This window comes from Equus quagga, chromosome 19, assembly GCF_021613505.1.
Source record: "Equus quagga isolate Etosha38 chromosome 19, UCLA_HA_Equagga_1.0, whole genome shotgun sequence".
In the NCBI taxonomy this organism is placed as follows: domain Eukaryota; kingdom Metazoa; phylum Chordata; class Mammalia; order Perissodactyla; family Equidae; genus Equus; species Equus quagga.
The window spans coordinates 25,701,148-25,924,674 of NC_060285.1; the positions used below are offsets into that span (position 1 = coordinate 25,701,148).

The 223,527-nt window shown below is 38.6% G+C and overlaps 3 protein-coding genes across 12 annotated transcripts in view; 2 read left to right on the forward strand and 1 right to left on the reverse strand.

Moving 5' to 3' along the window:
- Positions 1 to 20,068: 20,068 nt before the first annotated feature.
- Positions 20,069 to 95,437, reverse strand: VEZT (vezatin, adherens junctions transmembrane protein). Of its 6 annotated transcripts, none has more exons than XM_046646186.1 (13): positions 95,330 to 95,437; positions 68,421 to 68,555; positions 64,268 to 64,354; positions 63,056 to 63,094; positions 58,511 to 58,686; positions 56,609 to 56,884; positions 53,732 to 53,881; positions 49,774 to 49,921; positions 43,367 to 43,698; positions 40,478 to 40,671; positions 34,799 to 34,899; positions 32,704 to 32,911; positions 20,069 to 29,551 (listed from the first exon to the last, which is right to left on the reverse strand). In XM_046646186.1, exons 1-13 carry the CDS (start codon positions 95,363 to 95,365, stop codon positions 29,037 to 29,039), a joined length of 2,397 nt encoding a protein of 798 aa, XP_046502142.1. In that variant the 5' UTR covers positions 95,366 to 95,437; the 3' UTR covers positions 20,069 to 29,036. The 6 variants fall into 6 exon arrangements, with proteins under 6 accessions (XP_046502142.1, XP_046502141.1, XP_046502140.1 ...); XM_046646185.1 differs by having other exon boundaries at positions 53,732 to 53,869; positions 63,056 to 63,112; XM_046646184.1 differs by having other exon boundaries at positions 63,056 to 63,112.
- A 349-nt stretch (positions 95,438 to 95,786) lies between these two features.
- On the forward strand, positions 95,787 to 203,367 carry FGD6 (FYVE, RhoGEF and PH domain containing 6). Its single transcript, XM_046646487.1, has 21 exons — positions 95,787 to 95,954; positions 102,310 to 104,716; positions 133,238 to 133,388; positions 146,632 to 146,699; positions 146,785 to 146,815; positions 158,686 to 158,837; positions 160,919 to 161,075; positions 163,325 to 163,412; positions 179,504 to 179,554; positions 182,388 to 182,446; positions 182,530 to 182,601; positions 183,316 to 183,384; positions 183,812 to 183,895; positions 184,677 to 184,756; positions 191,053 to 191,155; positions 191,650 to 191,796; positions 192,608 to 192,710; positions 194,460 to 194,587; positions 198,699 to 198,827; positions 199,621 to 199,769; positions 202,369 to 203,367. Exons 1-21 carry the CDS (start codon positions 95,939 to 95,941, stop codon positions 202,403 to 202,405), a joined length of 4,281 nt encoding a protein of 1,426 aa, XP_046502443.1. The 5' UTR covers positions 95,787 to 95,938; the 3' UTR covers positions 202,406 to 203,367.
- A 4,755-nt stretch (positions 203,368 to 208,122) lies between these two features.
- NR2C1 (nuclear receptor subfamily 2 group C member 1) overlaps positions 208,123 to 223,527 on the forward strand; it is a 65,116-nt gene continuing 49,711 nt past the window's right edge. The window contains exon 1 of one of the 5 annotated variants that reach the window (XM_046646468.1): positions 208,123 to 208,320. The gene's annotated coding sequence lies outside the window, so the exon portion shown is untranslated. Of the gene's footprint in view, positions 208,321 to 208,537; positions 209,022 to 223,527 lie in introns of those variants that run through there. The other 4 variants (XM_046646473.1, XM_046646470.1, XM_046646469.1 and 1 more) reach the window with 4 other exon arrangements.

Here is a 223,527-nt window from a genome sequence, read left to right on the forward strand (position 1 = left end):
GTTTCTCACTAAAAAAATTCCCTGATTTGGGGCTGGCCCCGTGGCCGAGTGGTTAAGTTCGCGTGCTCCGCTGCAGGCGGCCCAGTGTTTCGTTGGTTCGAATCCTGGGCGCAGACACGGCACTGCTCTTCAGACCACGCTGAGGCAGCGTCCCACATGCCACAACTAGAAGAACCCACAATGAAGAATACACAACTATGTACCTGGGGGCTTTGGGGAGAAAAAGGAAAAAATAAAATCTTTAAAAAAAAAAAATTCCCTGATTCATTTGCTAGTCTAGAGGTCCTTTATAAGAAGTTGCATTTTAGGAATAATAAGTACAACTGCTGGCATTGTAATAATGATGATCATGCTAATACTAATACTTATTGAGCTTTCCCTATGTGCCCTGGCCCTGTGCTGATCTTCATATGTATTTTCCTATCTAACTCCCCACAGCAACCCAGGGAGTGGGTGCCAATATTATCCCTGGTAAGAGAGGTGGAAACTGAAATTCAGAGATTAAGTAACCTGTCCCAGGCCAAGGAGCCAGCAAGCGGTGCGGTCAGGATTCAAACTCAGATTTTCTCACGATAAACACAGACTTTGCTTTTAATCAAGATTCTACAACAGCTCCTACAAGGTGGAGTCTCAGCCCCACGACTTCAGACGTCCTTAAGAAGTGTAAAGTGACACCACGTGAACGCTCTCAGCTTGTTGATGCGTTCCAGCTGGGGAGAAGCAACTAATTTCAAGGTGCACTTAGCAAGAAAGGCTTAAGGCAAAGAGCCTCTCACCTTAATATGAAAAGTAAGCTGTTTTGTTGCAAGTGTCAAATGACAGACTAGACAAGAGGAAGAGACTCAGGACAGACGAGAAGGGGCAGAGGCTGCATCGATACATGTCTTCTGAGATATATTTAAAACAGAGGAAACAAGAATAGCTCATCCACTGATTTGTAAATCAGTGTATCAGTAAAAATACGCTTCCACTGTCAACATGCACAGTGAACAGTGAGTCTCATTCTGTGGTGGGAAGTCTTCCCGCAGTAGCTGGCAGGTGATCAAATATTACCCGGCTCCCACAAGCCTATTTGATCCTGCGAGTCTTGGCAGACTTGCTTGGTTGGTTTATAGTCTGTGCTTCCTATAAATTTACTGATAGTTTAAAAAAAAAAGCTTCAGCACAATGAAAATGCATGTCTTGCTTAAGTTGCACTCATCCGTGACACCCACATCAAAGCCTTGTCAGCTGAGGTCCCCCCAGTTCCCTGTAAGAGAATATTAACAATTATTCATGATCACCTGAAACAAGACAGGTTCCTATTCCAGCGCGGGCTGTCAGTGTCTGGCTGTCAAGCCAAGAGCAAGGCTAGGGCCTCAGCCTGCCTGCTGTCTGTCCACTGGGTGGCAGTGTTGATCCATCTGATATAAATGTGCTTTGTCCCTGGGCCAGAAAACTCCGAGAAAGGCTGCAGCCAGATGGCTTTCCGAGGGCCTTGGGGAATGGCTCTGCCTTTCTTCCCGGAGAGAGGCAGAATGATTCTGTTTTCTTTATGTTTCAAGGGAAAATGTGAGGTGAAGAAGTGTTCTGATGTTACCATGTTGGGCTGGGTTTCTTTGGGCAAAGTGCTACAGAGAATGAACATGATTGTCCATAATAAGTGAACCTGCATTTTCCTGACAATCTAACGAAGGCAAAAAGCTTGCAAAGAGCACTGTGGAAAGTCAGCTGAAAATTCATTTCAGCCGTTTACTTAGATGCATTCGGATGGGACCCATTCTTTAACCAAGGTGTCCATTCTTATACAAACGTGCTAGTGTGTAGCAGGTGCATTACCCAGGGCCCTGAAGAGGGACAAGATTGTCTTTGTGGAATGTTATTTCCAAATTGCCAGGTCATGGTTTTATATTATTCTATTTGTTTTAACATGACCTCTACCTTCAAGTGGAGACCTAAATAAGCAAGAACAAATATCATATTAAGATTCGATGTGATCGGTGGAAATGCTGGAGGTGTGTTATGATAATGCAGTAGAGGAGACGGACTGATGGAACCAAAAATATCTCCATTTTAAAAGGACAAGACTGGGGCCGGCCGGGTGGTGCAGTGGTTACGTGTGCACGTTCCACTTCAGCAGCTTGGGGTTTGTCGGTTCGGATCCCAGGTGCGGACAAGGCACTGCTTGGCAAGCCATGCTGTGACAGGTGTCCCACATATAAAGTAGAGGAAGATGGGCACGGATGTTAGCTCAGGGCCAGTCTTCCTCAGCAAAAAGTGAAGGATTGGCAGCAGATGTTAGCTCAGGGCTAATCTTCCTCAAAAAATAAGTAAATAATAAAATAAAAGGACAAGACAGAAAGTGAGCCAAATCTTTGTTTTAAGAGGGTTGGTTTCGGCAATATTTTGTTCTCCTCCACTTCCCTTCCCAAAATGGAGAGCATAATGATTCAAAATATTGGGACTCTTTATTATATAGTGAGCCATAAAGTAAAGTTAATGTGGGAGTCTGTTCCAAATTCTTTTTAATCAGGTTGAAAAACTAAAATAGAATTGTCAATTTGAGAAATTATGCCACAAAACTTTTTCAGTATCTCAAAAGTTTTTTTTTTCATTTTTTCTTTATTTGATATTATTTGGTCTAATCTATTTGTGCTGAGAAGTCAGCTCATTATATTTTATTATGCTTAACATAAAGGTTTTGGGTTGTTTGATATTTAAAAACACACTGAAACTGCAGTGGTATTTTCTGAGGGAGTTCTGTGTGAGTTCTGAGAACCTCAAGTGAGGGTTAGAAATACAAAGAGCTCGTCTGGCTGCGTGCAGACCGGACTCTCACTGCCTGGAACTCACACAGACATTGAGCAACAGAACAAAGGGCCATAGAAGCTGGAGTGGGAAGCTCTTGAGCCCTGAGTGACTTCCCTGTCTCTGCTCTTCGGATGCTTCTGGGCCTTCCCAGGCCTTATCTCCCACACCTGGAGAGCATGGGCCTCTTTAGGGCAAACGGTAACCACAAGCATTTTGCTATTCTCGTCAATGCCTATTAAGGACGTTTTATCAGAGTCTTGGTATTCACTACCCAGCAGGGGTCCACCATTTGGTCAGCAGAGAGGGTAAAAGGATTTGTGGAAGGAGATTCTGGGCAGGGGAAGTTGGGAACTTTCTGGAACTCTCTAGAGCTGAGCGGATTCTCCTGGGAAGCAAACCCAACCTGGGAATCTCCTGGTTTGTCTGCCTTCTTCCCCAAGAGGGTCGCAATAAAGTGAAACTAAAAATGAGAATGGGGTAGACATACAGACACACACACACACTCCCCCCACAAGGAGGGACTTGACGTACATATGACAATGTATTATAAGCATTTTCCTATATCACTAAGTATTGTTTCTACACTCTCTTACAGCAGCATCCTTTATGTTGGCTGAATAATATTCCCTTCTATGGCTACACCACGATTTACTATTTAATACATCGTTTATTGTTGGATATTAAATTATTTTAAAGAAAATTTAAAAAGTTAGAGCTATCTAATGTTGGAATGCACAGCCTTGCAAAGAAGTGAGCTCTCCTTTTCAGAAGCTAGAAGATAATTTTTTAGGGGATATCTCAGAAGGAATTCTGACCCTGAGTGGGTGCTTTCTTTCTATTCTCTGGGCCCATTTCTCTTGGCAATTCTTTTTCTTTCCAGGATTCACTCCTTTTTCCTGTGCTTCAGCCTCGCTTTAACCTTATGATCCTGCCCATCTCCTTCACCTTCCTTAGTGCCAGATTCAGAAAGCACTGATCTTGCGTCTCTATCCCTGCTGTAGGGCTTTGGAGCCAAGGAGGAGAGTCCCTTTCCTGGCCAATATGACTAGGCACTTCCCAGGCCCAATAACCTTTTCTGTTTAATAGTTGAGTAGCTCAGCATCATATCATAAAAATATCCTAGGCCGACCATGTTCTTAAAAATGGGATACTATTTAGGATGGGCACAAGAAAGAATTGGCAGAAGTTTAAGTGCACTTAAAATAAGAAAAATCTTTAAGGGTGATGCCCTTTATGTACAATAGATTTATATGTGCAAATAAAGAGTGAAGAAAATTCTATGCTGTCGTTAGTTATAAAGTTTAGCAACACCATATTAATCTCTTGAGATCCTCCCTCATATGAGAATTATCATATGATCCAGCAACTCCACTTCTGGGTATAGACCCAAAAGAATTGAAAGAAGGGACTTGAACAAAGGTTTGCCTCATAGCAGCATTACTCACAAAAGGTGAGAGATGGAAACAACCCAAACGCCTATCAATGGATGAAGGGATAGACAAAGTGTGGTATAGCCATACAAGGAAATGTTATTTGGCCTTAAAAAGGAATGAAATTCTGATACATGCTGTAACATGGATGAACCTTAAAGACAGTATGCTAGGTGAAATCAGTGAGACACAAAGGGACAAATACTGTATGATTCCACTTATATGAGGTACCTAGAACAGTCAAATATATACAGATAGTCAGAAAATAGAACAGTGCTCAGCAGGAGCTAGCCTGAGGGGAGGATGCGGAGCTCTTGTTCAAGGGCACAGGGTTTTAGTCTGAGATGATGAAGAAGTTCTGGAGATGGATAGTGGCGATGGTTGCACAACGACGTGAATATACTTAATGCCGCTGAACTGTACACTTAAAAATGGCTAAAGTGGTGAAAATCTACCACAGTAACAACAACAACAACAAATTGGGTGGGGGTGGGGTGGGGAGAAGCAATGTAGGAAAAGCAGGAAGCCTTGATTCTAGTCCTGCTTCTGCCTCTAACGTGTTGGGTGAGCACAGACAATGAAGCTTTCTAGTCCTCAGTTTCGTTATCCGTAAATCAGAGACTGCCTTCGGTGATCTCCAGGTCTCCTTCCAACTCTCCCAGTCATCAGAAAAATGCATGTGCTGAGGACAAAGCCGTGTCAGGATTTCTGCTCAGGACCCACCTGATGGCTGCACACTGAGGAAAAGGCACATCTCTCAGGCAAGTGATAGAGAAAAACTGACATTTGCTATGCTTCTCAGAAATGAATGTTAGAGTCGCCAGGCTTATTAAAATACAAGCCTGTAGCAAGAAGTCCAGACAGAAGGTCAAGGCGCTTTCTGACTGAAAAAAACAATAAATTCAGGCTCCAATTAGAGTCAAGAGAAGCTACAGAATAAAGTTGGTGAAGCTAATGATCTCAAGTTTGGGGGGTAAAAATCAATAGTTTATAACTTTAGGTAAACAAATATCGTTTTAACAAATGCAGTTTCCTATTTTAAGTATTTATGAGCTCAAGGATACAACTCAACAGTTCTTGGGACAATTACAACAAATCTTTCTAATCACCAGAAAACTGTTTGACCTTCATAGCGAACAGCCCGAGAAACTCAACTTCGTAATGACAAGCTACGGAATAAATGTAAACTTTATGGTAGCTTATATGTAAATATTTATTATCTTCTTTCTGTCTTTTTTTCTTTAGAGAGATCTATTTAATCTTGTTCAAATTCCCTGTGATTTAGCTCAGACCCTTTATTGGTATAACTCGTAACATTCCTCAGATCTGGTGTTCCAAACAAAGTCAGCTACTAGGTTTCCACTTGATAGGAGAGTAGTGTAAGCAAGAAGCGGAGATGGTTTTAATGGCCCTCTCCCGGTCCCAATCCTTCTCTGCCTTTGTGGGCCTGCCACAGTCCTGTGCCACCTTAGACACAACACTAGAGCACCCCAGGCAGTTCTTGGAAGAATCAGGTCCAAGCGCAGGCTGTGACACGTCAGGGGCGAGGCTGAGGCTGTGGCCATAGATGGGATCTGTGCTGCTGCCTGGTCAGAGTGCCTAGGGTGTGCATAGCCTTTTTTTCTTAAACCTTTCTAAGATACACTCGCTTGCTGCATATTCATCTTGTCAAATACTCAGGTTTCTTGCTAAACTGCTGGGGCTTCCTTGAAGAATCATTTGTAGCCAGTGTTGAATTACAGAACATAGAGCTTAGATTTTTGTCTCCTCACTAGAAGCCAGAAGCAGAGGGGCTGGCCCCGTGGCCGAGTGGTTAAGTTCGTGCACTCCGCTGCAGGCGGCCCAGTGTTTCGTTGGTTCGAATCCTGGGCACGGACATGGCACTGCTCATCAAACCACGCTGAGGCAGCATCCCACATGCCACAACTAGACGGACCCACAACAAAGAATATACAACTATGTACCGGGGGGCTTTGGGGAGAAAAAGGAAAAAATTAAAAATTAAAAAAAAAATAATAAAACCCAGAAGGGGAAAGGATGAGCTGCAAATGGGAAAACTAGTTCTTTTGATCTGGATCGTGAAGGAGTCAGGCTATTTCAGACAGCATTCCTGGTTGAGGCCCCTCCTGGAATGCTGGCATTCTTCAGTACTCTGCCAGGTGTCCTCTTGGAACTCTCCACACATTCACTCTTGCCCACAGACTCAGTGACTATCTCTGTATGCCGGTGACACCCAGCCCTCCATCACCAGTCTGGACTTCTTACCTGAGCTTTGGACCCATGCACCCAAGTGCCTACTGGACCTCTCCACTAGGAAGTGTCACAGGTACTTCAGAGTCAGCATGTGCAAAGACGAAATTCATCTGCATCACAGCGTGAGGTGGAGGAGGCGTGAGGAGAGTTGCAAAAGATGACACTAGGCCAAATCACGCAAGGCCTTGTGAGCTGTGAAGGGAAGAAAGAGGAAGAAGGGGAGGAGGAGAAGCATGAGTTTGATCCCAATAGCTGTGAGGAACACTCAAGTATTTTAAACAGAGTGACATGATTATGTATCAATGGTTTTAAAAGACACTATCAATCCAATATAGACAATGAACTGGGGAGAAACAAAACTACGGGCTGGGAGAAATTTTAGGTAGCTATTGAGACAAACTGGGTGAGAGAGGAAAGAGGCAGTGGATGTGGAGAGTGAAATATGTTTGGGCCAAACATTACTCTTCATATTGGGGATACAGTCATCAACAAAAAACCAAAAATCCCCTGTCTTCTGGAGCTTACATTCTAGGAGAGCAAGACAATAACAAACAAATGTTATGTTGGGGAGTGATTGATGCTCTAATAAAAATAAAGTAAGATGAGGCAAAAGAGGGATAGCCAGAAAGATGGGCAGCAGAAAAGGATGACCCCAGGGTGCTGCTTCAAAGCTTCTCTGTGGGGCTGGCCCAGTGGTGCAGCAGTTAAGTTCGCATGTTCTGCTTCTGCGGCCCGGGGTTCACCGGTTCAGATCCTGGGTGCGGACATGGCACCGCTGGGCAAGCCATGCTGCGGCAGGGGTCCCACATATAAAGTAGAGGAAGATGGGCATGGATGTTAGCTCAGGGCCAGTCTTCCTCAGCAAAAAGAGGAGGATTGCCAGCAGATGTTAGCTGAGGGCTCATCTTCCTCAAAAGAAAAAAAAAGGTTCTCAGTGTTGTTTTACTTAGGGAAACCATTTCCAGTAAGAATTAGTTCCTTCCTTCTTTCCTTTTGTTATGCCCACAAGCCAAAATTAGAGTGCAAAACCATAAACTCTCATAAGATCTTAAGGGAAAAAAAGATCCCAAGTAGGTCTCTACATTCATAGAGAGTGTTTTTGTTGAGATAGATTTTGTATCTGATGAGAGCCTCATTATGAGCTATACTTAAAGAAGACCTCTTAGAAGAACCTTGAAAAGATTATGCTAAGTGAAAGAAGCTAGACACAAGAGGCCACATATTGTATGATTCCATATATATGAGATGTCCAGAAGAGGCAAATCTGTAGAGACGGAAATCGTTAGTAGTTTCCAGAGGCTGGGGTGAGGGGGAAATGGGAAGTGACTCCTAGTGGGTATGAGATTTCTTTTAGTGAGATGAGAATGTTCTGGAATTAGATTGTAGTGATAACCTTGTGAATACAGTAAAAACCACTAAATTGTATAATTTAAAATAGAGATATAATATTAATTATATCTCAATTTTTTTTAAAAAAAAGACCTCTTCCCAAATGCCACCCTCGAAAAAATACCAAGAAGGATAGAATGTAGTCAGAAATCAAGGTTAATAGTCATAAAAGTTATTTTTGCTATAGAGAATGTACATTAGTTTGCATGCAGAACTATACAAATAGCGCACAAACTGGAAACTTGTTTGGTTCAGCCAGCTAGCGTTCCTGCATAAATTATTCTGTACCAAAGTGCAAAGACTTCTTGCCTTTCTGAATTGTACCTTCTAGACACAAAAACATTGAATAACAATCAAGAAGCAGTGACAATCAAAGAAACGGACTTCTTCTAGTTTTGTCCTTCACTCTATTTTACAGGCATGGAAAGCCTATATATTTTTTTCTCCTTTTTTTTTTGATTGAGTTCATGATAGTTTACATCATTGTGAAATTTCAGTTGTACATTATTTCTTTTTTTTAATAGTTTTTTTTAAGATTTTATTTTTCCTTTTTCTCCCCAAAGTCCCCTGGTACATAGTTGTATATTTTCAGTTGTGGGTCCTTCTAGTTGTGGATGTGGGATGCTTGAGGATGCTCCTCAGCGTGGCTTGACGAGCAGTGCCGTGTCCGCGTCCAGGATCCAAACCTGCGAAACCCTGGGCCGCCGAAGCGGAGCTTGCATAACAGCTTGGCCACGGGGCCGGCCCAATTTGTACATTATTTCTTGTCTGTCACCACATAAGTGCCCTCCTTCACCCTCTTTGCCCACCCCTCATCTGCTGGTAACCACCGAATTGTTCTCTTTGTCCGTGTGTTTGCTTATATGAAGGCCTATATTTTGTTTCTTAATCATTTAAGGAGCATTGGTCGCAAGCAACAAAAACCAATTCTGACTAATTTAAGGGGTAGAGGAGTGGCTTTTGAAGGAAATACTGCAATTCACAGAGTCAAAGACAGACTTCATCAGCTCATTAGTAAAAGTCGGGAGAGACAGGAGGCAGGGCCACCCCAAGGATCTCAGCAGCACACAGTCTGGATCTTCTCTCCAGGGCACTGTCAGCAGATGGCATTGGCTTTTACTGCCGTCCATCCTAGTTTGACTGTGCCTCTTACGCAGTCCATGACAGAGAAAGTCAAACTGGCCTGTCTTGAATCACATAGCCAATCACGTGCAAAAACTATTGAAAATCACGTGTGCAGCCATGAGCATTAGTTTTGAAAAAGTCTTAATACGAGCATATCCAAATTCCATAGTGTAACATGAATGGAAAAGCATAGCTTTGGGAAGTTCAATGATTCTGACGATTTGCTTGCTTTCTATGATGCTTCTAGTTGAGAAGGCTGGGTGCCCTTCCATCAGGGCTCTTACAGGGTAAAGCATTGACAGTGAAATTGCTCTTTATGCTTCTAAGTAAATGACCTTTTCACCACTTTTCCCTGCCTGGTAACATAGAGGTTGGATGGGAGAATTGAGGAAATGAGGCTCAGGCCAGGGAGGAGTGGTGCAAACATAATATGCTTAAAAGCTGAACAGCAGCGTCAGTCTTAACACCTTACCAGGGAGAGCCATAAAAGATGGGCTACGGAGACATTACAACTACGTTTACGGGCTCCTATTTCTCCTTTAAGGAAAAAAAATACTGCATAGAGTTTAAGAAAAGAATCAGTCTGAAGAAAACCAACTAATAATTAGATAATTATAAATAACTGAATTTTTCATTGTGTTTTCTTTCCAAGTCTAGTACCTCCTGAAAACACAGTTTTGAAACCTTTAACGTTAACTCTAAATGTGGGAATCTGGTACAGTGACAACCAAGAAAGATATATAGAAGCAGCTGGTTTGGGCATGTCTGGTTCGACTCTGAGGAACTGGAATGCAGGTTCTCCGTGGCTAGGAGGCCCATCCTATAAAGCCACATTCGGAAATTCTCCTATGACTGTATGGCAAGTCAAGAGGGCATGTGGTTATCAAAACTGGTTTAAGAACTAGTGATCAAACTTACTGGTAAGAAATATAGATGCTGAGGGCTGGCCCGGTGGTGCAGCAGTTAAGTGTGCATGTTCTGCTTCAGCGGCCCGGGATTCGCAGGTTCGGATCCCAGGTGCAGACATGGCCTGCTTGGCACACCATGCTGCAGTAGGTGTCCCACATATAAAGTAGAGAAAGATGGGCATGGATGTTAGCTCAGGGCCAGTCTTCCTCAGCAAAAAGAGGAGGATTGGCAGTATTTAGCTCAGGGCTAATCTTCCTCCAAAAAAAAAAAAAAGAAAAGAAATATAGATTTTGTAATGCTAAATTTTAGGAAAATCACATTTTTAAAGGGGGATGGATAATCACAGATGAAAAGGAAATGAAACTTCTCTCTAAATGTGGATAAATTCATAATTTCCCTCAGCAAATCCCTCACCGACTTGGATGTGGGGGCAACCGATCACTGTATTGTCCCATTTCCAGGTTCTGATTTTAGAGGCACATTTGAACAGGAGCTTACATATGGTCTACCTGCATCCCTAAGAATAAACTTTGCTTATAAAAGACTGTGGGAGCGAAACCAGTACCTACCAAAGAAGTATGAAAATCTGGTTGAGATTGACGTCACGACAGTTATTTCAGAATCAGGAATTCCTACTGCACAGCTGTTCCTTATCCTTTCTGGGAAGACTAATGATTCTGAAACTGGGGGCGAATTTGCTGTAACTATACTCAGTTCTCGGTTTGCAAAAGTAGTTAGATAATCCATTACTAAAACCCACCCTATAGAAAACATCTCTGAGGCTTGGGTCACCACGGTAGTGGGTGGAATGCTTGAGTTTCTCAGAACTGAGGGTTGACTCCTTGTCTAGTTCAGGCCGATTGAGACCACCATCAACCCATCAACTGGGCCCGTGAAAATGCTTGACAAGCGACCTTTTTGACGTCAAGGGGTTAAAAACTCCACTCTCAGATCACGGTAATGCTGCCATTTTGTGAACATGTCCTATGAAGAGGCATGAAGCTTGACCACATTGCGCAGATCATTAATAACCTCACTTCTCCTTACATCCAATCCTACTTCAGACCACCCCTCATCTCATAAACATCCCTGAGTCCCCGTTTTTGGGGAGGTGACTCTGAGATTGATTCTGCTGCCTCCTCTCTTGGCTGCCTTGTGATTAAAACTCTCTCTCTCTGCTGTAATCTCGTCATCTTGGTGATTGGCCTTCTGGGTGATGGGCAAAAATGAACCTGGTTTGGTAACAATTCTGAGCTTAAAAGCTAACCTAGTTTAGTAGCCATTTCTTTAAAAACGAGGCAGAGTAGTGATCAAATTCTTGATGAAATGAGAGCATAAGCTTTGGGGTCAGAACCTTGAGTTTGAATCTCAGATCTAACACTTCTTTCTGTGGCTGCCTCAGTTGCCTTGTCTGTAAATTGGGGAGAAAATAACTTTCCTCTACTTTTGGGATGTTGTGAGGATTAAATGAGTTAGCATACCAATAGGACCTGGATATAGTGGTTGGATTTAACATAAGTAAATGTAATCTTTGCCTGTTGCTCATAGGGTTGCTGTGAGTATGTATGTTGAAATGAGAAATTGTATACAAAACCGTTGGCAAACCAAAAAATGTTGTTTAAGTTATCAGTATTTTTCTGAAGAGCGGGAGTTATATTCACCTGTGAGTGTGGAGCTAAGTCTTTAAGACTTTGACCAGTGATGGTGGTGGTAGAGGTGGTGGTGGGGATGGTGCGTGTGTGTGTGTGTGAAGTGAAGGGTTTCATGGGTTCCTTAGCTATGTTGGGCCCCTGGTCTATTTTTTAGTACTACCTGAGCCACGATCTTTCCCTCCTTCTTTACCTTACCTTTCCTAGGTTGGTTGTCCTCAAACCTAGCTGTCCCTCTGTGGTGCTCTTTAAAAAATACAAGCCTCACCCCTTGGAGCTCCTCATTTGGTAGATCTGGGTGGAGCCCGAGTATCTATTTTTTGATAGACTTTGGAGTGAGTTTTATACAAAACCAAGGTTAAGAGCAGGCTCTGTCACGTGGCCTCTAGGAAGAGATTAGAGTAGCTCATCTCAGGTCTGTTTTCTCTTCCATCTACACTTGCTCTAGATACTCTCACCCAGTCCCATGGCTTTAAAACCCTCAATATGCTAATGATTTCCACATTAGTATCCCTATATGTGCTATATTTCCCCTGAACTCCACTTCCTCTTAATTCCAACTCACTATTCAATATCTCACTCAGACGTTTAATAAATAAGCATCTTAACTTTCCCAAATAGAACTCTTTATTTTTCCCCCAAACCTGTTCCTCCTCATGTCTTCCTCATTTCAGGAAATAGCCCTCACTCAGTTTACTCAGACCAAAAGTGTTGAAATAAATCTTGACTTCTCTTTTTTTATACCCTACTTACAATCCATCTGCCAATCCTAAAGCCTCTACCTTCCTAATACATCCAGAATCTGACTATTCCCACCATCCCACCACCTCCAGGCATCATCCTTTTTCATTTCTCTCTCTGCTCCTGCCCTTGCCCCCTCCACTGTCTGCCCTTGTCATAGCAGAACGTAAATCAGATTATGGCATTATGGCACTCCCCTGCTCCAAACCCTCTAATGGGTACCCATTGCACTTGGATTAAATCCCAAATCCTTTCCATGGACCACAAGACTTCGCGTGATCTGGCCTCTGGCTACCTCCCTTCCGCTCGCACACTCAGCTCCAGCCGCTCTGGCCTCCTCGCTGCTCCCCTCAGAGCCTGCACACAGGGTGCTGTCTTTGCTGGTTGCTCTCCAGACAGCTGCATGGTTTATTCTCTCACATACTCAGGTCTCTAGACAAAGGTCACCCCCTCGGAGGCCTTCCTTTTCTGTTCTGTCTAAAAGAGCCCTGTTCACTTTCTATCCTCACCTGCTTTATTTGGTTCATAGTACTAATCGCTGCTTGGCATCTCATCTCATCCATCTCATCCATCAGATTAGTATCTGATCCCCCCACTGACAGCAGGGGCTTTGTCCATTTTGTTCATTCCTGCGTCCCATTGCCTAGAAAAGTGCCCAGAAGAATAGTAGACTTTCAATAAATATTTTTTGACAGTGAATGAATACCATTCCTTCCAGCAGGATTGCCAAACCCATTTTTACTTTGCTTTGTCCATTTCACTTATCAACCAAGTCTTCGTCCTAGCCTTTGGCAAGACTCCAGGTTTCTCTACAAGGCAGGAATTTCTGAGGAAAAAGATAAATACTTGAGACCCAAAGAAAAAGAATGCCTGCTGAAAATCGTACCTTTTCACATAACTAATTCCCTGAATCCGGGCACCAATCCCATGAGGTGACGTTGCTATTTCCCTTTTACATATAAGGAAACTGAGGCTTCCAGGAGATCACACAGCTAAGGGGTGGAGCTGAGATTTGAACCCAGGTATCCTGACTCATAGTCCAAATTGGGGAACATGAAGGACCGGGCAGCGTTGGGATACAGTGCGTGGGCAGGCAGGGTGGGGAACTGTCTCCTCTTTGTTTTTCTGTAAATGAGACTGTTTAGGATTCCTGGGCGAGAGTGTTTGGGAGGTCTCTGCTTACCCTACTAGCACATATCCCCTTTCCAGTCTCTACTTAACTGCGAGTTGCTGTCTGGAAGCACCTGGGACGTTTCACTATGGTCAAGCAGTCAGTACTTAAGAGGGTAGTTAGAATCTCAGCTTTCCTTTAGTCATTAGGTCAATATTTGGTCACCACGAGGCTAATATATTGAGTTTAAGAGAGCAGATCAGGGACTGTTTGCTTGGTTTGTGTTGTTTGGAAAAGTCTTTCAATTCCACTCAGTTCAATTCCAGGAACAATGGTGTAACTGGTGTGGTTTAAACATTTAACCTCTGGCCACAGCCAAGCAGATAGAGCTGGACAGATTGGATCCCACAGCCAGAGAACAAGATTATCTTTTCAGTTTACAAAATACTTTTGCAAAAAGATTCTCACACCAACTTCATGAGTAATGAGGAACTTAAAAACTGAGGGCAGTGGCGTGGGGGAGACTGTCTAAAGAAATCAGATTAACAGTTTTAATATGTGTGTGGGTGATGCATGGAGGAATTAATTGCCCATTTCATTGACTTCTTTTGGGAATCCCGTGATTAAACTAAATGAAGACTGAGGGGTTTATGCTGTTTGAAGCGGTAGTTAGGGTTCCTGTGTGTGTGTGTGTGTGTGTGTGTGTGAATGTGTGTCCTTGTCCTTGTATGTGGTGACCTATGCAGAAAAATAAGAGAATAACTGACAAAAGAAGAGAACACGGAACAAACACCTAATTTGAAGCCAAAGAGCCTTTTTGGAGAACCTAATTTGTCATTTTTTTCTTTCTCAGAGACTTGGGCTCTTGGGCTAGATATTTAACTTATCTGAGAGCCATTTTTCTCGTTTAGAAAATGGGACTACCTATCTCAGAGGATGACTACCGTATCAGGTACAAGGAAGACCACTCAAGAAATGTGTATTGAACTAAAAATTCCTCCCATTTGTTACTGCCCATCATTAACAAACAAAATACTGTAAAGTCAGAGCTCATTTGGATTTTTTTGAATGGCTATTCAAGTATTCTTTATAGAATTTATTCGTATTATGTTTTCAAAATGTATTCATTCCTAAGCTATCTTGGGATATGTAATAAATTAAAAAGAAATATAAACTTTAAAAAAAGAGTAAACAGGAGCCGCACAACAGGGTACAAACCAGACTAAATAAATATGACTTACATCCTGCCCTGAAATGCAGCTTATAAGGGTGAAAGCGATCAGGACTGGACAGTTACTCCACTTGAAAACATCTTTGCTTTGGTAGCTGTAGAAACTCAGCAGGAGCCCCATGTTTGTTTACTGAACAGCAGATGAAATCCTCAAACAAACTTCTGCAGTGCACTCACAACTCACTTAAATGGATTCTCATATCTACAACCAAAACAAAGGGGACAAAAAGATCCATTGATAGAGTCAATGATAATATTTAAAGCACTTGCTTCTTCTGGCAACACCTGAGGATGGGTAAGTTGATGAACATCACAAACCATGAGGAACACAGTGGCTCAGGAAGCAGATCTGAAGACAGAGGCACCACTAAAAATCAGGCAAACACTTTCCATTAGAATATAACAGCAATCCAAAATTGTCATAAGCATTTGACATGCATTAATCTCATCTTATTATCATTGCAAACCTGTAAGCCAAGTCTCTGAAAGATGGGAATACCCCACTTCACGAGACCTGGTACACAGGAAGAACTACTGAGTGAGAATGTCAGAACAAGAAGAGGAGTCAGAAGAGAACCATTTATTCATGACTTACTGTTATGTTTCCTCTTCACTTAAACCTGTCACCAACCTTGTAACATAGGAACAAGCATCCTCTAAGAGTGAGGCACCTGGAGCTCCGGGAGGTGCCCACAGAAGTCAAGTGGAAGAAGACCAGAGACTTTAACCCAGTTGTTCTGACTCCAAATAGAGTGTTCTCTCTGCTACACCTTAGCAAACCGCCACAGGTTCAGTCTTGCTTGGGAGCATGTTAAGGGCTGAAACAGCAGGAGACCTGGCCCTGAAGAACAAAAAGGGCCCAACAAATATTTTCAGTCCAGTGTAATTTGGCATCTCCCTCTGTCACAGCACTGCCTGACCTTGTAGGTGTCAAGTCTATTTGTTTGATCCTACTTGACATCTCTGCATCATTTTGCACTGTTCATCATGCTCTTCTTGAAACCCTCTACTCTTCTGGCTTCCATGTCACATGTCCTAATTCTATCTCTCTGACCAATGATTGTTACACTACAAACTTAACCTGGATAATAGCTAATACTTACTGCATGCTTCTTACGTGGTAGGTATCATCCCAATCTCTTTATGTGTATTCACATGTATTAATTTATTTAATCTTTGTAATAATCCTATGAACCAGTTGGTATTATTGTCTCTCTTGAAAAGATAAGGAAACTTAGCAACAAAAGAAAAGATAGATAAATTGGACTTCATCAAAACTAAAAACATTTATGTGTCAAAGGACACTATCAAGAGAGTGAAAAGACAACTCACAAAAAGGGAGAAAATATTTGCAAAGCACATATCCAGTAAAGGATTAACATCTAGAATATATAAACTACAACATAACAAAAAAATAAGCAGCCCAATTAAAAAATGGACAAAGGACTTGAACAGACTTTTCTCCAACAACATACAAATGGCCTCATCTTTCTTAATCTTTTAGCAGCATTTGACGCATTAATCACTGCCTCCGTTATAAAATACTTTCTTCATTCAGCTTCCAGGACCACTTCAATATCACTGACTGCTCCTTTTCAGTCTCCTTTGCAGGTTCCCCTTTATCTCCTGACCTCCAACTTTAGGTTCCCCAAGGATCTGTGTTCTTTGTCTTCTGACCTGTGTTCATAACTTTAAACATCATCCAAAATGCTGACATCTTGTCTGGATCTTTCTCCTGAACTTAGACTCATATATCCAACTGCCTAGTCAACATTTCCACCTAAAGATTAACAAAGATTCGTATTTAACCTATCCAAACCCAGCTCAGTTTCTACCCAAAACTCACTGGCTGCCACATCTCAGTAAAAGACAACTGTGTTCCTCCAGTTGCTCAGGCCAAAAACCTTAGAATCATCCGGACCTCCCCTTTCTTACTCTTATTCATTACATCAGCAAATCCTGTTGGCTCTACCTTCAACATACACCCAGAATTGGATCACTCCTGACTGCTTTCACCACCACCACCACCACTCCCCCTCACGTGGATTACTGCGATAGCCACAGGTCTCCCTTCTCCCCATCCCCATCAGACTTCCACACAGAGGTGAGAGTGCTTTTTAAACTTAATAACTTCAGAATCTAAGTCAAGCCATGTCACTCCACTCCTTAAGACCCTCCAATGGCTTCCTATCTGAAAGTAAAAGCCACATTCATTACAAGGTCCTCCTTGACCAGACAGCCCCTTTCTCATGGGGCTTCCGCCACACTTGTCTCTCTGCTTCTGTTCCCGCTAAGGCCTTTCATTACTGCCTTTGTAATACTCTTCTATTTGTGGGAATGTTCCCTCACTCCCTTTATACCCGACTGCCCTGTATAAACAGCACTCTGCATCCTCCATATCCCTCTCACTCGGCTTTGTTTTCTGTACGGCAGTTCCCACCACCTGACCCACCCAACCTATTAAGTTTGACTCTCCCCTCCAGTATTTGATGAGGGCAGGTTTGTTTTGCTCACTGCTCTGTCCTCAGCATGGAGAACAAGTGTCTGGCATGCAGCACACACACAAACTGAATGGCCCTTATTGCTTTGGTGTTAAAAACAACGGGGGAGGGTTGCAACTTATAAGGTTTTAATGAATATAGCTTACATGATGGATAAAAATTCTTCAAAATATGAGGTCCATGGGGAAAATAATATCAGGGGTCCTTAGTTGATAAAATGCTGAGAACCTCTGGATTAGATTATTCCGGGTTTTGAAGTTTAACTGAAATTCAAACTCAACACAATTTCAGTAAGAAAAATTTTGAATTTTGGTACTAGGTCTGGTCATACCCTAGCCTCTGGGCATATACAACGTTAAGGGTTTTTCCAGTCTAACATTTCTCTGTATTTCGACCAAGTTCTTTCTTCCAGAACAGAACATGGCAGCCTTGCTTCCTTTTCTAGGCCAAGGTTTAGCTTAGGAAGTGATGCCTTGAATATATGCAGAATGAAAAGCTTTCTTCTTCTGTGTCAACATAAGCCAAAAATAACAATGAAATCCTGCACATTCTCAACTTATCAATTTCTTAAGTTATACTTTTTTTTCCTATTATATAAGCATTACACGTTTATTGTGGTGAAAAAAACTGGCTAAGTCACCCTTATGTCACTGTTTAAGAGATTATCATTGTTAAATTTTTCAGATCTTATAAAATATTCACATCGTATACTGTGTATAGTAACCTTGTTATTGGCAATCATTACCCATGCATCATATCTTAATCTTCTAAATTCAGGCAAGATAAGTAGCCTCCTGGCTAACAGCCAGGTATGAATGCTAAAGAGTAGAGCCAAAAAATAAAGCATTTCAGATCAAGGACCCACACAGAACTCCATTTCAGCCAGCATTGGTTATAGGTGGTCCTAGATATGAAACAAGAGAGAGATTCTCTTGTTGCTGAAATGAAGATAAACCAGAAAATTCTATTCCCACAAAGAAAACCTTGTAATAGGACATCCCTTCGTGATGAAAAGATTATCCTACCTAAGGGGAAAGGAGTAAGATGTAATCATAGGGAACTATTGCTCCTTTTGAATTTTTTTTTTTTTTTTTGGTGAGGAGATTAGCCCTGAGCTAACATCTGTTGCCAATCTTCCTCTTTTATTTTCTCCCCAAAGTCCTAGCACAGAGTTGTATATCCTAGTTGTAGGTCATTCCAAGTTCCTCTATGTGGGTCACTGCCTCAGCAAGGCTTGATGAGTGGTGTGTAGGTCTGGGCCCAGGATCCAAACTGGTGAAGCCCAGGCCGCTGAAGCAGAGTGCACGAACTTAACCATTCAACCATGGGGCCACCCCCTCCTTTTGAATTCTTACACTCTCCTTTTAAGTATTCATATTGGACTGCTTTAAGATATAAGGTATACTTACTTAACAGGTTAAGTTCTGCGCCAGAACAAGCTACATTTTTTTTAAAAAACTATCTTCCTCTCCTGCCACCTCTTCTTAGCCTTTCTAATCTCTGAAAGTTGAGTATTTCTCGGGCTGCTCACCTATGCCTAAATAAGCTCTCGTGTGCCCTGGAACAGAATGAGAAACTTGGCTTTGTCATAGTAGAGACTCTCTCTTTATTAAGAAATAGGTAATCTTAGAATTTTAGTGCTGAAGAGGATTTTAGAGGTCTAATCCAGTTCATAGATCACAATTGTTAGTTTTTTTTCCCCTACAGAGCAAAGTGGCTCAATATGGTTAAATAATTTGCCCGGTGTCTTAAAGAAGTAGTTTTACCCTTAATCTAAGTCTACCGACTTCCAAATTCAAGGGCTCTGTGCTCTCTCCTAGAGGTTAGATGTAAAATAAAATGTATCCACAGGCAGCTTATCATGATGAAGATCAGATGCTGGTGTCTTTTAGAACTGCTTGGGATACTGGTTCTGCCACTTCACGTATATGTATGATTTTGAGTGAGAAAACTACCGAGACTGTTTCCTTATCTTCAAACATTTTCAGGTTCAAGGAACATGTTTGATGCCTAATATTTAGTGTATAAAAATAAACATTTTCTCAGAGGGACACATTTAAGATCTTCCTTCCAATGAATAGGACTAATTTTCATATGATCAGATTCTGAAACTGTTCTATTAATTTTTATAGATGTCCTTTTGGGAAAATTACTATTTGCCAACTTTATTCTCAATGGTTACAGCACATCTGTAAAGACCTTCAAAAGCAAATTGTGAAGACAAGGAGTGGTTATCATATGGGATATTTCCGAACCCAATGACTTCAAAATCTGGTAGAGTAACTACAAGCATTCTACCTTATCTCACTTTTAAATAGTAAACCCCAGACAAGGGCCACATTTCAAGAAATTGCCTTCACAAATATTTATTCCTTGTCTCAAATCTTTTCTGGAAAGAGATTGCTTATTTATTTATTTAAAGGTTCAGTTCAAGGAAGGCCACTTTCTCTTTAACCAGCATTCAGTCTGCAGAGCCATTCTGGGGTTACCAAAAATGTTGCCAAGACTGTAGCTAAGCTTAGGGAGGTTCAAACCAATAATTTGTTCAATTACATAGGACAAAGCAGGATCCACTGGATGTTAACTTCCTTCTTTTCAGTACGTCTTTCCTGTCAGGGAGCTCATGTAAGTCAAAAAATACAAAATGATTAGAAGGTATCCAATGGCTGACAGTCATTGAGAATGGTGAAAATGGAGCTTTTAAACTTAATCTGCTGCTTTCACTGGTAAATTACCATCTGAGGCACTTGGAGGACCAAACAAACAAAACTTAGACTAATGAATCCAAGGCTTTCCTAGACAACTGCTGTGGGTACATTAACTAATTCTGAAAAACACCATAATAGAAGAAAGAGACAGGAGGATGAGAACAATAATTTTTACCTTTTGGCTAATTCATGTTGCAAACACCAGAATAAAAAAGGTGCACACAAAAAAGATAGAAAGAAGTACAGATTTTATTAGAGACTGCTTAAGCTTGGGAGGAACAACAATAATACAGGCATATGCAAACCTACTGTTGAGTGCTTGTAAAATCCTTTAAAACAGCTGACAAAAATTCAATATGATAAAATACATAAAGTTCTCAAAGAAAGTACTGTGTTAAGAAAGGTTATAATCTCAAGTCTTCAGGAAGGGTAGGAAATGTGCAGGTCTACTATATAAAACATAAGTAGTCAAAAAGTAAAAATTAAAATATCTCTGGATGTTCTCAAATGATATTTAAAAAAATACAGCTTAATGCTCCAAAAGTATCTGAAGTGAAGGCAGACTTTACAAACCTTCTATGTAAACAAGCCTGAACTCTGTAAGATGTTCACAAATTCCTATTTTCAGTGTTCATATTTAACAAGGTTAAAAAAGAGCGCAAAGGCCCCCAATACTGAGACCACTTATTGTACACAGACATAAGATGGGTTCAGAGTTCCAGGCTATGTCAGGAAATACAGTTAACTATGCTCACAGATCAGTTCACTGACACATGATTGCTGATGTTAGAACATTTTCACATTTGGGTGAATATAAAATGTCAAATTCTGGAAGAAAGTGAGTATAAGGCTCACCCCTTTAATTATATATAGTTCATTAGAGAAAAATGAATGAGAATAATTGAGGCATAAATTAAGAGTGAATTTCTAAGACAATAAAAGCATTGAAATAATTTGGCTTTAAAAGGAATCAAAATCCAAAGGTCACTAGAATCACAGCCTAATGTTTTATCAAAAGAAATATCATATACACGTAGTAACAGGTAGTGTTTTGATTTACACAAACAGGAAAACACTGTGCAAAAAGGAAAACATTGAAAGAAGGAAAACATAGTAATATTTAAAAGGCAAAAATAAGAGAATCCATGGGATGAAGCATCTGTATAATGAATGTAGTAAAGATCTAATCCCAGGGTTGAGTTCTTCTGAATGAGCCTCAATAGTCTCACAGTCCTATTTTAAAGGATCACCCATTGACCCACTTTTTCTAGTGTGACAAGGCTTGGAGGAACAGCACAGTTTTGGGCTCCTTTCACATGTGGAGTCCCTGATTAATCTGCAGTGATTTCAAATATGGTCTAAACCCATTGAAATGCCAGTATTACCAAAATTATACATTTTCATGGTGTATCATAGCCTTTGGATTTGGGTCTTTTCATGTCTTTTCAGAAATCCTGCCCTCCAAATTAAGTAAAAACATGTATGTGACTACAGCAATGTCACAATTACGATGTCAGACCATCTGATGAATAAACTAGGTCAGAATATTTTAAAAATACAGAGCAGCAGGGAATGAAAATAAAGAAACTTACGAAAAACCTTATTTTGCAAAATACTTTTGTAAAATGTGAGTTATTAACCTATTTCCACTCCATCATCCTTGCTTGTTTTCATCAACCACAGCAGATTCTGAAATGCAGCCTACACTGAGTCTAACAAGAACTACAAACAATGCTAAGATGTGTCTACAAATGACGCTAAGGTTCTTTCCAGATCTGAACCTCAAAAAGTGACCTCAAAGTAATGTGGTGGATTCAATAATGGATTAAAAGAAAAAGCCATTAAGCCTCCAGAAACAAGAACTGAAAATTACTTAGCAGTGGAGCCTGAGGGCAAAGACCAAGGACTTTCAGAAACTATGAACAATTAGTTAAATGAGACTGATAGAATATTGTTGAGTAGAAAGTCTCTGAGAAAAATGAAGCCAGAAATCATTCATTTGGGGGAGAATTTTTTTTGTGGCTAAGTTGTTTAACCCAAAAATAGAAATCTGATAATAAAAGTTATAAGAACAATTTTCCTCACTGGCAGTTAATAATAAACATATTAAATATCACATTCTATTGTGATAAATTACTATAATGTCAAAGCCTGATAAGACTTTACCTTGTTATCCACTGTCATCCCTCTAATTTTAGAAGGATTAACCAACCAGTTCTTGCTAAATTGTAGGCACACATACAAAAAAAAAGTGAGTCTTGGTGAACACAGGATGTCTAGCCAGCCTCAGGTTATCTTCAGTCTTCACATTCTTGACGTTCCAGGAATGATGCGCGAGTTTAGGTTGGTTCTAGGATAGGCCCAGGGGCCTGGTTTGATCTGGGATCCCTGGGACCATACCTAGAACAAACCCAAACAAAACCAAATTCCTTGGGAGTGCTTTCAGCTCAGGTAGACTTCTGGGCTTTCACTCATATGGACCTCCAGGGCTGTACCAGGACCACACGCCAATCTTTAAGGGATAGGAGTTACATTTCTGGAGCTTTCTGTACGTTGCCAGATGCTAGTACTGTGGCTGAGTAAGCATTGTTTAAGTCATGAACAGAAGGTACAGGTTGGTACAATAAAAGTGCAGAAAACACTATTATTTAGAAATGGACTTAATGTAAGAATTTACTTGGGAGGGGAAAAATAACATGCAATTTCTTAGGATATTATAAAAGAATAAACTTGTAAAAGACATGTTTTAGTTTTAGAAAAAATGTTCAATGATAAACTCATTTGTAGGAAGCCAAGCTTTAGGAAATGCTACAAAAGTGAAAAACGTCAAGTCCAAAATAGTAAAATAATCCCTTATTTTGAGAAACTCTTAGGATATAAATATGAGAGGAAATACATATTTCTACAACAATATCTCATAGAATACATTCATTTTAAAAACAGCATGGTCAGAAGTAGACACACACTGCTCTATTGCAATAGTATCTTCAATATATGCCAAATGAAATTCAGTAAATAGGGATGAAACAAACTAATTTAACTGCTGACAGGTTAAAATATATTAAAATGTATAACATTTAAAATACTACATGCATTTTAATTTACCATACATTTTAGGATATCCACCACATCAACTCCTTATTCATGTTAAACTTTTGTATATGTGAATCCTGGAATCAATTCATCCTCTTTTTGGTTTATAGCAATTACACTGAGTAGAATCACTTTCCTCTCACAGCTACACTCAAAGAGAATTTTTCTCCTTGTACCACCAACCCAAGTTCAGCATCATGACTATCTACTCTGTAAAGGCAGGCTCAACTCCAGAAATTGGTTTGGATCATCTATTTTTTTAATGAATGTTGTATCATAATTCCCTTCCAGTAGCACAAATAACTGAAAACTGACTATGAGGCACAGCCATGAAACAAGCAGACTGATTTTCCAATTACCCTGCATCTGATGGAAGGATGACTCAACAATGGTCACTAAAACACAGTCAGCCTGTTGGTAAAACTAAGTTGTTCAATGCTCTTTCTAGACAGATTTGAATTTTACTTGCAAACATTATAACATGCAAATTTCATGTTTATTTTTCATTCAAGAGAGAAAAACCATCATGCTTATTTGACATATTAAATAATTTAAACATGCAAAATATAGAATGACAGTGGGAATTTAGTCATTCAAATATCTGTCACTGATCCAACACTGATAACTTTTGGCAAGCTTTTAACATACATTTAATTGAACAAAAAAGTAAAGATATTGTCTTAAAGAGCTGCATGACCAAAGAATAAATTCTTCATGGTATAACTGCCTACAGTCTAAAAACCTTATTACTTCTCAATTCTCTGTGATATCAATAACGAAAGTTTCTTACTTTCCAGGGCTCAGCCTACTTCATGTTTTGGAAATGAAGATACATTTCTGTAAAATAACTAAAACCGAAACATGAAAAAAACAATCTAGCCAAAGAAACTTTTAGCAGCATGTGGTATCCAATTCAAATAGAAAGTACTATAGAAAATTCTAATTCAAATGGACTGATTTTAATCAGAGCCAAAAAATTAGAGGGCAGAAATATAGAGAAGGTAAAGTATAGAAACAAAATGGTTCTTTTTGTACAATAATAGCTCTTTTGAGAGCAGATATCTAATCTAGTAACCACTTTTTTTAAAGATAGCAATGAAACAGTAGCAAGAGATGTCACAAAATCCACGCACTGAAGTCTCATCCACTACTTCAGGTCTTCAGAGTCAACGTACTCTTACTTTATACATTACTCTAGCTGTCTTGGTCATCTGGGTTCCAAAACCAAAGCTGACTAAGAGTATTATGAAGGTGGAGAAAGGCTAGTGCTACAGGCACACTTAAGCAAGCAGTAAAATAAATTGGAGGAATCAGAACTATTAGAAAACAAGAAACTGAAAAACACAGGGCAGAGAATGGAGCCATTCAGGTAAAGGGGTATATAGTTCTCAGGGTGTAAGTCTATCACAGTATAACAACTAATGCTAATAATGATTTTGACATTGAAAAAGATTAAAATGTCTTTCATATATTGTTTAGGAATGCATACTAAGTTTTAAAAAGATTTCCTTCAGAAATTCTTCTAAAAAATTTTAATGCTTAAAGAGGTTTAAGCTCTACAGAAAACTGGGATATCTAGAATGACTCATTCTCCAAACACTCAGCTAGCAAGTTCTTACTAAATTAGCCATGCATGTTTAGTCTCAAACCAATAGTTCTAGAATATAAATCTTGGTGAACAGAGTTGAAATCACATTATAGTGCTGTAAATCTTAAGTCTGTGTACTATACAAGGAAAAATGAACAAAACCAAAATATCTAACATTTTCCTAAAATATACACAATGATTTACACAAAGATGACAGTCAAATTTTCTTTTACAGCTAAATTCATTAATGGAGAGACACAGAAACATCAACATATAAAAGCTGAATTAATACTTCAAATGTATGGCAATCACAATAGTCAACCAAGTATTTTCAGCAAGTTCTTAGTAGAGAACTAAGTGGAAACGAAAGTATGCTGAGCAGCCAGACAGGTACCACAAGGTCCATGCACTTTACAGACAGAAAAGCCCCTTAGCCTTCTTCAGTCTACTTACTCTTTATTTTAGACACAATTCTAGCAAGCTTGGCAATCTGGTTTCTCAGTCCTCAGCAGATTAGAAGCAGCGAATTAGAGGCCTAGTGCAGGAGGCAGGCACACAAGACAGCAGCAAAAAGTGACAGCTGATTATAAGGGAAGATAGAGAAACTGTGAAAGACAGATTAACTCAAAAAGCATAGCAGTGCAGGGTCACGTAGGGAAGGGGCAGTCTAGATCTCAGTAGGCCTTGAAGGCGAATTTCTGTTTATCACCCCATGACAGGAACTGATGTTCTTAAAGATGACAAAGAAAAAGTTAAAATTATATCCTAAATACTCTAGAAAAAGTGGAGAAGCAGGAAGCACATTTTAACAAATTTCCCACTAAACTGTTAAAAAAATTTAATGATTAAATGGATTCGCCTTGGTTACCTGAAAAATTAACTCCTGCAACTTAGTTACCTGTGAATGATGACAGGTAAATGAATTGTTACTGTACTAAGGGCATTTTTTCCATATTTTATTTTCTAAAACATTTGTAGCTTGATTTTCTAATATAAGTGTGAATTGCATAGATATGTTCTTATAAATAGAATTGGAAGTATAAATCAATCTTTATGCTTTGTCTGGTTGTCATTCAGGCATGATACCCACTTCAGTTCAAACAAGTGAGCTGAGCTATATCATAGTCTGACAGTAATTAGTTCTTGTTTCCTTGTTTTGTTTGGGTATAGAAACAATATACTAGGATTAAACCAAATCAGTTGAACTTTTCTTCCTACATGATTTATAATAATTTATCAAAATAGTTCATATTTTACATTATTGATGGTATATAAGTAAAAGTCAGTCACCAGAATGAAACGCCCTCTAGGGTCCCTTCTAGTTAACACTCCATTGATTTATAATTTTGTGAAATGTATTGGAATTTGATTCTTTATATGCTTTAATATTAAAAGCTTTACCACTTTTATTATATGAATCAGAATATTACTATTTATTTAGTTAAAAATTGAGTTTTTAACTTTTTGACCTATTTTACTAACTAAATATTTATAACCACATCTTGTTTTGCAGACTCAAAAGTTTTATTTCCTTTTTAACTACTTCTGAGAAGCCAGAAATTGCAAACATTATTTAGGAATCCAGAGAATTTGGGTTTTGCTGGAAAAACTCCCCATGACATTATTAGGTCAGCTGCACCCACAGCTTTTCCATGATGGATGTGGGCTTAAATCCATATTCTTAAATTTCCTTAGTAATTTGCCTTAAATGTGTTTCTCCCAACTTGCCCGTCTTCAGTAACTTCAGAAATCAAACTTGAGTCAATGCATCAGTTCCTGATTATTTCATTAGACACCGTTAAGTACAATTAGTTTTAATGAGGACTTAAGAAGTCAGATAATACAGACAACCTGTAAAAATAAGCAGAGGACTGTAAATCAAAGACCAGCAAGAGTCTGGCCCTAGAGAAGATAAGCAGTTTTAATGAAAGCTGGAAAAAAGGGATTTAAAATACAGTAACTGTCACCAGATCTTTATTGCCATGACTTTTCTAACTGTAGGCAAAGCATAAAAATCCTGTGCTCAAGAGTGACCCAAATAAATAGCGTTTTTCATGCATTCTTATGTTAATACTACATTTAAAACAAACTATGGAAATGTTCATATTAAAAGCTGTTAGGATATTACTCCTAACAAGAATTATACAGTCAAAATACCACTGTAAAATCTGGAAAGCACAATTACAAGGTTTCTCCACAAAATATTTTTCCCAGAGGGCTTCTTTTGGATATAGGATGGCAGCTATTAAAACTAGTCAAAAGCCTGGTAAGACAAAGTGAAATATTCTTAGAAAAGTAACAAACAAGAATACCCACTTATATTACATTGGATCTTTGTTTTATTTCCTAAGGTATTCATAAGAAGAAGAATAAAGTCCTAGACAGAGGTTCTTAGATTTCACTGAACATAAGTATCAGGTCTCATTCCAAAATGACTCACTAAGAATGACTGAGAATATAGCCCCAAATGTGCACTTAAGAAAATAGGACCTCCAATTAATTCTAATGTAAGTGCCTGATGAAAAAACAGAGAAACACTGACTTTTAGATTATTATAAGAGAACAATAGGAATTTTCACAGAAGATAATATTTTATCTTGGAAATATTTTTAAAGATGAAAGAAATTTTGAAAACTACACAACAAAAGAACATTCAATTAAAGTTCCAAGATCCTCGTATCATGATTTCAACAAGTAGAATGTTCATGGAGCTAAGTAACAACTAGTGAATAGAACAGATCAGACTGGAAGATTAGGAAGTCCTGATTAAAATTAGTCTTTCAAAATTAAAAAGTATCACCTCAGTGAGCACTGAATAAAACTGATATAATATTATGAAGATATTTTTCTCAAACTGGTGTAATAAAGAAATATATAATAAAAGAATTAAAAATTATTGAACTCTAATTCTTCCTGTGTAAGGTTATAGATTAAAAGAAAGATTGCAAAGTTTTTCCATAATTACTTCTTCAAAAGCCAAGGAAAAAGGGAGTTGACAAACTAATTTAAAAAGAACATATACTCTCAGTATTATTATTTAAGAAATAATAGTCAGTTACAACACAAGACTTTTTTCCTTGGAATTTAGTTAACTATTTCTAAGTGGTAAACTAGGCCCGCCCTAAGATTTTGCTCCTAATGGCATAATTATGGATAAGTCTCAGAATTTTTGGCAGAATCACTTATAGTACAAAGGATCTCTACTATTCATATAGAGCAGAACAAAGTTTTTCCTCAGGATAAAAAATAAATATCCTTAGGTCATTAAAAAAAAAATCCCCTTCGGTATATGAAAATTTACTCACTGGAATTGCTAACTTACAGGAATTCGAATGTGTTTCTTAACTCTAAAGACAATCTAGACTCATTATGTAATTTCCTTTCTAGGACAGCAGCATAAATTGAGTTATTCCTACATTTTCTCCAAATAACATCTATAAACTACGTCAGTGCATAGGAGCTATAGGTTTCAAAAAACAACATACTCCTGAAAACATCACTCTTTGAAAATGCAATCACAACACAAAACAGATGAGATCAAACAATTTGGAAAGCAATCTCTTTTAAGAGGTAGTATGCAACTGAAGTATTAAGGAGACAAGGATGCTTTCCAGGAAGCTGACAGGATGTTTCCAGAATTTTATTAGGGTGGAGACGGTATAGCCTCAGGCTAGAAGCCAGGAGCATCTTGACTTGCTTGTGATAATGGCACCCATTATCTCTAGGCAAATTGATAAAAAGAACTTTTTGCAAAGTTGGGGCTGAGGCCTTGGACCCTAGGGATCCCACATTGACATTATCTCTAGGGTTGGAACAAGAATAGAAAAACATAAACACACAAAAAATTGAAAGGGTAATTCTCAAAATGATACAATGTTTTTCTTAAAAAGATCATTAGGAAATCTTTGAATTAAGTAATGAATACACATATGAACAAGGAAACATAAGAAATACATCATACCCCAAGTACCTATAAAACTACGTTTTAGTCCCAAATCCCAGTACACATCAATTGCATGGATTCAATTATTTTTTATTCAGAACCTGCATCTTTGTTTTAAGACTGGTATAAACAAAAATAAAATACAAACAACTTGTTATTAACATAATAGCTGCAGTTATTAACTGCAAGAATACAGTAAAAAGGAGTCATACTAAATGTTTAATGTTCTTGCAACAGAATTATCCCAGTCATTTCATGGCAGCAAATTCTGGCAAGAAATGATAAATTCATTTGTTATTAAAAGTACTTAAAGAATTTCCAAGATCAATCAGTTGTGCTGCAAACAAAACAGCAGTTTATGCAAAAGAGCCCTTACCTTCCTCTTATTTTCTATAGGATCTGCCATTTACAGGTAACTACTTTCAGATCAAGGTTCTTCCTGTAAATTCACATCTTAGCTTTATATGTAGTAAACTTACACTCATTTTCCCTTTCCAGTGGAATATCTAGTCTTGAAGCTAAAACACTTTCTTAAAAAAGGAACAATTTCAAATCCTTCGTGTCAATCTTGGTTCTTACTTTTCTTCTACCTCATTTTTATTTTCTTGTATTATTTGTTCTTCCTCCTCATCACCAAAAGTCTGTTCCTGCATGGTGGTGAAGGAGAGAGATCTAGCAGCCACTTCTGCAGCGAGGCCAGCAGTGAAGGTAAAATCCGGTGACAGATGTAGCTGTGCCAGCCTCTGCCTAATGGAGGGCTGTGACGAATCCCTGGGAGTTGGACGGGCAGTGGCCAGGCCACCTACGTCTGCCTGCTGAGATTCATCTTCACTGTCACATTGGTAACACACTCTTTCTTCAGCTCTTTGGAAGAAGACTTCATTTGCAGAACTGTCTTTATTGTTACCATCTAGAGGGTTTTCACATAAATACTCAGTCCTACTACTTATTTCATTGTCAGTTGTGGAAAGTTTACTATTTTCCTCTTCAGTATCATTTTTACCAACTTCCCCCATATCTGAATCCACTGATGGTTCTGAATTACTTATGGGTTCCACTGGGTCTACAGGAGACAAGGATTTCAACACAGCTTCAAAGGGGGGGGGGGGGGAGAAAAAAAAAAGAAAGAAAGAAAAATAATAACTAAGGACCCAGCAATGATTTAAACTTTACACTCCTAGTAGTTTTTTTCTTTAAAGAACAATAAATAAATAAAAGCTAAATAAAATTTTTTAGTAAAATCAATGTAAATTTGTAAATCCAGAGAACTTTATAAGAGGTAAAAAGCCTAAGAAATGAAGTGAGATGGGGTTTTAATGGAGATTTTAAAACACCTCACATATTCTCATTCAAAATATTAAAGCAGTGGTTCTCAAAGTGTGGTCCCCAAACCAACAGCATCAGTCAGCATCACCTAGGAATTTGGTAGAAATGCAATTCTTGGGCCCCACTCCAGAGCTACCGAAGAGAAAATTGGGAGTGGGGACCAGCTATGCTTTACAAGCCTTCCACTTGATTCTGATGCACATGAAAGTTTGAGAAACATTGTATGAAAGAATAAGCACATAGTTTTCACTGATAAGCTGTCAGATAAAATGCCTAAGAATCCAGATACTAATCGTATGTTCTACACATATATATTTACAAGTTAAAACAGCACGGGGAAAAAAATGCAACATATAATTCAACTTACTTGCCAACCACCTAACAAGACCCTGATGACAACAAAGCCATAACTTCTACACATTTTGTAATGCCACAGAAAAATATAAAATGAAATAAAATCTGTATTTAAGATCAACTACTGTACAAAGCATAATACATAAATATTACATCCATACGGCAGAAGTTGTCCTTTCAAGGAAAATGAAGTTTATTTAGCCCCTCTTGATGTTAGTAGGCAGTGGGTTGCTTGCTAGGCAGTCTCTCCTCCCAGTATGAGGGGTTAGTACAATACAATATATTATGAAGCATGACGGAAGAAAAAAAGTGCGTCTTGAAGATCTGGCGTTTATTTAAAAAATAATTTTGTAAAACGTGTCCATTTCCAAGAAACAGATCCCTAAGCTGCAGTAACTCCACTAGAGAAGCAGCAACAACAGAAAAAAATGGCCACAGCAGGTTCCATTGTAGAATGTCCCTCTCTAATTCCATTCGGACTTTACCCCTGTAGGCAGAGATGAAAACAACTCTGGAAGATGTACTGAAATTTTTCATGGGAAAAGCATTTTATGGTATCAGCAGCTTTTTACTTATTTTCACAAACTAAATCAGCATTATTGCCCTTTCAAATGTAAACTATCAAAGCACATACCTGAAAAGAGGCACACTTCTCTCGCTAAATCTTTGCCCATACTGTCAATTGGATAATTTTAAAGCTACATGAAGAAAATACTAAATAAAAAAAGGACACAAGTTCATATACAGTGCTATTTTCAGTCTTCATGTACAGCTTTAGTCTATAAATCTGTCAGTTCTTAAAGAATGCAACATATATCAGAAGTTGATTGATATTCCTGAATACTGCTAATTAAATGGGGAGATATAATCTGTATAATGGGTCAGCGGACAAGTGCATTTCCACCGTGCCAGAATATAAGCCTCCGGGAGTGGAGGGAGTTTTGTCTCTTGATCCAAGTGCTACGGATATACAGCAGTAAACAGTGCCTCAATAACTACTTGTTGAGTGAATAATTTGCTGAATGAATACTGAGGGGGATAAAAAAGCCCCTATTTAAGGAGACTGTAATTTAATTACAGAGACAATACAATCGACCACATAGAAAACAACAGAGCCTAAAACGTAATAGTCTTAATCTCTGATTTACGTAGGCCCAATATATGAACAAGCAGGTTACAGAAACTCTATTTTTACTGCTGCTGCTGGGAAGTTCTTTTTTGGGGGGAAGTTCTTAATCTACTATATGCTGTGCTGCTCAAGACCTGCTTTCATTTCACTACTGTGCCCCTCTGGTGTGAGCATCTGCAGTGGTAGGAGAGGTGTCAGAGAAGGGCTGGAGCGGTCAGAGGAGGATTCACAGGGGAGACTGGTGGAGACGACAGCTTGGGGAAAGAGAGAATTCTTGGTAAAGGGATCAGCATGAATGTTCTTCATGAATAAAAACAGCAAGTTTGTGGACGCATAGTCTAATGAGATAAATATAACTAGAAGAAGATATCTTTATTAGAAATAGTGGGAAATACAATTGGATATGACGGACTCATATGATGGAGAGGCTTGAAACCAGGAAAAGGAGTTTAGATTTAATATAATAAGAAAGGAACCGCTATAGGTTTTTAATTTAAAGAGTCATTATCAATACGCTGTTTGAGAAATACCTGGAAGGAGCTTGCAGATACATCTTGTCCAAGGTACATCTGGACAAGGGAGAATAGTAGGGCTCCCAAGAGAAGAAAACCCTGGGGAATTTTCCAGAAGTACAGGTAATGTATATACTTCTAGTGAAAAAGAGGAAGGGAAAAAGAAGGCAGTCGATTTTGGGCTCAACCCCAAAATGAGCGTCATGCTCAAAAATGGAAGGGAAGCCCCACTCAACCTTCTTAGAAATCCATAGGAATTACTTCCTCAACTAGGAATTAGGTAGTTTGATAATGCCAAGTATTAAGTGTCCCTTCACTCCCTCCCCTGCCTCCCATGAAGTTTGACTAAAGAAAAGCAGGGCAGGAAACATAAGGGAGTTTAAGGCTAATCTCAGGTATTACCAGTCATCCAACTTGGTCCAAATCCAAGTATGGAGACTTTGCGCACAGAGGCACCTCCTCTTCTCCCATCTACTTAAGTGCTCAAATCAATGAAGTAACCTTAATGATGTAACTAAGTGGTTAGGTCTTAATTCATTTGTTTCAATAATGAACATAGAGTTATTATTTTGTGTTTCATTGAGGCATCTATAATATAAACATAAAGATAACAGAGTTTAGAATCTCGAATTCACTAAATTTGAAAACACTCTAATTTATTCAACCCATTGGCCATTCTAAAACAAATTTAGTAAAAAAATCAACTGATGAAAAAGTGTGATTTCATATTCCCAATTTGATTATATACCTACTTTTTTATTGATCAAACTGATTTCACGTCTAGAAGAAAAACTACTATACTTACTGATGGATCCCTAAAATTAAAGCCATAAGAATTATATAGCTAAAGTAAGATTCACAGTTCAAGAAAAAAGAATCCCCTACACTGAAATAAGCTTTTACTCTGAAGTCAGTGCTTACCGTGATCACTAAACAGAAGTTGCTTCCACTTCTGCCTTTCTGCCTCGGATGCTTTAAATCCCAGCACAGATTTTAATTCTTGGAGTACCCTCTTGGATTCTTCATGCTCATGCTTCTGTCTCTCTCTGTCTTCTTGAGACAAGTAATAAAAATCATCCTTTCTGAAATCACTGTCCATATCTATATCATCAACATAAGCTTCTAATTCCTGAAAATGAATACAACAAAAAGCACTTACTTCAAGCAGATAGTTTCCTAGGAGCATCCATTTTCTTGCACCTACCCATCTCCAAGATTAAAAAATGAGGACTCTCGGCACAGGTCATTAAAGCAGTTGGGCAAACAAAGAAAACATACTTATAGATAAGCTGACATCTTAAAACAACTTAACAGTTGATACAAACAAAGGCTGTGGATAAGAAAGTTTAACAAGTTCAATCATTATTTTTCTACTCTGATCCTACTCTATAGATCTAGTCAAGATTACAGTTATTAGCTCTGTCAAAACCAATCAAAATGAGCAGGGCTGGTGGTTTGGGGCAGCGGTCAGGTACGTTAGTCTTTTTGTGGTAGACATCTGTGGTTCTTTCTGACTTCCTAGGAAATCTGAACACTATTGGTAGGTCTGGGCAATACCTCATCCTCTGGTTCTCCATCTCTAAGGCAGAGGGTAGGATTCTTGTTCACCCAGCCTCTCTTGCAGTTATGGTTCAGGAAAATGACTTGGGATCCTCAAGATGTACCTGGATCAGATCTGATTCAGAAGTCTGCTATAAAAGCAGCAAGCATCTTGAGGAGCCCATTTTGGCAAGGATGGTGGCAGATCATTTCCAGAGGTAAAAGTTTGAAGGTAGCTTTCATCGTTCAGCAACGACGGAGCAAGTGGCAACGTCTGCATCCAGTGATCTAGGCAGTGGTATTGCCACTGGAACAGTTCTTTTGAGTGATTTTGGCTGTTTACCCCAGCCTGATTCAAGCTTGATTATCTGGCCCGCTGAAATATTCTGTCAGCTAATGATTTTAATCAATTTCTTGTTTGTTAAACCATGTAGGGTCTCCCTTTGCAATTAAGAATACTGAATAGACAACATGACCTAAGGAAAAGAAGTTTTCCTTAGGAGGAGCAAAGAAATCTTTGTCAATATCTAATGCAATCATTAAAAACTTGTTTTTTAAAGTGAGGTATAACATACATGCAGTCAAATGCACAAATCTTAACTGTACAGGATTTTTATGTATGTGTATATACTGGTAACCGCCACTCAGATCAAGATAAAAACATTTCGAGGGGCTGGCCCAGTGCCATAGTGGTTAAGTTCGTGTGCTCTGCTTCAGTGGCCTGGGGTTTGCAGGTTCAGATCTCAGGCGCAGACCTAGTACCACTCATCAAGCCACACTGTGGCAGCATCCCACACAAAATAGAGGAAGACTGGCACAGATGTTACTTAGCAACAATCATCCTCAAGCAAAAAGAAGAACATTGGCAATGGATATTAGCTCACGGTCAATCTTCCTCACAAAACAAAAATAACATTTCCAGTAACCCAGAAGGTACCTTTGTCAATTCACTTATTTTTAATGGGTTTAATCACTTTTAAGTGTCTAAGAAATGGAAAATTAGATACAAATAACAAGAAAATCTGCCGGTAGATTCAATGGATTCAAATTCAAGGCACTAAGAACTAACGATCTGATATAAACTCAATACACTACACTGTGATTTTGAAGCTCATTAGAAACATAAATTCAGGGGCTGGCCCTGTGGCCGAGTGGTTACGTTTGTGTGATCCACTTCGGCAGCCCAGGGTTTCTCCAGTTCGGATCCTGGGCGCAGACATGGCACTGCTCATCAAGCCACGCTGAGGTGGCATCCCACATGCCACAACTAGAAGGACCCACAAGTAAAAATACACAACTATGTACCGGAGGGCTTTGGGAGAAAAAGGAAAAAAAAAATCTTTATAAAAAAACAAGAAACATAAATTCAACAACTTATTCAACAATTAATTATCCTATAACTTCACTTACAGAGAAAGTTAGGTAACTGTGTACATGAAACTCTTCTTTGGGGGAAAAAAACAATTTTCACCCTTACCTGCTCCTCGGGGATGGGATCTTTGTCTGCGATGTGTAGAGCAGGCTGCATCAACGGTACTACAGTACAGTGTGGGTTTTCACATGCTGTTTCAGGCTTGGCTTAAAAAGAAACAGGCCGCACAGAAATTAGTGAATATATAATTAAAAAATATTCTTGTTACTAATATTTTGCTAATTTCATAGTCCAACTTGTTCTGATTATAACTTTCATTTAAAAAACAAGGATATTAAAGTTAATAGCAGTAAATCAGTAGATTTACAATTTAAGTTAAATTTAAGCTCTTGGAGGAGAAAACCTGGTTTTCTCCCCCTTCAGCTCACTAAGTACTATCTGGCATACAACTGGTACTCTATGAATATTTGCTGAACAAATCAACTTTTGCTCAAGGCATAGGAACAGTCTCAAGACAGACTATCACCCTTCCTCACAAAAGACAAACTTCAATCTTGCACTTCAATTGTACTATTTTTACACTCAGAAGTTAAAAGTGGAAGTGAATTTCACAAGTAAATAGCTGGAAACGATCACCCAGGTGAGTTCAACTTTGATTAGTTATTTAAAATTGGTATCGGGCTGGCCCAGTGGCATACTGGTTAAGTTTGCGTGCTCTACTTTGGGGGCCCAGGGTTTGTGCATTTGGATCCCAGGCACAGACCTACATGCTACTCACTGAGCCATGCCATGGCATGTGCCACATACAAGACAGAGGACAACTGGCATGGATGTTAGCTCAGGGACAATCTTCCTCAGGCAAGGGGAGGAGGATTGGCAACAGGTGTTGGCTTGAGGCCAATCTTCCTCAACAACAACAACAAAAAACATCTAAAAAGATAAATAAGTAAACTAAAACTGGTGTTTGGTATCTAATCACAGGGTTACTTAATCTCATATCGAGCTCTCTTTCATCAATTTCTCTCCACTTAAAAAGAAGTATGGTTTTAGCCTCTAGATTTTCACCTTTTAAAAGTAATGACAGATAATTGGTTGGGACCAGGGTTGGCTGGCACGGGCTGGTGTGGTCAAAGCTAGCTGGGCTGAGCTGGGCAGAACTCTCAGTAGCTGTGAGTCGGCAGGAAATGTGGCTTAGTAGGAGACAATCCACAGTGTCAGGTGATTGGTTATATACAAGGGATTGAGTAAATAAATATATTGAAGATAATGACAGCCAAGTTTCTCATAATCAGAAAAAGTAGGTACAAATATAGAAAGGGGGAAGGACAGAATAAATTAAGTGGTGTTGGAATTAAACTGGAGGTATTGGTATGAACTTATGGTTTATAACACATATGGACAGACAGCTATAGAAATAGATATACGTGTGGTTAAATGTATATACACAGATATGTTTCCCAGGTTTGTACACTGAGAAGTGGTAAAAGCAATAACATCCTGGTGGCTATGAGCATATAGCACCCAGATCTTGGTTTCTAAATGCAATCTTCCATTAAAAGGAATGAGGGCTTGGGGCCAGCCTTGTGGCTGAGTGGTTAAGTTCACGGGCTCTGCTTCCACAGCCCGGGGTTTGTTTGCTGGCTTGGATCCTTGGGGCAGACCTACACACTGCTCATCAGGCCACGCCATCCCACACAGAAGAACTAAAATGACTTCCAACTAGGTTATACAACTATGTACTGGGGCTTTGGGGAGAAAGAAAAAAAAAGAGGAAGACTGGTAACAGATGTTAGCTCAGGGCCAATCTTCCTCACGAAAAAACAAAAAATGAAATGAGGACCTCTTGGAGACATGGCTGATATGAGGACTGGGGGCAAGGAAAGTATAAGAAAGTAAAGAAGAGCTCAAAGAATGCTGGTGACACAAACCATGTTGAATGGGTTCCCTCTGGTCAAACTTTGGACAATTTGAGAAACAAAAAAATAATATAACAGTAACAAATTATGATTCATCAAATAAAACAAGAGTCTATGGTGCCAGCCTGGTGGCACAGAGGTTAAGTTCGCACGTTCTGCTTTGGTGGCCTGGGGTTTGCCAGTTCAGATCCCAGGTGCGGACCTCCACAGCGCGTGACAAGCCATGCTGTGGCAGGTGTCCCACACAGAAAGTAGAGGAAGATGGGCATGGATGTTAGCTCACGGCCAGTCTTCCTCAGCAAAAAGAGGAGGATTGGTGGCAGATGTTAGCTCAGCGCTAATCTTTTTCTTCTTCAAAAAAAGAGGGGCTGGCCCTGTGGTCGAGTGGTTAAGTTTGCATGCTCCACTTCAGTGGCCCAGAGTTTCACCAGTTCGGATCCTGGGCGAGGACATGGCACTGCTCATCAAGCCATGCTGAGATGGCATCCCACATACCACAACTAGAAGGACTCACAACTAAAAATACACAACTATGTACTGGAGCACTTTGGGGAGAGAAAGGGAAAATAAAATCTTAAAAAAAAAGGAAAAAAAAGGAAGAATCCATGCATCCATATTGATATAAATAAGTAAATAAGTGGAAAAGAGGGATGCTTTACTTTATAATAGAATGCCAACTAAGAAGTACAAAAGGAAAAACGGAATTAGAAAATTACTATTTGGCAGCCATCTAATTTAAGCAAAATCTAATTTAAGCAAAAAGTATCAATGGATGCTAAAGCTAGCTGGTGAAAAAAAATTTCTTTTTTGAGGAAGATTAGCCCTGAGCTAACATCTGCCACCTATCCTCCTCTTTTTGCTGAGGAAGACTGACCCTGAGCTAACATCCATGCCCATCTTTCTCCACTTTATACAGGGGACGCCTACCACTGCATGGCTTGCCAAGCCTTGTCATGTCCGCACCCGGGATCCGAATCAGTGAACCCTGGGCCACCAAAGCGGAACACGCGAACTTAACTGCTGCGCCACTGGGCCAGCCCCTGGGTGAAAAAATTTTAAGCTAATTTATTTTATTCACTTATAAAATTCAGTCTTTTTGGTATATAATTTTATGAGTTTAGACAAATTAGAGTCATGTAACCACTACTACCACCACAATCAAAATATAGGATAGCTCCAGCTTAAATATTTACTAATGCTGCCTTATCCAACTCCTCATACCCATTGAAATGTTTTCTGTTCCTATTAAATTTTACCAGTTTAAGAATGCCATGTAAATGGAATCATATAGTATGGAGTGATTTGAGTCTGGGTTCTTTTGATTAGCATTAGTATTAGAAATTCTTCCATCTTACTGATGTATCAGCAGTTCATTTCTTTTTTATTGCTGAGTAGTATTCCATTGGATGGATGGATGAAACAGTTTATCTATTCACCAGCTCAAGGTTATTTGGGCTGCTTCTAGTTTTAGTGATTATGAATGAAGCCACTATAAAATATGAGTACAGTTTTTTGTGTGAATATTAAGTTTTTATATCTCCAGAGAAAATATCTAGCTATGATATGACTGGGTCATACGGTATGTGTATACTTAATAATGGGAAAAAGTTTGATACAGAAAGGATATTTATATAATCTCAAGGTATTTTTTTTTTTTTTTTAAAGATTTTATTTTTTTCCTTTTTCTCCCCAAAGCCCCCCAGTACATAGTTGTATATTCTTCGTTGTGGGTCCTTGTAGTTGTGGCATGTGGGACGCTGCCTCAGCGTGGTTTGATGAGTAGTGCCATGTCCGTGCCCAGGATTCGAACCAACGAAACACTGGGCCGCCTGCAGCGGAGCGCGCGAACTTAACCACTCGGCCACGAGGCCAGCCCCTCAAGGTATTTTTTTTTACAAAATATGTATCATGAAAGACAAGAAAAGCTAAAGGAGAAGACAGAACAAGAAAATTAAATGCCACGTGTGATCTGGACATACAAAAATATTATTAGACTAATCAGTAAAATTAGAACAAGGTCTGTGCATCAGAGCAATACTATATCAGTGTTGATTTCCTCATTCTGATGGTATACTGTGGGTATGGAGGAGAATGTCTATGTTTTTCAAAAATGCAAAGAGAAGTATTTAGGGGTAATGGGATTTCACGTCTGCATCTTACTCTCAAATGGTGCAGAACATCAACAAAAGAATGCACAGACTCATACACAGAGAGATAAGGCAAATCTGTCAACAACTGGAGAGTCGGATGAAGGATACTTTGACCTATTTTTGTGATATTCCTGTAATTTTGAAGTAACAACAAAAAAGATATTGCTAACTAAATCACTTGTTTCTTAAAAAATTCAAACATTTTATTTCAAGTTGTACAGCAATGGTCATTATGAGCGTTTCAGTGAGATAAGTTTGTGAATTACTTGGTCTTAATTCATATCGTTATTACCTATGAGCAAAAGCCACATATACAGTACATAATTAAGAAATGGCGTATCACCTGCCCAATGATTTGGAGACAGTTTTAACAATCATGTTTAAGTGAATGACCAAGATTCAACATCTCAGAGTATGCTAAAGGAGGGGTGAATGGGATACATCTTTTAACACCCAATGGTCTTCTCAGTGTTTCTACTTACAGAAAATGTATGCAAAAGCTCTAGCCTTAACTCACATCAAAAAGTTAATACGCATAAATATTTACACATATCAAAAACCCTTGGCAAATGTACACTTTGTACAAAAAATTATTCACCATTTACATTTGAGATATAAAGGAAATCTATCGGTAATATATCAGTAATTAGCACAGTAACATTTTCTTTGAAAAAAGTTAATACTTTTACTGTAAGGACTTATTCAGCTTGTTTAAGACATTAAACCAAGTAAGACAGATCTAGCTTTAAACCAAACAATGACTAATAAGATGATAAAGCATTAATTATCTTTGGCAGCAATACAATTTCTGTACATAAATCTGATCAACCTCATCATAAAGGTCCAAGGTATAAACACCGTATTGGTTTGTATCACAAGTTTAAACATTAATATACTGAACATTTACAAGGAAATTAGTGAAATTAATTAAAAAACAAGTATAAAAGCTGGGTCAAATGAAAGCAGTTTTGCAGAAAACTTCAAGACTGCATTTTTACCTAGCAAGTACAAGGCACTCTGATGTTACCATTAAATAATGGCACTTAATAATACATTTTAGAGCCTTAATAACAAATATGCAGTACCACTTATTATGGCATCTGTATACTATTTCTGAATGACTGAAGTATTTTCTTTTTTCTTTTGATGAGGAAGATTCACCCTGAACTAACATCTGTGCCAATCTTCCTCTATTTTGTATGTGGGTCATCACCACAACATGGCCACTGCCAAGCAGTGTAGGTCTGCACCAGGAACTGAACCTTGGCTGCCAAAACGGAGCATGCAGAATTTAACCACTAGGCCATGAGGCCAGGCTCCTGTTGAGTATTTTATCTTAAAAGCAAAACTCAGTTTCTGGCCCCTGACTATGAAACTCATTATTACCCTAACTGGAAAAGAGTTTCTGGAAATTCTAATAATTAAATAATACTATTAAAATCTATCCCTTCACTTAAGTTTTTTACAAAGGAGGCATATGATTCAGGGAAACTTTAAATAATATTAATTTTTTGTTTAATAGAAGGCGATAATAATAGGAGGCAAGACTTTATATTCAGGGTCAATTTGTACGTATAAGCTCAATCTTTTTTAAGTAAACTAAGAAATTTTGTCAAGTCAGTTTCATCATGGAGATAAGAAATACACCTGATAAAATCCTACCAGAGTGGAATAAGCATTTCTGGTAAGTGTATGTGAAAGAAATCTCTCATAGTTACCTTTCTTATCGGTGTTCCTTCGTAGCAGTTTGTCCACTTGAGAAATGGCCTCTTCCCAGCAGTTGTTGCTCGCTTGAACATGGGGCTGAATCAACTTTAATTTCTGTTCTAGGATTTGATAAGCTTCTGACACTAGTTCTTGTGTTTCTTTAGTACAAACAAGCTTTTCAAGTTCATCTTCAAGAATTATTACCCTGAGTAATAAGGAAAAACAAACAGATTTCTAAAATATAAAAAGCAAAATTTATAATTCACAAGGCTTAGTTAAGAAATAAGCTTATAAGATGAAAAAAGTTCTGAAGATGGAGGGTGGTAACAGTTGCAGAACAATGTATACGTACTTGATGCCACTGAACAGTGTGCTTAAAAATGCTTAAATGGTAAATTTTATGTTATGTGTACTTTACCATAATTTTTTAAAAAGCACATAAAGAATATCATATATTTATTCAACAAATATTTCTTGCACACATAGTGGGCATTTTATGAACTGAAAGGATAAATTAAGTCCATTTCCTACTTATAAGAAACTTATGATTGAATCAGGGAAACTATACATATATAAATACAATAAATATCAAAGTTATAATACCATTTTATTTCCATTTTACAGATGAGGAATTAAGCCCAGAGAGTTGAAGAAACTTGTCTGGAGTCATGCAGCTGGTAAGCTGTAAAGCGGGGCTGAATCCACAGAGAAAGAAACATACAGTGTTGCAAGAATTCAGAAGGGGAAGTTACTACCAGTTATGGGTACACACAGGGAACAGCTGAGGAAGAGGTATTTTTGAGGTAGCACCGAAGGATTGATAAAATTTGAGCATGTACAAAAGATGAGGAAGGTCATTCTAGATGGTACATGGAAAAAGGCATTTATATAGTTTGGCTAAACTGAAGGAAAGGAGTGCAAAATAAAGACAGAAAAGCAGACTGCAGTCAGGTTCTGGCAAACCTGTTCTCTGGGATGTTTTATACAGACTTTGGTCTAAGCGGCTACATTCGAAACCAGTGAAGATTTTCAGTTAAGTGAGAAAGCAAATATATGCCTTAGAATCACTAATTGGGCAGTGAGCACTCTGGAGGCAGGGAGAACAGTTAAAGGGTTATGTCCTAGTTTAGGCAAGTTAGAGTGGGAACAGCAAAGGGGACAAGCGAGAGGGAGGAATGGAACACAAAACTATTATTTAGATAACACTTTGAGTGTACAGCAGTGCTATAGAGCAAATCAGATATGATGGTTTGTGACTGGTATACTCTCTAGCTAAAATATTTTGAGGGGCTAGCCCCGTGGCCAAGTGGTTAAGTTCGCCCAGGGTTTCGCTGGTTTGGATCCTGGGTGCAGACATGTCACCGCTCGTCAGGCTATGCTGAGGCGGCATCCCACATAACACAACCAGAAGCACTCACAACTAGAATACACAACTATGTACCGGGGGAGAAGAAGTAAAAAAAAAAGAAGACTGGGCAACAGTTGTTAGCTGAGGTGCTAATCTTTAAAAAAAAAAATTTTTGAAAGGTGACACACCACAACGTGTAGAATATTTCATTTTTAAACAGGGAACGTACTTTCCACACATAATCCCAAGGTACAAAGCTCCTCCTTTTCATTTTCATGCCCATCCAGTGTAGCACTCTTCCTTCTCTGAGCCATCATCCCTCATTCTAATGCATTCCATTACGCCCTGTACATTTCCGATTCTATTGCCAAAAACTAATTCTCTAGAGACACTGGCTTAGCCTAATGCAACCTTTCCACTGAAATCTTGTTTTCCTCTGATGATGATCCAGCCTTTGCCACCCACTCAGGTGGAGATCGCCTCATCTCCCATATTCCCTGTGGAAGGCAGGGAGCAGCTAAGGCCAGCAGAACATCCCTGCCTCATAGCTTAATTTTTCCTTAGGTCCTAACCTTAACATCAGCCTTACGTACCTAGCTCAGAACTTGTATTGGTGGGTAAAAACTTACCTACTCAAAATGTCTTTCTGACCTTAATTTCCTACCTTTGTATATTATATCCTTCCTCACTCTAGTAAACTAGTCTTTAGATTTTACTGAGACTTCAAATCCTTTTGAACCATTTGTTTATCTTTCAAAATTGATTGCTGCCTTCCCCCTTCCACTTCTTGCCTGCTATCTAGGGCCAAGTACGCCAACTGCAGTCTTTAAATTCCTATGACCCTCCCCATTACCAACACAACATGAATCCAACCATTCATTTTATCCAGTCCTAAACTGCAAGTCTCTGTCACAGAAAATTTTCACTGGAATGTCTGGAACCTATACTTTACTAAGGCAGAGTACCAACAATACTACGCAAAGTAGAAGACCAACAAATATAAACTATGGGCCCTACGTTATACTATTCAACTGGGGTCAAAAAGCCTTTCCTGTGCTACAGAAAAATGTCCAAAGCTGCTGAATTTATTTAGAAAGTCAGCAATATGTTACTCTTCAACTATACATAAAAATACCTTTTTTTTTTTTAAAAAAAAAAACCACTTCTTATAATTTATCGTTCCAGTGCTGGCAGATATTTCTCTTAGATTGCAGGTCCCAGTTTAAGAGCCCTACTTAAAAAGAGTTAAAGCAAGCTCATTCTTCATAAACTTCTCCACTTCAGCTCTCAAACAGAATGAACATCTGCTTTTGTCGCATCTTTCTAGGTTTTCTTTTGAAATCAGGCAAAGTGAAAACTGTAAATGACTCCCCTGAATTATGGTACTTACAAATCATTGTTTCTCTGCTACATTCATAGCTATAAACCATCCTTCGTGCTGCAGGTCTCAATTTGGCTTCTTCTTTCTAGCTAGGACATAAGCCAACAACCACAATGGCACAAGAATGAAGCTAATCACAGGAACATTTCCTTAAATGGCTTCTAAACTTACTCATTCAGCAATGCTTTCAGATGGAGCTGTAAGCTGCGCACTGCTGTGTGAATGTTGCTCAGTTCTCTCGACTTCTGTTGAGTTTTGGATAGACGCTGGGGCACTGACTGGTGCTGAGTTTCAAAGTACCGATAGAACTCATAGCTGCGCTTAAGCTCCTCCAAGCAGGCAGAATGGGCACGAGGGAGACCTTGAGTCACATCAGATAAAATATGATGAGGCAAAAGTGCTGGAGTAAGGAACGGCCCAGGAGGTGAATTAGCTGTAGAAAGTAACAGGGCTAACCGTCTGAAGAACTCTGAACTCTGTGCCACCCAGAGTTGGAACAAAACCTGAAAAAAAAAGAGAAAAGGCCTAGATCAACAAAACATATTGGCTAACATTCAAAACAAACTACAGACTTGTTTATCTTAACTTCTGGTTTAAATTTTTCACTTTATCCTAAGTAATGAAAAGAGCTAGGCTTGATCTAACTCTAAGATTAGCCAAGAATGTTACATCAAATTATGTGGTCACGGCATGTGAGGAACTTCTGATTCCCATACAGCAGGTAACACCAGTACCTAATTTAGTGCAGCTCTGCCCTAGAAAACAAGTGGTGATGGAATGAGACACATCTATTAGAAGTAACAATTCCTTGATGAATTATTAAAAAACTTTACACAAAGGAGAAAAGACAGTAGGAATGATGGACCTATATGAGTCCAAAGAAATGAGTCACTGATGGATCCAGAGTTTGGGGTTCACAACTATACCACTGTTTTGGCCTAGGAAATTGCTAAGAAATAACATAAAAATCAGTCCCAGAGTGATCATACCTAGGAACGTCTGGCATGAGAAACTAGAAAATCCATTCTGGAGGAACACACCATGAATCCAGGCAGCAAGGGATCTCTTCAGACATAGTCCTGTTCAAGGGCAGGACAATATCCCCCAAACAAACAAACAAACACAGGAGGAAACAATCTAGTATGAACAAGAGTTAGCAGACAACAAAAAGAGGACTGAACCAATTTAAATTCCAATTTTCCAAACTACGAAAATGGACATTATTTAAACTGTTTTATTAAATGAATGTTAAAATTATGCAAATAATGAATTAAGATAATTTAATGTAAACCTATTTTACCATTAACTTATTTTTTAAAAACAAGCAAGGCCAAATCTCCAAATTGCTAAAGACACACTATCTAGGAATTCTTGAATATAAACAAGCTTAACTCCTAAGGCTTCTTATTTAACTATTAAATTTTGTCACTACAATGATTTTCTATATCCTTTATTTGTTCATTCAGCAAATATTTCTTGAGCACCACGATGTGCCAGGCACTGTTCTAGGTGCTAATAATACAGCAGTGAACAAAAGTGAAAAAAATCCCTGCCCAGATGGAGCTTATATTCAAATAGAGGGGCAACAGATAATAACAAGTAGAAGATAGTTTCCTGGCTGATGGGCTACAGGAAAAACACAGTAGGGAAGGCAAACAGTGAGTGTGCATTTATGTGTGCACACATGGGGAGAAAGGAAGGGTGGGGTGGGGTGGCCAGGAAGCTCTCTAAAAAAGCGTCACCTGAAGGAACTGAGCCATGAGACTCAACAGGGAAAAGAGCTCCAGGGAGCAGGAGGTTCAAGTGCAAACTCCTGCAGCAGGAGTATACCTGGCACATCTGAGGAACAAGAATGTCAGCGTGGCTGGGGTACAGCAAGCAAGGGAGAAGGCAGTAAGCAATGAAGTCACTGAAGTAACTCTGGCTTTTACTCTAAGAGAAATGGGGAGCCCTGAAGGGTTTTGAGCAGAAGAGCTACATGACCCGAGTTATGCTGTAACAGGCTCATTCTAGCTGCTGTGTTGAGAGATGACAGGGAGATGAGAGTAGAAGTGGAGAGACCAGTTACTGCAATAATCCAGGTGAGGGTTAATGGTAGTTTGTATCACAGTGGTTAGTGCCAAGAGGTGAGCAGTAGTCAAGACTCTGGATATACTGTGAAAGTACAACTGTCAGAATCTCTTGATGAATTGTTTGAGAAAAAAAGTGTTATCAAGGATGATTCCAGAGTTTTGGGCCACAGCAACCAAAAGAATCAAGTTGCCATAGCTTACTGCCACTTTAAAAAAGACTAACTTATTATCTAATCACTACCATATTATCCAATTAAACCAAAACTCTGAAGTATACATTTTTTTTCTGTTTGTTCTTTGGATAGTGGAGCTGCTCTGGATGAAGGGAAAACCATAGTTTGTGGGCAAACAGGAAATTTTATTTATTTATTTATTTTGAGGAAGGCTAGCCCTGAGCTAACATCTGTGTCCATCTTCCTCTACTTTATACGTGGGATGCCTGCCACAGCATGGCTTGAGCAGCGGTGCGTAGCTCCATACCCGGGATCTGAACCAGTGAACCCCAGGGCACCAAAGCGGAATGTGCAAACTTAAACGCTGTGCCACTGGGCTGGCCCCTAGGAAATTTTGATTTAAAGTATTTTCATCAATGAGGATTTATTTTTCTAAAGCAGAAAATATACTACATTACACTAATTTAAAAAACTAGTTAAAAATTTAAACAAGGAAAAAAACAGGCATAAGGACTCTGTACTAAATATCTTAAATATGTCTCCCCCAGATACAATGAAGAAGTGGTTTCCTTTCCCAAAGGTGCAGCATTTGCTCTTGTTAAGTTTTCTTTAGGGAAGATATGTGAACAACAAAAAATAAATCCAAAATGTATTTCCTTTGTAGGACACAATGACGATTACACAGGAAAACAAAAGGCCGTGACTTATTTGTAAACCTCTATCACCACATTTTTTTAAAGCTTTAATTAGCGTTGCTCTTTTGAGAGAGAATTTTCTTATAAAATTTAACTCACAAAATTCATTTTTAACTTCTTTTCCTGGGTACCATGGCAATTATACAAGGTGGCAAAACATGGTTTTAGAACATTACAGGAGTTTTCAGCAGTTTATAACCTCCATAGATCTCAAGATAAGGCTTCTTTCAGAGGCTGATATTCCTGGTGACAATGCAACGCAATCACTGAGTTTGGTTATAGATTAACAAGCAAAAATCAAAATACTAGTTAGTCTGATTTGTAAAACAACACGGGTGAGCAAACAGGATCCAGCTACAACTAGCATCATTGGGGGTGTGTGGGAGATAACCGAGAACAAGCCTCACATTTTGGAGCAGGTCACATCAGATGCAATTTGAAAAATGAGCTCACATTTATTAATCACTTACTCTATCCCAGGCATTGGATGGGCAAATATTTAATCCTTTGGAGGTAAACATTATGATTATGCCATGTTTATAAACACAGAAACAATGATTTGCTCCAGACCACATCAGCAGGTAAGCGATGTAGTCAGAGTCAAACTTGGAAAGTCTGACTCCAGGGGGTCCACCTTTTCTCTTTGCTGCCTACACTTAAGCCAAAATACAATTCAGGATTTAACAAGCTTTTGAAAACAACGTATGAAAAGCATAAAGAAATAGGGAAATCACTGAGATATCTTGATGAGTAAACAAAAAATAATTTTAAAAAGGAAATGAAGAAATATGACCAAAATTCTTTCTCCTAATCCTTCTTAAAGAATAACAGCTATTACCATTTTTGAGGACTAATTATACAAAAAGCCCTTCTGTACGTATTTTGTATGTCTTCTCATTTAACCTAACACCTTGTAGGGCAGATGTGGTAACTCCCTTTTAACAGGTGAAGTAAGTTCAAAGAATAACTTAATCAAGGTCAAATGGCTAGTCAGTGTTAGGGCTAAACTATAAACCCAGGGCTGCTCAATTCCGAAGTCTCTGCATTTTCTTCATTAAGACTCTCTCAAACTGTCCTTTGAAAAAAACCTTTATTTCCATAATAGAGTAAAGCATGGTCATTGTATTGAATTTGGGAGTGAATGGAATTACCTAGTGTCACCACTCCCAAAGAGTAGCTATTAGTATCTTGGATTTTCTCCCAGTCATTTTTTTTGGATAAGGAGATTGGCCTTGAGCTAACGTCTATTGCCAATCTTCCTCTGTTTTTTCCTCTCCAAAGCCCCAGCACACGGCTGTATATCCTAGTTGTAGGTCACTGCAGTTCCTCTATGTGTGATGCCGCCACACCATGGCTCAATGAGCTGCGCCTAGGTCCGCACCCAGGCTCCGAATCAGTGAACCCCGGTCCTCTGAAGCAGAGCACACAAACTTAACCACTTGGCCACAGGGCCGGCTGTCTCTCTCAGTCTTTTTTTAAAAACAGAGCTGTGGCAATACCGCATATACGTTTACTTATCCTGATGGTTTCACTGGTGTTAACAGACATTTCTCCAAGTTTTTACAAAATCTTCATAAGAAAGCTGTAGCTGCTGCATAATGGTCCAACATGTGGCTCTACCATAATTCATGCAGCCTTTCCTCTAATGCGGCACATTTAGGCTGTATCCCATTTTTCACTATTATAAACATAGCTAATAAGCAACTTTGTACATAAAGCTTTCCTCTATTTGGAATCATTTCCTTAAGAAAGACTTGCAGAAGTGGAATTACTGATTCAAAGCATTTTGCTTTTTTAAGGCTCTTTATACGTCACATTGCATTCTGAAACAAATAACTTTAGGGAACTAAGGAAACCAGCAAGAAAACTATTGCAGCAGACGAGTAAGAGAAGATGGCAGCCAGGACGAGGATGGTGGGAAGGGGTATGGAAAAAAGTGGACGGGTTTAAACATTTTCAAGTTTGAACCAACACAAGAATCTGCTGACAGACTGGATATGAGGGGTAAAAAAAGGCATAAGAAGGATGGTGCCCAGGTTTCTAGCTTAATAAGTTACATGGTGCCATTTACCGAAATGGGTTAGAATGAGGGTAAGAATAAGGCAAATTTCAAGCAACAGGAAAGAAAAAACACAGGAGAATATGAGTATTTATGTGAATCTAAAAATTTAAAAGATGTAGAAGTTGATATACAACAGTCTCAAAACAAAGTGGATCTTGATAAACATGCTGTCAACTACACTTGCATTGATTTTCATGGTATCAAGTGAAGCTTTAAAGACTAGAAACAAAGAAATATCTAAGTGGAATTTACTAAATACTGAAAAGGAATTTAAAGACATTTGTACTGACTTCTTAAAACTACTATTGGAGTCTTACCTCACACATGGTTTTTGTAACTTGCTTTAACTTACGTTTTTCTATGTTGTTATTTTTCTACTACTAACTCCGATGAATGTACCATAAATCATTACCGATCTCATATTACTAAACTTTTAATTTGTTTCCAGTATTTGCTGTTGCAGTATTATGAACATCCTTTGAGTAGATCTGATTACTTCTTCAGATAAATCTGTAAGCTTAAAACTGCTGGAGTAAAGGGCACACACCTCCGCGGAGATTCACTGTAAAAACGAACCAGTTTAAACTTTAACCACTGGTGTGTGAGATCTCCCTGAATCTTTGTTGATAATGATAATCAACTTTGGCAAAATGTTTACTTGTTATTTTTATTTGTATTTCTTCCATTACTAATAAGATTGAAAGTCTTGTCACATTTAATGGCCATTTCTATTTCTTCTTTTCTGAAGTGTTCTTTATACACCTTAGTGTTCTTTATATAGAAAGAATTCAAAGCTTTTATTATAAATCATTGCAGTTTTTTCCTGAGCTTGTTTGCATTTAAAATATGCAGTATCTGAAGTTTATAAGTTTAATTCTTAGGCAGTCAAATATATTCTTTAAGTGGCTCTTAAATATGAGAAAAATTCTTATTCTAAACAAGAACTTTGAAGATTTTTCCAAGGGGAGATGTAGATTTTCTAAGTTCTTTACCTGTGTTTGTTGAAACAAATGGCTAGTCATAAAATCACTCATATTGGTTTCCTATTAAAGTAAATTCACTTACCTCTAAATTCTAAGGCAAGACATACTTATGGTAAAATTTTATTTATTTATTTTTGAGGAAGATTAGCCCTGAGCTAACATCTGCCACCAATCCTCCTCATTTTGCTGAGGAAGACTGGCCCTGAGCTAACATCTGTGCCCATCTTCCTCTACTTTCTATGTGGGACGCCTGCCACAGCATGGCTTGCCAAGCGGTGTGTAGGTCTGTGCCCAGGATCTCAACTGGTGAACATTGAGCCGCTGAAACAGAATATGCGAACTTAACTGCTGTGACACCAGGCCGGCCGCAAATTTTAAGTACTTTGATATTAAAATATAAGGATCCCTTTACCCAATCTTTATGATGCTCTCAGCTTTTCAAGGCAGCTTCACAAACATCAGTAAAGCTATTATGGTGATGATATTCAGCAAACAATAAACGGGAACAGGTGCACCACTTAGGTTCAGAAAGCACAGGCACAATACAAGTGCATCTCCTTCACTTCAGCCCCTCCCTTCCACAAGCGGATTACCTTCAACGCAGGCAGGCTGAAGCCATCTGTAAGGTTATGCGCTTCCTCTTCTGAAATCTGCTCTTCACTAAGTCCAAGGCCCAGCTCCTTAAAAGGCACCACACAGATGTAGTTGGTTACATTGTCACTCTCAGAGTTCAGGGGGTAGGTTAAATTAGGTTAAGGCAATCAACAAAGCCTTTTCATTAAAACATAAAAGATACAGTAAAACTGTCCAAAATACCTTTACTGATCTTTATCCTGAACTGTGATTGGAGATTTATGTCAGTTTTTAAAAAAGAAACCGATATTAAAATCGAGTATATTGACATACCTCAGATATCTTACAAGATACTTGTGAATAAAATACTTCTATACTTAAAGAATTAAAAGTTCAACTCTTCACAAGTGCTAATTTAGTTATTTTTGACACCTATCTTTTGAAACTGTATTGTGTACTTTATTGCACCATGGTTCAAGCCCTCCGAACTGTACAGTAAATACCTCTCTTTTCCTGCCAGGCTGCACATGCAGGACACCATTAGCTGACCATTATCTGAAATGCACAGACTACTGATATAAGCAGCACTGAACCGGTCCTATCTAAGTTGTTTAACATAGACACTGCTCCGTTTCCACTTTCCTCTTCCTCATGAGCATCTGTCAATATTACTATGTGATTTTTTCCACTTTAATTGTTTTTGTAAAGATTATACCCATACAGTTCTTGATAATGAACCATTCTTGCATTCCTAGCATACTCCTATTTGGCCATATTATAATAAACTTTTAATATAAGCTAGATTAAATCTATAAATATTCTTTTGAAATATTTTGTCTCTCCATTTCTGAGATTGGTCTACAGTTTTTATTCTTTGTAACACATCCTGTTTTAGTAATGAGATTGTAGTATCTTCATAAATAAAATGATGTAGGAGAGAATTTCTAACCTTTTCTACATTCTGAAATAGTTTTTTTAAAAAAAACTATAAAACCATCTGGACCTGGTAGTTAAAATTTTTTTAATTCATTTACTTTTTGCATGAGTAATATATTCACATGATTAAAAATTCAAAAGGGGACCAGCCCCAGTGGCCTAGTGGTTAAGTTCAGTGCGCTCCACTCTGGCAGCCTGAATTCAGTTCCTGGGCACAGACCTACACCATTCTGTTAGTGGCCATGGTGTGCTGGCATCCCACATATTAAAAAACAGAGGAAGATTGGCAGAGATGTTAGCTCAGAGCGAATCTTCCTCAGCAAAAATCATGGGGTATTAAGGGGTAGAGTAAAACCCGCTTCTTACCATTTTCCCTTAGCCACCTAGTTTCCTTACCCAAAGGCAAAGGCAATCACTGTTACCAGTATCTTGTGTATCCTTCGAGATATTTTATGCATACATACATATGTAAAAGCAAATACAAATATAAATGTGCATGTAGGATATGCATGTATATATATACACATGCACACACACACTTATTTATCCCCTCATACACATATACACACAACCCCTTTTACACACAGATAGAAGGGTAGTACTATAAATACTGCTCTGTGCACTTTGCTTTTTATTTTTTCATTTGGCAATATAATCTGGAGGTCATTAGACAGTAGTACATCAAGAACTTTATCATATTTTTATATATGCAGATTTTTCATTGTTTACATATAATAAGGTGTTTTCTTTTTTAAGTGGAATATTTTTTATCACATGTCGATTCTCTTCAGTTTTTGAATTCTTCCTAGGTCAGTTTTGGAGATTTGTATTCTGATAAGAAATTATCCATTTCCCCCTACATTTTCAAAGTTGCTGCCACCAAGTTGCATATACTATCCCCTTATAATTATTTTAATTTCTTCCATATCTATGGCTACAACACTGTTCTCACTACTAATCTTGTATACTTCCACTTGCTTTACTTTGATTAGGCAGGCAAGTGTTTATATATTTTATTGGTCTTTTCAAAGAAATGACTGGTGGATTCTTTTTTATCTTAATTCCTTGAGGTTTCTTCTATGGAGAATATGATCTCGTCTCGACCCTGGCTAGCTCTCAATCACATCTCATACTCCAACTCCCAACTTCCTGGGCTCCAGTCATGACGGTCTTCCTTCTTTATTCCAATCACGCTAAATTCACTCCTGCCACAAAGTCTTTATACTTGCTGGTCCATTTCCCCGAACACAATCTTTCTCCTCATGCAAATCTCAGTTTGACTGTCATCTCCTCAGAGAGGCCTTTCCCTACCATCCAGTCAAAAAGTGCAACCCACCAATCATTCTCTGTCCTATTGTTTCTTTATAGCAAGTATCTAAAAATCTCATTTGTGCACTTTTCATTCATTATCTCATCTACTAGAAGGTAAGCTCCATGAGAACAAGGATCTCCATGAGAAAAGCGACTGGCACAGGGAACTCACACAATTTGCAATCTTTATTAGGCTATCGCTTCTTAGCCCCCTGCCCCTCAGCAAACCATAAGTTTCCTGAGGCAGGGACCACGTCTTTTATGTTGACCATTGTATATCTAGTGACTACCATATTGCTCGGCACTGAGTTTATACTGAATAAATATTCACTGAATGAACAACCACTTGCAGTTTACATGCCACACTGTTGTATGTCTATTTCTTTCCATATCTTTGCTTCCCTCTACTTGGAATGCAGACTGTTATTATCCTTAAGGCCAACTGCTACTCATTCCTTGAGGGTCAACTCAGGTGTCACCTCCCTGAAAGCATTCTCTGACCCCACGGGCCAAGTACATTGTCCTGCTACACTGGAAGGCACACTGGGTGCTTACGCTGTATTATAAATACAGGCTTATCTATTGACTACACTCAAATGCCTTTAAAAGTAGGTAGTACAAGTTTTTACTCTGTCTTCCTAGCACACAGCAGGCAGGTATTTAGGCAGTAGGGGAACTAAATGGACAAGTTCTTGACTAAAATTAAAATGCTCTCTCAATTTTCAAAGAGGTAGTATAGTACAAGAAATATCTATATAGAAAAAGTTTCAAGTCATAAATCCTATATTCAGGACAAAACTTCATCTCTCACCAGTTGTGGGACGTGAAGCAAATCACACAAAGTGGAGGTTTTACTTAGTTTTCTCATAAAGTGGAGATAAAATCTAGCTGGGAAGGTTTGTATAAGGCTATAATGATAGAGCACAAAGCTCTCTGTAAACTTTAAGCACTGTATTTATCAGTGGTACCATACCCAGCATACTGAAGGTGTAGTCTTTTTGCATTCCACTGACTCATAATTTAACGTATCTATGAGTCTTAACCAAAATAAAGATCTTAGACACTTTCACTTTCAAACAGAACTAATTTCCTGATTTAGTAAATTTAAGTGACAAACTCGTTGTCATGCAGTCTCTGAGTGTTTATTATACACTAGATACTGCCTAAGTGCTTTATATGCACTAACTTATTTGACCTCAACAAAAACACAGTCAGGAAGATTATGTAATTATTGCCATTTCAAAAATGAATAAAGCAAGGTAGAAAGAGGTAAGAAACTTGCTTAAGGTCACTTAGGCAGTAACTGATACAGCCAAAATTTAAACTTAGCCAATCTGACTCTAGAGCCTCTGTTTTCTGAAAGGGGAAGGATTTCCTGCTGCCAGTTTATTTCCATGTCATGACGTAAATTTGCCATGTTCAGTAATTTTTAAAAATGACAGACCTAGCAAAGCCAGGTTTTTTTGACTTTATTCTTTGGACCAGTAAAGGGAGGGACTTCAAGTTTTTCTTGTTAAAAATGAGGCGCAGGAGAGCAGAACTTTCTTCCTGTCTGTTATTATCACTCCCCTTGGAATGTATTTCCAGTTCTAAAATAGTAGTGATGATGGAAATTAGCTTCAAAATAGGCCATCTCAGTTTATAGTTAACTTTTGCAGGATACAATTATAACATCTATATTCAGGACTCCGGAAACATTACTTATTCTTACACACACACAGAAAAGGATATTTTTTCAGCATATATAGGGTAGCTAGCCTTGCTGCTTGAAAGTTGGCTCTTACTGTTCTGTAGACAGCTTTCCGCAGACCGATGAGATGCTGACTGGGATGCTGTCCAGCTTTATTAAATGGGCAAGCAGCACTGACCCTGTCAAGCAAACTTGAAAAGTAAAATGTGATACAACTGTACAGGTGTCCTAAAGTTTTTGTTTCCTAAATCCACAATTCTATTAAGCTTAGAAAAAAAATCCTTTTAATGATTTTCACTAGAAAATGATTACAAATATCCCAACTCAGGCCTCATAAATAGCCATTTCACTGATACACACATAGCTACCAGAAAAAAGACAAATGAAAAATTAAAATCTCAAAGAGTAAAGGCTTCCTCCGACATGGGGACACAATGAATTTTAGTTGAAATATAGTATAAATGTAGGAATATTTATATAAGAAATTGCAACTTTTTTATATAGACACTTTACCTGCTAAAATATACTAAAATGGTAATACTTTACATTCAGTTTTTAAATCCTATATCCACAGTAAGAATGAAAGCCTTAGTTACAAACACTTTCCCATTCTTAATATGCATTTACATATGTTCATCAATCATATTTTTGGTAACTTGTACAGAACAATCAAATACTGTATAGAAATACATTCTGTACATTCACAAAAGTAGGGTAAAATGACTTACCCACCTGCTGCCACTGGCACTTACCTAGTCAAAATGAAATAGGGGACGCAGAAAGGTAACAGGACCAGTGGCCAACAGGGGAATGCAAGTAGAAAGGCAAAGGAAGGGTTACTATGTAGTAGCATAGCTACTCTCAAAACTGTTCAAGAGGAAGCACATTTCATAGCACTTTCCAAAAGATAAATGGAGAGTTCCTATTTGCAACAATGACAGACGTTAGGCTTTTTATAAAGGAAATTATGAATGATTACATATTACATAGTTATTGGATAATAGTTTTTTCACCTAGCCAGTAACCTCTCAATAGCAAAACAAAATATTGGAATTTATTAATTTCTCATAACAATATAACCACAAATGTTTAGAACAAGACATCTAACTTAAAACTTTAAAAATTTCAATCAAACTAAAATATATTCAGCATTAAAAATCTACAAAAAACAGAGGGCAATGACTGATAGGCTTATTTTAAAATAACAGAATGAGGCAAAGAAGGGTTAAATTATTGGCTAGAAAGGACAAATTAAGGCAGAGCAAAACAGCACCCATGTTTTCAATATATGGCACTATTATTTGTATTCCATTTTACTAAATGAGTCTTAAAAATTAAAAATATCTCTAAAAAATTATGATTCAAGATTTGTTATTCCTTATAATTTTTTTCAATCAATTATCCAGCTGGAGGCAAGTGAAGCACAATTTTTTTCCAACATTTCTTCTGCCTGTCTGCATCTGAATAGATGGAAGTCATGATGTGGAGGTAAATCATGTCTAACTGGCCCATTTTAGTTCTTCCGGCCTATTTTATACATATGGGTAAAAGCTGGACAATGACAAAAGGCACAGAATCCCCTATACTAGGCTACAGAGCATCAACTGAACACAGCCACTTTGCTTAACCAATCAGTCCTCTCAATAAAATGCTGTGCGAAAATGAAAAGCAACTATTACTTAGTCTTAGTGTGATTCTTAACATTTAAAATATGACCCTCAAACAACTTAATATTTGATATGCTCTATCAATAAGAAGTGGACTTTAACCACAACGGAAGGACAAAAATTAACAGACCAAGGACCGTTACATTTCGAATTGTGCAGAAAGTTATAAAATCTCAATGTCTTGGGATTGCTTAAACACTGTTCTAGAACAAACAGAGCGAAGCCTAAGATGACTACTAGAGAGTCTTCCACTTCCCTGCTTCCATGATTTTCCAGAAATAGCTTTTAAGTCAAGATTAAGTACTACTCTAGAGCAGAGCAGAGTGAAGGATGCAATGACTGTCAAAGATTCTTCTGGCCCCCTTTTCATGATTTTCCAGGTACAACTAATTAAGAGCAATAATCAGTCCACCATATACTTTCTCCCACCTATAGACTGCAAAGGTTATATAAATTATTAATTATACTACAGTAGAACTGTCAACTGTTAGCGTTTAGCAGACAGCCTAGTGTACTGGAAACAAGCTTTAGGCTCAGATGGAATGGATGGAACATTTGCTCTACCACTTAAAATTGCCTGCCTTTAGTTGTATGCACAATTGCCTACCACAGTATATGCAACATAACTGGTGCTCAATAAATATAACTTTCCCTTTAGTAATAGAATAAATAGCCTATCTATCCTATAGCTTAATATACTTACAAGCTAGACTGATGAATATTTAATTTTCCCATGGAAATGTGAAACATTATTATTTGTATGATATTCTGAGAATAACAGTGCCCAAGTAATCTGCTAACGTTTACCTAAAGAATATTATTAATATAAAGCAAGATTTTTCAAAATGAATTCATGTCAAAGACATCTATCATTTAAACCGAGGAAAGAGAGCATCTGACAGGGAGTAAAGGGAACAAACATTTATTGGGTAACTTTGCATGCTAGGTTCAATGTTAGGCTCTCTCCATACATTACCTCATATAATCATACAGTAACACACAGAAATAACCACGATTCTCAAAGTACTGTGGTTTTTCAAACTACATGAGCAGAATCATACTACATATTAAATCTAGCATATAATATATTTATTCCTTCACTTAGCAGGTCATAGACTTTAATAAGCACCAAAGAGAAACCTACTTTTTTTTGTAAATGCAACACAGAAGTGCAAATAGGTAATAAATATTCTAATTTAACTGTGTAGTAGAAAAGAATTATTTAAAAAGTAAAATGAAAAATGAACTCACAGTGTAAATCCTCTGGAAATGACTTCAGTTTCTTGAATGAGACGTAAAGCTTTTCTCACAAGGTTAGTAAAAGCTCGGCTATTTGTTGCTGTATCTTCCAAAAGAACATTGTATTTTTTTAGGGTTACTTGTAGTTTGGCTGTCCTCCATAATCTCAAAACTTTTATGATCAGATAAACAAATAGAATCACTCCCCATAGCAGCCAGGAAGATACAATCCACCAAGTGGGAAGCATAATGAGCAAACTAATGAAGGCAAATAGCACTGAGACATCCCTATAACAGAGAAAACAAGAAAATGATATCCATCAGACCAGAGAAAAATGAGTTACTTTAGTCAGTAGTTTAGGTTTACTAAAGTAGATAAAATACTAATTTTTAATATTAAAATAATTTTTTAGTATTTGGAGATATTATGAGTTCCTTTTTTCCCAAAGTCAGACTTTAATTATTTGCACAGAAACATACAATAGCTCAAGAAAATATAAACATTTTTCCAATTAGAAATTATACTTGATGAGTAATTGTTTTGAGTGAAGTCATTTAATTTTAAATAATCTGGAATACACATTCTTACTATAGACCATGATATGGACAAGCTTTGTACTTTTATACTTTTTTAACTAAAGTAAAAATATGTATGAACATTTCTTATTTGGGTCAATTACAAATCCACAGACTAAAATACATCTTTTATACAATGAAGGCTTTGATGAAAATGTGTATATACAAGAAAAAGGGGAATACAGGGGGAAATGTGTCTGAGGATATCTACAAACAACATCAACAATACTTGAAGACATTATAGTCAAACTACAAAGAAACTCACATGGAAGAATAACAAATATTTGCCTGCTCTGATTTCCTTTGGAATCCTTTACTTTCAAACAATACTGGTAATATCATCAAGCAAAACCTCATTACATACTTTTATGTACTAATAGCAAAGTCTAAAATTATCTACAGGTCTCATAGGTGCTTAATCACATTTGTGCTTAATCACATTTGTGCTTAAAAGAAACTTGAAAGGAAAGCTCTAAAATTCTTAGAACCTATGGTTCCTTCTAGCAGCTTCTTAATTTCTTAGATTTTTAAAGGATAAGATGCTTTACTTCATCATCCTGAGACACAGATTTGGAAAACATCATACTTCGCTGTTGTAATACGAAGCATTTGTCAGAGTGACAGGAAAGAGAGAAATTCAGAACACTGAGGCCAATGAATGTAACTGCCTGTATAACTTCAACAGTTCAAGCAACGATTTAGTTCCTTTAATAAACTCGTACTTCAATAGGAAGAGGACATTAACAGTTCTGTATATATAATCCCTTCTTACTATTTTTTTAAAAACAGATTCTGGCCTGGAACTGATTCTGGCATAAGACCAAATATTTGAAGTAGTTGAAAAGTTTTAGGATAGCATGAATTGTCACATTATGTTCCCTAGGATCTCTTCTTGGCCAACAAAACAAGAGTTGACTATTTACCTCCATGTCCCATCCTGTCCTTGGTGTCTCTACAATGTGATTACGATATAACTGAGTGATTATAAAGGAACATATAGAACCAGCCAGGGCTGCATGCACACACGTGCATAGGTATAGGGGTAAGAGAGATTCTTTTTGGCACATGTTATACCTGCTTGTTGGATTGTTAAAAACAGAATTAATTATATTCAGTTGAGAGTACACAACAACCTAATTGGATTTTTTCCCTAGCTTTAAACAGTATTCACTTTAGAAAGTTACTTTTTTTTTTAAACCTCTGGCACATCATTATATTAGTTACAATGCTAAAAGGTATGGAACGTTTATAAGGCCTTTACAATGGAGAGCATGATGACAGATTTCCTCTGCTAATACTCTATATGTAAGCAAAGGATAGCTGTTTTCTGGACAGTACCAAATATTAGGGGTTGCCAGGGAGCAAAGTGTTGGAAGGTGTCCATTTTCCTGTTGTTGAGGTTGCCCTGCAGACAGGATACTGGGATCAAGTAGCTCAATCAGCTCCACATCCTCTTGTAAGAGGACTTCCTGTTGCAGGATGGTATGTAGTGAGTCGAGTCGGAATCCAATATCCTTGCCATTAAAAGACCGGAAGAGAGGTATTAGTACATACATAAGTTTGTATTAAATGCTAAGTTCCTAATAAGATTTAGAGGTGTTTATTTTCAGTATAGACTCTACGAAGAAGAAACAACAGTCCAATCTATCTTTAGTATGATGTGTGAAGTTTTACTTTCATTGTAAACGTGAAACAATAAAGACTGAGGTAAACATTACTGAGCCACTAGATGTGAAATATAAATTTTTAATAAAGAGATATGAAGTAATTAGATTAATAAACCTGTTTAGTGAAGCCTAACTAATTAAATAGCTGAAACACAACAGGGAAAACATAATCCTGTAACAGATGCTGTCCCTGAGTACTCTAACAATATAGCCAATATCTAAGAATTACATCAGCAGGATCAAGGCCTTTTAAAAACGGACATTCAGATATTTAAAATACATCGTTAAGAAATGTAATGCAAAACCACAATAACATGTGCATAGCACTTTATAGTTTACAAAATGCTTTCACATATACCAGCTCATTTATTCCTCCCTCTTTTCCTTCTATTCATCTATCAAGGAACATCTTATGCATACCAGGTACCAGGCTTGATACCGAGGACACAAGAAAATAAACAAGACACACAAGTCTCTATTCTTAAAGAGTTCAGAGTTTAATGAAGAGGACTGAAAAGCAAATAGTTACAATATAATGTGCACAGAAGTGCAATGAGGTATACCTAGAGTACTATGAAAATGGCATAGAGGGACCAAAACTTGCAGTGAGGTCAGAAAGAGCAAAAGAGGTGATGTCTGTGCTGAGTCTTAAAGGATGAATAAGAACTGACCAGAGGAAACCATGGGAAGAGTGAGATGAGACAGAATCAAACCTTCTCTAGTTTGGGAAGCTGCAAGTCACTGATATTAGTTTTGTGCACAGAGTACATGGTAGAGAGGTGAGAGATGAGCTAGCAGTGTTAGTGCAGAGAGGTTAATTCTCACAGGAACCCTGTGATGTCCATTATCATTCTCATCTCCATTCTACAGAGAGAAAACCAAAGCCCAAAGAGATTAAGTAACTTCCCAGAACTCTGATTTCAAATCCTAAGTCTTTGGGAGTTGATTCTGCTTCCCTGTATATAGTCTGCTCTAACAGAAAATCTAAAGTTTTATTTTGTATTAAATTTAGGAATAGAGTGATTCTATTGTCTGATAAAAATAAAGAGAACTTTTAATGGACAAGGCCTTCAGCAGTTAACGTAAAACTGGTTATGTCTAGGGTTTGAAGGCAATAGGTTTGTTCGTCTTAGTCAATCATTCCTGTATCACAGAGTCCAGACCCGGGTGATTATAATGGAGACTTAAGAAGGAATGCAGTGATCTATACATCAAACCATAAGCACATATCCTCTTAATCATGGGTTACATCACTTTTAGAGAAGGAGAAGAACATATATATATTTTTTTGGTGAGGAAGATTGGCCCTGAGCTAACATTTGTGCCAATCTTTCTTTATTTTGCATGTAGGATGCTGCCATAGCATGGCTTGATGAGCAGTGTGTAGGTCTGCTCCTGGGATCCAATCCTGGGAACCCCAGGCCACCGAAGCAGAACGTGAGAACTTAATCACTATGCTACTGGGCCAGCTCCAGAAGAATGTTTTTAATATTAGGCCTATCTGGAGACATTTATTTTCAATTATCAAAAAAAGAACATCTAATCAATGGAATGTTGATCCTCCTTTTAGCCTGGTGTGGCTTTTTCACTATCTACTGACGCACCCTGCATGGTCCTCTGCAGTACTTTTATGTGTCATATTTAAACTGTTGCTTCTTCTCTCTTCTTACAATTCTAACATTAGGAAGCACTTAGTGTGACATCCCACCCCACTTTCATAAAGAGAGAACAGCCCAACTCACTTTATACTCTTTGTGGCGAGCGGCAGGAGGGCTAAAAAACCAAGGAGGTCAGTAGGCGGAGCATGGTAGCTTTTCAAGTGATCTTTGAAATAAATCTTCACATATCAGCCTTACTATTTAGTTTGGATTCCCCAATCAGACATAGTCATATTCAAATATAAATATGAAAAATCAAACTTTTGCTACAAAAGTTTTAAATTATAACTTTTATGAGACCCCTATGTACTTGTATATGGGCAAGTTTAAAGAAGCCTAACCATAAACGAAGGCTAAGGCAGACAGAGAGGGGGAAGCTATTAACATGGAACGGAAGCTCTCCCTCTTCATGGACCCTAGCATAGACATGCCGCTTTATCAGACATTCACTTTCTTCACACCTTTTCTTGGCATCGGATTTGTTGCAAAACTGGGATAATGTCTCACCAAAACCAACGTAATTCGAGGTAGTATTAATAGCTTTGGAAATACATGTTTCAAGAGTGAAACTAACAACCTACAATCATCTATACATGCAAATGAACTTGAAAGGGACCAAGATACTCCAAACAACTAAAGCAAGCCTTGTCTTAATGATCAAATCACCTCTACAAAGGAAGAACTTGAATATTCTGATAATTTTAGCTGTAAAATTGAATCTGACTAAATTAACAAATTAAGCTTTTTCTTAAGGATAAACTGTAAAATTATACATTACTCTTTAACTATAAAAATAAGAACTGCAGAAAATACAGTAATCAAACTACTGGGAAAATAGACACCTGCTAAATTAGGAAACATGTCACAATAGCCCTATTTGGACTTTAGGCCCAAGACTCAAACAAATGAAGAAATGTAAAAGGTACTAATTTTGATCCACTTAAATATTAGTAGGTCTTATCTGTATAGTTGGCTGCTCTGTGCTTCGGGGAAGTGTACTATGTGAACTGTGGCTCACCCTCAACAAGTGTGAATGCTAAGAGTTAAAGATTTTACTTTTTTTCCTTTTTCTCCCCAAAGCCCCCCGGTACGTAGTTGTATATTTTTTAGTTGTGGGTCCTTCTAGTTGCGGTATGTGGGATGCCACCTCAGCATGGCTTGATGAGCGGTTCCATGTCCGTGGCCAGGATCCAAACCGGTGAAACCCTGGGCCGCCAAAGTGGAGTGCACGAACTTAACCACTCGGCCACGGGGCCAGCCCCTGAATGCTAAGATTTAGTACCTAGGTTTATATCCTGGTTCCACAACTTAAGCAAGTTAACAACCTTTCTGATCTAGTTTCTTCATCTGCAAAATGAGGATAATAATAGTACCCACTTCAAAGGGTTGTTGTGAGGATTACATGAGTCAATATTTGTAAGCTACAAAGAAGAGTGTCTGGCGCACAGTAAGCACTATATAAGTGTTAGCTGTTAGTGTTGTTAGTACACATGAAATAATTAAAATATAGTAAAGAAAAGCACACATCTATACCATAGAACACAGCATAGACAAGTGCTCCTAGGTTGTTGTAGAAAATAAGTTATCCAATAGGCTGAAGTTTCTGGGAAAAGCCTTGAGGAAGAGCTGGGACTGCTGACTCGAAAGATTCCAACAGAGAGAAAAATGGAAAGAATTTCACCACAGTACAATAGTACAAACATAGACATAGAGAATAGGTATAGAATAAAGGAAAAGGAGGACTAGAGTTGGCTGATGAAAATATTGGTAGATAAGGCTGGAAATGTAGGTTAAGGCCAAATTACGTAGACTCTTTCATGCTGAAGTGATGAATTGGACTTGATTTGATGGATAATGGGGATCCTTTTAGGATCTAAATAGAGAAATGGCATGAGAAGGTAACTTAGGAATATTTCTGCCTGGATGGAATGAAAGAGTATGAGAAGCAAAGCTAAAGAATAAAGAGATTTCTATTTTTGTCCCTAGGGATGAAGAAGGGAACTTATTCATGTGTCAATGTACTTCAATGATCTTATACACTTTTTAATATATAGTGCTATTTCATAAAGCCGATGAGGAGCAAATGAGATAACATGTGTGAAAGCACTTTATAGGCTAAAAAGCACTTAAAAAGTGCCAGTACCACTATCATCATAATTGCTATAAAGGAATTTTTTTCCAAACTTTAAGAAGAAAAGTACTACCTTAACAAAAATGTTCAGATATCATGGAGTAATTGCCAGTATTTTTTATAAAAGAAAAAAGGGACTGGTTCAATATCTGTACAGCTAACAAAAATTTAAATATGTCACCATCGAGTCAATCTCATGCCAGAAGCCATCTGGGAAACTCCTCATTCCATTATTAATAAACTATTTCTTAGGTACGTACGCCCTACAATTCTCCATAAGAGAGGCACAAAAGAGATGCATATAGAAGCTGGCATTTTATAGTGAAACATGACTTGAAACATGTGGCCAGTGACAGAGAACCAAGAATGAAAAGATCAGGACTATGATTAAACCACAGAAAAATGTACATGGATCCATATACCTTACCACAGTCCTAGCATCACTGAAGAATGAGGATGGCTCCACCTGGATAGAGATGATATTCTACGTAGATGACAAGACACTTCATTGACCTTCTTAACACACCTACAAAGATGAAACCCTGCACAGAGAACTTGCCCATTTGGGTTGCCAAAAAAGTAATTTCAGTCAGTCAAAACACAATAATACGCGAGCTAGAGAGGAGTATTGTATACTAGAAAGAGCCGTGGCTTTGAAACCAGAAGACCTGAGTCCAAATTCTGACTCTATCACTTTCTAGCTGAACATTCTTGAACAATTCACTAAATAAGTATTCCTAAACCAAATTCAACTGTATGAACCTCAGGCTTTCCAATTGGTAAAATGCACTACACCTTACAGTGTTTAAATTACCAAATCAAAATGTGAAAGCACTTTGTAAACATCTCTACACAAATGATAATTTACAAGAATGATAATTATCATCTTAAGGTCAGAAGCCAGCAGAGGATCCTGAAACATGCTTACTTGTAACTTGATTATTCCTTTTGAGAGCCATGAGAGCTTCATTTTTGTAGGTATACCACCTGGATTTTGTATTGATAGGATATAAAACGTTGAAGTATTCCCTCTTGAGGATCAGAGGTCAAGCAACAGATATATTACAGCAGAGAGTAGGAAAAAAAGTCAGCCTCACATGAATCACAAAGACTCTCAACGTTGACTATGCCAAGTCCTTGGGAAATTCTGTGATTTATCAGCCCCAGGAGACTAAACTTCACATATGAAGTTGTCAGAGAATGGTAGATTAGTGATAAGTAAATTTGGGAGGAACTACTTTTGATTTGATCTCATTAATAGCTATATTCCCTTTCCTATTAAGAGGAACAGCTGTCAATGAAGGAAGATGGCAGCAGGAAATTAGTAATCTAATAAATACGGTTTCAATAACTACCAGAATATGCTATTTGAAGTGGCTAATAACCTCTTATAAGAACTATGAAATAATACTAACGAGTACAAGTTCAAAGATCCTCCGATTTTGAAGAATTTCTTTCTTTTTTTAGGTGATATAAACTTCATGAAGTGAACAGTCTCCTTTCAGAGAACTACCTAGAATTTCTAATCACAATCAATCACTGCCCAAATCCATAGCAAAACAAATTCTGATTCATTGATTCTCTCACTAATAAACTGGAGCCCTGAAAATTAACAAAAAGAAATAAAGCAAACACTTACCAACTTGCGAAGTAAGTCATCATTCCTATTGCACTGAGAAAAAATCCAACTTTTGATGGTTTCAGCCACTTTTAACAGGATGCCTCGCTGAAGGAAATAAACGACATTGTAAAGGATTATTAAACCACACCCAAACAGCAGAAAAACTTTAAATAACTTGCTTCTAATTAATCAGAATTTTTATCAGAAAAAGAGAGGAAAAAACCATCCAGGTTATATGCTTTGTCAGCGTGTCTCAGCCTCCTTATTAGTTCCCAAATGTACTTGTACATCAGAATCATCTGGGAATTTAGAATTACATTCCTGGGCCTCCACACTAAAGGTTCAGATTCAGTAAGTTTGGAATGAGACCTGAAATCTGATCTTTAAAACGCAGTCAGAAGTTATCTTGATGTAGCCCATTTATCTTGGAAACACTATCTATGTCAACATGATGATGGATTTCAACAAACTGTTGAATGTTCTCAAATATTATGAACATTTCATTCCACAATACTAAGGCAGAAAGATATTTTAATCAATTTTAGAAAAACTGTCTCATGTTGAAATAAAAGTTACATTATTGAATCAACCAAAAATTCAATTTACCTTAATAGCCCATTTCTTGAGCGTGCCAGTAAATGAAGTTTCCACGCATTGAGTGATTACTATATCCCAGGTACTAAAGAAGGGTCATAGGTAGGGGGCTGGCCCAGTGGTGCAGCTGTTAAGAGCCCACGTTCCGCTTCTGCGGCCGGGGGTTCACCAGTTTGGATCCCGGGTGCGCACATGGCACCGCTTGGCATGCCATGCTGTGGTAGGTGTCCCACATAAAAAGGTAGAGGAAGATGGGCATGGACGTTAGCTCAGGGCCAGTCTTCCTCAGCAAAAAGAGGAGGATTGGTAGTCATTAGCTCAGGGCTAATCTTCCTCAAAAAAAAAAAAAAATAAATAAAGAAGGGTCATGGGAACAAAGATGAATACACCTAACTGCTGTTTTCAAGAACTCAGCATAGACGAGATGGTACAAATAATTACAAACCAACGTAAAGTGTGGAAAAGTGTGGGAAAAGAGGAGGCCAAGAGGAGGTAACACTGGAGCTAAGCCCTAACAGCTGAGTAGGAATTTAACAACAAAGGAGGGAAGAACACTTCAGGCCAGGTAACAGGAAGAATAAAGGAGAGAGCCATGAAAGCACATGCCATAGGGATGGTGGCATAGTTTGGGAAAGCTAAGACCCAAGGGAAGAAGGGAATAGTGATGAAGTTAAAAAAGTTCTCTGAGATGAGTTTTAAAGGACTTTGGCCTTACATGCCATAATAGTTTAGACTTTACCCTGTAGGCTGTGAGGATCTACCACAGGTTTTTACACAAGGAAGTTAATAAAAATCAGCATTTTAGAAAAATAACTGGCAAGAGTGCAGAGGCTGTACTGGCAGGGAATTGCGGTAGCCAAGAAGCATGATTAGGAGGATGGTTAATAGTGCAGCTAAATAAGGATAAAGGCCTGAACTAGGCTAGCAAAAACGGTAATGGATAAAGGTTCGATTTTAGAGACACAGAAGTTGACTTGATACATCACTTAATGATCAAATCAACGTAGGAGTGATGGAAAACAGTAAGATAACTGAGAGGCTGATAATTTGGGAACATAGAAAGAATATTTTGTTTGTTTTGGAAGTGCTGAGGAAAGAAGCTATTTTAGACATGCTAAACCTGAGTTTCCTGGGGCACAAACAGGTGGAAATGTCTAATAAGCATGGAACTCAGCAAAGATGGAGAATGGACGTAAGTGGCCAAAGAGAGCAAGAAAGTAGATGAGATTGCTCAGAGGAAAGAGACCAAGCAGAGAAGAGGCCTGATGCTAAAACCTTATGAAAAGAACCTTTAAGAATAATCACAGGATGGGGCGGGCCCCATGGCCGGGTGGTTGAGTTCTCGTGCTCTGCTTCGGCAGCCCAGGGTTTCACTGGTTCAAATCCTGGGTGCGGACATGGCAAAGCTCATCAAGCCATGCTGAGGCGGCGTCCCACGTGCCACAACTAGAAGGACCCACAACTAAAAATACACAACTATGTACCCAGGGGGCTTTGGGAGAAAAAGGAAAAATAAAAAATCTTAAAAAAAGAATAATCACAGGAAAAGAAACCAGAAAATGAGACAGAGAATGAATATTCATGGTGAGATAACCAAGACAGACTACTCAATAACTACTTAACCACATTAAAAAATAAAAGTTAAAAAAAGGTGATTAATGCTAATTATTGTTTCATCATGAAATCACCTTATATAAAACATTTGCTTTCCAAAGAAAATAAATTTGTACTTCCCCTCTTGAACAGAATTTGGGGAGGCAATTCTAAAAATATATCCCAAGAAGGAACTAAATAGTACAACAAGTCTTTCTAAAATTTAGCTGCCTCAGATTTAGAAAAACTCCATTAAAAAAAAATACAGCTCCTACTGTTGAAATGTGTAATATGAAAACTAAATAAACTTTCTAGACATGGTAATTTAAAAAAATATCCTCTGGCTACGCTTTTTATTGTTCCTGAATTTCTGAGGGGGTGAAATTTTAAACTCCCATTTTGTTTGTTTCTAAGTTAGTAACAAGATTTCTACATGTAAAAACACCTGTCATAAATGAAAAGGACTAAACACCTACAAAATCCAAGTTTGCACATGCACACAAAAAATAATAGAACAGGTCAATCCCTATCTCCCACCCAAAGACTGTCCCCTGGCTCCTTCATTGTCTTGTCGCCAAGTAATCTCAAATTCAAGTTTTAATCTATAAATAACCTATTACATGTATCTGTAGGTTTTGCTTTCAAAACTCTTCCCAGGAACATTCATATTTGAAAGAAGCAAGGAGAAGAAAGAGTTTAAGTATTACATAGGAAGAGCAAAACTGGTTCTGACCTTTGTGAGCTCTACCTCTCCTAACTTCCACCTTGCGGGTGTCAGTCAAAAAAAGATTTCTCTGGTGTTTACTCTGCTCTTGCAAATGGGCCCAACTAGGTTACCTCACATTTTAGGTGTTTTTCTAAGAAGGGAGAAAAGATCGTCACCTCTCTATTAACAGAGTAAATCACTAATTGAAAACTTTAAAAGCCTTCTCCTGGAAGTAATTGAGTCTTGTAATAAAACACTGATTAAACTAGAATGCTCAAAAAATGAGGTAACCTGGTTACATTCTTTCCCATTAAATTAGAATTCCTTTTGTTAAAACTGAAATGTACTGCAATATTGTTTTATTTTAGTAAATATGGCTAATAGAACATAAATGAACCTAGTAAATGCATTTTTTTTAAAGGTATACTTTTTGGTGAGGAAAATTGGCCCCAAACTAACAGCTGTTGCCAATTTTCCTCTTTTTTTTCCCTCCCCAAAGCCCCAGTACATAGTTGTATATCCTAGCTGCAGTTCATTCTACTTCCTCTATGTGGGATGAGGCCACAGCACGGCCTGAGTGGTGTGTAGGTCCACGCCCAGGACCCAAACCAGCTAACCCTGGGCTGCTGAAGTGAAACATGCAAACAACACCTGGGTGGTTAAGGCCGGCCCCTAGTCAATGCACTTTATAGAACATAATTAATAGAGATTCTTCAACTATCTAAGCATCACCACGCTGCACATCAACTATGAGATATTTACTGTATAAAAATATATAATACTGCAGATACAAAGGGCATCAGAAATTGAGGTAAATATACCCACTCTATCACATACCCTTGAAACTGTGTATGAAATACCCTATCAATTTGCTTTCTTATAATTTGTGCTCTCTTAAAAAAAATATTTAAAGAAAAAAATTCCAGTTAACATAGGAGTCCTAATAGTTAGGTTCTCACTAAGGTTTTAGTATGTTTTTCTAGTTCCCTCTGGATAATTTCAATATTTAAATAAATAATATATTTTAATCCTCAACCATATTCATTTCCATTCATTATAGAAATTACCCATGAGAGAGTAGGAAACAGCAAGGATTCATGTTTATCTAAACAGACAGTTTTGTACTAGTGATGAAATAAAAAATAAAGTCTTAGTGTGGGGGAGGACATGAAAGTGCTTACAAGGTATTTTGCTTTTGCTTTTTGCAAGGGTAATGGTAAAGGCAGTTTAATCACTAAGGTAAAGATCAAGTCAGAGAGAATGGGCATGCCTTCTTACTTTTGGCAGGGCTCTTGTAGGAGGCTTTTGTTGTCCCTCTGTCACTGTGCATTTTTCTGGCTTTGGTGACAGAGAAGAACATATTTCAAAGTCTGTGTGTCCCAGATCCTGTAAGTACTGGTAAAGTGGAGAATTCTGAAAGAGACACATAAAACAAAGCAAATTTCAAGATCATTACTATTTCATAAGTTATAGAGGCTAAATTCCATACTGAATTTCAGTACCAAACTCAACTATCACGACCAGTATATCCAAACTCTGTAGAGCTTCTTCTATAAAGAACTGAATTATCTGTCACTTAACTTTAATGCCATTTAACATTTAAAAAAATCAACAAACAATTCAAGAGAGGGACCCAAAAAAGGAAAAACTAAATAAAACACACAGACATTTTTGGAGTGAGTACCAGTTAGAAAAAAATGAATTTAGGAATATAAATAGATTTGTTGAGCAACTTCTTTGCCCACATTTTTGTAGTATTAGAACAGATTGCTTCAAAATAGCCAATCCTGGCTATAGACAGCGCCTAAGAGTAAAAAACAGTTACTGTATTACTTGAAGCTAAGAAGAATTAAGAATGATTGTATTGTATTAATTATAATTTTATCATACCATATTAATTCATTCAAGCTCAAATATGTATACAAACTTAAAACTCCAAGAAAGTTACCTAAGATAAGCTTACGTACAAGCATATGGCAAACGAGGGATGGTGTAGTAACAAAAGCATTAGAACGCCAGGGTTAAGAATAGCAACTCTGGAGCCAGACTATAGGTTCAAATCCCAACTCTGCCTCTTTTTTTTTTTAAAGATTTTATTTTTCCTTTTTCTCCCCAAAGCCCCCAGTACATAGCTGTGTATTTTTAGTTGTGGGTCCTTCCGGTTGTGGCATGTGGGACACCACCCCAACATGGCCTGACAAGTGGTGCCATGTCCGAGCCCAGGATCTGAACCGGCGAAACCCTGGGCCACTGAAGCGGAGCACGTGAACCCAACCATTCGGCCACGGGGCAGGCCCTCTCCCTCTGCCTCTTACTCTGGCAATTTATAATCCTTCTGTTCTTCAGCTGTTTCATCTAAAAATAGGAATAATAATAACACCTAGTTCAGAGGGTTCTTATGAGGACTGTATAAATATAAAGCACTTAAAACAGTCTCTGGCACACAGTAAGCACTCAATTTATACTTCAACTTTATAGAATCTATGTGGAAAGAGCACAGATTTTGAAACAGACCAAAAAAGTCACCCCAACCCCATCAAAAAGAAACATCAAGCTTTAATTTTAATGTTTAGTCTTCTCTAAAGCACAAAGTTGGTGAGGTGTTTAAAAATAAATCTTGGTTCCACTCAACAAAATATTTAATACTTTAAAAAGACATTATGTTAGCTGTTAGAATAAAAACAAACACCAAAACACCAACAACAGCAACACAGCTGCATAGTACTTAACTAAGCATTTTACACGCATCATCTCAGCTAAGGTTCACAACAAACTCTAAAAGGTATTACCATCATCATCATTACTATTGTTATTCTCATTTCACAGATAAGGAAACAGATTCACTCAGCTAGAGAAAGCAGGACAGGTCTGACGCCAAAACCAGCACTCTGAAACATTACACTATACCACCTAAAATTACAAACAGTCCCTCCTGTGTCTAGATAGCAAGACACCAACAAAGCTTACCTATAGTGTAGTACAGAGACACCAAGCAAATTAATAAGTACAGGAATGCACTGGTTGCTATGGAAACAAAGGAGCAGCAGCTAAACTAGACCAATACTGTTAGGGAATCTTTCAGTTTGGAAAAACGAGGAAGTGTGAGAATTTGCTGGACTGGTAGCAATTTGCTTGCTATCAATTTGAGAGACCAGGAAGATGAGTCAATGCCTCCTGTTTAAGCTATGTTTAATCTCTTTTGAGAAAAATATACGAAAATTTATAATATGAGGAGGAATTATGTTTCTTATCTCTCTACCAGACATAAAATCTCTAATGGCATAAATGGTTAATCTTTTTATCACCCATAATGTATCTTCAAACATTGCCTTGAACAATCGCCTTGTATTTTCAAACTGAATAGTGAACCCCACCCTGCTCTGCCCCCAGAGTGGCAAAAGAGGAAGAATGCTAGTTTGTTTGGGCTGACCTTTTGAAAAGTTTACATACCTTAAGAAAAAACACATGTTTTTAAGGCACTAGAACCCTTTCTTCAAATGAACTCCAGTGGGGAAGAAAAATAAATAAGATGGATCAAAGTGGAGTTAGTCTAATTCAAGGGTCGTCAAACTTTCTCTGTAAAAGGCCAGATAGTAAATATTTTAGGCTTTGCAGGCCATATGGTCTCTGTCACAACTAACCAACACTGCTGCTGTAGCCTGAAAGCAGCCACAGACAATACATAAACCAATGAGTGTGGTTATGTTCCAAGAAAGCTTTACTCACAGAAATACTGAACTTCTTATACTTTTCATGTATCACACAATACCATTCTTTTGATATTTTCTCCAACCATTTAAAAATGTAAAAACCAGGCCAGCCCCGTGGCAAAGTGGTCAAAGTTTTGCGTGTTCCACTTTGGCAGCCTGGGGTTTGCGCGTTTGGATTCCTGGTATGGACCTACACCACTCATCAGCCATGCTGTGGAGGCATCCCACATACAGAGTAGAGGAAGACTGGCACAGAAGTTAGCTCAGGGCTAATCTTTCTCCCTCAAGAAAAAAAAAAGAGGAGGGTTGGCAACGGATGTTAGCTCAGGGAAAAAATAATAAAAATTAAAAAATTAAAACATAAAAACCATTCTTTCCTCACCAGTCATATAAAAATAGGCACAGAGTGGGACAAATCTGGCCCATTGCTGACTCCTGTTCTAATTAAAGACTCAATCGAGATCATGAGGCACACTCTTGACTGCTAACTGTTCTCTGGGAAGAGGCTCGGCGGGTGGATGGATGGGGTCAAACTTCTTTTTATTTAAATTGTAATGCCTTTTCTTACTGCATACGTAGCTGATGCTGTGTCAGCACTGACCCCAATGCCCCTTCCTTTTCCAGTTTATGTCACAGCTCACAAAGTAACAAAATGGAATATCTGTAACATTGATTCTCTTGTAAGTGATTAAACAGAAGAGAAACAACGAATACTCTGTTCTCCATATGTTTTGCACATCAACTAAGAGCATACATACTCAGTTTGGATCACCATAATCTGCAACACTTGCTATGTTATATTTCACAAAAACAGCAGCATTGTTTACCTCATACACTACTGATAATGTCTAACAGTATCATTTGATACAGTAATTCTACCAGTAGCTTAATTCTGTCTCTTCTCCAAACGTAAACTTTTCACTAACTTTTTGGGTGATTTCACAAGCTTCTTGTCAGAGGTGTGACATATTCATTTGTGCTATGCAACGACAAATGATGCCTTAGTAGTTCTGTTTTCTTCATCTTCAGTGACAGAATTCATCATTTTCATCACTGTTTCACGCCCTATTTTACAATTCTGGAAAATGGTGGCTTCCCATGACCATCACCATGCTTTGTTTCACGGCTTTATGTAACTATTTGACAAAATTTCAGAGTAGATAACCTTTGGAGACTAGAGATGAAGGTACTACAGGTATGATAAAATTTAATTCCAGTCTTCATCATATTTCATATTTGTACTTTTCTCTTCTTGGCTTTCAATGCAAATCATATCACTTTCTAACACAAACTCAGACTGTATGAACACTAAAGCTCTACTCATTATGTCTATGATAGTATTCTGAGTTGTAGCATTTATTTCACTGTTTTATTTCTACTTTCATGCTTCAATCACCTTTAAGCCAAAATAAAATTTAAAATTTAACCAATGATAACACACAAATGAAAACAAACATCCCTTGGTTAACAAACTGAACATGAGCCAAGATGAACTGACTGAGACAGACCTTGTAGCACATGAGCAATTTTGAAGAATACAAAGGGATTTTTAATGAAATTATTTTACATTAATTTAAAAAAATGTTTGGGGATAAAATTACTATCACTTTTTCTCTGAAACTGCAACTAGCCCATGTACTATTTGACAGCTCTCAGAAAACCACATCATGACCAGTGGTGCTCAAATGTTTTTAGTCTCAAGATTCTTCAGGTTCTTAAAAATTACTGAGGATCTGAAAAAGCTTTAGCTTATGTGTATACCTAATGATATTTATCATATTAGAAATTAAAACTGAAATTAGAAATAAAAACTGAAAAAATTTAAAACATTTATTGATTTACTGCCAATAACAATAAACATTTATTACATTGCAATATTAATGTAAATAATTTTAATGAAAAAATGTATTGAGAAAAGTAGATTGTTTGACATTTTTGCAAATCTCTTTACTGTCTGGCTTAATAGTACATCTGCTTCTTCCTTGAATCTGCTGGAATTTATTGTTTTGGATGAAATATATAAAGAAAGTTAGGTAAGTTCAGCATGCTCTGCTTGAGTGGCCCGGGTTCAGTTCCTGGGCACAGACCTACACCATTCATTGGTGGCCATGCTGTGGTGGTGACCTACATACAAAATAGAGGAAGACTGGAAACAGATGTTAGCTCAGATAGTTGGAAAGGGAGGAGTATTTTAATAGTCTTTTCTTACAATTGTACTATCAAAAAATAGCCATAACAAAACTTGACAAGAAATAGTTTTGAAAAGGTTAATTTTAATGTGGAATATGAAACCATACAAATAAGCTTATCATACTCTGTGCATACACAAGAGGATGAGAGTAAAAAAGGCAAACACTGTCTTAGTATTAAAATGTGATCACCCAAATCATTTATTTTTAGTTTTTCTTTTACAGCAAGCTAAGCCTCCCTATTATAACAGCCCTAACCACTATATTTGGAGGTTTTGGGCTATTAGGCTTATAAACTCATACAAAGAAATTTCTCTGCTTCATAGAGTGAGTATTATTATAGGTTGATGGCAGCTTTAGAAAGGTACGTTTTGGGGAGGATAGCAGAGTAGGCAGTGATAGGTAATTTGTTATAACTTTTTCCCTTGGTTCAAGCAAAATAGAACCACAAGTGTTTCAGTAAAGTTGTTTTCTTGAAGAGAAACTGTTAGCACTGGACTCAAACTATAATTTTGTAGTGCTGGAGAATGTGACTGCTGCCAAAAGAAACACGAGAAACCTCAGACACAGCATAAGGGAGCTTCTCCGCAGGAAATCCTTGTGGTTCACTATTCCTGTAAATTTTAGCTGACAGAAAACACCCATCATAGCACCAGAAAGAATTTTGCTAAACGAAAGATAGCCAAGAGTCTTTGGTTGTGCTAAGATTGTTCTGATGGCTGAAACATACTTCTGCAAGAAAAATAAACAAAAACGGACAGGAAACCCCTACATTTTTGCTGAATAAGCACTTCAAGAAAATGACTCATTTATGTCCTACACCACCTGCACTTCATGCCCCCCATTAAAGATAGCAGATCTCACACTAATGGATATATAAAGTTTGAACCACTCATTTAATGTATTGTTTATTTTCTGCATGATTTATGGTCATTCTGTTGAAATGTCAGTACCATTATTGCTGGTTTGCATTTAAAAAGGAAGATTACCTAGTGTAGAAATGGAGATGATGGGTAAAATGCTTTTATTATTAGGTTCTCTCTTCTAAACTGCTTTAAACCCTTACAGATAGAACAAGTTGTAACTCTTCAAGTTCTAGCTTAGAGAGGGAAGAATAGGCCAAAACAAGGCAGAATTAGGCAACTCATTCAATAATAAATACTAACTGAACATCTTTTACATGCCAAGCAATATTGAGGCACAGGGGAGAAAAAAAATCAAAACAGGTGACATCCTTGCTAAAAAGTTTCATTCTGTGATACTTCTCATAAGACCATGGTATACCTGGTTTTCAAAAGTATCAAGGAAAATACTGAGTAGTCTGATACTTTCCAAGTAGGCTGCTATGTTTCAGGAAAATTCTCTCTTGGTCTCAGCTTAAGTACAAAATAAGAATGCTATGCGGCTCTTAAACTTGTTCAGGTGGTAAAACAAACCTCATGACGTTGTTGCAGAAATAAGATAAAAAAGTGGTATGTTTAGGGGCCGGCCCAGTGGCGCAGCAGTTAAGTTCACATGTTCTGGTTCGGATCCCGGGTGTGGACGTGGCACTGCTTGGCACGCCATGCTGTGGTAGGCCTCCCACATATAAAGTAGAGGAAGATGGGTATGGATGTTAGCTCAGGGCCAGTCTTCCTCAATAAAAAGAGGAGGATTGGCAGCAGATGTTAGCTCAGGGCTGATCTTCCTCAAAAAAAAAAAAAGCGGTATGTTAAAATATAGACTATTGTGCTGAATCAAATGACACCTTTACCCTAGGCAATCAGCCAAATCCAGAATATGGAAATTCTACAGATCAAATTACCCAGCTTCTTCAACTAATAAATGATATAATAAAGGCGGAAGAGGTGGAGAAAACTGCTAAAGACTAAAGGGACATATTACCCAAATGTGATGTATGGACTTTGTTTGAATCCTGGTTTGAACAACTATAAGATATTTTCGAGATACTCAAGGAAACCCAAACACAGACTAGGTATTAGACGATATTAGAGAATTACTATTAATTTTATTAGATAATTATTTGAAGTTAGCATTTTTTTTTTTAAAAAGAGGGTATTTGTCTGTTAGAGATGCACACTAAAGAATTTACAGGTGAAATTAGGTAATGTCTGGGATTTACTTTGAAATACTCCAAGAAAAAGGGTGGGAGTGGGAGAGGAATAAATGAGACAGTTTGGCAAAATGTTAACAGCTGCTGAGGCTGAAGCTGGGTGATGGGTACATGGAGCTTTCACTGTATTATTCTCTCTTTCTATGTATAACTTTTAAAGTACATTATAAAAGTTTAAAGAAATCAGATGCTAGATTTTCCTAAAATCTAGTAATAAAAGATTTAAGAAAATAATATGGCAGAAAATGCAAAATTGAGAAAATTCAACTTATTTTAATCTGGGAAAAAGACAGGTTTATTGAACTTAAGAACACTCAAATCTTTACAAACTTCCATGTAACGATAGTAGTACTTTAAATATCTACTGAAAGAGAATATGACAAAAAGAAAATGTTCATTTAGTAATATCTTTCAATGAATTTGTGAGTTAATCACACAAGTATAGTATATATAGTAAGCGCTCAATAAATACTAGTTGGTTAGTGATAAATGGACAAACGATGACTGCTATGTAACTTTCCCCTTCTTCAACTAGTATAACGTGCACACGATCTTTTATGTATCCATAAAAATATTCAGATAATCCTGGGCAAATATTTGGACTTGCAAACTTCCTGCAATAATGCCCAGGCCACTCAATACTCCTATTAAGGACAACAAATGTCAAAGGTACCCTGTAGCAACAAGATTTCAAGTTACCAGTCTCACTGGCAGTACAAATAAATGGCTAATTACCTATTAACGTCAATTATTCATATTTAATTTCTACAAACTAATGTAGTTTGTGGAATAAGCAATTTTCAATTATGTGATTGTTGGAGCCATGTTTTTAAAATACTGTTAAGCAAGATAATTAAAAACAAAAACAACATTACGCTCCTATAGAGGAGTAGTTCTCAATCAAAATAGATTTTGTCCCATCTCCCCACTCTGACATTTGGCAATGTCTGAAGACATTTCTGGTTGTTATAACTGAGGAGCGGAGGGACTGGCAACCAATAGGTAGAGGTCATGGATGATACTCAACATCCTACAATGCGCAGAACAAGCCCCACAGTTATCCAGCTCAAACTGTCAATAGTGCTGAGGTTGAGAAACGCTGTTTTAGGGTATATGGAATCATATATTGAAAAAAATTCACAAAAAATAAGTAGCCCAGTAGCTGCTTTCATTCTTTACATTTTATTTTGGGAGAATAATAGATTCAAAAAGCAAAAACAAAAATGGAAAATTAGTTATTTTTCCATAACTTGCAATCTAAAAACTTAACGGGCTTTCTAAGATTGAAATCAGTTACCTTCAAAATAACTGCAGCAGAGTTTATGCATTAAAATTTTAACCAGCCATCAATATTATATAAAACCAAAATAATTACAGCACTTGCTTACATTTGAAGATTATTTTTAAATGAACTTCATGCTCATCTAACTGAACTTGTTTTCCTAAAACAATTTCCTTATTAAAAAATTTCTGTTGGGGCCTCAATATAAGAATAGAAACATACATCTGACTAACTGGGACACATACGAAAACTAGGAAAGGAAGATATCTAAATAAATTTAGCTTCTTCCACAAATGGCATCTTACTGAGTGATTTCCTTTTAGTTACTGGCACACTTCTGTCAATGCTATAGGCCCACATCCAAGCACCAGCATAAGGCTAAGAAAAAGCCAGCAGAATCCTAGATGCTCTTTTCACACTAACCCTGGTGCACCCTCTGGACTCTCTCCTTCTCTTTCCCAGAAGAGCTCCTGTAAGAGCTGTATACCCTTTTAGAAAAGCAATCTGTAGTCTGCAACAACTACTGCCCAAATTCTCATTCTGGTTCCTCACAGACTATCTGCTCTGTCTTCCTGATGCCAATCACTGAGTGGTAACAGCATTCCACCAGAAAAATCATTTTGGTAGAAAAGGGGAAAGTCAAATGGCAATCATCATTTGTCCATTTATCACTAACCAAATAGTGTTTATTGAGCACCTACAATATATATTTTTAAAATAAAAAATTAAAACAGTACAAAAAGATATAAAATGCAAAATTACTTTCTTTATCCTACCCCTGACCCCTACTCCCTCTGCCAAAATGTAATGAACATTCTTTAGTTTGTGAATCTTTCCCCCTAAATTTAGTATCTGTTTATGACTGAAAGTGGTTGGCAGTGGAGAGGCCAAGAGGACTTCTAGATTTCTGGTTTGAACAATTAGGTGGTGCTACTTACTGAAATAGAAAATATTGGCAGAGCAACAAGTCTGAAGAGGGAGGCAAAGAGAGATGCCTGTGAGATATTCAAATGTGAATAACTTAGACCTAAAATATATGGTGATCTGGAGAGTGGCCTAATCTGAATGTATAGATTTGAGTTTTTAGCAAATAGGTATGATGGCAAACTAGTATGGTAGCATATAGGTATAGAAACATGCGGAGTAGATGAGAGCAGCTAGAGATAATAAATAGTGTGAGAAAACAAGAGAGCCCTAAGAGAGATCAATAAATATTCATTCATTCATTTTTTTTTTTGGTGAGGAAGATTGGCCCTGAGCTAACATCTGTTGCTAATCTTCCTCTTTTTGCTTGAGGAAGACTGTCCCTGAGCTAACATCTATGCCAATTTTCCTCTATTTTGTATGTGACATGCTGCCGCGGCACAGCTTGATGAGTGGTGTACAGGCCCAAACCCACGAACCCTGGGCTGCTGAAGAGGAGTGAGTGAACTTAACCACTATGACAGTGGGCTGGCCCCTGAGAGATCAATATTTTAGAAAAGAGTAGAACCTTAGCTGGAAAATAGTAAGAGTAACAACAAAAATAGTAAGCATTTCTTGAGGTGCTTATATGTTAGGCATTAAGCATATTTTCTAATACCTTACTTACTTCTAACAACAAACTTCTAAACAGGTCTTAATACTATTACTCCTATTTTAGAAGGAAATTGGGGCATATGGAGGTTAAATAACTTGTCCAAGGTCACTCAGTAGCATGTGAAGCTAACTAGCCTGAGTCCAAAACCTACACCCTTAACCATGACACAAAGTAGCCTCTTTAAGGGAAAAGCAGATCTAGAAGGAATAACCAAGTTTTCTCTCTCAAGTTCGTCTTATTATTTTAAAATATAGGTTATATCATTTGGGTGTGGTGAGGCCAACAGATCAGTTCACCTGGCACTGAAAGACTGTTGATTATACTCACAGATTCCAAGGGAAGGGGGCAATCCATGCCCCGGGGGCCGGGAGAGCACAGAGGCAGCACAAGGAGGGAGAGAAAGAGGAGAAATGATGAGCAAGAGCCTTTACTGTGGTTTTTGTGTGAAGGAATGGGCAAGGCAAGGTAAACAGGCTTAAGATTGGCTAGTCTGAATAAATTGAGTAGGTTCTGGAGCATAGGGGCTGTCCTTAGTAGCGTCTGGCACCTGACTTTGGGAGGATTAGGGCAGGTAAATACTGGCCAGGTGAGAAATGCACATCCAGGTGAGTAGTTTACTATCTCTTAGGAATTGGCTGACCCTGGGAGGGGCAGTCCCTCCAGGATCAGCAAGGCCCCAAGATGATAAATGCATCAGAATATAGAAAGTAAAAGACATGGTTAATATACTTATATATCAGATCGTATATTCTGTAAGGTCCAAAATGCTGACCCTGCATGGTGTAATTTTTAATTCAATCACATTAAAAAAAATCTTTTCTCTCTTCAGGTTGTTCTCATCTCAAATGATTCCTCTTTCACTGGCGGCTTGAAGTTTCATAGAACTACACTCTCTTCAATCTGGAAACACAAATCTGGATTTTTTTTTTCCTGTGAATATATTTTGGAGTGGTTCAACTCCTCCAAACCTTCACAGAACTAGTGTTCCTATGATCTACAGACTCAACGATTTTTCTGTTTCTTCATCCTTAAGAGAGTTCTATATTTATTAGCTGAGTTAAAGTAGCAATTGGGAATAATTCTGGCAGAAACCAGAGGGAAATTTTCAGGTATAAATTCAAAGAAAAATAGTCAAAAGGCAGTAGATTACCAATCTACTAGTCTAGTAGTCACCAAGGCTAATAGAGCCATAGCAGGCCCCAAATGAACAAGATCACACACACAAAGTATTCCAGTGCTGCGCTTTCCCACAGGCTATGGGGCCATAAGTAGTGGGTGTCTGGATATGGCCCTTGACCTGCTTCGTGTGCCCATTTCTTAGGTTACAGCAGTGATTACCTCTGGTTTGGAGATGTCAGTGAAGCCTGTTAACTCTGTTTGAGTCTACCCAGATGTACCTTTTCCTCACAGAAGGATGGTCCATATAGGTTCCCAACTGCTTGGCCGATTCCGTCCCCGCCAATTCCTCCCCAAACGACAGCAGCACCAAACATTTTACTGAGTATCCACACGTGCCAGGCACTGTTCTAAGCAGCTTTATGTGCGAACTCACCTCATCTTTACAGTAACCTAATGAGGCAGAGGTCATATAAGACAAGAGGAATCTAAGGAATAGAGAGACCAAGTAACTTAGCCAAGGTCACAGACAGTAAATTACAGAGCTAGGATTTGAACCTAGTCAGCCTGACAGAGCTGAAGCTGGTATTTTACTCCAGTACATTGTGAATAACTTAGAGTAAATAAAGTCATTAACTTGGTCTAATATAGTATTTTGTATAGTTTGTGTATTTTTTTAACCAGAAACTGGATTTGTAATTTTAAAATTTATTTAACAGATTAAGTTAGAAAATTCAAAATAGGTCAGCCTAAGTCTTCTGATAATATGTGCATTTATTCCTAATCATTTCTGTTTCAGATGAGCGATAATTCATATATATTTGCCTCAGATTACACAAGCCTAGAAAGAGGCTGTAAAGAATCTTGGGACTATAACAACAATAGTATTCTATTCTTACAGACTATTTTCAAGTCCGGCTCATTGGGCTTTTAAAACAACTCATGCCACTGGAGAGAAAATCTAGCTAATATGTGACAAAACTAATTTCTTTAATTTATAATAAGCCCATATAAACGAATTAGAAAAAGATTTAAAAAAACGCAAAAATGGGCAAAAGATACAAAGAGGTAGTTCAAAGAGAAAAAAACATAAAAATGAGTGCATACAAATGAAAATATGTTAGACTTCATCCTTCACTGAACAAGCGCAAATTAAAAGAAAGATATAATTTTTATCTGGTGGTTGGCAACAATTAAGAAGTCTGATCATATTTAGTGTTGGCAACGGTGTGAGGACACAGAGACTTCATAACACTGTTAGTGGGAGTACATCTATAAAAATATAAATGTATATATCCATTGACCGAGCAATTCCACTAGGCATCTATTCTACAGATATGACTATAAAAGTGTGCTTAAATATACATAGAGGAACACTGAGCGGGGCCGGCCCTGTGGCCGAGTGGTTAAGTTCACGGCTCCACTGCGGCGGCTCAGGATTTCGTCGGTTCAGATCCTGGGCATAGACATGGCACCGCTCATCAGGCCATGCTGAGGAGGCATCCCACGTGCCACAACTAGAAGGACCCACAACTAAAAATATACAACTGTGTACCGGGGGGCTTTGGGGAGAAAAAGGAAAAATAAAATCTTTAAAAAAAAAAAAAGAATACTGACTACTATAACCATTTAAGAACCCCATTTACATTTTTAAAAGTCAAATTATACAATATTTCTATGTGTCCTACACACATATATTAGCACATATGTATATATGAATCTAATTGCACTGAAATGATCTGGAAGAAAACTGATTACAGTGGTTACTTCTGGGGAGAAACAGGGGATTAAGGGAAGGCTGACGCTTTCCCTGTATTATTTGACTTTTTGACAGTAAGAATATATTCACGTGTTATTTGTGCAGAAAAAGGTGCCCAGCAGAAGGCCTGGTAAGAAAGGTGTAGGACTGTTAGTTTAGCAAAAGAACAGAATGATCATGTGCACTTTTCTATATCAAAACTAATGATCTACTCAACTACTACAGTTTCTTTATTTAAAACGTCAGACTGTATCAAAGCCGTATTATTAGGGCTGGAAAAATGCTAACTAATGTCAGATGTCAGATGTTATTTGATCTCTGCAAGTCTATATTAAAACACAAAAAGCAACAGGAAAATACAGTCAGCTACTGACAGAAGGCAGTAGGAGGCAGGAAGCATTGGCACAGACACCTGAAGCCGTGAAATGTAAAGGACCTTCGTTAATGAAGACTTCACACCTACATAAATCTGTGCTTACCTAGAAGCCTTTGATTTCCATCCCCTTCTTAAAAGAATTTACGAAATCACTTACAGGTAATTTTTATTTAAAAATTTGTATCAGTTTTTAATTTCTTCAGGAAAAAAGTACCATAATGAAAGTTATATATTTTTAAAAGTTTCTACCATGTCAATAGAACCTCTAAAATATCTTTTATCCAAAACAAAATCTTTAAAGAAAGAGATATCGTAGTTATAAGGATTTGATGGAGACTGTCTGGGAACAATTATTTATCAGCTATTTAAAATATTTTAAAAATCTTTTATCTTTGAATATAGCTTAAAGCTATAGGTCTAAATGTGATTATCCCATACAGAACAGCAATTTTTCTTGGAAAATATGATTGAAAAGAATGAACTCCCATTGTCAATTGCTATGATTTCCTTATTTTTTTTCCACGCTAACTACAGAACACTATAAAATAAGCTGATGAGGAAGACTGTCATTACTAAATTACACAAGGTAGCTATTTTCTCTATTTTTAATGAAGAAGCTTTTGGTATATATAGAGCTAAAACTTTCACAATTAACAAAACCCTACAAATGGAAATTAACTTCCCCATTACTATTCATTATATTGCCAATATACTATAGAATTTTCACATATCTTTAATCAGTACACAATCAGAATGTATAATCTGAAAATAACTACTTATTGCCATCCTACCCCACCCTAAACCTTGGATAATATCATAAAATAGTATCTTGCAAAAATAAAGATACTATAAAATAATAGGAAACACTTTTTGGAGTTTACACATTTTAACATAACTTCTAAATTACTATTCCAAAAGCCCCAAAGCCAAGTGTTAATTTAATTGTTCCTCAGTATCAGCAAAAGAAAATCTAATCAAAGAATTCAAAAAGATTAAGCAAGCTAAAAAGGGCTATAAAAATTGGTCCAACTAATTAAACTACTCACAGACAGCATAGTTCTAATTTCTCCAGTTGACCTAGATGAAAGATTTACTGCGTCTTGAGCATATTCTTTTGATCCACACACTTCTTTCTTTGATGGTTCCCACTTGTTTCTCCAGGAGAACTACACTACAAAATGGCCACTGAACTGGAGGGCGTGTCTTCATCATTACTAAGCATTTTCCTATGAGAAGCAGCTCTTTGAAAAAACCTGACCATAATTTCTTCAGTGCCACTCAGTATTACTCGGTAATTGCAGAAGAAGTAATAAGGAGAGTGGGGTTTTTAAAATATCTTTAAAGGATATTACTTAATATTTGTGCTTACTTAAAAGTTTATTTAAACCAGCAGCAGGTAAATTTTTCTGGTCGTAGGTTTCCAATATTTTCCAAACGAAATGCATCCTATCCAATTAATCTTACATGAAACATTATAAACAAGAAAAGTTTTAAAAAGGGCAACTTTAAATTTTTTCTATACAATAGTACAAATGTACTTAAGTACAATAGTATCTTATGCAAAGGGAGAAAACTGACACACACAGCTTATACACGCAACTGACTAAAAAAGCAACAGTGACTTGGTCTCAACTAAGGCAAGAAGATAGCAATGGCGGGGTGAGCTCTCCCTGGGTCTGATGCTACCCTTAATATCATTCAATATATGGGTAATCAACTGGCATATATCGGGCACTTACTGAATGTAGAGCAGAAGCAAGGTAAGGAAGTAAAACTATCATTTTCAATTGCTTTAGGAAAAATTAGAGCCAGGTCAAACACTGGCAAAATGGTGGGTGTGAGAAGAGAATGCAATAAACATTAAAATGAGGTTTGGATATTATTGGATCACACCCAACCTTATTTTCTGTTTTCCTTATCCCAAATAATAATAATAACAAAAGTGGAGACAGAATTTGTGGTTCTATTAAGAGACAAAGGGGAGATCTTTCAAAATGATTCATTATTCCCTTTCATCAGAAAGGGGCAATTAGTAAGGAAAAGAAAAACAACAAGAACAAGGCAAGGTACATACTGAAGTAGAACATCCACTTTAATAAAGGTACTAAAGAGATATGGTTGTGGATTAATCAGCAAAATCCCAACAATAAGATACAGGTGGCCAGATTGTCAGCTAAATAATTACAACATGGATTTAAAAATAAAGGATGTCCTTAAATATATTATTTCAAATAAGACTAATGGCATTTTGATCTGCTGTAGTGGGAATAACAAGTGTCAGCAGATAATCAGCAGTACTTTAAAAATCCAGAGGCACCGAAGTCAGTGCACGGTCTAACACTGTGCCCCTGTGGAGTACATTGGCTTTGGGCCTTTTCTCCGAAATCCTTAAGGCATGATTTACTTCTGGGAACTCAGGGAACACCTGGTACAGAACCAGGAAAACTAAATTGAGCTAGGGTTTCTGATCTAAAAAGAGACTGGAAATGAGCAGAATCTCTTCCTGTATCTCCTAATTAACCTAAGCCTCTAAGGCCCTACTCTCATTTATTCAACCTACCAGATTCAGGAAAAATGTAATAAGAAAGAACGATTTGGTATATAACTCCTTCCTATAACAAATGAAAGCAAACTTTAGAGAAATTAAATAATTCATTCAAGATATCACTGCTAATTAATGTCAGTCCCTCTATTACTCATCTAGCCTTCTTTCCACATGCTTTTAAAAAATGAAAGTCTTAGTATAACTACATAAAATACCAAGATAACCATAAAAAATAATTTAAGCACTGTATCATGGCCTGAGACAAAGGAACTTGCATTTTAATAAATACAATACAAATACCTAAGAGAGACCTACTTACTACCTTCTGGAATGTTTACATTAAAAAAAAAACCTTAAAATCTATATTGGAACTCTGAGAATATGTGAAGAAGCCAAAATGGAAGAAACAACATGCCCCAAACAGAAAAAAGCAAAGACTTGTTCCCAATAAAAATTTTTATAATTCATGCTAAACAAATTTATTCTTGCCTATCGGGTGACAAAGTAGCTTTGGAATTAATGGTCAATCTTATATCAGTAGGCTCCTGATTGCATAACTCCATTAACAAATACTCTTTCCACCATTACAAATAGTGATAAAAGCATGAATTTTGCTATGCTTCCAATCTCAGCTACTATTCAGAAGTAGATTATTTTATATAATACAACTGTAGAACTTTATGTACCATAGGAAGCTGAAAATACATTTTAAAGAAAAATAATAATGATATAAAAATACCTTAAATTTTATATGCATAATAAATTTCAGACAGCAAGCTCCATTATCAAAGTAGCAAATACTGTCAAGGTATACATTCACAGACAAAACCAATTTCCTTCCATTAATCAAATCAATAATGCAGGAAGAAAAGAATTTACAAATGATACCTAATAAAGAATGCCTTAATGTTCTTTACAGAAATATAACAACCTTTAAAAACATAAAGAAAATACATCCTCTCAAGCAGGAGAGTATTTTTTTTTTTAACTTTCTTTCAAATGTGGGAGATTGTGTGAGGGCCATCTCACATTCATTTGATTGATTTAGTGCAGGGGGTAGCAGGGAGCAAACCCTGAACATAGTCCCAACAAAGGGTTAATATGTAATAACTTACTGAGAAGGACGAAGGATGAAGGAGTGAAAGAGATCAAGATAACATGGGCAAAAACTAGCTTTCCCAGTCATGAATAAAGGAAAAGAGAAAGAATTTCAACAAATACCAAAAGGAGTTCAACTATAGAAAATAAGGTTACCATGGACAGAGATCTGAGAGTGTAAAAGGCACCTTGAGTACAACATTGTTCCTATGACGAAGTTACAAAGAAATGGTTTAGACCCACTACAAATAATGCAAAGAGGTAGAAATACTAGTTTTTCAGACAAAAAGTTCTTATTTTCAAGTACGCTTCCCTCTAGGAATAGCAGGACTCAAGACAGGACGAATGACTCAAAGTTTCTGCAACTAATTTATAACGAAAAAATCTGACAGCCATGAAAGAGCAACATGAGAACTTTAACACCTGTTTAAGCTGACTAAAGAATTCTTACTCTCAAAATATCTTAATTAGAGACTACAATAACAGAGGAAAGTGACAATATTGGTATTTCAGCATTTATTTTGCTTAATACCCATGTTAGATGTGGTGTCCATGATTTTCTGAACTTTGTCCTGATGCTGTTCAACCTGAGGTCCAAGTCTGAGGTGTGCTGTCTTTCCCACTTCAGTCTCTTGGGGTAGTCAGGCTCCAAGATAACGGAATTAATTCTAAGGTATATGGGGAATCTAGCCCTGATGAGATGAAGGTGGTCAGATGCTGGGGAGAGGAGTAAGAATTGGGCCTGGGAACCTCACTCTTCCTTCCTTTTCTTAATTCCTCTACTATATCATCTTTTAGTGCACCCCCTGGTCCTCCCAGACTAGGAGGACTTGAAGATGATCTCTGGAAGGAGAATACAAAAGACAAAAATTAGACGATAATAAAACTTACTAATAATTTGGAAATCCGAAAATTGATATGAAAACAAGATACTTCAAGGTTTTTGTTGAGGAAGATTAGCCCTGTGCTAACAGCTGCCACCAATCCTCCTCTTTTTGCTGAGGAAGACTGGCCCTGAGCTAACATCCGTGCCCATTTTCCTTTACGTTATATGTGGGACACCCGCCACAGCATGGCGTGCCAAGCAGTGCATAGGTCTGCAACCAGGATCCAAGCCAGCGAACCCCGGGCTGCTGAAGTGGAACGTGGGATCCGAACCAGCGAACCCCGGGCTGCTGAAGTGGAATGTGTGAACTTAACCGCTGTGCCATGGGGCCGGCCCCAAATACTTCAAGAGTTTTAAACAAGGAAAGGATGTGGTTGGAATACTTTCCAAAAACTTTGCTTGATTTAAAATTTTTAATTTTAATGCAGCATATGACTCTCTAAGTCCTAAGATATAAGCAAGTCTGATTTCTGACTCTGAAAATCATTAAAATGACAGTATTACACTGAATTTACCCACAATATCCCAGTTAATTTTTCTTGGGGAGGAGCAGTTAGGTCTCATAATGGATATAGTGGACTGGTTTGTTCAACCTCCATTCCACCTTCCTTCCTTCTATTGTGTTTCCTTCTTGGGTTAAAGAGACGGGAAAGCTGTGGCCAGCAGAGGGGGTGTAGTGGTTAAGTTCATGTGCTCTGCTTCAGTGGCCTGGGGTTCATGGGTTCAGATTCTGGGCACAGACCTCCACACCACTCATCAAGCCATGCTGTGGTGGCGGCCACATACAAAACAGAGGAAGATGGACATGGATGTTAGCTCAGGGCCAATCCCTCTCAAGCAAAAAGGGAAAGATTGGCAACAGATGTTAGCTCAGGACCAATCTTCCTCACCAAAAAAAAAAGGAGAGAGAGAGAGACAGGAAAGCTAAATGTGACAATTCCTAAATTATCTTGGAGCTACCGTTCTAGATATAAATTAGGGTTCTCCCAATTAGGTACACTTGTGAGAAATTTGGAAGGTGGAAAGGAAGCAGAGGTCCACTTCTTGCTGCCTTACTTTTATTTTGTTTTGCTATTAAACAAAGCTGTGGAGGCAAAACGTTTCTCAAGCAGTATTCCAATATGTATACTCCAGCTTCCTCGTAATGCAAAGGAAGTTGTGGTAGAGACAATAGATAGACTCTGAGTTCTAGTATCATTGTTCCAGCTTTGCAGGTTATGGAGAGGCAGACGTGGCGAGGGCTTCCTGATTCTTGGACTGTAGCTATGATCGTAGTCATGTGGTTCTTGGTTTTATGAGTTTAACAACCTTGACAGAACTTGATCCTCTAGCCTTTCCAACAATACTCTACCCACTAATTCCCTGTATTAAATCTTTTTCTATTTATAGTAGTAGATAGAGGGGTTTCTGTTTTCTGTACTAAGATCTACGGCTAATATAGTCCTCGTTATCTAGAAGTAGGGCTGACTTAACAGAACCTAAAATACATTGTACTGGCTTAGCAGTTGAGCTATGAATGGCAAGGAAATATACTGCAGGCAAAAAAAGCTGACTCACTATACTCAAATGGCAAAACATTTGATAAACTATTGCCATTGCATTGTAATACCGTGGAAGACAGGCCACATGCCCAAGAAGCTTTCAACTCTGCAAGAGAAGGCTTTCTCTGCCTGTGGCCTGAGATTAAGATGACTGAAAGTGGTGATGGGGGGGAGGGGGGCGAGGGGATGTCGGGGAGGGGTTCTCATGGCTGGAAAAGCCAAAAGGCAGGAAATAAGATGGTGACCTCAAGTCTTCCCCCAAGATCCTCCCCAAAATAATGGGAACCAGCCCAGCTGCTAAGATCTGATTAAAGGTGATACCTTTCCACCCAAGCCTCTCTTGTAGATGATCAGGGTTGTTGCCATTAAATTGAACGAGAGGAAGAAAAGATCCAAAACAGAATCAGAAAAAAATCTGCTGACTTCAAATTTAAGAACTATGTCTAAATGGGCTCTTTAGCTGTGGTTACTTGTGTATGAAACTGTCTAGAAGCAAACAGACTGGAAACCTACTACATTTCAGGAAACTATACTGCCAAAGAAACCAAAATCCTGCAAAATCTTGTAATTATTCAACCTCTAAAGCAACTCTTAGGCCCACAGACCTGCACCAGCAGGAATCAAACTGTGAAAGGTGTGCAGTCCCGAACAAGAATACACTTTAACACTCATTCCATAGGAGGCTATGGAATACTAAGAGACAAGGAACAGGTTCTCAGAGGGCAAAAACAGAGGCCATAGGTGATAATGGACAAGAGTTAATCCTAGAGAACAGAACAGGGGCAGCAAAATAGGTTAACTGAAAAATCTTCTTACAGGAACTTTGCAAGAAACAGATGGCACACTCAAAAGGGGTAACTGAAAAGAGTTTAATGAAATGACCACTTATTTACAAAGCTGTAAGTAGAGTCAGGGCAACCAATAGGGGACAGTGAAACCCCCAGGGACTAGAAACAGCAGGAAGTTATTACCGTCCATAGGCCTAAAGGGCAAGGGAAAGAAGCAGGGTCACTGAAGCGCTGGAAGAGATGAAGCTAAAGGAGTCCCCAACAAGAGTTGTGGCTTTAGGTACAGGGACACAATCATTACCAAATGGTAGCCCTGGAGGGAGTGAACTATGAGGATGAATACCTCTCCAGTGCTCTCTCTTCTACCCTTGCACTATAGACTGAATGTTTGTGTCCTCCCAAAACTCATATGTTGAAATCTAATCCTCAATGTAATAGTACTTGGAGGCCCGGTCTTTGAGGTATCTAGGTCATACGGTTAGTCCTCTCAAGAACGGAATTAGTGCCCTTATAAAAGAGATCCCAGGGAGCTCCCTCGCCCTTTCTGCCATGTGAGAACAGAGCAGAAAGACAGCCATCTATGAACCAAGAATCGAGTTATCACCAGAACTTGACCATGCTGGCACCCTGATCTTGGATTTCCCAGCCTTCAGAACTGTGAGATATAAGTTTTTGTTGTTTATAAGCCACCCGGTATGGTATTTTTATTACAGCAGCCTGAATAGACTAAGATACCTCTCATTTAAAAGGGCCTTCTCACTGGCTGGACCAAAATGAAATCATAGGACAAGGGAATACAGGTGACGCATTCCATAATAGGGTGAAATTACGGGTCTGGAGGGGCACATGGAGAAAAATCATCACCTACAATAATATTGATCCCTGACCCATACACCTGGGTATTAAATAAATCATGGTTAAAGAAGAAATAAAAAAGGAAATTACAAACCTGTGAGACAAACTACATTTCAAAACTCATGAGATACAGCCAATGTAGTACTCATAGGGAAATTTATAACCCCACAAATTATTTTTAGTACCTAGTCTTTAATTCAAGAAGCTAGAGAAAAAAAAAAACAGCCAATAAACACAAAGAAAGTAGAAGGAAATGGATAAAAGTAGAAAATTAAAAAAAAAATTAATCAGGGGCTGGCCTGGTGGTGTGGTGATTAAGTTTGCATGCTCTGCTTCAGCAGCCCAGGGTTTAAAGGTTCAGATCCTGGGTGGGGACCCAGCACTGCTTGTCAAGCCATGCTGTGGCAGCATCTCACATAAAATAGAGGAAGATTGGCAAGAGATGTTAGCTCAGGGCCAACCTTCCTCACATACACACACAAATTAATCACAAACAAACTCAGTTGAGCTGATCAAACAAAATCAATTTAACTGGTTCTTTGAAAACTCTATCTGGTAAGTCAACACTGTGGCAAATCTATGCAACATAACAAGAAAGGCCATGAACAAACATACATAATAAGATCTAGTTGGTGTTATAAATGAGACTAAAAATTAAGAAACTATTAAGAACGCTTTATACCAATAATTTTAAAAACTTAGATAAAAAGCAGTTTTCTGGAAAATTGTAATAATAGCTAACATTTACTGAATGCTTACAACGCGGCAGAGACCATCTAAGTGCTTCACTTACATTAAGTCATTCAATACTCACAACTGCTGCATGAAGACAGGGATTGTTATTTCTATTTAGTATTGAGAAAACTGAAGCATAAAGTTAAGTAAACGGCTCAAAGTCACATTAACCGATAAATATTAGAGCAAGGATTTCCCATGCTGTACAGCTCCAGAGCCTATTCCTTTAATGACTATATTACACTGTCTTTCAGAATAAAAAAACTATCAAAATATCCCCTAAAATAGAAAACTGGAACTGACCAATAACCATAAAAGAAATGGAAACCAGTAAACATCCATTCCACCTACCCCCAGCAAAGGCCCAGATAGTTTAAGGGCCAATTTAGCTATTCTCTCAAGTAATAGATCACTCCTGAAGAGCAGCAGAATATGCCATCCCAAAATACGCCCCTTGGGCATATTGATTATTTTCAGCTGTAGGAACTTGAAAAGCTGCAAATGCAGGGAAAGGCTTCCCCTTATCTGCCTAAGGACAGATCTTCCAGAAGGAACTCAACTGACATAAATCCCCTCCCAAGAGTTTCATCAAGCAGGGAAAACTGACTCATCACAAGAGAGAAGGCTACAAGTGTACACACCCAGACAAACTTTGTTACAAACCATCACATCTCCCAACTGTTCTTCTAAGGGTCCATTCATCTTTTATAAAAATCACTTACTCTCCCCTAAGAGGCCTACTTACCCCTGGTCCCCTCAGTGAGATGGTATTTAAGCCTGAATTCTAAGCCACCTTGGGGAGTTGGAATTTTTCCCTGGGTATTGACAAAGATTCTTTGCTTGACTAAACTTTAGTTAGGCTCCTGAATCTCCTCCTAGGCCCATCTGTGCTCTTCCTCGCAAAATCCAGTTTTAGGAACAACCCTGCTAAGTCAGTTTAGCAAGTCTCCCATCTTCCACATCTGATCACCCTCGATATCAGGTTCCTCATCTTCTACCATCCCCCCTGGTGATGTCTGACCACCCTGGCCTGTCTCAGGAAGAATCCTGTTAGATCAGTTTAGTAAAACTCCTCTTACCCTGATGTTACCTCTTAGTAATTAAATTCCCACTTGCCCTTCTGTATTTGCAGTTGAGCCAGGTTGTATACTGAGGTCTCTTTTCCCCCTACTGCAATGGTCCTGAATAAACTGTTTTTACTGCTTTAACTACTGTCTAGCTCTGGTTTTTCTTTAACAGCATCTCCCAGGTATACATGAGGTATACCTGTTAATAAATTTTTGTTTGTTTTTCTCTAGTTAATTTATCTTTTATTACAGGGGTCTCAGCCAAGAACTCAGAAGGGTAGGGGGAAAATTATTTTTCCTCCCCTATATTCTCAGTTTGTAAAATCAGTCCTAGAGCACAGACAGAGATGGGAAGCTGCCTGACTCATTTAGAAGGCAAACAATTAAAATGTTCATGGAGTGGAAGATTCAATATTGTAAAGACCTCAGCTCTGCCCAAATTAATCTAGAGAGTCAAAGCAATCTCAATCCAAATCTCAGTAGGTTTTTTTCCTTAACTGAAATTGACAGGCAGGTTCTGAAATTCATTTGGAAATACGAAGGGCCAAGAATAGCCAAAGCAATCTTGTAGGAAAATAGAGCTGAAGGGTTTTATCTACCAGATACTAAGACCTATTACAAAGTTACAGTAATTAAAATAATGTGGTATTGGTACAAGCATGGACAAATGGACCAATGGAAGCGAGCATCCAGAAACAGATCCACCCACACAAGGTATCCTGATTTATGACAAAGGCAACACTGCAGTTCAACAGGGGAAAGGATGGTCTGTTCAGCAAACGCCAGGTTAAGTGGACATCCATGTGGGAAAAAAATATGTTGACTTTTACCTTGTCCCATACAAAAATAAGTTCCAGATGGATGGCAAATCTAAATGCCAATGGTAAAATAAAGCTTTTAGAGCAAATATCTTTGTGACCTTAGAGTTGGCAAATATTTCTTTAAAAGCACTAACCATAAAAGAAAAATGTTTAATTGAATTATAATAAAGTTAAGAGCTTCTGTTCATTGAAAGGCACTACTGAGAGAGGGCCATATACATTCTGAGATAAGATATTTGAGGTGCATATATCCAACAAAGGACTTATATCCAGTATATGTAAAGAATTCCTTCAAATCAGTAAGAAAAAAGAGATAACCCAATAGAAAAATATGCAAAAAACTTAAATTGGCTTCCTAGAAGTGGATATACAACCAATTGATAAACGTATAAAAAGACTCTCAATTTCCTTATCCGCAAAAAGCAAATTACAGTCAAGAGGAGACACCAGTACACACCCACCAGAATGATAAAAAGAAAGACTGAAATTAGCAAGTGTTGGTGAGGATGTAGAGCAACTGGACCTCTTAAACACTGCTGGTGGGAATATAAACTGGTACAACTGTGCTGGAATAACGTTTGGCAAGATCTACAAAAGATGAATATATGCACTTCCTATGACTCAGCAATTCCACTCCTAAGTATATACCCAACAGAAATACGTTCAACAAAACACATATGCTAAAAGGTTCACAGTAGCACTATTCATAACAGCCTCAAACTGTAAACTACCCAAAGACCATCTACAATAGAATGGATTAAAAAACTGTCATGTGGGGGGACTGGCCCAGTGGTCTAGTGGTTAAATTCCTGCAGTCCGCTTTGGTGGCCTGGGGTTCATGGGTTCAGATCCCAGGCATGGACCCAGACACTCTCGTCAAACCATGTTGTGGTGGCATCTGAGGAGTCCCATATACAAAATATAGGAAGACTAGCACAGATGTTGGCTCAGGGACATCTCCCCCTGTCCCCCTCCCCCCCCAAAGTTAAATTGTCATATGCGACCAGCCCCAGTGGTTAGGTTCAGTGCACCCTGCTTTGGTGGGCTGGGTTCAGTTCCTGGGTGTGAACCTTCACAGCTCTGTTAGAAGCCATGCTGTGCTGGTGGCTCATATACTTAGAAAAAAAAATAGAGGAAGATTGGCATGGATCTTAGCTCAGGGAGAATCTTCCTCAGCAAAAAAAAATAAATAAAAAAAATCACATGTTCACACGGAATACTACAGAGAAATAAAAATACTCACATGACAATATGGATGAATCTAACAAAGCCAGAGAGCAAAAACAGTCAGACAAAAAGAGCATATACAAATGTGTATAAACTATAAAAACAGATGAAACAGGGTTAGTTATCATAAGTCTGAATAGTGGTTATCTTTGGGGTGTGGAGAAGTGACTGAATGGGAGAAAGAGGGAGCACCTGCTATGCTGGGAATTTCAGTTTCTTGATCTGGGTACTGGTTACATGGGTATGTTCAAGGTGAAAATTCATCAGTCTGCACATTTATGATCTGTGCACTTTTTTCTGAATAACATATTGCAATAAAACAATGGACATGACAAAAAGCAAATAAACAGCAAAGTGAAAAAAATTTTCTACAAGTGTGATAAGGCTAAGTAACACACGAAGAACTCATGCAAATCAATTTTGAAGAAGTTAGTATCCAATAGGAAAATGGGCACAAAATATGAAAAGAAATGCTTAGCAAACAAATAAAAATGGCTCCAAAAAATGCACAAAATGTAAGTTAGAACAATGGAATGCTATCTTTTTCCTGTCAAATTAGCAAAGATTAAAGGAAACTAATAAGGCTGTTGCTGAGGATTTGATGAAACTAACACTCATGCCCAATGGCAATTTGAATTCTTATAACTGTTCTGCCTAAGTCTTAAAAAAATGTTCATATTCTTTGACCCACTAATTTCCCTTCTAGAAATTATTCTAAGGGAAAATCAGATTTGCAGTTAAAGATGGACTTAGTGTTGATTACCATGGTGAGTATTTCGAAACAATATAACTGTCCAATAATGGAGCAATGGTTATATTATGACACATATGCCCGATGGGATATTATGCTATCAATAATGTTTTCAAAGAGTAATGAATATGAAAAGACTCATGATAAATTTAAGTGAAAAATACATACAAAATTCTAAGTGGTATGCTATCTTTTGTGTTAAAAAATATCATACACTTAAACATACATTTGCATAGAAAAAACTGTATGAACAACAGTATAATGTTAATAGTGGCCGTCTTTGGGTAGTAGGATAATGGGTGGTTTTAATTCCGTGACTTTTCTACAATGAAATGTTCTTTGAACATTTATTACTATAATATTCACAGATTTAAGAAAGTAACATGGTAAAAAAAAATAATATCCACACAGTTTCCCTTACTCTAGACAACTAAGCAATCTAGATTTTTGTCTCTCCTTCAGCTCCCACATTCAATCTGCAACTGTTTCCTCGATTTTAGCCATTATTCCATTATTTCTTCTCTCACTTCCAAAATTCAGGGGCTTGTCTTCCTTAGTGAGCTCCTCAAATCCACTCTTCGTTTTGGCAAAATGGTCCTATCTTCTACTACTTCCACATTCTAGCCACATGAAACCACTTTATATAGCGACACTCCCCACTCAAGCCTCCGAAAAATCCACACTAGGTACTTTGACACATTCCAACCTTGGCATACTCTGTTCTCTTTCCCTATAAAGCATTTTTTCCCTTCCGTCTTTCTAATCCGATTCATAGTTCAAGATTCACCTCGCTATCACTTAAAGGGTGTAGCTTCTCGGAGGCCATCAAGAACAGAGCCATTTCCAAATTTATCCTCCAATGACGTTTGTACATATTTCAACATTTGCCATTCTGTATTGTTAGTGTCTAGCTCCCCCATTGTTCGGAATGGGCCATTTCTTTTTAAAAATTTCTTAAAATCTAGTTGGATGAGTGAATGTAAAGCATACATGTATGCAATACATCTATTCAGGGGTGCGAGTTTTCACCTGTGTCTGATAGATAAACGGCAACAAAACCATTCGCCTGGTTTTTTTCATTCAAGATGGCAGAGAACGTCTTAAAAGAGTCACACAAAAGCACTCCCACCCGGAGCCTCGAGTCAAAAGAACTGGCTACACCTAGCGCAATAGCAAAGGACAAAAGAATTGAGCCTGGATGCTGAGATGCCCCGGTCCTAGTCACCCAGAGCAGGTCCCACACACAGATTTTATACTGTATTAGAAAATGAGCACCTGCTGCCTTCATTCATGGGCCACGCCTCGACTGTGAACGGTGACCTGAGGCACTTCTGGATACTGACCCCAAAAAATCGCGCACGCAAAAGGAGAAGGCTAACTTGTATTAGTTAGTATCCAAAATGCAGGATGGGGCCCCGCCCCAGCCAGGCGCAGCCCCCCCCGCGGCGCATCCGTCCCGGGGGAAGGAACAGGCCGGGCTCCCGTGCACGGATGGACCTGGCAACAGGGCCCAGGCTGGGAATCTGGGCGGGCCTGGGGAAGAGGCCGGCCGCGGCCAGGGCGCCTCCGGGACACCTGTCAGGCTGCGGCCAACGCTAGGCCCAGAAATCGCCGGGATTCGGCGACCGAGGCCGGCAGAAGCGTCCCCCGATCCCTTGGCCCGCATCGGCCCCTCGCCTTGCCTCCTCGCCTTGCCCCTAGTCCTTCTCAAACAAAGGCATCCCACACCCACCGCCATTTTCCCCTTACCTCAAACACCACCTCTTCGTCAAACTCCGGTGTCATCCTTCTCCGCCATGCCACCCGCCTCAGCACGATGGGAAATGAAGGCGGGAGAACAGGCGGCACCCAAGCCTCTGCTCCTGGGGTCCGGCGTTTCTAGAAAACTGCAATTCCCAGCATGCCTCGCAGCTCACGCCCCCTTTTCCGACCCGCTTATTGGAGCAGAGGATGAGCGTGTGGGCGGGAGGGGCGGGAGCGGGATGCAGTTCAAGCCCTCTGATTGGAGGAGGCTGAGGCTTTTGTCCGCCTTTTACGGCCGCGACTAGCAGGGGGCGCCTGAAGCACTGATTTTTTCGGTGCTCGCGAGGGGCACGCGCCGGCGGAGGCGTGGTGAGCACTGCTCGTGCCCGCGCCTGGCCGTCCGCCCGCGGCTCGGCTGGGCGGCGCTCGCGCCCGGGAGCGCCGCCGGGTCCCTGGAGCCGGCCGCATCCTTTGTGCCGCTCTCCGCGGGGCCGCCGGACGGAATGTGGGCGCCGCGGGGTTTTTTCTCTTCTGCCTAAACCCTTGAAACAATGGACTGAAAGGGGAACATGGACTGAGGGGGGCGAGCGGGGAAGCGAGCTGCACGGGGAAATCATGACTTCTGCCGCCGGTAAGTGACGGCGCTCGCGCTGCGGCTGGAAAGTTTGTAGCGAGCGCTGCCGATCTTGGGCTCTGGAGCAGCTTTCTCCTCTGGGGTGGGGGACTGGTGTTCCCTCTACCTTTCCCGAGGACTGTGGCAAGTGCGGAGCCCACGGCGTTCGCTGCCGCCTTTTCTGGTCCCTTCCTGCCAAAGGGGGCTGTTTGGAAATCGTGTGTCTCTTGGGACGTCTCTGGGGAGACCCGTGTGCGGGGTCTTTGCGCCAGGTGAAACGCGAAATAGAGGGCATTTGCTCACCGCTCCTAAGCTTTGAGCGACTTTGCTTTTGCGTGCGAAAATACTTTAGATTGCCATGTTAAGAAATCGGTTATTCTAGGAAAGGGCACTGCTCCCGGAGTGTTGAACTCGGCGACTGTGCTGAGTCGCTTCAAACCTAGTATCGACTGGAAACCCTGTTCGACGAAGAGCTTTAGACGGTGTTCCTCTGGTCCTCGTGGTTTTTTCCCCTCTTACCTGAGAAGCAGAGGAGGAGAATTGCCGATGGCAAGCTTTTTGTTCAGCTTCAGCCAATTTTTTATGGATTTTTTTCTATTTCTACCTGGTTAGTGTAAACAAAGCCTTATTTTTGTGTGCCTGCCACAGTCCTTTCCTACCTTTGTGTGGATTTTCGGCAATTCTGGACATTGTATTTCTAAATATTCTTAAGAAACAATTCTTATTTTCCGAAATAATAACTAAAGTCGTGTTAAACTCACTTTATAAGAACATAAGTTAATTTTTAAGCCAGAACTTAATACTAATGTATTAAGATTTTTAAAAAACGTTTTTGTCCACGTTCATTAGGCATTTTACAGTAAAATAGTGTAAAGCTTCCCCTCAAAATTACTTCTAGAGTTAGTACTTAAGTATCAGTTTGTTTTCTTAGCTTTTCCTGACATTTGTTTTAAATTCTTGCAACTTGAAACTGTCAAACAGCTCTCTGAATGTTCTGGTTTGTATTGTTTCTAAAGCCTAGATATATTGGCATATTGCATTGCTAGGTGTAATCGATTAGAACTAACAAGGCAAGAAGTTAGCCAATAGGAATAAGAAAGCAAGGAGTGAAGTATTCCTGTAGTAGTATTCCTGAAGAAGATGTGGATCTTTCCTTTTTGATGTTGTATGTATGTGTAGAAGATATGTCATCATACACTGGAAGTTATGTTATTTATAAACTCTCTTTTCCTTACCAAAGAGAGGCTTTCTACTTACTTGGAGTGAATTACTTTCATCCTAAATTTCTGAGCTTCACTTTGTTCTAGTTTTTTTTTTTATTAGTGAACCAATCTAATTAATTTAAATTTAAAGCGGTTGGAAATTTTAAAATCCTTCCAGCCAATTTTCTTCCCTCTTTTGGAGTGTCGAACACTTTTTAAAATATTCATACCTTATACGTATCAGTTTTCAATTCCCCAGTCCTAACAGTGTATGATGAACAGATACGGAAGCATTTTATTTGACATAGTATGTAAACCTGATCTAGGGCTCAGTCTGGAAGTTTATGATTCTTTCATTTGAATTACCCTAGGATAATGCAAGCTATTTTTATATTTTATCAACTTTACAATTAAAGAAATCCACAGACATTTTTGTGGTGTTTAAAAGAAGGACACTTCCTGTGTTTAGCTGAGTTAGTTGGTTTTTAGCATGGCTTGCTGAGAAGCATTAACTACTTTTTTGTTCACCCATCTGTTGAGATTTATTATAATTCCTTCTCACGTCTAAGTGGAGAATATAGATGAGAACTGGGATTTTATTTCTATGCGGTTCTTATAAATTATGTGTTCATAATTCTTACAAGCCATTTATGATGCTTTTTGGAACAATGATCAAATTCATTAAAACTTTAGGAAAGTTATTTGCAATTGGGGGAGAGGGTGTTTTGTTTCTATTGCATCTAATCTGTGGTATTTGGGATAGTTGGCTTAAATTAAGGAAATAGGGTAAGTTGTAGAACATCTAAGTTATAGGTATCCTGAAGAAGAGCTTGCTTTGTTTTTCTGCATGTGTGAAAAAGTAGGCCTATAGTAGAGATTTTAGAATTGTTTGAATCAGTATATGAAAAAGGAGAGAGAATTATAGATGCACATTTTGAATCTTTTTGAACATGTGTAGGTCAGTGTCTCGTTAATGCCTGTGCTTTGCTTTTTGGCTGGTCCAATAGCTAAGAAAGTGTGCATGTAAACTGGAGCCATCTGTGTGTAACAGTTGATGAGTCTGTTTGTAATGGTTAGTAAAATGGTACTAGTGCTTTACTTTCTTACCTTATTTTTCCGTGGAGCCAAACAGCTGTGTAAATAAAAGATTTGCTGCTTTGCTCTCAAAAGCTTTGGGTCTGACTGTTGATACAGTATTAAGATCCAAAGGTGCTGGATTCATTTCCAAACATCGCACGCTTATTTCAAGAGTTTGACATTGGAGCAGACCATAATATGATGACTTATTATTTTTTGATTTGTGTTTCTTTCAAAACAGAGTCACCAAAAAAAATAACAATAATAATAATAATGAGGATTTCAGATATTGCTATACCAGCAACTTAGTTGAACACTTATTCCTACTAATAATTAAGAACTTATTCAATAATCGTATTGATTCCTGCTAACTTTTCAAAATACTATTCTACATTAAAATGGATATTGATTTTTTTTAAAAAAGAAATTTCTGTTAGGGAGACAAAGAGTATGTGTGTGTGGCAGCTCTGACTATTCCCAAGGTCTGTGTTCAGCACTGGGGCTACAGCAGTGAGTGAGACCAAGTGCCTGCCCTCCTGGAGCTTGCCTTCTACCAGTGAAGACAGACAAAGGTACACTGAAGAAAAATCATACAGGGCAAAGGGACTCGAGAATGTAAGAGTTCTCCTTGAGCAAGTTTCTCAGAAGTTATCATCTCAGAATCACATAGGTTCTAGAGAAATATTCAACTCCCCCATTTACAAGTAAGGAAACTGAGGCTGCCAGATCTGCACAAAGACACACAATTAGGTTAGCCACCTCTCCAGGTTGTTATTGGCTTCCTCCAATACACAGCGAGCTAATAGTGGTAAGCCAATGCTCACAGTTAGTTATTTAATTCAGCGAGTATGCATCGAGGGCGTTAGGTACATAATGCTGTGCTGTATTTGTTGGGAAGCAACCACAGTTCGTATGTAGTTAATTGAATTTCTAGGACACTATGAGAGAGCAGGGATTTATGTCTCTTGGAAGCAGACTTGTGTATAAAACATATTTAAAGGAAAGAGTAAAATTGGTACCAAAGATTAAAAAACAATTTAAGTAAAGAGCAAAAATTGATTAGTTAAATGACTCTGAAGCTTCTGACAAGGCTGTAAGCTTCAAAAAATAAAAGATTAATTCGATGAGATGGTTTTGGTTTTTTTAGTTGTGGTAAAATAGACATGACAAATTTACCATCTTTATGATTTTTTTTTCCTTCTTCTCCCCGAAGCCCCCCAGTACATAGTTGTATATTCTAGTTGTGAGTGCCTCTGGTTGTGCTATGTGGGACACCGCCTCAGCATGGCCTGATGAGTTGTGCCATGTCCACGCCCAGGATTCGAACCGGCGAAACCCTGGGCCACCGAAGCAGAGTGCAAGAACTTAACCACTCGGCCATGGGGGATTTTTAAGTGCATAGTTCAGGAGTGTTAAGTACCTTCACATTGGTGTGCAGCCAGTCTCCAGAACTCTTCATCTTGCAAAACGGATTCTTTTTCACTCCTTCAAAAATCCCAGAAGTAGGATGTTTTAAGAAGGGTCACAGAAATGAAATCAACATGACGGCTTGTCAGTTTTCATTATCTTGAGTAAGATGGGAGGCTGTGAAGAGGCCCAGGGCATTCACACTTTCTCTTAAGACTTTACTTAATAGACCAAGAATTTAATTTAATAGACCATCACACCAAGCTTTATCGTTAGGTTTTGAAGAGTTTTACAGTTGTTTTTCTGCATAAAAAATACAAACAAAACTAATAACATGCATATTGAATAGCTAACTGAAATTGTATAGCTTTGGGAATTTGTATTAAGTTCTTTTGAAAATATTTCATTATCTTTATTAATAATATTAATTTATTAATATTATTTATTATCTTCTTTATTATACCGAGGAATTGAGTAAGAAGGTCTCTGTTATCATATGATCTTGGTGAAACACATAGTATTAGGGGTTTGGGAAATTCTTCCTTGATTGGTAACAGGAAGTAAAACACCCTACTCCTTTTTTTTTTTCTTTTACTCAGTTCCATGTAACATCTTCCCGAGTGTTGTGACTAATTTCCTTGGTTGAAAAGAAAATCATCACCAAGTGAAGTATCAAAGCCTCTGTGTATTCAAGTAATTAAACAGTGTCTAGCAGGTATTTTGAAAAGTTTATGTTTATGTTTTTCAGTGAATTAAGTTTTTATTAAGCATTAGATCCTGGTAGGGGAACAAACATAAATATAAGAAGTATAAGATAAGGGGCCGGCCCCGTGGCCGAGTGTTTAAGTTCGTGAGCTCTGCTTCGGCAGCCCAGGATTTCACCGGTTCGGATCCTGGGTGCGGACATGGCACTGCTCATCAAGCCATGCTCAGGCAGCATCCCACATGCCACAACTAGAAGGACCCACAACTGAAAAATACACAGCTATGTACCAGGGGGCTTTGGGAGAAGAAGGAAAAAAATAAAATCTTTAAATGGGTGTTTAACATTTAAAAGAAAAAAAAAAGAAGTATAAGATAAAATATTTTTTGCCTCAAGTCTCCTAGGGGAAATGTGACTGGGTGATGAGTGACAGTATAGGTGGAAAAACTTAAAAGAACTAAAAAGAAATACAGATGTTCAGGCTCTGTGTATGTTTTCATTTTATAGGTCTCACGTGTGAAGCTTTTATTAAGTTCCTATGGACTAGGAGCAGGTCTGTACAAAATCTAGCACAGTATAGTAGCTGCTCATTAAGTACTGTTTTTTTTTTTTGGGGGGGGGGAAGATTGGCCCTGAGCTAACATCTGTTGCCAGTCTTCCTCTTCCTTTGTTTGAGAAAGATTAGCCCTGAGCTAACATCTGTTGCCAATCTTCTTCTTCTTTTGCTTGAGAAAGATAGCCCTGAATTAACATCTGTGCCAGTCTTCTGTTTTGTATGTGGGTCACCACCACAGCATGGCTGACAAGTAGTGTAGGTCAGTGCCTGGGATCTAAACCCAGGCTGCCAAAGCAAAGAGCATGGAACTTAACCACTATGCCATGGGACCGGCCCCTGTGATCATCTTTTAAATGTACTAGAACAGTGTTTATTAATGAAAGATACACAGCATAATTATCTGTCAAAGAAATACAGATATCCAGGCTCTACCCCCAGAAACTCTGATAGATTAGATCTGGGGTATAGCCTAGACATGTGACTTTTTTAAATAATAAAAGCCCTGTGAAGGATTATAATAAAAATTCCCAGTTGACAACCCCTGCACAGAGAAATACCAACTTTTTTATGAGCCTCAAGTAATACAGAAGAATCTCTTTTCAGTTATTTCTTATTTTTTATTTTTTTAAAGATTGGCACCTGAGCTAAAAATCTGTTGCCGATCTTTTTCTTTCCTTCTTCTTCTTATCCCCAAAGCCCCTCAGTGCACAGTTGTGTATTTTAGTTCTGCTATGTGGGATGCCGCCTCAGCATGGCTTCATGAGCCATGTCATGTCTGTGTCCAGGATCCGAACTGGCGAAACCCTGGGCCGCCTAAGCAGAGTGCATGAACTTAACCACTCGGCCACAGGGCTAGCCCCTTTTCAGTTTTTAAGATTGTATTTCTGTATTTCTTTTTCAGATTGTTTTGGGGTTCTGGCGAGATAGATCATTGATAAAAGGCATTTATACAACTCTACTGCATATCATTGAGGTAGAAGAATATTACTTACTCATATGAGAAACTTAAAGAGTTGTGTCCAACATATAATTTAGGCAAATTCAGCTCTTAGCACTTAGCAAATGAACTGAAGTACTTTCTCCTACTAAATGGGTCCCAAGCAGAAGCCAATTATTTCATTTAGTATATGTTAATGTGTTATATTAAATATAAGTGTATTAAATATATGGTAATTTGTTCTAAATTTAGAAGAAAAACTGTATTGACTTATTAAGAAATGTACAGTATACCCAAAGTTATGTATAGTGGAATTGAAGGGCAATTTAAGGAATTTTCAAGAGTAATATCGGCTCTATGTAATGTAACATAATCTACCTAGTAAAATGCAATTTTACTGTATCGTCAAAAGTAAAAGTTATCAAATTTAATCATTAGGCATCTTGTGCTTTGGTTTTTTTGTCATCAAATTATTGTTTTTTCCTTTCTAGAGATTAAGAAGCCACCAGTGGCCCCGAAGCCAAAGTTTGTGGTGGCAAATAATAAGCAAGCTCCACCTCCTGTTGCACCTAAACCTGATATTGTGATTTCTAGTGTTCCACAATCAACAAAGAAAACTAAACCGGCAATAGCCCCAAAACCGAAAGTTCTGAAGGGCTCACCTACTCGAGACATCAGGCAATCACCATCGAGGAAAATCATCGTGAACCTGGAAGACCATAAACAGGAATTACTTGAAAACGCTGACAACTCTAATTGCAAAAATATAGGGCATCAGAGTAGTGGTTATGTTTTACCAATGTGTTCCTGCAGTTCTGAGTGCATCCATAAGCTTGGGAATAGAGAAAATTTGTGTGTAAAGCAGCTTGTCTTCGAGTCCCTAGAAATGCATGAAAATTTAGAAAATAGTAAAATTGATGAGTCTCCTTCAGCTGTAAAAACAAGGAGTAAATATGATTCTAATGGTGAAAAGGTCAAGAGCCAGTGTGGGGTCATTTTAAAGGCAAGCATCCTAGAAGAGAAGCTCAAAGATGTTTTAACACATCGAACGTCACCTTTTATTTCCCCACAGAAGCACAGATCCACCGACAGCCCAGAAATGAATGATGGCTGTAATCCCAACAGACAATTCAGAATTGAGTTTGCGGATTTGTCACATTCCCTGTCCAGCTTTGAAAAAGTTCCTAATTTTCACTTTTGCCACCTACAGCTTCCTAGTGATGAATTTCAAAATTTTGGAACTTGTCAGGATGGCAGTGAAAAAAGCAATACTTGCTTTCATTCATCTGAACAAGAAGCTCTAGAAAATGGTAAAAGGAGTACTTTTTTATCTTCAGATGGAGTTGGTAAGAAATCAGAACTCGAAGATCTTGGTCCCTTAGAAATTCACTTAGTACCATATACCCCCAAATTTCCAATTCCCAAGCCCAGAAAGACGCGCGCTGCTCGACTGTTACGCCAGAAGTATATAGATACTCCTAGTGAAAGTACTGAAGAACCAGGGAATTTAGAGAAAAGCACTTCTTGTCTTTTTGAAGATAATTTGAAAAACAATAAAATCGATGTCCTTCATCAGAATGTTTTGTGTAACCGGGAACAGGTGGACAAAGTGAAGCCAGGAAATAAAAGCGAAGTCAATGTGGACTCCAACAGTGATGGACAGACCTTAGTTGATTCACAGAGAGCCATGTGTCATGGAACATCTTCCTCTGAAAAAATGGTACCTCCTTTAGATACAGACTCTAATTTGAGTTCGGACAGCAAGACACTAGATGGTTCTAGTATGTCACTTGCTGAGGACAAAGAGACCAGTTTTATAAGATGCAATACTCTGTCCATGAGCCTGCCTAAGCAGCTTAAATTAACTTGCAACGAACATTTGCCTACGGCCTGTAACCCAGGAGTGTCTGCCCCTCAAATGCCAAAGGAATCTACAATAAAAGATGAAAGTTCTTCAAGAATTGCCCCCAAAAAACCTCAAAGACACAGCTTGCCTGCTGCAGGAGTGCTTAAAAAGGCTGCCTCAGAGGAGCTTGTGGAGAAAAGTTCTTACCCCTCAAATGAAGAAAAAAATTCAGAGAGGGGTCTAGAAAGAAATGACCTTGGGCATTTGTGCGCGCAAAGCCATGGTATGTCGTCCTCCTTTGATCTGCCTAAACGAGCTTCAGAAAAGCCAGTGTGGAAATTACCTCATCCTATTTTACCCTTTTCAGGGAACCCAGAATCCTTAAAGTCTGTCGCCATATCCTCAAATAGTGAGCCTTCAACTGCCCTGACCAAGCCTAGAGCGAAATCGTTATCTGCTATGGATGCAGAAAAGTGCACTAAGCCTTGCAAAGACTCTCAAAAGAAAAACTCATTAAAGAAGTTACTCAACATGAAGCTGTCCCTCTGTTTCATGAAGAGTGACTTCCAGAAATTTTGGTTCAAGAGTAGCCAACTCGGAGACTCGGGTGGGGAGCGAAAAGGGATTGAAAGTGATTGGCATGGCTTGTTGGTAGAAGAGAAGAGAAGTAAACCTATCAAGGCATATTCTGCAGATAACTACAGCCTGGAATCCCAAAAGAAAAAGAAGTATCGGGGCCAGATCAGTGCGGCTAATGGACCAAGAGCTGAGTCTTTGGATGACCAAATGCTCTCCAGGGAGTCATCATCTCAGGCGCCTTGCAAATCTGTTACAAGTGGCTGTGCACCAGAGTATGAAAATGTACGGCATTATGAGGAAATACCAGAGTATGAGAACTTACCGTTTATTATGGCTATAGGGAAAACTCCAGAGTTGGAATGGCAGAATTCCAACAGCACAGAGGATACTGATGCAAATGTGTACGAGGTGGAAGAGCCATATGAAGCTCCAGATGGCCAGCTGCAACCTGGACCCAGACGTCAGCATTCCAGGTAACAGGAGTCAGACAGACTCTACACTTTTGCGTGCATCACTGAAATTAACCTTCAACAGCCCTGTGAGATAGATTGAGATCTTACACGTGGGGAAAAATCACTTGGGGAGAGAGTGGTTTAGTTAAGTGTATATTAAATTATTCCATGGTGCAGTCTCCTTTTATCAGAGGGTCAGAATGGGTATTTGCCATGCAAGCCTGAAGAAGTTGGCTTATTTTAGTAACTGTTTAAAAGAATTTGAACCAGTAGCAGGGTAGGTACAACAAGGAAGACCTAGAACAGAGAGTTCCCGGGGCCTCCAGGGCACTAACTCAGAAGTCCCAGCAGGAACCTAGGTGAGGAAATTGGCCAATTCAGTGAGGCTTATTTGCTGGGTGTAAGAAATCTGTGAAGTTCGTTGAAATCCATGCATTTACCTATGGTGCCCTTGTAAGATAAAACCTCTAAATTTGCAAAATTTGCTACTCTTTGAGGATTAGTTATTTTTGCTTGTTGAAGGCTCATTACTGACTTCCATTCGTCTTATTGAAACCTTGTCCATCCTGGATGGTCCAGCTCAGCAATCACTGGCTTCATGAAGCTCGTACAGTTACCTAGTAGGAAGTGTTTATTTCCTATTCTGACCTACTAATTATGCTGTGGTATCCTTACAGACTTTATCTCAGTCTGCCTTATGGTATGATTATTTGTTGGTATGTCTGGTGTTCTGTGTTCACTTTTAAGTTCTCTGAAGAGTTCTAGTCATATCTTTTTGTCCTGCACGTGGCCAAGCAAGGGGCTTAGTAGGGATCGCTAGATCTAAGATGGGTATATGAGAGAATGAATGAAAAAGAGTCAGAGGAAGCAACCAGTGAAGCTGCTCCCTTCTCTCTCCATAGTCACAAAGAGAACCTTTGCATTGTATTTAAAGTGTGTCGTATGTTTCACACAGAGCGCATAGACCCCATATGAGGTCATCGTATTCTCCTTAGGTCAATAACTTCAGGCCTTTGAATACTCAGGTCTTAAAATGGGACTTTTTGTAGAAATATGAACGTATGTGGCACATACTGGGGGGCCCCCAAAAAAAGGATTATTGAGTGAATTAGACAAATAAAATTGTCAAACAGAATCTTGGTGCACCAAGAAAAATAAATTGTTCTAAATTCTTTTTAACTTTCAGTTGCTCTCCTAGCATTTTTCCTTGCTTGTAATCCTCTCTGCCTTCCTCCTTTGACCCATAAAAGGTGACTTACCTCCCTTGCCTAATTTTTCTGAGAGCTGACTCCGTTCTGTTTGCCTCCTCTCTGAACGTTAGTACAGTACCTAGGCGGAAGCCCCGTGCTGCAGCATAAATATGTCAACAGAGAATTGGAGTTAAATATCCAACTTTTGAAAAAAATTGTCTGTTTTCATGCCTGCTCTTCTCCTCTTTCCATGGAACGATTTTGTTGATACTATCCTCCTTTTAACTGGCTTTTGTGTAGTATTTGTGCATGTTTGTTTGTGTGTGTATGTGTGTGTGTGTGTGTGTGTGTGTGAGAGAGAGAGAGAGAGAGAGAGAATGAGGAATGAATTTGGCTTTGTCATGATATTCTGCTATCCTTAGCTAAAATGAATTTTTTTCTTGAAATTGGTTTTTGGCCCTTGGGGTAAGTTTCCTGTTGGCTCTCAGGCTTCAATCCCCAGGGTTTGTCATTATCTCTCGCACAAGCTGTAAACCTCTGGAACTTGTCCTTTATCTGGTATGCTTCTTATGCAATTAGGGCACTGCTGCTCCAGGGAACGAGGTTGGAAGGGGTTAATGTGCACAGCCTGCCAGTGCAGCTGGATGGCATTCATAAGGAGAGCTCTTTCTCGAGGCCGCAGGAAACTGAGGGTGGCTTTGGACAGGTTGCAGGCTGTCAGGTAGGGCAGCCTGGTGAAGAGTGGGTGAGCTGTGCTTTTGAATTTAGCTTTCCACAGAGATTTGTGTTTAGGCCTGGAGCGGGGAGCCCTACACAAGCTTGAGACTCCTAAAATGTGCCAGCTGAATCAAAAGCCGTCAGTCATAGGGTCCGACTAGCAGTTTTGCCTGGGAAGTTGTACCTTTTGTGAACAACATTGAATGGACGGAGAAAGCCAAACCCAAGCCTTCGTGAGGACAGCTGGACACTGTAAAATGAGGTAAATGAGAAGTGGGGCTTACGTTTCAGGTGAGCTGAGAGGATCCAAGTGGAAATCCTACTTGGTAGTCTGGCTGTTGAAAGAGTAGACGTGTGCCTTGGAGAAATTCATTCAAAATCCAATACCCCAGGGTTCTAAAATGGTAAGAAAAAATGCAAATTAACCCTGTTTGAGATTTTTCTGCTGGAGTGAATCAGAAGAGTGTCTTTGACACTTTCTCAACCCCCAGGGAAGTGAGTCTGGATCTACCTAGGGGAGAGAGACTAGAGTCGTAGAGACTCACTGGTTTACGAGATCTACATATGTAACCAACCAGATCGTGGATCCAACAGACATTTGGCAAGCCTGGGGGTGGTCCACATGCTCACCTTCCTTAGAATGTAGATGCTTCATGAATCCATCAGCTTATGGTTTACAAATTTCTAACAACATGTTTATAATTTATCAAGAGAGAATTGTAGGCAGGCCCCAATTCCAAATAAGGTCGTGTTCTAAATTAGTTCATGATAGTTTGGAACTCAGAGTGTATTTCCCAAAGAAGCAGTTTTGGAAATGGTAAAGGTTCCAGTTTAGCCCCCAAATTGTATTAACCATTACTGTACTGGCCTCCCCTTCCCTCTTCCCGGATGAATTCTTCCTCTCAGCGCTTCTTTGGGCTGAGGCAAGACGTGTGGCAAGGGTGGAGTTGAGCACTGGGACGTCCAAGAGCAAATCCACTGGGTCTGAGGCAGCAGGGTTTGTGGAAGGGCGAGGCGACTAAAGAGGAATGAGGAAACTGGGGGCTGGGCTGGCTGTGAGAAAGATTATGAGACAGTGGGTGTGATAAGGAGAAAGGAAGGGCTGGGTGGTTGGGATTTACTATGCAGTAGATTTGCTTTCCCTTCTTTTCTCCTTATTATTCCTATCCCTGCCCTCTTTCCCTCCCTGTTGTCCTTTGCTGACAGCAGGATGCTGCTAATTGACTTTCTGACCCCAGGTCAGGGTGAGTAGAAGAAACTGGGGGAGGGGGCTGCATGGGTAAGGAGTGGTCCTGGGAAACCCCCGAGTGGGCAAGGAGGAACAGCCAAATCTGAAGGTGCAGGGGAGTTCCCGTGGCCATAGAAATAGTAGCTGTAGGTGTTCCCAGATAGGTCATCATTGGGTCACTGCTCTGGCTCTCAAAAGCAGTTGTGTTGGAAGTAAGATGGTGAGCCACTCTGGAGTATTCCCGTGCGTTCTGGGTACAGCTACGAGCTCTCTTCCCTGAAACGTTTCAGATCTAATAAATCTAAAACACCTAGCAGACCTCGGCCGTTCCCTCTCGCTGGTTTGCACATGACAAGTGCTCATTTGCTGTTATTACTTAAGAAGGTTGATTTCCAATAAGGAAGTTCCTAAAATTTGGGCCTTTGATGTTAAAGATTTATGGACAAATCAGCAAAACAGTAGTGTCCAAATGTTGGAATTTTCCTCTTGAAATTGTAGCAGATTTCTCGATTCTATAACCAAGGAAAAATTTCCCTGGAAACATTCCAAGTTTTTCCTCTGTTGTTTTAGTTTGTTCTTGTTATAAGCACTTCAAAGAAAATGTAGGATAATTGGATTTCCCTAGGTAACCTAGCAAGCCCTCAGTTTATTTATGCCACAGTATTGAGCATGTGTCAAGCACCGAGCATTCAGAGGTGAAAGGGGATGCCTGCTCCTGAGGGGCTTCTGTCCAGTGAGGCAGAGATGATTATAGGACAACATGGCTTTATCAATTCAAGCTTTGTCTGAGTTATTCCCTGGGGAGGGTGCTAAAGATGACTTCACAGAGGTGGTGACACATGACCCAAGGCTTATAAAATGGACATGATTGGATTTGGCATTTAGGAGGTTATTTTGTAACCTTGCTGAAAGTAGTTTCATTGGTGCTCTGAGGGGAAAAGCCAGATTGCAGACTGAGGAGGACTGAGAGGAGGGGAAGTGGAATCAGCAAATGTGGGTTGCTGTCCCTTGAAACTTTGCCCGGAAGTCCCCATCACTTGACAGATTTGGATTTATCTTTTGGTTTTCCTCAAGCACTGGGATTCACAATAAAATAAACTTCAAAATTATTTCTTTTTAATTAATCAGTATACTCTTATCTCTGATGAAGGGAAGTCCTAAGTTTTTTGTTTGTTTGTTTTCTCCCCCATTTTAAACACAAAACTGAGCTTAAAGAGCTGCCAGATGACTTGTAATGCCAAATTACAAGAATTCTCAAATTCCATTATGGCATTTGCATTATAAATCATTTGTCCAGAAGATCTCTCTCTTGGGTTGCATTTACCATCTGGTGGTACTGCTGGATTTTAATGTAATGATCCAAGTATAAATTAATAGCCCTAATGAGCAGCTCCATGTTGTCATAGCGCTGATAAGATTATGCAGAGTTAGAGGGTGGGGGTGGGACTCCTATTTCTCAACAGCAGCCCTTTCCTGTGAGTTATTTTCAGCATAAGCTCAGGAAACATCAAAAATTTGTATGGCTTTTTAACTTTGTGTTTCTTGTGTAGGAATCATAGTCACACAGTTTTGGCAAATCTGTTTGTTTACATACCTACCCTACATTTGCAACTGCTGCTAGAGGCACTGGATTTTCTTGGCAATAAAGCTTTTCTTTTTTCCTTGTAAATAAAAGTATTAGGAATTAGTTAAATTGCAGTATTTTGTCCAGCTTTATTGCTTTGGTCTCATTTCTTGCCAAAACAAATGATATTTTATCAAATATGTATACTTTTATGTGGTAGATTGTCACTTTATACTTTTAGAGACATATTTTTAGTCAGAGATGCAAGAACAAATATCCTACATTGCAATTGTGTGTGTACACAGACACACATATCCTGTCTTGCTTGGTAAAAATACACTGTTTTGAGATGTCTGAGCTTTCCACATTTTGAGGGGGAAAAGTAGCATTATTTTTGGAGATGATTGATTGATTTTCCATTGCTGGGTTTTAATTAAATTTTTGAATAATAAAACTTTAAAAATCTAAAAAATCTGTAATTTAGCCAAGGATGTGATGATATTGTTTTCTTAAAATTGCAATTAATTACATCAGTGAGACAGAAAATTGCTTTGCAAAATGAGCTTCTGACCTATTTCCTGGAGAAATGTTCCCAAAGTGAACCTTCTGAGAAGCGCAGATGTGGGGAGGGTGACAAGGAGGGCTCTCATTCTTTTCCTAAGCACTTTTATTCCTGTAAAGGACCTGATAGGTAAAGACAGTCAGACAATCCATCAGTCTGTGAATGGATTAAATTTATTAGTAGGATGTTTGGAACTCAATGCATTTTTGCCATTGAAATAACTGAGAGTCAGAGTGAGGTTCCCAGCCAGCCCGCAAGAACATCTTTAGCTTCTAATATATGAAAAATGCAGTGGAAAGTAGTAGAAAATCAGACTGTGGCAATACTGAAACAGAGGAATAAAATTAAATAATAGTTCCTATGACTCTTAAATGCTAGTATGTTCAAGGAAGAAAAAGTAAGAGGGAACAGGATGAAGGGGGGAGAAGATAAACTTTGGCTTACCCGTCCTCCAGGTGGTTCAGGGGAATTCCAGCTGTAGGCTTGTGTTCATACTTAAGGGGAGGAGTATGGTTATATTTCAGGTACTCATAAGTGATGCTGGTGCTTTTATATTACTTTTGTAAGCTTTCTGTGTTCCTCCAGACATTTCTTTTAAATGCATCATCTTTTCCTGGAATTGCATAAATTAATTTGGTATTTAGGGAAAGCCCTTGATTAAAAAAGCAGACATGTTTGTTTGAGTCTATTTTAGTACTTTCTTGAAACTATATTAGGTACAAAGAGCAGTTCCAATTGTAGCACATTTGGATGTGGGAAGCTACGAGGAAGTAGTGACCTTTTTATTAAGTACTGAGTTTCAAAGTTAAGTTTGAGAATAGAACAGCCTAGTTTCTTCTGGGTGGTATGGAAAAACTACTTTGGTGGTTCAGTCTGCGTCTGATAATTGTTTGTGTTTGTGGATCTCTGGAGGAAAAAAAGTATTTGCAGGTAGTTTTTTCATCAGGCAGAGGCAGTCTATCATTGAACCTATAAAAATTACGTTGGCCAAATAGACTGTCAGTCGAATAAGGTACTATGATAGTATTTCCGGGAAGAATAGCTTATCTTCTGCAGTTTTCTTTCAGATTTGTCAGCCCTTCTTGGTTGCATGTATTGTAGATCCGTTTTGGTTCCCATATAAGTGTAAATTGGAGTAAGGTTGTATTTGGTGTTATCATACTCTTTTATACATAAAGAAATTGAATCATGGTGGTGGTGACTTCAGAAAAAATGGACAAAGATGGAAATGCAACTGGATTAGTGGTTCTGAACCCTGATGTTCAAGGGTCTGTTTATCACACTCTCCCATTTATCAAAGTATTTTGGTTTCTGCTTCAGGAAAGGTGAAATAATAAACACTGAACAAAGAAAATCAGTTTCCCCTGAATGTTTGGATAAAAATAAAAGGAAAATAAACACATTTAGCCTTTTTATGTTTGAAATGGTGTAACTGCTTGTTCTTTTAGCTCCTGTGGATTCCGTTGAAAACTTTGTTTTACTTAGATCATGTATTTTTTTTGAAATCAGTTTCTTGGTAACATATTTATAACAGTTGATCTATTTTGGCATATGTTAGCATCATTTGAAACATTAGGAATTAATAGATTTGGTTTTTAATAAATTTAGAATAGCTTATTTTGTTTTTCCTTAATCTGGGAAGCAGTTCTGATTTTAATTGTTTGGCAACTGTAATTTCAAGGCCAGGAAAGTAGATATAATGTGTAATGAAGGAATAATCGGTAGCTTTTTTTTCTGTCTTTCTATTGGTCTTTAGATGTATCCGAAGTCACTGGTAAACAGAGATTTCACTTTAAATGAATAGCTTTTTCACTACTTAATTTTTCTTTCCGTAGCTCCACTGTTAGAAACATGAGGATGCAGCACAGTTCCTATTTACTGCCCTGTTAGGTTGTGGGAAGGACTTGGGAGGATAAATAATGAGATCTTTCATGAGTCCAGGTATGATTTATTTGGTAGCAAAAGTTTGGGTGAGGAAACTTAACTGGGAGGCCTTTAAGGTAGTTTGCAAACTCTGGGAATTCAAGTATGTCTTTTAATGGTTTTAGATTAAATATCCTCGAATCATTAAATTTTAGAACTAAAGGAGTCATTACAAATCATCCATGCAGCCTCTTCGTTCGCTGATGAAACCAAGCCCAGCAAACTCGTTACCTTTCCCCACAGCACAGAGGTGGGAAATTGCAAAACAAGGCTCCAACCTGGTGCTTCAAAATACCACATTGACCCTTCTAATGCTGTTGTGGAAGCATTATGGAGAAAGTCAGCAAGATTTAGAAAACGCAAATGATCTTCGTTGTTGCAAAAAGGTTCAGGTTTGCTTGCGCCTTGCCTTTTTTTCTGCTGTTATAACGGATATTGTTACCCCTATTGGGAAGGAGGGCTACACACAACTACTTATGAAACAGGATTACACGGCTCTTAGTTTTTAAATGGTGCTTTCAGGGAGGTGAATATTCAAACTAAGCACAAACTTTCAGTCAACAAATATCTGAGGCTGCTAATATGTGTTGACAAAACTTTCTTCCCTCCAACTATCTGACTCCCCATCGATCCAGTTTTTTCCCCTTTTCACCAAAAGTTTATCAGCCAGACAATATCAAGGATAAGAAATGCTGTTAACATCAAATAGCCTGGATTCTATGCTTAATAGTAATAGCTACAATTTACTCTGTATTTCTGATATGCTAAGCATTATGCTAAGAGCTCTTGCATGTGCTCTTTAGTCCCAGTATTCTGTAAGGTGGGTATTATCTTCTTTTACAAATGAGGAACTTAAGACTTAACGGGGTTAAGTAATTTGCCCAAGGGCACAATAACTAATATGTAGATAAACTGAGTATGAAACCACATTTTCTGACCCTGAGACATTGATTTTAAATCAGAATGTATTCATACTGTTCTGTGCTGTGAGGCACTGGTTTTGCCATGATTTTTTTTTTATGTTTAATATTGGAGAAGTCTGTGAATCTTCTGCCCAGGGGACCACAATGGACAAAATATTGCTCTCCCCAATTTGTTCACTGTCTAGACAAAAAACACGGGGACACCTGTAGTGATATGTATAGACAATAATGAGCATTTTCAGAGCCCCGGATTTTTTATGCAAGAAGGGCTTACTGATTGGAAAGCTTTTATGGTTGGAAAATAGGTGTTTTAACGGTTGGAAACTGAATTAATCATGCCATGTTTGCATTTAGTCAAGTTAGTGGTGGCCACTATTCAAAGCAAGTTAAAATGGTTCCTTTCATTTACCAGTTGCATGTGGACATTAATGACACAGAAGGGGTTGTGCATGTCTCATATTTGCCCACTGATTTACGTGACAGTTGCTTTTTTATCTGTTTTCCCTGTTCCTCATTTCATTCTCTGTCAAGTACTTTCTGACCTCTAAAGCACTGTAGTTAATAGTTAATTACTGTTTATGGATCCCCAAAGTAGATAATTTTGTAAGGCTGAAATGCCTTATATAACAACATAATATCCTTACTTCTTAATGAAAAAATAGATTTAAGTGAATGGGAGGCAGGTGATACACTCTCTCTAGTTGAAGAGTAGAGGAGGTATGATTTCTGGAACCTTTTGAATTATGAGAAGGCAACACCTAGAAACTGGGTGAGGGAGCACATTCACTTGGGCTGTAGGTTGAGAGAAATTTTTAGATAAAGCACTGCCAGCATCGTTCCTGGGGCCCCTGACACAGGTCATAATCCCTGAGCCTGTCCACTGAGAGACTTGCAGAATCAACCTCCAAGGTAAAACTGATGGACATGCCTCTTTGTGACTTTAATTCGGCATCTGTATTCATCCTGCCTAGGCTCAACTGAACTTGGCCAGTCTCATTTTAAGCAAATAAATGCTGTAAATCTTATTTTAGAAAACATACTTAAATTCCTTCTATGCACATCCAGCTGGGCATTTTAGAACTGTTTTTGCGTAAAATAATTACAGTGCTAATCATAACAGGCTTCTCTAAAGCAAGCCTGGTAAGTCTTCTACTTGGCTGTTAGAGGTAGATATGTGTCTATGAAACTACTCAAAGTATTTCATTTAAAATACCCTATAATTCAGACTTTAAATGAATTTGTAGTTTTTTTCTCTCAATTTAATCCAAATTAAAATCTACCTGGAAATAGCTACACAATTGGCTTCATTGTCACGATGTTTCATTATCAAAAAGTATGTAATAAATGCTTACAGTTTTTAGTCTACAGATGTAGATACGTATGTTTCACTGCCCTACATCACTTGTTTCTTGCCTCTCTTTTTCCCAATGTTTTATGCTAAAACAGAGGATGGAAGAGGGACAGCGGAGTGCTACTGCTCTGAAGGCTTTTGTTATAGCAGCCTGCTGAAATCGTGTGCCTCGGTCTGCCAGTTTTCCATGCCTCTGGTGCCCAAAGACTCCTGCCTAATGGCCATTGATTTCAAAGGCATCTGATTCTCAAGTAAACATAGTGACACTTTAACTGCTAGAGGGGATATTTTCAAGTGATGCCTAGTAGCTAATCAGCTACTTCAGAGTGGATTTTGGGGTTTTGTTTTATAGAATTTATATAGAGAGTTTTAGAAAATATAGATGTTACTTTTATAGAAATGAATAACTTTAATTTCTCCTCGGATAAACCAGAAAACAAATAATTACCTCTTATTATGTCCTTCTGTCAGGCTAGTCTCAACATTTGGCAGTGGGCGGCAGGGGATCAGACTACAAGTCAGAGAAATTAAGGACCGTTCCTACTCACAAGGAGATTACACCCTTGTTTATTATTATTATTATTATCATTTTTTTTTTTTTAAGATTGGCACCTGAGCTAACAACTGTTGCCAATCTTCTTTTTTTTCCTGCTTTTTCTCCCCAAATACCCCCAGTTCATAGTTATATATTTTAATTGTGAGTCCTAGTTGTGGCATGTGGGACGCCATCTCAACGTGGCCTGATGGGTAGTGCCATGTCCGTGCCCAGGATCCGAACCAGCGAAACCCTGGGCTGCCGAAGCGAAGCACAGGAACTTAACCACTCGGACACGGGGCCAGCCCCTATTTTTTTTAATTGAAATTGTTATTTCTATAATATAGATTCACATGCAGTTGTAAGAAAAACTAGTACAGAGTAAAACTAGGTATACTTTAGCTAGTTTCCCTCAATGGTGACATTTTGTAAAACTATAGTAAAACAGCACAACCAGCATATTAACATTGATACAAGCCACTGATCTTATTTAGATTTCTTCAGTTTTACCTGTACTCAGTGTGTGTGTGTACTTAGTTCTGTATAATTTTATCACATGTGTAGGTTTGTGTATCCACTATCCCAGTCAAGATACTGAACAATTCCATCACCACAAAGATCCCTCCTGTTGTTTTTTTATAACCACACTCACCTCCCACCTACCTCACTCCCCAGTCCTTGGCAACCAATAATCCATTTCACATTTTTTATCATTTCAAAAATTTTATATATAATGGAATCAGACAGTATATAAACATTTGAGGTTGGCTTTTTTCATTTGGCATAATTCCCTGGAGAGTCATCCAAGTTGTTGCATGCATCAATAGTCCTTTCCTTTTTACTACTGAGTAATATTCCAGTTAAAGCCCGTCCAGTTAAAGGGCCGTTTCCACTATTTGGCTCTTAAAACGAAAGCTGTGACGAACATTCATGTACAGGTTTTGTGTCAACATCTATTTCCATTTCTCTGGGATAAATGCCCAAAAGTGCAGTTGTGGGTTATATGGTAATTGCATGTTTAGTTTGTTTTTTTTTAAAATATATTTTATTATTTGTTTAATTAATTTTTTTTTTGAGGAAGATTAGCCCTGAGCTAACATCTGCTACCAGTCCTCTCTTTTTGCTGAGGAAGACTGGCCCTGAGCTCCCATCTGTGCCCATCTTCCTCTACTTTATATGTGGGACACTTAGCACAGCATGGCTTGCCAAGTGGTGCCATGTCTGCACCTGGGATCCAAACCAGCGAATCTCAGACCACCAAGGCAGAATGTGTGCACTTAACCGATGCACCACCAGGCCGGCCCCGCATGTTTAGTTTTATAAGAAGCTGCCAAACTGTTTTCCAGAGTAGCTGTGCTGTTTTACTTTCCCACCAGCAGTGTATGAGTGATCAGTGTCTCTGCATCCTTGCTAGCACTTGGTATTTGTCACTTTCTTATTTTAGCCATTCTGATAGGTATGGGGCGACATACCATTGTGGTGTAATTTGCATTTCTTTGATGGCTAATGATGTTAAATATCTTTTCATGTGCATATTTGCCATCAATATAACCTATAAGCTGAAATATCTGTTTCTTTTGCCCATTTTCTGATGAGAATTCTTGGTTTTTTCTTTTTAAGAATTGTTTTGTAATTAAGTGTCATTTGGTGCCCCACTCCCTAGAGAGTGAAACTCAAACTAAACTCTGTAGCTTAGTATGTAAGACTTTTTGTGGTCTGGTCCCACATGATGACCTCGTGATCTCACCTACTATAAAGAGTGACCAATGTTCCTGAACACCCCTTTCATAGTTCCCCCCCGCCCAAAAGCTGGTGATTTTATTTTTTGTTTATTTATTTATTTTATTTGTGAGGAAGATTGTCACTGAGCTAACATCTATGCCAGTCATTCTCTATTTTGTATATGGGATACTGCCATAGCATGTCTTGATGAGCAGTGTGTAGGTCCACACCCAGGATCCAAACCCACAAACCCCCGGCTACTGAAGCAGAGAGCACGAACTTGACCACTAAGCCACTGGGCTGGCCCCTCCCTTTCATAGTTTTGTTCCACTACCTGACATACCCTTTCCCCCAGACAGGTTATCTCTCATCCTTCTAGACCTGACGCACATGCTACCTTTCATGGAAATGTCGCCTCCCAATGTAGGAAAGGAAACAAAATACCCCCATGTCCACCTATCCCCTTATCAACACTTACCCAGTTCTATTTTCCTTTCTAACACTTCCTGTTTGTGTCAGTATATTATCTGTTTATTTTTATGCTCATCTGTCTCCTACTAGAATACAACCTGCATGAATGGGAGGTAGTTAATTTTATTACGTAGCTTTGTCTCCAGTGCCTAGAACGGTACTGTATGCCTGACAACAGTAAACGTTTCTTGAAAGACTGGATGAGGAAGTAAATTTGTGGATACTTGTGTCACCACTCCCTTTTCTAGCTTATTGCCTGGCATATGCTGCTTATGGTATAAGAAAAGTAGTACTAACATTTACTGTATTGATTATGTACAAGGCACCTCTTTCCTTGGTCTGTCTACTATTGCACAGCACTAACTCATCATTTTATCATAGCACTTTGCTAACTTCCCCCTACCACCCTCTCCAAAAAAAGAAACAAAAGATATATGAGATATAAGAATAAATATTGTAAGAGATTATAAGCACCTTTGTATCCTTGGCCCCAGCAGTTACCTGGCACAAAATAGGTGTTCACCTCTGAGTAAATAGTTGTCAGGTTAAATATTGCTTTTACTTGTGTGAGGTCAGAATCCAGCTGCATTTTGAGTAAACCAGTGTCCCACTGACCAGGCTTCCAGAATGCACAGGAAACATCTGTTAATTTTGGAGAGCAGTTACACTGATTTGGAGAATTACTGCTGTTCGCTAAAACAAAGCTCCCTTGGAGCAGAGAGGTGGAGTAAGAAGGCCTCACATGCGTCTGTCTATATTAGATACATAGTGAGCATCCTTCCTTATTTTGGAATAGTTAAGCAAGAAACCACTAAATTCCTCTCATTCCACTAGTCCTTTGACCAAACCTGCAGAAGGAAGCCGTGGGGTCTAAATTCCTACACCCATCAAAGGCAGTTTTTCATAGTTTCTTAAGTAGTACAGATCTTAACGTATCTTCTTGTGCTATTCGGAAAACGCAAAGACAATTGTATCACTAAAAAAAAAATCAAAGTTTTATGAAAATCTTCTTAAATGAAAGAACTGTCCCTGTGTCTCATATGTAGTCATACTGAAAGTGAAAAAATCTGGGCAGTCTGTAGGTACCTTTGGAGTTAGCAAAATTTTGCTAAGATGTCCCAAAGTCGAAAGCCTGCTGAGGGGCCTGGTGCAGTGTTTGTATACGTGGGGAAATGATCAGAATAGTTTAGCTACAGAAAACGTGTTTTTCCTTGTCGGGTGAATTATCCACATAATTATTTCAGGATTTGAACACTTATCTATCTACCAAAATATTTTAGACGCTTTGCTCTGTCATCTCCAAATAAAGTGTGTTATGAACCCCGGTATGGACTAGTTGGGTATTCAGATGGGAAAGACGTAAGAGTCTTACTTAAGAAAGTTAGAAAATCTTTTAGAAAAATCTTAAGAAAACTTCTTACTGTTATCCTTTAGCATTCTCTCTGTACAGCAAATAAAATCCCATGTTCTAGCTGTTAAGAAGCCAGCTAAGGTATACGTACGGATTTGCACAGATAACCTGTGAAAGCTATTTAATAGATTACGTCTTTCCTATTAATGTATTAAATACTACTACTAGTTAACAGGTGCTTACTGCACATTGAATGTGTGCTGAGCACCATATTTAGGGAAATATAAAAGGAACTTTTTTTTTTGTTGAGGAAGATTGGCCCCGCGCGAACATCTGGTGCCAATCTTCCTCTTTTTGCTTGAGGAAAAGTGTCAGTGAGCTAACGTCTGTGCCAGTCCTCCTGTATTTTGTATGTGGTATGCCGCCACAGCATGGCTTGATGAGTGGTGTGGAGGTCCATGCCCAGGATCCGAACCCATGAACCCCAGGCTGCCAAAGCAGGGCATGCAAACTTAACCACGACATCACCAGGGGGTCCCCTAAAAGGAACTTCTAAAATGGAAATTGGTACTAAGGCTTTAGCAAAGAATAGAAAATAAAGATCTGAAAGGTGAACGTTTTCTATGACTATTAAAGAAATGGGTTTTGGTCTCATTAAAATATATGAAATCTTTTCATAGGGCACAATTTAAATACTGCAAAAATAAGCAAATACAATAGTTCTAATAGGTTGAGGAGCTTTTCTGATGGTAAAATGAGTTTAGGTATGTTTTTATACCCAGTAGATACTTGATTAACTGTTGATGCTTTCATACAGTAGGCTAAAATGAGATTTTAGCCATTTTCTTGAATGGGGCCTTATTACATTGACTCACTGTGGTAGTAATTCTAAGCGTCTGTAATTCTTTTTTTTTTTTTTTTTTTTTGTGGAAGATTAGCCCTAAGCTAACATCTGCTGCCAGTCCTCCTCTTTTTGCTGGGGAAGACTGACCCTGAGCTCACTTCCTTGCCCATCTTCCTCTACTTTATATGTGGGATGCCTGCCACGGCATGGCTTGCCAAGCGGTGCCATGTCCACACCTGGGATCCGAACCGGCAAACCCCGGGCTGCCAGAGCAGAACGTGTGCACTTAACTGCTGTGCCACCAGGCTGGCCCCTAAGTATCTGTAATTCTTACTGACCCCTCCTACTGTTAAGAAGCAAAGTATTTTTGTATGCTCTTTAATACTCTGTAAATTAATGTCTGCCTGCTCATTGAAATCTTGGTCCCAGTAAATATTTCTGGGGGCCTTTCTCCCAATGCCCTGTGGGCGGATTCCATGAGTAAAATCTGTGACTGGGAACAGAGGTGTTGGAGTGTTTAAACACCTCTGATTCACTCACTATACTTACCTGAAGTTAGGGTGAAAACATTCTTTCCTCCCTGGGTTTACCTTACAGGGAATTTATCATTTTCCCTGACGGCAGGTAGACAGTCTCGAGGGTTAGAAGTGTGTCATTCATTTATAGGCTGTCTGCAGGAAGTATGCTGAAAAATATTGCCATAAACCACGTCAACATGGTCTGAGTTTTTGCATTTTGAGGAAGGTCCAGATGCGGATGGCTGTCTCCAGCCCATCCTTTCTCTTGCCTTTGAGCTTTCCTCCCCAAGTATTCAAAAAAATACTGTTTATGAAGAATGCTTGGGGCCAGCCCCGTGGCCAAGTGGTTAAGTTCATGCACTCCACTTTGGTGGCCCAGGGTTTTGCCTGTTCGGATCCTGGGCGCTGACATGGCACCGCTCATCAAGCCATGCTGAGGCAGCATCCCACATGCCACAACTAGAAGGACTCACAACTAAAAAAAATATATACAACTATGTACTGGGGGGCTTTGGGGAGAAAAAGGAAAAATAAAATCTTTAAAAGGGAAAAAAAAAAGAATGCTTGAAATAATTGAGATTAGTAAGCTTGGAGAAGGGAGAATGGGGATTCTTAATTCTTTATGTATTAATTTTTTAATTATAAAAGTTATATTGAATCCTTGTGGTTTTTTTTTTTTTAAATGTTAAATGTGCATAAAGTGAAAAGTAAAATGCTCCCTCCTTTTCCTCTTATTATCTCCCTCCATTCCAGTTGAGAGAAAAGGGTTTTTTGGGGGGTTTCATTTGTTTGTTTGTTTTGCTTTCTTAATATGGAAAGTTTTAGAATAAATGGAAAGTTTTGGAGTAATCAATCTCTGTCCCCAGGAGACCATTGTTATCCTGGAGGTACTTGAGAAGGGCAGAGGCTGTCAGCACTGTTTCCCCCTGGGCAGGAACGGAGTCTTCCTTCTTGCGTGTCACCTCAGTGCTAACACAAAGCCTAAGCCACCGGGGGCTCAGTGAAGAGCCAGGGTAATAACGCGTATGTACTTCTCAAAGTGGGGAGTAGATGGCACTTTGTCTTTCTCCCCACTCCTTATTTCTCTCCTCTTTCTCTCTTTTCTTACTGTTTTCTGGTATCTTAATTTCTTCTTGCTTCCCTCCTGTCCTCTTTTCTTGTGCCTTTAACTAGTGGCTCAGAGCAGGGGATCAGTGTTTGAAGTGCTGTCTACTACTCTTTCCACTTTAGTCCAGTATGAAAATGTGTATTTAGGAAAGAAATACAGGTACTTTGCTTTACGCTGCAAAATGAAATTCACATACTAAAGGAATCGGCAACTTCACTGCATGAGTGACATGCTTCTTATGTCATTCGTAGTTTGAGCCTGTGTCACTCCTCAAGGTTGTCATCATCATGATCATTTACCAAAGAGGGACAAAGCTAGCTTTTAGAAAGGAGCTTTAAAAAGTATGTTGAGGTCTAGTAGGGTACCCCCAAAGTCATTTATGTTGGTGACTGAAATTCTTTTAGAAATAGGAGACAGTATTGTGATATACGTGAAACTGATTCTTCTGAGCTTCGAGATATTACTGTACGAGTAGGAAGCTACTAAACAGGAGCAGTGAAATTAAACATGGAACACAAGCCCGGGAGTGACCTGCTGCAGAAGCGTGGCTCACATGACCTCACCGCAGGAGTTCTTTACTCAGACCTGGACGCTGCGGATGAGCTGTTTCACATGACTGATAATGCAGAAGCTTCTCTCTGAAGTCATTTCTTATACAAGCCTAGACTTTTAAGCGTCTAGAGTAACAATTTATTTTTTTAATGTTAGAGGTGACACTTTAAATATGTGTATGAGGAGAAAGAGAGTACACACAAGCAAGTGAGCTTTCTGTGTACGAGGCATTGTTCTAAGTGTGATATTTGTGTTAATTCATTTAATCATAAAGCCCTCTCACGAGGCACAATATTATTGTCATTTTATGGATGGGGAAACTGAGGCACGGTAAGTTTAAGAGCTTACTTACTTTCACTTAGCTAGTAAGTGGCAGAGCTAAGATTCAAACACAGGTAGTTTTGCTCCAAAGCAGATATACTGCTTTCTTCTGGATCATCTACTATACGAAGGGTCAGCAAACGTTTTCCATTAAAGGATCAATAGAAAATATTTTAGACTTTACAGGCCATATGGTCTCTGTTGCAAGTATTCAACTCCACAGATACAGCACAAAAGCAACCGTAGACAGTGCAAAAACAAATGTGCGTGGCTGTGCTCCAATAAAACTTTATTTGTGGACACTAAAATTTGAGTTTTATGTAATTTCCAGATCATGAAATATTATTTTGGGGTTTTTTTCACCTTTTAAAAATATAAAAGCCACTCTTAGCTCACGGACCTTACAAAAAGAGGAGGTAGGCTGGATTTGCCTGCTCATACTATACTCTTTTTGTGTGAGATATCAGGATAAAGTCCATTCATTTACTAACCCATTCAGGTAAGAAACAGAGCGGGTGTCATACTAAATTCTGGGGGTACCAGGGTGAATGAGAACAAAAGCTCTCCGTTCCTCTTGCCATTCTGCGTACTTAATGGACCATGACGTTCTCCCTCTTCTCTTGCCTGCTTTTTAAAAATTTGTCTTTATTTCTTGTCCATTGCATGTACCAGACATGTTCACATTATCTCATTTAATCTTCATAGCCAGTGGTATTATCTCAGTTTTATAGGTTAGGGAAGTATAAAGTTAAAGAGCCTAATTAGCTAGCCAGTTACTCTCAGCCAGGTGAGTGGCGGAGCCTAGATTCAAGTGCAGGTTTGTCTTACACTGAAGCTGGTGTTTTTTCTTCTCTTCTCTACTGCCTTCTCTCTGCTCCTAGGGATGTATGGAACTATGATGAACTGTTTGTGACCCTGTCAAAAGTAAATTTGTTTAACTCAGTTCTTTTTTTTTGTTTTTTAAAGATTGGCACCTGAGCTAACAACTGTTGCAAATCTTTTTTTTTTTCCTGCCTTTTCTCCCCAAATTCCCCCAGTACATAGTTGTATGTTTTAGTTGTGAGTCCTTCTAGTTGTGGCGTGTGGGACGCTGCCTCACTGTGGCCTGACCAGCGGTGCCATGTCCGCACCCAGGATCCTAACCAGCAAAACTCTGGGCAAACGAAGCAGAGCGCGCAAACTTAACCACTCGCCCACAGGGCTGGCCTCATGTTTATCTCAGTTCTTGAATTCATGTTTATTTTCGCTTTGCTTCCATTTTCCTTGATTCTACCTTTGGAAGATATTACCCAAGTTTGATAGAAATGTTCTGAGTTTTCTTGGTTTCCCAGTCAAAGAAGCTAAAAACAATCATGGAGCTAGTCAGCAGTGTAACTAGTGGAAAAATGCATTGATGCATGGGATTAAGAGGGGAGGAAAACCCAAGTCCTTTGCTGATGCCCTCTATAGCCTCTTGGTCTTGAAAAAATGGACCTGTATCCCCAGGGTGCTCTGACAAAGAAATGGGTTCCATATGAGTCTTTGGGGTTATTGATGATTCATAGGTGGTCTAGAGTAGACCTTTAAGAGAGTTCCTTTGTGGACAGTACCTCTAGAAGCGAAATGGTAAACAAAATTGTTCATGTATACCTTTAAATAAAGAAGTGGACTGATTAATTCACGGGCGACAACTTAACCTCCCTCTCTCTGGCTACTTGTGGGCTCCCAAGAAGCCTCTACTATGCCTTTCCCAGTGGCAATGGGAAATTCCAAGTTGTGGGTATGGGAAAATCCAAGTTGTGGTTCCTGTTAGAAAATGGAAACACTCAAGTAGACTTGGATAAAATAAGATCTGGGACTGAAAGCAGAGGTCCTTTGGGTTTGACTACTGGTTTCCTCGTAGTTCTCCACTACTTCATCATGGTGGGGTCTGTATTTAATGTAACATTTTAATATTCTGTAACATGGAATAGGTCATATTTTGGTAACACATATGTTAATACCTTTAACTTGAAAATTGCTTGAGTTTATCATGGCAGAGTCTGTTTGGATATATGCAAAATATAATTAGGTGTGTGTGAAGCTAACTTTATATACCCTTCAATATGGCTTCTCTGGATAATCCTGTTAGAAACCACTAGTGCACCTGCTTTGTATTTAAGGATCCCAGAAAATGGCACCCTCTTTGGTAGTTGACTTAATTAGGGCCATTTGGGGCCCTCTTGGTTTTCCCCAGATGTCAAGGCAGAACACAGTATTAGGCTTACACCATAGTGGTTTCATACTGAGTCACAATCAAGAGCATAGTATGGGCAGAGGAAATGGTCATATTTTCCAAAAGTCTTACCACCTGTTCAGTGGCTGTCAGGATTATGATGAAAAGACATGAATGGAAGCAATGTGACACGTATAATTGACACAAAAACACGTGGTCACCTGATTAGAGACAGTAGTCAAAGGGTGAGCTGTTTACTTACTCATCAACCAGTCTCAATCCCCTGGCCCGGCTCCCCCACTAGGTTCCCTAGTCTCGTGTTAAAACCTGGTAAAGCCAAGAGGAGGGGTTGGGTTTGGATCCCCAGTTCCCATCATGGATAGATGACTGTCTTTTGCTTTGGCTCCTTGCCAGCCATATTGGCAGTAGGGAGCTCTCTCTAACTTGGTAGACTGCCTTACTTCGCATCACACAGATATGCCCAGATCACTCTCCGCATCACTTCCATTCCATCTCTGAGCCTTTATTTACACCATTTCCCCTCCAGTCCTCCCCGACTTAGGACGCCTTTGCTCCTCTCATTTGCTGGAGTCTGTTCTCTCCAATGCCTGTGCCTCAAACCTCTCTGACTGCCCCAACCTGCATGGGATACTTATTTCTCTGGCTCTGTAGCCCTCAGTGTCTGTGCACTGCCTTTAACATTTAGCATGCGCTAACTTTTAGTTGTTCTCTTTTTAGAAAACAGCCCCTGCCTTTATCCTAATTACTGTGGTTATCCCAATTCCCCTTGTCTTTATCTGTTTAGGAAAGTTTCTCTCAGCAGGTAAAAAGAGAAATAACCAATAGAATTTATAGTTTGAACATTATCTATAACTAATTCTGTTAGATTATCTTCATCCAGCGCCTAAAATAATATATGATACATAGAAGCCCTCAAATATTTATTGAAATAAATGGCATAGCAGTTTTATATATTTGAAATATTATAAAATATATATGTGAAAACGTATATATGTATAAATATATGTGTACAAATATATATATATGTGTGTATGTCTAAATATGGAGCACCCTCATGTAGCCATCTCAACCTCATTATTTATAGTGGCCTTTATTTGGTCTGATACCAATGAGCTACTTATTATATACAACCACGTGTCACTTAACAATACAGATACGTTCCAAGAAATGCGTCATTAGGCAATTTGTTGTTGTGCAAACACCAGAGAGGGTACTTATACAAACCTAGATAGTATAGCCTACTACACACCTAGGCTCCATGATATTAATCTTATGGGACTACCATCATGTATGTGGTCCGTTGTTGGCCAAAATACTGTTATGCGGCTCATGACTATAATGAGGAGGTGAAGGGAAGAAGTGATGTTGGGTCAACCCTAACTTTATTTAAAGTTTTTTTGCTTTTCAGCAAAATAAGCACCATCTTTGCTACAGTGACAAAACTGGATTGGGAACCTGCTATATTTTATTTAGAGGCATTTCTCAAATAAATTTGTATTAACAAAAAGGTTTCTGTCCACATTTCTTGAAGAACATTTTAAGGAATCATTCCTCAAACCCCTCCAAATTCTAAAAGAGCAAAATTGCTGGTAATTAAATGTTTGACATTTATTTTAGCTAGTGCTTATTTCAAGAGACGTTTTTATTATGACGGTTTATTCTTCTCTAGTTAGGAACAGCTCAGACTTGAACCAGACGCTTCCCAGCTAAGCTAGAGGGCTAGAGTGTCTGTTGGACTGTGAGCAACCTTGGCTTCTCCTGTGTCATTAAGACTGGACCAGGAACTCTGGACAGCATGATCATCCTTACTTACAGGCCGGGAGTTCCCCCACAACCCAGACTGAGTGCTGTGGAGATGCCTAATAGTATGGTGCTGATCACTGTGGCTGTTCACACAGCTGTGTGGTTACTCTGTGGGCCCTGCAGACTGTTACGCAATCCCCCTACAACTCTTTTTCTCTTTTTGAAGCCATGAGCTGGCTGGCCAGAAGGTCATGCTAATGGCTTTCCCAAATACGCCCCTATAGGCTGTCAGGGAAAGGCGTAGTCTATATACCTTTTCCACCTAAGAAATAGCTAAAGGGATAAAATAAAAGCAATCTTGAAAATGTGCTGAGCTCCAAACCTGGGATGGTGAGGGGAAGGAACAGGAGTATCATTTTTTTTTCTTTTAATTCTCATCACCCTGGGAAGAAATGAACTAACCCTAAAGAACCATCTTGTATAAAACTTCTCAGAGTTTCTGGGTTTGTGTGTGTGTGTTGTCTTTGAAAAAGTAATAATATGCATAATAAAATTGTTTTTAAAAGCACCAAAGGGTAAATTAGGAAGTTTCTTTCTTACCTCAGACCTTAGTTTCAGAGGCAACCGTTGTTATCATTCTTCTGACTGTTTCTACAGCTATCTACCAGGATATTTGTGTGTGTGTTTGCGTGTATACATTTTTATATATGTACATATATGTGTATGTGTATATATGTTTTTATGTGGATGTGTTCTTTTGTTTTTGCTTTTTACACAAACGGATGCACATTGCTCTGTGCCTTGATTTCTCTTTAACCTAGCAATATTCTTGGAGAAAAATCTATATCATTTTGCATAGGTCCACCTCATTTGTAAACAGCTGTTTAGTAATTCATTGTATCAGTGTGCCCCAATTTATTTAACCAGTCCTCTGTTAATGGCCATTGATGGGATGGTCCATCTTTTAAAACTGCTTCTTTGTAGTTAAACCTTACTGACTCTAAAACCACTTAACATAAAAGAGGTGCGAACGTCTGGATAGGTTCTCTTCTACTTTAAGGAATTTTGAATTCTGTTTGTTTTTTAAGCCATTTTCAGAGTTGTCCTGCCATGACTGTTTTAAATAGCAGCCTCAGCGTACTGATCCTGATTTTTGTTTTTAGTCAGTAGGGTATAATATTAAGAATCCTGGTAATAGATGCATTTCTGCGGAAGGGGATGGTAATGATATTTATAAGGGTAGAGGCTGCCCCTGGAAAATGAAGCAGGCCTGTTTTGTAGAGTCCATCACTGAAGCCTGGTATTCCTTCCTAACAGTCACCCCATGCCAGTTTTAAACAGTCCTCCAGTTTATGTTTCAGGGAAGCTGGGTATTTTTCTGTGGTTTCTTCTTCTGAAGCCATAGAACCCCAGCTTGCTAGTTTTAAAGGCTTGGTTGTTAACACCTCTAAAATTCATGAACCAAAGAGTAAAACCCTAATTGTGTACATTTTATGCTGCAGGTTTCTTTTTTACTTTCCTTTTTCCTTTTGGTAACAAACTCCTGCTATGCTGCCCCTTATTTTAGTGATTTTATTTATTTGTATTCTATGGTTATTAATCAAAGTGTTTTAACTCAAAAAAGTTAATATACTGCGTATGTATGTTAAATTATAGATTTTTTTTTACTGAAATCAAGATAATTAAACCATTGATTTTTAAAATTAAAATAAAGTTTGCCCTAACCTTTAGGCAGTCTCTCAAAAGAAGATAAAAAATTAATGCATATCACAAAACTAATGTCTATACTTTCCTTTGGGGGAAAGAATTTCTGCTATTCTGCTGTCATAAGAACATCAGCCATCCACAGCCTTACGTATTACTGAAGCATGGATGTTTCTTTTTAGTCAAAGCAGTTAGTAATGGAGAAGACCTATCAGCTGATCTGGTTTACCTCTCAGCATGGAGGGGTCACGCTTGTTGAACCTGATTTTTGTTTAGGCCAGATAAGTTTGCTTGAGACTCTGTGTTATCTCTTGGCTTTTATGTTCTCTCACCCTGGCTCTGCACATTCTTAAAATAATTGTGCAAGACCTTATGTTTGGAAAATCTGAAACATGACACAAATATATGAATCTTGTTTTATAAATAAGAGGGTGTTAATGGCCACATATGGCTATGTCATAAGTTGTGCCCTGTTTCTTAAAGTAGTAGAGAGAGAACTTGTTTTTAGGGGTAGTGCCCAGGAAGATCATCTGAGTAGGGGATGGAAAAAATTCTACAAGTACTGTGTAATTGGGAAGAGGACCTGAAAACGAGAATAAGGATGGTTTTTGAATTGTTTTTTTGTTGGTTTTATTCAACTTAACACTGGAATCTGCAATTCCGTAGAGAACTGAAGTAACAGAGTAGAAAGTTTTCTGGTGAAACTAAACAGAAACAATTTTCTGGTGGAAAAATTTGGTATATTATAATACATAACAATAAAAAGTTTTTTTACTAATTTTTCCATGTGATGTTCATCCTTCAAGTTCTTAATAGTAGTTTTTCCCACTCATTCTGTGATAAATACGAAAGCAGCCAAAGGAAACACATAATCACCAAGTCATAATGAGACAGTGTTTGCAAAAGAATTATAACAACATCCTGAGGACGAGCAGGTTCTGTTCAGTTTGGTCCAGGAGTAGAAAGAAGAGGAAGGGAAAGATCACAGAAGTTCATATTTACAAGTTGTGAGTTAAAAATGAGAAGGAAGCTTCTGAAGGTGAGGGTTTTGGAATGAACTTCTTTCTTCACGTTTGGGAGGAATGACATGGAACATTCTTTGTTTAAGGGGCTCAGAATAAAATCACAGGCAAGAGAAGAAAAAGATAGCTGAATTTGTCAACAACAGAGAACAGATTCAGTGCTTTAAAAGCATTCTTCAGTTCACTCTGCTTCTCCTCTTTCTTTCTCTGCTCTCTTTGTCCTCTCCCCTCCCCTTGCTGGAATTTTTAGTTTAATGGAGATTCACAAGCGTGTTTTGGTGGTGTTGCCTAGCTTGGCATTGTGCAGGTCTTACGTTCCTGAAAACTCTTAGGGGAAATGGATTAAATAAATATTTTTTTAAAAGACAATTCCTTCTAAAAGGGAAATCATCCTTGATGTGACATTTTACCTGAAAGAGAAATTTGATGTACTTCCAGTAGAGGATGTACTGTCCATATACAGAAAGTAACATAAACAAAAAAAATACAGTTGGTTTTTTTTTAAAGATTGGCCTTGAGCTAACATCTGTTGCCCATCTTTTTTGTTTTTTTCTTTCTCTCCAAAGCCCCCCGGTACATAGTTGTGTATATTCTAGTTGTGGATCCTTCTAGTTCTGCTGCCACAGCATGGCTTGATGAGTGGTGCTGGGTCTGCAGTCAGGATCCAAACTGGTGAAACCTTGTGCTGTCAAAGCGGAGAGCGCAAACTTAACCACTCAGCCACGGGGCTGGCCCTGGGTTTTTCTTTTTTAAGTGATGGTGTTAAATAATCATCACTTCAAATGTATAGATCCTTGACAGGTGTAATTGAAGGAACATTTGCCTAATTAGTAGGAATTTACTTCTGGCTTTACTTTTTTTCTCTCTTTATTCCAGCATACTTGAAAAAAACTTATTTTCTAGGAACAAGACTCCAACCAGAAGCAAATCTGACTTGGAAAGGAAGGCCTGCGGAGGTAGAGCCCAGTGTTGACTCTCTGCTGGTTGTTGTGGCTTACTGTCCTTGTCTTTCCATTATCAACTGTGAAATGACCAGGCAGGAAAGTGTAGAGGAGACACTATGTCCTGTTCCTTTAACCCGCAAAGCAGACAGCGTTAGGATGTTATCTTCCTGACGGTGGGAAGGAAATATAAAGAATAGAAGAGCCCCAAACACTATGACTAACATGGGTAAGGAATCCGTATTTCATTATCAGAAATTATCTAGATAGATTTGAAAGCTGTTAATGATTATGTGGGAAAATAGATTAATCAACAGTTTTTCTCTGTTTAATCATGTAGAGATGAACATGTAAATGTGGTACTAGATGCTTTCTTTCCTGATTTTGCTGCTAAACCCATTGTCTTTCCTTTAAAATCAGATCCCTTGTTAGCATATTTCTGCTTCAGCTGATGTCACCTTCATTTGCTGGTGACTGTTCATGAAACGTTGAAGGAGGACTCGAGTTTTGCCCGCACCTCTTTACCGTAGCCCTGATGATTTTTCTTCCTCTTGTGTCCGGTCATTCCTCTGAATTCCTGCTGTAGCCACCATGGATCAGGCCCCGTGGGCTATTGAAATTACCTCCTAGATCTTCTACTGCCACTGTGCCCACCCGCGCATTCTACCCCCAGTTAGTTCATTGGCATTGAGTTACAAGATTAATCCTCTTAAAATCCCCCACTCTGCTCTGCTTGCTTTCCTGTCTCCTAGGCTTCAGAAATCATAAATGGTCTCTAGTTCAGGAGTTCCCATCCAGGTGTGTGGAGAGTTCCTTTACCTTCGATTTAAGCTTTGAGATCATTAAGGGGATTTCACTGGTGCTAATAAACAGGGGTGTCCTTTTCCCTGGTTAGGTGGGGGTGGGGGGTGGGGCGGGGGCTGTGCTTACAGAGTTCGATTGATGGAAAAGGTGCTATTCTCTTCCCTGTTGCCACCAGCAAGAAAGAAGTATGGTGATGACATCCAGCTTGGAGGTCTATTAAGTAAACCTTTGAGGTCTGCTGGGAGATTTGAGTCTCCTTGCTAAAGGCCTATAAGATGAGTATAAACTATTTAGTTGTTTTTCATGCCTTTTGACAGCCTGGCACCTGTTGTATTCTCCAAGTTTGTTTTCCATTAGTTACTTAGAGGAAACTCCTGCTGCAGCTAAAATGTTCTTTTTGTTTTCTGAATACAAACATTCCCATTTCCACACCATTGATTGTGATGTGCTGGATGCCCTTCTCCTCTAAACCATACACTCTTCTCAGTATTCCTCCCAAACATTTCTTTGTGATCACCACTACCATGAATACTGCCTGAACTTCTGAAATTGAATTTAATAATACTAATTATTGTTTTTGTTTATTCTCTAAAAATTTATTGAGGGCCTGTTATGCATCATGGTGGTCTAGTGGTTAAGATTTGGCACTCTCCCTGACATGGCCCTGGGTTCGTTTCTCAGTCAAGAAACCACACGACCTGTCTGTCAGTTGTCATACTTTGGCAGCTGCATGTTGGTATGATGCTGAAAGCTATGCCACCAATATTTCAAATACCGGTAGGATCACCCATGGTGGGCAGGTTTCAGCAGAGCTTCCAGGCTAAAACAGAGTAGGAAGAAGGACCTGCCCACTCATTACCAAAAAAGTTGGCCATGAAAACCCTGTGAACAGCAGTGAAGCATTGTCTGATACAGTGCTGAAAGGTGAGAGGATGGTGCAAAAAGACTGAGCAGGGTTCAGCTCTGCTGTACGCAAGGGCGCTAGAAGATGGAATCGACTTGCTGGAACTAACAGCAAATTGTGTGTCAAGCAGTATGCTGGAGATTCAACTGAAAAAAGACAATTTCCTTGTCCTTAGTAGTTTACATTTTAATGAGAGAAACAAATATACCACCAAGTACAATCCAGTGTGATCATAAAGGATTCAGAAGAGTCAAGTAATGTAATTTGGGATGGGGAGGGAGTGGTCAGGGAAGTTTCCTGTAGGAAAGTAATTTTCAGAACTAAAATCTCCCATTTTATGGCAGTATATTTTGATCCATCTAGTTTTAATATTTAAAACTTTTTTTCCCCTTGTTCTTAAATGTTACCTTTGTAAACATTTCTATCCCTAACGGATGTGGCAACTGCTGGTTTCTGTCTTCTTAATAATGGCTTTCCAAATGCTGGACCAAGAAACACCTTTCAGCTCTCTCTCTAGACAAAATAAACCTAATTTCCTCACAGGTGCCGCAGCCCTATCACTGATGATTTGAAATTTTCATACTGTGGAGTCCAAAAGAGCGCACAGATGGTGCAATCCAAAAAAGCAAATTCCTGGGATTTTGTTACAACCAGATTTGTAGGTTGGGTGGGGCCTCAGGTTTTGTATTTCTAAGAAGCTCTTTGGTGATGCTGAAGCTGACTGAGTATGTTTGAGTAACAGGGTTTTAGGGGATGTAAAGAGGTAAAGAATTAAGATAAAAAACAAGTGAATGTATGTTTTCTTCTCTATATATGGATGGATCCTGCAGTCTGTACATCCTGTTAACCCTCATTTACTCTCACTAATCTCAATCAGCTAATTACCCAGCTGGGTTGGGCCCATATCCCTGCAACCCAGAGACAGTGAATCTTGCTAATGATCTGACTGGAAAGCTTCCGCCCTTCGCTCCCCACCCCACACTCGGGAGTGAGTCTCCTCCGTGTCATGGGGAGCTGTGATAAGGTGTGCACCCAGCTCCTTGAGGCTGTGCTGTGATTCGCTGAGGCGCCCCAGCACTGAGTAATAGGAAACCCCGTCTTTGGCAGAGGGAAGTGTTCCTTTTGGCATTCTGCCTCCATCCAATTGGATTGTGTAACACTTGGGCTCAAGAAATGGCATCTGAGGCAAGTCTGTATCCTGCAATGTATAATCAGGAACTGGCAGAAAATTTATCTGTGGCTTTTAAGATTCCAGTTAGAAATTCTCATAACTTGTAGGAGCCTTGGCAGTTGAGTGACCTGCCCATGACCTGCTACAGGAGCCTTCTAGAGTGAATTGCAGCTGTCCATTCTGCCTGTTTCCCCTGATGATTTTCTGTGGCTCTTTTACTGACTCTTCTATTTTACAGACATTCTCGTAGACTACAGACAGGAAGGCAGTTGCTCCAGGCAATTTGTTCTGAGTCTTTACAATCAGAGCTAGAAAGAATTCTTTTCTGTCTTCTTCTTGGGGAACTTTTCTATGGAATTCCCCCCACAGAATGGATTGCAACAGTGGCTTTTAGATTCAAAAGATCTGTCTTGATCAAACAAAGTAGGAAATGTTGATGACGTCAGGCTGGTGAGGAGGGGTTGGTACATGACCTGTGGTTTTCAAATCTTAGCATATATCTCCTAGGGGCCCTGCACCCCTAGAGTTTCTGATTCAGTAGGTCTGGAGCAAGCCTGAGAATTTGTGACATCCTCGTTCCTTCTCATGTTTTATGATGTGGTTACATGAAAGGCAATTGATAATAACCAGGAAGGTGCACACATATTCACAAAAGCACATTTATTGTTGATTGTGATCACCATCATTACCTTCCAATTCTCGTAGATTTGTGAGTTGCCATTTAAAAAACAAAACAAAACACTGAAACCCACCTCTTGTAATGTTCCTGTGTAGCCAGTGCCCTTTTGTAATAACCCAGCCTGAGTCCTGTGAGATTTCTTGGTTTGTTCTAGTAGAGACCTGATGTTCTAAAGTAAGGATACTTGGAAGCATAGGATGGGGGCAGCTGGGAAACTTACTTCTAACCCACCTTCCTATCATGAAAATACGTGTTTTTTAAGATGATCCATTTTAAACCCCAAATGAATTTGGGTTTTTGACAACTGAGATGGGGAAAAGAAAGGGGAAGTTTGGTTGATCTGGCTATTTCCATCCCTCTAAATCCCTTAGGTGTAACCTACTTACATCACATGAATAAGCTGATTGATTCTGCTTGTTTGTTTTGGTAGTATTCCTTGTTATTAAAGGTGACTAATGCGAGACTTTCTATTAAAGCAGTTCTGGAGCATCCCAGGAGGGACACAATGATCTGGATCTTGGGCTTAGTGACCTTCCTTCGGATGAGGAGGAAGTCATCAACAGCTCTGACGAAGATGATGTCAGCTCTGGTTCTAGTAAAGGGGAGCCTGACCTCCTGGAAGATAAACAGGTATATTTTGATATTTAATTGTTTCTACTTTTGGTTTGTTGCCTCTGACGACACTTGGAAGTAACATTTATCAACATGATAGGCACAAAATCTTTAGTTTTCTTAAAACTTATAAAACGTTTTTCTAATTTAAATATAATTCATGCTATAATATGATGCCTAAGATGTTTTCATATTTCCAAGCACATATCACTTAGAGATTACTTAGTAATTTTTGAGAATTATTTTTGGTAATGTCCATTGCTTTCAGTTTTTTAAAATTATTTTATTGAGGTTGCATTGGTTTATATCATTGTGTAAATTTCTGGTATACCTTATTTTATCTTAGTTTCCGTATAGTCTACATTGTGTTCACCACCAATAGTCTGGTTTCCATCCACTGCCGCACATATGTGCCCCTTTACACTTTTCACCCTCCCCCAACTCTGGTTTTCTTTTTGATAACAGAAACTCCTCTTAGGATTGTTTCCTGTACTGCTACTAATTCTACTTGAAAGAAAGGCAGTAGATGCATTTCAGACCCAATGAATCTTTCTAGGGATAGAATAAAGATTGCTGTTAATAGTGTATCAGGGTTTGCTTTGAAATAATCCAGTATGTGTATATTTCCAGTTTACATGAAACAAGACCGTCCTTGTATTGATGATTAAGATGTGTCACAGGTCCATGGGGGTTCATTATATTGTTTCTCTAGATTGACATGAATATCTATTTCATTTTACATCATATTTCTTTGAATAAAGATAGAATTACAGGGAGAAAATTAGGATATCAGCAATATCCCCAGAATGTGTTGGGATATTACAGCAAGATGGAATTTGAAAGAATCCACATAGCAAGCATATCAAGCCAGAGAGAAAATACGTGTCACCTAACTTCTATGCCATAATTTATCAATCTATTATGCTTCCTGTTTAATATGCTTTTCCTTTGTTTAAATTCATTTTCAGCCTTAAATGAATTGCACATGTTGTGTAATTGTCTGCATTTAAATCACAGCTCTACTACCTGTGATCTGGGTAATCTTGGGCAAATTATTTAACTGCTTTAGGCTAAAGAGCCCTATTTTATGAAGAAAAGAATAGTACTTGTCTCGTAGAATTGTGAGGACTAAATGATTTGTAAAGTCTTAGAATACTGTCCAGTAGATGGTAAGAACTTAATGATTGTTTATTATTTATTGCTTGCAAGACTTCATTTCTGTGCTGTAAAGTATTGAATCACGGTGTTGGGAGTAACCACAAGAAATTATTTAGCCCAAGGCAAGTGAGTTTTAAGACTCCTAAGTCAGATGAATGACTGTTTTTCTTAAAGACCTGTAGCATGCCTCAGCAGTGTATGGGTTTTACTTTGACTGTCAAGTAATTCCTCCTGTGTTTTATTGGTATCTGTCTTGCTCTAATGTGAAAGTTCATTCTCCTTGTTGCTTCTTCACAGAAATAGATTCTACAAATATTTATGGAATACCCACTAAGTTCCAGGTACTGTTGGTATGTAGTAGACATGAAACTGTCCTCAAAGTCCCTGCTCTTGAAGAGCTTACATCCTAATGGAGCAAGAGGGACCGTAAATGCACAAGCAGTAAGAACTTCAGAGTACTACATACTGTAAAGTGTGTAAAACAGTGTGTGCTAGAAATTGGAGACTACTTAGGATTAAAGCCTTTAGAAAATGATATTTGACTGAGACCTAAATTATTGGCAGGAGCCAAAGCTTGCAGAGTTTGGGAAAGAGCCTTGAAATGGTCTTCCTCTCAAAGGGCCATGATTAAATCAAGCTTTACTCTCTTTGATCAACAAAACTTCTTTCTTTTCCTAACAAATACTGTTTTCTTTCGTTATGGTCTATTTGTTTATCTTGCTGAGACCCTCTGCAATTTCTCCCCATACTTCTTGAAGTATAGTGACCAGAATTGGTTTCCACACTCTCCTTGGAATCTCACTGAACGTGGCATAAGGGAAGGATTAGTCTCTAACCTTTTCGTGTTATGCATCTTTCCAACACATCCTGTCATAATGCTGCCTGGTTGACTCATTCGTTTTGTGGTCATTGGAGACTTCCAGGGTTCCTTCCTCTGCATTTGTGCCTGCCTTTCCTTTCCCTTCCGGTATTTATATTATTGGTTTTTTTGTCTTTAGTTGTGCCACGTTGCAATATCTGTTAAATCTTTATCTGTTTTTAAAATGAGATCTCTTCAGTTAATTCTGGACGTTTAATGTTTTTGTACCTGATGCCAGTGTATTCATAATGTGCTTCCTTTAGAATTCTCAGCCACTCTGATGAGTTTGCTCTCTATTCATCTGAGACCTCAGTAGCAATAATAAAATAGACTACTTCTCCCTGTCTAGGCAGTTGTTAATCCGTCTAAACATAGCCTTACTTTTCTCTTGAGTAATTGGCTTTCATAATGGTTAAGAAGAACAGTCTTTGGAGCCAGATTGCCTGGGTTCTCACCACTTACCAGCTCTGTGATTATGAGCAATTTACTTAACTTCTCTGTGCCTTAGTTTCCTCATATGTAAAAAGAGGAGGGAGCAGGGTGGACATTTTTCCTGATTTTCTAGGATTGTTGTGATGATTAAATGATTATACACTATTTAAAACAGTACCTGTCAAAGTGAGTGCTCAGTAGATTTTAGCTATTACTATTGGCTTATGTGAAAAGAAACAAGCAAAATCTTAAGCATCTCAAGTCAAACTTTATATAACCTTACCAAATAAATATATATTGTTTCAAGTTTGCCAGTTCTTATCTTTGGATTAATCAATCTGAAACGTGTATATGAAGGGCTGTATTGTGTTCTAATGGAAAAATATGTCATTTGACATCCTAAGACCCATGGTTTAATCTCAGCTCTGCCAATTACCAGCACATGACTTTGGTCAAATAATTTTTTTTTTTTTAGCCCTTAAACAGATTTTTTTTTTATTATTAATATTATGGTAGATTACAACCTTGTGAGATTTCAGTTGTACGTTATTGTTATTCATGTTGTGGGTACACCACTTCCCCCTTTGTGCCCTCCCCCCAGCCCCCCTTTTCCCTGGTAACCACCGATCAGTTCTCCTTGTCAATATGTTAACTTCCACCTATGAGTGGAGTCATACAGAGTTCATCTTTCTCTGTCTGGCTTATTTCACTTAACGTAATACCCTCGAGGTGGTCAAATAATTTTTAAAGTCAATTAGCTTATTTACATGACTCCCATTCACAATGGACTTCAGGTACCCAAAAGAAAAAATTTTATGTAATAAGAAATGTCAAAATATATAGTTAAAGAAGTCAAAGTGTTAATAAATACTGCTGGAATTACTGGTTATCCACATGAAATAGAATCATGTTAGATCCCTTCCTTTCACCATATACAAAAATGAACTCCAAATGGATCATGAACTTAAATGTGAGAGCTGAAACTGTAAAATTCTTAGAGGAAAATATAAGTAACTCTTAATGACTTTAGGTTAGACAAAGGCTTCTTAGATAAAAATAAATTGGACTTCATCAAAATTAAAAACTTTTGTGCTGCACACAGTGCTACCATCAAGAAAATGAAAAAACAACCCACAGAATAGGAGAAAATATTAGCACGTATCTCTGATAAAGGTCTTGTATCCAGAATATGTAAAGAACTCTTACAATTCAACAGTAAAAAATGAATAACCCAATTAAAAAATGGGCTAAGGATCTGAATAAACATTTCTCGAAAGAAGATATACAGATGGCCAATAAGATATACAAATGGCCATGAAAAAATGCTCAACATCATTAGCCATCGAGGAGATGCAAAGCAAAACCTCAGTTAGCTATCATTTCATACCTACTAGGATGATTATAAAATAAAAAAGACAGACATTAACAAGTGTTGGTGAGGATGTGGAGAAATTGGAACACTTACACACTGCTGGTGAGAATGTAAAATGGTGCAGCCGCTTTGCAAAACAATCTGGCATTTTCTCAAGAGGTTAAATATAGAGTTACCATGTAATCCAGCAGTTCCACTTCTTGGTATATACCCATAGGAAATGAAAACATACATCCATACAAAAACTTACATAGGAATGCTTTTAGCCACATTATTCATAATAGCCAAAAAGTGGAAAGAACTCGAATTTTCATCAACTGATAAATGGATTCATGAACTGATGAATAAACAAGATGTAGTTTATCCATACAATGCAATATTACTCACTAGTAAAAAAAAATGCTAAAACATGGATGAACATGTTGAAACATAGATGAATCTTGAAAACATTAGGCAAGTGAAAGAAGTCAGTCAGAAAAGACATGTTGTATACTTCTATTTATATGAATTGTCTAGAATAGATACATCCATACAGACAGAGAGTAGGTTAGAGGTTGCCAGGGGCTGGGGAGAAAGTAGGATGGGGAGTGACTGCTAACGTGGAGTTTCTTTTTAGGGGGATGAAAATGTTCTAAAGTTAGATGGTACTGATAGTTGCACAACCCTGAATATATTAAGAAACCATTGAATTGTATACTTTAAAGGGGTAAAATTACATTTTATGGAATGTGAATTACATCTCAATAAAGTTGTTTAAGAAAATAAGAAATCTCGCTAAAAGGAAGACAATAGCGCTAAGTGTACGATTAGTACACAGTAATGCATATCATATAATCCCATTACGTCAGCCAAGGATGGGCCACACATTTGGCTTTTAGCAGCCCAGGTAAAGAAGGCGATAGCAGATTGCAAAAGAAAACTTCTTTGGAGTAGAAGCATAGGAAGAGAGCTTCTTTTATAATTTTTTTGACCCTCTATTTCTCAGTCTATAGAATAGGACAATAGTATTAAATGAGTTATTCTAAGGCTTAAAGAATAACAGTCGCAAAACCACTTGGAAAGTCAAGAAAGTTTTTGTACACTAAACACATGTAATATACTTCTTTGATTGTGTTTGTGATCGGTTATATTAGTTTTCTAGGGCTGCTGTTACAGAGAACCATGAACTGAATGGCTTAAAACAACAGGAGATTATTGTTTCACAGTTGTGGAGGCCAGAAGCTTGAAATTAAGGTGCCGGAAGGCCAGCTCCCTCTGAAACCTGTGGAGGAGAATCTTTCCTTGCCTCCTCCGAGTTTCTGGTGGTTTGCCGACAATCCTTCACATTCCTTGGCTTGTAGCTACAGCACTTCGCTCTCTGCCCCCATTGTCACGTGGCATTTTCCCTTCACATATCTGGATCTCTTCTCTTCTTGTGAAGACACCAATCATATTAGATTAAGGGCCCATCCTACTCCAATATGACTTCATCTTAACTTACTAATTATATTTACAATGACCCTATTTCCAATAAGGTCACATTCTGAGGTCCTGGGCGTTAGGACTTCAACATATTTTTGGGGGGAACATAATTCAACCCATAACAGGTGCCATATTGCGTAGACATATAAGGGACACATCACTGATATGTGTCTGGGTGCCAGTAACTATTGCTCGTGAAAGTACCAGACTCAGTAGGAGGACAGAAGAAAGGAAATGTGCCACTGTGCCCTTGTTTTAACTTTGTGAAGGAAAGGCAAAAATGTTTTAAAAGTTACTTGTGTAAAGATGGAAGACCTACTGTGAGGGGGAAGAAATTGGACACTGCTCCACTCCTGTGTGCCTGTGCTTGTGTATGTGCTGTGGATGTGTTATGACACTCAATCTTTAAAAACATAATAAGATAGAGGTTTGACATATATACTGTTTTTCTTCTCTTCACATGACGAAAAGGAGTTTTTATAGGTTAAGTAACTTGCCTTGGAACCCCTTGATTTGGGATTTTTAACCAAAATCTGTCTCTATTAATAACTTGGTACAAGCCACAGAAGCTGAATAATGTTTGGGTTGGGGAGGACTAGCCTTGCTAATCTCTTTCTCCTTTTCTAAGTTTTTAGTTTTATGTTTTTTTGGTCTTTCCTTTCAGTGCTTAATAAATGATTGAAAAATGAAATCGATTCATTATGGTTAGAGTATTCAGCACTGTTCACCTTTCCTGCATATTGACTTCCTTGTCTCTTTCTTTCACAAATTTTCTTTGTAAAACAGCTCGTATGATATATACCCTCATGAAGCAAGGGGTGAAAACCTGAGAGAACTTTGTCCTAGAGATTACTCATGGTGTCGCTTCATTTTGGGGGGATACTTTAATGGTAAAGAGATGTTTCTCAGGCAGATCTGGTTAAGTTTTTTCTTTCTAGTGAAACTCTTGAGTAGCATAGCAGAGGCCTTTTAAGAATTCTATTAAAAAATAATGGATAAATTTCACAGAACTTTGCTTGTAGTGAGAAAATATAAAAAGAGGAGAACACAGTTAAGAATTTTCAAAGCTGGGCTATTATCAAGAGATCAAAATGTAAAACTGGATTTCAGATCAAAGGTTCTGTTTGGGAATTTGACTTATTTTATGACCTTGACAAAGTAATGTCGTTTGTGGCTCATGTTCCAGCTTCCACGGCAGTGTACTTTTGGGAGATGCAGTTATTTAACAGGCGGTGTGCTTTGAAATGTGATGTAATTTAAGTGAGGACTTTCATTAGCTGAAAAGTTGAGATGCCAAATATGGCCTCTCTCTTGAGTTTGACAGTGGCGTGAATTTTTCCATCGTTTGACTTGGGTTAGAATCACTTATTGTTCTTACACGATGGAGATAACATAGAGATTTTTCGTTTGTTTTTTAGTTATCTTTGACTTTCTTTCTACTTTAAAAATGATTGTAGTCCATTGAATCATTTTCTAATAGTTACTATCCCCCTTTAGCTCCAGGGTTTTCCTAGTGTTAAAGGTAAAATAGACAAAAGAATACATAGACTCCTTGAATTTTAGAATTGCAGAAGACTTTAATCATCTAGTCCAACCTCCTACTTTTTTATGTGATAAAATATCTATAATGAGCTTTTAGTTCATTTCAGTTTACATTCTCATGTTACTCAGCACATAATTCAAAAGCAATGTGCTCTGGGCTTAGATACTGAGAAGGTGGCAGCCACCCTTGTACACAGTTGCTTATTCATGCATGTTAATTGCACAGTGGCCCAGGCACTGTGTTATGTGCAAGAGGATATAACAGTAAATAAGATCATAGCCTAGAGGGAATTCAGACGTGTCAGCAAATAAATGCAATCTGCTGGGTTAAGTCCTATAAATACTACGTGAATAAGAGAATTGTTCTTTGGGAGTGGTGGGGAGAGAATGTCAAAGCAGCCTTTATAAAGGAGAAAACCTTCGAGTGCCGTCTTGAAGGATGAGTTGGAATATGGCAGGCAGAAATCTTTGGGGAGAGAGGGAGGTGATGAGGGTAGAATCAAAACAGAAGGAAGGGCGTAGCAAAGGGACAGACGTGTAAGGGCAGAGCACACTTGGAGTTGTCAGGAGGTTCCAATTTGGGTGGAGTAGAGAGTATACAGTGTGGAGGAGTAGGTATGAGACTAGGGAAGATAACTAGACGGATAGTGGAGTGTCCTATATCCATGGCAAAGGAAAGTTTGGTCTTTGTTACCCATAGGTGATAGGGAGCTGCTAACCTGAGAACTAACATGATTAGATTTGCGTTTTAGAGCTATTACTCTGGTGGGAGTATAGAGAATGGATTGCAGTGGAGTAAATCTAGAGCCAGGAAACCACTTAGGTTACTGTAGTGTAGTGTAGGCAAGAAATAAGGGGAGGAAAGGATTAATTAAGCTTTACAAAAAAATTCAGAAGGACAAATTGAATTCACAAGTCAAGACTTGATGACTGAGTTGTGATCATAGAAGGTGGAGGAAAAAAAGGAGTCCAGGTTTCTGGCTTTGATGAGTATATCAAAGAGTGACTGAAGGTCATCAAGTGTTTTATTCTTGGTGAACCTTTTCCTTTTACACACTGCTGCCCAATTATGATCTTTCTCCCCTTCAAGATGTTAGCGTGTTTTGTAGTTGTCCTTGTATATAATTATTTGTGTGTTTGGTTTGTTCCCCTTATTCACTTCTAGAAGGCTGGGGCAATTTCTTATTTATCTTTAATTCCCTCTTCTAATACCTGCTTTTATGGACAATCTCAGACCTACAGAATCAGAATTTCCAAGACAGTTACCTGAATCTGAAATTTGAAGTGCCTGGTGGTTCTGATGATCAGTAATGTTTTCAGACTTCGCTGTTAGAGCAGTGAATCAGCTGACAGTGGACCTGTTTTCTCCTACTCACCTTGCTATCATGTGATGGATAGTCAGTTACTACAGATTTTAAAATAATGGAGTAAAGATGGTACTGACTCCTTCCTCTTGGAAATGGTCTCAGAATAGCTAGGAGGATACAAAATACAAATTCTGCTATTGGTGATATTAGGAGCCCTCTAAAACTCCAAATCACAATGCATAAATAAGGGCTCCCATTCCCACCAGCGATATGTAAAGGTTCCAGTTCCTCTTTATGCTCACCAGCACTTGCTATTTTCTGATTTTTGGTTATCACCATTCTGTGAGTATGGAGTGGTATCTCATTATGGTTTTAACTTGCATTTCCCTAATGACTAATTATGTTGAGCATCTTTTCATATACTTATTGGCCATTCTTATATCTTCTTTAGTGAAATGTCTATTCACATCTTTTATCCATTTTTAACTGTTTTATTGAATTATAAGAATTCTTTATGTATTCTGGATCAGAGTCATGATTTGCAAATATTTATCCCCTTCTGTGGCTTTTCTTTATGGTGTCTTTTGAAGCATAAAAGTTTTAAATTTATGAAGTTCAGTTTATTGATATTTTTTCTTGTATGGATCATGCTTTTGGTGTTGTATCTAAAAACTGTTAGCCTAAAGCATGGTCATGAAGATTTTCTTCTAGAAGCTTTAGAGTTTTAGTTCTTCCATTTAAGTCTATGATAAATTTTTATTTAATTTTTGTCTATGATGTCAGGTAGAATATAAATTCATCTTTTTGCTTGTGGATATCCAGTTATTCCAGCAATTTTCAACCATTTCTTTAAAAAAACTATCTTTTCTCCCATTGAATTACCTTGACAACTTTGTTAAAAATCCATTGACCATAAATTTAAGGGTTTACTTCTGATTCTCAGTTTTTTCCCATTGAGCCACATGTCTGGCTTTATACCAGTACCCACCATTTCCCAAAGTTTACAGTCTCAGTTTCTAGAAAAGAGACAAATGCTTCATAGTTGCCAACCCCAGTGCTGCCTCTGTGAATGGCTGCCATCCTCTGTCTCATTGACTTGCTGCACCACACCTAAGATCTGAGATATTTAATGTTTAAATCCTAGGGTTTTAAAGTTGAAAGTCCAACACTCATTTTACAGATGAGGAATGTCAGACCCACCATAGTTCTTACAAGTTGAAGTGTTTTGTTCTCTGCTGTAACGGAAGCATGATGTCTGTCTAGGAATAACATATTTGTTATGGAATCACTCTGCAGAATTGTCTGTAACCCGGGCCCTGGCAGAGCAAGGTCCTGAAGAGGGGGGAAAAAAAGAGTAGAGACTTAAAAGAGGGAGAGTGCTCAAAAGAGGAAAAGAAGTAAAAGGTAAATGCCAAAAAGTACACCTACTTGAAGTTTTTGTGTAAAGCTGGTATACATTGTAGGTGGTTCTGCTAATCAAGTGCTGCAGCAGCTGCAGTGCCCTGGGTTTCTTTACAGCTACTGCTGAGACCACCTCTTGACCTTTAAGAGACCTCATGTCACCTGAAAATGGAGCATGGCGAGTCAAGGCCTCTGTTCTTTCAATGCTTTAGGTTTCTGTTTCTTTCTTTTCTTTTTTTTTTGAGGAAGCTTAGCCCTGAGCTAACTACTGCCAATCCTCCTCTTTTTTGCTGAGGAAGACTGGCGCTGAGCTAACATCCATGCACATCTTCCTCTACTTTATATGTGGGATGCCTGCCACAGCGTGGCTTTTTGCCAAGCTGTGCCATGTCCGCACCCAGGATCCGAACCGGCGAACCCCGCGCCGCTGAGAAGCGAAATGTGTGAACTTAACTGCTGCGCCACCAGGCCAGCCCCAGGTTTCTGTTTCTTACTCTTAATGCATTTCTTCTGAATTTCTAATTTTAAAAAGATATACTGTGTTTTACAAATATTGTTTTCTAGCTACAGATGACATAGGAAAACCTATTTAATGGTTAGAAAAGCATTGATTTGCTACAATGTTTTTCAAAATAACAGTTGTCCAACTGTGTGTATGTGTGTGCGTGAACGTGTACACAGTCATGGTTATTAGTGCACGACTAACACATGGTCTGCAAGATCAGATTGTGGTTAAGGAAGGTTGGTTGTGTGTGGTTTAAAAGGTGAGTACATGGAAGTGAGTATTTTATGCTCCATCTTGTCAGCTGAACAAAACTTATCTAACCTGTTCAGTCATTCTAGCAATCTAACAATCACTCAACAACTGCCTTAGAAGAGATGAATAGTAATAGGGGTAGAACTCAAATTCATCTATCTGATTGTCCCTTTAAAGATAGAGTTTGGGAGCTAAGGTCAAGTAGCAAGGCAAAATATTCTAGGCTAATTAGCTTGGACACTCTTAGTTGTTATGCACTCTGAATTAATTGATTGCTCTTTAAAGATTACTTTCATAATTAGTTGGTTTCATAGCCTACTTTGAATAGTTTTTGCTTTCATAACCTGCTTTGAATTTTTTTGTGTAACAATATCTATATTCTGATGGGATAAGATTTCTTGGTATTGTATGTAAATTCTTCTGTAGTAAAATATGAAAACATGGAAGGGACAAATGCACACAAACTGCAAAATTTGTGTTTACTCCTGGAAGAGGAGGGGAACTTCAATATTATATATAATAATTTGTTTCATAGAAGAATTAGACCAAACATTGCAGAATGTTTGGATTTGTTGAATCTTGAGGGGAGGGGAGATGTATTTGGGTGTATGTTTAGCAGTGGATGTTTGTAAGGATATGTCCTGATTACCAGCAGATACTGAAGAGAGATTTGGGATATAATAGAAGAGTTTCTAGGTTAGACATTTGGAAATCTGGGTTCCCCTCCCAACTCTGCTGATTACCAGCCTTTGGATCCTGGCAAATCCCTGTTTTAAGTGGGTTGTCTTTGGGACTCTGCTCTTGGTCCAGGTCTTATATGTGTACATCTTCCCTGTGTTTGATCTCGTTCAGTCCCTTGACTCCAGCTCCTATTCATGATCCAATGGTTCTGAATATAGTAAAAAATAAATCTAAAAATAAAATTCTCCTGTATATTTACTATATTTCTCTGATGACTTGTGAGAACAGAAATTATTGTAATCTGGGCTGGCCTGGTGGCACAGCAGTTAAGTGTGCATGTTCCGCGTCAGCAGCCTGGAGTTCGCGGGTTTGGATCCCGGGTGCGGACATGGCACCGCTTGGCATGCCATGCTGTGGTAGGCGTCCCACATATAAAGTAGAGGAAGATGGGCACGGATGTTAGCTCAGGGCCAGTCTTCCTCAGCAAAAAGAGGAGGATTGGCAACAGTTAGCTCAGGGGTAATCTTCCTCACAAAAAAAAAAAAAACAAGGCTGAGCTCAATAAATGAATACTGTTTTCTAAAAAAATTATTGTAATCAAAATATCTAAATTTTAATGTGCTATGAAACCTTAAGGAATTGTCTCCCAGTTTACTCACTTTTACATCACCAATTAAGTGAATAAAAGGTTTTTAATATATGTACAAAACATAAGTAGACATACTGTAAAAAAATTATTAAAATGTAATTTTTGGAAGAGCTTCATTCAGTGTTAAATGACATCTGTTTTTATACCTTGATTTTGACACTGAAATTCTAGAAGCAGGTAAAAACTGTTTTTTTCCAAATTAAGAAATATGGTAGCCCTTTGACCCATCACAGTGATGCTCAGATAAGCAGACCTGCTAGGAGGATGCAGGATTTCAATTTAGAAAAGAAGACTACTTCGGACAGAAGTCACTACCATTATTTCTTTTCTGTATTATTTCATTAGTGACTGACTACTGGACTGTCTTGGTCACTTCTTATTCTTATTGTGACATTGCCTTGTCCAACTGCACCCTGTGCGGCACAAATTAACTGGGTCCTGGTATTGCCAGTGCCAGTCCGAATGGAAAGAAGCTTCATTCTAAAACCAGATCTGACATTTCAGCATATTATCCTTTCTTTCTTTCTTTCTTTCTTTCTTTTTTTTTTTTTGCTGAGGAAGATTCGCCCTGAACTAACATCTGTGCCAGTATTCCTCTGTTTTTTAGTATGTAGGCCACTAACAAAGCGGTGTATGTCCATGCCCCGGAACCAAACCTGGGCCACTTAACAGGAACATGCTGGGCTTAACCACTACCTACCAGGCCTGGCCCATTCAGCACATTATCCTTTTAATGGCAGCAGTCATTATTTTCACCTTAGGTGTAATATCCAAAATGTTGTAATTGCTTGTTCCTTGGTTACTCTCTGTTGCCCTATCCTGTGGAACTGTAGTATTCAGATCTTTCACCAGAATAGAAATGGAAAGGAACTCTTCTCCTTTTCCCCAGTGCCCTGGATTCAAAGCCAGCTCTATCAGTATTTAAATGAAAACAACAACTACAGCAATCTAAATCTTGTGACTTCATTCCTAGTCACCCTTTCCCTTCCCCCCCGCAAATGTGTATATTTTTTGTCCCTGCTAGGGCATTTAATTTTCACACAAAGCAGTACCTATTAAAAGAACTTCATATCAGCTCTTTAGAATCAAACTACCTTGACTATAAGAGCATATTTCTAAAAGGGATTTTAAGGAAATTGAGAGAGCCTGTGGCATGTGTTTGGTCTAGACTGTGAACAAGATCCTCTTCAGACGGCGCCTAAGTTGTCTGATGTAGAGCGGCTTCACTTAGGGTGAGTTCTCTTATATGTTCCTGTTGGACATTCACTAGTCTCAAGTTACTTGTGGGCGCCCCAAGAACTCATGTTCATCTGTAGGGGTCATTTCTCCTGCAGAATGTGACTTTTCAGTTTTGAACCGTTGATGGTGTGCTCCATCAAGGCTCTGGAGCTCCTCAGGGCAGTGCATCAATCCAGCACTGATGATGGTGAGGACTACAGTTTGCTCTCCGCTCCACCTGTGTCATGCTTTAATAACCTCATCTAATTCTCCATGTTTGCCATTTGAGACGTTATGCAGTACGAAATGTGCTCTATTCGGAAACTTATAAGTATCAGAGCTTGAATGTATGTGTGACTAGCTCAAAGCTGGTCTTCATTATCCTTTTATGAGTTCATGCTTTCTTAATGCACTCTTATCACAGGATGAAGATATTGGAATGAAAAGTAAAGTCCATCATATTGCCGAAGAGATCATGAGCTCAGAGAAAGTGTAGGTATCTAGTTTATAATTTGAAAGACTATTTGTCTCCTCCTTGGCTCATTTAAAACATTTCTTTCATTGCTGTTTTTTACAGGTTTGTGGATGTGTTAAAACTTTTGCATATTGTAAGTATCTGCTAATATTTTCTTAAAGTCTAAAACTATCCTCTTTTGCTTCTTTCCACATGTCAAAAAGTTTTCAGCATAATTAACTTAAATGTACTTAAGTTAACATAGATATACGTATATGTGCTTTCTAATACATTGTTAGATTTTTAATTCACACATAGATGTGAATATAGAAGTTTTCTGAAATGTACGTATCTCTTGTGTGTGTAGAATACCCAGATGATTTCTGAACAACAGAGCCTTTATATCTGTATCTCCAAAGTCTGCAAACTTTCTATCTTCATAATAAAGAAGTTTTAAAATGATGTTTCTTCTTTGGCATTTGCAGATGTCTCCTGTCAGTAGAATTTTCTACTAAAACAGTGTATAAAGAATGTCATGATCAGTGTTCAAAACCGTTCTTCTATCTGAACAAGCTGCCAGAAGACACTTAAAATAGACATTTTACAATTAACTTTTTAAAAGTTCTATTTTCAGTTTTTATGCTTGTCAACTTGAATGAACCTGTTGGGAAACAATTATGACATGTGTCTGACTGCGTATTCATTTTTCTCATGCACTCCTTTGTACCTGCAAGTTTTCACAAGTTTCATTACGCATTGGCAATTAAAGTGCTTTTAGTGTTACTTTATTCCAATTATATTTTGGCAAGATATTAAGACTTAAGAAAAGAGAAGGTTAAAGTAGAGGAAACAATGAGAAAAGAAATTGAAGTAAAAATTTACTTAGATGGTAATTATTAACATCATCTTAAACTTAATTGTTGAGAAGTGGTAGGTTTATGACATAAATACCCATTTATGTCTCTGCTTTTCCTTTTAATAGATAGCTTTCCTTTTAATAGATACATATGAACATAGAAAACGGGTTACCCTTAAGGATATTTCATATTCACCAAATGATCCCGTTGTTCTTTATTCTTAGTCCAGTGGGCACAGGGAGGCCTAATTCCTGTATGAAAAGTCTCTAGCTTTAGAAACATTTTCAAAAAAGTTTCTTAACATTGCTAATTTGTTTTGAGAAATTATTTTCCCATGAATAGTCTCTCATATAACTCTTGACTATATTGGTAAGTTCTCTTTCATAATTCATTAAAAAAATTATAGCAATATTTGGTCTCCCCAAAAAATTTGTTGAGTTTCAGACATTTTGTCATTGGCAAATAAATAGCAAGAAGCTTGATAAATGACTTTTCAAGATAAACTCCATGTACATTTGCCGCTATGCCCTGATCCTCTCTATTGTATAAGCAATTGTAGGGGGAAAAGAAAAAGCTGAATTGCTCTTTTCTGGGAAACTCAGAACATAGCTCTAGGATGAGCAAATTGTACCTGTTTGACATATTTTTTGGTAGACATGTTTAAATAGAAATAGGGTCTCTCCAAGGAAATTTTAAGCATCTGCAAGTTAATTGGTAAGCTCATGGAGGCAAAAAATGCTATACAGTTTGAGTTTCAGTGTACTTTTTCAGTAAATGTTGTGTGGGACACGTGTCAAGGATTCTACCATGAACATCACCAAGTTCCTGCCCTCATAGTGCTTACAGTCTAGGGTAGGGATTCTCACACTGTTGTGGTGAGGGACTGGATTATTAAATTTCTAGTTTGTGGTGCACCAAAACTTTTGTAAAATACAATAAAAATTCATGACCATGTCAAATTGATATAAAAGTTTCTGATCCATTATTCTCACTTCCTGACTAATAAATCTTCGCAAACCAATAACCATTTGTGGACCATCCTCCGAGAAGCCTTGGCTTAGTAGATTCTGTATCCTACCAGCCATGTGAATTTTGAAAATAGTTTAATCTTTTGGGTTTAGCTTTCCTCATTTGTAACATGGGATAAAGATACCCATCTCTCAAGTTGTGAGGAATCAATGGAATAAAGTATGTGAAAGAGCCTTGTCTTGCCCACAGTATACAGTAGGTTGTCAAGTTACCTTTCCATTACCGTCGTCTTCATCTTTCCTTGTAGAGCATCAGTGAATGGGAAGCATTCATCCTACTATTACCAGTTGACTTTTTACTTTTTTTCAAATGCCTTTTTTTCCTGTACTAAAATTTCATTATAGTGAAGGAAGTTCTGATTCTAGTAGGTAGGGAAGCAATTAAAAACTTTACTTAGTTATTTAAAAATATATGTCCTGTTCTTACCTGTGTATTTTTGGAACAAATTATAAGCACTATAAGAATGGACAATCAGACCAAAATATTTCCCATATCATCTCAGATCTGATATCTGACAGATGGCCTAGGGCTCTTCCTAGCTAGCATTGAACAGAGTGAGTCATCCATAACCCACCTTGACTTGTACATTTTCAAAACCTCTTAAGCCTTTAATATAAGAGTGAGAGTGGGTCATCTGTCAAACCTCATGTTAACGTCCTGTCTGGTATGTGCAAATGTTAACTCAGCAGAGCCCAGCTTTAAAGGGTGTCTTAACAAGAGGCATTAACCAGGTTGTGAGCCGTTACTAGGAGGGGCTTGTCACCAGGGTGTGAAGCCAAAAGAATCTCTTGTTGCATTCCAACACCCCCACCATGCTATTAAGGTTCATATTTATTCATCTACCAAAAGTACCCCAACAAACGTAGCATGTGGATAGTTTTAATCCTGAGCGCTGCTGCTGTCTGATTTCATCTAAATGAATTAACTTCTGTGTTATATGATAGAATATGACTGCTTTAAAATATCTAAATAATAGTCTTTAGATAATCCAGTGGTATTTTTGGAAATCAACCAGGTATCCAAGTGGCTTGGGAGAAGTTATTGTTTCAGTTATACATGATTTCCCATTAATAGAGACTCGAGAATAGCATTAATAGATTTTTTCTTTGATGACAGAAATGTTCAATATCTGCACTGTCCAATATGGTGGCCATGTTTTTAAAATTTTAATATATTACTGTAGCTCACTAGACACTTTCTATATCACTGTAGTTCACTCGTACTTCTTTGTTTAGGATTTGCTGAACTAGGTGAAATAGCTTATGGAAAAAATTTAAAATCTAAATTAATGAATTTTATCATTTAAGCTATTATTACATTGAGAGGAAGTAGACTTGGGTATATTTTACACATTTTAAAATATACTTAAGTTTCTAAGAGCCAGTGTACTTGTTTGAGGGCTCTGATTCTTTTTTTTTCCTAAAGATTGGCACCCGAGGTAACAACTTTGCCAATCTTTTTCTCCCTTTTTTTTCTGCTCTTTCTCCCCAAATCCTCCCAGTACATAGTTGTATATTCTAGTTGTGGGTCCTTCCAGTTGTGGCATGTGGGGATGAGTGCTGCCATGTCTGCATCCAGGATCTGGACCAGCAAAACCCTGGATCGCTGAAGCGGAGCGTGCGAACTTAACCACTCGGCCACGGGGCTGGCCCCAAGGGCTTTGATTCTTGTCTGATGTTTGTGTGAAAAAATTGGCCCTGCAAAGGCACTGGCAAGACTTTACAATTAATGTTTTGTGTGTTATATGCTCTGCAGTATCTACCCTGAGCTCCTGGACTTTGACCTAGATTTGAAAAAGGGTCCAATATGCACATTATCTCTAAGTCAGTACCCTATTGAGTCCAACAAGAAAGGAGATTCCTAAAAGACAGCCTTTCCCTTTTCAGAATGGTAGTGCCATCCTAGCTGCCAAAGCCAGAAAGCAAGCATTTGTTCATTTCTCCCTCTCACTCACTCTCCAGCTAAACCATCAGCAAAACTGCTGATTCTCTTTCTGCTTTACTGCCACCAGCCTAGTCCAGAATATCATCTCTTACTCAGACACCTGTACCAGCTTCTTAGCTGGGCTTCCTATTTCCATTCTTGCCTCCCTCCAATATGTTCCTTATATGATTTTTTTTTCTTTTAAGTATGAAAAGTGATTTTCTTAAAATAGTATTAGATCATGTCACTCCCCTGCTTAAAACTCTAAATGATTTCCATTGCATCAAGAATGAAAATCAAACTACTTACCAAGGCCTATAAGTGGGATGGCTGTATGTCCCAGTCTGCTTTTGACCGTTCTGGTTATTGTCTTGGCTTATTATTAATAGAGCTCCCTTTCACTGTCAAAAATGATCCGGTTTGGACAATAAATTATGGTTCCCCTGCCTATGAGGTGCAGTGTGATTTGATCTCTGGTAATGAGATGAGACCCTGGGGACAGAGAAGGGGCATACTTGCCCTCACTGACCTTGTTCTTACTACACTGACCTCCCTTCAGTTCTTGGTTCGGTGCTGAGGTTATTCCTGCTGAGAGCTTTGCCAGTTCCATTTCCTGGAATGTTCGTTCTTCCTTCATTTTGTTCATAGCTAGTTCTTTGCTTATCCTGAGCAAATGTGGCCTCCTTCCTCAGAGAGGTCTTCTTTGACCATCCTTTTCTTTTTAACTTCCCCTTGTTTGTTTTCTCCTTGCACTTAATCTGATTTGTGTGTTTGTTTGTTTGCTTATTTATTTTTGGTCTCCTCTGCTAAAATGTAAGCGAGGTGAGGGCAGGGATCATATATCTCCAGAGCTTACCCTCGTTCCTCTTCACTAGAGGCCCTCAGTAAATGTTTGTCGAATGAATAATGTGACTAGTTGGTTAGTAGTTAAGAATTCTGTTTCTGCCACTATGTGCTCTTGGACAAATTAGTCAAGTGTTGGTTTCTTCTTCTGGAAAATGGGAATAATAATAATCATATAAAATTGGTCTGATGATTAAATGATATCTTGCAAAATAAATGGTAAGCATTTAATTAGTTTTAGCTGCAGGCTAAGTGGAGGTCCTTCAATATAAAGTGCTCTGTTATTCAGAAATGATTTCTATAAATATGAAAATCCGTACTATATAGTTTTGATGTTATCAAATAAGCTTTTGATCAAATCAGTCAACATAGAGTTTGTTCATGAAACACATCCTGTTGGGTTTCTTTCTCCACTAGAAAGTAAGCTCCACGAAAGCAGGTATTTTTTTTTAATCTGTTTTGTTTATTGTTGTATCCCACTCAGTATCTGTGGAATGAATGACAGAAAACTGAAGAATAATTCTTGGTTTGGCAAAACTTTAATTATTTATATATGTTTTCTCTCTTTGTGGCAAAAGTTGTCCAATGCAGAGATTGTATTGTATATAAATGTACATTCTAAAGATGAAACACCTTAGACATCTAATATAATTAAGTATGAATGATAAAATGTTTTTGGTTTTGTTTTTATCTTATTTGCTCTCTGATCAGCGACTGATTTAATAAACATCTCTATAAATTTATTTTATGAATGTGCAAATAGCATGATTTTTTTTTTAAAGATTTTATTTTTCCTTTTTCTTCCCAAAGCCCCCCAGTACATAGTTGTATATTTTTAGTTGTGGGTCCTTCTAGTTGTGGCATGTGGGATGCCGCCTCAGCATGGCTTGATGAGCAGTGTCATATCTGTGCCCAGCATTCGAACCAGCCAAACCCTGGGCTGCTGAAGTGGAGCGAGCAAACCTAACCATTCAGCCATGGGGCCAGCCCCTGTGATTTTTAAAAAAATATTTTGAAAGGGAGTGATCAGAGATTTTGAGATCTTTTGGACAAAGATGGGCTGGTTAAGTAGTCATTAAGTGGTACTACTAATAAAGCATCTTTGTTCCACTGATTTCTTTAAGTTGGGACGTACATTACCGTGCAAACTTGAGAGACTTAGAAAATCCATTGAGTTAGAGGCAAAGCTACCTGGAAATTATGTCTATTAGTAAATAGAATATATCTTCTATTCTTTTTATAATGCATTTTTGAAAATTAAGAGGCTTCCTCATAGAAGCCTGTAGTTTTTCCCATTTAAAATCACTTTATTCTGTTCTGCTGAATACACCCTGTCTTCTGAGTCTTGTGAACCATTTAATTATCATTTATTCTTTAGTTGTAAAGAATCCTCTTTTAGCGTCTTTTGACATGACTGCCAAACCTTCACTTTTTGAGCAGCTTCGTTGGTGTGAGGACTCTCCTTCACTGAATGAAGTGCATTGTTAGGAGTGCCTTTGTCTTGGTGCTGAGGTGTTTGTTTCCCCACCTTATTTTGGTATTTCCTTTTCTTTATGTGCCTAGAGCTCTCTTTCCAAGCTTCCAGAGACTTGTGGATCTTAAATGATGTTCATGTGATCATTTAAGTTAACTAAATCTCTTTTAGTTAAATAAATGGCCCTCTACTGCGTGCTCTCTGTGTGCCTTGAAGCATGCTAACTACATTACATAAATTATATTTTAATCCTCATAACAACCCTATTAAATAGATGTTATTTCTTTTTTTGTTGTTGTTCTTTTTTGGTAAGGAAGATTGTTGCTGAGCTAACATCTGTGCCAGTCTTTCTCTATTTTGTGTGTGGGATGCCACCACAGCATGGCTTGGTGAGTGGTGTGTAGGTCCACACCCAGGATCCGAACCTGTGAAGCCCCGACTGCCAAAGCGGAGCATGCGAACTTAACCACTACACCACAGAGCTGGCCTCTATTTCTACTTTTTAAATAAAGAGAGTAAGCTAACTGCCAAAAGTAACCCACTACTCAACGGCAAAGCCAGACTTTGAACTCTGGTTTGAGCTCTTGCATTTAGTGATTGTTCAGAAATTGATTAAGAATTGTTGTTTGAGAGCCAGCCCTGATGGTCTAGTGGTTAAACTTCGGCACTCTCACCGATTCAGCAGCCTGGGTTCATTTCCTGGTCACCAAACCACACCACCAGTCTGTCTCTTGCCATGCTGTGGCAGTGGCTCACATAGAAGAACTAGAAAGACTTACAACTAGAATATGCAACTATGTACTGGGGTTTTGGGGAGGGGAGAAAAAGAGAGAAAGATTGGCAACAGATGTTAGCTCAGGGCGAATATCCCCCCTTCCCGGGCCCCCCCCCCCCAAAAAAAGAATTGTTACCTGAAATCTCTACCGTGCTGTATAGTATGTCTTCAGGTATATTAATTTGTTTTCAGACTTCTCTCAGATGGTCCAGGAAACTGGAGAAATTCTAGTTTTTCATCTTCTAAAGATGAGAATGAAGCTGAATATTTGTCACTTAATGTGTTATATATATTTATGATGTTTACTTGTTAATGTTATTAAGAGGTTTGGAGACTTGTGATAAAGAATTGATTTGCATCATGTTTTATACAGTTTTGCATTGATGACTATGCACGATATCACCAGGTCTGAGCATATAGAGAGGGAGGAATAATTTCATTGGTCAAATATTTTCATTTTAAAACAAAATCAAATTGTTAATGTGGGGACTTTGCCCTCTTCGCTTTTACTTCATAGTTTCACACTCGTGTCTGCATATGTATCAAAGCTTTTTGACCTTAGCAGCTGCGTTGCTTTTGCCTAATATGAAGTGATTCTTAATGCCCTTTAGGAAGGCAGGGAGTCCTGCAGAGCTCCCTGTCTGGCCATATGTCCATGTGGTCTTTGTAATTCACTGTGTCATCGTAGTGGTTAAGTAATGCCCTAAGGTTAGGAAGCCCGGTCAGGACAGCTGGTAATTAAGTCACTTCTCTTTGGTGCTGGAGATATAAAGCGTGCCCCAGTGAACAAGGCCATCTGTTTTCTGCTTCATTGCTTTAGATGTTCATACTCAATTTTATTTGCATTGATTTTTGCTTAGGTCTTGCTCAAGTGATCAGAGCTGGTAAAGCTAATATGTTAATACTGCAAAGGAACTGAGTGGCTTTTTTTAAAGTTGATGTGGTTCGTAATTGTATGTTCTCTGGGAATTATTAAGAATAGTATTATGATATGCTTTGTAATTCAGAAGACCATTTCTATTTCTGAAAATGCCAAGTTGAACAAGCATTTGCTTATTGTGACCAGAAACTAGAGTGTAGGTGGTTCAGTTTTGCATACAGAGTCTTTGGTGGGTTTTGTGTTAGAAGAATAGACTTATGTATGTGTAGTTGATATCAGTAAACTCTGTCGCTTGCCAAACACTTTCACACTCTAGCTCCCCTCACTCCTTTCATTTTAATTACCCAGCTTTTCCATTGTGAAAGAGTATACTCTGGATCTCAGTTTTGAAGTGCCAGTCCTGTGGTCTTGCATCCTCACTGATTTAGTTAAGGAGGTATTGGTGAATTTAGATTCTTCTGCTCAAAAATAGTTTTGCCTCTGGCTTGTGTCATCACACTTTCCCAAAGTATCCTGGCTGTTAGCATTTAGAAAAATAACCAGACATATGTTGTAATCATCCTTTTTATTTAAAAAAAAAAAAAGATATTTCCTCCCGGTGGCACCAATTCTGGAAATAGTTGAGTTTCATGAAGAGCTGAGAAGGTAAAGATTCTATTTTTTGTAGTTCCTGTGTGATTTAGTCACCTCTAGCACTGAGGCCATAGCACATTGCTTTCAAGAGATGGTGGCCTGAGAGGTGAGGAAATGAGATGAGGGACAGGGCTGCCATGTGTAGTTATGAAGGCCGTGAGTTGTGAGTAGAGCCCTTGGTGTGCGTTGCATTGGCTTGGAGGAAGAGGTGCCCTTTTCTATTAAAAAAGGTACCACAAAGACCAGCAATGGCCCTGGTAGTGCTTGCTTAGAATATATAACTTTCTGGGTCTTAGGAATTATTTGTAATAGATAGCTGGATATAAACTCTCTCAATTTCTCTTTATTAAATGTTCTTCTTTTGCTCTTTTAATTATGAGATTTTAGTTTATTCTGACATGCTACTCATAATTTTAAAAGAGACATCATGGGGGCTGGCCCCATGGCCGAGTGGTTAAGTTTGTGTACTCCGCTGCAGGCGGCCCAGTGTTTTGTTGGTTCAAATCCTGGGCGCGGACATGGCACTGCTCATCGAGCCACACTGAGGCAGCATCCCACATGCCACAACTAGAAGGACCCACAACGAAAAATATACAACTATGTACTGGGGGGCTTTGGGGAGAAAAAGGAAAAAAAAATAAAATCTTTTAAAAAAAAAAGAGACATCATGGGTGATTAGTTCACTCAGAGCTGCCTACACCATCCACTAGTCCTGGAAAAAAGAAAAGTTTTGTCTGGTACGCGATAAGGGCCTTCAGCTAGAGGCGGCCATCTTACTGGTCTGCCCCTTGTGGATTTGGCTGGTCTCTGTTGAATGTGTCTTAAATAAACAAGTTTCCTTTTTGGCAGTGGTGGCAGACATATGGAATGCAGAGTCTGGCAAAAGCTGTGTCAAACAGGATCCTTGAGCTACTTAGCAGCTAATGTCTACTGTCACTGTCCTTGCTGAGGAAATACCTTCCAACTGGAAAATAAGTCATCCTGCTGCCAAGGGACAAACATATTCATCATTTATTCTACTAGAAGAAGAATGGGCAGTGCTTATTGCTTTGCTGAACAAGGAACTCTTGCATCTAAATTATATTAATCATTAAAGTAGTCAAACAAAAAGTACTATAGAAGATGTTTAACTGTTGTGCTTTGAATACATTTGCAATTGAGGAAGTTATTCGTGATATGTAAATATATTCTTTAGTTCTGCCTGATGGAAAATCTAATGACTTTCAAAAGTGTTAAGTAGCTCTATTTTCTCTTAGTAAATGTGAGTGCTGATGGAAACAAGCTGTTGGGAAGTGGAATTTGGCCAATACCATTTGGTTTCTGGGGATGTTTTGTGTGGTTTTCTGGATTGGAGTTTATACAAGTTAGAAATTCTTACTTTACATTACAGTAATTAGTTGTAAAAGTAGTGCTTTAGTTACTGGTGTAAGTAGTTGGTTCCTTTGGGCTAGTGTGACTATTGGACCAATAAAGTCAGTCCCAGGTACTGAGGCCTAAGCGAAGGGTTTTATTAGCACTTGTTGAGCATAGGAAGATTTTACTTGTGTAAAATATGTGCTAGAAAAGGAATCTTTTCATGTATTTTTAAATTATATATGAAGTTTTTGTCTTTCACAAGAAGCATCAGAAATCCTCGTGGTTAATGTATGTATGTTGCAAGGCGTTGAAGGGATCAGGGGAGAAATCACTGTCCTTTTTTGTTTATTTGATTTTTCCCAGTGAATCCCTGAAGGGAAAGCAGTTAGAAATAAAGGTAAAGGAAGATAAAACCTAGTAGAGAGTCTGCTGTACCCAGCCTTTGCTTTAAGGTTTTAATTAAGCCCACTGTTTCTAAGAAGGAACAGTCTTTGTTTTTGAATCCTCAGGACTGGAACAGATTCCACTATTGTTTTACTTATCCCCTGAGGATGGGCCTCAAAATACAGTGAAATCTAGACAAATACCATCTCTGACCCCACTCTTTCCAAGTCCTCTGGCGTCAATGGGTGGGGTGATGTGGACCTGTCTTAAAACATGGTATAAGTAGTTATATAGGGAAAAGTCATTGAAAAAGAATATGTGAAGAGAAAGTTTTTTATTTGTGAAAAGTATGAATCCCGATGAATGTATGGGGAGGTTGGATTGAGGGAAGGGAGACTCTAAGGTCCAGACTTAAAATGTTTTGTTGATTCTGTGTGCCAAACACATTGCAAAAAGCTTTATGTGCCATATGTAATTAAAGTCTCATAACTGGGGCCAGCCCCATGGCCGAGTGGTTCAAGTTCCACGTGCTCTGCTTCAGTGGCCTGGGTTCACGGGTTTGGATCCTGGGTGTGGACCTGTACCACTCAGCAGCCCTGCTGTGGCGGTGTCCCACATACAAAATTGAGGAAGACTGGCAGAGATGTTAGCTCAGGGCTAATCTTCCTCAAGCAAGAAAAAAACAAAAAAGAGGAGGATTGGCAACAGATGTTAGTATAGGGTGAATCTTCCTCAGCAAAAAAAGGTCTCCTAACTTATTATACCCATTTAACAGAGGAAAATGAGGCTAGCCAGAGGAAACACAGTAAATTAGGAATGAGAGCTTAGATTCGGTATTCCTTGATGATCAAGAAGGTAACCACCCTCCACATACCTCACCTGGAATGCTCCAGCTGTTGGAAAATAATTACTGAAAATGGGCAAAGGGACTCTTAAATACAGAATAAAATAACTAGTTAAGCTATCCCAGGGACTTTTAAAATAGTCTGTGTTCTGGGCTGGCCTGGTGGCGCAGCAGTTAACTTCACATATTCCACTTTGGCGGCCCAGGGTTGGCTGGTTTGGATCCCAGGTGCAGACCTATGCACCACTTGGCAAGCCATGCAGTGCAGGCATCCCACATATAAAGTAGAGGAGGATGGGCACAGATGTTAGCTCAGGGCCAGTCTTCCTCAAGCAAAAAGAGGACGATTGGCAGCAGATGTTAGGTCAGGGCTAATCTTCCTCAAAAAAAAAAAAAAGTTTGTGTTCATACAGCAGTATTGGAATAATTTTTTTTTTTTTTTTTTAAAGATTTTATTTTTTCCTTTTTCTCCCCAAAGCCCCCTGGTACATAGTTGTATATTCTTCGTTGTGGGTCCTTCTAGTTGTGGCATGTGGGACGCTGCCTCAGCGTGGTATGTGAGCAGTGCCACGTCCGCGCCCAGGATTCGAACCAACGAAACACTGGGCCGCCTGCAGCGGGGCGCGCGAACTTAACCACTCGGCCACGGGGCCAGCCCCAGTATTGGAATAATTTTAAAGGCTATTTAGAGTTGCAATACAGTTTCCACACACCTTGTTAGTATAAATTGCTAAGTTTGGTGATAAAACCAAAAGATTTAAGGGAATTATAACACAGTCTGTTTTAAAACCACCAAATACTCACCCTAGCCTCCTTGTGTGGTGTGTGTGTGTGTGTGTGTGTGTGTGTAATTTCCTCTTGGGTTAGTGGGATAGGAGGAAGTGGCTGCTCTCAATTTGTAATTCTACATGAAAAATATAGCTTTGGAATTTATATTGTTTTAGCAAAGAGAGTGAGTTGGGGGAAAAGGTTTTTATCAAGTTCTATGTGTATGTATATTGTTTTTCCTCCTTTGGACTGTTGTAGGATTTCCGGGATGCGGTAGCCCATGCTTCCAGGCAACTTGGGAAACCAGTGATTGAGGACCGGATCCTAAATCAGATCCTGTACTACTTGCCTCAGCTGTATGAGCTCAACCGGGATCTCCTGAAGGAACTAGAGGAAAGACTGTTGAACTGGTAAAAAATGAACTGACCACATATCCCACAGTTTTCAATTTTGGCTGAAGCCATAAGGGCCCTGCATGTGACAGAGAGGTGGTGTTCCTTTCATTGAGTTGTTTCCATATATTGAATTTTCTTGGCAGTTACCTGTAGATTGATCATTTTAGATTGCCAAAATTCACAACCTTGGTGCACTGAGCTCAATACACTTTTAAAGTCTTTGATAATCTTGTCTCAAAAGCAAGAAGGGCCCATATTCAGCCAATTTAACTTCTTATAGGTGACCTTTGATAATCAAGATTTTTGAGACTGAAGGAGTTTGGTTGATACATTCACATTGGAAGTGTTTTAAAATGTTTATCTATCTTGCCTGGAGCTTCAAGTCCTGAAAATCTCTTTGCATTTTAGAAAAGAGGCCATTCACTGAGATAATAGGATGATTGTTGTTTGGTTTAGACACTTTACATATGTATGACATCATTGTAGACACTGTTGATCTCAGAACAGGAAAAGAATACCAAAAGGTTAACTACTTCCATTGGGCTATACAAAGTAAGCAGAAACTTTGGTGACGTCTTTGGAAATAGATAGAAAATTTGGCCTGGGGGATTGAATTTATTGTTGAAGTCCATGGGGAGCCCAAAATGATTAGAATAACAAAATAGTATCACCTACTTTCATGATAAAAATTTCCCTCTAGATTTTCTTTATCTATAATCCAGAAAAATACCTCTGGAAATATCATGCCTCTGCATGCTGGGACACATGCTAGATAATTGGTTAATACTTAGCTGCAGCCTAAGTATAAAGTAGCACAGAGTTAAGGACCAAGGAATCATCAAAAGATACTTTTTAAAGTTGTGACAGAAATAAAATGTAAATTACAAAGAATTTTCCTGTACATACTTCATCACTTTTCTTATAAAAGATTATCTTAAAAATTAATCTGAATTGGCTTAATAAGATGTGCATATTTATGCAAGCAAGTGTTATAAAGAGGCTTAAATATAGTTTTTGTTTGTACTAAAAGTTTTCTCGAGGTTGGATCTGTACATGTTCTTAGGCATTCCTAAGAAGCAGACTGAATTGATGAAAGAGGCAGCTAAAACAACAATTATGGAAACAGCTACACTTATTACAGACATAAAAGTCCTTGGATAAGATATTTTCTGCTTATTAAAATACTTTTCTCTCAGGGGTCTTTGAGTTAAGACACATTCTTTGGTTTTAGTATGCTTTCTGAAATAACATTTATTTTTACATTGGCTTTTAATAACAATTGATGAAATATTTCACTTCTGCATCCAACAAGGTTTTGAATATTTATTGTGTGCTAGTCAGCGCTCTATGCATACTGGGAATATCACAGTGCACAAAACATACAAGGCTCTTGCTCTCATGGAGCAGACATTTTAGTGGGGGAAGAACAAAACAGATAGAGAAGAAACATTAGATAGAAGCAGTTTCTCATGTGCAGAGACATAAAATAGAATGATGTGCTAGCAAATGGAATCTGGGTGGCTGAGGAAGGCCCTCTAAGAAGGCAGAGCATTTGAACTGACGTCTGAACGAAAAGAAAGAGCCAGACTTGGTTCCATATTCCCAGGCATGTGAAGCCATTAGTAAAAGTTTGCAAATTGGGAATGAACTCTGTATGTCAAAAGAATATAAAGAAGGCCAGTGTGGTTGGCCAGTGATGAGAAAGAGGGAGAGAAGTGTGAGATGGATCAGAAAGATAGGCAGCAGTGGGACCTGTGGGGCTTTGTAAGCGAAGGTAAGGAGTTTGTTTTTCTGCTAAGTGCCATAGGAAGCCATTGGAAGTCACTTTATGTGATACACGTTTTTGGATTCTTTGTCTGCACAGAAGAATGGGATGGTGGAAGCAAGGGAGAACAGTCAGAGGGCTGGCAGGTTTCAGCCGGGATGTGATGGTGGCAATGGAAATGGGGAAGAGCAGGCATTTGGGTATGTGTCTTACAACAAGAGAAAAAAAGATAAGCTGACGGCATGGATATGGGACTCTGCTCATTGGATGTATTTTGGATATATTAATGACTCCCTTTGTATATTTTTGTGTATCTCTTCTCTATCTTTAGGACTGAACAACAAAGAATCGCTGATATCTTTGTAAAGAAGGGACCGTACCTAAAAATGTATTCCACATACATCAAAGAATTTGATAAGAATATAGCTTTGCTGGACGAACAGTGCAAGAAAAACCCAGGTTTTGCTGCTGTTGTTAGAGAATTTGAGGTATTTATGCTACCATCTAATGCTGAACATTTTGTTTGTTTGTTATTAAAGCTTTAATAATTTGCAATTCTTGAAAACAAAACCTGCAAACAAAAAGATATTAAAATATAATCCCTTCAAAATCAAAGAGGGAATTGAACAAATTAAAAGGTGAGAAGTCAAATAGTGTGTACAAGATTTAATTTTGAAAATCTATCATTGCACGTTGGAATATATTGATGGCTCTCTCTTTTTTTTAAATTGAGGTAAAAAACATAAAACTTACCATCTTAATCATTTTTACATATACACATTGTTGTGCAGTCAATCTCCAGAACTCTTCATCTTGTAGAACTGAAACTAAATCCTTTAAACAACAACTCCCCGTTCTCCCCTCCCCCAGCCCCTGGGACCACCATTCTACTTTCTGTCTCTATGAATTTGACTACTGTAGGGAACATTTCTTATTTTTAACTCAACCTTTCCTTTTATTCTTCTAACAACTAGTCTACAATAATGGAGGGAACATATAATTTATTTTCCTTTAGATAAATAAATAACACAGTTTTAGTGTCAAAGTTAAGAAAAATTAATAACATGTTTGTAGCCAAAGCTTTGTGTTTTGACTCAAAGCTATCAGTGTTCAAGCCTGATTTAACTGGGAGTAAAGTGATATAACACATTATTTAAAAAAATTAGTTTTTAACTAAAATTTTTACTTAAGTCTTTTCCTCCAATTTTGGGTAAAATATGGGTTACTATATATTTTAGTATTTGTCTCTGTTTTGAAACTAAAAATATCAATGGATTCCAGTCACTCAAAACTAGAAAAGTTTTAGAAGTGTTAAGATATTGCTGATTTCTAATTTGTACAGTAGACAAATAATTAAACCTTAAAACTGTTAGTCTTTTTTCCTCCTTCTTTTCCTCTCTGCTGATGTCTTCATGCTATTAAGAAAGGAAGTGTGAGGGCCAGCCCCGGTGGCCTAGTGGTTAAGTTCAAAATGCTCTGCTTCAACAGCCCAGGTTCAGTTCCTGGGCATGGACCTACACCATTCTGTTAGCAGCCATGCTGTGCTGGTGCCCCACATGCTAAAAAATAGAGGAAGATTGGCATGGATGTTAGCCCAGGGCAAAAAAAAAAAAGAAAGGAAGGAAGTGTGATATATAGATATATAGATAACTATTGCAACTGATAATTGACCCAGGTTTTCATCAGTGTCAGTGAGTTCTGTTGCCTTGGCAGCAGAAGAAAACCTAAGATGGGGAAGTTCGCTAGCTGTCTCGGTTAATGATGCTTGCATGATGGGTGCTTTCTTAATGTGCATTATCATTATAATTCATAGTTAGTCTGTGTATCAGGCCTTGGAGGGTCATATTTAGAGAAAAAATAAAATAGTCTTAGCAAATCTGGAAAAACTCCTCCCCACCCATCTGAGCTGTGTAAGAAGCACAGGGCCTCTTAGGATGCAGGGACATTTTCACCTGGCCTTTTTGATACCTCCTCACAGTAAGTTCCTGTGTGGAGAATGGGAGTGAGGCTCAGGAACAGGCGGAAGTGTCTATTGTACATACTAAGGAAAAGAGCTTTAAAGGGAGAATCAAATGTCCTCATGGTCAAGTCAAATTGGTTCCAGAATCAAATATTCCTATATACACTGATTTGAGCACTACCTTTTATAGCCATTCACCTGAGAAAGAGGGTTACATTCTTCAAGCTTATTGGAGAAGGGATGCTTAGCAAGGTTGCTTTTCAGGTATCTTTGATTTCTGCAGTTCTGCCCACTATCAGCTGTTGTTGTTATGAGTATGTTGATGATAGGCTCTGACTATTATTTAAATCCAGTTCCGAGTCGTTTTATTTCTGCTACCCTACTTTTGGGGCCGTGGATTTCCTTCTTGGATCTTGGGTTTGTTTGTGTTTATGAATACGCTGGCCCACACTCTGTTAAGTGGCAGCTGCTGAGTAGGGTAGGCTCGAATTGGCCTAGAATGCAGACTGCAGCCACACTGTCTGTGAGAGGGCAGTGAACAAGGTTTCCCAATGAGTCAGTGATTTCAGAGATCTGCTACAGGAGAGGGGGGCTAGGTGGTAAAGCAGCTGTGTTTTCACTCTCAGTGTAACAGCTCTGCCTTAAAATAAAGGGAGGTTCTCCATGAATCCCCTTCCAGAGTGGCTGACTAAAGGTTGGCTTCCAGGGCGCTTGAATCTGGGTCCCTTGCTTCTTAGAAAAACACTCGTGTTTACTTTGGATGTCTTGTTCTTTCAGATGAGCCCACGCTGTGCTAATCTGGCCCTCAAGCACTACCTGCTCAAGCCGGTTCAGAGGATCCCCCAGTATAGGCTGCTGCTGACAGGTGGGCTTCCCTGGCAGTTCACCAACCAACCAACTCATGTTGCCATTATGACACTCTGCCTTTCCTAAGAATACCTCTCTTTTTCTGTCATTCCAGTAACCCCTTTACCTCATATATGGATTTATAGTTCCTTATAACCTCATGTATACATTGCCTGAACTGAACTTCTTTCAGTCTGTTCATCCCTGTGTGCATTCTCTGCTCTGGGCATTCATACATGTTAATTCCTTTTGCTCAGAACTAATTTTAGCATCCTAACCCCAGAACCCTGCATTGTTTTACCAGATTAATATTAATCCCAAGAATTAATATTATCAATCAAACTCAAGAATGAGGTTTAGAGGGTCACTGCCATATATTTGTCTGTCAACTGTTATGGTCCTAGTCACTTTCTTTGAAGGGTTGTTAAAAGGATTGATTAATGAGCTATGTGCTTAGAATAGTCCTTTGGTCACAGTAAGTTCTAAATAAGTATTAGCTGCTATTAGTAGTAACAGCAATATCCTCGTCCTCCTCCTCCTCCTCCTCTTCCTCATCACCATTATTATGTCTGGTCATTGTCTGTCTGTATCTCCTTCTAGATTGTGAGCTTCAAGATTACAGGGCCCTGTCTATTTAGTTTACCACTGTAATAGTAAAAAAAGAAGAAAAGAAAGAAAAAAAATGCTGTGATTTGAGTGAAGGCACACACTGTGCTCAGGACTTTATATTCATTGACTCTTTAAATCTTCACCATAGCCATGCATAGATCACATTATTATTATTATTATTATTATTATTATTATTTATTATTTATTTTTTTTTTTGAGGAAGATCAGCCCTGAGCTAACATCTGCTGCCAATCCTCCTCTTTTTGCTGAGGAAGCCTGGCCCTGAGCTAACATCCATGCCCATCTTCCTCCACTTTATATGTGGGACACCTACCACAGCATGGCGTGCCAAGCGGTGCCATATCCGCACCCAGGATCCCAACCGGAGAACCACGGGCAGCCAAAGCAGAATGTGCGCACTTAACTGCTGTGCCACCGGGCCGGCCCACAATGTTATTTACTTAGATGAAATGACAGGCTTATAGAGATTAAGTGGTTTGGCATCTCAAAAAGCTAGTATAGTCTCAATACCAAGCATAATATCCAGCACATACTACTGGTCCTTTGGAGTATTTGCTGAAATGTGTTGGCTGTGTAGTGACTTAATACAGATATATTATGTGCAGTAAGTATTGTGTCAAAATGGACAAGAGCATCGAAATTCCACCCCAGCTCTAAATTCAATCGGTTGTAATTTTATGTGAACAGATGTTGAGGGACTTGGTTCCTATTAGTGTTCTTAAGAAATGGCGTGCATGCTTTTTATCCTTAACTTAATCACTTTCTCGTAAGTCAGGAGCTATGTTGAATGAAGTAGGTGAATACTGGAAAGCCAGGATTTCCCGATTTCCCTTTCGGCGAAGGCTCCATGCCTTCTAAGCTTGCCTAGTGAAAGACAAGCTGCTGCTGAGGAAGGCCTGCCTTTCAGCCCCAGGATGGCTACCCTAGATGTTTCTACTTGATTTGAATTTCTAACTGTGAATCTGGCACTAGATTTCTCTCTGGAATGACGTAAGGCAAACCAAATAGTTTGAGGATATCCTGTCCATCTGTACTTTCTTCCCTCGGCTTTTGGCAGAGATTTAGAATACACAGGACAAAAGGAAGTACCCATGGATGTGTTGTGTTTTCGCTAGATAAATTCAGTGCTGTATCATAAATGAGCTATTGAATGACTTAGGCTGTTTCTACAGCTGTCGAATGAAGTACTGTTTTTAGTGGCAAAAGACAACTATGGTTTCAAATGCGAGAATGATGGAGCAAGTTTCTGAAATTTTCATGTAAAAAAATTTTTTCCCCACACTGTGCCTGATCTAAGTAAAAAATTTATACACGTTTAATTTAGGTTTCACACTGAGTTTGGTTTTAATTGATTAATAGTGAAATAGCAAAAGCATGTTTTAAAAATTCTCCTTAACAGATTGCATTTGTTTTATAACCAACATAATATGAACATGGGGTTATTTTTAGTTTTGAGCTGTCTCTTGTTTGATTTTAAAGCCATTTGCTCCCTTTCTTGAATTGGAAAATCTTCTCTATTATTTAAATGATGCACAATACCTTATATATATTAAACCCTCAGGAATTGTGGATTCATTGAAGGGCAAAAGTGGTAAATGGCTTGTTCAAGGTCACAAAGTGAGGACTAAAATTAAAGAAAGAACATAGGCCTTATAAGGAAATAATAGACTTCATATTCTTGTCTGTGCGTCTTCTTCCATTGATTCAAATTCTTTTCTTCCTCTAAACCTGATCTGAAGTCCTCCATTCCCTTTGAAGCCATCTCTGATTACTCCTTGACCCTTAGTATCAGTGCAATGTGACTTAGTAAATATTTATTTAATGCCTTGTGAATCTGCTAATATTTGTATGACTTGAATATTGATTTCTTTCTTTTTTTTTTTTATTTGAAGAGTGGCTCTGAGCTAACATCTGTAGCCAATCCTCCTCTTTTTTTTTTTTTTAAGATTTTATTTTTCTCCTTTTTCTCCCCAAAGCCCCCTGGTACATAGTTGTATATTTCGTTGTGGGTCCTTCTAGTTGTGGCATGTGGGACGCTGCCTCAGCGTGGTCTGATGAGCAGTGCCATGTCCGCGCCCAGGATTCAAACCAATGAAACACTGGGCCACCTGCAGCGGAGCGCGCGAACTTAACCACTCGGCCACGGGGCCAGCCCCTTGAATATTGATTTCTTAATTTGATTATCAACTCTTTGAGGTCAAGGAGTGAGTCTTGTACTAGTAATTTAGCGCACCCTAATAATCTGGGTCAGTGTTGGATCCCTTGGTTCCAAGCTAGGTTTAAAACATCCCGTTAACCAAAATACCTTTTCCCTAGAGGACAAAATGAGATAGAGAATTTCAGAGATGGTCTCTTCTCCTAAATGAAAGACACATCCAGAGAAGTGAAATGTCCTCCCTGAGGCAACACAAATATTATTAGCTGAAGCACCTGTGATCATATAATCCTAAGGACATATAGGGGTTAATACTAAGGTTTGTCTTAAGTTTTCATCTATTCAAACATGATAATTAACTGGCTCCTCATCTTTGGAGAAACAAGATCAATGATTTAATCCTCCAGACGACTTTGTGAGGCTAGTATTTGATTTCCGTTTTAGAATTTGGAGTAACTCCAAGTGCACACAATAAACAGGAGCACAGAGGAGGAGTGAGACTATAGGGGGCAACTCGTGACAACTTTGATTTATTGAGTTTCAGGCAGAGAAAGGGAAGGATTCCTGCCTGAAGGTGTAAGTAGATCTGTGCCGCCTTCCTTACTTGGGAGGGGAAGATTGAGAAATGCAGAGATGAAGTGCAGATAAGACAGGATAGTTTCTTTTGGAATCCTCTGACAGAAAGGTGTGTGGAAATCCCCAGATACGGCAGTCCTGCCCTTACTATTCAAACAATCATCTTATTGTCTTGTGTGTTTTCTTCAGGACATAATTTGAGTTTCTGCTGGGTATTTTACTTAGGCTGTCACTTCCTTCATTGTAGTAAAAAACTTCCAACTAAATTCTTGGTAGTATTTTTTTTTAAGCTCAACTCAAAATAGGATCAAAGAAAATGCATGTTATGTAATGAAATGCTTAAGATCAGAATTTTTTTAAAAAATAGTAAAATTAAGTAAGTGATTTACTTAATTTAAGAAGCAAAACTGTAAATTTTACCTTTACATCACCTATTCTCAAGGCCAGTGGGTCTAGCCAGATCTTTAAATCTGTGTGGGGCCCGAACCTGTTTAGAGTTAGGAGAAATGGGAATCTTGAAGCAGTAATGAGGAAGTGAAGAAAGAAAACAGACACTGCTATAGGAGCCGCATTAATTTTTTACCACTGCTTCTTTCCTTCCTCATGTCTTCAGGATACAAACTGTCCTTATAATCCTAACTCAGTGTCTGGCATAGATTCTGGCGAACAACAGGGACTTATGTGCACATAAGTGGCACATAACCTAAACTGAAAGTCCAGGGAAATGAGCCTTGTTCCTTTTTAGAAGGTTGAGAATCCCTGTGTATGCCGTGGTGCCAATGAATATTTCATGGATGGAAGAATCAATAAATTGCTTTTAAGAGTAAGAACATTCTTCCAGTTACCAAGGCACAAAATTGTGGGAACGATTCTGACATACCTCCCTTTCCTTGCCTTGCCTCCCTCGTAAGATCTGCTGACCAATTTTCCTCTGCTTCTGCTTCCTGTTCTTTCCATTTCCCTTGTTGTGCTCCAGGCCAGGCCTTTCTAAACTCATGCCAAATTGTGGCAGTATCTTCCTACTGGTCATGCTGCCTCTTATCACTCCCCATGTAGCCTGGCACATCATAACTTAATTTCTCTTCCAAGGACACCACAAAGGAAAAACACACTCCTCCTGTGTCTTCCCTTTGCTCTCACACTGCTACTGATGCGGGGTCGGAGAGCCGAGGGGTCGAAAGAAAGATTTCTTGGACTCTCAAGGTCTGGCAGTAGTGCTCTTTTATTTAGAGAATAGTGTGGAATAGCGTGGGGACAGGACCCATGGGCAGTCAGAGCTGCTGCGTGGGGACAGGGCCCACAGGTAGGAGGAGGTGCTGCTGCCGCCGCTTCTGCTGCTGCCGCCGCTTCTGCTGCTGCCGCTGGCATGGGGACAGGACCCATGGGCAGGCAGAGCTGCTGCTGGCATGTTGCTGCTGCCGTTTCTGCTGCAAACATGAGTGGAGAGTAAGGCTAATTTTAAGGCATAGGTATGTGAGCCATCTCTTTACAAGACAAAGGAAAGAACATGTAAAAAAGTTAAAATGGTATCAGTGCAGGTGGGGTCTGGTTGTTGGGTGATCCCATGACTTTTAGATAAGAATCAAATTGGATTAAGTAAAGGTCAGAAGCCACCACCCTAAATCAGTTACATGAGATTGCCAGACAGTAACCAACTTAAGTTCTTGCCTTCCCCATTAAGAGTTTCTAGAGACAAGGTCATCTCCCTTCTTTCACAAATGCAAATGTCTCTCAAAGGGCAAGCAAATTCCAGTCCTCGGAACCTGCCTTCCATCTGCAGTTTTAAAATTAACTAGCCTAAAATCCTCATCACTACCACACTCACAACACTTGTGACACCAGATGTGTGCATTTTTTCCCACACCGAGCAATTCTCTTTGACACCAGCTGGGTGTCCTACAGTTTAATTCAATTCTGACACTATCTACGTGGCCATAGTGTCAGATCCTACAGATTAAAAACTCAGTTCCACAAGACTGCCTCTTCCAAACTTCAGATGCCAATCACACGTCCCACATTGTCACCTATATTTCTGACCGACTTACTGTAAATCTGGCTTCCCATGACCGCCTTCCTTGGGTTCGATAATTTGCTGGAATGGCTCCCAGAACTCAGGGAAACACTTATTTACCTTTACCAGTTTATTATAAAAGGATATGATAAAGGATACAGTTGAACGTCCAGATGGAAGAAATACATAGGGCAAGGTATGTGGGAAGGGTCCTAGAACTTCCATGCACTCTCTGAGCATGCCACTCTCCTAGCACTTCCACGTGTGCAGCAACTCGGAAACTTGCCAAACCTTGTACTTTGGGATTTTTATGGAGCCTTCATCACTTAGGCGTGATCCATCATAACTCCACTTCTAGCCCCTGTCCCCTTTCTCTAGATGCAGAGTGGGACTGAAAGTTCCAAGCTTCTAATCATGTCTTGGTCTTTCTGGTGACCAGCCCCCATCGAGGATCTATTCAGGAGCCCACCAAGAGTCACCTCATTAGAACAAAAGACACTCCTATCACCTAGGAAATTCCAAGGGATTTGGGAGCTCTGTGTCAGAACTAGGGTCAAAGACCAGATATTAGAACAAAAGAGGCTCCTAAAGCTCTTATCACTTAGAGAATTACAAGGGTTTTGGAACCTCTGTTCCAGGAACCAAGAGCAGAGACCAATATATATATTTTCTATTATTTCACAGACATACTTTTATTCTGCTTATTGGGAAAGTTGAAAACTTACTTATCCTACCATAATGATGGATACATGTCATTATACATTTGTCCCAACACATAGAATGTACAACACCAAGAGTGAACCCTAAGGTAAACCGGATTTGGGGTGATTATGATGTGTCTGTGGAGGTTCATCCATTTGTAACAAAGGTACCCCTCTACTCGGGGTGTCTATACCTTCCTTTCAATTTTGCTGTGAAGGTAAAACTCTAAAAAGATTGTCTTATTTTAGAAAAACAAAAAAACTTACTTATCAACAGTATAAAGACTGCAGTTTATAACCCAGAATTGCCCAAACCTTATTTTCCTTTGCTCTAGTTGCAGTAAGTTTCTTACTCTCACCTTAAGCCTGTCCTTTAACACCAGCTTCTTTTCTTCATTGATCAATCACTAACTCACTCAACAAATATTTCTGTAGTCTGGCCCTGCACCAGACACATATATGCACTGACAGACAACGCAGCGGGGTCCCTGCCTTCTTGTAGCCTACAGTCCTCTTCTTTGGGGCCACGCCCAGCTACTCAGGCTCCCACCAAGCTTTTCTTCTTCTCAATTCATAAAAGTTATATTGATCTTGTCACTTATGTGAGTGAGTATATTCTGAGGATATATTTTTGTAAGGGTCAGTTTTATTCTTTGAAGGGATCTTTTATGCCTATAAAAAATATGTACACGGCCGGCCTGGTGGCGCAGTGGTTAAGAGTGCACATTCCACTTTGGATCCCGGTTGTGGACATGGCACTGCTTGGCAAGCCATGCTGTGGTAGGCATCCCAAGTATAAAGTAGAGGAGGATGGGCTCGGATGTTAGCTCAGGGCCAGTCTTCCTCAGCAAAAAGAGGAGGATTGGCATCAGATATTAGCTCAGGGCTAATCTTCCTCAAAAAAAAAAAAAGAATAACTTGGGCAGGCCCCGTGGCTGAGTGGTTAAGTTCGTGCGTTCCACTTCAGTGGCCCAGGGTTTCACTGGTTCAGATCCTGGGCGAGGACATGGCACCGCTCATCAGGCCATGCTGAGGCAGGATCCCACATGCCACAATTAGGAGGCCCCACAACTAAAATATACAACTATGTACTGGGGGGATTTGGGGAGAAATAAGCAGGAAAAAAAAGGTGAATGAAATAATTTGTTTTAAAAAAATATGTACATATATTATTAAAAAAACAAAGTTCCTCTTCATCTTCTACCATCCGGAGATGACTATCATATATCCTTTTAGGTTTTTTTTTAATCTCTATTTGTGCTATATACAGTATAATTTTTTCAATAAAAAGCTTTTTATTCGTGCAAAGTTACTCCATTGGTATTGAAACAAGTTGAAGCAGTAAGGATCATGGTGGAGAAAATATAATGAAAAATATAATTTAAAAATTCCCCTGAAATATGTTTTCCACTTCTGTTTTTAGGGGAAAAAAGCAATCCTTTGAACTTTGATTAAATTTGGGTCAGGTAGTTTCTTTGATCTTGTTCAAAATGTTTATGTTATATTATAAGTGACTTTAACAACATATTATATTACTTTCTCTATAGTCTTTGCCTTCAGTCTGGGATGGTATTAACTCCCTCTAGGTTTTAGAAATCCAGAATTTCCCATGTTGGTAGAAAACGGGATATTAAAACGTCTGTTATAGTGTTCTGAAGCTATACATTTGAGCTATGAGCAGGCTAATAAGCAGATTCGGAAAAAGATCAGAATCAAATTGAGGCATGACTTTTATTAAACCCTTACTTGTATTTGTCTTAAAACAGGGCTATTGTCTGCATCAAAAGTCATTGTAACACCTTCTGTAGGGCAGAACTTGATGAAAGGTAGGGGGCTATCCCAGACACCAGCCAAGGGATTTAGTTTCTGAGGCACCCAAAGGCCCTGATAGAAGGCAGTTCCATCCCTGTGAAATGAGGGGGTGATCATATTCAGAATTCCCATTGTAATTAGCTCAGCTCTTGTTCTGTTGCAACTCACTTTTAATGGTAGTTGTGGATAAAATATTTTGAGAGATGATATTTAATAAATTATATCCATGAAGTATTTTATACTATGGAAAGACTTTAGGATGTAGTAGGTGAGCACATTTCATCTGCCTGTATATTCAATTATGGCTTTGAAATGTACTCTCACTTTCTCTATAAAACAGAGGTTCTTAACCTTTTTGTGCCTGGAGCCCTCTAGCAATCTGGTGAAGCCTGTGGATCTCTTCTCAGAATAATTTTTTAAGTTACAAAATGAAATACATAAGATTGAAAGAAAACCACTTGGGCTGAAACACAGTTTGAAGTAGTGGTGAGACTAAACAATTTTTTGAAATGTCTGCAACAACTGTAATAGGGTATAAAAAAGACATGATTTCTATGGGGATAAAGTCACTGGTATCAATGATAATACTGTGGGTTGTTGCCTACATTCATAGGGGAAGGAAATTCTATATTTCACTTAGAGGTTAGTGAAAATAGTTTGTTTTTGCCCATCCAAGGTTGCATGAAGTCTGCCCATAGACATTCTCCAAAGCCATTCTTTTTCCATTTCTCAGTTTAGATTTGACCCAGATTCCCTGTAAATAGCCAAATGCCTCTATAGCTGGGATTTGCCTTGTTGAAGATCTGGCAAGATGACTCTTACTAAAGAGTTTCCCTCTTAGTGTTTGTCAGAATCATGGCTCACATCAGGAACTCTTCCAATTGGAGAAAACAGTGAAATTTGGTCAAATTTGAATTCACTCTGGTGTTTATATTTGCTTTATTCCTCACTGGCTGTTAAGTAAAATGTACTTCACCACCATACACCTAAATTTGCTCTTTATTGATAATTAGGGTGGTGCGGACCAGATATGGATAAGAGCTTCTTTAAGTAGGGCTTGACTGTGCCAAGGCGTTTCTGTACATTTGAGGTTCTCGATAAACCGGCAGCCTTACCAATTGGAAAATGTATCCATGAAGAAAAGAAATCTCAGCCAAGTCAAAATAACAGATCTTTGCTTCTGTTGGGAGACTTTCTACAGGTTTGACCTCCTATAAGGGCATTCTGGATACGCCCAGCCAATCTGTCCAGCTAAAAAGGGACCGAGGGGAGATTCTGTCCGTTGTAAGATCTGCTCCAAAATTTTGCCATAGGATAAACCTGGAATCAGGTTTGGTTCATGAGTGCTTTGGCCATACCACCTCAGGACCAGACTTACCATAGTCTAGGGTAGACCACAGCTGCCTCATGTTATGCACCGCACAAGGGCTCCTGGCTAGGGTCCAAGTCCAGCATGCATTCTGCTCACCTTATTGTGTGCCTGGTGAGGGGCTGCATCAGCCCAGGAGAAGTGGCCTTTTCTAATTCACAAAAAGACATTGCCTACTTTTAAGCTGTGAATCTGAGCCTGAGAACCTGGAAAGTTCATTTTTTCTAACTTAGACAAGCACCATATGTACAAGAGGCAGCCCTGGGCCATATATTCAAGGACCAGAATTGAATTAATGTTTGAGAAGCAGGAAAATTAAAGCAGGGGCCAGAGCACTCTTAATTAGTCAGACTGTCATAACATCATCTCAACTACTTTGTAAAATATGAAGCAAGAAATGTTAACCCTAAATGGAGTGTCATCATAAATTCAGGAAACATTTATTGAATATGCATCAGACATTGTCCTAGGTGCTGGGGATATAAGGATAATTAATTCAGGCTCCTTGTCCTCATGAAGCCCACAGTTTAGCATTTGTGCATAAAATGATACTTGACACTATAGAACCATTAAGTTAGCTTCCCCCGTATTGCTGATGCTCCATGTTCTCATTCAGGTTAACTTAGAATTTTGGAATTTTATCGATGCATATCAAAATGATTTTGTATATAGGAATAAATAGAATATATCATTAAAGAATATTCTGGGAGGGAAACATCAGTCAATACATACTCTAAAATGTCAGCAGTTACAGATGTGTGATACCATCGCAAGAATAGACCTATTCGCTAAAAAATAATTATTCTCCTATCATTGGAATAGGGAGGTAACTTGAAATAGACCCTGTGGTTTATAAGAATCTAATGTATAACAAAGTAGGAAGTGCAAGACAACAGAAAAAGAAAGGATTATTTATTGAATAAACTGTTAAAATTTGAAAAATTAGTTGATTCATACATTAATGGATAGACTAAAAATAAAATCAAAACTAAATATAAATAGGCAGAGCACAGAGGATTTTTAGGGCAGTGAAAATACTCTGTATGATACCATAGTGATGAATACATGTCGTATGTTTGTTCAAACCCATAAATGTACAACACCAGGAGTGAACCCTAATGCAAACTATAGACTCTGGGTGTTTCTGATGTGTTGAGGTAGGTTCAGCAGCTGTAACAAATATGCCACTCTGGTGGGGATGCTGCTAATGGAGGAGGCTGTGCATGTGTGAGGGCAGGGGATATATGGGAAATCTCTGTACCTTTCCCTCAATTTTGCAGTGAACATAAAACTGCTCTAAAAAAAATCTTAATTAAAAAAAACTATATATACAGCCTTAAACTCTAGGAAAACCAGGAACAAATAAAATTGGTTATTTATTAAAACTCTAAGGTTAGGGAGAGGAGGAGAGATGATTTTTTAAGGCCAGAAAATTAAAGAAATTATGAAGGAGAATATTGACACCTTTCGACTATTCTAAATAGTAACATTATAAAGGTTTAAAATATAGATAAAATAAGGGGCCGGCCCCGTGGCGCAGCAGTTAAGTGCCCACGTTCTGCTTTGGCGGCCCAGGGTTCACTGGTTTGGATCCTGGGTACGGACATGGCACAGCTCGGCACACCATGCTGTGGTAGGTGTCCCACATATAAAGTAGAGGAAGATGGACATGGATGTTAGCTCAGGGCCAGTCTTAATCAGAAAAAAGAGGACGATTGGCAGCAGTTAGCTCAGGGCTAATCTTCCCCCCCAAAAAAATTTTGAAAAGTAAGAAAGAACAGTACATCAGAAAATATATTTGTAGCAAATATGAAAAAAATTACTATTTCGCTAAGAATATTAAGACCCTCATAGATAACTGGACTAAAATATGAACAAATTCACTCAGAAAAAGTATACATAATAAATACACAGTGGCATGTCTAACATCCTCTGAATCATAAATATCGATTAAAACAAGTTTTCAGTTCCCCCCTTCTACATTAGCAATAAAAAACTACAGTACACAAAACTGGCACTCAGTGAAACTGATATTCTCATATATTCATAATGATATTTTAAATTGTTATATCCCTTAGGAAAGGTTTCTCAGGATATATATCAAGTACTGAAAAAAAAATTTCATTTTCACTGATCCCAAGGAAATAATCTGAAGTATGGAAAAAGACAAATCATCAAGATATTGATCAGTGTTACTTGTAATTAAAATGATCACACAATTTATTATCCAAACCTATTACTTTCAAGAGTACAAGGGGCACTATTTATAGTTAATCCTGGACAATGGGTATACAGCAGAATCATCATGAGCAAATTAGAATGTATGGCCATCCTATTTATAACAGCCAGAACAAGACAATTTGATAATGACTTGAAAGTCTAATAGTTGAATCCCTAAGTATCATGTGATAGATCCTTATAATGGGATGTTATTCAGCAATCCCTAGAGAAAAAAAAAATGTATGAGCTAAAATAGTTTAAATGGGCTATAAAATCCTTTATATTATTAAAATTAAGTAAAATCAAGCATTTATGGAAACAGGAAATACTTTAAAATCATAATAGTTATTTTAGAGAGATGTTCATGGTTCAAGTTTTTTCCATTATTTAATTTTCCAAATTTCCTGTAATGCGTTTTAGAATTTTAAAAATGTGTATGCTTCATAATACTTGGGAGTGAGAGTCATTACAGTTTTCCATCTGGTCCAGCTTACTTTATGTATGAGGGTGTTGACGCACAGAGATGGCACAGGGCATGGCCAAAGCCACGTGCCTCTGCCAGACATTCTGGACAAAGAGGTTAATCTAGCTTCTCACTCACAACAAGGGCTCTGACCACCTCACCACGCTACCTTGAAGATGGTAGCATTGTGTCTTGCAACCTGACACTTGATTTTCTTTTTTTTTTGGTATTTAAAATTATCTGTACTCTGTTTCACAAGTCAGGAGAAGTTTAGATTGCTTCTTTTAAAATTTGAAACTTTAGTAAACAGGCTTATTGGCTAGATTTATTTTTCTCTGGATCCCATAATTCTGTATGTGTTGCTAATCTCCTTACATGTTTGGGGAGGAACAAGAAATCTGGATAATATATAGCAATACATGTCCTCAAGTTGAAAACACTTAACTTTGGAACGTTACCCGTCCTTTGCTCTTTTCCTTTGTGCTCTACCGTCAACCGTTTCTCAGCACACAGTGCAGGAATCTGACTGGGTGTTGAAGTAAGAAGTCCCAGATTCCCACAGATGATTCATTGTTAGGAATGGTTAAGTGTACTCCTGAATAGTTTTCTGCTTTAAGGTGATTATTCATTGATCAGGTAATCAGTGAGTGGCAAGGCTTACTAGGAGCCCATATATAAAAAACTTAGACCTCTAATAAGGTAGAGTTTTTGTTGGGTCCTCATTCTTTCACTCTGGGCCTCATACATGGAACAAAGTTAGCTTGCATATCGCTTGAGGCTGCACATGCTACGTTTCAGTTAATTTTGTGTTGCTAATTTTGGATGGTGATGATGATGGGGGTTAATTAACTTCTGTTAATCAATGATGCCACCTGGTGGCCAGAAAGTGCATTTTGTCGTTCCCTTGTAAGCTGCACCAACCTTTTTTTCTTTGATATAAATAATCTCAGTAGCATTTGAGGCATTTTTATTAGTGAAGTTTTGAAAAATGCTTAGTTTGGGTTGGCAGAAGCAGGGCAGTCATGGAATACTACGGGTCTTACGTGGCAATGTGAAATGACTACTCTGCTGTTCTCATTTCTTTTAAATGAAACTCCTGCAGGATAATAGGTTCTAAAGGGTACGTAGTAAACAATTCTCTGTGACCAATGCAGGCATGTCTGTCTGGTCTCCCTTCCTGGGTTTCACCTGGATTGTAGCAGTCACTGGGCCAGCTGGTGGTTTCAGTGTTCTTCCTGTCTGACTCAGAGGGTGATCAGTCATGTTCTCATTCTGCAATTAAAAGGCGTGGAGTGGTTTTTTTTTTAAGATTTTATTTTTCCTTTTTCTTCCCAAAGCCCCCCAGTACATAGTTGTATATTTTTCGTTGTGGGTCCTTCTAGTTGTGGCATGTGGGACGCTGCCTCACCATGGCTTGATGAGTGGTGCCATGTCTGCGCCCAGCATCCGAACGAGGGAAACCCTGGGCCACAAAACCGGAGCATGCGAACTTAACCACTCGGCCACAGCACTGGCCCCAAGGCATGGAGTAATTTTTAACTGGGGGTAGCGTGCACTTGTCTTCCTTGATAAAAAGGGTGGATGGATGGATATATTGGAAAGTTGAATTTCTAAAATTCAGTTTTGGAAGTTGAATTTTAAGATTTTAAAAAAATTGTCAAAGAAAGTAAACCTAACTCCATTACTTCCTTAATCAATAGCATGATTTTGCAACATGTTAGTGGTAAGCTTTCTGCTCAGCCAGTTTGTCTATTTCCATTCTGTTCCTGAAAGTTCAGGTTGGCAGGCAGCAGCTGAGCTTGAGTACAGGGAAAGAAAAAGCAACTCAGAAGCCTATCGGGCTCAACACAGTGATTCTGAGGTCAGGATTTCCTAATACGGACATCTCCCAGTGAGCTCTGTTGGTTTAGAGAAATGTCTCAGTTTGTGTGGATATACTCCTGTATGAAAGAACAAAAATTGAAAACAAAATAGAAACTTGCCATGAATCTGATACTTAGGTAAATCTGCTTTCCTCTCCACAATATTCAGCTAACTAGAAGCTCTAGGGAACGTTGCTTTTGATAAATGAGGTAGCCTAGGCGTTGAGAACATCTAAGAAGAGTACATTTTTCTCCCCAACCCTGTCACTCTCATAGAAAAGTCAAATTGTTTCAACTCACCAAACATGGCATATATGGAATGCATTCTGAGCGGGGTCAGAGTGAGATTAAGTTGATTTTCCATCTCCACATGAGGCGAAGTGTAAGGTATACCCAACATATTTTGTTAATTTTTGTGGGTTTTTTATCTGTTTGATTGGAAGCATGGTCTCCAGCTTGTGTGTTCAGATAACTTTAAGATCTAAATTGCTGGTGATGGTCTCTGGCAAGACAGAAGCTATGCTGTGGTGCATGAGAGCTTAATGTCCTCATACATGATATCTCACCATGGCTTGTTGCCAGTGCTGCATATTTCTAATGTGCATGTCCAGACTCACACAGGCTTTTGGATCAGTCTCTCAAAGATGTACAGTTTCAGCAGTTGAGTGTGTGTATTTGTGTCACCTATTAAGTTTGAAAAGCTGCCACTAACATCCAAGTTTCCCTTTGTGACTTTGAGCATGACTTCATAAATCCATGGGATGAAATTGTATCTGTTTCATAATACTGCTCAATGAAGATTGGGTCTGATAGATATGCCTTTAGTCCCCTAATATGCTTTTCCTCTTTCCATTTTCTCAACTCCCACTGGCATTAGGATTAGTTTCAGCCTTTATTGCCTTTTACTTAAACTAAAACACAGTCTTGTCTAAAAAAGTCATTTGTTTTTTATTCATTAAGCATTTCTTGTCCCTTGCATGCAAAGGCCCTTGCTAAGCGCTATGAGAGATAGAAAGATGAATCAGATGTGGGTCCTGCCCACAAGGAGCTTTGAGTCTAATGAAAAGGAAAATGGTAGAAGGCATAAAGTGAGTAACTGCTGTGTCATGTATTATTCAAAGGGAGACAATATTTCTTTCAAATGGAAAATTTGGTAGGAGAGAGGAATTGGAGATGAGCCTTGAAGAGTATTATGAATAGAATTTTTATATGCAGAGACAGGAAAGGATTCATAAGAAGGGAAGATTAGAGACAAGTATGGAGCCAGGGAACACATGAAAGTATTTAAGGAATTGTGCAGAATTAGATGTGGGCAAGAACAAAGAGCCTGTGTTAGGCAAGAGCAAGGGAGAAAAATCAGAAAAGTCAATAGGGACCATGTAGTGGGGGACTTTAAATTCCATGGAATAGAATTTGTTTTAATTCGATAGGTAATAGAAAACCATCCACCATTTCTCAACAAAGTATTCCCTTGAAATCCTATGCCATTCCTTGGTGTTAAAGATTTATTAAATATAACCTATTGCTTTAATTTTTTTCTGTATTGTAAGAACCACTATATACCATGTTGCTTATTTACAGACTGTCTTCATCTAGACCAGGATTTCTCAACCACAGCCCTGTTGACATACTGGGTCAAACAGTTCTTCATTGTGGGGCTGTCGTGTTGATTTGTAGGATGTTTAGCAGCATCCCTGGCCTCTGACCACTAGATGCCAGTAGCACCCCCTTCCCCCTAGTTGTGACAATCATAAATGTATCCACACATTTCCAAATGCCCCCTGAGGGCAAACTCACCCCCATTTGAGACCCTCTATTCTAGACATGTGTATTGTGTTCCTCTGGTGTTCTGGGCATTGTTAGACTCTTGGATTTGTCAATGTGCCTTAATGCTTAATGCATCCAATCTATTAATGCTTGGAATTATGTACTAGATGTACATCTGATCTTGAGATTAAGTTATTTCATATTTGTTGGAGTAAAAGAGCTAAACTACGCCTCAGGAGACCTGGATTCTAGTCCTGGCTCTGCCACAAAGGGGTTTTGTGACTCGAGTGAGATCTTGTACTTGGTAACCTGATTCTTACCTCTAAAATGACCAGTGTGACTTCTGAGGCTCTTTCCAGCTCTGATTCTGTGTCCTGATTTCAAATTGATCTTAGAGCTTTATTCTTTCACATTTTTAGAAAGCACAAATTGAACTAACATGTCTATTAACCAACAAGATTGACTGAAGTATTGAATAAGAAAGACAAATTTTTTTCCTTAGTGCTTTAGTGTACTAAATACTATAATTTTTTTCCTTTTCTAGATTATTTGAAAAATCTCTTAGAAGACTCTGGAGATTACAGAGACACTCAAGGTAAATAAGTTTTGTGGTCTTATATACTGTGGAAGTTTTTATATTATGTTTATTTGGACCTAGAAAGTGAAAATATAACAAAGCCCGTAGATAAGACTCCATTTTATTCATAAGAAACCTTTTTTTTTTTTACTCTATTTTGGGCAGATTAAAACAGAACTAGATAAAATGGCAAATGGTATTGGATGCAGGTAAAATTATAGGGGCAAGAGAGGCCCATGGCCAGCCAGCCGGGGGAGCCAGCCTCCTGAGAGACAGACCCAGCATGGCCTGGGGTCAGGAAGCTTCATCCTCCTGTGCTCAGTCACTCTGCTGGTGGTAAATTCACCTTCTCTAGATGTCCATTGCATTCAGAAGCAGGGATTGAACCAGTTGATCTGCAAGATCCTTTCAAGCTTTAAAATCATGAGTCCATGAAGTGACCAAACTACACAGATCAGGGATAAGGTCTACAATAGCATATTATTCTGGGACTGTTTAATGATGGGTATTAGCTTTGACACTCTTCCACCCCTCACCCCCAGTAGTACTTCAGGGAAATTGTCTATTACAATACAAGAGACTCCTTGGTGTTCATGGGATAATCCACTGTGTGGATTTTTCTCTTTCACACACACATACACACACAAGGATTAATTCTGTTCGGGATAGTTGTGTTTCTTTCTATTTATCCCCAAACTACCTCTGTCAAATGTCATAGATATATCCCTGGTTATAGTCTGCAGAAACACATTAAACAAATCCATGTCCACCTCATTAATTTTATGAATTTCTATCACATTCTTGTGCATCCTTTACATTTTCAGATTATGTAGCTGGACAGGTTTTTAACCCATTTTGTAGAGATTCTTATTCATTTTCTTATTCGTTTGACTTCTTCTTAACATCTTCTATTAGCAAATGTTTTGCTTTTAAAGGTGCTTTTTAAAAGGTAAAGTTTGGAGTGGGGGATATGACAATGCTTCTTGTCTTTGGTGAACATATAATCTAGTTGAAGAAAAAAGTCTATAACTCTCATCAGATAAAGAACAAAGTAGATGTGCTGAGCACTACAGAATCATTTGAAAGAGAGGAAAGTGTGACGATTGAAGAGGCAGAGCTTTGCTTAGAGAGGAGTGGGACTGGAGATGACCTGAAGGTTGGACAAGAGGAAGAGTGGCCATTCCAGATCAGAGTCTGTCTTATGAAGATAAAAATTTGAGAGAGATCTTAGGAAATCGGGCCTCAGGAAAACATCAGTCTCAGGGCTTCTACCTTCAAGGAAAGTGAATTATTAGCTCCATGTTACAGATAAAACAAATACAGGGCCAGAGATTAAGGAGCTCGTTTAAAGGAAATTACACACTTTAGCAAAGATGGGTTAGAATAAGCAGTGAATGGTGAGGTGCACTATATGGCCAGCGGCACAGCAGTAAAATGGTGAGAGACGTAGATGAGATTGCTGAGGGTGAGGGAAAATGAGACAAGTATACCTTTTGAAGGTAGGCAGAAGAGTTAAAGGAGCACAGCCACCAGGGCCCCTTAAAGGGATGCCATGGGAAAGCAGAATTGCAGACAAGATGGAAGAAGGCAGAGCTTAGAGGCCAGGGGACCAAATAGGAGCAGCTTTATCATTTCATCCGTTCATTAAATCCTAAAGCTTGTCTCTCTTCCCACTGGGAATTCAACCAGGCCAGAAACCAGGGACATGTCCAGGGTCACCTCTTGAATATGTGCTATGTGCTGAGTGCCAGGCACAGTAAATTCCCTAAAGAAATACTGCTTTCCTATAACACGTTTAAAGAATATAGAAATCTCCAAGCTTGGTACCAGAAAGAGAATCTCTTGGTAAGTTATAGTAGGTGGACCAAAAAACCTCAAGTCCTCTCCAGAAATTGAACTTTTTAAAAAAAAAATAGTGCTTTTGTTGATAATTACTGTCACTGCCACCCCACCCTCAGGAGACCATGCTTCCCTTCCGTCTTTAACACCAGCAGTTTTTCTCAGTAGGAATGCTACTGTCATGTCGTACGGGATAACCTCCTTGTGTGGATTTCCAGGTAGTATTGCATCCCTGACTCCCACCCACTAAAGGCCAGCAGACCTTCCCAGTCATTGTGACAACCAAAAATTGTCTTTACACGTGTCCAGATGTCCCTATGGGAGCACTGCTGTCTTGGGTTGAGGACAGCTGTAGCCCAAAAAGGGACCAAGTACAGACTTTTTCCTTTGTATCTAGTTACAAGGATGACAAGACTGGAGCATTCAAAAACGTTTTGTTAAAGGCAAGGAGTTAATAAAAAGAATAAAACGCAGATGAAGCTAAATAACCCAGCTCACAAAATAATGTGTATAATTTCCTAAGGTCTAGTATGCTTCGATGTGGCATGTTTTCCCTCTTGGGATGAGACTAAGAGAAGGCAGCGAAGTCCTGACCCTCTTAAATAGTCGCTTCTGAATAGTTCTGGTTTCCTATCCGAGGGTCCTTCTCTACCAAGGCAGTTTATGCTAGAATGGGCCTTAACTTCCAGGTGAAATCCTATCCTCATCGTTGTAAACTTCAACAGGATAATCAAAGCTCAGCACAAAACAACCCTGCCATTCATACTGTTGGCACACATGAATGTCTCTTTAGAGTCTTTGGCTTATTTTTTTTCATAAGTACTGTTTTAGCCTGATTTTCCTTAGTTTTGCCCTCATTGAACCTCATCCTCTGTGTTTCTGCCTACTCACAGTTAACCAAGCTCCTCCAGTAGTTGGTTGCTATGAACTAGATATCTTGTCGTCCGGATTTGCTTAGTGTTGCAATTCATTGGTAATGACCAAATGTCCCTTCTCTTCCTGCATGTTTTAGATGCCCTTGCTGTTGTTATAGAAGTAGCCAACCACGCCAATGACACCATGAAACAAGGAGTAAGTATCCTGATTTCAGTGGCTGGTGTACTACTGAACCTGGGAGCCTGGGCTTTCATATGCTTTACATTCTCTTTTGGTAGGATAACTTTCAGAAGCTTATGCAAATTCAGTACAGCTTAAATGGACACCATGAAATAGTGCAGCCTGGACGGGTAAGTGTTTTAGACTGCCTTTTGCAAATTTAATACAATGCATTTAGGCTCTGTTTGTAGGTAATTTTCATTTCATTTATGAAAATAGGTCATTTGTTATTGTTCCTCTTCATTGACCCAATCAAGATCAACTAAGCTCATTCTGTCCATTCAAAACATTCGTGATTTAAGTCACTGTGACAAGAAGTCCAATTCAATTAGGAAAATGGCAAGGGACCCCACAGAGTATCTGATTAAATAGGATCATTTTATTGTGTAATACTAGCTGACCTCATGCAGCTTTAATGGCAATTTCATTTAAAACTTTTAATGTAAGAGAGGATTATGAGGGGAGGGAGAAAATTGGTATTTTGTTGCCCCTCATAGAGCACAAAAGTGGCCTCGGGAATGAATTCAGGAAAATTACAAAATGCAATTGTCAGGATGTTGGCTATGCCTCAGGATCAAGTCCGTGCTCAGTCAATTACATTTCAGACCACATAGTACCCCTGGGGCCAATATTGGATTTATGAAACTCTGCTGGCTTGTCTAATTCCTAAGTGACTTACAGAGTTTAAAAAGAAACCATGAATGTAAAAAGTCACAGGGAAACTATGTCTCCTCAGCCCCCACAAAAAAAATTCTGAGGAAAGTTGAAAAGGAAAATATATGTACACATATATTGCAGTTGTGTTAAGGTGTTGGACTAAATGAGCGTTTGTTTGGATGAATTAGGTTTTTCTCAAAGAAGGAACTTTGATGAAGCTGTCTCGGAAAGTCATGCAGCCCCGAGTATTTTTCCTGGTAAGTGGCCATGTGTGTTTGTGATGAGCTTTGAGGCAGAGATAACTGCTTAATGGAAGGAGACATTTGTACCACAGGGAAGCATAGCACGTTCAAATAGTGCGTTTTGAATTTAGTTTCATTTCTAATTTGGAAAATTGATTCAATTGGTTTTTTGTTTAGGCAGATTGTAATACCTTAGTGGAATTCAGAATTCAGAAAACATTAAATTTGTTATAGAACTTGGAAAGAAAGCACATTTTCTAGAAGTTGTGTTTTTAATAGTATTCTAACAAAACATTCTAGGTGGTTCTAGTTTATAGAAGGATTTTATTCAGAGAGCTTTTAACGAAGAGGTAATATTTTTCCTTTGTTCCTGTGTCCTATCAGTACCTTTGTAGCTGAAATTCGCTTCTTTATTCACCCTATGCAATGTTTCTCCTTTCAGTTTAATGACGCCCTGTTGTATACAACACCAGTGCAGTCTGGGATGTATAAACTCAACAACATGCTCTCACTGGCTGGGATGAAGGTCTGTGCGTCTGTTAGAAGAATTTTTTTTTACCCAAATATATTTAGAGAAAAAGCCCTAGGATAACCATCTTTCTCACACCCTTAACCTTTCTTTCTCCATGTGTGACTGTTCAGGTGTTTGTTTGTTCATTCTTATAGTCATTTGTTCGCTCATACATTAATTGATTCATAAGATGTTTATTCAGAACTACTATAAACAAAACTGGGTAATAGATTTGGTGAAAGATACAAAGATGAATTGAAGCATGATTCTTTTTGTCTCCGCCCTTCCTCTAATCTCCCGGAAGCTTAGCAGCTAGTTGGGAAGATAATATTCTACACATACTAGGTACCTGTAAAATAGACAGTAATAAATGTCACCAAAAAGGCACAAAATTTTGGGGAGTTCAGAAAATAAAGAGCATGCAGCTTTTGGTGGGCCATGATAGGGGGATTAGTGGCAGCTAGGAAAGAGGGAGAATTCAGAGTCTCTTTGGAGGAAGAGCCAAGAGCTTTAAAGAATAGGTCACATTTGGCCATGCTGAGATGTGGGGAAAGGCATTCCAGGTAGAGGGAATAGTGGGAGCGGAAGCCTGGAGGTGGGAAAATTGGGCCTATGTATATGGAGATATTTAAATTTGTCTGGAGCATAGCACAGAGGAGGGAGAGAATTGGTAGATCAAGCTGGATATGAAGCTTGGTGGTAGATGTCGGCAGCATGGGTATTGAGCAACCTTGTGCTTCAGAGGTGAGATTTTCACTAGGAGGAGTTTTGCTCAAATTGTTTTGCTTTCTTCCAGGTCAGAAAACCCACCCAAGAAGCATATCAGAATGAACTAAAGATTGAAAGTGTAGAACGTTCCTTTATCCTCTCAGCCAGGTAAATTTTAAAAATATGTATAGATGAACATTTGCCAGTATTACAGGGCCGGGCATCTCCAGCATTTTTTACATTTAGGTTAACTACTAGCCTTATTTTGTTTTTTCTTCTTTTCTTTCCTAATACCATGCAGTTTACTCTTGATTCACTATGTAGGTAAAATTTGTAAGAGCTGATGCAATAGTGTGCTAGAAGCACAAAGATAAAAATGATCCTCTGAATAGAATAACTATGCTGAAAAGTGCTTTGCTGATCATTCTTTTAAAGTGAATATCTCAAATCTTCTACAGTGACGCATATGTTTTTAAAAACATCTAGTGCTTTGTAGTTTACTAGGAAGTTTTCACGTAACGTTGAAAGGTCATCACAAATCTACGAAGTTAAGTGTAGTCGATTAAAAATGGAGAAGACTAAGTTACAGAAAAATTGAGCTGCTGTCTTAAGGATCCATAGCTTGCAAAGTCAGGATACAAATAGAAGTTTTTTGCTTTTAAATCTGTTATTTATGATACCACATTGCCTCAAAGTAGAACCTACTGTGACCTACGTGTAAATCAAGACGTATTATCGTAATGTGAATCAAGTGCTAAGGAATATAGGATGCATGGCTCATGCATGACATTATTGAGTTCTTGGCTGAGTGGCAGAAGTGGATGTTTGGCAGGATTGGACTGGTAAAGGGAGAGACACCAACCGCGGTAGCATGCTGTGCTGCTGGATTTGGATAGCGAGTCTGAGTGGCTCTCCGACCTAACCTTTGATATAATAAAAATAATGTCAAACACTTTTATAGCACTTATCTTGTGCCAGGCACTCTCCTAAGCACTTTCTGTATATTAATTCACTAAATCTTCACAACAACCTTTTAAGGTAAGTTACTACCATTTATACCCATTTCATGGTAAGAAAAGCCACCCAGCTATTAAGTAACAGGGCCAGGATTTGAACCCAGGCAACCTGCTTCCTGCTATGTCCCTACCACTAAAATCAACTAGGATCTTAGTAGCAGCTAGAGTTGTAACTGGAACCATTTATTTCTCTACATCAGGCGAGGTGCTACACATTTTATATTTTCTCTTTTAATTTCCATGATAACTAGTGGAGTAGGTATTGTCTTGACCTTCCAGATGAGAAAAATGGAGGCTCAGAGAAGTTTAATAACATGTGCAAGGTTACACAACTACTAAGCAGTGGAACTGAAATGTGAACCTGGGTCTGTCTGACACTGAAATTCATGTTTTTAACCATTAAAACATTGCCTGTGTTCATGGATGTCGAGGACTCAGACCAAATGTCTGACTTCTCAAAAACAGAGGACCACAAGAGCAGCTCCCTGGGTCATGACACTCTTCTGAAAGGGAATGGTCACTGCTGCCTGACACGAGATCTCAAGATGACTGGAGAAGAGAAATACCTGTGTTCAGGGTTTGTTAAATGCTTTCCAGCTACCAGCCAGAGCAGCAAAGTTCCTGGGAGGTACCTGAGCATCCTACAGATCAATATTTGGGGAGTAAAAGTAAACTCTTGAACATAAGTCCCTGTACATCAGGCTCCTGGCAACTACTTAATCTTGGTTCTTAAAAATCAAGGAAGTTATTTTCCAAGATCCGAAGAGGAAATGCCTATAGGAAAGTCAAGTTTTCAATTGCACTTAAGTTTCCTAAGTAAAAATGTGCTTTGGTAAAAACAAAATTCTGTTTTAATAAAAATGAAACAGTTCAGGAAAGGATGGTAAATCTTTCTTTCTTTGGTTGCCTATCGTAAATATCTAGATATCCACATTTTTCCAGATCAGCCTTCTAGACCGTAGTAAGATCATTGGGAAACCATCTGAGGATTTTAAGCTAAACATTGGTATGATCTAATTTATATTTTCCAAAGAGCACACTGGCTGTTTTATAGAAGACAGATTCTCAAACACTAGAGTACAAGTTGGGAGACCAGGTAGGAGACTGTAGATGATGGTTTCTTGGACTAGAGTGGTAAGAAATGGTCAGAATCAGGTAGAGCCAGTATGATTACTGGTGAATTAAATGTGAGGTATGCAAGAGAAATGATAAACCTGGAAAGTTCCTGATAAAGGAAAAGTAAGTTTCTAAGGAAGGATTAAGGTGGCATGGGGGAAAGAGAACTAATACATGTTGAATGCCACCAATGTGCCATGTTCTCCTTCTAAATTCTCCTAGCCACAGTGAGGCAGGTGCTGTATAACATGTAAAAAGGAGATGAGAAGGCCTCTTAGGATCTGGTTCCTGGCTGCCTCACCAGCCTGATCTTTCACTCTCCTCTGTCCCCACCCCACCAGAGCATGGCATGTTGCGTCAGTGTGGATCTGTTTATGTTTCTCCATGCCTGCCAGCCTACTTCACATCCTTCTGCTTTGCACAGGCGCCTACTGCCACCTGGAATTCATCCCTTCATTCACGAAGCAACATGGAGCCTCTGTCCTGGGCCAGGCGTTGTGCTAGGCATCAGGATACAGTGGAGAATTAAAAGGGCCCTTCCTTCCCTGAGCTTACAGTTCATTAGGGAAGACATACACTTAGCAAATATTAGCACCATCAATTATTATTGTAATTAAGTAGTACACGGAAAACTACCAGTAGTACCACAGGAGAATTACTGCTATGAGACTGTAAAACAAGGGAGCTTGAACTAGCTTTGGTGGAGAAAGGGAAGTCAGAGATAGCTTCCCTAAAGACCTGATGTGTCTGTTGAGTTATAAAGGATAAGTAGAAGTTGGATAGCTAGGCAAAGAGGAAAGGAAGGGGCTCTTGATCATTAGGAATGATGTGTACAAAGGTCCTGAGGTGGAAAGGGGCATGGCATATTCAAAGAACTGAAAGGCTAGTGTGGCATGAACGTAGTGAATGAGAGGGAGAGTGACCCAACATAAGCCTGGAGGGACAGGCAGAAAGGTTATGCAAAACCATCTTGCGGATTTTGGTCTTTAGCCTAAGAGCCACAGGAAACCACTGAAAGGTTTATACAGAGGCATGATGTGATTAGATTGGTATTTTTAAAAGAATATCTGCTTGCTGTGTGGAGAATGTTTTGGGAGGGGAACTAAAGAGAATGAGTAAATGGACATAGGGGAAGAGAGAGAGGCATTAAGAGTGAGTCTCGGGGCCGGCCCCATGGCTGAGTGGTTAAGTTTGCACACTCTGCTTCAGTGGCCTAGGGTTTTGCTGGTTCAGATCCTGGATGCGGACATGGCACCGCTCATCAGGCCACATTGAGGCAGCGTCCCACATGCCACAACTAGAAGGACCCACAACTAGAATATATGACTATGTACTAGGGGGATTTGGGGAGAAAAAGCAGAAAAAAAGATTGACAAGACTTGTTAGCTCAGGTGCCAATCTACAAAAAAAAAGAGTGAGTCTCCAGCTTGTTCAGTGTATTGGGTGGTGGTGCCATTCTCTGTGATAGGGAATACCGGGAGAGGAGCAGCTTTGGGGGAGAAATCAGGAACTTAGTTTCAGATGTGCATATTGAATGTGAGGTGCCTATGAGTCATCAAAATGGAGACATCAAGGATGTCAGAAGGAAGCCTGGCCTAGAGGCATCTGTTTGGGAGTCATCAGCTTGGAGATGATAACCAAAGCTAGGAGACTGAATGAGTCCGTACAGAGAGACTGCACAGCTCCCTGTCAGACTCCTGTAATTATTTCAACTTAGTCATTACCTCTGCAAAGCCTTCCTGGCTACCTAAATAAGGTACCTTACAACTTCCGTGTTGTTTATCTACCTCACATTTATTGTGTCATCTTGTTTTTGTAACTACTTGTTTTTATGTCTCACCTCAATTAGATGTGAGCCCTCAGAAGGGAGGTGTATTGTGTGCCCCCAGTTCATGACTTAGTACCTGGTCCTTAGGCTCCCAGTAAACATTACTCAAATGAATTGAATTGAAGTGATGTGGCCTTTGGATCTCAGAGTAGCATCCTACAGTTAACACAGGTAGCAAATAGCGCAGCAAGGTCTAACACACCAGAAATCCCTTCTCTTGGAGGCTTTTTCCCTTTGGAAGTTCATCCCAATCAATCGGAAGATGGTGCTTATATAATACAAATTTGCTTTCTGGTAATGTACACATTCCATAAAGAAAAGAATACTTGGTTTTAACTGTTTTTTGATCTGAGGAAGATGCTGATGGTTCTGCTAACCATGTTACAAAAGGGGAGCTGGAATGTCTCCACTTGATGCTGCAGGCAAATGTGTGTGGTCTGTGAGAAATGTGTTATCAAGAGCTGGTAAACATTGTTTTGGCAGAACCCACGCAAGAGAGAGCCAGGAATGATTAAATGAAAGAACAGCATATGTGACATGATTTGCACAGTCGAATCACATTCCACATGCTCCTAGGACTCCAGAAAAATCAGACAGCAAAACTCAAATTAGCCATCTGCCTCTCTGCTTTCTGTTACCTCTTCCAGTGACAAGTAGGAGAGGGAGGGAGGGACAGTAATATTTTATGAATATTTGATTGGAAGCCTGAGCATATGTTCTCATTGCGTAGTTCTTCAGAGAACATGAACAGAGGCCAGAGATAACATGGTGGTGAAGGGTTCAATCCTTAGCCACACTAGGGTCTGATACCAACTCATCATTTAGTATAGGCTGTTATCCAAGCAAATTATCTAATATTTCAAATCCTTAAATTATGTATCTGTAAATGGTAATAGTGGGTGGTGATAGTGGGATTGGTTGGGAGGAGCGTTGTAAGATTCAATGTATATTCCATGGAGTAGCTCTGAGGATGAGATGTGATGACATTTGCAAAGCATTTAGCACAGCGGGCTGACATGCAGTAACTGTCAAATAAATGGCAGCTAGCTGAGGCAGTAATGGTAAAGTAGGAGAGGAACTGAGGCATGTTTTGTTTGCTTTAGAGAGAGAAGGACTGTTTCCATTTTATTTTGTCCTTCATATATAGTGAAAATTTGAGAAATATACTAGTTTCAAATTTTTATTTGTAAACCGGATTTCTACCTTTGAATATCTGTACGAGTACATATCCTTAATGGCACTTAAGCCATTTAGTAGGAAGGTACATTTTTGAGAGTGGTTATTGTGGGGAAAGCAAGTGGTTTTTTAAGTATCTCCTTGACCTGCTCTGGGTTCATCAAAATACAACAAAATATGCCTATTTGTACCATTAGTTAGGATGGAATTTTTCATTTTAAAAACGTTATTTAAAAGTTCAAATATACTTAAAATTAGAGTGAATAATAGAATGAAACTGCATGTTCAGTCACTCAGACTCAAAAATTATCAAGATTCTGTCGCACATTTTCCTATTTTTTAAAATACTTTAAAACAAATGCAGATATCAAGTCATTTCACTTCTACATACTTTAGTATATCTAAAGAAAGTACACGTTTTCCTACACAATCATATGCCCATTATTATGATGGATTTTATTATGATAGAGTTTTAAATTGATTATTAAATTCTCTTTCTCTCTCTCTCTCTATACACACATATACACACACACAAAATACCTAAAATGTGCTTCTCACTCCTGAGTATGCAAAACAAAATGTGCAGGCATGAGTGGTGATTCAGAGTTACCACAGAGTTTTTCGGGGAGAGGTGTGATTGCAAAAGAGTAGAACAAAAATGCCTTTTTCTGAACCAGCTTTCCAACCCTTTTTGGCTAATTTCCATCTAGATTTGATCCACATAGCTCCTGATGAATGAAGATAGGAACAGAAAATATGATGGGCTGAATAGGTAGAGGAGCCCTTACAACAACTGCAGGCTATTTCCCTTATTAGCTACTCCTTAAACATCTGTTTACGATACCAAAAATATGTTTCTTTTACTCTAGTGCCCTTTCTAGAAATTTTTAGTAATATTTAGTAACCTAAAAATATTTAGTATTCTACACTGAAAATTTGCATTTGAAACTTGATTCCTTGGAATATTTTTAAATTCTAGGATTATGTCTTAGGAAACTCTCGAGTTACATAAATAATCGTAATTATTAATTGTATGAACAGCCCTTGAACCAAACAAGAATACTTTCAAATTTAGGAGACTTCAAAAGCCATTCCCTATACAGCAGGACTTTTGGAAACAAAAAAACAGCATTGTATTTGCTAAAATGCCATGTGTTCTCTAATGCAGCTCTATTGTTTGTGCACATAAACCTCAGAGTTGCTGTCTGTGACTAGCATTGTTGGAGGGTGGTGGAATCTGTTGCCATGGCAGAAGAAAAAGAAGTAAGAAAAAGGCAAAGGAAAAAAGCTGACATCTGGTTGATGGAACCTTCTTTTGCCCCCAACAGTTCTGCCACAGAAAGGGATGAATGGCTAGAAGCGATCTCCAGGTCAATAGAAGAGTATGCCAAGAAAAGAATCACATTCTGTGCTAGTAGGAGTCTTGATGAGGTATTGTCTTTTCCTTCTTATTTTTTTTCCAGTGTATTTCAAACAGTTTTTACCTTAAAGAAACTTTTCCCAGGGGTTTAGAAAAGCAACATGGGTTTCACAGAAGGATTGGAGATGTGTATCTAATTTCAGAGCTAAATGTTTATCCTATGAATGTCTAAATGCAAGTCTATGATAGCATATAGCGCATTCATGTTTTTCCAGTATAAAACCTCATTGTAGAAAATTTAGAAAATACAATATAGTTTAAGCAAGACACTAATCAGCTGTCATCGCACTACCACAGGCATCTTTTTAAGTTAATTTTGCATTAGAGGATTGTTAGAATGTAGGTAATCTCAATATCCTGAGAATATGAAAAATATAATAGCCCATATTTCATCCCGCATCTGTAATGATATCATCAGCATTGTGAGCCACCATTGCCAAATAAAAATGCTTGAGTCTGTAGCAGTCAACGAGCCTGAGGATAATCAGAAGTTGTTCTTCTACAGGCAGACTCAGAAAATAAAGAGGAAGTTAGTCCTCTTGGATCAAAGGCTCCCATCTGGATTCCTGATACCAGAGCCACAATGTGTATGATCTGCACAAGTGAATTTACTCTGACCTGGAGACGACACCACTGCCGGGCCTGTGGAAAGGTTGGAGAGGATAACCCCATCTCCCTTGTGATTTTTAATAGCTCCAGGCTATACATAATGAGGAAGCATATTTCCCATTGTGAACCATTGGGGGAAGGCAGAGGGGGGATACTGAATCATGGATGGTGATTTCTCTAAATATTTAGGTATGGGGCAATCTTGTTAGGGAACTTACCCTCTCCTACCTCAACATTACTTTACAGTGTCAATAATGGACATTTTTTGTTAAAAAAAAGTTCACAATTAAACAGACCCTCACATTTACAAATAATTATTTAAACTGCTTTTGCCTAGACACTCAGTATTTAATAAGGGGGCCTTGTAGTGTTGAAGTCATCACTAGTGATGTTTCTCAGTCTTCATGACCTCATCAAGAAAATGAGTATAGTAACAATGACATCAGAGAGTTACTGTAAAAATTAAGGGGGGTCTTATTTAGAGAGCATTTAATACATGGCCAGACACTGCAGCAGAGGTGGATGTGTTTGTAGCAGTGATGATGACAGACGACGATGATGATCAATACAGCTAACACAGGACTAACTGCACGCTAAGTACTATTCTAAACATTGGCACACATTAACTCCTTTAGTATATATGTAGGAAGCACTCAGTAATAATCTGTGGCCTCCTCATCTTCAAGTGTGGGGTGCTGTGTGCGAGATTACTACAGGCCTGAACTGCAGAGTTGTTATTGAGATTCCATGACTGTGAAAGCTTTTGGAAAGTAGACAGCACTATAAATTGTAATATACTTGATGGTTTGAATACAAAGCTGCTTCTAAATGAAATAATTCCAATGTGTTTTCAGATTGTATGCCAAGCTTGTTCATCAAATAAGTATGGCTTAGATTACCTGAAAAATCAACCAGCAAGAGTATGTGAACAATGTTTCCAAGAACTGCAGAAATTAGGTAATATATAAATAAAGATTTAACCGAAAATTCCTTTATTCCCCAGATGCTTTTAAACAGCCTTCTGAAAGAATCATTTTAGGCACATTAGTAATATGGTCGGTGATACTCATCTAAAAATATTAAGAATTTTGCTGTCTTCACTTAGTTAAGCTTTCCTAACACATTTTGTGGTAATTTCATCAGAAGTTGAACTGAAATTTATTTTTACTCTGAAAACAGTTTTGTTAAAAATACTAATTATAGAAATGTAATTACAGGATGAAATGCTTAAAACAGTTACAAGGGAACTTTAATCAAGTAATTTTGAAGTTTCTAGGTTCACAACTGTGAGCTCATCACAAAGCATTTTTATCCTATCTGTAAAGTACTTCTCTATGCAATTATACTAGGTGGCACCTTGTCAGCCTAATTCTAATCACCTGGACTGATTTAGTGAGGTTTTATTGTACATCTAAATGTGTAGCTTTTCACCAAACACGCAATGGTAAATCATATCTGCCTACTCGTTATTTGCGGGTATCCCTACAGTTAAGATGAATGCAGCCAGTAGGACTGCTCAGGTTTGTATTTTGGGAAGAGATCTTTAGATAAATTCCTGAAACCTGTAGGATCTTAATTTTAAAAAGATTATCCTTTGCTTCCATGCTTTTCATCAGCGTACGTAAGTGAATAAAACTAGATGACGTGCTATTTCGGAATCCGTGTAGAGTAATAGTTTGTTGTTGTCTGTATACGTTTTCCAGGAAGACACATCCGTCTAATCCTTTGCCAGCCTTTATCTTCCTCCCTTTGTTCTCTGGGTATATAATATAAACTGCACACATTCAACATTTGTCTTTGAATCCTCTACCCTCATCATCCACCCCCATTTGATCTATAAATCTTGCCAAATTTGCCTTCAAAAACTTGTCTTTGTCTTGATTTCTTCATCTTGATCCTAATAAGGCCATCATTATTGTTTATCTGGACTACTGTAAGAATTTCCCAACAGGTTTTCTTGCTGTAAATCCTTCTTCCTTGCTACTGGCCACCTTCCTTCCCAGATTTATTTTTTTAAATTCCGTCTGCTTATGTCACCACCCCTGGCCTGAAAAGCCTTTCATTTCCCACTGCCAACAACAGTGCAGGTTCCTTGGAACCTGGCTTTTTTCCCCCAGCCTCATTATTCTCCAAATAGATGATATGTTTTCTTACCTCTCTGCTTTTGCTGACCTCTTTTTTTCATGGAGTGTTCTTCTTCCTGTTTTTTACCTGATAAGCTCCTATTTATACCATAATGGCCAATTCAAATATCTTGTTCTGTTCCCAGCTTTCCCTCAACCTCTGCAGTCAAAACTAATTGCTTCCTCTTGTCCTTTAGCCCCTTTTCTAGCACTTTATTCATGGTAATATTATTATTTGTTCTTGTATCTAAATACTAAACAACATTAGGGTTTTTTTTAAAAAGTCAGGAGGGAAGTTTTTTTAAGTTGGTCATACATTAATGTATTTCTGAATTCTAAAGGCACAAAAGAGTAATCCTTTCACATGGTTTGCAGTTGAAAAAGTATAAAAGCATAGACCACGGAAAGTCTTCCTCCCATTCAACTTCCAAGCATCCATCTTCCTTTCTGGGGGGCCTCAGTGTCATCAGTTTCTTGAGTATCCTTCCATGGATATTTTATGCAACAGTGTTTATTGATTTGCGTTAAATTGAATTACAGAATGCTTGCCATTGGCTACATAAGTGTGCTTGATTTGTTTTAGATCACCAGCACTCCCCTAAGATTGGATCTCCCGGAAATCACAAATCTCCTTCAAGTGCCTTATCATCAGTCTTACATAGTATTCCATCAGGGAGGAAACAGAAAAAAATCCCAGCTGCTCTCAAAGAAGTAAGTGTTTCCATTAAACTTGCAACCTAATAGAGGCTGAATTATTCATATGCATATAATACACTGTTTTTCATAAAGGAAGATGTCATTTCCTAACACTATTAAGACGTGCATTTTAATACTGGTGATGGATGTGGCTGATGCCTTCGAATCTTGCTTCATCTCCCTTATGACCGGAGTCATTTAGAAAATGGCTGTTGAAAGGTTTGGAGAGCATTTTATAACAATGATAGAAAGTAAAGATAACTTGGACACACATGAATTTTTAAAATTACTTTGAAGAAACCCTTACTAGAGGGAAGAAATCTATAGAATATTTGGGGCATTTTATTAGCATTTACTAATCTGCACAGTTTGTATATGTAAGCATTGGTTCGTTATATACTGCTCATATCACTGATAGTAGGTTGTCGTTCCTTTAAGCTTAAACGAAAAATTTAAAAAGTAGTAATAGCCTGCAGTTAGACCTGCCAGTGGCATAATCCACAGGCACCACTGAAATCCTATCCCATTCCTCAAATTCAAGTGTTCACTTAGCTAGTGTCAGAGATCTGACAGCACTGCCTTTCTGGCCACGCCCATTTTGATTAGTTTATTAGTTAGTTCCACCTATGCTGGTTTTGTGGCCAGCAGAGTAGAAGTTTAAATTTTGTTCTCTTGCTTGGTTACTGTGGAGGTGTTCTATCATGGAAAGTGGAAGCAAACAACTCTAAAAATTTGACCAAGATCCTGTTTCTTAAAGTTGAGTGTATTCCATCATGGCAATTGAAATAGTAGAAAGTGATTTATAGCCAATCTCATGAAATAGTAAGAATAGCACTTAAAGTTCTAATTGCCAAGTTTCATATGAAACTGATTAAGCCAATTTAATGAGTATCTCTGAACTCTCTCTTCCATCACTCAATTCCTGAGTCTAAATCTATGTTCAGAACTTGAAGGTTCTTAATCAACTGAATAGTTTTCAATTCCATGTAATTTTTCACCTCTCCATGCTGATATCACAGTTTATAAATATAATTCATAGATTTGCTCCCCTCTTCAGTCTAAACTCCACAGCATTGGTTGCAAAACTCTATATATATAGCCTGGATTGGACTCGGTCTAACTCCAGTCCCATTTCATACATCTTTGCACCCAACCACTCAAACAAGCCTTCCACGTTCAAACCTCTGCTTCCTCACTGCAGGCATTTCTTCCTTACTCCAGTGGTCAGGGTCCTCCAGAACAGCAGCAGCAGCGTCGCCAGGGAACTTATTAGAAATATGAATTCTTAGCCCCATCCAAGGTCTATACAATCAGAAACTTTAGCAAGCCCTCTTGGTAATTCAGGTGTATGCTAAAGTTTGAGAACCACTGCTTGACCCCTTTGCAGTCAGACTGGGGGGAATTAATTTATCTAGTTAAGTGCTATAAAAGGCAAAGTATTCTCCTTGGGAAGCTGTGTTGTCTTTTTTTTTTTTAAATTGAGGTGAAATTCATGTAACATATAATTAACAATTTAAAGTATACAATTCAGTGGCATTTAGTGTATTCACAATATTGTGCAACCACCATATTGCTCCAGTTTCAAACCTTTCATGACCCCATAAAAACACCCTATATCCCTTAAGTAATCAGTCCCCATTCCTCCTCCCTCCACCCCTCGTAACCACTAATCTGGTTTCTGTCTCTGTGTGATTTGCCCTTTCTGGATATTTCATATTAAAGGGATCATACAATATGTGACCTTTTATATCTGGCCTCTTTCACTTAGCACAATGTTTTCACGGTTCATCCAAGTTATAGCATGTATCAGTACTTTGCTTCTTTTTATGTCTGAATAATACTCCATGGTGTGTATATTCCAGAGTTTATCCCTTTATCTGTTGGTGGACATTTGGGTGGTTTCCACCTTTTGGCTATTATGAATAATGCTGCTATAAACATTTGTGTATAAATTTCCGTGTGGACATGTGTTTTCATTTGTCTTGGGTATATACTTAGGAGTGGAATTGCTTGGTCATATGGTAATTCTGTGTTTAACTTCTTGGGAATTGGGGAGTTGTGTTCTTATTCCAGTAATGTTCAATACATTTTTAGAAAGTCCTCTTTTTTAGAATTATATTCATAGCCTCAGTACCCTTAGTGATGGCAAGCTATGTCTCTTGAGTTGGATTTTATTTATCTTTTAATAATCAAATCATTGGAAGGGACATTTTATGAATCAGTTAAGTGATTAAGCTGGTTAATACCAATTTTATTTTTAAAAAGATAATAGAGGACTATGCATGACTGTTCAGCATTGTGATTGATCTTTTTGTGTGGCTAATAAACTAATTCTAAAATATTCCAGAAGAGGAATGTACAAAATATTTTAAGCAATGATAGCAACACTTACATCACTACATAATAGTATTCCAACATAACCACATTTTACTTGAATGTAAACATGCTAGTTTTTTAAAAAATTATTTGGTAGTGTTATACGAGGATGTTATCTGTTTATACAAATTTACATGCACTTAAATATTTCTAATTCAATGTTAGATATTAAATTTTTCACTAAACAACAATATATCATCCTTTTTATGAAACTTATAAGAAATTAATACAATTAGTACATGATCAAAGATATACTTTTAAAATTCATAGAGCCCACCTGTATTAGTCTTCTATTGCTATGCAACAAATTACCACAAACTTAGTGGCTTAAAACAACACACATTTATTATCTCAGGAGTCCAGGCACAGCTTAGCTGCAGTCTCTGCAGGACTGCAATCAAGGTGTTGGCCAGGGTTGAGTTCCTATCGGGAGGCTGATAGGGAAGGGTCTACGTCCAAGCTTGCTCAGGTTATTGGCAGAATTCATTTCCTTGCAGATGTATGACTGAGGGCCCTGGCTTCTTACTAGCTTTGCTTGAAGGTTGCCCTCAGCTCCTTGCCACATGGGCCTCCAAGATGGCTGCTTACTGCTTCAAAGCCAGCATGGGAGAAAGTCTCTAGAGCCAGTCTGCTGGCAAGATGGAGTCTTATATAACATAACACGATCACAGGAGTGACATCCCGTCACCTTCATCATATTCTGTTGGTTAGAAGCAAGTCACGGGTCCTGTCTCCTCTCAGGGGAAAGAGATTGTATAACAGTGTGACGACTATCAGAGGCAGGGATCATGGGGAGCCACCTTGAGAGTCTGTTTGCCATACCGCTAATACAGCAATTCCTAGACTTGGCTTTTTATATCTCTGTTGTTCCTATGTTAAGAAAAAGAAAAATTTCAGGGCTGGCCCCGTGGCGTAGTAGTTAGGTTTGCACACCCCACTTTGGCAGCCCAGGGTTCACAGTTCAGATCCTGGGTGCGGACCTCTACACTGCTCATTAAGCCATGCTGTGGCAGCGTCCCACATACAAAGAAGAGGAAGATTGGCACGGGTGTTAGTTCAGGGACAATCTTCCTCAAGCAAAAAGAGAAAGATTGGCAACAAATGTTAGTCAGGGCCAGTCTTACACACACACAAAGTTTCAATTGCCAGATTATAATCATTAAAAGCTTACTATCTTTTTGCCTAGAGATTAAAATATTCTCAGCCTTTCATGAAGCAAAAATAAGCTTCTTTTCTTTTGGACCAAAATTTGGGGAGCAGAACCCTCCCTAAAGTCACCATTAATGTGGAATTTTCCATTTACTTTTTGGTTGATAGAGTTTTTAGAAGTCCAAAGAGTTATTTAAGGAACAAAGGTAAAGATTTAAATAATTTTCCTTAACACCCCAAAACAAGAAATGCAATAAACAACATAGTCCAAAAAGTACAGCTTTAAAAAGTATTTTTGACCTTTGGAATTATTTTTCCTCTTCTGGCAACCCAGAAAACACAGGTGAACCCACAAGGAAACACATGCATGCAAGCACAGTCAAACCAGGTAAAATTCTAGAATTGCTTCTAAAAGGAAGGGTTTTACGCTCATGGTAAGGGCAGTATTGAGTTTGTACAGTAGCAGACTGAAAATAAACCAATTCATTCTGAAACATTAGTATTATGGTTATTGCTTTCAGCACCAATGATCAAAAGCAATTTTGTTATTTTAGATTTTCTCAGAAAACCATTAAACTGTGTATGTGGTTTGCTTATCTAGGTATCAGCAAACACGGAAGATTCTTCTATGAGTGGCTACTTGTACAGATCAAAGGGCAATAAAAAACCTTGGAAACACTTGTGGTTTGTCATAAAAAATAAAGTGCTATATACATATGCTGCAAGCGAGGTAAGATGTGAAATCTCAAGATGAATATTTGGGATCTTGTTATATAAGGCCAACTATAAATAACAACAGTATTTCTTTAGTCCGTTTGTTTTGTGGATTTTTTGTTTTGCTTTGCTTTTGGAGGGGCAGATGTTGCTGTTATTTTTAATGTGAACAGTGTCCTTGATTTGTACCTAGAGAGCTCTCACTCAAAAGTGTTAGGAATTTTCCATAGTATTAGAATGTAAGTTTTCCTGTCGTTTCACTGCTACTTCAGTAAAGACAGAGGTTCTTATCTTTTCTGCCAGGCTCCCTAGGATGACACTCCCTTGACTATCCCCAGATTGTATTGATCAGGCATCAGCATAGATAAGATAGACTGTTTTGGGTTATAAACAATTTCTAGCTGTTTGCTCTAAAACTACCATTTTCTCCTATCTGATGATCCTGTGTTCCAACATCTTATGAAAACCACTGCTGTAGGGTCCAAGCTTTTCCTTAGTGAGACCTGGGTAAATCAGTTACCTTTCTGAGCTATGTTTTCTGCATTCATAAAATGGAAGTAATATAATTACCTACCTCCCGTGGTTGTAGGGAATATAATATGAAATACTGTGAAATATAAGTGTCTGGCTCTTGGAAGGAGTAGCTCAATACATATTGTTGAATAAATGAAAAGTGAATGTTGCTAGAATTATCATTGTTTTATATATGTGTTATGAAATTAAATTACAGCTATATAGATCAAGAGTTCACAAATCTGAATTTTGTATCCATTTAAAAACCCATCTCCCTTTGTGTCTTTTTAAATTAGGATGTGGCAGCTTTGGAGAGTCAACCTTTACTAGGATTCACTGTTACTCAAGTCAAAGATGAGAATTCAGAATCTAGAGTATTTCAGTTACTGCACAAAAACATGTTATTTTATGTATTCAAAGCAGATGATGCTCACTCAGCTCAGAAGTAAGTAATTTAGACATATTTTTCTTTTGTACATGATATTTCGAGTTGTTACTTTAAATGACTGATTTTAGTTTTGTTTTGTTCTCCTTTGTTTTTTTGGTGAGGAAGATTGGCCCTGAGCTAACATCTATTGGCGATCTTCCTCTTGTTGTTTGAGGAAGATTGTCACTGAGCCAACATGTGTGGCCATCTTCCTTTATTTTGTATGTGGGATGCCACCATAACATGGCTTGATGAGCGGCACGTAGGTCCACACCTGGGATCCGAACCTGCAAACCCTGAAGCAGAGTATGTGAACTTAACCACTACATCACCGGGCTGGCCCTAAATGATTGATTTTAAGATAACCTACTTTCATGCATGGGGACAACTAAGAATTTAAATCAGAGATCCAAATGAGAAAGATTTAACATATTATTCAAGCTCTTTAGAATTGCTTTAAAGACAGGCAAAAGTATCTGGAATATTTTCTGGAGGCAGAGGGGAAAGGAAAATAGGTAGTTCTGTCCAAAATATTTTGTCTACACATGACCTCAGAGGAAGCAGCATGCTGCTGCTCAGCTGAAAGGAAGGGAAGCCGAGGTATTTGACCTCCCCTTCAGGGAGGGTAAGATTCTTCCCTTGAAACATTCCAGGACTTTGGCAATCCAGTGATTCAATTGTGCCATGAACAGCAGGAGAGTTTAAACAGCTGCTTACTGACTTACTTCTTTGAGAAGAAGGTCAAACACATTAAGAGGCTCCCATGCTGTTCCCAATGACTGAGTGGAGGAAATGGATATCATTTTAGATGGTAAAGGCTGAAACAGTCTCTTCAAAATTCCAACAAGAATATTTATTTAGATGTCATGAGGTTGCTTAACATAGAGATGCATATCTCTGTGAAATCGAGGTCCTTTCCGAACAAAATAGTTCAGTTCACTTCCCTTTCATTTGATTTTTATTTTGGCCTCACAAAATATACATTTTTGTTTTCACTAAGAGGTGCTCATGTTTTCTCAATAGGTTTAAAAAGTGCATGCAGATAAAACATGCTTCAAGTAAGCAAGGCTTGTCATTTCAAGGCAGTTAGAATTCATGCACCAGAATTACATGTGTTCCTGAACATTCATCAGGAACAATGTTACAAATACTCTGTAAGACCTTTTTTTTTCAGTCTGTGTTACGATATCCAGCGGTGTATAGCTGTTACTCCAAATAGTTCCTTTTGGGTACTGAAGAATATTTTAAAATTTATGTCACTTAGGGGCCGGCCCGGTGGCACAGCGGCTAAGTGCACGCGTTCCTCTTCATTGGCCCGGGGTTCACCACTTCGGATCCCGGGTGCGGACATGGCACCGCTTGGCACGCTATGCTGTGGTAGACATCCCACATATAAAGTAGAGGTGGATGTTAGCTCAGGGCTAATCTTCCTTAAAAAAAAAAATTATGTCACTTAACTGTTTTTTCTGTAAAAATTACTTGGATAAAATAGTAATTGCCCTAATATTCTGTTATTAGAATATTATAGAAATATAAAAATATTTCTCATTTTCATCGGTATTCATCATCAAACTGATAAAAATCATTGCTTTTCAATATACATCTTTTGCTTATATCATTAAGTTGACAAGTTAGAAAGCTCTTCAAGGTAGAATTGAGTGTAGTTGGGTGAAGGGAATCAGCTTACTTGTAATGGAGAATTAATACGGGCTAAATTATAGTTTCTCTTTGAGGTTATTACTGTCATATGGATTGCTTTGTTTGCACATTACAGAATAGTAAAATGTGTTAATTTTAATAGAAATTTTTGGCTTTTTAAAAGCCTTTTTATTATAGTATAACTTATATGCCATTTGCATTTAAAATTTAAGTTTCTGAAAATTTTGTCCTTGAAATTTGAGGTAAATATCTTTTAGGCTGCTTTTACTAATTAAATTGAGTGATTTCAAATGTTCCTAGTAAGTTCAGAAGCAATTACACTACTAGAGAGTTACAAAGAGACTACCTCCAAGTGTCTTCTGAATAATTGCAACTATGTGTCTCGTCAGATACAACTTTGAGACTAAAGAATTTTGCAAAGACTTCTATGAAACTCTGAGACACTTTTATGTTGCAAATTTTGATCAACTGGGAGTAGACTAGATGCTAAATTCTTTTTCACTGAAAATATTAGAACAGATCTGAACAATGGATGTCCAAGGAATCTCTGGTTGGTAGAGTTAAGAGAGGAGGAGACAGGGACAGAGCTACTGTTCCTAAAAGCCGAAGGGAGGTTGAAATAAAGGCCTTTGCAGATATAGTCAGAAGGGAGGTTGAAAGAAAAGGCCTTTGCAGATATAGCACTTCCAAAACCAATTAAATGGGATCATCAGGACGTCATAGAACTTTTACGTGAAATGGCCCTTCCTCAGGCCTCATAGAAATAAGACATGCACTTTTCAGGCCAAATTAGCAAATAAAGGGTAGTTTCATATACAGAATTCTAGTTTGCTATGGGAAATATCTTAAATATACGGTTAGGGTAATTGGATCCCTAGGCACAACTGTTCTCTCTATTGTCTTAACGTATATTGGATGATTGCATTGTACAAATCTAACAAATTTCTCTTATCAATAGGTGGATAGAGGCATTTCAGGAAGGCACAATATTGTAGCTGTACTGGTTTCATCTCTTCTGTGATTCCAAAAGCGTGGAATTTCATCAGAATGGAGTAAACGCAATACGAACATTTTATATACATGAACACTGCCAAGATACATCCAACCAAAATCTTCATCAGATTTAAGAAATTAGTTTGTTAGCTATAAGGTAATTTTTAAAAAATGTTTGTTTTTTCATGTATGTTATTTATTAAAATTTTGATGTTTACTTAATGGTCAGAATTATTTCTGAGACTCACACTGAATTCTAAAGTACCTTTTCTTTAGAAACCAGAAAATTTATCTTAATAGCGTATACTGTATTAACTGTTTGTGACACAGTCCACACTGTTTTCTCAATGTGTTTTACAGCAGTAACATTTGTAACATTCTCACTAGTGATAAGTCTTTGTCAATAAAAAACACATCAAATTTCCATGCAGTGTTTGGTTTAGAAATTATAATTATAAAACTGCTGATAAAAAAATGCATGTCTTTGAATCAATGAACTTAGACGAATTTTTATATCTTTTAATAGAAAAACACATGGCCACCTTCTACCTCAGTAACTGTGAAATGAAATTCCAGTAAATTACCGAAAGTATTTCTACTGTTATGTACCTCTTTTGGCATGAGATAATATCACATCATCAAGGAATTACAGCAAAGGGATAGAATCTGAATTTTTATTTAACTGAACTATGAGTGGGAAAGAAGATGTCTTTATTTGCAGAGGAACGCAAATAATAAACTCTATGGCCTTTACATTGTCTTATCTTTTTTTAAAAGCTACCAGTTCAATACAAACATAAATGTATTATTTTTTTAAAAGCAAAATATGGTAAGCATTATATTACATAATATCCCTTGTTATGGTAAGAGTTCTGAGCCCAAGTGAACGGTGGTTGTATTTGTATCTAGAAAGAATGTTACATTTCCTATAATGTTGTGCTTTAAAAAATGAACTGGAATTACCATATCAAAAAAGCACAAATTCTAAGCCAGTATTAACTGAAATTGTAGAATAGCATTCATTGTTTAAAGGTCTTTTAAATATGACTTTGTCTTATATCGTCCCTGGTAATTTTTTTTTTAAATCCTTTCTTTCTTTAACCAACTGTCAGTGCACCTCGTTAGGAAAGATTTATATTCATAATTCTGGTGCACTTATTTAATATATGAACTACTTTGTACATAAAATTGTTGATTAGCAGACAAAAAATGAAATTAACACTATGATTAAAGTAATTCCTGATGTTCATAATATCATTTATTGACTGAGCTTAAACTAAATATAAATTCTCTTAAAGGGCAAGGTTATCCATAAAATATTTCATTAAAGAGCACAAGAATTTTCCTTTCTGCTTTTATATAAAGGATTTCCTAATTCAGTGTGGTATTTATGATTGCCAAGAGAATTGCTGAGTGCCTTTCTGAAGCCTTTTGAATATTGTTGCAGTACCAGAGTGCCTGCTAAATCTAGAGTTGGCTGCTGGAGTTTTTTCTGGCTGTTGCTTGCTATGGAATCATTTTAAATCTTATTGCAACCTCACACATAATCCTCACATGCTATCTCCCAAGTCCTTCTGTCACTGTAAGTAAACTAATACTTCTTTGCAACTCATTAATTTTAATCAAGATAGCATAAATAAGGCTTCCATGTTAAAATCCTTGCCGTTTTTAGTGTATCCTTTTTGGAGACTAAGGTTATACCTTAGTATGTGCTCATTCCTGCTTCACTGAGTCTACTATTTCGCAGAACAGGTTATTTGGAGTTCTTCCCTCCTCCTCTTGAGCTCTCAACCTTCTGACTACAAAGTTTGGTTTAAACCTCAGAATCTAATAAATATCAGCCAGGCTATTCTGTCTTCCTACAGCTGGCTGAATCAAGAACCAGTTATATATCTAAATAGAAGAAACATTGCACAAACTTCTAGTAATTCTCCTAATTACATGTGAAACTCATGTATGATTGTACTAGCTATTGGCTTAGCCCCATGGAGTATTTTGAAAAATATAAAATATAGCCTTTTGAGGAAGCTATCAGATTACCACCCCCCCAAAAAGATATTTTAAATGTGAAATAGTATTACATTCCCTTTCCCCCTTATCAATCCTTCATAACTTACTAAAGCTGATTATTTCTTTAACTTGGCTCATTCAGTGTCAACCAAGAACCTAATTATACACATTTTGTTTAAAGCTACTTTAAAAAAATATCTCTTGATAGCTAACATTTTAGAGGAAAACATATTACTGGGTACCTTCTATAAATAAGAAGTATAAATAGTACCTAGATCCCAAGGATACTGTGTTTATTACACTGATACATATGCTTCCATCAAACCCTTTTCAGGTATCTCCTTTCATTCATAAGGAGGAGAGAGAAGAGCAGTTATAAAGCTAAGCGAAAAAGGCTGCTGAAAGTAACCTAGACAAGAGATGCCAGGTTAAACTAGGGGAAGGCTGGCCTCTTTGGTGCTTGCCCCAGCTAATGTTCCTCCCTTGTCTGGGACAGCTGTAAAAGTAGAGGACCCACCAAAGTCCTGAGAAGATGAGAAAGGTTTTCTTCAGCATCATCTCGAGGTTCTGAACCTCTCTCCAACCTCTTTTCTTCTGCTGTCTAATATTCCCAGTATCCTCCTTTTGTCCTTTGCCCAAGATGCTTAACTCTCTCTTCTTCAACCAAAAGCTTGATTCTTTGAGGATGTAGCAGCATTTCTTAAAACAAGATCATCAGCAAATTTTGTTTAATATAAAACTGAAATGAAACAACTAAATGAAGAAGACAACTTTAAAGTGTAGTTTTCTTAGCTAAATGTGTATTTTATATTTGGTCAGTAGAATATATCCAGAAATAGAGAAAGTCTGCTATTTAGTAATTTAGTGAAACTGTAAATGTTGTTACAGCATATGTTGATATGTCTTGGAGTGTGCTTCCATTATACTCATTTTTTGAAGTTTGAGATCCACTGTAGTCAAATGTAGTCAGTGGGATTTCCAGAGAAGTAAGTCCTGTTTCTCTTAAACTGCACGTTCCTTGAAGGAAATACTATATCTAAGATATCAGTTTCTCACAAAATACCTACCCTAGGTCTTTTAACAGAAAATATTTGTTGAAGAAAGTGAGGACAGGATTCTTGTCACCTACAACTCAGACACAGCCCCCAAAACGCCTACATTTTAACCCAGATATTAGACCTACACTGTCCACCATCCTACAAAGCCTTATTTGCAACCACCTGTTGGATATCTACACATGAGTCCTTCTTAAGCGTTTTAAACTTTACGTGACTAAAACTCCACTTTCTTTTCATTCAAATCCGTTTATTTTCTTCTGTAATATAAAAATACCTCTCTAAGCTCCAGAATCTGCCTCCACGTCTCAACAAGACTCTGCAGTTGCTCTTGTATCCTTTCCATCTTCATTCCCTTCTGTTTGTGCATAGGCCCTGGCTCAAGTCCTTGTTTCCTCTTCCCAGTGATTAGAATAACTTTTCTTCTAATTCCAATGCCTTCTTTGTGTGGTCCCATTATAAACACGCCAGAGCCATCTTCTAAAGTTCTTCAAAAATCTAGTTTCATCCCTGCTCTTTACAGTCTTCATTGGCTTCCCACTGGCTTGGCATTGAACGCTTTTCCTCAGGTATCATACAATTCAGCTAACCTCAACCCAACCTCCCTCTGTTCTCATTGTTTTCTTCTGTTTTCTTACTCTCTCCCCTATTTCTGCCTATTTATCCAAAACTTCTCTGTAACAGTTGATCCTAGTTTTCTCTCCCCTATTCCTCCAGACATCTAGTCTCTCCGTCCTCTGTGCTCCCACAGCCTTTAGTTCATAAACTTTCTTACGGTGCTTATCCATTCTGTTCTTGAGAACAGCAACGGTATCTTGTTCATTTGAGATTCCCCCCAGCATCTGGCGGAATGCCTTGCATGGAGTGGACACTCACTATTTTTTGGTGAATTAAATTACTTCAAATGGATCCCTTCTGATTCTTTTTTTTCTTTTTTTTCTTGAGGGCCTCCAATGCATAAATATTCTGGAGCCTATACCATTTTTAATGTTATTTTCTAAAAGAAAATTTTATCTATGACTTTTTCCCACTTTGAGATAATTTCTAGTAGATTTTTTTTAAAGATACTAGAAAATATTCAAAAAGCCAAATATCAAATTCCTTTTTTGGGGATGAAGGGGGGTAGCTTTCTCTCATATAAGTTGGTCATAGCGTGTTAAGAACAAATTTTGAAATACTGTTGTTTTTTTAAATGACTTAAGGAATTTCTAGACACTTTTTACTTAAAGTGATAATAGTTTATATCTTATTGTCCATATAGAGATACAGATCCTTTATAAATAAAATATTAGCTGTGTAAATAATGTTAATATGTATTATATTTATACAAAATAAATTTACTATATCTACTTTTGGTGTGATGATATCTTTTAAACCATAACTTTTTTTGAGAGTCACACATTTAAAGATGACCTCACTGACCTGTTTTCCTGAAGCATAATTAGGGCAAGCTCTTCTTCACCCACAAATGATGTTCCCAAAATGGCTTCTACTCCCAAGTTTTAGTAAGTCTACTTATTGTGACTTAAGTGAGTTAATTGGATTGACTGTAGGTAAGCACAGGCATCCACACAGGCATGCATATTAGCCAGTGAGAATAGAGAAAAGGTCTCAGATTGCCTTTTTCTATCTCTCAAAGTATACCTTCTTAACTTTCACGTTTGGGACCAACTTAAGGATTTGGGGGTGGAGGAAGGAGGGGCTGCCTTAAAACCACCAAACACACAAAAGATGATAAAAGGAAGAGGGGGGCTTTTAGAGAATGAGGCATAAAGCATATTTCCATGATTAGGGATTGCTGCATGCCCTTTTTCTGTCCAGGTACCTAGTTCCAGAGGGAAATGACAGAGGAGACATTCTCCTTCCCAGTGCACATTTGTTTTTCCTGACTTGGGTTTCTGGCCTGAATCCGTGACGGCTTTTCTAGTGCCAACCAATACACTACTACAGAAATTTCGAGGACCTCTTCTGTTAAAGTCCAAACCACGCAGTTCTTTGCACACAGGGCAGCTCTTCCTGCCACACCTCCATGCCCTTGGGTACTCCTGTCAGAATGCGACGTTCAGTCCGTCAATGCTTCTCTTATTTCACCAGGCTTTACTGACCATCAGGAATTGTTCTGCACGCTTGGGAACACACTGCTGAGCAAAACGGACAAAAACCAGCCTTCAGGAAGCTTAAGTTCTAATTACATTATATTCTTGCTTCATTTAGCCATTATACCTATGTACTCACAAGAGTTGATAAGTAAAACTTTGCTTTGCTCTACAGGATTCTGCCCTAGCTTGTCGTTTTAATTAATGAAACTTTATCTTATTGGGATCTGCCCAGACTCGTTAGTCCTCTAATAAACCTTAGAGTTTAAGGTAAGAGCCTATAACAGAGCCTAGTTTTCCAAAATTTAGAAACCTGTCTAAAACTGATGATCCATTATTACTGAACTCTGAAACGTTCTCAAAACTTCCTTTAACCACACGGCCTTTGGCAAACAGTACGCTAAGCGCACGCGGCTTCTCCAAGCGCCCGACAGGCGCGCGCGCCCTGCGGGGCAGGCTCCCTCCAAGCCGACAGAGGGCAGCCGACTTGCACAGCAACGTCATGACCTCGCCGCTTCTCCACACCACTAGTGCGCAGGCGCGGGCGGGAGCGCGCAACGCGGAGCCGAAGGAGGGGTCACGAACTCTGACCCCCCCAAATACACAAACCCAGAAAGCTCCCTGCCCCCACTTTTCTTTACCCTCCCCCCTTCAGCTTTCTCCAAGCCGTCTGTTTCCGGAGGGCCCCCAGCAGCCGCTGCCGCGGGACTGTCCGCTCTACGCCCGGCGCGGGACGTAGCGCGCGGAGAAGGGCCGGTAAGAAGTGCCGAGTGAGGAGAAAAGCGGCCGCGGCTGCGCCCGGGACGGGGGACCGGGGTGTCCCTTCATCCCAACTGCCAACGGACGCGCCTCCAGGGCCCCCGAGCCTGCGGGCTCTGGGCGGCAGGGCCCGCCCGTCTGGCAGTGCCGCGCGGCGGCTCGGGTTGGGCTGGGAGAGCAGTGGGGCCGAGGCCGTCGCCGCGGGGCCGGGAGCCCGGAGAGGGGCTGGGGCGGCGGGCGCGGGAGGGAGGCCGCGAGCCTCGGCGCGCCCTGCAGCCTCTCCCGCGGCGCCTCTGACCTTTCACCTCCAGGAAAAGCTTCCGTCTCGGCGCCGCCGCCGCTTCCCCCGCCCCGTGGGCGCCCCGAGGCTCGGCGCTGGCGGACGCGGGAGAGGCCGGCCCCCGCCTCCAGGAGCGGCGAGCCGAGGCCCCCTCCCCGAGGGCCTCCTGCTAACTCATGCTGACACAGGAGGGACGGAGCACCCCGCAACCTTCGCGGCAGATGGGGCGAGGCCGGCCGCCGCCTGGGGACCTGTATCTTTTGAGGAAAAAAGTGGCCCGGGCCGGGGTCCTGCCTGCGCGGGGCACGTCCCGGCTTCCAGGAGCTCTTTTGTTCGGAAACCCTGCCCCCAGCCCCTGCGGAGAGCGTCCTGTGCGGTACACACGTTGCCAGGTTGTCTCATAACCTTCACGAAGTAGGTCAGCCGGTTTAAGAGAAAATAACTGGAAGGGAAAAGCAAAGAAAGACTCGAAAGGGAGCCCTTTGGGGTTTTGTGCCGCCGGAAGTTGTAAATAGACTTTCGACTTTGAGGTTTTAAAACAGTGTCTGCTGTGTGGGTGGTGGGTTGATGCACTTTGATTGTTTTTAGATTTTGCTGATATATCCAGTTGGTAGATCTAAAATATATTCTTATTTATTTCTTATAAAGAAGTGGGTGGCATGAAGTGTAACTAATTTCATCATTCTTTGTAGGGGCATTTCAGCCTTCTTTTGGGAAGAGTTTTGAGGGAGACACAAATCAAAGGCCACAAACATTCCCAAAATATCTCTCTTGTCTGTCACGCAGAGTATAATTCCCACCCTTGCGGAATAGAAAAGACAAAAAAGCAACATACAATAAGTAATTAATAGTATCAGTATAATTCTTTGCCTTTTTTGAGTCATAGGACCCTCTGCAACCTCTTGAAATCTTTTATGGAAAAATGCACCTTTATGTAAAATTTTGCATACAATATCAGAAGTTAACAGAAGTTTGTTCGTGAATCCTAGTTAACCATCTTAGTACACATAGTAAATGCTGGACCTTGCTAGAAAGATTGGATTAAAAGAAAAATTAGGGGGCCGGTCCAGTGGCATAGCGGTTAAGTTCCAGCCCGGCGTTCGCAGGTTTGATCCTGGGCACAGACCTGGCACCACTGATCCAGCCACACTGTGGCGGCATCCCACGTACAAAATAGAAGAAGATGGGCACCGATGTTAGCTCAGGGCCAGTCTTCCTCACAAAAAAGAAAATTTGAAATGTGTCTTAAAGGTCAGGTGGAATTTACATAAGGGAGGAGGAGCTTTGAATGGTATATCGGGGAATAAAGAACACCTCAGTTTGACCTGAGGAGAAGTCCCTCTTGGAACTGAGAGGAGATAAAATGGGAAAATGAGGAAGTCAAACTATAAAGGAGCTCTCCTTTCTGTCCACAGTGCCAGGCAGATTATAGAGGCTGAATAAATACTGAAAAAATACCAAAAGGAGGACTGAAACTTTATTCTTTAGCCATTAAGGAGACGCTGATGGTTCTGAAGCAGGAGACTAAGCATGTGTTGTCCGTTCAGTAAGCGTCCTGAGATCTGGCTACTTTTGAAAGCTGCTGACAAAAAGATGGGTTTTCCCTCCTTGGGACTTGGAATATACACCGAGATGGTTCTTGCCTTCTAGGGACTTTGCATATACACAAAGTTGCATATATTAAATAAACATTTAGGAAACTCAGTGCTGGCAGTAGCTGAAATTTTACCCCAAGGATTCTTGAAGGCCTTGGACTGGCCACAGGAGGTTTTATGAACTCCTTGAAATTCAGCATATACCATCATTTGTAGTGTGAATGAATGTGAACTTGTGTTTTCTGGTAAGGGAAACTTTAAGTTCCATCAGATTTTCAAAAAGATGTTTGACCCACTCTCCACTGAAAAAAAAAAAGAATCATTGTTTTATATCATATTTTCAAACATTTTGACTACACCTCACAGAAAGAAATACATTTGCTGCATGACTCAGCACACTCATACACACAGATTAAATTGAAATAAAGTCTTCAAAAGACTGTTCTTGGGCCACCCTGGTGGCACAGCGGTTAAGTTTGTAGTTTCTGCTTCGGTGGCCCAGGATTCACCGGTTCGGATCCCAGGTGTGGAGCTATGCACTGCTTGGCACGCCATGCTGTGGTAGGCATCCCACATATAAAGTAGAAGAAGGTGGGCACAGATGTTAGCTCAGGGCCAGTCTTCCTCAGCAAAAAGGAAGATTGATGGCAGATATTAGCTCAGGGCTAATCTTCCTCAAAAAAAAAAGTGTTCTTACCCTCACTGTACCCGATGCACTATTTTCTGTTTTCCCTTTTTTAAAAAAAAATCTGACCTAAATTAGTTTCCCCATCCATAAGTGGCTCACAACACAAAGTTTACAAAATACTACTTTGGTTGACGACAGCCTACATTCAGTTGATGGGACTGTGACTGGTGGGGAAAGGGTTGAGGGGAGAGCGCATGTTGGGAAAAGAACATGAACTGTATGTAATGTTATCAAAGGGCACAGTCTTAAAATTTTGAATCTGAATGAAAGAAGGATGGCACCATTGACACTACAAATTTTTCTTTTCTATGGGGTAGATATGTAAAATTGAGATTAAGGTAAATGTGAAAAAAATCAGGGCCAAAAATGTAGGACTGTGTGTCTTTTGTATCTTAATTAGCTCTAGAGTAGTAAAGGCAGTGTCCTCGAGCTTTTTGCTTTGTCCTTTAGGCTAGTAAAAATACTTATCCTTCAGTGCCCAACTCAGATGTCTCTTCTGTAAGGTGTTCCCAGACCCTTCTTCTCCAGTGTAGTGGTTCTTCTGGGATCCTCTTGTTCATTTATTGAGTACTTTTTGTTCATTCAGCTAGCTTTCAAGGACTGCCTCGTAGCTGTAAGAGACTGTTAGCCATTGCTTTAGATATTTTCACTTACATTGAATTTTTACAACAACATTTTGAGGTAGATTTTATTGAATCCATTTCATTTATTAGGAGACTCAGCTCAGATTAAGTGACTGACATAAAGTCATGCATAAAAATGGAATTGGAGCCCTGATGGATTGATTTAAGGTCCAAGACACTCTACTACCTGTATAAGCTCCCTCCCTCTGTTTCTCTATGTATTAGTCCATCTTAGTTTGCTTCATAACATTTAGTACATGGTAATTTAAAAAAATTTGTTTTCTCACTAAAACATAAGTTCGTAGGGCAGAGATCTTTTCTGTCTTGTTCAGTGTCAAGTCCCAGAGTCTCACAGTGCCTCATAGAATGTTTCAGTAAATACTTACTTGAGTTAAGATAGGGGTATGAGGCACTAACAATATAGGTTCACTGAAAAATTTAGTTCATTGAGGAACTACACACTTCTTTTCCTTAGAAGTCTGTTATTGGAGATGGTGATTTACTCAAATAAGGGCAGGGTGCTTCAGAAGATAAATGGCACAAGATAACAGTAGACTACAGATGAAGGAATGCTTGCTTTTCTGATTGCAATAATAGATACCCATTTAAAAAGCATAAAGAAGAAAATAAGTGGCCCATAAATCTCCACCTAGAAAAGTCACCATTAACATTTGAAAATGTTTATTTTTAGTCCTTTGGTGTTTTGCATAGTTAAAATTGCAAATAAATTGCAAATAAAATTTTGTTTCTTGATCTTTTTATTTAGTTTGTCGTAAGCATTTTTTCTTCATCATTAAACGTTTTTCTTATGCATGATTTTAACGCGAATTTTTCTTTGCACAATTCTTTGTCCTTTTTCTTTACTAAAATGTCACCTCAGTAAGGCCATCTCTGACCTCTTATTAAACATTGCAACCCTCCCAACCCCCCAACATTTTCTGTTACTAGTGCCTGTTCTGTTTTCCTCCATTTCTCTTTTCACCATTTGGTGATATTTTATATTTTATTTATTGTCTGTTTCATCCCACCAAAATGTAAACTTCACAAGGGAAAATTTGTTTTAATACTCCCTACTGTATTGCTAACACTTAGAAAAATGCCTGACCCTTGGTAAACACTCAACAAGTATTTGTTGAATGAAAGAAGAATGTTGAATGAATTATTGGGTTAATGAGTATGAACTTTTTTTCTTTTTTGGAATTACCAGCATTATAATAGGTATTCTTTGGAAACTATCTGCAGTCTTTAGCATGGCTGACGGGTGGTGTAGGTCTGTGCCCGGGATCCAAACCTGTGAATTCCGGCCACCAAAGCAGAGCATGCGGAACTTAATTGCTATGCCACAGGGCCAGCCCCTCAGTATGAACATTTTTAAGGCTCTTGATAGACATTGGCAAATTGCTTTTCTAGGAAGGTTATAACAGTTCATTTAATCTTCCATCAACAATATGTAAGTAATGCCTGTTTTGTCTCATTTTTGGAGTTAAATTTAGTCTTGGAAAACAAGCATATATTGGTCTAGTGATTTTGTAGCATTCATGGTAGAGAGAACATATACAGGAAGAGTTTTGATGTTGGAGAATATAAGCAGCCATGTTCAGAGGACTACAACATTAGTAGTACCCTTGAGATCTGTGTATAGTGTTATAGCTGGTATGCATAAATATACAAGATACTTAGTTTTATGCTCATTTGCCTATTTTTAGAATAGTGTACTGCCTTTGTAAAGAATAATGATTCCTTTTAAATTTCATTTTATTTAGAAAACATTCAAGACTGTGTATCTCTTTTCCCTGTTACTGAATCTACCCTTGTAAGCCTCATTTTTTAGCTTCCCTTTAAAGCTGGCAATAAAATATGGACTGGTCACACAAAACTATTGTGATTCTTTTTGAACTCTGTCGGTAGTCCCTCTCCATCAAGAAGATTCTGTATATCAGTACATCAGAGTAACTGGTAATCCCTGATATCTTTTGTTTCATGAGAAAGTATAACAGCCTCTAGTCCTTAAGACTCCAGGACTCAAGTTTTTAACATTGAGGATTGCAGGGCTGCAATGCCCTCACTCCTTATGCCTTTTTACCAACTTAAAAAAACGAAAAAGGCTTTGGTGTGTTTGAAAAAAAATTCATCAATATTTTATTTTGTGAATTCTCTGGAAACTTTAGAGGTTATTTAAAACAACAGCTATAAAACTAACTTTGTCATTTACTAAACTACTCACAAATCAAGAAATTAGAAGGACCTCGATCTGGAAGTAGCCAAAAGTAGACCTCATGATAAAGTATTGTATAAGAATAAGATTTTTTTTTCCTCTCTTCTTTTTGGAATTTCTTCAACTGACAACAGAGCATTGAAGTCAATGCTGAATTAAATTTTTTGCATAGCTCAGTAGTCTTCAGTGGACTTCTGGTAGAAGAGTTCTGTCTATCAGTAGTAGTGGAAACAAGTTGAACTGGTTGCCTGGCTCATGATGATTGTATCAGTAACCCCGTCTATGCTGAGCCCCATCATTTGGTGAATAGGCTTTCCAGAAATGAAAGCTGCCGATCACATTAACCTTCCTTTTCCTCTTCCTGACCACCCCCTACAGTGATTAATCCAAGAGATGAGCACATAATCTGAACTGGGCCAATCAGAATCCATTACCAAGATTTTAAAATTGGAATTAGAGAAGACTACTTTTCCTTTCCTGGTGCCTTACTACAAAGTTGAATTTAAGAAGCCACATAGGGAGAAGCTGAAAGTAGAGAGGGACATTGGTGACAGCATCAGAAATCCTAGTTCTAGGATTTTTCCAAAGCTCAACTCTTCTGCAGTCCTAGCAGTGTATACTCCCCATTCCCCTTCCCCCTACACTTTTTATTCCTTAAACTAGCAGTAGTTGACATTTTTATCACAACCAAAGTGACTAATGCACTCTCGTAAATAATCTGCTTTCATGTCAAAAATCTATTTTATTCTCACTAATTTTCATCATTCCCCATTGCTTATTTTTTTCTATCAAAGTGAGTAATACTCTCCTCTGAAAATTTCTGAATTTTAGTCAAGCTTAATTAATTTGGATAAGATTTGTAATTAACTTAGTCTGCCTCTTTTTTATAAATGGTAAAAAAATTTATTTGAAATGAACAGGATTATGTGATGTATTTGAATTACTTCATGCATCTATTTACCTGTAAATGTTTATCATATTCCTGGATAGTTTAATGAGAGCAATAGGTAATGATGAAAATAGGATTATAGGTTTCATTTTGTATCACTGTGTCTATGCCTTCCTGGACTTGAGTCTTAAGATAATTTAATGAGCTGGCTTGACAGACACCCAACAGTTTATAAGTAGGGTATGATAAATACTGTGAGGTCACAATGGAAGATATGTTTGGTTGGAGAGGGGGTCAGAAGGGGAAAGGTTTTTAGTCTCCCTTTCTGATCAAATCTGTTTCCCAGATTCTGCTCATTTCTGTTTCGCTGAACACAGATTGAGATGTATGATCACTGAAGTAAATATTCTAAAAACTTCCCTTGAGCATTCTTCTATAAAACAACATGAAATAAGGGCTCTAGACTATTGCAGTAGTGCAGAGGGTTTATATAGAGAGAATTAGAAAATTAACATGTTGGATCAGAAGATGGAATCCACCAAATATATGTATTTGTATATTTTTCTGAGGATGGTGTGTAGCTTTAGTCAGATTCTCTAAGAAGTTTGTAACTCCAAAAAGGGTTAAGAATCCATTGCAGTTTCCTGCTCTTCTCTTCCTAAACAGAAGGAAAAAAAAATCTGAGTATTCCTGAATTCAGCACTCAAGAACAGTATTCCAAGAATATTAATGTTCAAATCCATTAGCATTGTGTTACCTATAGCATTGTTAATAACAGAGCACAGCATTAAACATGAATGTCTATGTGCATACATACATGTGCATCACTTATCGTACCCTCATACTTTTTGGTTTCTTTGGCTAAAATAATGATTTAGAATAGTTGTTAGCTCATATAATAGTACTGAGATTTGAATTCAAGCCTTCCTATTCATATACTGTTAAGTACTCAAGCAACATATAGAATAATTTATTTACCTAAGTTTTCATTACAAAGTAGCGTCTAGGATTCTAATGCACTGATAACACTGGTGTTGATTTTAGGATTTCTGCAAAAGATTCCTTTTCTTTAAGCTTTTTTATTTTAATTAATTTTTGTGGCAATACTTGTAATTAAAATTTAAAATGAACAAACACTTATTCATTGAAAAATAAGTCTCCAACTCATCCCTGTTCCCACATTTCCAGTTCTTCTCCCTGAAGATAGTCATTGTAACCATTTTCTTATGTGTTCTTCCAGGTAGGTTTTCCTCTCTCTGGTTAGCATTTTAAAGCTTTCTTTACATAGATCTTGCACATTTCTTATTAGATTTATGCCTAAGTGTTGTGGGCTGAATTGTTTCCCCCCAAAATTGACCTGTTGAACTCCTGACTCCCAGTACCTCAGAATGTAACTGTATTTGGAGGTAAGGCCTTAAAAAAGGTAATTGAGTGAAAATAAGGTCATTAGAGTGGGCCCTTATCCGATAAGAGTCTTGTCTCTATAAGAGATTACAAGACAGACACAAACAGAGGGAAGATGTGAAGATATAGAGAGAAGACAGCCATTTGAAGCCAAGGAGATACCGTGCCTTAGACTCCTAGCCTTCAGAATTGTGAAAAAAATTTTTGTTTAAACCACCTAGGCTGTGCTACTTTTTACATCAATAACAACCCAATACAGATTTTGGTACTGGGAAGTGAAGTGCTGCTATGACAAATACCTAAAAATTTGGAACTGAGAAATGGGTAGAGGCCGGAAGAGTTTTGAGATGCATGCTAGGAAAAGCCTAGATTACCTTGAAGAGATTGTTGGTAGAAATATGATGTCAAAGGTGATTCTGGTGAGAGTTGAGAAAGAAAAGAAGAGAGTTATTAAAGAAGCTTCTGTCGTCTGCGAGATACATATATCATCATGAATAGAATGTTGGTAGAAATATGAACATTAAAGGTGCTTCTTATGAAGTCTCGGGTGGAAATGAGTAACATTGGAAACTGGAGGAAAGGCAAACCTTGTTGTGAAGTGGCAAAGAACTTGACCATATTATGTTCTAGTGTTTTGTGGAAAGTAGAATTTGTAAGTGATCAGCTTAGATATTTATCTGGGGAAATTTCTAAGCAAAGTGTTGAAGACACAGCCTGGTTTATCCTTGCTGCTTATTGGTAAATGTGAGAGAAGAGAGGTAAGTCAAAGAAGGAATTGTTAAGAAAAATGGAACCAGAACTTGAAGATTTGGAAAATACTCAGCCTATCCATGTTGCCAAAAAAAAAAAAAAAAAACCCTGTTCTGGATAGACTACTTAGGGTGTGACTGGACAACCATTTGCTAAAGAGATTGTTGGCATGTGATTGGTGGATTCGATCAGCCATCTCAATAGAAGCCAGGAATAGAGATGGGGTTATCCATTAGAGGTGTGTAGAGGACTGCCTAGTCTTATGACTTGGACACCCATGAATCACATTGGACACAACAGGATTTTTGAGAGCTTCCTCCCAGCAGAAATGCTGCCACTTTGGACTGAAGAGGACAGAGAACGGATGAAATGAGAGAAGGCTGTTGGACTTGTGAGATTCTACTGGATGGGCCATAGAGCTATTCAGTTTTGAACATGTGTTGTGTTCAAGGAAAGGGTAGAATGGCCCCCTGGGGCACACAGGCCCAGGGAGTGGCGGTTTCTTCTTGGTTGATTCAAGAGAGCTTGAGGCCCCTGCTTTTCTTTTCTTTTTTTTTTTTTGAGGAAGATTAGCCCTGAGCTAACTGCTACCAATCCTCCTCTCTTTGCTGAGGAAGACTGGCCCTGTGCTAATATCTGTGCCCTTCTTCCTCTACTTTGTATGTGGGACGCCTACCACAGCATGGCATGCCAAGCAGTGCCATGTCCACAGCCAGGATCCAAACCGGTGAATCCCAGGCCACCAAAGCGGAACATCTGCACTTAACCGCTGCGCCACCAGGCCAGCCCCGATGGCCACTGCTTTTCAATCTAGTGAGAGATGGTTGGATGCTCAAGCTAAATATTCAATATTGCTTTCACAACTAATCCAAGCATTTACAAATTTATAAGTAGGGGCCAGCCTGGTGGCGCAGCGGTTAAGTGCACACATTCTGCGTCTTGGCGGCCCAGGGTTCACTGGTTCGGATCCTGGGTGCAGACATGGCACTGCTTGGCAAGCCATGCTGTGGTAGGCATCCCACATAAAAAGTAGAGGAAGATGGGCACGATGTTAGCTCAGGGCCAGGCTTCCTCAGCAAAAGGAAGAGGACTGGCAGTAGTTAGCTCAGGGCTAATCTTCCTCAAAAAGAAAAAAAAAATTTATAAGTAGAGAGACATCAGCATCATGGCGGAGTGAGCACTCTCCTTAGCCTCTCCCCCCAAAGATACAAGGAAAAAGGCCATTCATTTACCAACAGAGGGCATTCGCACAAGACAAAAGACGTCCAAGAGACCCACGCAGTCATACATCTGAAGATGAAGATGCTGGACCCCCCAGAGGAAGTGGAAGGAAGTAAAAGGAATCTCCTCTCCCTCCTGAATGGCACTAACCCCGGGACTTTGCATGGCTCTGAGAGGAGGGGGTGAGGGGCAGCCATCCGCAGGAACACCATCACTCTCCAAGTTCCCTCACAACCTGTGGGAAAGCCCCACACAAAGGTAACTAAGCTATTGCAGGAGTGTCTTCATCAAGCTAGCACCCTAGGAGAGCGGATAGCAAGGGCAGAGTGAGAAGGTCCCCCGGGATGGTGCAGACAAAAGAAAGCGCTCCTCCCCCAACCCAGCACTCCAGCTCAGCCAGTTGGCCAAAGCACCAGCACAGATAGAAAAGCAGCAGCTGTGAGCAATCAGTGGATCACAGTGGGCTCAGAATATATAGCTCTTGAACCCCACCCATTGGCAGTAGGTAGAAGCTGCAACCAGATAATATCATCATGCAAAGGCACAAATCTATGCCGTCAAACAGCCTGAAAAAATCTGTTAAATCTCCAGACCAGAAGGAAAATGACAAGCACCCAGAAATCAATCATGAAGACACAGAAATTTATCATCTAAATGACAGAGATGCAAAATAGGTATCATAAAAAGACTCAGCAAGTTACAAGAAATTACAGATAGTTCAATGGAATCAGGAACTTCTTCACAAAAGAGATAGAAACCATTAAGAAAAACCAATCAGAAATGTTGGAGATGAAAAACACAATGAATGAGATAAAGGAAAATCTGGACTCCATGAATAACAGAGTAAAATAGAGGACAGAAATATAGAAATGCTTCAGACGGAGAAAGAGAGAGAACCAAGACTAAAAAGAAATGAAGTTCTCTGAGAAATATCTGACTCAATTAGGAAATCCAACATAAGGATTATAGGTATTCCAGAGGGAGGAAGAGAAGAATGGAGCAGAAAACTTGTTCAGAGAAATAATAGCTGAGAACTTCCCAACACTGGGGAGGTAACTGGATACAATTGAAAGAAGCCAATAGATCTCCTAACTATGTCAATGTAAAAAGACCTTCTTCGAGGCATATAGTAGTAAAGCTGGCAAAAGTAAATAACAAAGAAAAAATATTAAGATCAGCAAGGCAGAAGAAAATGGCTTACAAAGGAACCCCTATTAGGCATTCCTCGGATTTCTCAGCAGAAACCTCACAGGCTAGAACATAGGGGAATGATATATTCAAAATTCTGAAAGACAAAAACTTGCAGCCAGGAATATGCTATCCAACGAAAATATCCTTCAGATATGATGGAGAAATAAAAACGTTCCCAGATAAACAAATCTAAGGGAGTTCATTGCCACAAGACCCCTCTCCCAGAAGAAATGCTCAAGAAGGCCTCATACCTGGGACAAAAAAGAAAGAGGTTACAAAGCTTTGAGCAAGGACATAAATAGGTAGACAAGATCAGAAAATTGCAGCTTTCTATCAGAACAGGTTAGCTCACACTTAATTATAACATTAAAGATAAGGGGAAGGAAAACACCAAAAATAAATATAATCTCATCATTTTAACTACAAACCCACAACACAAGATGGAATAAGTTGTGACAATGATAACTTAAAAGGGGAAAAGGAAAGGGATGGAATTGGCTTAGTCTCAGGAAATCAGAGGCTTTCAGAAAATAGAATATATCATCTACAAGATGTTTTGTACAAACCTGGTAACCGCTAAACAAATAATCGGAAGAGTGACACATATGATAAAGAGAAAACTAAGAAGACTACCTAACTGAATTGGTAGTCCAAAATACACAGGATGAGAAACAAAGGAAACGCAGAAAGACTGGAAAACAAGCGATAAAATGGCAGCATTAAGCCTCCATGTATCAATAATCACTTTAAATGTAAATAGATTGAATTCTCCAATCAAAAGAGACAGAGTGGTGGGATGGATTGAACAACAAGACCCAACAATATTCTGCCTATAGGAAACACATATCGGCTCCAAAGACAAACACAGGCTCACAGTGAAGGGATAAAAAATGATACTCCAAGCAAATGGCAAACAGAAGAAATCAGGTGTTGTGATACTTATATCAGACAAAGCAGACTTCAAGATAGAACAGATAATGAGAGACAAAGAAGGGCAGTATATAATGATAAAAGGGACACTCCAACAAGAAGCCGTAACACTTATAAATATATGTGCACCCACCACAGGAGCACCAAAGTACATAAAGTAGCTATTAGCAAACCTAAAAGAAGATGTTAACAATAACACAATAATGGTTGGGGACCTTAACACCCCACTTACATCAATGGATGGATTATCCAGACAGAAAGTCAACAGGGAAATAATGCATTTAAACAAAACACTAGACTAGGCGGACTTAATAGATATATGTGGAATACTCCATCCAAAAACAGCAGATTACACATTCTTCTCAAGTGTGCATGGAACATTCTCAAGGATGGACCATATGTTTGGAAAGAAGGCAAGCCTCAATAGATTTAAGAAGATTGAAATCATATCAAGCATCTTTTCCAACCATAGTACTGTGAAACTAGAACTCAACTACAAGAAAAAAGCTGGGAAAGTGACAAAGATGTGGAGACTAAACAGCATGCTACTGAACAAGCAATGTATCATTGAAGAAATTAAAGGGGAAATCAAAAAATATCTGGAGACAAAATAAAAAAACACAACACCAACTCATATGGGATACAGCAAAAGTGGTCCTAAGAGGGAAATTCATGGCAATACAGGCCCACTTTAACAAACAAGAAAAATCTCAAATACGCAATCTTAAACTACATCTAACAGAAGTAGAAAAAGAACAAACAAAGCTCAAAGTCAGCAGGAGTGAAATAATAAAAATTAGCATAGAAATAAATGAAATTGAACCAAAAAAAAAGTACAGTAGAAAGGATCAATGAAACAAAGTGCTGGTTGTTTGAGAAGATAAACAAGATAGACAAACCTTTAGCCAGACTCACTAAGAAAAAAAGACAGAAGGCTCAAGTAAATAAACTCAGAAATGAAAGAGGAGAAATTGCACCAGATACCACAGAAATACAAAAGATTATAAGAGAATACTATGAAAAACTATAGGCCAATAAATTGGACAATCTAGAAGAAATGGATAAATTCTTAGACTCATACTACCTCCCAAAACTGAATCAAGAAGAAATAGAGAATCTGAATAGACCAATCACAAGTAAAGAGATTGAAACAGTAATCAAAACCTCCCAAAAAATAAAAGTTCAGGACCAGATGACTTTTCTGGAGAATTCTACAAAACATTCAAAGCAGATTTAATATCTATACTTCGCAAACCATTCCAAATAATTGGAGAAGATGGAACACTTCCTCACACATTCTACAAGGCCAACATCGCTCTGATACCAAAGCCAGATGAGGACAAAACAAAGAAGGAAAATTACAGGCCAATGTCACTGATAAACATAGATGCAAAAATCTTCAACAAAATATTGGCAAACCAAATACAGCAATATATTAAAAGGATCATACACGTAATCAAGTGGGATTTATACCAGGGATGCAGGTATGGTTCAGCATCCGCAAGTCAATCAATGTGATACACCCACATTAAAAAATGAGGAATAAAAACCACATGATCATCTCAATAGGTGCAAGGAAAGTATTTGACAAGATCCGACATCCATTTATGATAAAAACTCAATAAAATGGATATCGAAGGAAAGTACCTCAACATAATAAAGGCCATATATGACAAACCCCCAGCCAATATCACACTCAATGGGAAAAAACTGAAAGCCATCCCTCTGAGAATAAGAACAAGACAAGGGTGCCCACTCTTACTCCGCATAGTACTGGAGGTTTTGGCCAGAAGTTAGACAAGAAGGAGTAAAAAAAATTCAAATAGGCAATGAAGAAGTGAAACTCTCTGTTCGTGGATGACATAATTTTATATATCGAAAACCCTGAAGAATCCATCAGAAAACTGTTAGAAATAACCAACAAGAACAGTGAAGTTGCAGGGTACAAAATCAACTTACAAAAAGTGGTTATGTTTCTAGTCTCTAATGACGAACTAACAGAAAGATAAGAATACAATCCCATTTACAATTACGAGAAGAAGTGTAAAATATCTAGGTATGAATTCAACCAAGGAGGTGAAAGACCCATACAATAAAAACTATAAGATGTTACTGAAAGAACTCGATGGTGACAAAAGAAATGGTTAAATGACCATACTCCCTAAACCAATCTGCAGATTCAGTACAATCCCAATCAGAATCCCAGTGACATTCTTCTTGGAAATAGAACAGAGAATCCTAAAATTCGTATGGGACAACAAAAAATACCAAATAGCTAAAGCAAGCCTGAGAAAAAAGAACAAAGTCATAGGCATCGCAATCCCTGACTTCAAAATATACTACAAAGCTATAGTAATCAAAACAGCATGTTACTGGTATAAACACAGGCACACAGATCAATGGAACAAAATTGAAATCCCAGAAATAAAACCATACATCTATGGACAGCTAATCTTTAACAAAGGAGCTAAGAACATACAATGGAGAAAGGAAACTCTTCAATAAATGGTGTTGGGAAAACAGGACAGGCACATGCAAAAGAATGGAAGTATACCGTTATCTTTCGCCATACACAAAAATTAACTCAAAATGGGTCAAAGACTTGAAGGTAAGACCTGGAATCATAAAACTCCTAGCAGAAAATGCAGGCAGTACAGTCTTTGACATTGATCTTAGAAGGATCTTTTCAAATACATGTGTACTTGGACAAGGGAAAGAAAAGCAAAAATAAACAAGTGGGACTTCATCAAACTAAAGAGCTTCGACAAGGCAACAGAAACCAGGATCAGAAATAAAGGCAACCCACCAACTGTGAGAAAATATTTGCAAATCATATCTCTGACAAGGGGTAAATCTCCAAAATATATAAAGAACTCACAACTGAAAAACAAAGAAACAAACTGGATCAAAAAATGGGCAGATGATGTGAACAGACATTTTTCTGAAGAAGATATACAGATGGCCAATAGTACATGAAAAGATGTTCAACGTGACTAATATCGGGAATGCAAATCAAAACTACACTAAGATATTACCTTACACCTGTTTGAATGGCTATAATCACCAAGACAAAAATTAATTAATGTTTGAGAGGCTGTGGAGAAAAGGGAACCCTCATACACTGCTGGTGGGAATGAAACCTGGTGCAGCCACTATAGAAAACAGTATGGAGATTTCTCAAAAAATTAAAAATAGAAATACCATACTACCCAGCTATCCTACTACTGGGTATTTATGCGAAAAACTTGAAATCAGCAATTCAAAGAGACTTATGCACCTGTATGTTCATTGCAGCGTTATTCACAATAGCCAAGATGTGAAAGCAACCCAAATGCCCATCGACAGATGATTGGATAAAGAAGATGTGGTGTGTACACACACACACACACACACACACACACACACACACACACACACA

What these genes read in the sequence shown, in the direction of transcription:
- FGD6 (XM_046646487.1), top strand. An exon ending in CTGTTGTTAGAGAATTTGAG is followed by an intron (nt 161,076 to 163,324) that starts GTATTTATGCTA and finishes TTGTTCTTTCAG; the next exon opens with ATGAGCCCACGCTGTGCTAA. An exon ending in TCCTTTATCCTCTCAGCCAG is followed by an intron (nt 184,757 to 191,052) that starts GTAAATTTTAAA and finishes TGCCCCCAACAG; the next exon opens with TTCTGCCACAGAAAGGGATG.
- VEZT (XM_046646184.1), bottom strand. Translation starts at nt 95,365, where the DNA reads ATGACACCGGAGTTTGACGAAGAGGTGGTGTTTGAG. An exon ending in ACGAAGAGGTGGTGTTTGAG is followed by an intron (nt 68,556 to 95,329) that starts GTAAGGGGAAAA and finishes TGTCTCTTTCAG; the next exon opens with AATTCTCCACTTTACCAGTA. An exon ending in ATCCCATCCCCGAGGAGCAG is followed by an intron (nt 32,912 to 34,798) that starts GTAAGGGTGAAA and finishes ATTCATTTTCAG; the next exon opens with GAATTAGAAGCTTATGTTGA.